Below are 288,358 nucleotides of genomic sequence, written 5' to 3'. Positions count from 1 at the left end.
TTTGGTTGCACCTGTGCGACCAACTGTTCGGGTAGCAAAAAAAAAAAAAAAAAAAAATCTGCAACCTTCCCTGTGGTCAACAACAGACACATATTTTGCCCCTATCGTGGACTAAACCAATCAGAGATAGTAAGGGGCGGGACCTCTCTGATTGGCCGTGGTCCAGTTGAAAGTGCAGGTGGAAGTGGGAGGTGAGTAGCTTGAATAAAGCGATATCAATTCATTAAATCCTGAATCGACTTTTAAATATAACTGTGTTTTGCCAGAAACGCCAGATTCTCAGATCAAAGCTCACAAAACCATTTCAACAACAACCAAACAGCAAATGAGAGCAGGTACATGGATTCCACACAAAGACGTAAACACGGAGCGGAACCGACGCATCAGAATTAACTTTGTCTTTCTCGGCTTTCTCACCCGACGGCCCGTAGACGGACACGCTGTCGGAGCTTAGCGATTCTGATGCGTCCGGTCCGCGCTGTGTTTACGTCTTTTTGCGCTGATTCTGAGCTGCAGGTTTTGTCTCTCTCCAACCAAAATTCACCGAGCCAGCAGCAAAAGAAGCAGCAAACTGCGCTTCACATTTGATCAATGTCGTCATGAATTTTGCTGTTTTGCTTCCACGACTATTAAAATCACACTCCATGCACAGCTAGCTCTCTCTCTATCTCTCTCTATACTTCAAGAACAGTTTCCCGTCTCCAATCTCTGTTTTCTGTATTATTCATTCGCTTATTACCCACCAGTCTACCGTTGTTTACAGCGCTGTCGGCTGCTGTCTTTTTCTTTTCTTTTTCTTTTTTTCACTTAAATGACCTCGGACAAGAAAGCCTATTTTTTCTGTTGTTCAATACTGAAGAAATTTAAACTTTATATGCAGAACATTGTAGAATATTTTTAAGGTTATCTGCTATAAAAAGCCAGACCAGGAAAATCTCCTTCATGTTTTTCTGTGTTTTATTCTCAGTTACTTTCACACAAAGGCATCTGCTGTGATGTTCACAATTCTGATGGAAGTCAGTTCTGATAAATGATCAGAATTATAATATTTCTGACTGTCTGAGGCTAAGCTGAATCGAATCGGGATGTTGAAAACCGGAATCGAACGGATTATAGAAATCAGTGATGATACCCAGCCCTAGTGAGCAGCCTAGGCACGACAGAAGTGGATGTAGCTGTAATAGGAAAAGAACTATTGCTAACTTTTCTGTTAAGTTAAGGCCTGATCCTTCTCAAAATTCATAGCCAGTGCTCTGACACGGTGTTATCAATCTTTGAATGCTGAAAAAGCACAGTGTATCCAGAAAAACACATTATATTATATAAATTATTATAAAATTTGTGTGCGCCTAACTTTTGTGCCGGTACGCCTAACTTTAAAAAGTTAGGCGTACCGGTACGCCCATGGCAAAAAGTTAGTCTAGAGCCCTGTCACCTAAAAGGTAAACCTGTTTCTCCATCACCTGTTCAGCTCTGATGATTCAGTAAGGACATCTCCTGGTTTCATGTTTCCCTCTCACCACATATCCAAACCGATATCATGACCAGCAGGTTTTACAGCTGTGGCTCCAGCAAACATCAGCTGATACTAGAAATTAATATTAAATAAATTCTAACAACAGCTTATCACGCTTAAACGTGCTGCTGTTGGTTTCCTCTTTCTAGCGCAAAGTGGGTGATAAACAAACAAGAGAGACAGGACTTGCGTCAGAAAAGCCAATCAGCTGATCATTGATCAGTTTCATGATTGAAGTAGCAACAGGAGGGGGGGGAGAATGAGAGAAGAAGAGGCAGCTGTGCAGCGTAATGACAGAATAAATCCAGCTTTGTGTCTTTTTCCATCCTAGACAAACTGCGTCCCTTCTCAGCTCAACACGAAACGCGTAATATTTTCTCTGAATACCAGACGATTCTGTTTTTTAAGGGACGGTTGGCAACTCTACTAACTAACCTTATGACTAAAATAAAGTTCACTATCAGTAACATCATAGCACCCACCCAGCTGTATAGAAACTCCGTCATGCTAGCTAGTACGCAGTAGGAGTTATTGTAATTGACTGTAAAAAGTCAGCACAACGAAAATAAACTACACATAAACTTGGTTTATATCTGACCCAGATAGACTGCAGGTCACAACTTCTTACCTGAAGTTCAGTTCACCTGACACTTGGGTCTCTCCTCCTCCTGCCTCCCCTTTCCCTCATCCACCTGCTGGTCTCTGTGGAAGCTCCGCCATAGCCACCACCAAACAAGTTATTTTTACAGATTGGCCAGCATCTGGCCAATCCAACACCCTTCATTGTTTATACCGTTACAAAAAAAAAAAAAAATCATTGGCCCATAAAAACGAAAAATCACCATCGGCCCACCGGGCAAATGCCCGGTATGCCTGATGGCCAGTCCAGCTATGCTTGACTTCATGAAAAAGTCACACAATCAAGTATCAGTAGTGTTCCCTTAGGAACCTTGCCTCATCCAAAATAAAAAAAACATACAAATTAAAATGTATCAAAGTGAAAGCAATCCCTTCCTTCTCTTTCTATAAATTTTTTTGCCTTTTTTCCACCCATCCTTTGTGTCACTGCCATCTTGTGTCTGCAGTTGGCTATTGTCACTGGAAGCATGCTTGGCTTGGATCCCATTGGAAACTGCAGCTTGTCTCCATTTCACCGGTGTGTCTATGTCCCATTAACTATGGCCTGAACTTATCAGGCTGAAAGGCTAGCAGCCTTTTCTGGTTCCACTTGCACATTGTGGATAAACCTCTGGTCTTTGCATGTTCCACATTAAATTTAGGCTGGCAGAGACAGGAAGGCCCTATAAATTAGGACTCAGTTTCCTGGAATCGGTCTGGACCAGGACATACCTTGTGGTGAGCCACACCTTTTGTCCAGGCTTGTAGGGAGGTGCAGGAGTCCGACATTGGTCCGCCAGGTTTGTCCACCATAGATTGGTGGCACCGGGAGAGATAGTGTTGAACTGAAGGAACTTCATGCTCACCATCAACTGCTGGAAAGAGCCGTGGTTGATAAGCCAGGGATGCTTCAAAAGACAAAAGACAATAACCCCAGTCAGGAGGTGAGGCTGTTGTGGACATACTCGACCCAGGCGAGTTGGGCGCTCATTGTGGTTGGAGTGGAGCAGCACAGTCTTGGGGTCTGGTTTTGAACAAAAACCTACTTGACCTCCCAAGGGATCGCCCTGATGGTGCAGGAGGCTGGAAGGATCAGAGAATCCTCTGGAGCTCCTTCCAAGGAGGAGAATTGCCGGGACAGAGCTTCGGGATAGATATTGTGTGACCTGGTGCTATAGGTCAGCGGTCCCCAACCCCCGGGCCTCGGACCGGTACCGGTCCGTGAGTCGTTTGGTACCGGGCCGCGAGAGTTGAGGCTCAGGTGTGAAATGTATAGTTTTCAGGGTTTTTATCGGTTTTCAGCGTTATTTTGTTATCGTTTTTATTGTTTACTCGGTTTTCCTGGGTCTTTTCAGGTGTGTTATGAATAATTTTTCTTTTTTTCGGTACCGGTACTAGTTTTATTTTGTTGTATTTATCCGCGACACCGTAAAGGCCGGTCCATGAAAATATTGTCGGGCATAAACCGGTCCGTGGAGCAAAAAAGGTTGGGGACCGCTGCTATAGGTGATGGGAGGTGAGGCAAAGCATTGCTTGAGGTTACTGAAAATGGTTTGAGCAGTCTAGTCCCACTGAAAACCACCTTAGAAGAATTTAGGTGTGTGAAAGGTGAAGCGATCTGGCTAAAGTTTCGGATGAAACAACAGTAGAAATTAATGAAGCCCAGAAAACGCTGGAGCTGTTTCCAGTCAGAGGGTTCTGGCCAGTCCACCACCGCTTGGACCATGTCTGGGTCAGGTTTGAGGTTGCCCTGCTTAATGATACAGCCCAGGATATACACTGTTGTCACATGCAAATCACATTTCTCCGTCTTGACAAATAATCTGTTACCATTCTCTCTCAGACCTATTTAAGGTATAAAGCTGCTATAAAGGATTCCTCAAAAACCTATGGTTTGCCATAAAACTGTACAACAGTTCTTTTTGTGACAAATACATACAATAATCACTATATAAGATGTCATAAACATTTCCGCATCAAACTGAATCATTTCCATTATAATGTGCTATTTTTGATCAACTACTTTTGCTATTTTATTACTGTGCTATGTTTGTTTAACAATGTTGTTTTTAGATTGTATCATCAAGATGTTTTCTGGCAAAACAGAGACAAGCCTTTATGTTCCTTTTGCTTGGCAGTGGTTTTTGTCTTGGAACTGTGCGATGCAGGCCCTTCTAAACATTGACCTTAATTGAGGCATGTGAGGATGTGTTGTTCTAGGGTCTTTTGTGACCTCTTGGATGAGTCGTTGCTGCGCTCTTGAGCTAATTTTGGTTGGCTGGGAAAGTTCGCCATTGTTCCACGTTTTCGCTATCTGTGGATAATGGCTCTCACTGTTGTTTGCTGGAGTCCCACAGTTTTAGAAACAGCTTTATAACCTGAGAAATCTCAGTTACTTTGTTCCTCATTTGTTCCTAAATTTCCTTGGATTGCTGCATGATATCTGGCTTTTGTGAATCTTACTCCACTTTGTCCGGCAGGTCCTATTCAAGTGGTTTCTTGAGAGCAGGTGTGGCAGTAATCCATCACATGGTGCTGTTACAGTGAGGAGAGAGCTTGTCATCTTCTTCCAGACTCCATCTGGACCAAAGGCCAACTATGTACCAAAGAGACTGAGCATGGTATACTTGGCTCCTTTTAATGTTGAGAAGCAGAGGCTCTACTCTGAGCCGCTCTCAGATGGCTGAACTTCTCACCCTATCTCTAAGGGAGATGTCAGCCACCCTTCGGAGGAAGGTAATTTCTGCCGCTTGTATCCGTGATAGTGTTTTTTTGATCCACAGTTCGTGACCATAGCTGTGGATAGCGACATAGATCAACCGGTAAATTGAGAGTTTCACTTTTACACTCAGCTCTCTCTTGACCACAATGGACTGGAACAGCGTCCGCTTCACTGCTGCTGTGGCACCAATCCATCTGTCAATCTCCCGCTCCCTTCTGCTGTCACTTGCGAACAAGACAACTCTTCCACTGGGGACAGGAACTCATCCCTGACCTGGTATGAGCACTCCTCCTGCTGAGGACCATGGCCTCAAATTTGGAGGTGATGATTCTCATTCTCACCACTTCACCCTCGGCTGCAAACCGTTTCAGTGCGAGCTGGAAGCCATCACCCAATGAAGCCAACAAAACCACATCATCTGCGAAAAGCAGAGCTGAGATTCTGAGACCAACCAAGTGAAAGCTTTCCACCGCTTTGCTACACCTAGAAATTTTGTCTTTTTACAAACAGAATTGGTGACAAACAGCAACCCTGGCGAAGTTCATCACCCACTTGAAACGAGTCTGACTTATTGCTGACTATGCGGACCAAGTTCTTTCAATGGTTGTTTAAGGATCAAATGGCCTGTAGCAATGGGCCAGACACCCCATACTCCCCAAGGACCTCCCACAGGACACTCAGAGGTACATGGTCAAATGCCTTCTCCAAGTCCACAAAACACATGTAGACTGGTTGGGCAAACTCCCATGCACCCTTAAGTATCCTCGAGTGAGTAAAGAGCTGGTCCAGTGTTCCATGACACTATGAAAACCGCGTTGTTCCTCCTGTATCAGAGGTTTGACTACTGGACCAACTCTCCTTTGCAGCAGCCTGTCATAGACTTTCCTGGGAAGGCTGAGAAGTATGATGCCCCCTCTTAAAGATGGGAACCACCACCCCGGTATGCCAATCCAGAGGTACCGCCCCTGATCTACACACAACTTGTCGAGCAGTGTCAACCAATGTTCCCTCTAATTTTTCATGTGTCTGAGCTAACACACAAACTCCCTGAGCGATCCCTTGAACCACTGTGAGCAACAGCAGACGTGTGCACTGTGGTCACACCAGCATCGAATCCATCCAAGTTACATGGTTTATTAAAATAATCAAATTGCAGCATTTACATTTATGTTAGACTACTTTTAATTAACTGCTTTAGCCCACTTACAATGAAAATTAAAAAAAAAATCTTGTTCATGACCTGTGTAGTATGTTAACACTATTGGAAGTAAAAAATAACTTGAACTCCAATTTTGAAAACACAACTTTCTTTTTTTATATAAAGCTCTGACTTGTATTATGAGTATGAGTCTGTGGTCTGGGACTGTAACTCTTTGTCTGCAAAATACAGTATATAATGACCAATATTGGGCAATTAATTATATAGTTACTTCTTCAAAAAAGTAACTGAGTTATGCAAACAATGAAGTTTTTTGCAGCTATTTACCTAAAAATGCAGCCAATGCAGTTTTTTAAATAAACATTTCAAACTATTTACAGAACAATCAGGTGTTCTGCATCAAATCTGATGCCACACAAATTATTTGTGCCACTCCAAAAAATAATTTCTGTCCACTATGAGATGAAGGAGAACAACAGCCTGATACCTGCAGGCCTGACAACAGGAGATGTATCACTCCTGTAACACCTGTAACATTCAGCAGTCGCCTCATTGTTCTGACACACACAACAAAACTATTGACTACACTTCACACTAACTACACAAGATTTGCGCAAATCTCTCACATCTCAAAACACTGCCGTCACTCCTAAAACTCCCCCCTTCCTAAACAACTAAATGCCATGTTGCCATATCATTTTTTGACTGGTCGACATGGTACATTTTTCCACCAATAGGAAAGGCTGGGGGAGTTGGGAGGGGGCTGTTTTTGCTCACAGGCGGAGAGTGCTTTCGAGCGTTTTCCTTATAAAACTTTTTTACCATTTCTTCCCGCAGTAAATATAAACAACGATAGTATTCAGGAAGAAAACCAAACATTGCATATAATTTTATCATAATTCTGGGTTTACGTGGCCTATCAACACAATAAAAACTAATAAAAACACAAAACTGGTATAAAGTCCACACTTTTTCCATCAATTGTTCCATCAGTCCTGTTCACATCTCCAATGGTTGTACACGTTGTCATTAACACCACATCAGCCACGCCGCTTTGCTAGCTAAAACACCGGTGTCGGCACATAAGGACGCTGTCATAGCCTGTCAACGACGTTGATTAGCTGCGTATATACAAATGTGAATCACATTATTGGCTGGACTATGGAATAAGGTGGCATTGTTCTAATCCCATATGGGAGCAGCCAGTCACTTACTGACTAACACTGCAAAACAGAATTGTTAAAGTATTAATTTTAATTTCAATTCAGGTTAGATTTCTTTTTTGTGCGCAACGCAGATTTTCTGTGCGCAGGGAACATTGGTGTCAACCAAGACAGCCCTGCAACATCCAGAGCCTTCAGGAACTCAGGGTGAACCTCATTCACCCCAGGGGCCCTGCCACCAAGGAGTTGTTTAACTGTCTCAGTGACCTCATCCTAAGACCCTGAAGAAAACTGAAGAAAACCATGAATCATCATATGAACATTACCTGATTGAAGCAGTGCAAAGTTACAGAGGTTTTATTAGAGTCACAGCTAAGAGTTTTGTAATTTGTCATAATTTTAAAAAGTTTACATTTCTTCGGTACTGAACAGCAGAAATGAGGCTTTCTTGTCTGTACACAATGGTAGAGTGGTGTGTAAAAAGCAAGCGAATAATGTAGAAAACAGAGATTTTTAAATGGGAAACTGTTCTTGAAGTACACTGAGAGGGGAAGAGAGCTGTGCAGGAAGTGTGATTTTGTGTTTGGTTGTTGTTGAAATAATTTGTGAGGTTTAAGCTGAGATTCTAGCGTTTCTGGCAAAATACAAATATATATATAAAAATCGATTCAGGATTTTAATGAATCAATATTGCTTTATTAAAGCTAAAAATCTATTTTAATCGATAAATCAATTATTGAAACCCACCCATATTAAGAAGGTCCTCGAAGTATTCCTTCCACCCCCCAACAATGTTCTCAGTCGAAGTCAGCAGTGCTTCACCCACACTATGAACAGTGCAGGTAGACCACTGCTTTCCTCTCCTGAGTCGCTTGACAGTTCACCAGAATCTCTTCGAGGCAGTCCAAAGTCCATGGGAGACCCTACCATGGGGGCAAATGCGCACCGAAAACATAGCCCCTCAAATCCCTGGAACACACAAACCCCTCCACCACCACGATAAGGTAATTGATTCACGGACAATTTTGTTGTTACCAGGGTTATTAGGGTAATAGTGCTCTTTCCTGTTTCTAAAAGGACAGGGCAGACAAAGAGAGGTACAACAGATGCAAATATGGCAAACTTTCATCACCTTATCATCTCAGAAGAAGGTGCTCACATATTCCTGATGTTGAAGCTCCAGTTTGGTTACTATAGGCTACAACAGTTAAACTGAATATTTTTTTTTATATATATATAACTCAAAGAATTGTTCTATGTGGTGAATATTACATTACAATGTGTCTTATTAAAGCCTTTATTAATAAAAATAAGTAATACTTTTGGGAGAGGCCAACAACAGGTTCCATATGATATTTCTTTAATATATGGTCAATAGTATAACAAAGTCCAAAACACAACCACTACTGAACTACTGATTAATAACATTATCTTTGCCATTATCATGTCATGTAAAAGAAAATTATGGTATTTCTGCACTTCTGTGTGTCTTTCTGTGTTACTGGATGTGATGAAAGATTTTTTTCTCGCCTTCAGACAGAGGCCATCCACCCAGATTGCGCTCTGGTTGTTCAGCACATGAAGGCTGAGGAAGAATGTTATCAGATCCTCAAGCAGGAGGAGAACAACCACTCTGCTAAGACAGGTCAGCCCGTGTTTTAATCTCACAATGGGAACAGATATTTTCATGGTAGAAAGCATTTCCCACTGGGGACAAATATACAGTCTCAACGAGGTCTAACACTTACTATAATGTTACATTAAAATGGTATTCTTTAGATTTCATATAAGGCAGATAAGCCATATGTTGTGATGCTTCCAAACTTTTCAGAAGAATAACCAAAACACCTTTTTAGTTATGATATTTTATAGAGATGGACCGATCCGATATTACGTATCGGTATCGGTCCGATACTGACCCAAATTACTGGATCGATTATCGGCGAGAAATAAAAAATGTAATCCGATCCATTAAATATCAAAAAAGCACCCCACAAAACTTGCTACACAGCGTAACTCGGCTCATAACCGTAGCACGTTGCGGCAGTATGCATCACGTGATAGAGCGGCTGTGTGTATTTGTAGCCTTGCTAGCAATCCAGCATTTCATCTCCGAGGAAGTTTTCCCAGAGAGAAGTAAAGCAAGTGTGTAAGTTCATCTCTGATATATGGAGCGACTGCCTCTCTCTCTCTCTCTCTCTCTCTCTCTCCTGCTGCTACTTCAATCGTGAAACTGCTTAATGATCAGCTGATCGGCTTTTCTGTCGCGAGTCCGTCTCTCTTCTTTGTTTTTGGCCCACTTCTCACTAGAAAGAGGAAACCAGCGGCTGAACAACAGCAGCACTATTAAGCTTGATAAGCTGTTGTTAGAATTTATTTAAGATTACTTTCTACACCAGGATCTTTTTCTACGTAGCTGACGGCTGGTAACTGTGCAGGGGCGGATCTAGCAAAGTTTAGCCAGGGGGACCGATAGGGCATGAACAGGGAAAAGGGGGCACAAAGACATACTTTTCTTTCTTATTCTCATTTACAATGTCTAGCTTTTAATAAATAATTATCTGACTCTTAAACCCAAAGTTTTAATCTGATGTAAAATATATAGAAGTCCATTACTGTATATAGTAACTGTTAAGTCTAATATACCCTAGTAAGCTATAGTGCTTTTTCCTTTGGGAAAGTACCATCTGTGAATTCTGCAATTCTGTTGAAGAAAGATGTTGAATCTATTTAATTATTCTTGAAAAATAATTTATTTCTGTACATTTTTCCACACTGCATCAAATTAAATTTGATTACATCGATTAAGCATCATGAGGTGGAGGGTGGGGGGGTGGTTCCCTATTTTTTTTTGCTGGGAGCTTGCAACCCTATTAGTTTGGTTGCTTAATATTTCTGCTAAGTACTCTTTAAAATACCAGAATAGGGAGGATGGAGTAGGTTTAAGTTTATTAGATTGATCAGTGTTGCTGAACTATGAAATATTTTGGGCGCAGTGTATTTTTTACATACAGGTATAACAGAATAGCTTTAGTGTTGTTATTTATTTAAACTTGAGTATAAACTTATACAAAATGCAGCAAGATATTAAAAAAACGTTTTATTGATTAAAAAACACACTATATCGGATTCATATCGGTATCGGCAGATATCCAAATTTATGATATCGGTATCGGTATCGGACATAAAAAAGTGGTATCGTGCCATCTCTAATATTTTATAATACTGCTACATTTTCAAAATTTCACACGACACAACATGCTGTAATGTTTTATAGAGTTAGACCTAAACCATGAGCTGTTCCACTCCTTCTCCATTCTTTTTTTCTAGCCATTATTCTGGTATAGGTTGAGCTTGATTTCATCTGTCCAAAGAATGTTTTTTCAGAATTGTGCTGGATTTTTTAGATGTTTTGTTAGCATCCATAATTTCTATTCTTGAGGCTTGTCACTTGCATCTTGCAGTGAACCCTCTGCATTTACTTTCATGCTGTCTTCTCTCTATGGTAGACTTGGATATGGATATGCCGACTTCCTTCAGAGTGGTCACTTGGTTGACTGTTGTTAAGGGGTTTCTCTTCACCATGCAAATACTGTTGTCTTCTGTGGACTTCCAGGTCTTTCTTCATTGCTGAGTTGACCAGTGCTTTCTTTCATTCTCACAACTGACCAAATCAACTCCTTCTCTCCAAAACCATTGCCTTTTATCTGCTTAGTTGATTATGACATAACAAAAGAACTGCCCACACCCACGCATAAAATTGCCTTTGAGTCAATCATTCAATCACTTTTGGTTGGCTTTTGGTTTTTAAAAAGAGGGTGGAACATGCACAGGTTAAGGAGCTGAAACTCCTAAACTTGTCACGGCTGGGGCAGCAGTCGTGTGGTGTATTGAGAAAAGGATCCAAAATGCAGGTACTGGCTGGGGTGCGAGTGAGTGTTTATTTACAGAAGTGACAAAGTGGCAAAAACAGGAAGAGCAGAGCGGGGAGTTAACAAACCTAAACTGGGAAAACTAAAGAACTAACCTGAAACCAAACACTCACGGGAGGAGGAGTAAAATGCACAGAGAAAGATGGCAGAGAGACGCAGAATGAACACCCGGTTACACAGAGTAATACAGACGACGCGACAGAGAGCACAGGAAAACACAGGGCTTCTATACACAGGGCGGTAATCAGGGAATGGGCAACAGGAGGGAGACACAGCTGGGAGAAACTAGGCTAACGAGGGGAAAAGTAAAACTGAACACATTGACATCAGGCATGAACATGAACCTTCAAAGTAAAACAGGAAACAAGACTTTACTAAGACACGGACTAGACAGAGTGAGACAGACTTGACACGAAACTAAACCTGCAATAATAATAACCATAATCAAAACAGTATCACTAAATAATCAGAACATAAATCATAATCCGAAAAACACCAAAACATAAGAAACAGAAAAAGCTGGGTCAAAATGACCCAGAACCATGACAAAACTTCCCTCAAATGAAAGTTGAGACACATTATGTCCATATATAACTATAACTATACAACTATAATTGGATTATGTTTCAGTAAACAGGTAAAAAAACAAAAACAAAGCTTGTGTCAGTGACCAAATATATATGTGGCTAACTGTATGTAAACCATTTACAACAACAGCACTCTGAGAGCTCGACAGCCCCCCACAATGTTTTTATTACCGTTTGTTGACGTCAGCCTGCTTTTATAACAACATGCTGATGTCTGACTTTTGACCAATGACCGTGAAGCATTACATACTAAAATGGTATTTTTTTATCTTTACCCACATGATTAAAGCAGAACTGGCTAAAATAATTGGCCAAAAGCATTACATGAGAATTTTGAGCTTTTAAGCATTCATGCAGTGTGTATTTTTGTGATCATTCTAATGTCATTGAGTTTTGTACTGAAAAAAATAAAAAAGTGTGTTGTACAGCTCTCTCCATGCCCTTTCATATGATACATTACTAAATATGGGTTCTTGGAGATTTTTTCCAAGGTCAGCTTTGATCTTGGGTACCTACGATGAAGGTCAAGGTCAAATGCTTAGCCAACCTAGGTACTCATGTCCCCCAACACCTAGTATATTGTTGTAAAGTTTAAAGAAGACCCATAAAAAATTGTGGATAAGCTAAGGTTTTTGGTGTGACCTGATTGACCTTGAGCTGTTATTGGTATCTACCATTACACAAAATCTGAGCATGATATCTTAAAAACTGTGGACATTAAACTGCCAAAAAACAGGCAGCCAGACAAACAAACAAACTGAAAGGATTACATAGTCTTTCTTTTAGGGGGAGAACAAACCGTCTCACCTCAAAACAAAATTTAAAAAAATCATTGCCGTTTCCACCCCCTAAATAAAACAAGTGTAAACACAAAACAAGCATTACACTTGACAGTCCCTTTTCCTTGGTAGCACCTACATTTGGGGCCATCAGAAGCCAAATGGGCTCAAGTCATGTCACATAAAATTATAGCCATCCTGGGAACAATTTGAAATGTTCCATGATGTCACTGTTAAACATACATACTGATTTTACCGTACAGTAAAAATCCAAAGCTGAAAGAGATGTTGTTTTTTTAATCAAGCAATATTTAAAACATTGGTTCCTTTTACTGTTTATTTGATATCTAGGCCAACGTATATACTGTGCAGGACTGCATGTCCAGGAAAAACAAACAAACAAACAAAAACAACCACAACAACAACAAAACAGTCTAAAACATAACATATTTCAAGTGATTGTCCAGGCTTCAAAACTTAGAGTCTGAGGCTGGCAGAGGAGACGATGATAGTCTGAATGCCAACTGTGTGGCCAGCGGCGCAGATGGAGCAGTTACAGCGTCAAGGCTGGCGATGTCGAGGCTGGAGAGCTGAGCAAAGGTTGCCATGATGATGAACTCAGAGACGGAAGCCTCCTTTCCAGGAGATGGCCAGCGGTGTGGGCAGCTGTAGCAGGTAGACAAAGGTGAAAAGTTTTGATGACAAAATCCTTCATCTTTATCAACTGATGTAGCAAATCCAATAACCAAGGAAGGCCAGAAACCAGTCTTTGTAGACTGTGATCAGCTGCCCCCTGGTATTCCTTACTGGGGCTTTTCAACCAATCATTGCACAACTTCTGCACTGTATAAATCCTGTCATAAATCATGAGGGGCTGAGAGCTGCTGGGTCCATAGTCGTTACGTTATTCTGTCATGCCGGCTGTGTAGCAGGACTCCAAGAACCTCACATTACTCAAAAACAGCTGGAACTTTACAAAATAAACCAAAGCCTCGAACGAAAAAACTGACACAATGAATCTTATGTGGAAATATCAGTAGTGATGTCATCAGACAGACAGAAACACTAATTAAGTAATAATGTTATTTAATACTGAAGAACAACAGAAAAATAAGAGGGATCAAAAATTAATTAAATGTTAGAACTTTAGGTAATTAAGGCTAAAGGAGTGTTTTGTAGTTCACTTTTTAAATTGTAAATGTAAACTTACTTTAAGTTGGTATTATTATTATTATTATTATTAAAAATATTACATTTTTTTTTAATAATTATATGTTTATACATCAATCCAATAGAGCAAGAGAAGATTAATGGATTCATATCTGTGAGGGATACTGGTTTTATGACAGTTAAATAGATAAAACAGATCTGGCCTGTGTGTTAAATATGTAACTATTATTTATGATATGCTATTTTTTAAAAAAAAAAACTTAGCATTACCTTAAAAGCATTGCTCTGTTAAAGCTGTTTTGAATTCTATAATTATATTTAAGGAATTATTTTTAAGCAATTATTTCAACTAAGCAAACACTTGCACACAATGTTTTAGCACTGTACTATCAGGGGAAAAAAATTTCAAAACAAGAAAATCGTACTTTCCTCATCCTTGAGTTAATGTCTTAATTTAATACAGTAACAGATTACAAGTTCCTAATTTTATTTGAAGTCCTGTTATGAAGTATGTATGTCATTTTCATTTAATCTGATAACATCTACCAATAACAATCAATTATTTTCAAGTTAAGGAATTTTGTGTTAAAATCAAAACAAGAAAATTACTGCTATGCAGTATGTATTTCGAAAAGAATAGTATAGGATACCAGTGGTCTGTAGTGTTATGGACTGCATACTGTGATATTTCCTATGTAAATTAAGAGAGAGAGAGAGAGATCTTATAGAGCATAGGCATCTACTTCTCAAGCATGTGGCCGAGCAGCTGTGGGATGAAAGTCTTGTCAAAATAAATCTGAAAGAACCTGGAAAAAAATGAAAATGATCATTTCTGATGTTGGTCTTTTCTGTGGAGCCTTTCCCACCCTAGGACTTTAGAAAATGCTGGAATTTCTTTCCGTTTAGGAAATGACTACTGTTGATTTACGTAGTCCATGTTTGTCTTATAATGTCATGAAGCAACACACAGTGATTTGAGGTTAGTGGTTGTCGTCTGGTTTTTCTGGATTGCTGTTTCCTTATAGTGAGATAGATAGTTTCAAAGACAGTTGACATCTGGAAGGTCAAAGAGGGTGTCATCCTCAGACATCCTCTGGCAGAGCATGTGTTCCAAATCAATCCTCCATGTGATGCTCACAATGCTGAGTCAGAGATGGCTGTGTTGTTTCAAAGAGTTCAGAGTTACATGTTCTGCTTCCAATTGGGAACTTATAAGGATGATCTTGTAATGTCCTTAGAACTGTTTTCGCAGTCAAGTACTTTCCATATAGATACTAATTATAAAATATGGGCTTAATTTACATGAAATAAACTATCGTTTGCAATTACACAATTCACACTTTTAAGCATCAACTCTAGCATTTAGCCATAAAGCTTAAAACATGGACATACTTTCTCAGTCAGAAAAATGAAGCCAATGCGAAAGTACCTTGCCTGTGAACTTTTTGCTGGTGATGTTATGGGGCCAGTCTCTTGTTTGGGGTCATACTAAATAAATAGTTCAGTTTGTTTTGTAAATCTTTATGTCAGCACAAGTTGTTAGCCAATGACCTGTGGCATCATGGTTAGAGCTGACACACCTTGTTTTCTTGCACCTAAGTTTGCAAAAGGCAGGAAAATCTCATCTCAAAGCTTCAAAATGAACATTCTGTGCCACCAACATGTTGTTTTTTATAATCCCACAAGTGACCAGACCTGTCAGTCTAAGCAGCCACAATTCTAATAGTCATAATCAAATACTGCAAAAGGGTGATTTAAAAATAAATAAATAAAAGTCACCAGCTTTACTATTGTTTGGAAGGATGATACCATTTGTAAAATTTTGTTTAGCTGAGAGTTCTTACCTAGAGCAAAAAGTTTAGATAGACCAAAAGGGTTGTATATTAATTGAAGCCCCATGCATACACAATATATTATTAGCATTATTATTATTGTTATAGGGAGGAATGACCAGGTGATGGAGAACAGCCGTGTGGGCTAGCTTTCCCTGACACCACACCCTGAACCCATTGCTCCACCCCTCCCCTGTAGCTGAGCCACAAACCACACCCAGCCACATTAATAATAATAATAATAATAATAATAATAAGGCTAAGTTTTCGAAAATCTCCACCGTAGCACGAGTTTTTTTTTTAAAAAATCTCAGTTTTCAGTGACCCAAAACGCAGTTTATGTGTGGTCAAAAAACCTGTGTACGTGTGGACGGAGCCCGAGCATGTGAAAAAGTAATGGCACAGCTGAATGAAATGAGCAAGTGAATAAGGAGATTTGCTCTTTCATTTGAACCTTCACACACAGCTAGTCTAGCTGTCCAGTACAAACTGAGCACATGCTGTGGAGATAAAACAAGTGTAGCTTTTTTCACAAGTTTTTTTTCCTATATTAAATGTAATTACTAAAGACATGGTTTATACAATTTAAAATATAAATAAATACAGCAATTTACAGGATTCTTGTACAAGCCAGCACATGTGTTCAGATGACATCTAATCAGGTTATTAAGTGTCACCAGGCACTTCTTTCTGTGCATCTCGTCCACAGGAAATGCATCATGAATGAACTGAAGTACATTATTGCCATTTTTATTATTTACATTACACTGGTTACATGTCAAATTTGCTCTGGACATGGTTTACTTTTATTTTTGTCTCACCAAAAGACAAGAATGTGATGATAAAAAGCAATGTCCATAACTAAGCTCCTTAAAATTTATAGACCACTCCACCATTTCCTTCCCATCATATGAACTGTTATCAGATGATTGTAGCGCATGAAGAGGTAGACCAAATTTTAAAAGGAGGCCGGGCTTGATAACAAATACTGAATCATCAATAGTGGGAGGTGAAGCTTACTTGTCATACTGAAGGCATGACTATGGTTTACTGCAGCTGTTGAGCAGGGGAGAATGTGCTGGCGGGTGCACAGGTGGAACAGCGGAGTCCAGGTAAGTGAGATCAGAAGCAGGTGAGCAAGTGTTTGGCAGTGGCTCAATTCTTCTGGAGGGTGAAATGTAACTCTCAGGAATACTGGAGACCAACAAGGAAACTTAGATTTGTCAATCTAAGAAATGCATTATCTGAAGTCACTAGGAACAGGTCACGTTACCACAATAGCAGAGACAATGATCTAGCAAAGAACTGTTGCCACAGCTGATTCTGAAATACGGTGGCTCGATGAGAGAACCCAGAAGTCTGACAGAAATCAGAAATCTTGGAGAGGGAGAAAAAAACAAACCCCAGCATGTCCAAATCCTAACAAACATAAGAATAACAAATGATATTAGGAAAGAAACAAAACTGGAACATAAATCATTCTTAAAAACGAAAAGGCAGTGTGTGGACAAAGTGGATTGGACACACACAGGAAAGAATCCCAAGAGTAGTGAGTCTGTAAGGAAGATATAAAATGTGAGGTATTAGCTGTTCTCATTCTGGACTTTGTTGTAAGGAGTTAGATCATCTTGAAGAAAGGATTATACCCAATTTGCAGATGAAATATAATTTGTAGAGTGCAGGAGAATTAAACATATTCAAAGAGCTGTGGATGGAATATTAGTTTAAATCTCTTCTTCTCTGCTAGGATTGCCATGTTGAAATGTAAACCTTAGGGGCACTTTGGACAGAGTCGGTACTTCCACATCTGGTTTTCTTTCTACATGGTCAGAAAAGGGAGTTGGTTGTTTTTTTAGGCGAGATCACTCACAATACTAAGTCACTTCAAACGCTATGGTAGTTATTCCGCAACAGTTTTTTTGATTAATTTCTGCTTTTGAAGCCTAAATGGAGAATATTAACTTTTTGAATTAGTTTATTGTCATTATACAGTTTTAATCATTCTCACAGGTTATTCTAGCCCCAAAATGAATAGATCTTTGGAGGCTGTTGTTAAAGCCACTGAAGTAAATGTCTTAGCGATTTACCAAGTGCTCAGATCATTTAGTGGAGTGCTGCTGTTAATATGTGTAGCCAGTGACTGTACTTAATGGTTAGTGTTACTCTCTGAATATGCAATTCTGGCATTTATATATTTTCACTTAAACTTGATTTTATTTTATTTTTAATGGGGACCAGTGTACCAATATAACTCTGTATCAAGATGGTACCTTATACATTGTTGCCAAAAGACTTGCAGTGTTAAGCCTTTATTATACACTGTTGCAGACACAGATATCGACACCAAAAGACGTGACCATTAAGTAGTCATTTCTATTATATCTCACACAAACAGAACATGTATTATGAAGGCATTATAGAATATGTGAAAACAGCCTTCAGACTTGATCACTTTCCTGAGTTTATGGGCTCAGTCACTCATTTTGGATCATAATGAGTAAAACACTGAGTCTGATTGTCCCTAGATTATCCAAGCCACATTGGCTAATGACTTGATTGACAAGCCAGTATGCATGTGGGTTTCACTATCAGATCACACCTGACTTTAAAACACTAAGATGGTAATATCAAGGCCTCATAATGTTACTTCACAAAGCAGCTGTCGTAGCTACATCCATTGTCTAGATCAGAATCCACCCTTTAAAGTAAAACTGAAATAAACTAAAAGACGGACCGAGACTGAACTCTTACAAACAATGTGGCAGAGAGGCGAACACAGGAGGCAAATGAAAAAGAAAAGCTCTTGGCAAAGCAACATAGGACAACATAGGACAACAATAGAAATCATGGATCAATATTCAACAACCCAAAGGAAGAAGATTTAAGTTATAACATGTAGCGAGTTAATCTGACTGTAGAAAATACACACTGTGATGCTACATTAAACGTTTGATGTACAAATTTGATTTAAATCAGATGGGGAGTGCAAATAGCCAGCACATTGCAATATGAGTCATGAATTAGAGATTTAGAAATAATGCACTGTGTTACATTGTTACAAAAGCCCAGAACATAAGGCAGGGGCTCCTAAATGAATAAATAAAGGGTTTGTAATCATTAGAGTGACAATTTGGCCGTCAAGGTTAAAACAGGACATGTAAAGCACACCAAAACCCTTTTCTGTTTCTTTCAGCTGTCCATTGGCAGAGAGATTTGGCAGCTGAAATTTTAAACTTTGTTTTGTTACCCACCCCCCAAATGTTTTCCTCTAAAACTTCGGCTTAGGCTTGGTGTACAGTTTAAATTTGCTATATACTATTCATAAAATATACATTAATACTACAGCAGTTAGCCTAAAAGGGAAAAAAATCTACATGATCTAGTTCCTCATGTCTGTCTGCATAGCTTGATGTTTGGGCTATTCCTGCTTCTCTGTTCTGTCACTTCCACCTTTGCACAATCCTCTCATTCTCAATTTTCTTATAGCCAGTTATTACACTATTCAGACCGTTTTTTGTGGAACTCTCAGTTTTACATCTCTTCCTGGAGGTACAGAGCCTTACTCAAAGTCTCTGTGAGCCATCTGTTAAGTGTAATCATAACCACCAGTATTTAGACTCTGGAGCCCTGTCCTATTTCTTACCTTTATACACTTACACCATGCTGCTCAGTTGCTTCAGACTGTAAACAGCCAAAATACTTCTATTGCATAAACTCTTGTACAATCACTAATGTTCCTTACTTTCACAGAATTCTCCAAATAATTATTTTTTTTAAATTTTCCAGAAAATTTGAGTAGCTAAATCTAAAATACATTCATATGTCTTAGTAATAGTAGTATCCCGATTGTGAGATTGACATTATTCATTGACATTTTAGTAAATTCATTATTAAATTATTAACAGTCAAAATAATCTGATTGTGTTAATATTGACACAAGAAGCTACTGTTGGTTTACTGATGCGGAAAACTGTGGGTTTGCAAAGTGTAAAAATTATGAATTATAGTAGCTAAATTGTTTTCCATGCAATGAACCGCTATTGCAAATGAAAATGCTAGTGAAAACTGTTGGGAAATATAGGTACTTTCTTCACACATTAAATTTATGCAAACTCATTACATGAAGGTTTTATGCCTTAATCTGTATCACAATGCAATGATAATAAAGGGCAGATATTGTGGTACATGTATCAAAGGTCCCTTTTTTGTAATATCAGTAGTACTGTCACAGCAGCAGCAGCAATGTACATGCTTTTTATTGAACCATGAAACACTGGACAGTTATAGCAGGGGGTAGTTGTAGCCAGATAGGAATAATCTCGAGATATTGTAAAGGCAGTGTAAGGGGTATACAGGAAATATGTTTTAACTGACACTAAGTTAGTGTAATTTTCCTTCAGCTGTCGTCAGAAATGATTAAACCTTCGTCAGGCTAATCCAGACAGTTATTGTTTACTTGTATATGCTTTTTGAATTCTCATTGATCTTTTTTACCCTTATGTTTTGAGCCATAAGTGCCCATGAGAGCTTAAAGTGCATATTTATCAGTTAATTGTAGCAAACTTAGTTAGTAGGCTGTATCTATGAACTGTAAAACTGCAAAACACACAGTTCCACATCTGCTAATTAGTAACAGACTAAATAAAAGTTAGAAATTCACTCATAAAAATTGTAGGACAACCTTCTTGGATGGCCGATGCCAAATAGTAGGCCTTAATAATCATCACATACTTTCCTTAGAAATGATCCAAAAGGCACAGACAGCCCAAACATAGTCAAGTGGTCACGTTGAGTGACTTGAATTAGCAGAGGTGAAGCCTGTCAGCTTCCCGCTGCAGCTTACTTTTGCCCTGGAGGGTGCCGCTTTACAAAAATCCCAATCCACAAATCTAAGAAAACACAGCAACAAAATTCAAATCTTTACCTCACCACCTTACTGTGTGTGTGTGTGTGTGTTTAACTAATCTCTGCAAATGTTCAACAAAATATTACGCTAAGGCTGTGGGTAACTTGTTAATCATGTGCGCATCTCTTAGGATCTGTCTTTGTTTGTTTTGTTTTGTTTTATTATGTCAGCCCTGTATGAATGCATTATTATGATGAAGAAAAATCACATTGTTTGACAATGAAAAAAAACTGTGACACAAACCTAAAAACCAGAGACTTTGTTTGCCTTGTTGCCATAGGGCCTATTATGCTGAAATGTGCAAAGGTGTGCATCAATAAGATGTTCATGCATGGTGAGCATAATGATGCTCTTTACATCAATGTGTCACACAGACCATTGATCCTACTAGAATTATGGAGTCTCTGATGGAAGTAATTACTGACAGCATGAAAAAACAAAGGTCTTTCTGCTATGGATACTTTCTGCTAATAGAACACAAATCGCAACTAATAATACCAAGTAAGAAGAACCTGCCATTCATCTATTGTGTCATTCTGTAATGCTTTTATTGCTACATATGAAGGGTTCCATCCTGCCTATGGAGTGCAGTTACACACGCCAAGTTGAATAAAAGCACTGCATTCATTTGTACAAACCAGTCCTTAGTCTCTTTGTGGCAGTTCATTACTTGGAGGGTCATTAACGAATTTACATTAACAACATGCTGTTTTCATTCAAAATAGCATATGCTTAGTCTAAGTTAGTGTGTTCATGGACAATAGTTGTGATGCAGAAGCCGGTGGGTGTGGTGGGGGTTACGGGGGTCCAATGTTTGCTTCATCACTGCTTTGGCAGCCAATCTTCCAGCACTAGCCAAGAGCTGTGTTTTATTATGAATGAGTGGCGGGGTGTCTTTTTGCATAGCTCTTTTAATTGACACAGGAGCAAGGAGCTTTGATGTATGAGACGTGGTGGTGGAGAGACTGAATCCTCATTACTGCTCTCTTTTAAACTCTGCCACCCTCTCCATGCCTCCCTCGCTTGGAGCAATGCAGACTGCAGGGAGAGCTCATCAGGCAAGTGAGGGGAACAGCAGAGACAGAGTGTGGGTAGAGAGGAGGGCTGAGGACGACACCAAATGAAATGCCTTTTCATTTTCCCATAGTGGGGAAAACCCAATGAAAAATAACCCCCCTGAATCCTGTAGTACCTGCAGAATCCCAATGTTCTAATGAAGGAACTTCTAAAACAAAGTTACAGGAGTAACAACAGGACAATATTTTACTGTATGGAATGGCACAAATATGACACATAGGAACATTCATGTTACATACATTTTTTTTTTACAGGACTCTGCAGTGCTGTGAAGAACTGAGTATGCCCCATGATTCAATAGCTTACAGAGCCAACTTTAGCAGCAGTAACTTGAAGTCATTTCTCTATGACTTTATGACCCCATTACATCATTTTTGGCGAATTTTGGCCCATTCTTCTTCAAAATGTTGCTTCATTCAGCATTTGTTTATACATAGTTGTATCTGGAGTTGACAGGTGTGCCGGTGTGTCCAAATCAAATGAGTCTTTTAAGATGATGTAACAGCAAGATGCAGCCTGTTTCACTGAGTCTCCATTTCACCTTGTGTTGAAATTGTGGACTTCAACCTACATACCAGTTTTTAAATTGTAAGAGTGAAAACAGATATATTGTCATTACGTTTAGTGTATGGCAACATGTGGCATTTGGTTACAAGGAAAAGGGGAACGTTTTGGGAGTGACTGGAGCAAGTGAGAGAGCGAGAGCAACATTGAGAGTTTTGAAATGTGAGACATTTAGTGTGTTTGGAGTGCGTAATCAGTGTGTAGCGTTGTGTTTGTTTCTGTAAAGAGTTTTAAATAATTGTACAAAAAACAGCCGAGGCATTGGCTGCAATGGATTGGATTGGATGATTTTAAAAAAATCACAATATATATTTGCATTTCAAGTTTTGAAAATGATTTGTTAAACATGTTGGTTGGTTTGTCAGAGTAAAAGAAAAAATCTAACATTTTCCTACTTTTATGGTTTTTGTGTGATTTCAGGTTAATTGTATTAACAAAGTATATCTAAAAAAAACTAACTGTAAATTCAAGCCAAGTTTAAACTGTCGGGTAGATAACCTCACACTCCATTATAGAATCATTTTCATACAGAGGAGTTCACGGTTGATGACTTAAATGTGTCCAGGTCCTGTGGCCGCAAAACAGACCCAAAATTACATCTCCTCAACCAACATGCTTGCCAGTTTCTATGAGATGTTTGCGCAGATATGCTGTGTTTGGTTTTCACCAAATATGGCACTCTGCATAATGGTCAAACATGTCCACTTTGGTCTTGTCTTACCAACAAGCCGTACTTGATTAATCTTTTTCTAATTGTCCTCTCGTGAACTTTAATATTTAACATACTAACTGAGACCTGTAGAGTTTGAGCTGAAGCCACATTAGCAACTTTTATAAAGGTGATCACAGTTGCTGTTGAGCAGTTACTCATGTGCGTTTAATTATCAGCACCTGGCTGCTGTTTTACACTCCTAACTCCTCTTGGAGCAATAACGTGGTGCTTAGTGTTTCCACGCACTGGTTCTGTACGTTGTGTTGTCTTCTGCTAAATAAATAATGACAGAGTGTAATGAGTTCAGCTGAGATTGCATTTATCTCATTTTAAGACCTGGTAAGTATCACATTACTCTTTAAGATGCCCTGAAAAACAAAACCTTCACCTTAACTGTAACACTCTTTTAGAGTGTGCTATTACCACAGTCACAGGTTAGTCACAGACTATTACTCATGTTTTAAAAAATAGAATAATATGTGTAAAGTGAAAGGCGTCCCAACTTAGATAAGCAGAAGAGAACGAATGGCTGGATGGGTTTAGGAATTATAGGCTTTTTATAAATGTTTATACATATACATTTTCAGAGGCTCAAAATTATTGGATGAACACACATGATTTGAAATATCATATCAAAAGATAAAATCATTTTTAATAATTGGATAAAAATCCAAATTCAGTGGATGACTACATGAAACCTAGAACACATGGACATTACTAAATGCTGCATTTCCTCCCGTGAGATGTCTATCAAACCTTTATTTTCCCTTAAGTTGCTGCTTGTTTGTGGGTCTCTCTGTATTCAATTTTATATTTAATAACTACTTTTAATAAAAGCATGCTGGGCTAGGCTGAAGGATGACTGACATTGCCATTGAAGAGTATCCTGTTATTTTGCTTTAGGGAATTTGCACCTTGTTGCAAACCTGTTTTTACATTCAGGATGGTATCTCTTGATTTTACACTTTGAAAGTCAAACACCTGCCTCCTCAAGAACATTCTTGATTTACCTTTTGACCCTACTGGGAACGATTTGCAGTGTTGTGGTGACCAGAGACTATGGATAGTGAACGACATTTGGCAGCTAGAGGTGACACAAATTGGTGATAAACTTTTCTCAACTTCCTGGCAAACAGCTTAAGCGATTACCAATGTCAGCATGGATTGAGATATTACTTGGTAGTAAATATGTTTTTGCCAAGGGCTACCTAGGCAACCAGGGCCCGGAAAGTTGACAAACAACCAGCTTTCAGTTTCAAACTAATGAAGCTCAAGTGAATTACTTCCAGTTGTGAATGCAACTGTATGACTCGCAGGCTTTTTCTTAACTATGTAAATACATCTATCATCATGCACTTTTTTGATGCTGCTGGCATTTATTCTTTTTAAGAACACATCAGTTTTTGAGTTGACCAATCCAAATGTTTTCTCTTTCATGGATTTATGGTTCATGTTTTTTTTAATCTAATGATGGCTCCTCTCACTTGCACAGGCATCTCTTTTGAACTCGTATTTAAAATTACTACTACTACTACTAATAATAATAATAATAATACATTTTATTTGAGGGAGCCTTTCTAAAACCCAAGGTCACCTTACAAAGAGAAAACAACATCAATAAAACAGTAGATTAAAATAGATTCTAATAAATTAAAATACAGAAACCAGCAAAATACAACCACAAACAACAAATTTAAAAAAACAAACAAATAAAAACAACACGATTTGACAGCAAGTATTAAAGCGAGTAAGCCAGGTTAAACAAGTAGGTTTTCAGTTGTGACTTAAGTAAGGGAAGGGAATCCATTTCTTAAGGCTGAAGGAAGTGAGTTCCAGAGCCGAGGAGCAGAGCGACTGAAAGCTGGTAAGGCAAGCAGAAGGAACAACAAGATGAGTGGCAGATGAAGATCTGAGAGAGCGGGAAACTGTGGTGATATGAAGCAGATCACAGAGATAAGGAGGGGCAAGGTTATGAATACACTTAAACATGAGAACTAAGATTTTATCTTAGTTTATCCTGGCTTTAATGGGCAACCAGTGAGGCTGTTGAAGAATTGGGGTGATATGGTCTCTTTAGAGAGTACGAGTTATGACCCGAGCTGCAGAATTCTGAAGAAATTGCAGTTTATGGAGGGACTTATTAGGGAGACCAAATAACATACTTGGCAACCTTGAGACCTCAGAATTAGGGAGACATTCAAAAGGGCTGTTGGGGGGGGGAGTGGTATACATATACGTATATACACAATAAACTTGAATTTTACAATGTTTACTTATCGGGTCAATAGGTTAAATGTCACCGTTATTATTGTCTGGCCGGAAACAGCAGGGGTGTCCAAATTCAGAGGCTGCGTCCACCTGAGGACCCAGCCTTCGTGGTCTAAGTGGGCCGGGTCCTCCGAAAGCTGAGTAGGCCGGAAGTGAGCGACTGTGAAATTGGACGGTCTAGCCTTCAGAATTACGTCATGAGCTCTCTTGGTGGAGTGAAACTCTGCCGTCTGCTCCTTGCTATCTAAAATATAACCGGACGCTGGCGTAAATTCTCGACCATCTCACACTTCTGTTTAATCAGTTCTCTGTTTGACGTTTATTCAGCTGTGTGAAAACCCTGGAGGAACCCTCCCGAGGGATTAATAAAGTTTTATTTAATCTAATTTAATCTAATAACTTTAATCTCAGCCAAACCGATTTAGTCATGAACACATAAAACAATAACATGTTTAAGTTATTTAAGTGACATGTATATCATGTTTAACCTGAGTAGCGAAAGACCGCGGGGGTTTGAAAACAATGTGCCAGGAGTTTGCTGTTCTCCCCGGCTCAGATATTTGAAGTTTACACAGCTACATTCTCGCCTGAAAATATGTTAAAAGTTTATTTTGCGAGAGTAATAAGAGTAATATTAAAACTAAGTAGCTGCATCAGTAGTAGTCATTGTTGGAAACTGGAATTGCCTGAGCCAATCTGGGATATGGTTTTTCAATTTTGTTGTCCGGGTGGAAAATCGGGAGAAATTCGGGAGAATGGTGGCTCCGGGAGATTTTCGGGAGGGGCACTGAAATTGTTCGTAGAGATTATGGTCATTGAGGTATGAGTGAAGCTGGAAGGCAACAACTTTCTCAAGGATTTTCAAAATAAAGGCGAGGTTTGCTATAGGGTGGAGATTTTCAAAGTTATTGGGATCTGCACCAGGCTTTTTGAGAATTGGAGCAACAGAAGCAGTTTTCAGGGGTGGAGGAATAATTCCAGTGTTAAGGGAAGCGTGGATAATACTAGTTATGAGAGGAGCCAATGAGGGAAGACAAGCTTTAACTAATACAGTGGGAAGAGGGTCGAGCTGACAAGTGGATGATTTTGATTTTTGAATAAGATTTAATACATCAGCTATGGAGGGAAGAGTAAAACTTGAAAATAACTGGGCGGAAGACAGTGTGGAAAACAAAGTCTACTTCACAGTTTGTTTTCGCTGCTCTTGCGGCGACCAGCAGGTTGTCTCTGTCTGTCAGTGTCAGTGTTTTAACTTATTTTATTTCATTCTTGAGTTATGTTTTTATTTTTTTGAGCATGAGGAAATCCTACAGCATCGGCTTGTGCTTTGTGGAACTTCTTTTAACGAAGATGGGGTTTTTATTTCGCATGTTTTTATTGGCAATCCTGACGGTTGTTTGGAGTCATTGCTACTCAGAAACAATTACATACTCACGGGAGTTTCTTCTGGATCTTTGGTGGAAAGGCCCGTCTCTGGACTTTTCACCCTCCAGTGTTTTCCAGCTCTGGATTATCTGGTAACCACAGGGGCACTCTTGTTTTTAACAGAGTCAAAGCAAGGAAGCGGGGTAAGACGGGAGGCCTACGTCAGCGATTGAGGAAGCAAATACGATACACTTTACTCCTCTCTGAGGAGTAAATTGGATGAACTGCATTTGAATGTCGCACATTTACGGGACTACAGGGATACATGTCTAATGGCATTCACAGAGACTTGGCTCAGGGATTCTGACCCTGATTCTTCTCTGGAATTAAAGGGCTTCGGGTTTCCCATACATCTGGATCAAGACCCCGGAGCTACCCAGAAATCTCAAGGAGGAGGGGTGTGTTTGTATATAAATCAGAAATGGTGTAAAAACGTTACTGTTCGTAAACAAGTGTGTCTGCCTGACATTGAGTTCCTCTCTGTGTCTTTGAGGCCGTTTTATCTGCCGAGGGAATTCCCACAGATTAACGTCACCGTCGTTTACATCCATCCTAAAGCGAATCCTAAGAATGCGACTGGCACCATCTCCAACGTCATCCACTCACTACAATCTCTCTCCTGAGGCCCCTAATATTGTTCTTGGGGACTTTAATCGCTGCGATGTGAAGAAAACACTGAGCAGTTTTTATCAGTATGTGAACTGTCCCACACGCTTCAATAAGACTCTGGATCTATGTTACAGTTCCATAAAAGGTGCGACCAGACTGGTCGGTGTTTACAGAATCATGTAGAGACATTAATGAACTCACTGACGTTGTCTGCAGCTATATCTCCTTTTGCAGAGACATGATTATCCCTTCAAAGGTTTTGCATTTTTCCCTAATAACAAACCATGGTCTTCAAAAGCTCTTATGAGGCTGATTCATGAAAGGAAAAAAGCTTTTATTGAAGGGAATATCTTGAAAGTTAGAGAAATTGGGAAGGAGATCAGATCAGAAATTAAAAAAGCCAAAATAAAATACAAGGATAAGGTAGAGGCGGAGATGGGTAGCAATAACTTAAGGGTTGCCTGGGCAGGTATGAAACACATGACTGGTCACTGTTACAGTGACTGTAATAAGATAAGTCTCCCTGGTTTTAGTTCAGACTCTCAGTTAGCCAATGAGCTGAATAGATTTTATTTGAGATTTAATGATAATTATAATTTTAGGAATACACTTGATTTCTTAATAGAGAGCCCCCCCCCCAGCTTTGTTCTTTGATGAAAGAAGGGTGGGAAATCTTTTTAAAATGAGTAAGACTAATAAAAGTCCAGGTCCTGATAATATATGTGGCCAGGTGCTTAGAACATGCGCTGAGCAATTATGCAGTATTTTTTTTATTACATCTTTCTTTTATCGCTTCAGCAACAGAAGATTCCAGACGTATGGAAAAAATCAATTATTTCTCCAGTTGCTAAGACCACAAAACCTACATCATTAAATGATTTTAGGCCTCCTAAAGTCCTTTGAAAAACTTGTCAGGAAGGAGATCCTGCAGCAAGTAGAAAATCTTATAGACCCACTACAATTTGCATACAGGCCTCGTAGAGGTGTTGATGATGCAGTGGTCACTCTGTTGAATTTCCTTTATTGCCATCTCGATGGTGCTAAAGCTCATACTCGGCTCTTATTTATTGATTTTTCTTCAGCTTTTAATACTACCCAGCCACATCTTTTAGTTGATAAACTTCTTAACCAGTTTAAACTTGATTTAAACTGGTTGGTTGGATTTTAGACTTTTTAACTGACAGATCTCAGTGTGTGAACTGCTGTTTTTCCAAACAGCTGAACTCTTCTACTGGCTCACCACAAGGTTGTTGTCTCTCTCCTCTACTGTATATTTTGTACACTAAAGACTGTCGCAGTACACAGGCCAACAGGCATTTCATTAAATATGCAGATGACACAGTCATTGTAAGCCTCCTTCATGGTGAAGAGGATTCCCATGGGCCTGTTGTGGATGAGTTTGTTTCGTGGTGTGATCAGTCCTTCTTAATGATCAACACCTTGAAAACCAAGGACATGGTTATTGACTTCAGGAAGACATCCCCACATCCTGCGCTAACAGTGGTAAATGGTGCAGCCATTGAACTGGTGGACAGTTATAAGTATTTGTGGGTTGTTCTTGATAAGGCTCTGTCCTTTTAGTCACATCTTGCTTCTACAGTGAAAAAGGTTCAACAAAGACTGTACTTTTTAAGGAGTTGAGAGGTTTTAATGTTTCATCTGAAATGATGACTCTTTTTTATAAAAGTTTTATTGAATCTGTTTTAACCTTCTGTATCATTGCCTGGTACGGTAATATGTCCTTGAATAATAAGACCAGATTTAGCAACCTGGTTAAAGTGGCTGGTCAGATTTCAGGGAGGTCTCAGGTCCAGCTTGTGAAATTTTCTAACAGGCAGGTGCTGAGGAAGGCAACCTCTGTCTTGTTGTGTTCAGATCATCCTCTCTTTAATGATTTTCAACTGCTTCCTTCAGGTCGTCGTTGTAAAGTGCCTGCAGTGAAGACATAGTTTGTCTTTTCTACCTACTGCTATTATCATGGTTAATAACACTAAACCATAAGTGTTGTTGCCATTGCACATTGCACTTTCTTTAATGATAAAATGTAGGTTGTTTTCTCAGGGCTTATATTATTTTTTGTGTGTATGTGATGTGTTTGTTTGTTTGTTTGTTTGTTTGTTTTTTATATTTCTGTATGGACATACTGCAAATCAATTTCCCGTTAGGGACAATAAAGTTACCATTGACCACTGACATTGACCATTGACAGTTAGATGCTCCTACCGAGTTAAGTTGGTGGATATCAGCGATTTTATCAGTAAGAGAGTTGCAAAAGTCAGCAGAGTTTATATGAGAGGAGAATGAGTCCGGAGGTTTTGTAATTTTACTAAACAATGAAAAGAGACCTGGGGTTACCTTCACTATAACTGATTAAACCAGAATAGTATGCAAATTTGGCTGAAGCAATGCAATCCTTATACAACAAGATATGATTGTTATACATTTCTTGTATCGTAAGTCCGGTTTTCTTGAACAGACGTTCCAGTTGGCGTCCTTTACCATGGTGCTGAACGGGAAAATGAGACAGTTCGGTGTTTAAGTGGAGCAAATGTGTTAAGAAGGTTATGGAGGTTGACATTATAGTGAGAAACAAGTTCATCTGGGGATGAGGAGCTGTGAATAAATGGAAGGTCATAAATGGCAGATGAAAGATCAGCAGGGTTAATATTACTAATTAAAGTGAAATAAAAATTCAACAATCTGATCAACTTTATATGTTATATCTACTTATGTCTGCTCATAGATCAGGTCTTCCCTGCCCATGAAACTTCTTATTAGTCAATGGTCTAATAATTTTTGAGCACTTGAACACAGCTCGAAAATCTGTCATTTCTAATCTGTAACCTGTAATTCTTAAGCTTTTAATGCAAAGTTTTGGAATTAATGCTAAAAATCTGCACTTCAGTCACATTGCAATTGTTTGACTTGAAGCATTTGATGGTGTGCAGAGGCAGAACTACAAGAACTGTGTCTTTGTCCAGCATGTATATTTATGTTTTCATGATGGTCTGAGCATATGTAATGTTTCTGTTTACTCACCTGTGCTGTGAAAGTATTAGTGCTGCTAACTGAGACTCTATAATGTTTGGTAATTACTGTCTTTCCTTGTTAGGCTGTCCAACAGTTTGGGACAACCTTCAGTGCTGGTATCATGCTGAGGTGGGACAGGTGGTCAATATCTCGTGCGCCTCTGGCATCTGGCAGCTGTTGCCTAATAACCAAGGTAAGTCCATTTCACCTCAAATTGAATGATTAGTTTTCTTTGGTTTAATTGGCTAATTTAAATAATTGCTACTGTACCAAAATTTGACATTTTGAGGATGCTTGGCTGTGTTTTTTTAATGCTCTAAAAACAATGTTCTTATGTTAGGGATCCTAACTTGATATAAACTGCAAGGAACTGCAGCAGAACTACTCACATCAGCGTTGGTTGAGCCTAAAAACCATAATTTTGGATTTGTCCATTTTCACTTCAGAGCTCAGCAAGTGACTGTGGTATATTTAGAGATCTCTGAGCACCAATGTTTTGTTTTCACTGAGTGGTTTACAAAACTACATTTTTCTAGACTGCACACTGTAGAGAGTAGTGCTGTCCTGACTGTTTACACGACCCTCACCTTTTCCAGAACTCTGACTCATCCAGCTGGCTGGTTTAAAGAAAACATAATAGACTCTCTCCAGTCTCTCATAACAACAAATCACTGACAGATAGATACAGACACAACTAAGAATAAAAAAACCCCATGCATTTCTGGATATCTGAAAGATAAACAATGACAAAGAAGATATCAGTATTTAGACATGAGATGTAAAAATAAGCCACTGAAACAAAATGTAATGTCTTTACTAAATGTCTTTTACAACCCTCGCCTAGACCTAGACACAACATAGGTGTGACACCCCACTCCTGCTACTCCCAAGAAAATGGGACTGGACTCTTTCACACACATCACATCACCACACGCACTCTGGTTTTTCTTCATGCACACTTCCTATAATTTATAATCTCTTTCTGCTATTTGCACATTTTTTTACTGTAAATTTCTAAGTTAAATCTGTAAATTTCATATAACCTGTAAATTGTAAATACTGTAAAACCACTGTCATTTAATGGTCGGGCATTGCATTGCACAGCTACAAGCATTTCACCTCATGTCATACTGTGTATGGTTGTGTGTGTGACAAATAAAATTTGAATTTGAATTTGAAAATGTGAGCAACACACACTCAAAGCTGGTAAACAGCTGGCTCTTTACTGGGTACAGAGGAGAAAAGGGGAGTGGTGAGGTGAGTTGGAGGTTAAGAGGCCATCCGATAATCCCTGGAACTTCTCCAGTCTCCACCTGTCTCAACAGCTACCGCACACCACACACACACCTAGGAGGGAGGAGGGAAACCTGCACACACCCATACACACTCTTATGGCAGGAACCATGGAAACAGACATGGGACATGATCGTGGATCATAACAATGTCTAAACTTGCAGTTTACTTTGAAAACAGTGTACATTAGATAAGCAACTTTTCTAATGCACTCCCAGAAGCTTCTCCACATTGCTGTAAAATTCTTACAGAAGTGCAAAAGGAAGAAATCTTACAAGCAAGATCAACTAAATTTGAATTACTTTTTTTGTTATTTTACCTGTTTTCTTTTTTTCTTTTTTAGCAGAAGAATCTACTGTCTTCTGTGGAACCAGTTCCCAGTTTAGATTTAGGGGACAGAAATTTACAGGATTAGGTTTAAAATATGGTGACCCTGAACCCCCCGTAGTTACACTGCAACTGACCTAAACAACTGGGGATTTCCATGATGTACTGAGTGTGTCTTCTTCCCTCTCTGTGTTTATACACCACTTGGAATTTAATCATTATTAATCATTCTCTGGCTCTCTCCAATGTGTGTTGTCTCACTTCCTTCACCCACCAAGTGGTCACGGCAGATTCCTCCCTCCCTGAGACTGGTTCTGCTGAAGGTTTCTTCCTATTAAAAGGAGATTTTTCCTTTTCACTGTTACCAAGTGCTTGCTCACACGGGGTCGTCTGATTGCTGGGGCTTTCGCTCTGTTGTTGTAGGGTGTCCATACTATAAAAGTTGAGTTGTGGCTATATTGAATGTAATTAAAGGTATGAAACTTTCATATGAACTGATCAAATAGCTCTAAGATCACTGGCTGACTGAGTGCCTGCCCTTTTGTTGTGTCAGCTGTTTTGCTAAATTGTTGCTAAACAGAATAAGTAGTTGCAGCAGAGAACATGCACAGTAAGTGAGAGGCTGTGTGTAGAAAAGATTTACTTGACTAATTTCCAGTCTTGAATAAAACACTGCTTAAATGAAAAAAAGAAAAAAGAAAAAATGCAGAGGAGCTTGTGAGTGAAAGCGTATACTTTGCGTGGAGGGATCAGGAGGCGGAGGTAGCTGCTGATGACCTCATAACTCAGTGTTAGTGGGTTCTCGGACCCCACTGGATTTCCTCCTCCACAGACAGTACCGATAAGTCCAGCTCTGTAACTGTGCAGGTGATCCAGGCTTTTCAGTGGGAGAATATAATGAATTGGAAAATCAAAGAGTTCACTGTATAAGCCTTCCTTCAGAAATGAGTTGGCGCTGCTCGATAGGAATAGCATTGTGAGCTCTAATGCCCTCCCTGGAGCGTTGGCCTTCAACCTCCATTCACATCCTGCCATTTGCCGCGGCTGCAGGCCTGCAGGCTCTACATGCCACTTTATACTGAGGCTAATACAGCTGGATAACACTAAATCCACCCACGACTCAAACCCACACTCTCCTCGCTTAAGTGTCAGACAGGCATTTTCAAATAATGAAACAGATTTTTTTTTTTAAGTGTAAACTTTGTATCCTCCTCCCACAAACACAAACTTGCACCATATACCTGGTGACCTTGTGTGCATCATTTATTCCATAAGGGTCACTGTGGCTGAGCTCCACTATTCTAACTCCAGGCAATGGTGGGAGAACATTGCTTTGAATTCAGCTAATTCAAATCCAGCATTTGCACCCTTCACCTGCATCATCTCCATTAATACTTACAGTTATCTAATAAAAACGTTTCTAATCTTATGTTTTTGTTGTAACCTTGGATTCACAGGCAGTTAATAATGTTGACCTTAACTTAATGCGGAAATTAGCAATTGTATTAGTGTATGAAGTGTATGAGGGAATGACTAATATTATTTGTGTCACTAGATAAAGTAGAAATTCTGACTTCAAATAATAATTTGGATTTATTCAGGATTTTGACTTGCTTGGCCCAGCAAGTGACAGTTTATAGAAATCAACTAAAATGTTGCTTGCTGTGCAGACTTATGGAATGGGCTATTTTTATGCCCTAAAATGACAAAATCATTAAAATACAGCTTACAAGTACAATTTTATGTTTAAAGCTTGTGTAAACTGTAAACAAAGCAGCCAAAGTAGCCTAGGCCCATTGCAATGTAATGAAGGGAGGATTTAGGGTCACTTTAGGGCCACTTCCAACCCTAACTATATGCTTATCAAAAGCATATAGTTAGGGTTGGAAGCAATGTGCCCTCTAAGCTGCGCGCGTGCGCAATTGCGCACTGCTGGAATGGTCTCTGCACACAGAAAATCTGTGTTGCGCACAAAGAAATCTTACCTGAATTGAAATTAAAATAAATACGTTAACAATTCTGTTTTGCAGTGTTATTCAGTGAGTGACTGGCTGCTCCTGTATGGGATTAGAACAATGCCACCTTATCCCATAGTCCAGCCAATGATGCGATTCACATTCTTATATACGCACCTAATCAACGTCGTTGACAGGTTATGACAGCGTCCTTATGTGCCGGTACCACTGTAATTTGATTATTTTAATAAACCATGTAACTTGGATGGATTCGATGCTGGCGTGACCACAGTGCACACGTCTGCTGTTGCTCACAGTGGTTCAAGGGATCGCTCAGGGAGTTTGTGTGTTCGCTCAGACACATGAAAAATTAGAGGGAACATTGGTTGGAAGTGGAAGTAATCTTGAAAGTAGTCTCACTAATCCAAACTGGGAGCTGGTTCCACAGAAGAGGTGAAAGCTGATGGCTCTGCTCCCGTTCTACTTTAAATATCCTAGGAACCACAAGTAAGCCTGCAGTCTGAGGATGAAGTGCTCTATTGGAGTGATATCAGGCCATTTCCTATGGCCTGATCTAAGCGCTGTATTAAATTATTACAGTCAACAGTATCAAACACAACACTGAGATGACAATCACAGAGATGACTCCACTGTTGGGGCCATAAGATCATTTGTAACCTTCACTAATGCTTTTTTTTGTGCTGTGATGAGCTCTGAAACCTGAGTAAAACTCTTCAAATCAACCATTTTTCTGTAATTGATCAGTTAGCTGTTTTATAACTTCTCTTTAAAGAATTTTTGCGATAAAAGGAAGGTTTGAGATTGTCCAATAATTAGCTAAGACAGATGGGTCGAGTGATACCTTTTTAAGGAATGGTTTTATCATTGCCTTTAGTACTTATACCATTATTAGCTTAAATGTCTTTGGCAAGTAACCCAATAATAGAGACAGGAATGCTTGGCTCAGCAGAGTTTTGACTTTGTATCAGCCTGGCTACAGTGAAGAAGTAGCCATAGATCATATTTAATCTCTGTATAGTTAATATTTCTTTTTACATGCACTTTGTAGACCCTTTTTTAAAATCCATGGACAGTCAGTATATATATGTTTTTTTTTTTACTATACTGCTTTATTGGCAATTTATATTATACAATAAGGCAAATAATCTACCGTATTTTCTGGACTACAAAGCGCACCTGAATATTAGCCGCACAAGCTAAAATCAGGGGAACATCCTGTTTTGTACATACATTAGCCGCCTGACTAAAAGCCGCAGGTGTTTCAATGTTGACTTATCATATGTAAGAGAATATGCACGGGGAATATGCAAGGGAATTGTCAGGAAAGAGATGGCTGTTTGGAGACACATCCCTTTTATTAATATTTTGAAAAACAAGTTGGGGGTACATATTTGCATAACTTTTTAGGTATACGTACAAGTACCGGTAATTACAAGTACGAAACATGTACTGTGCTTCATAAATGAGTAACAAATGTAGTACATAACAATAACCTACAGCACACCAGAAAAATAGATTCGGACTACCTTTTAGGCTCAGGTGCAGTGACACGGCTTTAACAAGAAGAAAAGTCAGTCATTCACCACCATCTTTCTCTTCTTCCTGCGCACTAAAACCACCAAAGTCCTCTTCTCCAGTGTCGGAAACGAACAGGCTCAGGATGGCTTCGTCATCCACTCTCCGCTTCTCTCCTTCGTTGTCACTTTCAAAACCAAAGAAATCCTCGTTCTCAGTGTCAGAGTCGAACACCCTCTGAAGGGCCGTGGCGGTGTCCTCCTCTCCATCATGCAGCAGTCCAGCCCTTCGAAATCCGTTGGTGATCATGGATGTTTTCACACTTTTCCACGCTGTCAGAATCCACTGGTGGAGTTGGGCATAAGTTGCTTTTCGCAAGTTTATCGCCGCTCGTCATCCACGCCTCCCGCTGAACGCTTAGCACTACTTTGAAGTTTGTTTTTCGCGCTACTTCGTACGGCACTACGTTGCCTGGCGGACGGACATGTGACCAACATACCACTCTTGAACCCCGATACTGTGTGTCTGATCACATGCCCTTCCGCCAGGCAACGTAGTGCCGTACAACAGCGGAACAAATAAAACAAATCGTCTTACGATATGACAAAAATCATGGACAATCCATAGAAAAGCCGCACCTGACTAAAAGCCGCAGGGTTCAAAGCTTGTGCAAAAAGTAGCGGCTTATAGCCCGACAATTACGGTAATCAATCTGTCATATACATAATTAATATCCTGGTTCTCATATTTAACCTCAGTTCTGTTAAAAAGCAGTTAAAGGAAATTACTGAGGATTCATCTGTATTCTTCATTTTCTTTTCATTTACTTATGCTTTTAGTTCCTATCATAAACTGCAAAAACTGGACAATGGTCACTGATATTATTTATTAATAATCAACCTATTTACTTTATTTTCAGTATCATTTGAAAATATATTGTCTATAAGAATGCCATAATATGATGTGATTCTAGAACTTCTAATGATTTCAGATTACAGGCTCTTATATATTATAGGCTCTGTCATTTTATGTTTATTTGGGTTTAACATTTTAATTTTTGAAATTTACACAAATTAAATTTTTTGGCATTTTCCTGTGAACTTTTCCTGCATCCAGTCTTTACAGTCTTTGTAGATTTCAACTGTTATGCATTCCAGCACATTATTAGTCAGTGTCATCACCAGAGGTTACTGTAATCCGATTACTTTTTTCAAGTAACGAGTAAAGGATTACTATTGCAAAAAAGGTAATTAGATTACTGTTACTTTCCCGTAAGCATGCTGCGTTACTGTGTTACTAAAACCGTGATTAATTGCAAGAGTGTCTCATGACAATGAGGTAAGCGAGTGTGACATTCGTGGCAACAGCTGTGTGCAGATCAACAATGGATCATATATCGAGTGCGGGAGCGAGTATGAGCGTGCAGCGTTTAAAGCGTGGAAGTACTGACCTTACTTTGAGTTTGAGTCCGTAAAAAGTGACGAAAACATTAGCGTCCGCTGTTCACTGCGTGGGAAGAAGACTTCTTTTTACAGCGAAAGAAAACCCTTAACTTCCCAGCAAGCACCAAGTACGCTACCAGGGAATGGGAAATTCACAGACAAACTCGCGGATTCTTCCACTGACCGCTGCGGCACACCTGCACCAGGGCAAACATCCGCCTGTTATACAGGTGAAAATAGAGCAACAGGACCGCTAGTCTTTGATTTTATTTATTTTCTGCTGTGTTTGACTTGCATTTATTTGAAAGACTGAGTGTAAACACCAAAAACCTATTTTATTTTATGTGCAGAAAATAGGTTTAAATGTTAAACAAATTTCTTCAAGTCAGAGAATGTTGCATATAATTTCATTTTTGCTTGATGCATAAAGTTAAAAGATTAAAACGGATAAAACAAGTTTTAAAACGAGACTTTTCCATTTGATTACATTTTGTATGATGGATTATGCAGAAAAAGTAGAATTGGGCTGAAAGATCTATCGCTTTATTACCTATTCGGGTTGTAAATCATGTTTTTAAAAATAACTAAGTAACTAAATAATTAATTGCTTTTGAAAATAAGTAATCAGTAAAGTAATGGGATTACTTTTTTGGGGAAGTAATAAGTAATTAGTTACCAATTACTTTTTTCAAGTAACTTGACCAACACTGGTCATCACATTATCCAGTCCCTTAAACTTTAAATATTTGTCCACATACAAGGCCACTCCTCAGCCACCAAACAAGCAGCATCACACTTTGATCCAGTAGCAGTCCTTGTGAAAGAAGTCACATACTGTTTAAATTCTATTCATGTGTACACATGGTTACAAAGAAAAAAACAAAACATAAATACCTGACTCTATCCACAGAATCCCAAAAGACTGAAGGTGCTACAGAAAAGGCTGATTCTGCTCCAAAATAACTGCAAGCATAATAGGCAGTTTCTCACATGGATCAACGCGTGACATAGAATGTTATGTATGAATCCTGAATAGCTGACTTTGATTGTCAGTAGAGAAACATTGAACTGGAATTGCATGATTTTTAACTGACTTACTGTGGCAAGTGACCAGGGAATCAGCTTCAAATACATATATATCTAATTCAGCAGCCTGATGTTCACAGCTCTAGAAATGTAAGTGACATATCATAACCCATAATATTTGTGGTATGGTGTTCTGCTGGGTAGAATTATATTGTGTAAACTGGTGAATCAATAAAAGCTTGGTAAATGGCAAGACAGCAGTGCAATGGTTAGCACTCTCACCTCACCTTACAGCAAGAAGATCCTGAGTTTGAATCTTCTGACTAGTTAGGTAGGTGCTTTCTATATGGAATTTGTAATTCCGCTTTAGCTGTGAAACACACAGCTGTTTAAATGTATTGACATTTTAAATTTCAGTTAAGGAAAAGTTGCAAAACTAGTTGCATATGCTGTCAGTTATAAATTTTAGAAAGAAAATATGAAGTGGTACAACAACTGAAATGGAAGACAAAAAAATTTCAAATGGTGAACGTGTAATTTTTAGTAGCAGCAGTAGTTATGTACTGTATCTGTGGTAATATTATCAGCGTTTACACGTGGTTGTCATGTGCCTGCTTCATAGGAGGTGTATTTTCACACTATTAACAGGAAGATGGAGTAACCCACTGAATCTTAAGAGCTGTGGTGCAGTATCTCTTCTGATAAACTCTCAGAATATTTGTGCTCATGTGCATTCATGTGTTTATAGGGAGGTGCTGGTGTATAAGAGTGATGGATGAATGTTTTCTTATTGTGCATCTGTGTCCCAGTTTTTAAAATGCACGTGCCGATGCACACAGCAAAGGATATAACCCTAATTCCGGTCCATTTACACTTTTTTCCATTTGCTTTTTGGTTGGCAAATGGAAGAAAGGGGGTTGGTTGCTGGTAATTTGCACAGCAGCACTGTGCAAAAGTCTTGAGTCAAACAACACCCCCATCCAGCTATATTGGAATTTTTTTTCCAGTTTATCAATCTAAAGTGAATTCACTGTTTGAGTTTTGCTCTTCAACTCCCAAGAATAACACCTGGCACAATAACCTTTTTGCCTTTTTGTTCAAATGGACTTTTTGTGTACATGGACAATTGTTTAAATAAATAAACAAAAAGAAATTTTAAATGAATTTACTAATGCATATTTTATTGCACAATTCATTATTGAAGTACAACATTCTTTATTTTCATGCATGTGGCACTTCTGGTCCTCCATACTGTACACAGGAATGCAGACTTGAAACAGAGAACACAGAAAGGCACGGAAAAAAAGCCTTGGGGAATAAGTGATAAGTTGAACTTCAAAAAGAAAACATAATCTGGATATAACATCACAGAAAACGAAAAAAAAATAGAAGCTATAGCTAGAATATGTAAATAAAGAACAGACTATGCAGAAAATATAACAATGAGCAAAACTAAAATACCATACTCAGTCATTTTTTTCATTTGTTAGGCCACTTAGGACTGACATGTGAATGACTGAAAAAATAAGAAAAGACCCTATTTAAAAGGGCTGAATGAGACTTCTGTCTGTACATAACAAGCAAATTTGAAATACCACACTTTGGTGGTATTTGCCTTGGCAGAAACCGCTGAGTTTCATGTGTTTTTGTTGTTGTTCTTTTAGGTTATATCTATAGGAACTGCACTGAGAAAGGATGGTCGGACTTCTACCCATCCTATGAAGAGGCCTGTAAGATTCCAGTGGATGAAGAAATCGAACCAGAGGTAAACATTGCTCATTCTCACTTAGAGATCCAAGACTATTTGCTGGATTTTTTTTCTACTGATATTAAGAGAATTCATTGTGATAAAAATATTAAAGTTTTTTTTAATGATCTTAGCACCCTGCACATTTTTCAGCTACAGCCTTGCAGAAGACCATCTGGGTCTGTATATATTGTGATTTATTTACTATGTTTTGTTTGTTTTCATTTTATTTTAGTTTGCTATGTTGATTCCAGAGGTGGCAAAAGTGCAGATATTCTTTACTTGCGTACAGATACTATAAAAATACTATGGTAAACGTTTAAGTACCGAATCAACTTTTTTTACTCAAGTGAGAATGAAGTGGTGCAAGCTCTGAAATGTACTCAAAGAAATAAAGTTAAAAGTAGCTCCTTGAAAAATAATTCTACCAGATATTTTTGTACAAAGGGTAACTGAACTAAATGCTAATTCTAATGAATGTGGTCAGATTGAATCTGTTATATAAGACACAAGCAGTAAAAAAAAAAAGAATAAAAAAGAAATATTTTCTGTTGCCTACATTTTAAAGGGTGACTTTGCTTCCACATATAAACAGAAAAATACAGTAAGGAGTTCAAGTGGGATTCAGCAGCTGGGTGAACCCTAAGACTACTTGTAGTAGCTCAGTGTGGGGACACGAATCACAACTCACAATATTTTCTAATGTGAGCTTCAGTAAATTGTCTTTGTGTACAGGTTGTGATCAGGTGACCTGTTGTGCTTTTTGGATTTACAAAGCCTAATTTAACAAGATATCAGCAGATGTTTCTAGCTAACCTGTTTATCCTGCACAAAACTACTGATAATTTTCATTTAGCATTTGAGTAACACAAATTTAATATACTTAGTTTGTTTTGCCGGACATTTCACAATATGAAACAATCAAAACACATATGTATATCTAATATGTAATTAAAAATGATGGCACTACATGTCAAATCTGCAGTTTATCAAGTATAATTGAGCGGTCCTTATCTATAAAAAAATAAATAAGGGAGTCTCCAGAATTTTTTCATAGGGGTCGCCATATTGGGGCAGCTAAAAATATTGAGGTGGCATAACCAAAAACATAATTTCCATTTTTATTATGCTATTGTCAAATATAGTTTACTTGAAAAATTTGGCAAAAAGGAGAAAGATAAAATAATAATTTGTCTAGTTAATTTCCTGCTATTAAAGGTGATACCACTGAAAATATGTACATATGAAAACCAGGTACTTGATTTTGAAATCCATAATACATTTTAACTGACTGATCAATTGACTAGAAGTCCCAACCAACACTTTAATATTTCTCAGCAGAGCTGAGCAGAAGCAGCCTAAAGCATCACGGTCAGCGGGAGCTGACTGTGTGCGGAGTAAGTAAACATCATTACAAAATAAAGCAAGGCGAATAGGGGCGAGTAAACTAAAACTAGAACCTAAACTGTGAAGGACTGACTATAACAAACATGACATGAAAATAATTCTGAACATTATGAAGCAAAATAATTATACATGCAAGGAACTATGACGAGAAAACATGAACATGAACTGAGCAGAATCATGAAAATGCGTTAACCTGATGTGACATGGAGAGAAGGAAAACAGACGACCTGACACTGAACAAAGGAAGACAGGACTTAAATACACACAGGAGGTGATTGTGGAAGTGGAAACACATGGGGAAACAGCTGACTCAAATGAACATAATGACACCACAGGGGAAGAGTAAAACTAAACACATGGAACAAAGAAACATAAGACTTTTAAAATAAATCAGGAAACATTGAAGGATGTAAACATGACAACACAAGCTTGACAATATGGAACACACAGACATAAAACACATGACAGACTGGACAAGGAACAGGACACAAAAACCAAGGACACAGATGATAGTAATTGCTGAAATGAAACTCAACTAGACCCTAAATAAGAATAACACAAGAACTTATAATCACAAGCTTAACATAAGAACTCAAAAATACAGAGCGAACTGAAAATGCTGAGTCACAGACCCAGCCCCTGACATAAAGCTTCACTCTCCCAGAATGAAGTTAACTTGTTCAGGAAAGACAAATCAGTCCAAATCAAATTAGATCATGTAAGAGTGTGAAGTGTTTCCGGTCTCTATTTTGGCTCTGTCCATGGATTGGTGCCAGCTTTGCTGCAACCTTATTACAATATTACCAACACAGGACAGTCTTTCTGGTAGGAGGACCCTGGGGGTGGCAAATTTTGGGGGCTGGCCAGTGCAAACAATCCGGGCGATAACTGTGTGGAATCCTGTGAAACATGCTTTTTACGTTTTCTTCACAGGACTGCAAGAACAAGCATGTTTTAAACGTGATTCCTAATTAATCAAGTAGCCACAGATAACTGGAGAGGTGAAATATATTAATGCAGTTGCTGGTATTCTGGTCATCAGTGTTAATAATGAAACTGCTCCACCTATTTCTAAACAGATTTCTCCAGGGTTGCATTACAGTAAATTTGGTTCAGGTCGCATCAAATATAGTAGCTGCATTATTCAATGAACAACTCATAAAGACAAACATAATAAAACAGCAGATTGGTCATTATCTCGTCACATTATTGAACACTTGAAGGTTGTGAATGAGCGTTAGGTTAATACTTGCTGGTGTCTGTTTAGGTTCTCGGGATAATAGTTTGCCATTTCTGGACTGTGCTGTGCACACTGGGGAGAATGGAAAAGTCAGCATTTAAGTTTACCCCAAGCCCACACACACAGACCAGTATCTACTCTTTGACTCCCACCACCCTCTGGAGCACAGACATGGAGTAATCAGCACCCTACAACACTGGGCAGAAAGCGTTCCCGCTAAGCCAGAAGGGAAATAAAAAGAACACATACATGTAAAGAAAGCTCTCAAAACACGTGGTTATCCCAAATGGGCTATCATCAAGTCAGCAAAGATGGGTAGGAAAGAAGGTAAGGCACAAATTAGGGAGAAACAGAATGAAAAATGGAAAAGGTCACTCTTTCGAGGATGCCAATGTTCACATTTTGGACAGAGAAGGCAGACGATTTGAAAGAGGAGTGAAATAAGCCATCTATGTCCACTGTGAACAGCTTGTTGAACAAAAGGGGTGGCTTACAACACCAGCTGTCTGCCACCTACAGTGCAGTTTTGAGATCCCTTCCCTTAACCCCCACTCACTTCTTTTTTTTTTTTTCAGACAACGTATTTCTCCAACTTCAAACAGGTGTACACTGCTGGCTACGCTACCTCCCTCATCTCTCTTATATCAGCTATTTTTGTCTTCACTGTCTTCAGGTAATGCTGGAGGTCTCAGGACTCTTTTAAACTAAATGACTCACACTGAAATAAAATAGTATATGTACATTTATCCAAACAGATTAATTGAAGGTTCTTTTTTCTTCTACTCTTTAGGAAATTTCACTGCACCAGGAACTACATTCACATGAACTTGTTCTTCTCATTCATCCTGAGAGCGAGTGCTGTCTTTATCAAAGACGCTATCCTTTTTTCTGATGAAAACATGGACCACTGCTTTATGTCTACAGTGAGTATGTCATCTTCCATGCCCATCAAAGGCACTATATTTACTTAAGAAAACTGGCAGTAGGATTAAGGATAGTATGGTTATCTAAAAATAAACTAAAATTCAGCGTGACAAAACTATTTTACTTAAGTGAAAAAAACATTAAAAACCAGGTTACAGAAAAAAAACTCACTGAAATTATATTATGTGGTTGCAAAATGAGCTAAAGTGGGAGATTCACTTAGTTTTTAGGGTTTGGAGGCATTGATGCATATTGTTAATGATATAGATATTCCATTCTCATTAAACATATAGCTCATAGACTCCAGTTCCCCCACGACAGAGATAGATGGGGGGATATGTGGATGTGTCTATGTGTCAGTGAGTCAGCTGTTTTCAAAAGGTCTCATTTGTATTGAAGTATCAATACAGAACATTGTAAGATTGACCATTTAAAATACTTATTTTAAATATTTTAAATAGTAAAACTAATACAGAAACTTAAAAACTAAAAAAAAATGTTTATATTTTTTTAATTATAAACTAGCTGAAACATAGTAAAACCTGAAGATTGGGGTCATTACTCAAAACAAGTAATGCACTACAGTTTACACTTCACTTTTTAAAAGTATTTTGTTTCTTTTGCTTATCTAGTGAAGGGTTACAAGGGTGCTCTCAAACTATGACTCTGTCCTGTCATAGCTTGAGAGGGAGGAACAACCTAGGCAGGTATGCAGACATCCATTCTGGGTTACATTCACCAGTCACCAGTTAGAGGAGAAAACTGCAGTCCCCAGAGAGAATCCACAGAGGCACAAGGAGAAATATGCAGTCTCCACATAAAAGCGCACCACCTTGCTGGCTTTCACAGGGAAGGTTACTCCTTGTGGAAAATAATTAATTGCACAACTTATTATATTTTTTATTTTGTTACTTGCCAACAGTGCCTGTGTAAATAGCAAGCTAACAATAAAAATATGATATGTACACATATCCTCTACCATCCACTATTTCGGGACTGACCTCACTGACTGCTCTTTATGGTCCCCCTCTGATCCGTTCTTGCAATAAGGAAGAACTAATAAGCATAATATCACTCCTCAGTTTTTAGAGTGCTTGGTCCCTTTTGTACTTCTGCAGCATGAATTAAACTCAATAAAAAATATAGCTTGGATCATTTTTTTCTATCCACACCAGATGCAGATAATTAAATGATACTTAATTGTCAGTGTGGTACTTCAATTCAATTCAATTCTATATATATAGCACCAAATTACAACAACAGTCACCTCAAGGTGCTTTATATTATAAGGTATACCCTACAACAATACATAGAGAGAAACCCAACAATCATATGACCCCCTATGAGCAAGAGGGGCAGCCATCTGCTGCGACCAGTTGGCGTTAGAGAAGGAAGACAGAATAACAGACATGCTGTGGAAGAGAGCCAGAGATTAATAGTAAGTATGATTCAATGCAGAGAGGTCTATTAACACATAGTGAGTGAGAAAGGTGACTGAAGAAGAAATACTCAATGCATCACAGGAGTCCCCCAGCAGCCTAGAACTATTGCAGCATAACTAAGGGAGGATTCAGGGTCACCTGATCCAGCCCTAACTATGTGCTTAATCAAAAAGGAAAGTTTTAAACCTGATCTTAAAAGTAGAGACAGTGCCTGTCTCCCGAATCCAAACTGGAAGCTGGTTCCACAGAAGAGGGGCCTGAAAACTGAAGGTGCTCCCTCCCATTCTACCTTTAAATACTCTAGGAACAACAAGTAGGCCTGCAGTGCGAGAGCAAAGTGCTCTAATGGGGTGATATGGTACTACAAGGTCATTAAGATAAGATGGGGCCGATTATTTAAGACCTTGTATGTGAGGAGCAGGATTTTAAATTAAATTCTGGATTTAAAAGGCAGCCAATGAAGGGAAGCAAATACAGGAGAAATCTGCTCTCTCTTTCTAGTCCCTGTCAGTGCTCTTGCTGCAGCATTTTGGATTAACAACTTAACTGGTTCCAGACATTCACATCCACTTTCACCCATTCACAAGTACACATTCATACAGTGTTTTTTTCTGTATGCCTGTTAGCACTTTATATTATTCAAAAACTCATTCTCCCATGCATGCACTAAGGGTAATTTAGGGTTCAGTTTTACCCAAGACACATCGGCATACAGAATGGCACAGCCAGGGACTAGCCTTGAGAAAAAAAAACTAGCCTTGAGAAAAAAAAAACTATTTTCATGAAATTCAAAAATTCTGGGTTTCTTGGACAAGTGCTCCAATTTCTACTTAAGAATATAGTTGGGGGGGAAAGGCAGTGATCCTTTCAAACTAGGCCTTTATTTTGGCAGCACCACAATTACAATGACTTCCAAAATGTGCAACACAAGAAGTATCCATGTTTTAAAGCTATAATCAGAATTTGTCAAGTAATCTTGGAAAAAGTAACTGAACTTGGTCAATTATTTCTTCAGACTTTACATGTCAAACTTACTCAGAAGAAACAAGACATGTTGGCAATTTAACAATGTATTAAACAAACAGGGGTCTCAGTAGCATGTGGAAGAACAATACACAGAATCAGCCTGGCACCACATCTTCATGCTGGCCACAGTCTGGACACACTAAAGCAGTGGGATGGTATCGTATTCTTCAATCAGCACTTGTCACAGGTCAGCCAAATAAACAGGCTTTCCAATGGTATGAGATTTATACCCATTGCAACAATAAAGAAATAATAAACCAAATGCAAATTTCCTTACTTTGCATGCTGCTAATAATCCAATTTAATAGTTTTTTAATTTAATCTAACTGCACAGGTTAGATTATTGTTTCTATCCAGCCATATTCTTTTTACAATTACTAGGTAAATCTGTTGCAGGAAAAAAGGGAGATAAAATATCCATGTTTCAACTGCAAGGTTTCTTTAAACTGTAGCAATGAGTTTGGTTAGCTGTGTTTGGTTTTCTTGATATTGACTCTGATGAGGTTAATAACTTAATATAAGAGCAGCAAGGAGCAAGACTGAAATGCTGGGAATGGCTGAGCAAAGAGCCGGTGAGAGCATAAATGTGTTTCCCTTTGTGTTTTTCTCCTGATGAGGCTGTCTGGAGTGCTGGTAAGTGTGCCTCTTGTGTCGGTATGAGGGACCAGCACCAGAACATCAGCATGACTCGTAGAAAGGCTTTGAGGCACAATGAGTAGGTAATATGAAGAAAAAAAAAGCCTACTCATGACATCAACAAAAAAACGTTTTAAAGAAAAATACAGTGGGCAAGGCTAGATATGGATAAGAAGATGGTTCTAGAACAGGATTCACAGTGAACTCTATCAATCAGTAATACATTATGTATTAATTACGAACTGTCCAGATGTATCAAATATCATGTACAAAAGGTTAGCAGCTAACTAGTGAAGAAAAGAGAAGAAAATTACAGAAACAGGCAATGGAGAGCAAAACTAGAGCTAAAACACCTTGAATAGTTGCCATTCCTTCTGGTGGGAACAATCTAACTGAGGTATGTCTGTGAAGGTTCTCAGTCATCCAGGTCATCGTAGTCAAAGGAGCTTGCAAAGAAAAGCGTCTGGACTTCTTTAAGTTGCTTGAAGACGTTTCACCTCTCATCCGAGAAGCTTCTTCAGTTCTAAGGTCAAATGGTGGGGAGTCCCAGATTTAAACCTAGTGGGAGTGTCCCCCCACAGAGGGACAAAAGGACCCCCTGATGATCCTCTGTTAGTGGGCGTTAAGGCGTCTGGGGAGGGAACTCAAAACTGGATTATAGATGGCAGACAGTTTGTGTCGTAAACCACCGCCTCTGTTCAAAGATGGTCGCTCACAGTGGACATAGATGGCTTCTTTCACTCCTCTTTCAAACCATCTGTCCTCTCTGTCCAAAATGTGAACATTGGCATCCCCGAAAGAGTGTCCTTTATCCTTAAGATGCAGATGGACTGCTGAGTCTTGTCCTGTGGAGGTGGCTCTTCTATGTTGTGCCATGCGCTTGTGAAGTGGCTGTTTGGTCTCTCCAATGTAGAGGTCTGGGCATTCCTCGCTGCACTGTACAGCATACACCACATTGTTAAGTCTGTGTTTTGGAGTTTTGTCTTTCGGGTGAACCAGTTTTTGTCTGAGCATGTTGCTGGGTCTGAAATGCACCGGGATGTCATGCTTGGAGAAAACTCTCCTGAGTTTTTCTGATACACCGGCTACATAGGGGATGACAATGTTGTTGCGTCTGTCCTTCTTATCCTCCCTCGCTGGTGTCTGATTTTCTTTTCTGTGTCTCTTTGCTGACTTTAAGAACGCCCATTTAGGAAACTAGCGGATTATAGGAACCATCTCCGTTTCAACCTAAGATGCAGACAAAGTAGAGTTGTTCCTAAGAGCCTGCGCCTTGGATCCACTGTCAGGGGATACAGAGCAGACTTGATTCTACAGAGAGCACAAAATCACCTTTTAAGTGAAAGGATAAGACAAGTCCATTTCACTATAGATGCCCTCCAGATCAAGATCAGCCAGACTCTGCAGGAACTGGAAACCCTTCTACCCTCTCCAATCTTAGAAGAGGTTTACAAGTTGGTGGACAAGGCTCAGCGGGCCCAACACTCTAAAGGAAAAGAAAGACAACGCAGGAAATTTCACACCTTGCTTTCAAAAACACACACTCCTCATTCTGAACCTACACAACCCAGAGAAGAAAACACACCTGAAGACAGCCAGGAAAAATGGGTAAAGAACTTTTCAGACCGAAATCTCACTGAACCTGAAAAGAGAGTATTAGCCAAAGGACTCAATTTTTTCATTTCTCCACAACAGTTGCCCATAGTGGACCTCATCACAGCCACAGAATCTGCCCTACGGATTAATAAATTATCACAGACAGAAGCAGAGCAAATCAGGATGAAAGTCTCAGCCACCCTCTCCAGTGCCAAAGTCCCTCCGTCCAACCTCACAATACAGGAAAAGAAGGCCGTCGCTTCCCTGAGCAAAGACCACAACATCACTATTTTACCAGCTGATAAGGGAAGATGCACCGTGGTCCTAAACACAACAGATACAAAGATCACTACTCTCCTCAGTGACAACAATACCTACGAAGCCTTAAAGTGAGACCCCACAAGCAGCTACAAAAAGAAAGTTATAGCTTGCCTTCAAGACTTTGAAAAGGACAAAATCATTGACCGCCTTACATAGCACCGCCTTTACCCAGGGGATGCCATATCCTGCATTTACGGACTTCCTAAAATCCACAAGGAAGATGTCCCACTCAGACCCATAGTCAGTAGCATAAACTCAGCCACTTATAACATTGCAAAACACCTTGCTACCATCCTTGCTCCTCTCGTGGGGAACACCCCACACCACATCAAGAACTCCACCGACTTCACTGACAAGGCCCAGAAACTTACCCTGGATCCAGATGAAACCATGGTGTCCTTTGATGTAGTCTCTCTCTTCACTTGCATACCCACCACGGAGGCCGTGGAGACTGTCAGAAAATGACTACAAGAAGACAGCTCCTTGGAGGACAGGACCAACTTCACACCCGATCAGATTTGCACACTGTTAGACCTCTGCCTTACCACAACATACTTCAAATACAGGGAATGCAGAATTATTAGGCAAATGAGTATTTTGTCCACATCATCCTCTTCATGCATGTTGTCTTACTCCAAGCTGTATAGGCTCGAAAGCCTACTACCAATTAAGCATATTAGGTGATGTGCATCTCTGTAATGAGAAGGGGTGTGGTCTAATGACATCAACACCCTATATCAGGTGTGCATAATTATTAGGCAACGTCCTTTCCTTTGGCAAAATGGGTCAAAAGAAGGACTTGACAGGCTCAGAAAAGTCAAAAATAGTGAGATATCTTGCAGAGGGATGCAGCAGTCTCAAAATTGCAAAGCTTCTGAAGCGTGATCATCGAACAATCAAGCGTTTCATTCAAAATAGTCAACAGGGTCGCAAGAAGCGTGTGGAAAAACCAAGGCGCAAAATAACTGCCCATGAACTGAGAAAAGTCAAGCGTGCAGCTGCCAAGATGCCACTTACCACCAGTTTGGCCATATTTCAGAGCTGCAACATCACTGGAGTGCCCAAAAGCACAAGGTGTGCAATACTCAGAGACATGGCCAAGGTAAGAAAGGCTGAAAGACGACCACCACTGAACAAGACACACAAGCTGAAACGTCAAGACTGGGCCAAGAAATATCTCAAGACTGATTTTTCTAAGGTTTTATGGACTGATGAAATGAGAGTGAGTCTTGATGGGCCAGATGGATGGGCCCGTGGCTGGATTGGTAAAGGGCAGAGAGAGCTCCAGTCCGACTCAGACGCCAGCAAGGTGGAGGTGGAGTACTGGTTTGGGCTGGTATCATCAAAGATGAGCTTGTGGGGCCTTTTCGGGTTGAGGATGGAGTCAAGCTCAACTCCCAGTCCTACTGCCAGTTTCTGGAAGACACCTTCATCAAGCAGTGGTACAGGAAGAAGTCTGCATCCTTCAAGAAAAACATGATTTTCATGCAGGACAATGCTCCATCACACGCGTCCAAGTACTCCACAGCGTGGCTGGCAAGAAAGGGTATAAAAGAAGAAAAACTAATGACATGGCCTCCTTGTTCACCTGATCTGAACCCCATTGAGAACCTGTGGTCCATCATCAAATGTGAGATTTACAAGGAGGGAAAACAGTACACCTCTCTGAACAGTGTCTGGGAGGCTGTGGTTGCTGCTGCACGCAATGTTGATGGTGAACAGATCAAAACACTGACAGAATCCATGGATGGCAGGCTTTTGAGTGTCCTTGCAAAGAAAGGTGGCTATATTGGTCGCTAATTTGTTTTTGTTTTGTTTTTGAATGTCAGAAATGTATATTTGTGAATGTGGAGATGTTATATTGGTTTCACTGGTAAAAATAAATAATTGAAATGGGTATATATTTGTTTTTTGTTAAGTTGCCTAATAATTATGCACAGTAATAGTCACCTGCACACACAGATATCCCCCTAAAATAGCAAAAACTAAAAACAAACTAAAAACTACTTCCAAAAACATTCAGCTTTGATATTAATGAGTTTTTTGGGTTCATTGAGAACATGGTTGTTGTTCAATAATAAAATTATTCCTCAAAAATACAACTTGCCTAATAATTCTGCACTCCCTGTACAACGAAGGCTTCTACAGACAAAAACATGGCTGTGCCATGGGCTCCCCCGTATCACCTATTGTAGCCAACCTTTACATGGAGGAAGTGGAAAGGAAGGCTCTTGGCTCTTTCAAAGGAAGAGTACCCAGCCACTGGTACAGATATGCAGACGACACCTGGGTCAAAATCAAGACACAAGAAGTGGAATCCTTCACGGCGCACATTAACGCTGTGGATAAAAACATCAAGTTCACCAGGGAAGACACAAAGGACAACTGTTTGCCTTTCCTGGACTGCGCTGTGCACATTGAAGAGAATGGCAACCTCAACATCGAAGTTTACCGGAAGCCCACACACACGGACCAGTACCTCCTCTTTGACTCCCATCACCCTCTGGAACACAAACTTGGAGTAATTAGGACCCTACACCACTGGGCAGAACGTGTTCCCTCTAAGTCTGAAGGAAAAAAGAAGGAACACACGCATGTAAAGGAAGCACTCAAAACGTGCGGCTATCCTAATTGGGCGTTCTTAAAGTCAGCAAAGAGGCACAGAAAAGAAGATCAGACACCAGCGAGGGAGGATAAGAAGGACAGACGCAACAACATCCCCTATGTAGCCGGTGTATCAGAAAAACTCAGGAGAGTTTTCTCCAAGCATGACATCCCGGTGCATTTCAGACCCAGCAACACGCTCAGACAAAAACTGGTTCACCCGAAAGACAAAACTCCAAAACACAGACTTAACAATGTGGTGTATGCTGTACAGTGCAGCGAGGAATGCCCAGACCTCTACATTGGAGAGACCAAACAGCCACTTCACAAGCGCATGGCACAACATAGAAGAGCCACCTCCACAGGACAAGACTCAGCAGTCCATCTGCATCTTAAGGATAAAGGACACTCTTTCGGGGATGCCAATGTTCACATTTTGGACAGAGAGGACAGATGGTTTGAAAGAGGAGTGAAAGAAGCCATCTATGTCCACTGTGAGCGACCATCTTTGAACAGAGGCGGTGGTTTACGACACAAACTGTCTGCCATCTATAATCCAGTTTTGAGTTCCCTCCCCAGACGCCTTAACGCCCACTAACAGAGGATCATCAGGGGTCCTTTTGTCCCTCTGTGGGGGGGACACTCCCACTAGGTTTAAATCTGGGACTCCCCACCATTTGACCTTAGAACTGAAGAAGCTTCTCGGATGAGAGGTGAAACGTCTTCAAGCAACTTAAAGAAGTCCAGACGCTTTGCAAGCTCCTTTGACAATCTGAGGGTTACTCTTCAAAAATGTACAGGGAATTAGGCAACAGATTGCTAACAAGTCTAATTTAATATGCTTTATGCATATAACATGTTTTTTAGCTGTCATAGTGTGAAGTAGAAAGTGGACTCACCCAAGTATCCCAGAATACATTTTGTCCAACACCGGAAAGGTGACAATGGCAGAGTAGCGAAAACTACAAGTAATGTTTGAAATATTACTGTTTCTGTTGCACAAATTAAACTTTTAAGATGTTTATAGGCAAGAATGTAGATGTGTAAACTTCAAATATCTGTTCGATTTATCAAGACATGGCGTAAAAGTGCTCCAGTGTTTTCAGATAAGTCCCTTCCTGCCTGTCTAACAGCTAACTTGCTCCACCAGCTGTCAACTGACCAGAAGGTCCAGGCTCACTATACCCAACGAGAACGCCTTATTTCAGGCACATCCTTTTAAGAACCCTCTATGGCTTTCACCACTCAGTGGAAGTGAAAAGAAAGAAATAATTCACAAAGCTTCATAACTGGATTATTTAACAAATTTTAAGGATTACATAAGCACATAGCCTTTATGGAATTCCATATCGGTGTGATTTCTGCAACATTCAAAAGCCAACAACTCTGTGATGCATTGAGTGTTTCATCCCAGATGCCATGCTCCCCAAACACCATTTTGGCTGCCAGCTGTTTCAGAATTCTGACATTTAGCGCACAGCAACAGAAAAAGACAAGAATATCAAAATTATTCTGAGATATAGACAGTGTACCAGTTTTGCTGGAGTTAAGGGAATCTAAATCCAATAATGTTTAGTTAAACAGTAACAGGCTTGAATATTATTTACAAGCAAAATAAATATCCCAAAGTCCTCATCTTAAGACTCAAGTATAAAATAAAGTTAATTTAATAAGTTCCTTAAGACAAAGGCAATTTTTTCATTTATTGGCTTCAATTAGCCATTAAAAGCCAGTTTCCATTTTGGAATAGCAAAAGAGCATTTACAAGAGAGTGACACGATGAATGAATTAAAATCTGTGGGAGAATTCGTCAACACCAAAAATGATGGTAGAAGTAGAACTTTGAGGTCAAAGTCAGCATGTTTTTTAAGTCTGGTCTTTTAGATTTGACAAAAGATTTTATGCATGCAGTGTGTTTTAGTGACCATTCAAATTCAAATTTAATCAGATATGCCATCTTAAAATGAGCAACATGACAACACATAATGTAGATGCTGCAGGCGGATTCAGATTCAGGTGAATAGTCTTTTGTGATTAGTTAATGAAACTCAAATCCCAGCTACAGATGGGGGTCCCCGCTATGATGTCACTCACTTGTTTCTAAAGTCCTGTTGTTTATATATTAATGACAGTTGATGATTTAGCCTTCTTTTTGATTCAAGTGGTAGCTCTGGAATGCAGCTCCATTGCCATCTCCTCTTCTTTGTAAACAACCTGCAGATTTATACAATACTCTGGCATTGCTCCCCCTCCTCAATCAGGAGGTCTAATCCCTGTTGCTCATTCATCTGCTTGTTAATAAGGAAGTTAAACTGGTCTACTACTTGAGTCCTCTCACTCTTTTAATGGCACATGTTATATTTAGTAGGACTCAAAATTAGTGACTGACACCATAAAGCCACCAGGAAAGTGTTTACTGAGGAAGCTAAAGGCCATTATCTTCTATACATCTTGACTTATTTTTGCAACCGCCACCTAATGATTATTAAAGAGGTGCAGGTTTAAGGTGAAATGTGACCGTCTTGTTTGATTACCATTATAATAAACTATATTTGAACCATTCCAGAAATATTAAAAGACATAGTGTTAGTAAGAGGAGGATGAGACTGATCATTAATTATAATGAGTATAAATAAATACAATGCAAAACCCATGACTTCAAGCATGTGTGAAGGGAAATGGATGTTTCCCTGTAACACTAAAGTCTTATGTTTTTTTATAATTCTGAACATCACTGTGGCTCATAAATTGATGTTTTTTATTGTTGCTGTCCCTGTAGATAAATGAGCCCTTCAGATGAATCTGATGTTCAGGAATCTTTTTGTTTTTTTGTCCCACAGACATCCTGTAAATCAGCCGTGGCCTTCTTCCAGTTCAGTATCCTGGCTAACTACTTTTGGCTCCTGGTGGAGGGCATGTACCTGCAGACACTGCTCACTCTCACATTTGTCTTCCAGAAGAAATACTTCTGGTGGTACATACTTATTGGCTGGGGTGGGTACCTCACTTGTCATCATCCCTGTCTATCATATGTCCCTGTTTCCTTTCATGTGATTTCCTGTTTTTCCTCTTGCTCCACTTTAGTTCTTTTCCTAATGATCAGGTCACTCTGTTTGTGCCTCCCAGGTCTCCCGACGGTAATCATAACAGCTTGGATTCTAACTCGAAACTTCTACGACAACAGAGGGTGAGCAACGGCTGCAGGAAATCAAGACAATATCAAATTAGAGAAAGTTTAAATAACAAAAATGATAATAACACATACTCGCTCAAATAACTTTTGACTAAACATAAAATTTTAACAAAAATAACATATTTTGTGATCTAGTCTTTGTGGTAAAAAAGGCTTTTTGATAATATATTCATTTGTACAGTAATTCACACCCACAGTGCTGTACAAAACTCTCGAGGATGACTCATTTCTTTATTTTTTGCAATGAAAACAGGAAATAGTTGGAGAAAGTTATTGGAACAAGTTTGAATACAAGTGAAAACACAGTATACAAGGAAAAACTAACAAGTTTGTACAATTCTAATAAACTTGAAAGTGAATATTTGCCATGACTTTATTCTTTAGCATTGAAACCTCTTTGGCAAGTGTTCTTGTAATTTTTTTTGACTTCAGGATTAGTTTTCCGGGGTTCTTTGAGAACACTCCAAAGTTCTTCTTCGGAAATTGACTGCTTTTTGATCCATTCTCTGTCACCTATAATAGAGCGTCCACCATGTTTTACAAATGACTGTAGACACTCCCCTGACCTCCTCCTTATGGAAATATGATGATTCATCACTACACTAATATTGCCAGTTTCAGTGCAGTCCTTGTGCCATTGTGCATACCTCAGTCTTTTCTCCTGGTTCTGTTCCTTAAGAATGGCTGCCAACATTCAACTGAGACCATTTCTGGTGAATCGTCAGTTAACAGCAGATGGCTCAACTGAAGGGGCTGATGCTTTTCTCACATCCTGTGTCAGGCTAGTAACAAATTATCTAAAGGGGAAGCTTATCTAAGGTTTAATTCAATTCAGTTTTATTTATATAGCACCAAGTCACAACACCAGTTGACTAAATGTACTTTATATTGCAAGGTAAAAACCCTACAACAATACAGAGAAAACCCAACAATCAGATGACACAAGCAAACACTTTGTGACAGTAGGAAGGAAAAACTCCCTCCTAACATTATTGAATCTCTGCTAAAACCAGGCTCAGGGAGGGAGAGCCATCTGCAGCAATAGGTTGGGTTGAGGAGGTTAAAACAGGACAAAAGACACACTGCGGATAGTGTAAAAAAGTAAATAGGGTGTCTGTCTCTCCATTTGTAATATAACATTGATTTTTGCAAAGTTGTCTGTTATATGTAAACACAACACTAGTTCCTCCCATAAATTATGTGTATTTTTATACCTGTATGATTCATGTTAGTAGGAAGTGGCTTAACAAACAAAAAAAATATATTTTGAAGATGGTCAGGACTGCAGTCAATACCACCTTCAAAAATGACATTATTATAAGAAAATCTGGTTCCTTGGAAGCAAACTATGAAGAAATGTGGAGTGGCTCAAGATATTTGCACAGTACTAAAAATGTATTAGCTTATTACTATTGGTTTTAAGCTTAATATATATTGTTGATTGTTCAAAGATACTATAAACAGCCTTGTAAGCCAGTGGTAACACATATTTCTGCCTGTTGTGTGTCTCAGGTGCTGGGATGACACAGATGTGGCCTTCATCTGGTGGATCATAAAAGCTCCAATAACGGCATCACTACTGGTGAGTACAGTAAAAGTGGGAGCCATTGCTGGATTATCAGAGTCCTCAATCTTGGCACAGTCCTGCATTTTGACTCTGTCGCTGCTATTGCAGACACTTATCTTGTCTTCACACTAGGGGCGACAATAACAAGTCAGGGAGAGTTGAGTCATATTCTACCTGGTCAATGCACACAAGGTCAACAGAAATGACTAAATCAGAATCTCTCTGGTTTTCCTGCTATTGTGTTCTGTTTGTTTCATTAAGACTATTATTACAGCTCTCATATCCCTCCTGACTCTAGAATTTATTATATTATCTGTTCATATTATAACTTTTTCTCTCTGCAGTGTTATAAAGTGCCTTTACACTGTGGTACTTGTTTCAGTTTATTGCATCATATGTTGGTGTGTGTATATGTGTGTTTACAGTTGGGGTACAAATTCTCAATTCTTACTCATATAATTTGCCCTTGACTTGCCACTGAAGGGAATCACGTCTAGATTCCAAACCTCTCCTTGCACATGCGCAGTCACTAAAATCTTACTTGATTATATTTCGACTTCTTTAAGGGCATCTGCTTGTGCAGTGGCTTTTTTGGTCTCTCTTTTACTGTTTCCAGCATTGCTATTTTTAGATCGCTCTGTGAAAGTCAAATTCAAACCACTCATACATGCATTTTGCAATTTTACCAATGACCTTAAACTCAGTAAGTGTCAACTTCCTCATAAAAATGGATTTTGGCCATCATAATTGGTGATAAACGGTAAATCTTGATCCAGAAACCAAACAACAGTTTTCAATGAAAGACTCTACAGCAGGGGTCCCCAATTCCAGTCCACGAGGGCCGGTGTCCCTGCAGGTTTTAGGTGTGTCCTTGATCCATCACAGCTGATTTAAATGGCTAAATGACCTCCTCAACATGTCTTGAATTTCTCCAGAGGCCTGGTAATGAACTAATCATTCGATTCAGGTGTGTTGACCCAGGGTGAGATCTAAAACCTGCAGGGACACCGGTCCTCGTGGACTGGGATTGGGGACCCCTGCTCTACAGTGTCCAAATGTGGTGCATCTGGGATATTCAGCAGAAATGTTCCATTATTTGGTTGTTCTTGTGTGGATGGGAAACAGCTGGAGCTGAGACTGGTGAGTGGCAGCTTGGTGTCTGCAGTGGAGCTGGCTGTCTGGAGCAACAGTTAGAGGGTATGTAAGGGAGGAGACTGAATAAGGCCGGGTGAGATTAATTGACTACAATTGTCTTTCCATCTGGGTCATGGAGATACACACGCTTGAAACTGTTCGAGACTGCAGCATTTCAGGACAGCTGGAAATGATTCCTACTAGCTGACAAACCCACTGAGAGAGGCTTGTCCATAGATTTTTAAACTGGGGAGGAAATCCTAAAGATCCTCATATCTCCCCAGAGATCTTCTGGGTCCATGTTTAGTGCCAATGTTTTGTCATAAATTGCAATGTTTTGGACTAAAATGCAGACATATGAAGACAGGCAAACAAGCCTTTACTTTAGCTGAGAAGCAAAAAATTCACTGGGAGAATAAACAAAATCCAGAACTGGCAAGAAATATGCAGGAGAGGTTAACAGACACTGACAGAAAGGACCAAAGAGAAGACAGCGCTATGTATACACAGAAGGACAATCAGGGAAAGGGGATACAGCTGGGAAAAACAGGTGCAGACAATCAAGACAACCAGACAGCAGGGAAAGTAACAGTAAATGCAAACCACTACAGACAAGTACAGCTACCAAAATAAAACAGGAAGAGAGAATGATAGCTAAATGAGGAAATCCTGACACATGAATGAACTAAATCTAGGGGCATTTATATGAGTGTAAAACAGAATAACTTGAACTAAACACTTAAAACAGAAAATACTAAGGAATAATACATCCATGTAGAGACGGGTGAATGAAGCGCTGTGAAACTTTGAGGCTTCTTCCTGATTGTACTGAAAAAACAGGCAAAGCTTCAAAACCTCAAAGACAGATACTACTAGTATCTGTCTACATCTAGTGCTCATGTGCAATTATAACAGCCACGAATTTCCAAATGATTCACACAATTCAGTGATTCCAGTTCCACAACAAAAGAGATAAATTAAATCTTAAGAATCAGAATACTTTATTAATCCCTAGGGAAATTGTGTGGGTTACAGTTGCTCCAAGACAGTAACAGTAACAGACTAAACTATTTAAACAATACAATATGTTACAGATTTTGCAAATTTAAGAAATAGCACCAATTTATAAAAATCACTCAATTATAAATATCAAGGATTAACAGGGGTGGTTATAAATAGATATCAAGAATATTGACAAGAATATTACAGAGTAGAAAAGAGCATATGCAAAAAGGGTGTAACTATTGCTGTGTTTACAGTGTATTCGATGGAGGAGTTCTGCATGGAGACGGCCACGGCCAGGAATGATTTCCTGTGTCGTTCAGCAGCATCTTCCTTCTAAGAATTATTGACCACACATGAAAGTGCTACAACATTTTGAAATGTCAAGTTGCTAATAAAATGTTTAACACTGGAACCACGATGGAGTCATTTTGACCCCGTAGGAATTAATGCAACACCACTTTTCCAGCATGCTGGGTTGCCTAGCAAAACTTACTGTTCAGAGACATTTTGACATAAAGACTCACAAGAATTTTTTTTAAATATATATAAGAGGTTGTAATTAGATAAAAGATTAATAATTAGGCTACTGGAGGCCTGAATGGGTAGTGCAAAAACGTGATTTCCTGCATTTAACTGTTGTAAATTACTTATTTATTACTTATCAAACCTGTCAAACATCCTCTCATGAATGATATCAAGTCATTTTGAGGTGAAAGGGCATTCCTCTCACAGGGTAGAAGCTGCAATCCGTTTAGGCAAAGTCAGTTTTTTAATATTCTTTGTTTATCCAGGTATAAATGCTTAATGGAATTAAAAATGTCTTTTTCAAAAGAAATCTGTCCTCAAAGGCAGCAGAAATTACAATAATTATGCCACTGTGAAGTGGCTTAAAGGGACTAGATTGATTATAATGTAGCTCGCACAATAGGTACAAGGCAGAGTTATGAAGATGCTGGTAAAACAGGTATTTTTTTACAGGCTAACCCCTTGATAACTTCTGCTGGCTACAGGCATAATAAACATATCAAAGTTTTTAGACATAACAAAGTAAGTGTGAGTTGTTCAAACCAATAATCAATCAATAATTGATCTTTTTTAAAATTCAAAAAGAAATTAGATGGAAATAGTCAGGATGACCCCACCTGGCAAATCTAGTGTTTAATGTGTCGTCCTGTTATCAGGCTACTTAAAACATAATTTAGATTGTTATGACAGGTTTGTACTGTGAAGTAAGATGATAAGTATTTCAACATCAGTGTTTTGGAGGTATGATTGAAGGTTTTTGGCAACTTTTAATGCCACAAAAGATCTGTTGCAACACTACAAAGCAGGGAAGGTACACCGAACATTTTGCATTTCCCTAAAACAAATGAAACAGTGCTAAAGAGTTGAACCCATCACCTCACTTCCAGTGTTTCACTGTGACGTATGAAGCCTCAAGCATTATCTGTCATATGGTCACAGAGGTTTGATTCAAGCCTCAACACAGTGTTTTGGACCAGTCTGCTTCAACAGAGTGAAACAAGCTTCAGCCCAAGAGCCAAATGTTCCATCTCTAGTTAAATGTTAACAATATTCTGACAGATTACTAATTTGGTGCTTCCCACTTATTTCATGTAGGTGAACTTCATGATCTTCATCAACGTAATCCGTATTCTGGTCCAGAAGCTTAGGTCTCCTGGTGTTGGTGGCAATGATACCAGTCACTTCAAGTGAGACAGAATAAATGCTGCTGCGTGTGAATGCATAAACAACAAATATAAAGTCACAACGGATAGTGAATCTGCATGTGTAGAATGTGTCTGTGTTTTGCATGTGTGTGTGCAGGAGGCTGGCGAAGTCCACGCTGCTGCTCATCCCACTGTTCGGGATGCATTACATGGTGTTTGCCTTCCTGCCAGAAAACACAGGGACAGAGGCACGCATCTTCATAGAGCTCGGTGTGGGTTCCTTCCAGGTAGAACCAAAAATACACATCAACATATAAAGGTAAAAAAGAATAAATATGTGTCATGAAAGCACAAGTAATACTTTTGAATACTATTTCTCTACTCTCAAGGGTTTTGTGGTGGCACTGCTCTACTGTTTCTTGAATGGTGAGGTAAGTAAAGTAAATACTAAACAACATTAGGAGATGTAATGCCTCGACTATTTCATAGTCATAGTCATATATAGTCTGACTGTAGATTTTTCTTTCATTTAAAAGGTTCATAAAACTGCACAGATGATGCAAATCAAAGATAAAATACACAAAACAGTGCTGCAGTACGGCAACCTTAATTAAATGTGGAAAGCTTCATTAAAGATTCAGTATTCTGTAGTAGGGTTGGTGGAATCAATATCAAGTCAATCCTGAAGGAATCTAGCTTTTAGTGGAATTACCAGCACAATCTCTCTATGTGCTCCATTTTTTGCTTCTTTTTGCCCTTCCCCCCGACAGCCTGTCGCAGTCAATAACTACCACCCCCAAACCTAGTTCTGCCAGAGTTCAATAAACAAAGATCACTTGGAAGAATTGAACATGATATATTGAGATAAAGAGATGAAGGTATTTGGTCAACAGACTCCAATGGCCCATCATGGCAGTGACAGGATTTAGGACAGGACCCCTGGGAATCTAGACGCTGGTGGTGGTGAAAATGAAGGTTGATCCTTTAAACTATGCAACGTGGAGGCTGATTGGTCCAAAGAAGGCAGGCAAGAAGATGATTGGAGTAGAGTAATGATAACAGTACTGAGTTTGACAGTGTGGAAAAGCAGTAGGGATGTAAAGAACAGAAAAGCAGCCTTACATCAGCGAAAGCAAGAGGAAGACTGATTACAGATTATTGAATGCACAAGCTTAATTTCTTCCTTTCCAAGTGCCACTCAAGGGATTCTCTGCTGTATTACATAAAATGTCACTATATTACAATTACTGTAACTGTTGTGTTGTAGAAATAAAACTGAGGGGAAATGAATAAACTAATAAGATGTCAGGAACCTCACAATCTATAGGCACCTGAACAATGAGGACTATTGAGAGATGCCATTTAATCATCGTCCTTAGAAAAGCACTAATCAGATTAAAGCACCTGAGTAGCAACAAGAAAGACTTGTAGTGTTTTGAAATAATTACTTTTCGTTTTACTCTTTTACTAGATGAGGCATATTTAACAAAAATGTGCATACTGGAAAGGCTAAAATTGGCTAGTTTAGTTCTCTTTTAGATGGTAGAGAAAAAAACACTTGGAAAGCTTCATGCAGGTACATTGTGTATTTCCTACTTCTAAAAACAGTTATCTGGAATGTATGTTTTCCATCTTGATTTCAGGTGCAGGCTGAGCTCAAGAAGAGGTTTTGGAAGTGGCAGACTCAGAGTTACCTGAGCTACAGTAAACGACGGCGCACCCTGTTCACTGAAAGCAGCACAATCACTCAGATATCTGTCCTGGACAAATCTAGCCCAAAAGATAAGCCAGGCCCTGAGACACACGCCCTCACCAATACCGTCACACACAGCAACGTCTCGGCTGTGTGAAAAACAGCCGACAGCACCAGTAGTTGTGTCCTTTTCTACACCTGCCTGGTTAGCAGAGATTAAACCACAGACCCTGATTGTTGAACGTTTAAGGTACCTCCTAATTTGTATGCTACATTTTTTTTTAGAAGTGTGGGACTTGTAGGCTTACCGTACACTAAGTCTAATTTGAGTTCAGCTCATTAATTCATAACATCCTATACATCTTTTCACATTAAACTGTTCTCCATGATGACACTAGATATCATGTTGGCAGAACAAGAGGTCATTTGTTTTTTTTTGTTTTTTTCAGATTTTCTTTTCATGCTCCGGGGCCCCTCCTCCACATCTTGCTCACAACCACCAAATTTTTTTCTTGCCTTGTTTATCACAAAACCATGTCTTGAACTGATCAGTTTTGTGGGTGACTGTTTTAGTATTTAGCTTTCATTCTCATTATTTTCTTCCGACCTGCTCTTAAAAGGAAATGGGCAAAAACAAAATGCATATGTATTCATTGTTGTCTCAAGCAGGCACAAGACAGACAGTTTTAAATGTATAATTACAGGTGAAACCTTTCTAAAATTCTGAAAATTGTATCACTCCTTTTTGCTTAGTTGTTAGTCGTTGTCCAGTATTGATAAATCTATTTATTGATTAGAAAACATGAATTAAACTGAACCTGTTACGCTCATTTCTAGCTCCATAATTTTATATTTGGAGAATACTAGAATAGCTTTGCATGACAGTTCAAAATAATCCTTATTGTTTTATACTGGGCTTTAGTGCAGTCCATCCACTGTTTGAAACAAGCTCCTTCCTCCTTTTATCTGATTGGCTCTCCCCTAACAGCAGATGATCATATTTGGGAGATCTCCTCTCACTTATGTTGTAGATTACTTCTGCAGCCAGTGACCTCGTTATGACCAATCAACACTGTAACAGTTTAGTATATGAAAAAAAGGAAAAGCAGAATATGTCTAAAATAAAACAGATATACAGAGCATACGTAGTTTTTAAAACAGGTTAGTGAGAGACAGAAAAGAAGATGAAAACAGGGTAAGGATGAAACGACCATGTACTTTTTACTAAATATTCTTCTGTTTGCTAATTCTAAGGTGAGCACAGCTCATGAACGAGTTTTCTTTCTCAGTCTCCAGACTTTACCAAAGCCCTGTAGATACAATAGTTAGTTTTTAAATCACTGCTGAAGTAAACAATAACACATGTTAATTAGACTAGATAGTTATAAACTATATATAAATGCTGGACATAGCTTTGGGGTATAAAAGTGATGCCAGTGCAAAAGTGCCTTACATTTGGTTTTTTTCATGGCCAGTAGGGGGCAACTCCTCTGGTTGCAAAAAGTCTTGAGAGAATGACGCTTAATTCAATTCAATTCAATTCAGTTTTATTTATCACCTAAGGTGGTTAATATATTTTAATGTAGACCTTACAATAATAAATAAATTAGCTCCCTCTTGGGGCACTTTATGCACTGACTCAGTAGTTTCAGCTCACAATGACTAAAATATGAAGTTAATTTTGTTCAAGTTTGAGTTAGTCATTGTCAGCGTCAGAAAAAAGACTTATTCTGGAAGCGGCTTGTCAGTCACTGGTATCCTTGATTTCATTTCTGAGCCGCTCCTAAGTCGTCAGTGAAACATCAAGATGGCAACAGTAAAATTGCTCAACACCGAAGCTTAATAGGACTTCAGTAACCAGTGGGTGTTGTTGTGGTGGCTGTGTACATGTCTTATATACAGTCTCTGGTGATGACAGATAAAGTAAGAGACACAAAGGATTTCTATATTGAAGCACAGCCTGAAATTATTTTAAAAAGTGGTAATTTATTTATTATGTTTAAATACAATAAGCCAGCATGCAACTACCGAACACTGCTGTTCCCCAATGTTCCCTAATGTTCCCATCACAATCGTACAAGGATACATAAATTCAAATTTTGTTAAGACTTAAAACACTGGCCACTTTCTCAGAAGACATTAGGCAGCTGTTCAGATTTTTCATTTTGATTTCAACTATCCAACAATAATCATCACATTGAAATGTAGATGTAACTTAGTAACCAGACTAGCAAGCTAACACTGATAGTAGCTGATTACAGAGCTCTGGCTAATGTTAGAGTCTTTTTTCTTGGCAGTAAAAAACACTTGCTCCCTCAGCAGCTTCACGTTCCCAATTTAGGCATAGCCAGTTATATTTGCTGTTACACATGAAATGCGGTGCTGCTTGTCAAAATGAAAACTCTGGGGAAATGTTCACAAAAGACACTACTCTAGTTGCAGACACTTTTGACACCTCTATAGACCTGAGGCTAGTTTTTCATGTACTAAATACAAATAAAGAGTTCCTTGCCCACAGATCAGAAGAGGACCTAAACATGTGTTCCCTAAAAATTCATGTAAGCAGGTTTTGTAGGGGTACAATTTCTCAGTCTCAAAATTATTCCAAAAAAAATTTTTTGAATATAAAATAGATCCTCAGTCAGATGATTTTGGGTTTTTTTTGGTACCTTCAACTTAAATTATGTCTGTGATTAAACGGGATGTAAAAGACAAAGTCTAAAAGCTCCCACATACATGTTCACTGTGGCATTTAAGAGCTCTAGTGAACAGTGATTAATGGTATGTTGAATGTTGGGTATTGTATTGTAATCAAGTTTCAGAGAGACAGGCCGATACACATTACACATTGCACAGTGCACTTGTGCACATCTGGAGCACTACACTGTAAAATCTATTTATTGTGAAATTATTGTTTTAATGTCTCTGTGTGAATGTAAATAGACTTCAAATAGAGTTTACATATATTTTATGATCTTGCAGTTCGACTTACAGATTTCTACAACCACCACATTAAATGACCTTCTTACCATAGTAAATAAAAGATAGTTAAAATGTTTAAAATTTAAAATTCCCAAGTTGATGTTTATTCAGTTATATTCAGTTTTGTTTATACAGCACCAAAGCACAACCGACGCCTCAAGGCGCTTTATATTGTAAGGTAGACCAGGGGTGCCCAATCCCAGTCCTCGAGAGCTACCGTCCTGCAGCTTTTAGATGCATCCTTGTTCCAACAAACCTGAATCAAATGAATGGCTTGTTATCAGGCCTTTGCCAAACTTGATGGCATGCTGAAGAGGTAATCAAACTATTTGATTCAGCTGTGTTGGAGTAGGGATGCATCTAAAAGCTGCAGGACGGTAGCTCTCGAGGACTGGGATTGGGCACCCCTGAGGTAGACCCTACAATAATACAGACAGTGTACATTCAGCATTTTTTGTATCATACTGTACATACATGTAACTTACTTTTATTCTTATATACTGTAATATAACAAAATGTTGAAAATGAAAAAGAAGTGTTTGTGTACATGTTCCTATTTATTAGCATAGGTTCAGATAAGTCTAGTTACTAATTACTAAGCTAATGCTAATGCCAACACTGATCCAGAACCTCTTTCCTCTAATAAAGAATTTTGATTGATAGGCTGCTTTTACCATGATAACTGAGTACTGATGTGGTATCACTCTGTCTTTTGACACAATAGGAATTACGCATGTATGTAGAGTGCATACTACATACACAGATATGTACATGTGTATACATTTCAAGTGTTGTCCATGAAAGACATATAACCTTCAGCTACTTACCAGGATAGTGCCTTTTCTCATGCGGTATAGCTCGATGTTTCCCAGCAGTTCAGCTGGACTGTAGGTTTGCATCCAAACTCTGTGTAACCCAGTAAGACTGTGATACTGCACCACATGCTTTTGGCTTTTGCTGAGCTATGTGATAAATGTGTTGCTCTGTTGAAAATTGTACAATTAGGAAGTAAATTTTTATTCTAATGAAGGAAAAAAAAGCTGTGTATGTTGTGTGGACCTTGCAGTTTAGATTGTTTTCATTTACATTGTAGGAATTGGACAATGCGCCCCCCCCCATTTTACTTATAAGTGTGATGTGAATGTTTCTCTTGCAGGTTCCAGTTTACTACATGTGTGCAAGTTTCTGCCTTGGTCTTTGCTTCTTCAGGGAGGGGATATATAAGCATAGCATTAGTTCACAAAGTAAAGCTCTGCCGCAGGCCCAGCAGATCAGCTGGACTGAGTGTCAGCTCACATCAGCTGATGGCTCAGCTGATATTCGTTTACACGTCCAACTGATAATGAAGAGCAAATTATTTCAACTGTACTTCATTTCATTTGTTGTTTTTTTTAAATAGCACCTATTAACCACAATACTCATCTCAGGTGACTATTGTGGTAAATCTTATACTTGCTTGCTGCTTAATGTCGTGTAACAAACAGAGTCATACTACTAAATATAAACATGTAGTAAATGTGCAGAGAGAAATATTATTCCTTTGATGACAGTGGACCTCCCTGAAATATTATTAAGTATAATTTTGGTGGTGTCTTTGGCCCTAAATACTAACCCTACAGGAAATGTTGGGTAATGTATAAAAAACTCCATAGAAGAGGGCTGGTGCCACCCTCTGACCCCTCTGGATGTTGCCCCGATTAAATCCTAGAGTGCTCAGTTGTTATATGAACAGCAGTCTTTTAAAAAATAATAATAGTATTTCAAAGATTTACATCTTTGAAATACAAGACAGCATTAACAAACAACATTGAACCAACAAGTTAAAAACATTTATTGTTGATATTTACATGATGTACAAAAAAACCCTTCTAATGTGCACACCCCCCAAAAAAGAGAGATCAAATAAAAAGGAGCTCATGAGCAGACAGGAGCAGACTCATAGCAGAGATCTTGAAGTTAATTTTACATTCAGCAATCTGAATCTATGATGAGCCCCATAGCAATCAGTACAATAAAACAATTGAAGAGACAGCATATGCCAAAAAAGAAATTCATTAGAAATCAACTTTGTTGTCATGCTATGCAAAAAAACAAAAAAACAAAAAAACAACCCAGCAGTTTTTATGGCACTGTACCTTTCCTCATGTTTGTGAACATTAACATTCAAAGGAAAAGTATTTAATGGGTCATGATGGGACTTAAACTACAATCTGATAAAGCATTCACAGTTGAAACCCAATATCTGTGTTCTAGCTTATTAATTGCTTCACCCACTCGTCGGAGGGATTTAAAACAAGGACACAGCTCAGATTCCCTTAATGGCATGGAAGCACGACCCTCCCCTGTGATTACGTCTGCTGGTCAAATGAGATCAAAACGTTTTAAAGCGCATGCATCAGCCGATTAGAGTACAGAGGCATTACAGGAGGCTTTATACTTTTAGCAAACACAATCACCATTTACTAAAAATAAAAATATGAAAACAATCACAGCGCAGTTTTTAAATGACAGCTATTTACTTTGAACCACAAAAACTTTTTGCAAGGTACAACAGCAGCTTGTTTCTGTCTTGCACATTTACACTGCAGTTTATTTAGTCACAAAGGTTGATTACACACCTTTCAAACACTTTAACTAACTACTTCATTGTCAAAAACAACAGGTTCCTATAGTAACAGCAACATCTTTGTTTGACATCAACATAGTACTGGCAATATAAGGCTCTAACTTTAATTTTAACATTAAAGGAAATCATAAATATATGGTTTAAAACTGGAATGGTGAGATTGTCAAAATGTTTGTGATGAGCTCAACTGAAGACCCCAAGTGAACCAGAGCAGAGGTGGTGATTGACCAGCCCTTTCCCTGTATGAACCCCCTATGGCTGCTGTTGCATCTGCACTGGTATTGTTTTAGCTCAGACTAAATGCATACATAGCAGATTAGCAGGACAACACAGTTTCTGGTCAGCCCTTCTTTTCTCTCTTTGCTTTTGACTCGTCTGAACTCCCAGAAAATGTGAATATTTGCAGGTCCAAAGACGCCTTAAGTTTAGGGGGGAAAATGACACTCTTACAGTTACAAATAGTATCTATGTGAATTTATTGGCTACATTTTAATATCATGTAGAGAATTTCTATGTTTATTAAGAGAACCACTGCCTGTAGTTGTAACCTCTTAACATCTCTTAACAAGACTACGCATGAATATATAACCTAGATGTCTACTTTTTTTTTAGTCATACTTTCAAATGAGCCAAAGCATTTAACCTAAACATACATTTGTTTAGGACAATGTTATCTTTACTTTAAAATATCTGTTTAAGTGATTTTAGTCCAAGTCCAAGTTATTATTATTTTTAACTTTTGGGGTTTAATATAAGGCATCTTCTTACCTGTAAATCACCAAAACGATATTTATGGTGTAACTTCAAACAGCCGATATGGAAAACCGCTCAAACTATGATAACATGCTGAACTGAGGAGATGTGGTTTTCTTTTGTTATCGGTCATAAATAATGTGTGACATACTTAGCAAAAATGCATTATGCTAATCAAAGAATTTGATCCGTTTTTGAGTTTTAAAGGTCGTGTCTGTCTTTCATATTTAATAGATAGAGTTTATCTCCTGTAATGAAGAAAACTGTCTTATTTTTTGCAAATCCCCCAACAACAAATCAAAAAGAAAAATCATTGACCCCTTTCTTTACTGGCTCATGAGAACTTTTTCTCATATTTCTGCCATTAAGCAAAAAAAAAAAACAGAAAAAAAAACAACAACCCCAAAACGGCCCACTAAATTAACCATTTATTAGTGTGTAGACGTGATGTTGTGCTGCACTGTACAATGGCCGCTATATTTAGAAGCCATTATACTGTAGCACTGCTTTACTGACAACACTAACTGGTCATGTTCTCTGTGTCTCCTTAAACATGCTTTAAGGACTTTGAAGGCCTCCAGGGTTAAAATTAGTGTGAAGCATTGCAAAAGCACTTTGTAAAACCCTTTACTTTGCAGTTTAGTTTTTCGAACAGAAAAGACAAATCTCCTTTTATTTGAACTCATCAACAGAAGTCAAAATACTTATTTTGTGCTTAAAGGCACTTTAGGAGACACAAAGTAGAGTCAAACATGGGGTTTTAGAGGATAGCTGAGTCAGACCAAAAGGAAAAATCTGCAGTGACATCAGTTGCAATGCAAACTTGAGCATCGCAAACAGATACGGCCGTGCAAATACTCAGTGAAGAGCCGATTCATTTGTCTTTGGAATGAGAAAATTACCATCTTGGTATAAGTAACATCCATCTCAGCATACTTGTCTTTAAGCAGAATGAGCACATACAGCATCAGTAACAAAGAGCTGTTCCAAGCGAGGAGAAAACCTCATTAATCAAAATAATTCAAACAGATTTTTCAAATGGTCCTCTGTAAGGAGAAAAATACAAAGGTTTTAGCCCGAGAAAGAAGTGCTGTGATGTTTCTCATGGTCTATATCTCCACTTAGACCATTATAGTTTTATACAGTTTCCTCGTGCAATAGGCTGTGGAGGAGATACATGTAGTACATTAGCTCCACAGCAGCCTGATAAACACTAAAAACCCTAAGAAAAAAAAAAACAACATTCAAAAAACACTGAATTCTCACAAACAACCCACGTGGACAATAAATGCAGTTTCATGCAAGCAACTGAACTCATGACATTTCAGTCGTGTGCTCATTTTCATTGACATTTTCTGTACTATCGGCTGTTAAAACTACAGACCTGCTGACTACATCAGTGTCCTCTTCTTAGACTTTCTAGAGATTTAAAAAAAAGGCCTGTTTGTGGTCGCATTTGCAAACCTTAGCACTGTGGACACATCTGAAGATCAACATGATACATATTTTTAACTTTAATGGCATATTACACAGAAATATGTCCATATAATAATCTAGTAAATACTGCTTGGTGAAAATTTTCTGTGACAGAAGTTGTCTTCAACTACCTTTATATTGTTTTAAATCTGTCACAGCTGAGGCTGCGAATGATAATACTAAGCTTACACACAGTCACTGTTTGTGCATCGCGAGTGCTGCAGTCATTGATGGAAAAAAAGAGGATGGCTTTTTCAGTGTTTTATATGCACCGAAACAGAGGAGACAAAGAGGGATTGTTTTGAATGCGAGTATGACGCCAATGAAACTGGCCAGGTTTGCTTTAGAGTCCCTGCTTCAGTCATTAACACTGATAAAGAGGCTGAAAAAGAGAAACTTTCCTTCATGTTCAGGGTATTAAATATACAGCTTCTTTTAAAAGATTACTCCTGGTGTTTAGGGTTAGGGACCCACACCAGAATAAACTGGAGTAGCAGCAGCACTTATCCTTAATTTACATGCTCAGATTGGGGCAGGCTTCACTTCCATGTGACACAAATTATTATTAATATTTATTTATTTTATTATTTTTTCAACCTCATCTTTCACACATCTCCACAGTGTGTAACACAATCGTTTTGTTAAAAAATCCAAAGTCCCAGTTGAGATAAGCGTCGGACACGGAGGACAACAGTTTGTACAAGCTAATAGGAAACTAATCTTCATGTTTAAATCCAGCGGCGTGTCCCGGTAAAATATTTACATCAGAGTCACCAGTGTTTACTTTCTTCAGTTAAATCACTTTACATGGCACAGGAGCTAGGAGATTAATTAAGGAATTAAGTGTAAAGTCATCTAAAATGTATCTTGAGAAAAGTGTGAAACCTGAAGACCAAAGCATCCTCAGACAGACTGGAATGATCAGTGTGATGGGATACATACTGTATTGTAGAGCTATTTGGTCCCTCTGTGTTGCACAGCAAATACTGCAACACCAGACAATTCTGAACATCAATACAATATATACAGAGAGAGCCGGCACACATGCCTTTTTAGTGGGGTTCCAGAACGGGAGAGTGAACCTACAGGCTGCACCTGAATGTGTCATTCAATTCACCTGTCAGGTTTGGTCATATTTCATTGGATGCGGACTCAGACAAGTGGCTGTTCTGGGTCGCTGGAGGTGAGTTGGGTTTCCATCATGATTTCATCGGGGTACGGGTTGGGGTAAGGGTTGAGGAATGGGTTGGTGAGGCTGGTCATTGGGAGGATTGTAGGTTTGGTGGCATCAGGTCCGGAGGCGGCAGTGTCGTCATCAGACTTGGCGTCCCCGAGAGCGCTGCTCAGGTGGCTGGAGTCTCGGCCTGCAGGCTGGACATGCGGATCTGCGAGCTGCTCTTGCTGAGGATGGACAGCTGCGTCCCCCCGTTCACCCCACTGCTCGCCAACGAAGGATGCCGGTGCTTCAGGTCCACAGCAAAGTACCTGTTCACCGTCCAGCTGCGCCATTTCCTCTTGATCTCCGATTGCACCTTGAGGGATATACTTCACAAGGTCATTATTAATGGACCTCGCTGGAAAGAGACAAGCTCAGTGCCTTCAGGCTCTACATTTCTGAGTGGACTGTAAATAGTCATTTTCTTGTACCAGAAAATGCAGTCTCATGGTTTTACATCTACACACAGTTAAATTAGTCATGCATTCTATTCTAAGAAAGTGCTGAGCTCCAAAAAAAAGTTTCTACTAAAGGGATGAAAATGCGAATGTGCCAGACTCCCTTTACCCCTCGTATTTTTTACAACCTGTTAAACTGAAGAAAGTGTATGTAAGAAAATATATGAGGACACACAACATCTTTAAAATTATAAGGGCACGCTGAGACAATGTTTTCTGCTGAGGTCAGTGCTCACTTTCACAATTCATAGCTAGGGAACAGTCTTTTCATGAACTAATTAATAATGATAAAGTTACACTTAAAAAATATTGTTCAGTACAACATTTTTCTACACTGAGTCATAGTGTTGCTGCCACATTAGCTGTTACACTATGTTGCTACATTATGTTGTAGACTTCATCTATTTATTCTCCTCTAACGCACAGTGTTTACCTGCTGTTGGTTTACCATTATTTCATGTCATTTATTTATCAAACTTTATTGTTACTGTCCTTTTTTATTTGATACTTTTTAACATGTATATGTTCCTTTTTTATTCTTTATTTATGTAGTTTTCAGAACTGCAAAGTGTTTGTTTAAGATCCTTTTGATTGGCATCAAACTCTAGACAGACCATGGTGTGCTGCAGAAAGGTGACATAATTCATTAAACAAAATAAGAATATTAATAGTAAAAATGTTTTGACTGTAAATGATATTTTTTTCACTTCAAATTGAGTTCTTTAAATATTGACTTAATTAGGAAATATCTGGTGGAGACCCCAAAAATAAAGTGCATTTCTGTTCAATGCAGAGATTCATAACTCAAACCCTCAAATCTCATGTGTAAATATTTGGATTGAGAGATTCTGTGCTGTTATAAAGTACTTTAATAACACCAATGTGTTGTGGTGATAGCTTGCTATAAAAAAGACTTACCTCTCCATTCAGGAAGCAGTAGAGGACGGCCACAACAAAGCCCTGAAGAAACACAGAAAGTCAGAGCATGAGACAAAGAGACTAACTCATCTAAAGTGAACACGATGCAGTCAAGAATCCTTCTGCTTGACTTTAACCATTAATGTGGCAGTTTCAGCTCAGGATGGATGGCTGAATATGCAGGGTGATTAAGTCACGCTGCAAGATGCTGCCTTCTAGTGGAGGTATATAAATGTTGCTAGCAAAAATTATGTTCTAAATTTTGACTTTGGATTTGAAAATAAATGTAAAAAAATGTTTAGACCTACTTTGCTCATTTCCAGCTCCAGATTTTAATTCTTAGACACTACTAGATCAGAATTTTGTAACTTAAGACTTCAAATTATTAATTATTATTAATTATCTTACTGGGCCTTGAAGCATCCCCTCAGTTCACCCTCTGTGTGAAACAAGTTGTTTTAGCTTCCTTCTCACTCTCTTTAAGTCAAATGTATTCTGACTGGCTGCCACCCATAAAGAAAAAGTTTGAATAGGGGGTGGGCAGAGGTTCTGTGCTTATGTCAAGGATGTCGTCTCCCTATAAATACAGATCATAAACAACAACAACAGCTATAAAAACAGATCAAAGAGTAGAAAGAAACTGATGCACTGCCACAATATAGACTGAAAGTTTTATTCTGAAAATAGTTCACACAGGCATTATCCTTGCCTACATTAGGCTATGCAGGAGAAATAATTACCTGGAAGGATCCGAGCCCAAGCTCAAATACCAGACGTTCCCTCTTGCTGACATTCTCAGGAGAGAAGGCGAACACAGTGTAGTGGATCCCGAACAGAGGAATCAGCAGCAGAGTGGAGCGTGCCAACCTCCTGTAAAGCAAACGCATGAAACACACTCATCATCATCACCATCATAATGAGAGAGCTGTTCTACCAATGTGTCAGTTCTCATACACAGAAGACTAAATTTACAGTAGGCCATATATGCATGAGGATAAAAATGCCATTTCAAGGTTTCAAGGTTTTAAATTCAGTCAGTAACATATCTGTAACTTATATATCTATAACTAAACACTTTCCCCCACAATCAGATCAGCGTGAGCTCTGAAAAAGCTGGCAAATCAGAACTTTAACTTGGAGAATAAATAATAGGGTTCCAGGAATCATGGAGCTTAACCCAAGCTCCCACAGGGCTCCAGCTTCCTCCCACAGTGCAAAGGCATGCATGTTACATTGACTGCTGATTCTAAGTTGACTGTAGGCATGAATGTGAGTGTGAATGGTGATAGCCCTGTGATAGACTGTCCAAAGCTCCAGTGCCCCCGAAATGTATGGATGGACAGCTGGACTACATAGTCATCCATATGTATTCAGATCCATCCAAAAAAATGGGTCTGTGACACTGGTGTTACTATTGTATATAGTGAGGTGACTAAATGTAGTAAAGTAAAAAGTGAAATATGTTCTACAAAAATGGAAAGACAAAGTTAAAGTTTTAAGATGCAGAAATACTGAATTTGTCTCCAAGTACTTCAAATTCTAATGTGCAGCATCCTGAACAATCACTGTCAAACTTTTTTTCGGGTATTCAGTATTCAGTAGTGTCAATGTAAGTGTAGCTATACAAACATGGTTATGAGTTATATTAATTTGTCTATTTTGAATGTGCAGTACATCAAAAGGCTACATCATATAAACTTGATCTGATATACGACAGTAAAATACCTCAATTTTTTAAAAGTAAATGCTAATAATAATGTGCTTATAATGTGTTTTCATTAACAGTGAAGCAAACTGCATGACAATTCCAACACTTATAAATAGGGAGAAACGCTCTCCTTATTGGATAAAAAGTACTTTTGTTAATTAATTACACAATGAAACACTTGTTATGTTTTAGCACTGATCACAAAATGGTATAAAATTATGTTAAATACACAAATAAGACATTAAACACATTCAAAACAAAATGCATTTACATCTTAACTGATCTAATAAGAAACTTTATGTTAATGTCAAGTACTTACAGGTAAATACTGGATTCATTTCCACCAATATCTGGAGATTGTAACTTCTGAACCAGGATGATGATGATGCCAATGAACAGCACAAAGTTGACCTGTAGAATAAACCAGTTGTATAAAAGTAACACAAATATACTTGACAAAAGAAAGACTGTGTTTTTGCATCCTGGCTTCTCACCATAATTGAAGCCAGCACGGGTCCTTTTATCACCCACCAGATGGCAGCATGGTCATTCATGTCCCAGCAGCTAAGAGTACAGATGATAAAATGAAATGTTCAGCACATATGCAACAAAAACATGAGACTCTACTTACAGTGTTGTTCATAACTCACCCTATATCATCAAAGTGCAGCCTCAGCACTGCCCAGATGGTCACACACACCGTCGGGGTCCCTGAAACCAACATCACCAAGTAAACAACATGACATTTGGAAATATGAATACAACGACAGCATGGCATGTAAGACATCTCACCCCAGCCTATTATGATGTACCAATAGAAGTATCTTTTCTCAGGGAAGAAGGTCTCCACTAGTAACGTGAAGAGATACAGACCCTCGATGAAGAGCCAGAAGTAGTTAGAAAGAACACAGTAGTGGAAGAATATCATCACCGCTCGACACTCCAGCTTCAGGAGAGACAGATAAAAGCAACGTGCAAGAGAGTGTCAGCAAAGGTGCCACAAACCATCACCAGCATGAGTACAGCCTGCTTTACTGGCACATGTGCAGCTTGTTTTACTCACAGTGTGTATGAAGCAGTGCTCGCTGTCCTCTTTTGCATACAGCACGCCGTCTTTGATGAAGACAGAAATAGCTCTTAAGATGAATGACACAAAGAGGTTCATGTGGATGAAGTTCCTGGTACAGTGCAGCTTCCTGTGTGAAGGAATAAATGTGAACACTCTGGATAAAAATTGATTACTTTGTAACTAATATTTTCTTTTCCCTGATAAACACACACAAGTGCTGTTCTGCAAAACACTGACTCACTGTTAACACATAGACAGGATACCAGTGTTAGAAGCATAAGTACTACTACTTCTGTCACATTAATTAGTGTCCATAGCCACTTGAGGCTGGCTCCAAAAGCATGTCAGTCTCCAGAGACTTCCATACAAAATGTCCAAAAGGTAATACCAGTAATATGACCTATTTGGGTTTTTCTAAATCTGAAGTTAGGGGCGTGGCCATTTTGACTGTGAACCACTGAACTGGACCTCTCTGCTGTATTTGGAAACATATTTGATGGCATTATCTGATAATTAATATGGACTGCTAAGCAGAACAGACTACTCAAATAGTTTGTGCTTCAGTTTTGGTGAGTGAAATTTTAGTGTTTATTGTAGTGTGATAATAAAGACCTATTGGCAGGTATCTGCGTGTTTAACCTGTGGAGTTTATGGATGCCATTTACTGACCAACCTTGTTGGTGTCAGCTGATACCTTAGCGTCTCTCATTTGAGTCAAAAAAGTGATGGAAACGCTATGACTATGTGTATCTTTTATATACAGTCAAGTCTGTCAGATCCTCACACTAACAATTTGTAACAACTTCATAAACTGAGCATCCACAGGCTGACTCATAAATGGGACAGAAAGATTCCATTACAAAGACGAGGTCCTTAGTACTCTTTACTTCACCTGTCAGTGGTTTTGATCTTGTAGCAGATGCATCTGGTTTAAAGTCATTCTTATCTCCTATAAGACGTACAGTATTTCTCACCTGAACCTGCACAGGATGACCATGGCGGTGGTTAGAGAGACCAGAGAGGTGCTGTAGCCCACAGTGTACAGCGCTTTCACTGACACGTAATACATGTCCTACAATGGTGATAGAGACACAGAGCGTTTCATGTAGAAAATGTCAAATACAACTCTGCATTAGACACAGTTGCAGATGCTGAGGTGCTGTTTAACTCACAGGGTGGGTGCTGTTTCCTTCCTCGTACAGGCAGGCATCAAGATAGTGGGGAAAGGGCTCCGACCAACCAAACTGAGTGCAATTGCGGCTAACCTTTCCCAATTCTGCAGACACAGAGCCCTTTACTTACTTACATTAAACACGCCAAACACACCAATGTAATTCTACAGCAGTAGAGCTGTCTGAAATATAAAGATAAATGTATAGAAACAGACCGTAGTCTTCTTCACTCATAAACTGAGAGAAGAGTTCAGGACAGTTGACCTCAACCACCTCCCCGAGCCTGGCAGGCTGCCAACATGTCAGATTGTCCCAAAACCACGGGCAGTCTGGGGACACAACGGGGAGAAAAGCTCAGTGCTCAAGTCCAAAAAGCCATATGTTCATTTCATATCACTGCTACTATATCACATTACATTTTGACCAGGTACTTTTTCTTTGTTTCCATCTAACTGGTCTTTGGACTAAATAAATCAATTATCAGACTACTACATGATGATAGTAGTAAAAAAATTGTCTTTGCTGTTGCATCTTTTTCTACGACACTTTTATACAGGGATCGGTTTGCATCAGAAATCAAGGAGCAAGAAGTCTCATAGATTTGGACCCTTTTAATTTGTTATTCTGTTTGAGTGTATTTACATGTCACTCTAAATTAGACACAGTTTTAAAGGATAACAGGAAAACAACTGGGTATTTTAGCTTTAAATATAACTAATATTTTGTGTGCAGTTACATTGGTGAGGTATGCCCTAATTTGATGACGTGGTGTGTTTTATGTCAAACATTCCAACGAAAAACACTAAAAATAGCAATTAGCTGTGTTGATAAGCTACCAAATAATTTGTCCCTGGTCAAAAACATATTTTTTTCTTCTGTGTCATAAAATATGATAGTGACAAGCCATCTTTTAGATTTATTGTGGGATTCTGCTGCCATTTTGTCCAGCGGGGGGCTTTCAAATATATATACTGTTCCATGATTTGTCCCATTACAATTAGGGAAGTTCTACAAAAACAGACTTATTTCAATTAAACTCTTGATTTAAACCCCGCAAAATGTGCTTTTTAAAAAAGGTAGGCCTATTCACAAACTAATGAAGCTCAGTGAGTAAATGTTAAGTAATTGGTCCCCACGTGTTCTACTGCCCCCTCAAAGTGAACAGTGGGCAGTGAACGAACATAAAGAACGGTTCTTTAAACAGAGCAACTGCACAACAACACCCTGGCTTGAATTATAATCAATCAGTGCAGAACTCAGCCATTCAACTTCTGCTCCAGATGCTCTCCTTTTTTCACTGCAAATAATTTAGTGTTGCAGTTTGAATGTCTAAAGCTCACTTAAAACAGACCTTGAGTTAGAAATGGAGAGATGCCTGCAGAAAGCATGTAAAGTGGTACATCAGGTTTAAATTCTGTTTTTAGGACATTGTTGTTAGTGGTAGTTGTGACTGTTTTTTGCAAATAGTACAATGGGCTCTGTATTCCATGCTTATATTATCATTAAAGTTTTAATATTAGCACTGGTCTGAAGTTCTGTAGTACTGGTTACATATTTGGTTTTGTCTTTGGAAGCCAATTTCATGATGACAACAGCTTCTAGCTCATCTCAGTTCAGTGCAATTGCCATTTCTGTGTGTGTTTCAATTGCCCGAGTCATTTTCTTCTATGCTGCCCCTCCCTTAGGCCAGTTCTGCCAGAGGTTTCTTCTTCATGGGTGTAACACGTTCCAAAGTAATCTGTTATTTTAATCAGAGAAATACTTGAAATACTGAATTTTTTCTATGATTTCTAGTGCCATCTGGTGCCATCACATGCAGCTAATGAAATGAAACATCATCAGGGTAGTGTATGAAGGTTTGAAAAAATTTATATGGACTAAGTCTACCTAAAGACCAGTTGAATTAACATTTGCTAGAAGGCAGTAGGTTAATAGTGCAGGAATGTCAAAAACATCTTCCTGCCCTAGCTTTAACAATATATTCTGCAGACTAGTAGACAGACAGCACAGACCATTAGGAAATGGGGGGTGAACCAGGATCTAACAATGTAGTCTAAGCACTGCTTTAATCAGTGAGCTTTCCTGTCAGAGATTATTAAACCTGCAGTTGTAAAAAATTGGTGCACATATACGTTAATGATATGGTTATATATGTGTGTCTGTTAAACCTACTCTTTGTATTTGACAGTGAATTTGTCCCAAAAAGTGAACATGTTTCTTTTCTCAAATTCAACTACTGCTGAAATGTTTGTAATATGCCAAGAAACCATGATATTACAATTTAAAATCTATACACGCAAACACCGAAAACAACTGCTAGACTCCCACAACCCATATGGAAAAGATATATATAAATCTTATAAAGTTTGTATCTGTCTTGTGTGAAACTTGTATGAAAAGCATACAAGAGTGAAAACAGATATAAGATCCCTTGAAAAATTATATAAATGAAACTTGTATGTTTTGGATACTTACTAAAACAATATATGAAAGTAATGAGAAAATGGCCACTTTCATGAGTAAATCATATGTTTTTACTATTTCTTTTCCATATGGGAATGGTGGCACAATAGTTGGAAAGTATTTAAGTAGCTAATGTTAGTTTACTCTGTAAGATTATCTAAAATCCAGCACCACAAAAAAGTTTTTAACAACACATAACATATGTTTTTCATTAAAGGTCTGTGGAGACAAAATAAAAGGCAAGGCTGGATATATATGACAAAGGGTTGTTGAATATGGAACAGTTCACCTTTAGTTTCTGACAGTGAAAGTTAAGTCAGAAACTAAGGTCACGAAGGAGAACTGGCACAAGTTGCCCATCGTTTTAATATTCCCTTCATTCATCATCTAATCAGCCAGAGAGACAGCTGTCACTCACTGATCAACTTTCATTTTCAGAATCATCATCACAAGACACTAACAACTAAAGCACGTGCCCCTCCCTTGCTCCAAAAATACGGTCTTCCTGTGGCCTCATTAGTTATCTGATGCTTCAAATCAAGCACAGAGGCTATGAACTGTGAGGTTCTTTTTTAAAAAAACATTTTCCAAGGATCAGGTGAGTCATCTACAGTTTGTGGAGTTATCACCAGCTCATTAGCATGAAGAATCCAAAGATGCTTCTGTTTTAATACAAATTTATCATGAAGGCAACAAAGACTCACCAAATTCTTGACTGTTGGAATCCAAGGCCATCATTTCCATGCATTTCTCCTGCTCCATCTTGATCACACAGTTAGAGGGGACCTGTTGGCTTGAAATCTAGAAGAAAATACACACCCACACAGGGACACACACACATACAGAGAGTGTGTGTGTGAGTGAGAGTGAGAGAGAGAGTGAGAGAGTCAAGCAGCTAAAGAGCACATAGAAAAGATTCAAAGGTAAAGTGCTTGGTTGCTTCATTAGCCACTCATGTGCTTCAATCTACTGTGGGAGAGGTCTAAGTCCTGGGATCTGTCTGAGATCCCAACCAATTAAACTAATCATTTCAGAGCTGCTGGCTCTCTCTCCATTCTAACTGACCCACAGGACGACATTATTCTAATGAAAACAAGTCAGGAAAGATGAGCCTTTTTCACACCACACATTGCCAAGCTTTAGTCCCATCTGTTCTGAACCACAGACATGAAGTTTATAATTGTGCTCTCCAGACATCCAGACACGGATGACTGCATGGCTACGACTGCAGACATGGAGGTTATGACCAGGGGCACATCATTTACAGCCCCTATGGTGAGGATCAAGGTATGAACATGTCTCTGTGCTGGCGTCAGTCCAGGAGACTGTGCTGCTGAATAACATGGATAAGCTTCAAACATCTGGCATACACTGAGTGCAGTTTGTTAATAAATATTTATTATTTGATGTAATGATTTAACGTAAATATTATTTTAAAAAATGTTGTAGCTTAATTTACCAGGTAGCATAATTGGTTTGAAATAATTTTCAGCTTCATTTATCTTAAACCTTTCCTTTATACAGCTTGTCCATTGTTTGATTGCATCCTTTTCAGGCCATCATGTCTATAAAGCAAAGCTGAAGCTGGTGTTCTTTAATCAGAAGGAACAAACTGTCACTTGTCAGTAGGAAGATTCTGAAAACAAACTGTAAGCCTATTAAAAATACAATTCTTTGATCTTGACTGAAAATGAAGATGGGGATTTCTCAGATATATACACAGGTGTACATGGATGTAATAATTAGAGCTAACTTGCATTTGAATGTTCATGAGTCACTGGTTTGCAGGTATTCAGACATCAGGACAGAGGCAAGCAAACACTGTTTAAGCTTTCAAATGGTAAATGATGACTTGAAAGAAGAGTGTTAGTGATTTGCAGTATGTGAATATTAATGAAACCAAGTTAAATAAGGAGAGATCACTTGGAAGAACCCAACATGATTTATTGAGATATAGATAGATAGAAATGAATGTATTTGGCAATTAGACTCCGATGACCCATCATGGCAGTATGGAATCCCAGCAGTGATAGGATTTAGGACAGTACTCTGTGGAGTCTAGAGATTGGTGGTGAAGATAAAGGCTGAGGCTTGGATGGAGCTCTGACTGAGGTGTCTGTGAGGTGGAGATGGGAAGGAGGTGGGTTGCACGAATGACAGCCTGAAAGGGAGAATGACGGAGAGCACAAATTTAAACCATGTAAAGTGGAGGCTGACAAGCTCGAAGAAGGCCTGCAAGAAGATGACTGGACTAGAGTAATGACGTCAGTATTGAGACTGACAGTGTGGGAAAGCAGTAGACATGTACACAGAAAAGCAGGGAAAGGAGGCAGATGAGTGATTAAAGATCTTCCTCATTGAACTTAAGCATATGCTTCATTTTTGATGATGTAAGTACTAATAGTGCACTGCATGTACACCCACAAAATTTTCAGACCTTATCTTGTAATTATGAGATGATGTACAATGGACTAATGAGCCAATAAATATAATTATCCCAGTAATTTGGATAATCAGGCTTTGTGATTTATAGATTCGGTCAAAAATCATTTACTATATAGATTTGCAAACTAAAGTACATTTCAAGTAAAGGAAATTGAAACCACTTGGTTAAAATGTCAAGAACATCCACTCACGTGTTTCAATTAGTGTCTGATTAAACCTCTACTCAGATTAAAGTTGCTGAAAATTACATCCATTAATCAAAAGAAGAGATCTATTCTAGTAAAACAAGTGGAAACACTTGTATTTGGCATTTTGGCTACAGATACATTTCAGCTGTTGCTAAATATAGCAAACCTTTGTGTATTGATAAATCACACAATTGGATAACAATTGTTGATTCTCTGTGTTTTAGATTTAGCATCTAACTAAAATATGATGTTTTTATTTTCATTCATATAGACATTAAACTGACTGCATTGGCTTGCAGTAGGGACGTGAATTTTATTAAACTCTAAGGTGTAGAAAAACATCCACCCTGCCGAGTTCCACATTCTGCTTTTAACTGTTTTAGATTTTAGACTTTGGGACTGCTCTCTAAGTGCATATGAGTCTAAGTCATAGGAAGCAGAGGTATTAAAATGATAAGTGGCTTGAGAGGCAAAGAAATACAGTGTATTCGGCTTCCTCTGTTTATGTCTCTGCTCTGTAACCTCCTGTGGTTATATCATATCTGTCTGCCCTTGGTCACACTGCATCAGATCAGCATCAAATATTAGTATGTTGCTTGTCTGACTACACTTGATCATGGGTTTTTATTCTTATTTCAGTGTATTGTTATGTGAATCTTACAACAGCTCAGAATGAAGTTGAACTAGTTTACAGGTTTTTCCCATCAAAAAACTAAATAATTGGGAAGAAAAAAAGGGATAAATAGGGATTTTGTTTAAATCCCTATTTTACAGATTACTTATTTTATTTATTTTAAATTAACCAAAGAGATTTTTATTCTTTATTAAATAATTATTAAATATTATTTATTTATTAAATACACCTAAATACCTCCCTCACATTTTCTCAGTTTAGACATTTTTCATACGTTTTCTGTGTTCTATTGTGAATAAAATATGGGTTTATACGTTTTGCAAATTCATTTTATTCAGTTTTTATTTTCACGTTACACAGAATTGCAACTTTTTGGGAATTGGGGTTGTCATCCAGGGAGTGTCTCCATTCTTTTACCAGCTCCAGCAGAAAAACACGTTGACAAGGAGAGATTTCTTTGAAGGTCAGACACTTTCTAAAGACTCATCTTAATAATTATGAAACAAGAGCTAGCTTATAATTTAAACCTGTGTTTGAGAGACTGCATTTTGAAAAGGCATGTAATATTATTAATGATGTTAATAATGATAATATTTTTTTAATGATGCATTAAGAACAGAGACAAGTAAACATGAATTGTCTCAGGAAGGATTGTGAATGAATTGGGAGTTGGGAATGGATTTGTATTGTGTTAACGCTCGGCGCTGTCTGTATTCTTCTCTGGCGGAAAAAGGACATGTCAACCTTTAAATCCTGTATTTGTATTCCATATGTCCTTAGTGCCAGATGAAGGGTTTTGAACAGACTTGGCAACCATTGCTCTGTCTTCTGTTATACAGAACAAGACGCTAAATAAATTTCCTCGTCTTTGGTTAGCGCTGGTTTGTGTGGGTATATGCAGCATCGTTCACTGACTGACTTGTACAACCGAAGCACTATATTCAATCTAAAAGTTTTCACTTGCATTGTACATGTTTCTTAATAAAATATTTGAAACAGACTGATATTAAACTGAGCTTAGCAGTAGCTATCATTACAAACATACACATCTAGCAAAACAATCAAGTCATAAGACAACGGTTACTGAAGATTGCAAATGTATGATTTAGAATTAAAGGGGACCATAAATAAAGTTGGTATATCTGGCAAGAGAGTTATTAAAGTTATGATAGTTTTAACAGACAGATTGAAATATATATTATTTAAAAGTATATATATGTTAGCAAAACAACATTGGCCTGTACATTATTATATAATTCTAACAGTACCAATAACATAACACTGGTTTATGTTTACAAAGTGAAACAACTTCAAATAACTTAGGACTTTAAACACATACTTGGTAATTTTATAACAATTGTAAATTATTTTGGATATCCACACAAGGTAGTAGCTTTATCATGATACAGGATACAAGGCCTGTCTGTGTTTTGTCCCATCATCCTCCCCTCACCACCAACTAGTTCTGGCAGATGACTGGCCCTCCATGACCCCGGTCCTGTTAAAAGTGTGTTTTTCCTTCCCACTGTTGCCAAGTGCTCACATATACCCAGTGCTGGGAAGGTTACTTTTAAAATGTATTCCAGTACAGATTACAGAATACATGCCCCAAAATGTATTTTGTAACGTGTTCTCAATGAGAGTAACGTATTCTGAATGCTTTGGATTACTTAATATATTATCATGCTTTTTACAACTACATGAATGTACTATTGCTGTGTGATTTATTGCTTTTACTGAAGGTTATTCGTCATAGCAATGCCAACTAGATTTTTAAATCTTAATATAAAATGAGTAACAGGGTGGACATTAGGTAAGGCTGCACTTTTTGCAGCGATCTCGTATAGAAAACTATTCCGCTCGTATTTAAAACAGATCCGCGGCTCCGAACCGTAAAGGCATAAAACCGTAAAGGGACTTCTGGCTAATACGTCGGGTTCCGTGTCGGGCTCGTAGCCAAAAACTAGCTTTACTTTGTTGTCTGGGTCAACTTTGCTAGTGAGAGACAGAGAGAGGCGTTGAAAGGCTCCAACAGAACTTATTGTTTCGGAGGAAAACACAAACACAGTGTACAGTTAAGTCTTAAAAGCTTTCTTACAGCTGGGCTCGTCAGGCACTCTTTTTGGCTGCAGTGGTTATTATTATATTTACATACTTCCATCTCCCGTTTCTGCTCGGTGACAGCTCGTACTTTTCCACTCTCCTTTTTCTCTCTCCCTCGCTCACAGACACATAACAGGTATGGCAGTCCATTCTCCCTGCAGCACGGACTACTAGCACGACTAAAGACTGTAAGCTCTCCATTTATTTCCCTTCCTTCAAACACCTTTGAATTCAAACACCATTCATTTTGTGTGTATGTGGGTATGAGTGATTACATACATAGTGACGATTTGTAAATATTAACTACTGTCTTCTGTGTCCCTTGCCTTCAACTACTCTTTATCCCCCCCCCCTTCCCCCTCCATTTCATCCTTAATTGTTACTTTCTGCTCAAAGAAAAAAGCTATTCTGTCAGTTTCTCTGTCACCTCAGCCCAGGTGATGATACATCTGCTGTAATTGCCGCAGAAGACAGGAGAGGCCATTCTTTCCTCACACAGTTAACAGGCTGGAATAATGCTGAACAATCCATGAATAAATGATGAGGATGCATCTTTACCCATTATTCCTGTCACATGCTGATCAATGAATTATTGATGCAGATACTCCGTATGGTTATTCTAAGTAAATTAGTGTACAAGTGTGTGAAAATCTAATATGCAAACACTGCTGAAGTGAATCTCCACCTGTTGCAAACAGAATGTTTCAGAAGCACTTTGACATGAGCAGTTAGCCTTGCTGCACACGTTTTCATAAACCCATTTATAAGACATGAGTAAAGAAATAACACTTACCGAGGGCATAAGGAAGAGTAGGGTGAGGGTCAGTGAATTGATCTTTGCACCAGACATTTTTTACTTCTTAGGAGTTTCCTCTACACAAAAAAGCTCCTCTTGCAGCACTAAATGTGATGGGATGTCACCTCACCTTGGGATCTGAAAATCACAAGTGTGGAAAAGTATGAAACAGCATGTCTACATTACATCTCATTAGTAGTTATAGACAGACACTTAGCATAGTTTTATATGATTGCTTTCAATAGAACATTGCTTTGATGAGGGGTAGAAAGACCTTTCTAAAACCTCTGAATAAAACTGAGATCTGCTAACTGTAAAGACCACACCCTAAGACATCATTTTCACCGACATGAAAAAAGCCACTGACCTCATGCCTCGAGGCACTGTCCACTGGTAGAGAGAATTAGCATAAGAACAGAAAAAAACCTGACAAATGGACCTAATCCATACCAGCAAAATACCCCACACAATGTAAAAGACCCACAGGATACCCTCAATGCAGGAGTCAAGGGTTTAGGTTTTTACTTTAAAATAAATCCTCGATATTTGGACTTGTTTTAGTGTTAAGGCCCATTATGGCCTGTATTTGTATAGCGCTTTACTAGTCCCTAAGGACCCCAAAGCGCTTTACACAACCAGTCATCCACCCATTCACACACACATTCACACACTGGTGATGGCAAGCTACATTGTAGCCACAGCCACCCTGGGGCGCACTGAAAGAGGCGAGGCTGCCGGACACTGGCGCCACCGGGCCCTTTGACCCTCTGACCATTATGTTTTACAACCATTATGTTTTACAAAGGCAGTATTGCATGTGCACAATGCACTCTGAGTCGAGGAACTAAAGTGATTTCACTCCACTGCACATTTCTAATGTGTATGCCAAGAATAAAGGAAATATAGAGTTTATGGCTGTGATTTTTTTTTTTTTTTTGTTGAAAGGAAACAAGACAAGTGATAGTAAGGCGTTCCCCTTTTCTCTAATTTGTGCCTCCTCATATCCTCTATCCTCTGATGAATTGATCGCTGGATTGAATGGTAATTTTAACTGAAGACGGCTTGTCAGATAATGCATGTATGCAGGATTACAGTGAATCCAGAAAGTATTCACAGTAGTTCACTTGTTCAGCATTCATGTAACCTGAGCCTTATTTCAAAGTGGATTAAATAAATTTTTCATCTCAAAGTTCTACACACAAATTGAGATTCTTGCAAATTTAGTAAAACAAAACAAAACAAAAAATTCCCTTCCCGCCCCTGCGGGCAGTCAATCCTTCAAGCTCGGGTCCTCTACCAGAGGCCTGGGAGCTTGAGGGTCCTGTGCAGTATCTTAGCTGTTCCTAGGACTGCGCTCTTCTGAACAGAGATCTCCGATGTTGTTTCTGGGATCTGCTGGAGCCACTCGCCTAGCTTGGGAGTCACCGCACCTAGTGCTCCGATTACCACTGGGACCACTGTTACCTTCACCCTCCACATCTTCTCCAGCTCTTCGCTCAGCCCTTGGTATTTCTCAAGTTCCTTGTGTTCTTTTTTCCTGATGTTGCTGTCATTTGGAACCGCTACATCGATCACTACAGCCGTCTTCGTCTGTTTGTCTACCACCACTATGTCCAGTTGGTTAGCCACCACCATTTTGTCCGTCTGTATCTGGAAGTCCCACAGGATCTTAGCTCGTCATTCTCCACCACCCTTGGGGGCATCTCCCTTTTTGGCCTCAGGACTTCCAGGCAATACTCAGCACAGATGTTCCTGTATGCTATGCCGGCCACTTGGTTATGGCGTTCCATGTATGCCTTGCCTGCTAGCATCTTGCACCCTGCTGTTATGTGCTGGATTGTCTCAGGGGCATCTTTACACAGCCTGCACCTGGGGTCTTGTCTGGTGTGGTAGACTCCAGCCTCTATGGATCTTGTGCTCAGAGCTTGTTCCTGTGCTGCCATGATGAGTGCCTCTGTGCTGTCTTTCAGTCCAGCTTTGTCCATCCACTGATAGGATTTCTGGATATCAGCCAGTTCCTCTATCTGCCGGTTGTACATACCATGCAGGGGCCTGTCCACCCATGATGGTGCCTCCTCTTCCTCCTCTTTCTTGGGTTTCTGCTGCCTGAGGTATTCACTGAGCACGCAGTCTGTTAGGGCCATCTTCCTGATTTATTCATGGATGTTCACTACCTCATCCTGGACCGTGGTTCTGACACTCACCAGTCCCCGGCCTCCTTCCTTACGCTTAGCATGCAGCCTCAGGGTGCTTGACTTGGGGTGAAACCCTCCATGCATGGTCAGGAGCTTTCTTGTCTTGATGTCAGCAGCTTCTATCTCCTCCTTTGGCCAACCTATTATCGCAGCAGTGTACCTTATAACGGGCAGGGCGTAAGTGTTGATAGCCCGGATCTTGTTCTTGCCATTCAGCTGACTCCTCAGGACTTGCCTGACCCTCTGCAGGTACTTGGTGGTTGCAGCTTTCCTAGCTGCCTCTTCATTGTTCCCATTTGCCTGTGGGATCCCCAGGTACTTGTAACTAATGTTCCCTCTAATTTTTCATGTGTCTGAGCGAACACACAAACTCCCTGAGCGGTCCCTTGGACCACTGTGAGCAACAGCAGACGTGTGCACTGTGGTCACGCCGGCATCGAATCCATCCAAGTTACATGGTTTATTAAAATAATCAAATTGCAGCATTTACATTTATGTTAGACTACTTTTAATTAACTGCTTTAGCCCACAACTACAATGAAAATTAAAAAAAAATTCTTGTTCATGACCTGTGTAGTATGTTAACACTATTGGAAGTAAAAAATAACTTGAACTCCAATTTTGAAAACACAACTTTCTTTTTTTTCTTTTTTTATATAAAGCTCTGACTTGTATTATGAGTCTGTGGTCTGGGAGAGAGTCTGTAACTCTTTGTCTGCAAAATACAGTATATAATGACCAATATTGGGCAATTAATTATATAGTTACTTCTTCAAAAAAGTAACTGAGTTATGCAAACAATGAAGTTTTTTGCAGCTATTTACCTAAAAATGCAGCCAATGCAGTTTTTTAAATAAACATTTCAAACTATTTACAGAACAATCAGGTGTTCTGCATCAAATCTGATGCCATACAAATTATTTGTGCCACTCCAAAAAATAATTTCTGTCCACTATGAGATGAAGGAGAACAACAGCCTGATACCTGCAGGCCTGACAACAGGAGATGTATCACTCCTGTAGCACCTGTAACATTCAGCAGTCGCCTCATTGTTCTGACACACACAACAAAACTATTGACTACACTTCACACTAACTACACAAGATTTGCGCAAATCTCTCACATCTCAAAACACCGCCGTCACTCCTAAAACTCCCCCCTTCCTAAACAACTAAATGCCATGTTGCCATATCATTTTTTGACTGGTCGACATGGTACATTTTTCCACCAATAGGAAAGGCTGGGGGAGTTGGGAGGGGGGCTGTTTTTGCTCACAGGCGGAGAGTGCTTTCGAGCGTTTTCCTTATAAAACTTTTTTACCATTTCTTCCCGCAGTAAATATAAACAACGATAGTATTCAGGAAGAAAACCAAACATTGCATATAATTTTATCATAATTCTGGGTTTACGTGGCCTATCAACACAATAAAAACTAATAAAAACACAAAACTGGTATAAAGTCCACACTTTTTCCATCAATTGTTCCATCAGTCCTGTTCACATCTCCAATGGTTGTACACGTTGTCATTAAATCCACATCAGCCACGCCGCTTTGCTAGCTAAAACACCGGTGTCGGCACACAAGGACGCTGTCACAGCCTGTCAACGACGTTGATTAGCTGCGTATATAAGAATGTGAATCGCATCACTGAGGCGGTTAAGGCCTATGCAGAACAGCAGTGGGGTCAGAGCATCTCCTTGGTAGATTCCACACTTGATGGTGATTTGTGCTATGTGCTTGAAGTTGGCCTCTAGTGTTTTATGGCACATCCCCATTGAGTTCCTGATTAAGGCTCTTAGGGTCCTGTTGATCTTGTATAGTTCTAGGCATTCCAGGATCCAGGTGTGGGGCATTGAGTCATAGGCCTTCTTGTAATCAATCCAGGGATTGCACAGGTTGGTCAGCCTAGTCTTGCAATCTCATTAGTTACTTATGATGATAAAAATCTTTTGCCCATCACAGTTTGTGTGTGTGTGTGCAATATTAAAAAGGTAAATCTTGTAACATTACACCATGTTCTGAATTTGTAAAAAGTAATGAACACTTATATTTGAGCAGCAGTAGTTGGAAAGGAATTATTATTGCAGTTGTGCCACATGTCATATTAAACCGGCATTTTAAAATGAGACTGCAAGGCGAGGGTGCTTCACATAGTTCTGTTGCCTGGACTCCTCCCTACTCGTGTCTCTTGAGAGTAAGATATAAGTCAGAAAGATGAGAACTGAAGATGTGGGAAATGAGAAAGGGGGTATGTTTTTACAGCTTTATTGTTGTTAAGAAAAAAAGCCCAAAAGACCCATGGCTGTGTCACTGCGTTCTCAGACAAAGCTCTCAGATAAATTCTCTCAGTTGGTTAAGAGTCGTATTCATCAAACAGACCGTTTCTTCTCTTAGAAGAAATAAAGTATCATTCTGTAAATTTTCTTCCTTACCTTACACTGAGGATCAATTTGAAAATGTTGAACATAATACACTTATCTTGCTGTAGGGACAAAACCTGCTTGAACCACATGATATCTTTAGTCTCACTGCATTGCAACACAAAGAGCAATAGCGCTCTAAATATTTTGATATATATATATTTTTTCAATTTGAAAAAAATTATCTCTACAGTACGTCAAATGTTGTTAATGTGGGATTTAAATTGCCGAGTCAGGGTTTCACTCATCCATATTCAGCACAGTTTTGTCAGTCAGTTCTATTTTCAGATTTATTATCATAGAGAAGAACTCTTGTATCGTGAATGCTGTGCAGAAGAGACTCAGTCTGTCACAAGCAGAAAATTAATTATTAACACAAATAACGCAATGTTTTGAGAAAAAAACACTGAACATCCTTTCATCTTAACCATGTGCTGAAGGAGAGAACATAAATATGTTCAGAATATTCTGTTTTGAGTTCATAGGGAAATGCAGTTTGCAAACCAAGAAAAGAATATTATTTCCCCTATAGCATCAGTTGTGAACCATTACAAAGTCACTGTCTTGCTATCAAATGACTGAGTATTCAAACTGTACATGAACCAGCAGGTCAGGTTGTGTCCGTGTAAAGAGCTCTTGTGTATGCATGTGTGAGCCCTCATGGATGCACCGTGACGCAGCAGGCTTAGAGAGCTTGCATGAACAAAGCCAAGTATCAGGACTGGGCCTGGGGCATCATCCCACAGGGAGAACTTGGCAGCTTGGCATTCCTATTCTACCAAAGCCCTGCCAGCACAAGCTCCTCCTTCTGCTGTTGTCAAGAGCAACCGCTGAGAGAGCTGCTGAGTTTGGATCTAAAGTGGACCACGTGGCCCTGGGACCTCTTTCTGCTCCTTCTTGAGCTCCACTGTAAATAGTGCCCCTTAAGTTTTCCAATGTGCTTCTATTTATCTCTTAGACAACAAACACCAAAAAACGTAGTAGAAACAGCAGAATCATTAAAGCCTGTCAGTCTGTTTTTAAGTCCTGCTGTTAGACCACAGCCACACACAAACACTACCTTCACTTGCAGTTTAAAGTAAGAAGGACACACACACATCAGACAAGACTCAACATGAATGGGAGTTGCTTCATTGCCAAAGCCACTTCAATCACTTCTAATGCTCTTCCTTAGAAAAGCTTTCATGGTAAGTGCTAAAGCACAATCTCCCATGAATTCATTTATTTTACACAACACCATGCATCACAGCATTGATGATATATTACCAAGGTGTAGAGAAAAAAAACAAAAAACAAAACAAAAACCTAACACTTCAGTTTCATTTCCATGACACTGGAATGTTTAGGAAAGCACCTACAATCTTTCTTTGTTTTAAACAACACTTTCCTTTAAGGTCCCATCAGTTTAGAAAAACCTTTGTAGATAAAGTAACTCAAGTTCAGCTTAAATTCATTATACTGGAGACTTGATAGGTCTGTCTCTCAGACTGCATACAGTCTGAACACACCTTGTGAATATATTGTATGCCCCGCCAATGCAGTCCATGAAACCAGAAACTAAAACTCAGTGGGGAAAAAGCCAATATTTACAGCATCTCAAATCTCCTCCTATCTACATGTGTGTGGCTATTTGGGGAGATTTTGTAAACAGCAAACACACTGCACATTAAAAATGTTTGTGATTTGATACGTAACATTGAACCTAAATCATGCTTCAGTTTCAGTGAATGAGAGATAGAGTAAATATTTAGATTGCTGCCAGTGTAACCATACTCCAATACTCCAACTAGGCACCCAGAACTGTCAACACCTCCCACTCTGAACTGCCTGAGGCCAGCTCCATCGAGTGCAGTTGATACGCTCGTCTTGGTCTTTCTTTTCAGTTGATTTGAAATTAAACACCGGGAGAGCAGTGTTTTATCACGTCTGCTGATTTGTTAGTTGCGGTTTCATGGATGAGTTTTTGCTTTATTCATGTACACATGGAAATTGTCTAAGTGTGGCAACAACAGTCCCCACTCTGTGCAGCAAAGGTTTTCCTCCACAGTCAGGAGTATAGACATGAGCGCTGGTACACCATCAGCATGTTGTGTTTCCGACGCTACTTCGAACCTCTGACATCATAAACCGTAGTTTTAAGAAATGAAACTGATTTGCACTGAGCCAGCAATTCAGTTAGCAATAGCAATCGAGAAATATACATGCAACACCACACTGAGTTCTGTCACTTCACCTTATGAGACATTAATGAAAACACTGGTATATTTTTATTATTATTATTATCATTATTATTATTATTATTATTATTGAGATATACAGGAAATTCTGGTGCCATCTTGACTTACAAGACTCCAGATATGACCTACATTTCACCTCAGTACTGGAACAACGGTGGGCGTGTTCCCTATTAAAGCCTTCTGTCGGCAGCATCTCTGGTCTATATTTTTTTGTTTATTTGTTTTAAGTCAGACTGTCCTATCAATCACAAAGGACATCAAACACAATCAGGGACTCTGTGTTTGTAATATAATATAAGTAAATATAAGAAGAGCAGGGACACACTTGCTACTCCAACGTTTCTTACACTTGGACTTGTATTAAGTCACATCCTAGTATAATTGTAGATATGTTGATTTATTTGTGGCTTGCATAAATGAGCTCAAAGGTATAAAAACATAAATACAAATATAAAAATAGCAAAAATGATTTCTGCATATTGAGTTCCTCATTTATTCCTTTATGAATGGTTAAAATCCTATTTAAGCGCAGAGCTGTTGCAGCACCTCCTTGCCTCATACAGCAACAACTCCATTCATTTAGATAACCCCCACCCCCTCTTTCCCACAAATAGAGTGACCCATAGAAGAACAGACCTACAGTTTCTCAGTACAAACATGATCATGCGTGGGAGGAAGGAGTGTTTTTGCTTCTTCCCATCAGAGAGCAATGACTGTACTGTTGAACAGAATCAACCCGTAGTTCAAAAATGGTTAATGGCAACATTTCTGCTTGAATATGTCTAAAATAAATGCTGACAAGTTAGTCTGTAATAATGGCGTTAATAATGGAGACACAAATTTCACAAATCTCCAGGCCAGAAAAGAATAGCCAGACTTCTTCAAAATGATAGAAAGGCAACATTTGACACAGATGGGCTACAGCAATAGAAGTCCATACCGGGTGTCCCCTTCCATTACCTAAAAGCAAAATACATGGGTTGACTAAAACTGGACAATAAAAGATTGGAAACATCTTCCCTTGCATAAAATACATGAAATCATGGATCCATTCTGCCTAATAATGTGGGGTATTTTTACTAGGCACGTTTTGGGCTCCTTAGTACAAACTGAGTACTACTATCAAGTACTGTTGATAACCATTTCCATCCCTTTATGACCACAGTGTACTCATCTCCTGGTCAGTACATTGCCATAGTCATATACTGTAGTTACATATGTACTGTGTTTGTATATATGTAACTGTGAGTATATATGATCAATCAACATGGCTGTGGCCAACCACACATTTCCAGTCTACAAAAACACCTAAAGACCATCTGGAACCATTTTCAATGGTGTGGTCAATAATCACAAATACATAAGTAGCATAGTTGGAAAGGACAGCTATAAGTTCATGACAGAATGTTTATAATGTTTCACCTAAAAGTTACAAAGTGATTCACAGAACCAAAATAAATTAAAAACTTTGAATAAGAGCAAAGGAAAACAGAAATCTGAAAAGCGGTGGAAGCAGACAGCATTAATATTCATTCTTGAACTCTTGGATCTAAATGTTTGCAAGATGATTACTAGAAAACATTTTAACTGTGTGATTAACGATCAAATTAATTTGATTTACAATATTTTCACACTTCAACCAGTGCAACTGTGGTAGCAGCTGAAGCAGAAAGCCGGGAGCAAAGGAGCAATAGCTGCGATTAATGAAGGGAGACATACTGCTGTCCAATACCCAACAGAAGAAACAAGAATTGAAAGCAGTAATTCATTTTGAAGTTATCTATAGAAACTCTCTTGATAGAAATTTGTGCACATTCTTCCTGTGCATCCAAACATCACATGAAAGATAACACTGAGGAACTCAGGAAATTGTGGCCAGTGGCCAGCAGGGAGTCTAGAGAGGGCACAATCTCACACGATCACATAGCCAATTGACTATATCTATTAGCACTACCAATCTCTATATAGCGCCAAAAGTGATCAACTCACAAACATTTGTTTAAATAATAACCAAACTGGTCCTACTTAAACACAAACATATTGTTACCCATGAACACACATAAAATGAGAATGCATGAGTGTGTGTGGGTGTTTGCCTGTAAGCTCAGCAGCTGCTCAGAATTCTCCTCCCCAAGCTGTAATCAGTGTCCTAATGAGTCTCAGCGGCTTTCATGTTGAACAGTGTCAGCCTGGATGTGTGTAATGTTTGATGCTTCGTCTAAAGAGCACATACCTAATTTAAAAAAGCACACACTTATGCACACAGAGGCACAGTCACTCTCCAAACTAAACATACACACAATGTGGAGACTGCGGTCTGTACTTTGAATAAACATTCGTGTAAAGTTTCACCCAAGAGACTGAGAATAAGCAAAGAAGGGATGGAGAAAGTAAGAGGGGAGCAGGCTGGCGAAAAAGAGCTGCATTATGAATATGTGGATGCTGAGAAAAACTATTCACTCGGGAGAAGAGGAATTGGTTCGCTCCGGCATAAGGAAAAGGAGAAGCAAGGATATCCTAATGATCACTCACCTGTAACACTGCTGCGGTGCCGAGAGACACTTTCTCAGTGATGAGATGTATCATTAGAAGGAAAAGAGACAGGGAGGAAAAAGCAGGATTGCAAAAAGCGTGAGCCACCTTTGATTTTCGTTAGAGCAGTCTAGCCCCCCAGGATGTGTTCTGGTCAAGCTTTGACAGCTGTTGTAGCCAGGAGAAGAGGCATGCACTGGCTTATCCCCCTCTACTCACTGAGAGAACCTCAAACCAAAACTATTCTTCTCTTTCTATCTCTAATCAAGGAGGTGCTTACTCCTCTTTTCAGAAAAATGAAATGTTCTTTTTGTGCTTCAAGATTAATTATCTCATGTGTTAATCCACCACCGGACTGTCTAATTCCCACTGAATATCTCACTAAGTCACTCAAGTCTCTGGCTCTATATTTAGCCCAAGGAATTATGGGAGGAATTAATATACACAGACATGACTTAGTCTTCATTATTTTGGAGAGAGAGAGAGAGGTTCACGCATTACAGAGAGAGGGATGGAGAGTGGGAGACAAAGAAGAAAAGACAGTATGAAAACTGGCCTGGTTTCTCGCTCCTATTATGTCCCATTTTTCCCACAATTCTGTTGGGAATTATGCAGTCACAAGGCCGAGGCAATGGCTTTTTAAAGCGCAAAAGAAAGTAACAGTTTAAATAACATTAAAACATCCTCAAAATGCACCATAGCTAAGAGTCATTAAACAGCCAGATTCTCTGTGAGTGTCACAGACTGTATTGCCAATTTTCATGGCTACAAAAACCTGGCTGTAGGCAGGTGTGTTTTAGGAGCTAGTGGTGACATATGTGAACACAAATTATCAGCTAACATTTGCAGATTTGGTTTGCAGGTTGCAGCTATAAGCTGTACAAATCATGGTGTAGTTTAGTTGGAATAAGTTTGGAAGTAAATTTCACATACTAAAACTAAAGCACAAACTTTATTTGACTGTTTGGACCACACAGCTCTTTCAAAGCTGAGATGAGTCACCTGTGTGAAACAGTTTTATGCCAATCTTTATAAAAACTGTTGGAAGTCAATAGTATTCACTTTAAATAGAATTGGAACCAAGTGTACAGGAGTTGCATTTTATGGCACTCTCACTTATCTAGGTACAGTTACTACTGTTACTGTTAAAGCTGCTACCTACAATAATATTCAGTTTGGACAACTGTTAGATTTCTTGCAGATGTACTTAGGCTAGTGGCGTGACCTACTTTACAGTGCATACTTTTTTATTGCATATGTTTGCATTTGCATATTAAACAATGTAAAAGTACATAATGGCAGAGCTTTACATTACTTTCAAATTACAATATTGTGAACACAATGAGACAGAGAGACAGCTATTTACCTTGCATTTGATTGGTTCCTGTGTGGCATAATTCATAACAGGCATAATATTATGACAGAATGCCTAATATTGAAGTTGATTTCTGCCAAAACAACCCTGAAGGAGAGCTGTGGTATCTGGCATCAAGATGTTAGCAACACATCCTTTAAACCTTGTAATTTGCAAGATGGGGCCTCTATGAATTGGACTTGTTTGTCCAGCACATCCCACAGATGCTTGGTTGGATTGAGATCGACTGGATTGAAGATCAGGTCAATAAATCCAACAATTTGTTCCTCAAATCACTCATGAATGATTTTTGCTATGGTAGGAGCATTATCCTGTTGAAAGAGGCCACAGCCATCAGGGAATACTGTTTCCATGAAAGGCTGTAATGGTCTGCAGCTATGCTGAGGTAGGTGGTGCATCTCAAAGTAACATCCACAAGGTATATACAAGGTTTTTCAGGAGAAAACCTTGGTTCGCAGCAGATGGCCGTCCCTCCTGAGCCTGGTTCTGCTGGTCATTTCTTGTTGTTAAAAGGAAGTTTTTGTCACAGCATTTTCTGTTTCTTATGTTTTGGTGTTTTTCTGTATTATGATTTATGTCTGATTCTTTAGCTATCCTGTTTTGATGAGTATTATAAATCAATGTTTCAGTTTGGTTCTGGTCATGAGTTTAGTTTGATGTTAATTCTTCTTTAAGTCTCTGTCGTCCCTGGGTTCCATGTGTTATATTCTTTCAGTCTGCCTCTCAGCAGTAGCGGTTTTTGATACGGGCGACACAGGCGGTTGCCTGGGGCGGCATCGTGGTGGGAGGCGGCATCACGGGCATCGGCTAAAAAAAATAAATAAAAAAATAGCTCATTCTCATGCTGCCCCGACGTCATGCCAGCGCATAGTAGAAATGTCATAGGCACCGATCGGTTTTCTATCGCCCATTTGCTGGGAGTAAGGGCGCCCTCCGTTTGCAAGGTGCGCCTGCTGCTTGCGGCACAGGGAGGAGAGGGCGGGGCGGCGGGGGATTCTCTGGCTGGCTGGAGCAGCATCTAATAACCAACTTGCAAAATAAAACAAAAAATCAAAAAAAAAAAAATCATGCAGACTTATAATTTGCACCGATGTTTTTTCGAAATTCTATATGCGAAAAGTGAGCGCGAGAGCCCTCGGTGCGCCTGCTCGCTGCTGAAGTCAAAGTAAACTTTATTGTCATCTCCGCTACATACAGTCCAGTATATAGAGAGACGAGACACGAGGCTCCAGTTACAGCAGTGCAAGTAAACAAACAATAAATATAAGAAGAGTAAGAAAATAAATATACACTTTAGGACTCGAGGTAAAGGGAACCATCTAAAATTTATAATTTACAGTTTGATGATTTATAGTCTCACACACAACCCGTCGAAAGGGGAGGGGGGCCGGCTGCTTCCAAATAGAGCACATTTCATTTATAATGTTGTAAATCCAAGCCCATTATGTATTCATGATTTAAATCCTGGGTTGTATGAAATCCCAGAAATAAACCCTAGACAAAGTGAATCTGTGAACTAAGATGTAGGTCTATTAGGTTATGTAAAACGAGCAAAAGATACAGGTAAGCAGATGTGTCATTGGATAATGGCAGGTCATCCTGAAACAATCACAATCAGAATAATTTATTAATCCCTAAGGACATTATGCGGGTTACAGTTGCTCCAAGAAGAAATGGTAAAAATAGTAACAGTAACAGACTAAACTCCAAACAATACATTATGTTACAGATTTTAATATTAATTAGTCCTTGTCAATTGTTGATTTGTCCTGTTCTCATTGTATGATGAATTATGATGGCTGTTTGGTAGCCGTTTGCATACAATGCTTACTCTCTCTCTCTTCATATGTGTGTGTGTGGGGGGGGGGGGGGAGTGTTCGCCCAGGGCGCCAAACAGGCTAGGACTGCCACTGCCTCTCAGTGTCAAGTCTGCGTCTTTGTGATTTGTTTCATGTTTTCTGTTTTATTTTGATAGTCCCAGTCTGATGTCAGTGTGTTCAGTTTTACTTCTCCCCTGTCTCGTTAGTCTAATTTCTCCCAGCTGTGTCTCCCTCCTGTTTCCCATTCCCTGGTTACTCCCCAGTGTATATAAGCCCTGTGTTTTCCTTTGCTTTCTGTCGCGTCGTTAACGTCTGCTCACCCTCAGGTTTTGCTGTGTGTTCCATTACCTGTTTTGCCTGCCTGTTAGTTTATTTTCCCTCAGTATAGTTAGTCTTCTGTTCAGTCTGCAACCTGCAATAAAGCTGTTTATTTTGAGTTCAACTTTTCCTCAGTGAGTCCTGCATTCTGGGTCCTTCCTTCCTACCTGCCTGCACACAGCCATGACAGTTTTTCCTTCCCACTGTTGCCAAAGTCCTTGTAGGGGTATATAATTGTTGGGGTTTTCTCTGTTCTCTTTTATTATTTTAGGGTCTTTTCCTCTTAAATTCTCAAAGCACCTTGGAGCAACTGTTGTGGATATTTGGCACTATATTAAAAAACTGAATTGAATTGAACTGAAGCATCACACTGCCTCCACTGGCCATAGTGCATCCTAGTGCCAGGTTTTCAACAGAAGAGCAGCACACACCCTCTCTGCCATCACAAAGATGGCAGAGAGGGTGTGTGCTGGCCTAGTGGCCCAGGTCACTTTCTTCCATTGCTCCGTGGAACAGTTCTGACAGTCAGGCCCATTGTTGGTGCTTTTGGCAGTGGACAAGGGTCACCATGGGCTCCTTTACTGGTCTGCAGCCATGCAGCCCCACACATAACAAACTGGTAAGTGCTGTATATTCTGACAGCTTTCTATCAGAACCAGCTTTAATTTTTTAAGCAATTTGAGCTACATTAGCTCGTCTGTTGAATCAGACCACATGGCCCTGCCTTCATTACCCATGTGGATCAATGAGCCTTGGCCACCCATGAGCCTGATGCTGGTCAAAGACTGTTCACCAGTCAAAAGATCGGAGTGATATTTGCACCTCTAGCAACTTGCATTTTCTGGTATGGGTCTGTTCACTGTACACACCACCTCACGATTGCACATCCATACTGGGAATGCTGGAGACATGGAGTGGAGCAGCAAAAGCCCAGCTCAGAGTAAACAGTGACACCAGATACAATATTTAGCCCTTTAAAGCCAAGTGTATCATATTTAATACATGTGTGTTGTGAGTTTTTGAGACTTCTACATCATCAGTGTGACTTTTTTACCCTCAAAAAATGATATAAATTGCATGACACATTTTAATGACTGAATTGCAAAAATATGGCAAATGTAGCAAATGTGATAGAAAAATTTAAAATCATATATGTAGATTAAATTTATATATATATATATATATATATATATATATATATATATATACACACATTGATTGTCTAAAGGTTCAACAAACACTGTATTAACAAAAAATTAAAGATTTCTGGCAGTTATTTCATTGGTTCAGGTTTTAAAAGGTTAGGCACAGAAAGAGAGATGGGGTGGTGAGTTGCAGATTTGCAGCAACTTGGGACATACAGCTAACGCCCTATGTGAAACAGACAATTGGATGTGTAAAAGAAAATCAGCTGATCTCCTGTAATAGTGGCTGAGCTTTGCGGCCTGCCTGGAATAATGCTATGCTCAACATATTGTATTGAAATAGTAACATTACTTCAGTGTCATTTACAGTTACAGGTTCCTGGAGCATTAACAAACTTGAATTGAATTGAACTGCAAAGCACATGTGTCGTTTTGGTTAGCTGGAAAGATCACCTCCCAATATTTAGAGCAACCCCTGCATACCAAAAATAAAAACACAAAAGAATCTCATTGAATACATCCACTACATTTTTTGTGATGACTGTAACTGCAGTTATATAACCATGGAAGAGCCAGAAGGAAATGGGATAAGGACAAATGTCTAAATACCAACTAAGCAGTGAATGTACACGTGAAAACACACCGCATATGCAAACACTGGAGGCTGCACATATCTCAATGTACAATACTCAATACCTGCTGTTATTAACACACAACCACTGCACTATGAAACATTTTTTCTGCTGCTGTAACAATGTGAATTTCCCAACTTTTGGACTAATAAAGTTTATTTTATCTTGTAAAGTTGTAGATTTCTGTTTTTGGAGTTTATAGCCCAAGTGTTGTGGCTAGAGATGTACATGAGTCCTAAGAATGATCAAAAAAATCCCCCAAAATAGTAACCACAGTCAAAACTGAGAGGTTTATAAATTCATTGATGAAGACATTCAGGCACATTCAGGCATGTCACTTCCCCAAACAAATCAGCCTGATATTAGACAGAAGTGCCAATTTGTTACACTCATGTCTAAAACCAGGCAAACACAAAAGAGGACAGAAAGGTAAATCAGGCTTTTATGTATCTGTATTCTGCAGGGGGAACATCCAATGAGGGAAATTAACAATTAATATTTAAAAGTGATCAAGAATGCCAGGAAACCTCACTGTATAATATTTTTCTTCCTGTGATTAATTATTTTGATAGAGTGTATATACATACCACTGTCTTTACTGAGTCTAGTGTCAGTTGTGCCCTTGCATTCCTTATGATTTGGTGGGTTGGCCATCACTGACAACACATAGAAAACAAAAAGACGATAGTGGATAAACTTTCAGTGTACCTCTGTACCTTTCTCTGTCACAGTTCCAATTATCAGCAACACTCCTTTAAACAGTTACACCAAGGGTTTTGACAGGTCTAGGTAAAACACTATTTTCTTACTTTGCACCTTGGACTTGAAATAACTTGCGAAACTTTTAATATGATGTTTCTAACAACTGGTGAATTTAGCATATAGGCATAAATAAACATGATAAGGACCCCAGTGAAGGAGACTTACATGTTTTTTAAAGGCAGTGTTTTTTAGTGGTGGACATTCGTATATATCATGATCTAGATCTTGAAATTTATATTACATTTTAAAATATTTTGTGTATGTATGGCTGCTACCATAACCCGGTCTTCATTGTGAAAGGCCTTTCATTTCAACAGCATATCCTGGTTACATTTTTTAAAAATTGATTTTCTTTTAGATAAATTAAACCACAATGCAGAAAAAAATAAGTCTCCAATACTCGAAATTTATTGGGGAGAATTGCCAGAACCCTTACTCAATGTGTCCCCTAAATGCAGACCCCCAAGCCCCCCCATTCTTCATAATCTGTTTAAAGTGACATCAACAATTACCGTCCAGAATGATATGTACTAATATGAAGAACTCTGCTGGCAGCTCCATGTTTGGTCAAATTTATAAAGTTCAAATGTAAAATTTTGTGGATTTTGTGTGCATTAAATGATGCACATCACATCCAGAAAACTCCTATTTGATTGGATGGTGTAGCCATTAAAATGTGCTCTCTTTGCCATTCAGTTCAACCATCGTATACCATTAATTGCAGACATGGATGTGGCAAGTATTTCAAAACTAACATTACTTTTTATTGTGTTCACCCTTTTGCATGGGAACTGGATCGCCTCAATACAACTATAAATGACACTCGCTCATGCATGACACTGGGTGTGTTACAAGGCTGCCTTGCTGAGACTGGGCCTGATGCCTAATATCTTCTCCTCCTCCTGCCTGACTTTTTCTTCTCTTTCCTCTGCTGATCAGGCCAGTCAACACAACAAGGCTAATTGGGTCATTTAAATGTCAGCATCACTGAGATCTAAAGGACAGAAAAGCTCTCTGGTCCTACTTGTGCTGTTACACTCTAAATGTCTCCTCACTTTCCTGCACGAGGTATTATGGGAATGTTTGTTACTCTTAGGTCAAGCAAATCTAAACAGGATTCTGTGGTTTCTCTGATATGCTGAGCTGTATGTGACCTGTAAATTTAAACAAATTAGAACTGCATACACACTTTTTCTTTGGGATAAACCAACTCAGATACTTAAACAGTTCTCACGCATGTTCAGATGGAAAAACAGAGCATTACTTATCGCATTTGTGGCGAGTCTTATGAATGATGCTGCAGCTGAGCATTCCGAGATGTAAATAAATAACTCAACAGCATTTTATAATGTCATCGGAACAGAGGGACGCAGACTTGCACGCACACATATTTCCCCCCAACATTAAGAAACACAAGTGCTGAGAGGAAACACATCTTCTGCCATCATTCAGACACAACAGACATGTAGATGTAGGCGGCTGGGACTGAATAGCTTTTTCAGTGTAGCTTTAACCCTCCCAAACCAGCCAGGCAAAGAAAGAAGAGAAGCCGCAATTGTTATTCAGCGACAGCAGGCTGCATTACAAGGTCACACACAGCATTTACCCAAAGGCCTGGATTTCAGACAGACAGACACACACACACATATGCATATGCATGTGTGCGTGTGTGTGTGTATATATATATTTGTATGTGTGTGTGTGCCAAATTATGGAATAGATGATAATATTAATCTTATCTTTGAGTAACTGAACTGAATACTCTAATAACAGAGGAAGGACTGGGTAACACAGAAGGGCTCTTTTATCCATAAAAGAGCTTATGCATATTATTCTGATTTTAAATATATATAAATATATTCTGATTTTAAGAATTACTTAATCAGAATATATTAAAGACTCCTCATGTTCACAGACGAATATATAGACAATGCGCTATTTTGTACATAGGTGCTTTTCTGCTCCAATATCCTGTCTTTCTGTTTTCTCATATTCATTGCTTAGTGATGGTCCTTCTCCTTTGCAGTGTGCAAACTGCGCGCTGCCGGCAGCCACTGATAGGAAGCAACCTCCTCACTGAGATCATCCGACACATGCCGCAAGATCCCGGCACGCTCACTTCCATTCTCCTCCCTTTACATGCAGGTTTAACCACTTAAAATGTGATTCGTGAATTCCCCCCGCAAATCTTACCATTTTATCAATTTGCTCCAAATAGAACTCCTGCGCCGCGGCCCCTTCGCGCACACCACAGGAGACAAATCAAGCCTGGCGGGGCTGTAAAGGTACAAGATTCCCCGGTGGCTCCAGGCGATGCAACTTCCAGCCGGTATGCAGTTTGGGTTTGTTGCAGAATTACCGCTTGGAAGAATGCGGTAATTTTGCTTTTGCGGCAGAGATTAAGGAATGAAACGAGGTTTCGCGTGCCGTGCGTGGAGATTGTTCGGTTGTTAAGTGCTGATATGTCGCTTGGCCCAAGGACTGCTGCCTGCTCGTCTCGTCTTCCACATAAGAATGTGCCGCGCATTTCAACTAGTCCACTCGCTATCAACCCCCCCCCCCCCCCCCCCTCCCCTTCCCTCTCTCTCTCACTCTCTCTCTCTCTCTCTTATCCATACACAAACACTCTCACACATGCGCGCAAGGAAGCTGAAATCCAATTCTACATGATGGATGTGAATAAACGGGGTGTGTTAAATTATCTAGTCTCATCTGATTCTACACAGAGGCACAGAGATGTGGTGGAACATGAAGAAAGTGTGTGTGTGTGTGTGTGTGTGTGTGTGTGTTATTCCTGAGGCATCAGAACGGGTCAAAGAGCTCAAACAAAAGAGATCAGAACCCCGGACAGCGACCGTGACCATTTTAATATAAATGTATCAAAGTGTGATGCAGGTGAGCAGCTGTGCTAATAAAGTCCATTTACAAATCTGCACGTTATAAAATGTCTGGAGGAAATTATCTTGGAAAGTCTATCATCTTAATTTTTTGAGAAATCATCATATAATCTGTAAGATGATTTTAGACACTATGTGTTTAAAGCTGCTTAACCCTTGGATGCACAACCTACCAATACCTACACTCTTCCACGAGTGGGGTCAAAAATGACCCCAAATAGAAACAATACATTTTGCTATAAACTTGGTTGTTATTCTTCAAAATCTTTAAAACAAAGAGTTGTAACATTCTCATATTTGAGGTATTCCTCATAAAACATGTTTGTGACATGAGGCCCTTTGCATTTTTATTTATTTTTTCATTAATTTTAAGAAATTGCAGTTTTTGTATCACTTGTATCACTTTTGTATGCTTGCTCTGCATATAGTGCAGAAGCTGGGTCTTCCCTCTGATAGGCACAAGTTGTTCATCCACTGTAACACAATCACTGAGGATGAATTTCTGCCTGCAGTTGACCAGGGACAGGCCCCATATGTAGCAGAAAGCTGCCATGTGGTTTGATTTCAGTCGGTAGGCTCTGGTCCTCTTGTCATCAAAGTGCAAGAAACTGTGAATATCTTTAAATCTTTGAATTGACATAGTGGCCTTGTACAATGGGTTATGCAGAGGACTCCCAAAAAACACACCAACTGGTACATCCCAGTTCTTCTCACTTCCTGCAAGAAGGGTCAATCAAATGAAGGCCAGAAGCTTATGTTTGATTACATTTTTCCACTCTTTTCCCCTGTCTGTGGCGACTCTTCACGCCTCCATGTTTGTGCATGTGAGCACCTCTTCTATTATATTATCAGACATGAACATCTTCCATGCATCTATTGGGGAGACAGTACTAAACCCAGGTGCAAGCCCTGGCCGTCTAATTCAGAATATTGTGGCTAGAGCAGTAAGAAGGGCTCATTCTGTTAGACTCAATATCCATTTCCTCTTCAGAGGACTCATCAGAGGACTCCTCTGTATCTGACTGGCCTTGTTCAGTGGGGGGGGGAGGACAATAGTCTGGGTCCTCTATATCTGAGATGTCAGATTCTGAGTCAATGCCTCCGATGGGCTCTTCATCCCATCCGTCCTGGATCATTTGTAGGGCCACAGGGATCCTAGCTGGCCTCATAGCAGCCATGTTAAATATTTAAAAAAAAGAAAGAACAATGTTTGAAATGCACAGAAAACTATAAACAGGGCTACACATAAATGGTCTGCAGGTGCGCATTTGCTGTCAAAATAAAAGACGCATACCAGATAAGAAGTTGGAACGCTCGTTTGCGTACATAAGATTTTCTGGAGGAGGACAGACATTTGTTCAGAACTCTTAAAGATGTCGAAGAAGCAAGCTCTGTAAGCAATTACTTTGGTGTTCCTCCACCACAAAAGAAGCGCGTATTCTCTGAATTTCCGGGAATACTTTTATTTTGACAGTGAATGCACACCTGCGGACCACTTATGTGCAGCCCTGACTATAAATTATGTATGTTACTGTGTAAAAATTAATTCTTGATCCATCAGAAGTGTAAGTGGGTCAGTCAGAGTTGCTAAGAATGAAAGTTTCATAGAAGATCCCATAGGAACTGCTTGGGGTCATTTTTGACCCCACTTGTGGAAGAGTGGGGTAGTGATACAAAAACAGCATTTTTTTTAAATTAAGGAAAAAATAAATAAAAATGCAAATGGCCTCATGTCACAAACATATTTTATGAGGAATACCTGGAATATGAATATATTACAACTTTGCATTTTAAAGATTTTGAAGAAAAACAACCCGTGGGGTCAAAAACTGGCTGCCTTTCCTGCAACAGGCTAATTATACCTCCCATTCCAAGATTATAAGGTGTGTTTACTGGGAGGAGGTGGTGTGGCATTACGATAGTCATTTGATGAACACTGGCAAAGACAATGGCAGTAGCTTTTAATGGCTTCTCCCATTTTTTGTGTGTTTCTCAGTTTGCCTTATCAGCTTTTTCTTGGCACCTCTTTCAGTTTGATTCCTGTTTTAATTGAAGACCTGTTCTTCATATAATTTTCTCTGTTTTTATTTCCCTCTTTTGTTCTTTTCCCCACCCTCGTCAGTGTCTGACTGGCATTCTCTGTGCCTTATTACCTACCCTGTTAATCCTCTCTGATACTGATTGTGCACTGCACACTCTGTGAAGGTGATTTACCTGTTTTGCATTTTATTTAGATACAACTCCACACATATAGATGAGTATGCTGTGGTTATTTCAGAAGGACCACCTCAATTATAAACAGAATTAACATGTCTTTTTTGTATGTTTGTTGACCTTTCCCACATTGGGTTATGTATTAGCTGTGTGAGCTGGTAATTCTGAACCCAAAAGGACAGAAGGCAGGAGTCGAACTCAAAATGAGCATTTGATGCTGATAGTCCAAAATGTTACAGCAAACATGGAACTGAGTAAGTGAATCAAAAACACAAAGAAAAGCCACGAGATACAGCTTTGTTGGGGACGTCAGAGTGGGAAGATATAAGGCTGGGGTTCACAAAGACATAAAGGACGAAGGAAAAATAAACAGAGAGAGACAGAGAGAATATATACACTCTCATTATAACAAGGAGAGATAGGTGGGATGCATGGCTCAAAAAATGAGACATAATGAGACGGAGGAAGCAAATTCCACACAAGACACACACCTCTAAGGCCTCAGTGTCTAAAGAATGGTTGCTGCAACAGATGATGATTGCAAAACCTCCTCTCTTAAGCCAAAATTTAAAGAGGATCTTTCTGTTTTGTTTTTTAATTTATTGGTGGCAGGGTGTGGTTTTGCCTCAGCTAAAGGGGAGGGGTGGAACAGAGGAACTGGGGGCATTGCTAGGAGACAAAGGAAGGCACAGCTTCCAGCTATTGTCTAATTACTTCTATTCATGTAGTAGTGCACCAGAACTGAGGTGTGCAACATCCACTTGGACTGGCAGCCAGGGAAGCTGCAACAACGGATAACCCTGAGTGAACTGTGCATTGTCTAAAAAAACCATTAAAGATAGTGTGTAATGTAATAAATAAAAGTATAACAAAAGTGTTGTGTCTGACTGTCTGTGTTAGGGAACCCACAGTGACACAGAAATACTGCACTGGTGCCCAACACCACCAAACAGCAGAAAAAAATATTGGACTCACAGCCTATAACAGCCATTGCAAGCACTGACACAGATGGTGGCAGAGCTGTCCACAATGCACCAGAAACAGATGACTGGAGGCAGCTGGAGGCACAGCACTGCAGGCCTAGGTCGAGCAGCACATCCAGGAAGTGGAAAACCTTGGACCTGGCCTAGGCCCACCACTCTGCTTCACCTGGTTACCTTAATCAAGAAGCTGGAGATAGGTGATAGTCATTCTTGGAGGATGGCAAGGCTTGGCTGGCCATCTCTGTTCTAATCCATCTCAAAGTTGTTCTGTTGGCTTGAGGTCAGGTGTGTGTGCAGGCCAGTCAAGTTCTTCCACACCAAACTCACTTACCCAGGTCTTTGTGGGCCTTGCTTTGTCCACTGGTGGGCAGTCATGTTGGAAAAGGAAGACCCCTCCCCAAACTTTTCACATACAGTTGGAAGCATGAAATCGTCCAAAATGTTTTGGTACAGTGAAAAATTAAGTTTCTTTTACTGAAACTAAGAAACTAAGAAACTACGATCTAAATGTCGGTCACTGGTCTCTCAATCTCCTGTTGGAGAGCTGTGAGCTTCTACGAGATGTTATCAATTTTGCGTTCAAAGAGCATAGTCTGAGTACTCACGACCGCTGTGAGCTTCTCCAAGATGTTATCTGTGCTGCATTAGATGAGCACATTTTGAGTATGCACTGTTCTTTTGCTAATCTCAAGGCTACAGGAGGTTTGGAGGTATCTGGCAATGAACTCTGCAGAAAGTTCTTGACCTCTGTGTACTATGCACCTCAGCATTGCTGACCCTGCTCTGTGATTATAGGTGGCCTACCACTTCATGGCTGCTTTGCTGTCATTCCCAATTGCTTCCACTTTGTTACTGTAACACAATTGTGTTACAGACATAATACAACACACACACACACATACACACACACACACACAAGCAGAGCCTGTGTTTGCAGGGAAGTGATGGATTATTTTTAGTGTGATTACACAACAAACACTTGTTCTCCTCCATCTCAGCTCTTCCTCTGTCCCCAGTCCTGGCGTAACTGAAATAGGCAGAGCATGATTAGGGAATTGGTCCCAGCTGCTCTGCCAGACACTGCCCTCTGAACTTATTTCACCACCCCTCCCTCTGTAACGGAGCCACAGACCGCACTCCTCCACAGATATAATAACACTAACAGTTGACTGTGGAATATTTTGTAGTGAGGAAATTTCACGACTGGACTTGCTGCACAGATGGCACATTTTCTTTTTTTTCAACCATTCTTTGACACTTATGTTTGAATGGGTGAGCAAATCCATAGAATTGAGGCTGTGATTAGCTCCTGCCTTGCACACCCTTTAAGGCAGGCCTTTGCAATATTCAACATCAAAAGTGACATTTTGTTTCTTCTGCCAAACACAGATATGTATACATATAGTATATGCAGGGATCTCAAACTTAAATGAGCTGTGGGCCACTGCTGGCACTGCCATCTCATTAGAAGGCCACTTTAGTGTTAAAGTAGTACAAACAAACAAACAAACAAACAAGAAAACTGAACTACCAAATAAACACATTGGTATTCTCTTTCTGGCCAGACACACGGGAGCTTCTGCTATAATTTTGTTCGTATTTAACAAAATAAAAATGCAGACATAAGTGTACACATTAGTTTTTGACTGCTAGTGAAAACTAACAAAAAAGTATATATGTATGGTTAACTCTAATTCTAACCTGTGGCTCGAAAGCAGCATGCAGCAAATGAACCAGATGTGCCTCGTTAGCCGTAGGTTGCCTTTGCTATAAGGGATGGACTGACCTCAGTTTAATAAGTTTGTGGAACAGTGTGGGGATCAGTCTCATGATCACACTCTGTGACGGTCAAATGTTGTACCTTGCCACAGCACAAACATTCCTCTATTTGGCAATGATTAGAGACAGGCTTAATTATTGAAAAAAATCAAAAAGCCAGAAGCCTGACGCTGACTACTTTTGCACATCACAATCAATATCCAATCCATTTTGCAAAACACAGTTATGTACGCCTTTGGGAATCCAGTTTCCTTACTAATGACATTTGGAGGTGGAAGGGGGAGTGTGAAATGAATAGACCCTACGTAGCCTCAGGTGACAGTTTTGTGGTGTTTATTGCCACAATATTTTTTCCTTTTTCCTGACATTAGGAATTCTTTTCAGCTGCTTCTCCACTCCACACTCAGCTCCTCTCTCGAGCCCCAGCATCACTGAAAAGGGAGAGTCTGATTACTGAGTGGCAGCAGCTGCCCTGCCAGCCACCCTGGCACTGCCCCTCAAGCCCACTTCACCACCCCTCCACTGTAGCAGAGCCAGAGACCCCACCTCCACCACAGTGAGTCTTTAGAAGAGTGTCTCTAAAAGTATATTTGTTCAAGTTTACTGGCTTGCCCAGTGCAGTTGTTGTAAAACTCTGCTCATCTGCCAAAAAATGGAAAAACAAGCAGAAATGTCAGTCCACTGGAAAAAGAAAGAGTCCAACCCAAATCCAGTTCCAGAGAGAAATAAAAAATATATGTATAACCTGGAATCACACTGTTAGCATGGCTTATTGGTTTCACTGGTGCAATGAACTCACCAAAGATCTCCTCAGTATTCTCTGTTCTTGTGTTGGAAAGAAAAAGGTGCGAGAGCTGCTGGAGAGTTATAAAAGTATGATGGGAGTTATATTAATTTGTACTATCAGAAAAATGGCAGAGCAAGGTCTCTAGTTGACGTGGAGCACATTTTTGTGCTACTTTTTCCTTGAGGAGAAATGTGATACTCGCACCTGACATGTTGCTTCCTACTTCGTTCCATGTCTCGTTTTCATCTAACCCTCATGCTGATAATCAGTGGATTTCATTCTGCTCCTGTTCTCCATTCTGCTGCCATCCAGGCCTCCCACACAGTGTGTAGTGGTGGTGACTCAGGCACCCCAAGTCTGCCTTCATCTTCCAGCCTGAGCTGCAAGGAGAAGAATCTAACCTTGCTTTTTTTTTTTTAACCGTTATTTACACTTAAATTACTATGTACCATTAAAACCCCTCTCACACTCACACACACACACACACACACACAGAGAGAGAGAGAGAGAGGCTGGGACTGGCTGCTCTCAGGCAATCGAGATCAGGATTTGAGTGTGTCTCTTGACGCAATGACATCATCACTAATTGATCCGCTTTTGAGTTCTGAAAGGGGAATAATATGCTGGTGTATGGGGTTGCCATGGAAACTGGGCCACTTCATTGCAAGGGGATGTGGAGTGCTGCTGGATGTTGGGGGTAAGTCAGGATGCTGGGGTGGGAAAAATTTGGTAGCGGCTATTTCAATATGTGTGAACAGAAAGGTGGTTGTGAGTTTCCAAAGAGGAATGAAATAGTTTAGAGCAAGAGGAATGCAGCATTGTACAGTATAAAGAACTGATAAAACTCCATCACTGCAGTGTGATGTAATATAAAGAGGAGAGGGGAAGAGCTGGTTTGCTCAGAGAAACAAATCTACTTATACTCATGCTGGTGATAAAATTACAGAGACAGAGCTAGTGAGATTTGGATCAATCACAAGGCTTCCTTCAGCTGGAAGCTACTGAATTGACCTCATACCTTTCTGCAAACCCAAAGGTCACACACATCCACAAGAAGAACAAACACCCCATGTACCCATTTATTGATCTCTCTAAATTAAAAGAGCCACTATTACATCAGTAAATCAGTGCACAGTGTCACGGATCAGCCTTTTCCTTTACTTTTGGGGATGGTTGTCTCAGTGGTCAGAATGGTTTGTTTTGAGCCATAAACCAATAGCCAGCCCAAGGAAGTATGGCTTCCATGTGTCTTCTAACAAACTTATCTTGCAAAGATTGTACCCCTGGCAATCCAGGCGTATGCATTTGAAATAAGTAATAATAATAATGGATTGCATTTATATAGCGCTTTTCGAAGTCCTCAAAGCGCTTTACAATTCCACTATTCATTCACTCACTGGTGGAGGCAAGCTACAGTTGTAGCTACAGCTGCCCTGGGGCAGACTGACAGAAGCGAGGCTGCCATATTGCGCCATCGGCCCCTGTGGCCATCACCAGGTGAAGTGTCTTGCCCAAGGACACAACGACCGAGACTGTCCGAGCCGGGGCTCGAACTGGCAACCTTCCGATTACAAAGCGAACGGCCAACTCTTGAGCCACGATCGCCCATAAGTGACTTGTAAGTGAGGTACAGGGTTCCTAGATCAAGATTAGAAACTTGAAAATGGAGAGCTCAGAAACTTTCCATAACTGTATTATCGAGCATGCATCAAGACTTAAAACAGAGACCAAGTCAGAGTAATGTTGATATTATTGTATTCTTTAAGCATCGTATGATTTCTCTGATCTGAAAAAAAGAAATAGGTTTGTTTTTTTTTTAATTACATTTTTTTTGTGAAACCTCATTGATAACTACAGGGCCAACCTACCCCACACCTTGTGACAATTAGGGGTTGGCTGAAACAAAGTGCCAGAGTGTCTTGATGGCTAATTACCTTTTGTTACAAGTGTGACAAGTGGCAAATTCCCTTATTCTATGTATTGATCACATATTTTAATAATATCACTTTAGTAATAGTAAAATCACTTTCTCACGTAGTTATGTGCATGTAGAATAGCATCACAAATTTTGTCCTTATCTTGGGAAGGGGGGATTTGGGACGTAATTCTTGACTGGTGTGTAGGGATGGGAATCAAGAACCAGTTCTTGTAGAAAACAGTTCCCACTAGTTCAGTTCTTTGGTTTTGTTAGTCTGCTTGCTTATCGGTTCCACTTATTAATTCCACTTGCACTAGCGCCACAATCAGCAGGTTTCAGTTCAGATGTCAGAGGAGGAAAATAGTGGCACAGTCTATAGAGTGGATATGGAAATTACTTCTTTTTATTACACAAAAGGATGAGAACAGAATGGCAAGAAGCAAACTGTATCCAGGACAGAAACAACTGCATTATGTTGCTAACACAACAACAGTCAGCTTTGTAGAATCTTAGGTAGAATTTTGTACCTTTTCATGTTTCTAAAGTAGAATCATTGAGGTGATCACTTTAAAGCCTCTTTTGGCTGGTTGTCAACTTTTCTTTGTATTGATAAGTAAAGGCTAAAATAAAGCTATTATTTTTTGGTATGTGGTATTATGAGCAGTGTTGGTCAAGTTACTTGAAAAAAGTAATCAGTAACTAATTACTGATTACTTCCCCAAAAAAGTAATCCCGTTACTTTACTGATTACTTATTTTCAAAAGTAATTAATTACTTAGTTACTTAGTTACTTTTTAAAAACACGATTTACAACCTGAATAGGTGATAAAGCGATAGATCTGTCAACCCAATTCTACTTTTTCTGCATAATCCATCATACAAAATGTAATCAAATGGAAAAGTCTCTTTTTTTTAAACTTGTTTTATCCGTTTTAATCTTTTAACTTTATGCATCAAGCAAAAATTAAATTATATGCACCATTCTCTGACTTGAAGAAATTAGTTTAACATTTAAACCTATTTTCTGCGTTTACACTCAGTCTTTCAAATAGATGCAAGTAAAACACAGCAGAAAGTAAATAAAATCAAAGACTAGCGGTCCTGTTGCTCTATTTTCACCTGTAAAGCATGAGTAGGGTAGGCGGAGGTTTACCCTGGTGCAGGTGTGGCGCAGCGGTCAGTGGAAGAATCCGCGAGTTTCTCTGTGACTTTCCCATTACGTCCTTGCGCACTCGGTGCTTGTTTAGGGGTTTTTTTCGGTGTAAAAAGAAGTTTTCTTCCCACGCACAACGGACGCTAATGTTTTTGTCACTTTTTATGGAATCAAACTCAAAGTAAGGTCAGTACTTCCACGCTTTAAACGCTGCACGCTCATACTCTCTCCCGCACTCGATATATGATCCATTGTTGATCTGCACACAGCTGTTGTCACAAACGTCGCACTCGCTTACGTCACTGTCATGAGACATTCTCACAAAAAAAATCACGGTTTTAGTAACACAGTAACGCAGCGTTCCTACGGGAAAGTAACGGTAATCTAATTACCGTTTTTGCAATAGTAATCCCTTACTTTACTCGTTACTTGAAAAAAAGTAATCAGATTACAGTAACGCGTTACTTGTAACGCGTTACTGCCCATCTCTGATTATGAGACAATGCATTTCCGGTCACAGAAAGTATGTAACAAGAGATGTAACAAATTTTTTGAGTAATTTACCAACCCCAACAGTGGTTGCCACAGTTTGTTGCAGGGCCAGTGTTTTATGAATTCATGTCTCAGAGAATAGGTTAATATTCTTTTTACCTTTTCATTTCTACATCCTGCAGTGTTGATGTCTGATCTGGAATGTTGCAATTATAGAGAGAGCAGAAGAATAAATGCTGGCTGAGACATCTGCTTGTAAATGCTCGAGAATATAAATATATATGCTCCACCACCATATCCCCCTCATCATGCTGTAGCAATAACAGCGATTGAAATCACCATAGCAACAGAGTTTCTGCCTGAAAGGGAGTCTGAGGCGAAGCTCTAAGAAGAAGGAGAGAGAAATGGAACAAAAATAGAGCGTTATAATCCACCGTTATTTATGAAGGTCTGGGAAGGAATATTTCCAACATGTCCGTTTCCCACGCTGAAAAGATCAGAGGCATTTAAGGCCAGGCAGCTTTCAGCAAAATTCCTTCAGTGTCCTCGCCTGTCTCTCTGTCTGCTATGCTTTCATTCTCACGCTAATAAATGTATAAAATAATTATTTGACCAAGATCCTAAAGTTACTATAATATGATCCTGTGAAGAAAGGGCTTTTATTACATTGGGTATATTCATTCTAGACATAATGCTTTCTTGATATCCAATCCTTTAAATAACAATGTGAATAAAAGGCCTACATAACCGAGTGCCTCTGGAGAGAGTCATTCCAGAGCAGTGTTTCCAAAACTGTTTTCTTTTGTGCCCTGTTTTTGGAAAATGGCCAGGAACCGACATTCTTACATATTTTTTTAACTAAACAATTTAGATTTCCGACCAAAAGATAGCTTATCCTCTTAAGTAAAGCTGGTAATCTCTGCGTACTTCATACATTTCTCTGATTGCCTCTGTTGTTTGTCTATAACTATTATTATTATTATTATTATTATTATTATTATTATTAGTAGTAGTAGTAGTAGTAGTAGTAGTAGTATGTGTTCATTTTATGGCCTTCTCCCAAAAGAATTAATTCATCTCTTTAATAGTTTTCATATGGGCCATGAGAAAGCAAAATATTATACTTGCTATATAAAAAAGAAAAATTATACCATTAATGATGCATCATTATCATTATCACTTTTTTTCAAATTCTTTAGTATATAAGTAGGCCAATTATCATTAACATCATCGCTCACATATTTTCTAAAGGCATGGTGCACATACTGCTATTTGTTTAGTGTGATATATGCTTAGTTTGACTTGTGATTACAAGAGCATGCATTGTTGATGCTAATACTGAGAAAAGTTTTAACTTCATCCATGCAGTTCTCTCATTGTTCTGAACCACTGATGACGTGTGATTTTTTTAAGATGTCTTAAACTTTAAAGTCAATTTTATAGCCTCACAGCCACACTATTTGCAACATGCAGAAACGTGACCCAAAATAAACTTTCCACAATTTCAGTTACAGTGGTCCCTCGTTAATCAAGGGAGTTATGTTCTAAAAATAACCCACGATAGGTAAAAGCGAAGTAGCCAGCTTTATTTTTTACAATTATTATAGATGTTTTAAGGCTGTAAAATCCCTCACTACACACTTTATACACTTTTCTCAGACAGGCATGAACATTTTCACACTTTTGTCTCTTGTTTAAATACCCTCAAGCCTTCATAGAAAAAACAAGTCCAGTATTATAGAATGAAACCAAAGATCAAAGCCTGTTTTCAGGTCCAGAACATGGGAATAGAGCAGCTGCCCGAGAATTAAACATTAATGGATCAATGGTATGGAAGTAGAGGAAGCAAAAAGAATGAGTTCAGTAAAGTTTGACTTATCTGACTGTTTTGTTTCACTTAATGAGCCTTATAATCTAAAAAATACAGTAACTTCTACCTTCCTTTAGCATGTCCAGAAGTCCAACTTTTTGCGATGGTTAGCATCTTCCTCTGCCTTTTGGTTGCTACTGCAGGTGTCTTTGACGGTGCAAAACGTTTTGTCGACATTGTTGTGTTTGTTGGGGAGAAAACTTACAAACATGCAGTACAGCACTGCAGAGTCACACTGCTAGCGATCGAAGATTTATGTAAATTTGACAAAATGAACGCATTCTGTGCTGGACAGGAGACACGGCAAGGAGGAGATTGATTGACACTGGTCTACAGCCAAGCAGGACGCAGAACACAACGCGCCTTAAAAAAACAAACAAACAAACAAACAGAAAGCATGCAAAATTGCACAAAAAAAATCCACGAAACAGCGAGGCCACGAAAGGTGAACCGTGTTATAGCGAAGGACCACTGTATTACCAATGAGAGTAGTAAAGGTAGGGTTATCAAGACAACCAGAAACTTTCCACAAGACATTGGTCAGCTAGTTAGTCTGGACAAATGATATTTGGTTCCGAAGTTTAACCACTGCACAAGGTGATGTTGTTCATTAGTCATTTTTGGACAGTTGAAGAGTGATCAGTGGACATCTCCAAGATGGAGCAGGCTCCTAGTTTGGATATCGTATAGATGTCCAGAATTGGTGCTGGACCAACAGATTAATATAGACATGATCTGCACGTCTATCCAAGATCCAGTGTTCAGTTGGGAGAAACCTTAAAAAATAAATAAATAAATAATACATTTTATTTAAAAGTGCACAAGATAAAATTAACAATACGATCACAGTGAATATGCAGACTTAAACAAATGTTTTGAGTTGAGATTTAAACTGTGTGAGCCAGTGAAAGCCAGTGAAATTCCTGAAGGAGAGGGGTGATGTGCTGGTGGAGGGGTTACTGGTAATAATTCGGGCAGCAGAGTTTTGAACCAGTTGAAGTTTACGGAGGTCATTTTTGGAGGTCATTTTTGAGGGAGACCATGCAAGAGAGAAGCACAATAGTCAATGCGAGCGGTACCGAGCCTACGAACAAGAATTGATGCAGACTGGGTGGAAAAAGAAGGACGTTGTTGCATAGATGGAAATAGGCAGAACGGATGAGATCGTTGATGTGAGATTTATAGAACAGTAAGCTGTCTAGGATGACACCAAGGCTAACAGACAGGTATTTTTAACGGAAAAATGATACGCAGTATTGCTACAACATTGGACAGAAGTGAAAATAAAAATAAATTATTATATGAATTCCTACCACATTTTGGTGGGATAGTGAAGTTGAACTACCTCATAGCTTCCTGTAGAAGTGTGGTTAAGCAAATATAAATACATTAGCACATGGAAAATGGGGGTTGAATTGTTCAGAATAAAAACACATAGGGTCGATGATTAGCAGAGATAAATGCTATCATGTGTCAGAAAGAAGACACCAAAAATGGAAACCAAAACCTGAGCCAAGAGAAGGTTTGAGATGACAATTTTCAACAGAATTTTCAGTTCAAATCTATTTTGTTTATGTAGCACCAAATCACACACACAGTTGTCTCAAATCACTTTATATTTTAAGGTAAAGACCCTACAATAACACTGAGAAAATCCCAACAATCAGATAAGCTCCTATGAGCAAGCACTTGGCAACAGTGGGAAGGAAAAACTCTCTTTTAACTGGAAGACACATCCAGTAGAACCAGGCTCAGGGAGGGGCGGCCATCTACTGCAATGGATTTTGGGTGAGGGGAGGGAGACAGGACAAAAGACACGCTGTGGAAGAGAATCAGAGATTAATAATAGCTCATGATTGAATGAAGAGTGAAAAGAGGGAGTAGAGAAAAGACAGTGCGTCATGGGAAGCTCCCAGCATCCAGTGCACATTGTATCAAGGGATGGTTTGGGGTCACCTGAAATACAATGATTTCTTCAAAATACGATGGGGACTCATTATTCAAGACCAGGAATATGATGAGAAGGATTTAAAATTCAATAACAAGAAGATGTAGAGGCTGAGACAGACAAGTGAATAGTTTTGGGAGGCTTGCGTCTATTCATGAAGCCTTACATCTTATGATTTGATAGTCAAGTCCCTGTTAAAAATATAGCTGCTAATGATACTTTTTGTCTTTATGCATATAAACTTGTGTATGGATGGCACAAGAACACTGACCCAGTGTGTTAATAAAATGGCCCTTCAGTCTCATTAGCAGGCTCTTTCACAGTCAGGTCTTCAGTTACAAAACTGTGATTTGAAGTGTGAATTTGAGGAAGTCATGGCTCTGTTTTCTTTAAAGAATGTTCTCCGGGCTGTGCTTATAATCTCTCACCACTCTGTGGTCTTGTTTTCTTTTTTGAGCGAGTGAGTGAATCATCCTCTCCAGCTACAGTCTCGTCCAGATCAATGGAGATCTCCGCATGGGTCCTCACAAGCCTCCCCACTCCCCCAATTGCCATGGAGACTCTAATGAGCAGTCTTGCTGCATGGTGGTACTTGTCAGAAACATGCAATGCTTCCCAGTGAACAAGCATACACAGTGATTCAAAATGAAAATTAACAAATCAAATACTTTCCCCCCATTATTGTTTAGTCCTTTACCCATAATTCCTTGCCTGTATCTCTTGTGTTTTGGGCTCGTTGAAAAAAGTCCTAAACTTTAGTTGGCTTTAATTTTCCTCAGTGTGTGGTGGGTAACTGGCTTTGGACAAGTTTGCACAGTGCAAAGGAGGGGAAAAACAGGGTGACTGTGCCCAGCTAAACAGGAGGGGTACTGTACAATAATTATCAAACCTGACAAGACAAACTTTTTTTGTCCCCAAATGTAATAAAATACAGCCAGCAACAGGTGAACCCAACAAATATCTCCAGATTGCGCCAATAGGCCAGTTTTAACATAAAAGGTTCATCATTTTTGTAGTGGTTATACAAGACAAAAGATTATATGCAACACATTCACAAATTTAAACCAACTAGATTGAACTCCTGATTATATTATCACTCAGATTAAACAACAGCAATTTATTTATGGTAGATAGAAAGAAAATATCCTAAAAATGGCATCTGTAGTAAGAAGACACTTCCCATTTTTCATCTTCATTATTTCATCTTTAACCTCCTAGGACCTGGCATCTACATATGTGGACATCACATTTTGGGTTACTTAGACCAAAATACTCAATTTTGCTCTACAAGGGCCTGATATCCACTTACGAGGACATTATACTGCTACTGTTCTATCGAAATTTTAAATGAATATCCTCATATGTGGCTCTCATTTTTATTAGAAACTAAAATTAGATAAAAAAAAACAATTGCTAATTCTTTGTTTTTACATTTATCAGGCCCCAATCAGCCCAAATATCAAAGAGAAATTAAAAATGCATGCCGTGGAAGAGTTCGGGTCTTAGGAGGTTAATTATACTTGTTGTAAATCTCAGAGTTTGAAAAGAGTTTAAAATCTTTTGAAATTAAAATAAGATATTAACAGAATTTAAAGAAATAAGTATTGTTTCTAACACTTATTTGAATCTCTATGCACTGTGGTGAAGATATGTCAACTGACGTTGAAGAAGGGCTGCATTATATTTTTGTGTAAAACCACTTTGTAAGCACCCAAATGGTGCTTAAAGTCTTACCCCCAAAAAATATAACAAAAAACACAAAAACCACTCTGTTGGGCAGTTTATGGAACAAGTATTGGTTGAAAGGGACAAGCTGTATAATGTATGCTTAATTCTGTTTGAATCAACCCATTGACTTCAGATGGGCAGTCTGAGATAACCAAATAGTTAGATACGGTCTGGGTATTACAATGCATAAGCATAGCCACTGTAAAATGAGTCACAAGATTTGGACTCTATTTTTTGAAATTTGCAGCAATTGACTCCGCAGAAAGTTAGCAACGCTGAGGTGTATTGTGCACAGAGGTTATTGAGGATGGAGTGAACTACAAATGCTACTTCAAAAACGTATCACTCACCATCAACTCATGTTGCTAGTACATGACGACATATACCTTTACCAAAACACTTTCGTGATATGTAACACAGTCAGCATTTCCATGAACGCATGATCTCATGTTCACCTTCACTCAAGGATTAGAGTCTACTGGTCAAAGTCTGCCTCACTGGTATGGCCATAACTCTTAATTGCTTAGGGTGTAGATCTGGTGCATCTTCGTGCTGTGACTTGAAGAAAGCCAATACACCACAATAATGGGAAACAAGCTAAAACACTGGATTAAAAGAAAAGAGAAAACCTTTCATAGACATTGTCAGAGCAAAGCGGAGTGAAGAGTTAGACATTAACAGTCCAAACAAAGAGAAGAGCATTTGGCACTTAAATAAAACAGTCAGCATTTCCATTAAGAGCTGATCTCCCAGCTTGACAGGCCAGAGTGAGAAATGAGAAACGCGTGGCACCAGAGTTAATTTGTCAGTTTGTGTGTGTGTGTTTGTGTTTTCAGCTATTTTATCCCTGTGTAATTTACTATTCTTATAAACTCTAGCTTTTAAAATATGCCCATATGCAATTTGCAATGCACAGACAAATGTGTCAGCCATCACTCAGGATATATGAGACCAGAATATCATGATCTCTGTAAAAAAAAAAAGGGGGGGGGAATAAGCAAAGCAAATGAGAAGCTGGGAAATTTATTTCAGCACATGTAGCTGCAATGGTAGCAGTCCACCACAGATTCTTTAAAAAACAATTACTTTTACTTATATGAAAGGATGTTTCTTCTTGTTACAATTTCATCAATCTTACTGTGATAAACCACTGCAAAAAATGTAAATAGAAATCGACATTTTTGGTTGTTTCTTGTTGGTCCTGTCAAGTTTTTCATCAGAACCATCAGAGAGATGTGAAGAAAAATACAAAAAATGGTTTAAATATGTTGTGTATGTATATGAAATAACTGATAAATAAAGCACTATATCAGTGCTCAGCAACTGCCGGAGCTCTAAAGGTAAAAAACCTCATAAATCCTTCAGCAGCTGTCATGTATTCTTGTACACAGCAAACATGGACAAGGAGAAGCAGCTGTCACTGTGTTTCCCCATTTTTACTGAAAAGGGTAAAAGGCTTCAGAGTTTGGCTGAGATCCTTACATGAGAGGAGTGTGAAGCCTACAAGCAGAATTGTGTGAACTTTGACTGAATCCACACTCTGTGTCTCTGTGCTGAGACGTACCTTTAGATCAAGGCATCTGATGATTTTGAAACATGCTCTCTGCTCCGACACACAAAGCAGCCCTTGCCCACTGCAATGAAATTACTGCCTTTATCAGAATGTAATCACTGTTATTGTGCGTCTCCATTGCACTGTCACACAGCAAGAGGAAATGTCGGCAAGTCAATTTTTAGGCTGCCTACAGATGGCAGCTCGCAGGTTAGAACCCTCTGTTTGAATAGTCTAAACTGATCCTCAGAAACAGACAAATGAAACTATTTCACCGGCAAAATGTTGATCATTGGCTCTCTGAGGATTACATTTCCATGTTCTTAGTTAAGGATTTAGATCATTACATTCTAGAGGATAAAGCATTGTCAGATCTGCATTCCTCATGCCAGCACTGGCGTCACATCTTTTGTTTTCTGTCCTGTATGTTACGAATCAAGCCATTTTAAAGAAAAACAAGGATTTTCTTAGTTTCTCAGCATTGTCTCTCCCAGCCTTTGTCCTGCCATTGGCAAAGATCACTGTCTTCACTTTGGAGGCCGATCGCTGAAGGATAAGTTCATTTTCGGAGGCAAAGGTTCTTCTGGGAGGGACGTGGGCTGCAGTTTTATTTGAAATGTAGATTCGGAACCGTGACTGTTGCACTTTCATCCTGTCCATGAAAAATGCATGCTGTGATCTCATTATCTCGCTCTCCTCTTGGAACACTACATAAAATCAATCCAGAGCAGAGGAGGGGTGAGAACACTACAGATTCTTAACCTCTTTGTATGGGATCAGAACGATGCCACCTTGAAATGAAACCGAGAAAAAAATATTGTAACTGAAATAAATGTACTAAAAAATCTTATATTGAAACTGAAAAAAAAATTGATAGTGAAAAACAATTAATTGAAACTGTAATTTTTTTTGTTTTCGATTACAATTTTTTTTTTCAGTTTCAATCCAATTTTTCGGTTTCCATCCATTTTTTTTTTGTTTCAAACCATGTTTCAGTTTCACTCTGCTGGCACTGTTTTGGCGTCCGGGGGCGCGCTGGGGGGGGGGGGATTCCGACCCGCATGTATTTGCATATATTATAATGCTGACCAATGACTGGAGAAAACACTGACCACGTTGCGGTTATGGACAAACTTGCATGTGTCTGTTCGGGAATGGCAGATGCTGAGAGGTCCACCGTTTACATTACCAACTATTTCAAAGTGACAGGTGTTCTTCAGTAAATTGGACTTCCGGACAGGAGGACCTGAGGCTCCACCGCATTATTTTTGGTAAGTTAAATGTGTTTGTAAGCTAATCCGTAATTTAGGTCCTTAGCTAGCTACCTAGCTAGCTAGGTCGCTCATCTTAGCTACCTAGCTAGCTAAGATGAGCACTCGGCTGTAGGGGAAACTTGTTTTGTAAAGTTCGTTTAGCTAACCCGTGCAGGTGAATGAATTTACCCTGACTAAAGAAATCAAGAGAAACGCACCGGGCTGCTTAGTGACTAACCATGGTTACTGTACTTTTATTATGAGTATTATACTGTAAGAGCAACAGGCTGGGCTATGCTTCTGCTCCTGCTGTGAGATTATTATATTATCTTATGTTAGACCCCTAATTAAAGATTGTGAAATCATTATGTAGTTTTAGTTTGAATTATTCTCCTGACTTAGAAGAAGGTGATAATTATTACAGTTATTAAACTGATTTGTATTACATTAGACTGCTGATTTATTGTGAATTGATGATATTGTTTTATGATGCATTATACTGCTGAGTTATAAGAAATACTGTTTTCAGAGAGTCATTACCTTATTTGTCTGATTAGAAAAGAACAGAACATACTGCACAGGAAGCCAAGGTGATAACTTCGGCTCACTGAGAGAGAGAAAGAATGTGGATGTTTAGGTGTTATGACTAGGTGGAGGGGCTGAAGCTATAAGAATGTGAGGAACGCTCAGACACATCGAGATCAGGCGGACACCCTCCCGCACTCATCTTCCCTCCGGATGGTTTATGCTCAAAAGTGTTGTATGGAATAATAAGAATTGTATGGAATAAAAGATTGTTGATTGAGCATTTATACACCGAGTATTGTCCTTCCTTCAGCCCAAAGATCAAAAGAATTGGGAGAACTTAACACTGTGCAGAGCTGATTATTAAATATGTGCAAACAGCAGCATGTTTTCTGTCGCTTTCCACATGTGGAAGGACATTAACGCCAACTTTTTAAAAACCTGGCACTTCAGTAACCCCTCATTAGTCAATAGCTACGGATTAAATAGCAATGCCCGATACTTATGTACTGAAACCAACTACTTCCGCTTGGCAGCTTAAGTTAAAATGTTACATTTTTCCTCTGATTATTTTTTTAGCATTTTTTTTTTACTGAGTTTGTTACAAATATTCAGGTTAAAAAACTGTCCGAATTATTTTTAATGAGTTATGTTCACAAAGTCACATGTGCAGTACTCTGTACAGCTTGCATCCTTTAGGACAAATAATTTGAAGCATTAATGTTTCTTGTTCAAAACCACTGCTGATAACACCTCTGTATGTTGTGACCAGGATGCAGCAGCAGACTGAACCTTGACTGAAACCTGCTCCATCAACTCATCTTTGCAGATGTCCATTTATAAAGCATCAACAACTCAAAGGTAAACATGATATTAGAAAATGTGTTAGTATATAAGGCCTTTAAAACAAATAAAAAATAAACAGCTCATATGTCAGCTGTCAGCAGAACTGTAGGACTGAATAACTTCAGATCCTGAGTGTGTGAGGACAGAGAAGGATCAGCTCTATTTCAGATTTGAGAGATAAACTTTATATTTCAGTTTGTGATGATTCTGTTCTGTTTGTGATTACAGGAGCTGTCCTCAGATTCAGACCTCAGCACCACCCAGTGACAGCAGACAGATCATCCTATATCTTCAATCTTTGTAGTAACTCCAAAATTAACTGAAGAAAACAGTACAAAGGTTAAAGTACCACATGTGCTGTCAGTGAAAGCTGCAGCTGTTTTATTGATAAATTTAAAGACAAAAAGTCAAAAGGATTAATCACTCATGTAACTGTGTCACTATATATCAGCATTAACAGGACCTGTTTGGTGTTTCACAAAGCTGCTGATCTCAGACCTGCACAGCTTCCGTTTTAAACACTTGATGTACTCAGCTGCATGAAGAGCATGTTTGAGTTTCTCTGACACAATTAAATAAAACCTGATGAAAGTCAAAGGTCGTCACTTGTATGTTGAACTACAAACTTGTCATCTGGAGTTCTTTCACTGTTTTTTGACAATAGTGTGTTATTTATCATAAAGTAATTCAGAGTCATTCATACCAGAGTAACCGGAGAGCACAACATATATTTAACTTTCTACAGGACTTAAAGATATTATATTATGTAAAAGTCCAGACCCTCAGGGGATTATCTGAGTACTTCTAACATTACACAAAGCAAAGGTCTCCATCAGTGTTCATGAAATGCTGGGTTTATCCTTCTTGTGATGGAGCTGCTGGTGAAGATCACGAGCCCTGCTTGATCCCGGCGATGAGTTTCAGTCTTCCTGGTGTTTGTGAAATGATGCCTCTCACTGTGGGTCAACAGAACATCTGGCACAGGACAGCTGTAATGAAATAAGTTTTGAAAAAAAAATCTTGGAAATGCCCTATATGTGAGAAGCAGATTTTGTATTTACTTTTCTTTTGCCAATCAAGATAACTAAAAGTATAATTTTCACCATACAATTACTAACCTTGTCATCTCCTGCACTGTCTGTTTTGGGCTCTGGGTTTGTCCTTCCCAGCGCTCATGAGACTGCTTGTGGTGCACTGTGGTATGAGGTGCTAACCTGTTGATAGTGTTGGGAAGGTTACTTTTAAAATGTATTCCACCAAAGATTATAGAAGAAATGTATTCTGAATACTTTACAACTACATCAATGTAGAAAAATGGATTGAAACTGAAAAAAAAATTGTAAGCGAAAACAAAAAAATTACAGTTTCAATTAATTGTTTTTCACTATCAATTTTTTTTTTTCAGTTTCAATACAAGATTTTTCAGTACATTTATTTCAGTTACAATATTTTTTTTCGGTTTCAACATTTTTTTCGGTTTCATTTCAAGGTGGCATCGTTCTGATCCCATACTTTTCACAATGGGTGAGAAGAAGCCCTACAAGTGGGAGGAAAAGTGTAAAGTAGTGAGCGTGTATGCACTAAACTGATGGTTTACTTTAGTTAAATGCATGCAGAAATGTTCTGCTTTGATTTTTTCTTAAGTGCAAAAGCTATATTGACTGTGTAGGTTTGTAGTTTTGGTCTGTTGGCTAATGTTTTGATTTTCAAAGGAGCATATCAAACTTTCTATGTTTTTTTTCTCTTTCCTATAATGTCAGAAGCCTATGTTGTTTGTGGTAGAAGCACTAAAATATTAAGTAAACATAAAGAGGAATGTTTTAGTTTTTTAATGATTCCTGTATTATGTATGGTCTCCTTCAGTCGTGTTTTTAAATTGTTATTATCTTTCATGTTCTCCTGTGTCAACATCGTATATATGTAACATAATAGTAATTAAAGGGACGCTTAAAATACACATTGACAGTTATTCAAAAATTATAATTGTATATATAATTACACAATTATACAATAGTCTATATTTATAATACACTGTTGTTAATTTGTTGAGAACAAAAGAACAAAACAAAGGAACAGTGTTAACTAAAATCATCCACTCTTTGAGGGCTGTACTCAAAATCACACCAGAAACTCAAAGTTAAAAATGTTTAAGTTGTTCCTTTAACTTTTTACTCTAGTAGTCGTATTTTTGTGGTTATACTGGAGCACATTTTTCTAGTGTACACGCTGTCAAAGTTTATCATTCTAGGAGGTGGAACATAAACATATGCTTCTACCACTTACACTTTTATTTAAAATGCTGATTTTTTTTTTAATCCATCGGATGTTCTTGTTAAATTGGCAGCAGGTGGAGAGCAATACTTGTATGTGTAGCCACAATTTAACCAATTACAGTAATGATGGGTGATGCCTGTGTCTCATTCCCCACTGTAATGGGCTAAAGTGAGCACACCTCACCAAACCAAACACACTGCATACCAATGGCACACCTGGAATTCCACTCAGTGTCTACATGAGTCTAGGTCTAGGTTATGTGTTGAATTCCTGTTTATTTCAGTTACTTTTGTCATGCAAACCATCTGACAAAGGTTAAAGAATGCTATGACCTTGGTCCCCTGACATTTAATGGCCTGGTGTTTTTGATTGATGTCCCCGTAATGGTCACAACAATATAGGATAGGTACAGCTGTATTTACAATCTTTATTTAGATTAATGTGGCCTTACATCCTGAGTATCACCTCCAGGAATCTGGAATATATGCATCGGGACCTGTATGACAGAAACTCTTCAATTAAGACATTTTTATCAGTAATATAATGTATATAAAAATGGACTTTGTCCATTGATAATTTAAGTCTTACCTTTGAAGTCTTGAGCAGAGCAGTTTTGCCACCATCTTAGGTTCTGATTGAGAAACCAAGGAACAGGCAGTAATAAACTTATATAAAGCTGGACGTCTTTGTAGCTATAGTAGTTATACTGCTGCTGGCTAATAAGACACAGGTTTAAGGTATTTCTGTGTTGCGTAGTAGTGATGGGAAGTTGACATTCAGCTTGGATGGGCTGATGCAGGTTCTCCTCTTAGCCAGATGCTGCTTCGTTTACAGGTGTCAGTCATATTTATGTGTTTTTGCGACACTCTTGAACTCTCCTCTTCACCACTGTCTACCATCTCACTCACTGACTGAGGGGTAGTGATGTGCAGAGCAATCCTGAAATATCGATGCTTCCAATACAAAATTTCATGTTGCAGGATCAATTCCCAATGAAAAGCAATCAATATTCAACTTGATTAATCTTTTTTTATTTTTTTTTATTTTTAATCGTAAATATGACATACAGACAAAAGTAAACTCAGCAATTAGTGGGATAGTCAGCAATACCCAGTTAATAGGAACTACAATCGCCTTCCGCCTCTCATTCATGTGCGTGCTATGGCTTCATAAGAGTGTGAGCCAATGAGAAACCCGAGGCACAAAACAGTCCTGCACTGCTAACAACAAAGGGTCTAACCATTTGCCCAAAGAAGCTCATCCTCAGGTGATGCACCAGTTCTCTAAACTCTAGTCCAAACAGACTTAAGGCCAAGTAATCTTTAGAATGTCCGGATCAGTTAGTATCTCATTCAGGAAATAATGGTGCATGATGTCTAATATTCAAATATGTATGTAATTAAAAAAAAAAACACAGCACATCACAGCACACTATAGATAATGCCACAGTCACACTAGGGAAAACACCAAAAATCATTGTAACTGTGTGCAATGAACATGCGTTCTTGTTGCATTCAAGATGCTCATTTTACAGATGGAGAGGTGTACAACCACGTGCAGTTAGTTGCCATCTTCAAAGCCACTTTGGCATCAAGACATTCATAAAACAGCAATAAGATGTTAGCCTGCTGTTAGACTACGCGAGTAGGCAATTACATGCAATATGTTTGTGATAATATTCCAATTAATTATGATTAATTGTGATTGTGAAAGTCACAAATCAGTTGCCGTCTGTCTGAAATCACATTAAACAGAAATTCACAGGATGATAACTAAATTGCAAAATGACATTGGTGCTCAGCAATTTTATTTTATATATATCCAGATTACAACTAGTTGAGTCCCCTGCTCCAAAAAGATACATCAAAAATGCTTAACATTCATCAGCACAGACAGTAGAAGACAGATTGCCTCCCATCATGTGATCTGCGCACTCCCCTTGCAATAGAATGTGGAAAAATAAAGTTAAAAAAAAACTGTTGCTCACCACATCTACTTGCAATAATTTGCAAATTGCAAAACAAAAATTTGTACACTCCCCAGACAATAACAGATTTTTCCTATTTATGCTTTAGTGCGACTGATCCATTAATGCAAACTTAAACTTCCTGGTACATTTCCTTCAAATCACATGCAGCACATTATGAAACACATAATATGTCAGTCTGCTTGGTTGCAGAGGCTGCCTGCGCTGTCTTGTTTTGACTTTGTCTTTGTTCTGATCTCATTGGAATAATGGACTGTGCAGAATGCTTTCAGTCTTTCTGTCTTGTAAGTCACTTAGGAGAGATTTGTGACCATTATCGTTATAAAATACTATCAATGAGATTAAATGTGCAAAAGCTGTAACAGGATAAACTAATACAACAAGACACTGAGCCGTGTTTAAGTAGAAACTCTTTAATGACAGGATAGAAATTGATCTCTAACACACAAAAGGTTTCTCAAGAGTCATGCTTGGTCAGAGAAAAAGGATGAGCTCTCTCGCTGTGAACACTATGGCTGTAAATCCACAGCCTTTTCCTTGGTCATCAAAGGCCACTTTACATGAAAGATGACACTGCTGTAACCTCCTCTCCACATGCTCTGAACCGGCCACTGGAAATGTCAGGTAGTGCATGTTAACTCGCTGGCATTTCAATAAACAACAGGTTTGAGGAGGATTGTAGCTTGTCATGTTCCACGTCCTCAAAATAGTGCCTACAGCATGTGCCACACTTACAATATGTAAGAATTGAATCATAAAGTGCAAAGAAATGTCTCTTTGACATGACTAATAATTATATTTAATAGTACAATAATGAATGTGAAGCATATGTTGAAACAAAGGGTGCAATTTCTAAAATATCTACCAAAGGCTTATGATTAACTGAATGATTCATAATTACAAAGAGTCTAATTTAGAGTTTTATACGAAAAGAAATGGTCATTTTGTCTGAGTTGAGTCGGTGACGTGAAAGGAATCTAACTATAAACAAAGTCTCAAATGAACAGAGAGAAAATTTCAAACTAACATAATTATAATATACATTATTAATATTTAAGAATCCCAGGTGGAGAGAGAGAAGTTTTAAAATAAAGCGACAGGCTAAACACATAGGTCAGGATAAAGAGTCTGATCATGTGACAGTAGCATCCAGATAATGTTTAATACACTTTTCAGGGAGGCTATCATGCAGAGTGTTTTTATTTTTTCTGCATACATATGTTCTGTTTTCTGTATGAAGAGTGACTAAAATAAAATGATCCAGTGAATCACTAAAGGGCACTCACTACTCGCTGAAATTCTTCTCGCTTAAACAGAAGAATCAACATAGCTTTGATTTCACACCCCAGTGACGATGCTGTTCCATATGATGATGTGCCTGTCAAGCCCTGAGCTCCAGTCTAGTTGATTGCTTTACTGCTACTGTACCTACTCTCTGTGGGGCTTGTTGAAGCTGCATGGTAGACTGAAACAGCATAGACAAAGAGGCCCCACTGACACGCATTTCAATTAGAACAGAGAGAATACTGTGTGGTCCATATATCCCACATACAAAACCCAGTGAAATATCTAACATTGGCTAGCTATGACCATCTTCTTGAATTAATATTAATAACTGATGGTGATCAGAATATATCACAGTTTTGATTCGTCCTGATGTGATTATTATTTTTCCTCTATAGGAAACATGACTCTGAGACTTTTTAAATTAAGTATAATTTACAAAATCTGCATGAGCACAATAACATGGATAGATGGATGAGTCCTGATGTCCATACACTGGGTTTTCTATAAAAAACACATTTGTTAGAGTGTGGTTAATAGAGCCAAAGGACTTCTTTTTTTTTATGTCTGATGGCATTTTCCACATTTTATGACAAGAAACTTAGGTGATCAATTTTTTGGTAATACTCTGTTGGTAAAAACTAAGTTGTATCATCAATAAATGGCTCTTAGCTTCATTTTAGCAAGACTTCAGAAATTTTGAACCTTTCAAAACTCTTTTTAAAACCACTTTCAGGAAGCAGTGGACAGAGGAGGCAGGAAGTCTTTTACTCAGAACTGTGGGAAGTCCATCAATTTAGACCTGTCAAGGAGGTGAAGGAGGGCTAATTGTCTGGTGCTGGATTATGAAGTTCACTTCCACTGGTCAGCTTGGAATCATAGTCTCTTCCAAGAGAGTGCAGAACCATCTGGCTTGTTAGATATCTCACCTCCGTCAAAGTTCTGGGTATGCTGAAGTCAAATGGTCTCCAAAAACCTTGAAATGTTTACAGGAAATTTAGTGGGGGTGCAAACAACACTTACTGTTTAAGAAATACAGGACATTAAAACATGTGGCCGGGACAATCACGAAATGACAACTAATTTCAACTAATTTCAGTGTTATTCAAACACACCAAAGACACAGAGAGAGAGAGAGAGACAGAGAAACAAGAGCATATTTAATGTGAGCAGTTAGATGTGAGGAATATAGCATACAGTGAAAGTCTTATCAAGATGGTCAAATAGGCAGAGATCAAGATCAGGTCTGAGGGACTTTGGAATCTATTCATAAATTCAGTTTAATATTTTATCATTTGCTCTTTCACTTGACTAATGTAGGTATACTTGCCACTGTAAATATGTTGAGGCAAGAATTGTGTGCATGCTCCTGACAGCAGTGCACTCTGGTTCCTAAACACAGAGGACAATAAGGCAGAACTGAGGGCCTCTGAAAAGTATAGAACAACCACAAGTGAATAATGATGTGGTGCGCTCCATCTGAAAATGATGGAATAGGAAAATGTACAACACCTGCAGGTATGTTACAGTTTGCTTTAAGAAATGTTCTCATTTTTGTATTGCTCAACTCCAAATATGCATTTTGAAATTCATAAATGAGTCAAACACCCAGATACTTACCTCCTTAACGCTTTCCTTCTTAATCCATGCAAGTTTTATTTTAATCAAAAGTGCATGGAATCACTTGATCAATTATGTGTTCTAATTTTAAACAGTCATTTTGTATATATAAATACACCAACGTAATTTCAAAATAATCATATATTTTAATTAACTGCATCCATAATAGCCTCAAAATGACCTTGCATGAACTTAACCACAATTGTAGTCTCTCGCTGCACGTCATCACCATGTATTCTTTCCATGTTACGGATTGCCAGCAAAGAAAAACTGTATTATGAATTTCACTGCAATCAGTTCACAAACTGCCAACCTATTCAGCCAGGAATCATTGAAAATATTTGTACAATACACATAGCACAGCATTTGAAAGGTTTTCTTTTTCCATTTCTAAATTGCATCTGTCATTAAGAAAAACTGAGGATTAAATTTACTAAATTGTGAACTAGTCTGTGGTTATTTATGTCAAAAGAATTGAAATGAGCTTCTTTTTTTATCCTATTTTTAAGCTATATTGTGTTATTTACTACCCAGGAGCAATAATAACATATTGGCACATTTGCTTTAAATACCTCTTAAGGTGAAATGACTGTGATAAGACCAGGTAAGAGCAGAGATAAATTAACGGCAAGCATTCAAGGTTTCATAAGCCTGGAAACCAAAAACAATTCAGACTAAGCTTTTGTTCCCATGACAGCAGCAGCAGGAGGAGGACTCGGTCTGCAGTGAAAATCTACTGATGAGTTTGATATGTACTATGTGTGCCACACAGTGCATTGCATAATCTTAAGGGAGCGTGTGTATGCCGCAGTTGCAAGGACAGAATTAACTCTGTTTTTAAGGCAAGCATGTCTTGCGCAATGCATTGTTGTGATTAGCAATCCATTGACTGATGTTATCGCATTGTTTGATTTCAGGAGAGGAGTCAAGGGGAGAGAAAACAAGAAATCTAGGCAGCAACATCTCAGGAGTCTTGTTCGAAGACAGACACTGATGTTGAAATTCAGATCACACACACGCCTGCAAACCATGTTGCTCACTGGGGGGGTGGGGTGTGGGGGGCAGGAATGTGACAGGGTAGACTATGCGTCTAATTGACAGAGGAAAAGCGATATACATTTAAATCACTTGCATGTAATTAGATGACTTTCAGCAAAGTCACAGGACTGAGGAGCTGTCATCGAAAGAAAAATCCATCACATACATCACATAAAGTCCGTAGTATATAATCATATATTATCAGTGATTGAACTTAGATATTGCTTGTTTGTAAATATGAGGAAAAAACAAACAAGCAAAGCCTTATAGCCTCATTATTGCACAGCTATACCCAAAACCATACAATATTTACAAAAAAAACCCGACAGTTGACCTGGGTCAGCTTAAGTTCAGATCAACAGGATAGCAGATAATGTTGGCTCATCAGTGTTATCTTGCCAGATAAAAGTAGGTTGTGGTTCACCAGAACAGTTTTGTCTGGTCAGTCTGTCTGTGGTGTGGTAAAATCTACAACACAGATAAGCCAATGCTGATGTTGTTTCCTTACAGACAGTCTCTCACAAAGGAACAAATACTGATCATATCGTTCCAGTAAAGTAAGCCAATGAGACATTTGCTTTTGACACAGCAGCTTTGATTTGATAGATAATTATGTTATGAAATTGTTTGTTTGTTTATTTGTATTAACATGTTAAAATGCATTGGACTTATATACAGTAAATCATGTTCCTGTCTCATCGTGTTTAGATAACTTAGTTGTCCATTTTGTTGACGCTACCTTACACCTTATTTTTCAAGACATTTTTATCAGATAGCAGAGTCGAGAGGAAACAGGGTTTACTGCTCAACCATTTTAGCAACATATATCTTGACAACAGCCTATCCTGAATTCTTTAATTGATTAATGTGCTTAAGATTCAACACAAATTTGAATGCCAAAAAGTGGTCTTAATGTTATCAGATATAGGTCATTGCACAGTCAACATTCCTGGGCTTAATGAACATGTTAGACATGAAGGATTTTCAACTCGAACAATATTGATATTAAACTTTGACTGAAATTCTCTTTTTTCTTATTTTGTTTTTTTTTGTTGTTGTTGTTTTTTCCTTTGTGAGTTTATGTTCTTGTTGTTTTATATTGTTGACTTTTACATAAAGCAAAATCAGTATTATTGTTAATATTAGAGTCAGATTCAATTGAATCTGTTTTGCTACCGTTTCATAATAACACATGTCAGGATTTCCTGTCAGCAATACCTGACACGAACAATTTAGTGCTCATAACGCTCTCTTCTTTGATCCTTCATCATCACAAAACTGTCCAGCAGCAACTGTGTCAGCAGTGTTTATTGTTGTCAGTTTGTGAATTTCAGTTTCAAATCTGTGAGGTTCTGGGTGGATACTGGAGTAGTTAATTGCATTTTCTGTTTAATGTGCATTTCTGTGTATGTAGATGGAAACAGATCTTGATGAACTAAAGTCACTTTGAGGACAACATGTGACTGCAATTGGTTGCAGACCTGGTCCCCATCTTCAAAGCAACCACTTCAAAAGGCATCAAGGTCACTGCAAACAGTTGCAATACTTTTGGTGTGCTATGCTCTCTAATAACTGTTAATAACCCAGTGTGACTATAGCATTAATGGTGATCTCGTAGAGTGGCTCACAGAGTGATGATCAAACAATAGTAATCGTCCAATTCTATAACTTTGATTTAACACTAATTTTCAGCCAAGATTACATGTTGACACTGGGCTTCCACCGAACAGTAGCACAGTACAAATCAGGTGTAATAGCTACATTAATCTGCCTAAGAAGATAGGAAAAAAGCACCCTGTACAACTTGCTTCTGAATTCCCCGTATCTGGGGATTATATATAAAGTTTTTTAAAAGGTTCATTTTAAGGCTAATTCCAATAATGTGGCTGTAACAGTGACCAGGCAGCCAAGCACATATTATACACCCCAACAGACAAAATAATCTCAAAAACACACAACCACAGAAATAAGCTATTTTAAGAAATAAGTAGGCCAATAAGTGCTTTTCTGGTGCCAGCAGCTTTGCCCTCAAGAAACTTCTACTGCTGGATCCTGGTTTGTCTCAGTTTTATTAGGACAGTTGTCTTTGTAAAGACTCTCTTTACTTTGTAGTATCGCTGAAACAGCACTACACCACTTCACTTATCTGTGTCACGTTTGAATAATGTGGTATGGTGACAAATGTGTACACAGAATGAAGGTGGGTGCATGCAGATAGAGCCAGGTGAGAGAAAGAGAGGCTGACAGCAAGCCAGATGAAGAGCCTCATGATTCTGTAACTGCTACTCTCACTTGTTTGCACACTAAAACAGATGGATCAGTGAATTACAAACACACATATGCACAGAGAGAGAGTTATTCATCACAACATAGCACAGCAGATTACAGACCTAGTGCCTGTGCTTTTCTGCCAGCTCAAATATTTAAGGGTGGAAATGTTCCCATATTGAACAGTATTGCAGTGCAGTTTTAGATTTATTCATTCAATAAATTATTACTAAACCACGACTTCCTCTGACTATCCAAAAAGCTTTGAGTTAAACTGTTCGTAATGGATATCCTCACAAAATTCAACGAGTTGCTTGTATGATTTTTGTTTGGATTTTAGTTTTGAATTCAAGGCAAAGTAAAATGTATATATTTCTGTTGTTATAATGTGCTTTTTATTGTGCAGACTTTTTATATTGTGCTATATTTGACCTTTTCCTTCCCTCCTCCCCATCTAGATGATTCCACACATTAAGAGAGATGAAAAGGTGTCTTCACGCTGTGAAGAAAGGCTAAAGAGAAAGAAAATTTTTGAAGGTGTGTGCTGTGGCAGGCAGGACGAAGGACCCAAACGCAGGACTCGTACCCGGAATGAGAACTTAAAGTGGCAACCTTTATTGATGGATGACTTTCCATAGAAAATAAACTCTCAAAACACAAACCAAAACGTAGAACATGAAAACTAGAGACTAAACTGGAAACTAGAAAATAAGAAACCCAAACAAGGAAAACAAACCAGGGACTGAACACAAGAATTTCATCAGGAACATGAAGGGGGGAAAACACAGCACGGAGAGGGTATGACGGGACACAGGGCTTTAACCCTTTAAAGCCGGTCGGAGCGGACACGCTCCATTTTGCGTAACTATTTTAAAATCCCGGTAGCACTGCAACCACGTAAGCTAGCGCAATAATTTTTTTTGCATATGAAACCGGAGGAGTTGTACTTACATCTTATGCCATCAGCTTGTCCTAGGTCACAGTTTCCTTCCACATATAGCTTTGCAAAAATTGCATAAAAAGCGCTTGCAGCAACAAAAACATAATATTCCAGAAACACGCTTTGCCGATCCGATCAGCTGTTCGTAACACTTCCTACGTCCATCAGCGTGAACTGTCGCATGTCCGCCATGACCTGGCTGAAACCGGAAGTGACGTCATTTTGCGGAAATGTAGTTTTTTACCATCAAGGCCTCATGAGCCTATACTGGTGTTTTTAAAAGTTATGTTTGACTTTATGACTTTCTGTGTCGTTTCTGGGATGCTTAGGACTCATATTGCACTGCTGGAAATAGTTTATTTTGATGCATATGCTGTTATTTTGCAAATTTGCATTATAATATTTATTTTCGTTTTTCCTGCAGTATATGAAAATTGGTGTATTTCAAAAATAAAACTATGAAGACACTTAAAATAAGTTTCCTGTGGTGGGAAACTAGTTTGTGCAACTTTTTTGTATTTACAGTTTTGAGGGATAAGCCTCTTAAATTTCTCTAACTAGAAATATATGTTAAAAAAACAAAAACGATTTTCAATTTTTTTGTAGTTTATTGCACTTTTTTTGCAATTTATGTAAGTACTATGCACTTAATGCATACATATTATTAAAATTTGGGCTATAATGGTTGTATTGATGTATAGCAACTTGAAATGCTCCAAAAAATGGCTCCACAGCATGTAAAAATATAATATAAGCTCTGGCGGACTTGGTTCTATGGTAGGTCTTAAAGGGTTAATGCACAAGCAAGACAACGAGGCACTGGGAACAGGTGGGAACACAGCTGGAACAAATCAGACATAACAAGACAAAGGAAGCATAGCAGAATACATTGACAAAGGACACCGACTGTCAAAGTAAAAGAGGAAGCATAACTCAGAGACACGGACTTGACACTGAGACATAAAAACATGACATACTGTGGAACAGTTGGAACATGAAGCACAAAGACAAAAGTAACAAGACGTGGGACACAGGGAAGACATAAAGATAGAAAACTAAGACTAGGCATATAACACACAGAGAGCAGAAACAGAACAGAAAGCTAGAAACCAGGAACTGTAAATACAGTACAAAACAAAAAAAAACATAATTCAAAGAGTATAACTGAACCCCCAAAACACAAGCACTGGGTCACCAGACCCAGTGGCGCGACAAAAATCCTGTTGCCTAGTTGGGATCATTGTTTTGCCCACTGTCCAACTTCTTTGTTTCAACCAGTCCTCCCTGCTGCTGTCAGAATGTTTGAGCGTGTTTATTCTGGGTCAGAGGAGGTCAATGAACAGGGGTCGTTTCTCTGAACCAAGCTCAATGCCCTCCATTGATCAGGAAATGAGTGAGGCACTGAAACACTTTTAGCTCCTTTTGTTGTTTGTTTGTTGTTTACTGACCTGAACTATTTGACTTTGTGCGTGTGTTTGGGTCATGCATCGTTGCAGGGGCCCAGAAGAAAAACGATTTGCTATATAAACAGTTGATGGAGACAGATGGGGCAAGAGCACTAACAAGTTTAGGGGGGAAAAGCAGAATAGAAGAAAGGGAAATCGTTTGTGCCATCAGTTTTGGTTGGAGAATATTTGTAATAAAAAGTGAGAGATTTGATGATTACAAGCTGAGAGGGTAATATTTGTCCTACAAGTCTGGCTCTCAGTTTTCCAACAGTACTTTGATATTAATTCTAGGGTGAATTGTTCCATGTATACTATCTAAAAAGGAATCAAGTGCAGAGAGCTGCAGATACAGGTCAGTGCTGAATATCAAATTCAGAGATGTTTTCACTGCATTGGAGGTAAATGGAGCCTTTGCCACTTACCAGATGGTACCGCATTCAAAATCTGATGTTATTTTACTACATTCGTAATTTAATCAAAATCTCCAACGTCAGTTCAGTTTAATTCCCAATATAGTGTTCAGCTGCTGTAGATGGTTCTTGCAGCTTGGCAGTTCTATTTTGACCTTTACTTGTCCAGTTTCCTCAACTTTTTTAAAGACACACTCCACACCATAACAAATTATACCACATCTGGGGTTAACAGCTGCTTTGATATCATGGTTGGGAAAAAATAGTGCTTTATTCTTGTCAAACTGTGTTGTTTTTTGGGCATTTTTCGTAAATTCAACCAACAAAATGGGAAGAATTAATTTGTTTTTGTGTAAGTTTGCTAACATGCCTAAATATTCAGTTTATAAATATTTTTTGTTTGTTTTTGTTACACTAATACGAAACAAGTATAAGAACAAGTGAAAGGTTTGGCGCCGGCAGACCACCACTATAAAGATACCCTGTTAGAATCATGCTTACAGGAGAGGTGGAGGAAGAACACAGCCTGGGCGTCTATTGTCTTGTGTAGTCTGGAAGATAAGTGGATGACGGGGTGGGTGCAGTTTTCTCTGTGGTGGGGTCGGGTGGGCTTCCCCGGGCTCTGTGGGGCCGGGCAGCGCTGCTGACTGGGCCCTGGTCCGGATGGGCCTGGGCCCCCTTTCCCTGGTGGGTTGCAGAGTGTGGGGGTGCCTACTGGGGTCAGCGGGGCTGGCCCCACTTGCCCCTCCCTTCCTTCCCTCCCCATCTCCAGCTGCCTCCCTCTTCCCGCTACACCACAATCACCCACACATGCAGGGCCTTGGGGTAAAGGTGTGTCACCAGGGTGCAGGGGAAGCATCCCCCCCTCTGTCCCCTTCTGGCTGCCTGTGCCTCAATTTTATCTCACAACTTAGACATTCACATTACTCACACTCTCATAACACATACATATAGGACCTTGGGGGTGGGCACGCTACACGTCATCCAGAAAACCATCAGGGTGTACAACCTCACCCCTGGCATCGTTGCCCACCTCTCAATTTTAAATACACGTAGACATTGAGGGCTAGCAGGAGGGGCTATGCGCTTACCTGCTGCTCTCTGGCAGGTAGCTCCATGCCCCCCTGGGTTTTAAATGCATCTTAGAACACACATGCATCAACACTACATATGAGCGGGCGGAGGGAGGTATGGAGTCTTCACACACCCCCATTCTCTATTGCCTGTTGGAGCGGGGGGCTGGGAGGAGGAGTTGGCCGTCCGACTGGGGTCTGGAATGTGGGGCCTCCCTGCTGCTGTGGAGTCGGGGCGGTCTGCTTCTCCCCACCCCAGGGAAAGGGGTAACATTACCTGGGTCTGGGTGCAGTTTCCCCCTCCAGGGGCAAGGGTACCTAGACCTGGGGTATAGAGTACGCTTGGGGAGTGTGATTGTGTGTACAGTGTCTCTCTATGTCTGTCTCCACGTTGGGTGAGTGCTGAGTAATTGCATATGAGAGCATGAGGGTGGGAATGGATGTTTGTATCTGTGTGTGCCTGTTTGTTTGTGTCTATATGTCAGGTCGGGTATCAGACGCCACGTCTCTGGGGACATCTCAGGCCCTCCATGGTATGGAGGCCTATCTCCCCCCACCACTCCCCTTGCCAGTGGCAGACGCCCTGGGGCTCGCTCGGGCTCCTTCGGGGGTGGGGTGCCCTTGGCCTCTCGGCCTGGGGCTCGGTCACTCTGGCACAGCTGGCTGCCGGCGGAGCTCACGGGCACGTCACTGCAACTTTGGCTCCTACCTCAAAGCACAATGTGCACTGTCAATCTTACGTGCTGCACAATAATATTTAATATTTACTGTTATATTCACATAGATCATCGCAATGATGTTGTTTATTATATTGCTCCCTTTTTCTTTGCATGTTTTCTCTTTTTTCTTTCTCAACAGGTGATCCAGGTGATTGATATATGTATTTTTTGTCTGTTTTGTTGCTTTATCCCCGTCCCTCTTCCCCGCTCTTTTTCTTTCCCTCTTTCTTTCTCCCTTTTCTTTTCCCCAGTCAAGTCTGTCCCGTGTTCAGCAAATGAAAATAAAATAAACAATAAAAGCAAGTCAAATAGACCTATACAGCAAGGCTGGGAGGGTCCATTTGGTAAAGTAAATCCGTTGGGCATCTTTCTTTGCCTTTAGACAACAATTCTGAAGAACCAAACAGGACAGGCAAAAAAAAAAAAAAAAAAGAATCATGCTTGCATATTGTGCAGTCAATATTTTATGATTTATGAATGTATACTTTGAAAAGGCTGTATAATTTTCCAAACACAGAAATCCATTGAATAACACCAGTACCGATTTAATCAGGTCAGCCTCTGAACATTGTTCTACTGTCCTGTTCTATGTAAATAGCACAGGACATATATAATGTACGTAATCATATATAATTTTGCCATTTGTTTTTGATGGCAAAATTATATATGATTACATACAAAATATGAGTTTTCCAAAAGATTTTCCAGGAGATGTGTTTACAAGAAATGGCTTGTTAAAAAATAAATTTAAAAAAATCAATAGTTTATGTCCACTGAAATGTTCATGGGCTTGAAATAGACACAGAATTCATTTGTAATAGTTATGACAGTTAATGCACTTAATATACAGTTATAGAGTCAGGTCCATCATGGCTGTTGGCTAACCCATTACATTCCTAAGGTCAGATTTTTTGTCAAGAGAAGTGTCACTCTGCTCCTCTGCCTTTTTCTCATATTTAAAAGATCATGGCTCAATCAGGAAGAAATGACTGAATGAGCCTAAAGTTATTCTCTAGGCTAGAATTCGGCTCTGGATCAAAACAAAAGCTGACGACATTGCTTTGTACAGTATATCAAGACTCATTGATTAAAACTGTGACTGTTGTGTACAATATCTTTATTCATTTATCTTTTAACTATCATTATACAGGATTGGGTACTGAGGGCCAGTATAAATTGTTACCATGTGGTAGATTAGTCATTACTAAAATGTAGATAGTAAGAACCTAGACAAACCTGCTATAGGTATTTACACGCATACATCCATTATACACCCGCTCATCCAGTTCAAGTTTGCGGGAGACTGGAGCCTATCCCAGCTGCCAGAGCAAGAGGTGGGGTAGGCCATGTACAGGTCACCAGTGTGTCACTGGGCTAACAGAGACAGACTGCCACTAACTGCTATTTAGCATCACCAATAAAGTTAACCGCACTAACTCTATTTGTTAGTGTTGTGGTAGGAAGCTAGAGTATTTGGATAGAACCCATGTAGAAATGGGAGGAACAGCCAAACTCCACAGAAAGGTGCCAGATTGTTACATAAGGCTGATATGAAAAAAAAGGTTCTCTGAATGCACAGCACAAACAGTACTGTTAAATCCGACAGATCATTTTTAACTTCTGCACTCAAGACAGACAATATCTAGTATCTGGTCAATACCTGCAGAAAGCTATTGCCTTACCCATGAGCTGAACACAGTCTTAGTTCTCATGACAAGTGGAGAAAACACATTTTGACAACATGAATTTTTTAAAAAAAATCCAGATGACAGCATTGCTTTTGCTTAGTAGAGCTGTCATGAGGATTTTTTTTAGCTTAAAACTGAGGACAAATGTTTTAATAAACAATCACTTAGATGCTCTGTGTTCAACTTTATATACAAAACTAGATTAAAACTACAGATTAAAAATATAATGTTTGTTACTTTCTTGGACAGACACTCTGAACACAGTGTCCTCTGTAGCACCTACGGATAACTAATCACCATGGCAACCAAATAGAGCCTCATTTCCTTCTCAGCTTCACCTCATTTAAGAATAACAATCATGCTACAGCATCACTTTGTGCCCCCATGTAGTGCCATACATAGCAGTTGATCACATATTCTGGTATTTGTCTTGCTGTGATCTGCTCTGTCTGCTATCCAGCAAGGTGTAACTACTTACAGAGGTAATTAATGGCAACAAGCAGGACGCTTTATGACGTGCAAAGTTGCTTTTGATAGCATGCATAAATAAGCAGTAAACTGCTGCTCACCACTGAGCCTGTTCAAAACAATTAATGAATGAGCCAATGGAGGAGATTAAAAACGGCTGCAGTCTGCACTCGAACATCCGCCTAATCATTGTTCATTGATTCCTGTCCACGACTAAAGGAGGACAATAAATGATGTGTAAAATTGGAACATTAAATGACTGTTAATGTTACAATTTTGCTGGTAGCTCTTTTGCTGCTCTGGTTCGGTCTGCACCTATTCAGAAGGTCATCTAGTATCCAATTGGAAGGTTGCTTTCTAGATCCCTGGCTGGTCCAGTCTCCATGCAGATGTATGTATTGATTCTTCTTTTTGTTTATTTTCTCGAGGACATAGTACAGTGGCCCTGAGAGGCCAAATGGACTGCAACTTAAGAAAACACCAGCAGTAAGAAAAATGCTGCAAAAGCACACAAAACACAACAGAAATAGGAAAAACAAAAACGGAAATAGGAAAAAACAGATTTCCAAAAGCACAAGGGAAGTGTTTCTGGGGAGACAATAACCTGATGGACCAGTTGCAGGAACCAAATCATGCTAGGTAACTGTGTTTTAATTTCATGATTCATATAATACTGATGACGGATTTTTAGGCTAATAGTTAGGCTAACACACTTACCTCTCATCTTTTCTTTCCTCACAAACCCGAGATGTCTCCCAGCACAATTTCTAGCATATTTTGGTTCCTGCAACTGGTCTGTCAGGTTATTGTCTCCCCAGAAACATTTCCTTTGTGCTTTTAGAAGTTTTTTTTCCTATTTCTGTTTTTGTTTTTTTCCTATTTCCGTTTTTGTTTTCCTATTTCCGTTGTGTTTTGTGTGCTTTTGCAGCGTTTTTCTTATTGCTGGTGTTTTCTTAAGTTGCAGTCCGTTTGGCCTCTCAGGGCCATTGTAAGATAGACTGAGTACTGATTTGATTTGCTAATTTACCTAAAAACAACCTTGATCACAAGTTGATTCAACAGCTTGACATTTTGTGTTCATAAAGACAAATGTTGCTTCCAGTAATACAGTAGCTGTCAGTAATGTTATTTGACATTGTCCATGTCTGAAAAATAAAGGTTTTTAGACTGTATTCTTTTATTCAGTATTAGATAACAAAAAGCAACAGTGCTGCAAATTGCTCAGCTTTATTGCCCTCAGTGTATATAACTAATTTAATACAAGGAGGAATGATGGCTGTATGTCCTCCCAGTGGCTGGTCCCCTGTGAAGGATGACGACTTGATGATTCAGCCACTGTCCAGAGCATGGGAGGGAGATGGTGTGGGCATACACAGTGTTTACTTCCGTTAATTTGGACTTTAGGCAGGTAGGCAGACAACCAGAATCACATCAGTCTGCTTAATCGGACTGAATGAAGTCCTGGTTTCTGTTTTACGCATTTATAACAACCACTTTCTAAGCTGTGTATATTCTACAGATCATTTCCAGTATCACACAATGTCACTATGACGCACTAAACACAACAAAAACTGAGCCCTGAGGAGGATAATTTTTCAACCACAACAGCCACAGTCTCACCCACCCACCCCCAGTCTTTTATTCACACACACAGAGACACACACAGACACATGCATCACAGCAGCAGCAACAATAGCCTGTCTCCAGTCTCCAGGCTGGCAAAGTAAAGGAATGGAAATGTATCAAGCCTAAAACATCTCCAAGGAGACATTGTGTGAAAGAGACACTACTTCACTTAGAAGAAATGCCACACAAGCTGATGACAAACACAGAGTGGCTACTTATAGTAATAGAAAGCTGGGTGCTGCAGACCTCTGAGGCTCTTTGCTAATTATGCAAGTCAAAGCATTAGATCAATGACTTCAGGTAGCTTCAAATTATTATGTACCTTTATTAAAGGTGTTAACAGGGGAGAAAGTACACTGGTAGTAAATGTAAATGAAAGAAAGGAACTTTGCAGTCCACATCAAGGAAAAATGATAAAATAGCATATAATAACATATATAACATAAGGAGGCTTCAAAGAAGATCATAACGCAATTAGAAATTTAACTGATCTGTTCTTGTTGCATTGTATTTACAGCATAGGTTTTAAAATTGCAATTTTGAATTTTGATCTTAAAAGTCACTAAAAAAAGAAAATGTTAGTGTCATTTAAGGTCAATGATGACATTCATATTAGAGGTCACTATCTTTTTATAATCTGAATTACCAACTGAACCACCAGCACAACTCCTGAAGAATTAAAACACCAACGATTTTTAAAAACACTCCTCTTCAGTGTGTCTGCCTCTGCATCACTGTCCTCACCATCATCTGCAGATTCCCTAAATAAACCCATTCTCTTAGCATATATTGTAGCTATAGTCAAAAAATTGTATTAACTATCTAAGTATCAGGTCATTTGAGTTCTGGTGTGGGGAGGCTGACCCACCAGAAAAATTCCAGCCCCTCAGAAAGAATTTTAGTTCTCTGCATTGCCCCATCTCCACATCCCTTTCTTTGTTCTGACAGGATTAAGTATACCTGCAGGAAATGTGAACAACATGCTAACTGTCTAACCCCTGACCCCGTCCTGCTTATTCAGTGTCACTCATCCCCATATATCTTGTACCTGCCAAATCCCCCTGGAGTCTCACCAGCTGGTATCTCTTACTCTTCTAGTAAATACCTTACATCGTCTGCTGGTATTCACCAGCTACGGCTAAAACATTAAAAGAAGATAGAGCCAGGAAATGTAGATTCTCTATTTTGCACATTACATTTTTGATGACAGACAAATATACATACAAATAGACATTTGTAGAGTAATAAAACATGTGCCCTATATAAAAGCATTATGTGTAATAAATAATGTATGCAAAAAGACATGGACCAGAGCCCTCAAAGAAGGCATCGATGGCAACACTGTGTCACGCATCGCTTCTCAGAAGCTGTGAGCTGTGAACATCCATAATCTCAACATGAGCTGAAACACTTTCAAACATCTTACTGTCTTGAATAGATGGAATTAGCTCATCACATACAGAAACAGATTTAGTGAAGATTACAAATGCTCTTCTTCTGATAGTGGACTCTTATCTGTGCTTCTCCTACTAGACCTCAGTGCAGCGTTGAGTACTGCTGACCATATTTTAATTACAGAGAATGGAGCATGTGGTAGGTGAGTAAGGTAAAGCGCTGCAGTGGTTTGAATCATATCTATGTAAAAGACTCCAATTTGTTCACATAAATTTAGAGTCCTGTTCACACACAGGAGTTAAAAAAGGAGATTTTCCTTTTGCTTAAAGGGTGTTGTTTGATTGTTTGGGTTTCCTCTCTATTTTTCTATGGTCTTTACAATATAAAATGCCTTATAATATAAAGTGCCTTGAGACAACTGTTGTTGTGATTTGGCGCTATATAAAAAACTGAACTGAAATATCACTGTGTTATCTTAAATGATGTTTAAGGGGGAAACTATATTTCATGACCCAGTGAAGCGCCCACAGAAACCACAACAGAAACATATGATAATTTTAATTCATTACTAAATAAAAAGTTATTAACAGATTTTTTTCCCCCCTAACATTAGTGTAGCCTGATACTCCTGTTGATGTTTCCCGATAATTATCTTCTTGATATTAAGCCTGGTGGTATTGTACAGTGTTACACAATGGCGAGCTATACAGAGTTAATCAGTGCAGCAGCTACTGCAGAATGGTCATGAAATGATTTCGCATAGATTGTACCATCTTTCCAACAATCTTACTGCAAGAGCTGAGTTATAGGGTCATAGAAATAAATTACATCCAAAAAGGCCAATAAAAAGTGAGTCACAGAGCATCAGTACTGCTTTGAAAATCTATTCCAACACAGGCTGTGAAAATAAAAATAAACACGTTATCTTAACCAGTAAAGACATATATTTTATTGATAAGTATATACAGAATATGCAGTGCTGACTATCAATGTTAAGTGGACATTTTTGTGAGAAGATGTTAAAATAATGTCAGCATTCTTTTTAAAGTATGTAATTTTAAAAAAGTTTGGTTTTAAAAAAGAATATTTATCTTATATCTTATGAATGTTGCCAACCAACATGCCTGTGACTGTGTTCACACACACACATGATAAGACCACCATGCAAACCAAACACATGCATTACATTATGTTTGGTGTTTCACATCCTCGGCCCACTCATTACATGTTCACACGTTCAGGAAAATAAACAAAGGAGGGCTTTCAAGAGGTCACTTTTGTGTGTTCTCAATGCATGTGTGTGAAATGTGTCTGCTCTGTCTATTAAAGCTGGCGCCAGCGTTCACATCCGCCTCTGTAATGATGGATGATACAGGCACTAGTGATCATGAGTCTCTGAAGACTGTAGACTTGTTATCATTATCCACATTGGACTTTTCTCTCCAATAAGCCATGTGTAACTTATTCTGCAAAATATAAAAATAAATTGAGTGTGTTGAGAAAGTGCAAGGAGTACTTTAAAGAGCTGAGGAATGAAGAAAATGAAAGAGCAAGGAGGACAGACGAAGGACAGTTATTAATTCAGGAAGTGCAGAGGATCTGTAAGGAAGTGAGGGCAGATATGAAGAGGATGAAGAGAGGAAAGGCTGTTGGTCCAGATGACATACCTGTGTACAGTAGGTATGGAGCTGTCAAGGAGAGAGGGCAGTGGACTTTTTAACCAGATTGTTTAACACAGTCTTGGAGAGTGAGAGGGTGCCTGTGGAATGAAGAAGAAGTTTACTGGTATCAATATTCAAGAACGTGGGTGATGTGCAGAGCTGAAGTAACTACAAAGGGATAAAGCTGATGAGCCATAACATGAAGCCATGGGAAGGAGTTGTTGAAGCTTTCTTAAGAAGAGAGGTGATGATCAGCAAGCAGCAGAACATCTCCAAGCAGAGAAAGAGCACTACAGATGTGATGTTTGTTTTAAGAGCATTTTGCTAAATACTGATTGTTTCTTATATAGCACTTTCTCCTCTACCTGAACATTCAAAGTCTTTTATACAACTGGCCTTATTCACACAACCACCTTTTACTATGACAAATGAGAGCAACTTGGGGTTGGAGTAGCCAGGGTTTACAAACCTTCCGATTAGTTAGATTAGAAGGCAGTCTTCATTTTAAGGACAAACCCTTCTTTAGAGCATCATACATGCACTTACCATTTTACTGTATATATTGAAGATTTAAAATATTGGGTGTATATATATCTATCTTCATCATTATGTTTTTAATTAGCTATCATTAGTTATTATCATAATAATAGTAATCCGTAATGTCAAACAGAGTTCAAAGAAAAGAAAAACAAATACATGTGAGACTGGAGAAATGAGGAGAATGAAAGCAAGCAGTTCATCTCATCAGATCTGTTTTGCAATCATCACAACAGCTTGTGAGCTCCTGCTGTAACTCCTTGCGGAATGAACACACCTCCACTTCGTGCAGATTTAGTTTGGGCCTGCATGCTTACTCTTGTCACCTTCTGTTATTATATTGTGTTTACAGTCAGGTGCATCAGATGTGCTGCACTGTATGTGTGTTACTGGTATCATGTCTGCAGTGGAAATGCAGGCAGGCAGGCTGAACAGGCGGCAGATGGCCAAACAAACAGACAATTGGTGGTGGAGATTGGATTAATACAAGGATCTAATTACATTTGAGAAACCAGAGAAAACACGTAAGGAAAAATTAAAAGTGGCATCCAAATGATGCCTGGGTTTCATAGCAACCTTGGCACAAACACAAGAAGTCTGAAGTTTACAACAAAAGCTCTTTGGTGGTTGTCACAGTAATTGGGGCTTAAACAAAAAAGACTATTTTTAGTAATCGTCTGTCAATAAAATCTCTGGAATATCTCATAAACCAAAGGGTCTGAAGTGGCCCTCCAGGCCAACAATATTGATCTCTTTATAAAAAATTCAGTTAAATGCAGACATGTATTAATTAAAAAGCATTCATTAGGTAATAAATTCAGTTATTGATTCTGTGGTGCTACAGATATATCTTCTTTCCTGCTGTGAAAGTGTCAAAAAAATATATACATCTCAATAAAAAAAATAGATTTTCTCTATACAGTTAATTGTTTTTCTTCAGTTGACTTTTGGTTTTTTGCATCTAAAAAGAACAGTTGTTCTAAACACTTGTATGTAATTACATGTTGAGTGTAAGCCAGGATCTTAGTATGTGGAGACTTACTCTCTGTTATATTTTCAGCCATATTGGAGGAACAGTTCGCAAACTGTAATATATATGTTTCAGTTTGCACGCATAAGGCAAGAGATGTATTTCTGTGTGAACTGTACATATGAGTTGTTTTGGTCTTGATATTCTTCAACTCTGATCAAGAAAGACAATTAGCTTAATTCCCTAGCTCTTTTTACATGTCCACAGTTGCCACTAGTCTACAAAGCACCACACTAAGGTGAGAAACTATTTGATTAATCATTCAATTTTGGGTAAAAATGGCTTGCAGTGTATTCAGTGTAATACCATTATAAAATAGAAAACAAATGTACACTAATATCCTTCTTTTGTTTTTTAATTGTGAGATCTATGTGTGAATAGAACTAAACATGATGAATGTTTAATTTCTCACCTTGTTTTTTCTTTCCAGTAAAGCTGAAGACTCTGAATTTCTGTGAAGCCTTTCTGTGGTTTCCCTGGGTGATGGAGGCTAGATGGAGGCAGCAGGATTTGAGGAGGGCTGTGGGGCTTTACTTTTGAGGAATAAGCCCTCTCTCTTCTCTCCCCTGAGCAACTGGAGTGGAATAATTACATAGCATGTGCAAAACTGAACCGGGACAATAAATGGTCCTTGTGAAAGAATAGACTGGGTGGTAAGGAGAGACATGAAGCAGAGAAAAAAGAAAGATGGCTGCCAGATCATTTGGGTAACTGTGGAGACCTGCACAGCAGTCATCACATTATTTACAACTGAGAATTTAATGCATCGTTCAGTAATGAGCAGCCAGCCAATGGCCTGTGATCTGAAGCTCAGTTATTCACTCACTGGGCTGAACTCCAGGCAGAAAAAAGCTGGAGGAGTCCCTCCGGATGGAAACAAAGCCAGCTCCCATTGCTATTTTTCACTTTATTCTTTTGCAGTCAAGTGTAATTCATTACGTGTGTCTGTAAAATGCATGTGACATCAGTATTTCTCATATACTGCCCTAAGTGTGTGTGTGTGTGTGTGTGTGTGTGTGTGTGTGTGTGTGTGTGTGTGTGTGTGTGTGTGTGTGTGTGTGTGTGTGTGTGTGTGTGTTCACAGGTGACATGGTGTCAATAGTTAGGTCATCATGTTTAGGCTCATTCACTCCAAAATTATTTCAGCCAAATCTTTCAAATGGTGTCACTGCATACACATTTCCAATAAATTTCAATCGCACAAATGCAGAAAGAATTATTTGCAGTATTTTATCTGATTTTTTATAAGAAAGTCATGCCTGATCATTTGTATATACAGAGATCTCGGATGTTGTTCCTGGGATTGTCACCGCAAATAGGGACCACAGGGACCACTGCTACTACCCTCACCCTCCGCCACATCTTCTCCAGCTCTTCTCTGAGCCCTTGGTACTTCTCTAGATTCTTCAGTTCCTTCTGTGTGTGTGTGTGTGTGTACATATATATCTATATATATAGAGAGATATCTCTATATATAGAGATATCTCTCTCTCTCTCTCTCTCTCTACATATATATATATATATATATATATATATATATATATCTATATAGAATCTCAGGATCGGATCACGGTTTTAAGTCACGGATCGGATCAATTTTCGGATCAGCAAAAATAGAAAAAAAAGACAAAAATTCGACTCGCCATTTACGTATTTAAGTATTTTTTGCCTATTAAAAAAACATTCAACTGAAGACTCATTCCATGCACTTATATAAAAACAAATTAAGGTGCAATATGGACATTATGGACCATGCTGGGCATCCTCTGCACACGGCCATAAACAACCAGAGGAGTCTGTTCAGTGACAGGTTGCTTCTCCCAAAGTCAAGGACCAGCAGACTTAAAAAGTCCTTTGTCCCACACGCCATCAAACTGTTTAACTCCTCGCTGGAGGGGAGAGGGAAGGAAAACGGGGACAAAGGAGGGGGGAACAAGTAAGCTGTAGTGCCTTTTCACTGTGCAATAGTTTTTGTTAATATCCAACGGTGTAATAGACTCACAAAACTTGAAATGTGTTGTTCCCTTGTATTCTTATTCCTATTTATTCTATTTATCCCTTTTGTATTCTCTGTATTTATAAATGTGTATATATGGTATATTTCTGCTCACATTCTGCAACTTCTGTCGGTGCTGTGCTACTGGAAACTGAATTTCCCGGAGGAACCCATCTGAGGGATAAATAAAGTTTAATCTAATCTAATGTAATCTATAGGGCAGTACAGGGCTTTGTATCTACCACTCGCTGTGATATAATGAGCGGTCACGTGGCTTTCTGTTGCCCTGGAGGTCCACTTATTTGTAGTTAGAGCAACAGAAGACGCCTGCACCAGTTCAGCCATAACTTTAAACTTTTCCTGCTCACACATGCTTGGAACGATCTTGTCACACTGAAGTAGACGCGCAACGAGATATCATAGCGTGGCTCAAGCACGTTCATCACAGTTTAAACCTCTTGTTTTACACAACGGAATACGGCCTCCCGTCTGCAGCTAAACACCCCAATAGCTTTAGCCCGGTCGGATTGGGCAGCAAAAGGCTGCTTAAATGCCGCAAACTCATCTATATATATCTATATATAGAAATATAGATCTATAGATATCTATATCTATCTCTGTCTATCTATAGATATATAGATCTATATATCTATCTCTGTCTATCTATAGATCTATATATCTATATATAGATATATAGATCTATAGATTTCTATATCTATCTCTATCTATAGATCTATATATATATATCTCTATCTATCTATTGATCTATAGATATCTCTACCTCTCTCTTTATCTCTCTCTTTATCTCTATCTCTCTATCTCTATCTCTTTATTTCTATCTCTTTATCTCTATCTCTATCTCTATATCTCTATCTCTATCTCTTTATCTCTATCTCTATCTCTATATCTCTATCTCTATATCTCTATCTCTTTATCTCTATCTCTATCTCTATATCTATATCTCTATATCTCTATCTCTATATCTCCCTATCTCTATCTCTCTCTCTCCCTCCCTATCTCTCTCTATCTATCTATAAAACAAAATAAAGTAAAATACACAGTTGATGGAAGTAGTTTTAACAGTTTATGGCTCGAGTGACTGGAGTGTTTGATGATCCTCCCAGCTTTCCTCGGGCACCGCTTCCTATAGATGTCCTGGAGGGAGGGAAGCTCACTTCCAATTATCCTTTCGGCATACCAGACCACTCTCTGGAGAGCTTTGCGGTTGTAAGCGGTGCTGTTGCTATACCTGGTGGTGATGCATCCAGTGAGGATGCTCTCAATGGCATAGCGGTAGAAGGTCCTGAGGATGCGGGGGCTCATGCTGAATCTTTTCAGTCTCCTGAGAAAGAAGAGGCATTGCTGCACCTTCTTCACTGTATTGTTTATGTGTACTGACCATGTGAGATCCTCCGCCAGATGTACACCTAGAAAAGAGAAGCTGCTCACTCTCTCCACAGCACTGCTGTTGATGGTGATGGGGGTGTGTGCTTCTCTGCACCCTCAGAAGTCCACTATCAACTCTATTGTCTTTGTGACGTTGAGGGTGAGATGGTTGTCTCGGCACCAGTATGTCAGGGTGCTGACCTCCTCCTTGTAAGACCCACCACTGTAGTGTTGTCCGCATACCTTACAATGATGTTGGAGTTGCTTGTGTCCGTGCAGTCGTAGGTGTAGAGTGAGTACAGGAGAGGGCTCAGTACACACCCCTGTGGGGCACCAGTGTTCATTATGATGGGATACGAGGTGATGCTGCCCAGACTGACCACTTGGAATCTGTCAGACAGGACGTTAAGGATCCAGCTGCAGAGAGAGCTCCTCAGAGCTGCCTAGATCTTGCCTTTTCCTGTCCAGCTTCGAGGGAACGATGGTATTGAATGCTGAGCTGTAATCGACAAACAGCATTCTCACATACATGTCTCTCTTCTCCAGGTGCGAGAGGGCAGTATGTAGTGGCAGGGCTATGGTGTCATCAGTGGACCTGTTGTGGCAGTAAGCAAATTGTAGAGGGTCCAGTGAGTCGGGTAGTGCAGAGCAGATGAAGTGAATGTGAATGGCCAAAATGCAATGGTAGGTGTGTGTGGCTGGAGTTCTTTCTCTCTACCATCACCAAGAGATTGTTAATATGATAAAAGAGATCAGAAATTGTTCAGTGAACTACATTTTTCTTTGTCATGGCTTTAAGAATATTTGTAGACTGAAACCCTGAAAACAATCACTGAAAATTATATTCAGTCCTTAAGTGGAAAGCTTGGTACACTGTGGGATTTTGGCCTGTCTAACAACCAAAGTTGTATCCCAGGGAAAAATTTAGAATCCCTGCAAATTTCAAACACTGACTTTGTAGATCAATGAGATCATTGCATTACTGCATCTAGGGAGCTGGAGCAAGATGGATGTACTGTATGAACAATCTGACAAAACAGGATGAAAACACATTGAAGAATTATAGTATCTTTGGTCACAGCTCCAAAACGGTGGTTCAGTGTTATGTAGTGAGAGAGGTTCAATATTGGTAATTTCACAAATTAAGAATGATCACAAAATGTGATTCCAGTTTTAACATACGCCTACTAACAAACAAGCAACAGAAATGCACAGGCTGTTCAGAAGCTTGCTTGCACGATGTGTCCTCCAGCTGTTATGATAATGGAGCCAAAGACCATGTAGAATGAAACCAGATAGTTTAGGAATCGTAGCAGTGTGTTCCAGGCTGTGTTATCATTGTCTTTGTGTCTTACACAAGTTTAGTCCATTTGCAACTTGGAAATAAATTTTAAGATTTCTGATATTTCCCTTTCTGTTTCCGCCTTAAAGTGGATACATGAGTTCAACTGACACTTTTCACATGTGGAGGAAAATACATTTATAACTGATATGAAGAGAGGACACTGACAATACACAGACAGATAAAACAGAGCTGAAAGCACAGACCAACCACCCTCCTCCAAGTATCTGCTTATTTTGTTGCTGCTGGTCAGCAGCAGCAGCAACCAACCACCTACAGGCAAAGTAGCACATTTAAAGCAAAAGCTGACAATGACTCCTGGTGGTGACCAGGAGTCATGTTTTCAGTTTTTCTTCTAATGATGTTCTTTGGATTGAATTTAGAAAATATATTTGGTTTTTATAGTTATCTTGAACAAAACAGAAATCATCACATTGTTTGGAGCAATTTTCCCAAAAAGATTTTTATGAAAACACACATGGAGAAAATAAAAACATTAAAAAGTATAATTTAACAAATAAACACTTGGGTCAGTGACTGAAAAGTAATGATAAAGTTTAAGATGTTACTACTTCAAAATAAAATCTCCATCACAATCAAACATTACAGTGAAGTGAATACGTTTGAAGAATGCCTGAAGTAGCTGTAACCTGTGACACAAAGGTGTACATTTGATAGTATGCAAGAAATCAAAACCTTTGCCTGTTATACTACAAGTACAAAATGTAATTGTGACTAAAGAAAAAATGTTCCCAGATCATTTTCACTTCACTAAAATGTTTCAGCTTAAATGAACTTCTGCATTTGCTGTGTATATGATTGAGTTACAGACCACTGGGCACAAATGTTTGATGGGCCCTAGCACCTTACATGACTACTGCTTTCTTACACTGTCAATCCAAATACTGACGTCATTACTCTGGTCCAATCATCTTCTCGCTTGCCTTCTTTGAGCCAATTAGCCTCTGCTTTGCATGGTTTAAATTGGTGCTCTCCATCATTCTTCCTTTCAGACTCCTCCCCATTGCTATCTCAGACACAGAGGAGTTCTGTCCTACCTCGATGAAAATACAAACTTCCTCGATCTAAATGACACAAAGTAAAGTTTGGGAGTTTGAGGCTCCCAGTGAGCAGAGGGTAATCCAATATAAATCCATCTACTTACCAAGTTTACACTGGGACATGTGTCTTTTTTTTATTCTGTTTTTTGTAACAGTGGTGATTTGAGTTTAAAAAAATATGAATTAATGAAGTTTAGTTTAAGGTGGGACACAAACACCGTGTGTCCCAGTGACTTAGCCATTCATGGAGATACAACAATGTACAGTGTTGTGAAAAAGTACTTGCCCCTTCTTTTCTTCATTTTTTGTGATTTTGTCACAAAAATGACACGAGTAAGTACAAAATGTAGTTTTTTATGTTGATGGTTGATGATGATTTAATTTATTAAAGGAAAAAAGTTATCCAAACCTAACTGGCCATGTGTGAAAAAGTAATTGCCAGTGCCATCCTTGGCATAAAGAACTGCAATTAAGTGTGATAACCAGTAATGAGTCTTTCACATGGCTGTGGAGGAATTTTGGCCCACTCATTGAAGAATTGTTTTAATTTAACCACAATGGAATGTTTTTGAGCATGAATGTCCTGTTTAAGGTCATGCCAAATCCTCTCAATCAGATTCAAGTCCAGATTGTGACTAGACCACTCCAAGACCTTTGTTTTGTTGTTTTAGCTATTCAGTGGGAAGTTTGCTGTTGTGTTTTGGATCATTGACCTGCTTCCTAAGCTGTGTGTACTTGAGCTTCAGAGCACAAATTGTTGGCCACACAGTCCTTCAGGATTTTCTGGTATAGAGCAAAATTCATGGTGTGGCACTTTTTTTTTACTTCAAGTCATGTTTCTCTATTGCTATTGCATTATGCTATTATGCGTTTTAAACTAAACTACAGTGTAGTTTAACTAAACTAAACTACACTGTAGTTTAGTTTAGTTTAGTTAAACTACACTGTAGTTTAGTTTAGTTAAGGTTAAACTAAACTAAACTTTAGCCCATCCTGGAAGATAGCAACAACCAGTTTACTGCCAACACTTACTTATCACTCATGCTTTTGCTTATGTCCAGATCTGTCCTGCTTCCACGGCATCTCCACACCAGACTAGCAGCTATTTATAAACACAATATTCTCAAAACATTTTGGGAATTTTTACTTTTACACAAAGTGATCACTAAAATTCTCATTTTGCTGTAAACGAATCATTTTATTAAAGCTGAAGAACAGCCAATAAAGTGTCATTTTCATATTGACAAGTAAATATATATTTTTTAAAAAGTGAACTCTGAAACCAGAAAATTGAATATGAAAAGTTAAATTATTGACATGCGCAGTATTAGTTGGAATACATTTAGCTTTCAATAGTCCCTCTGTGCATTACAATAATGAATATATTATTTCATAATATTAAGTGATTTAAAAATGTCAAGACATTGCTCACTGATTAGTATCTTCTTGGTTTTCATGATGTTCATAAAATGAATTCATGTGGGTTGTTCAGACTATTAGAAACTTAGTGTTTTAATTACCAACAGTTTAACTTCAGTGTAATCAACCAAAATCAGTTACTGCAGAGTGGTGGGGCTGCTTTCAAGGGCTCCCTTAATCACACGGATTTGCCACATATTTGTTTTGGATTTTTTTTTAACATTTATTTTTATCCCAAATGCCCCACTGACACAGCCCTCAAGAGATCTGTGGTTCCTCCCGGGACTGCGTCAGGGGGCTTTTGCTTGTTAGGGAAAGGTGTGAAAGGGAGAGTGGCTAAACTGCTGGTGCAGAGTATCAGTGCATAATCTGGTTAAAATGACAGATTAAGGCTTAAAGAGATCTATATCTATGCAGTAGTATTCACAGTTGATTTTATGTAACTACATTATTGGTTACATTGTGCTGCAAAAGAAGCAACAGCATTATTATTAAAAGGTGTTTCCCTCATTCTGTTGTTGACATTTTTATCAGGCAAGTTTTTCCAGCAGGCGATGGTGGAAAGAACGAAGGCGTGCCAAGATCTCCTCCAGAGTGGAAGGAGGAGTCAAAATACACAGCCTGAGAGAGAAGGAAAAAGAAACACACCAACACAACATTAACATATACTACCTTGAAAAAGAACAGTCACATGAAAACTACTTACATTTTTAATGTGTTTAGATCACCAAGCATTTGACCTTTGGAATAGTGCCTGCATTTGCTCGATTTTACCAATTTTAAATATATACAACGAAACTAAATAGAGCCCTACATTTCATAAAGTTACAAATAAAGGATCCAGATTGTGTGCTAATTATTAGAACCTAATTATTAGTATCTGATTAACTAGTACTTAAATAGCATTTCTTGCACTTGCTCTAACTGAGCACTAGAAGCACTTTATTACAAGACATGTTTCCCTATTCACACACATTCATATAATGCTTTAATCTGTACTAAAGTGTTAGCCAGTAAGCGTGGCTTCACAGAAAGATCTGTGAAACTGGTTTATTTTATTATATGTCTTTGTGTTGTTTCCGTGCTGCTAACCAACCAGGCTAGCAATAGCTGACAACTCTGTAATATGGCCACTTCTGGCTTTAAAAAAAAAACAACAACACAGTTAGGGACTTGAATGTTAACATTGAGGCTTCAGAAACCAAAGAGTGACAGTTCGTGGGTTAACTTAATCTTTTACATACAGTTTGCTATTTAAGATTTTTCAAAAACCTCTTTAAATAATGCGGTAGGAATGAGAATGCAATTCCAATAAAATTAAGCAATTAGCAATCAAAAAAGACCCAAGTAAAAATGTTAATGAGATAATGGTCAGCACAACAGCATCAGCAAACTGTTTATTTTGTCTACAAATCATTCTCTACATTTTTTCACAATTTCACAAAATCACACATTTAGGGGACTAAGGGCTAATTAAAGATCTGACTAGAAACATAAAACAAAATTTTACCTGATGTGATCGTTTTTATCTTCCTGTCCATTCTCACAACCTGCCCCCACACAAATACCCTCTTCTCTCAGCAACCTCTGACAGTAAAGCACATCCGCCTTCACTTCCAGCCTCTGAAAGTAAAGACAGTAAAACATTGTATCAATTTATGATTTTCACTGTTACATAAAAATGCAAGCAATTAAATGCTGGATTTTTAATGTTAACTTTTTTTTTTTTTTTTACTCATATATACTGCTCAAAAAAATGAAGGGAACACTTGAAAAATCCTAACTTTTCCTGACTGAAATCCTTACTTTTGGTAAGATTATAAATCTCGCTCATCCAAGTTGAGGGAGACGAAAAAATGCTTCTCCCGCTAAATTGATTCTTTCATTCACCCAAGTGACAGAAGAAGTGACTTGGGTGAGATCCAAGTGAAGAGAGATCTTTTTTTCTTCAGCGTGCATTTATGTTCCCAAACTGGGAAGTCTAATGTGATGTGGGGCAGTTTATAAGTTAATATAAACTACAGTGGTTTTTTATTTTTACATTATTTTAATCTTAAAAGCAAAGCTGTAAAAACATACTGGATGAAATTTTAATTTTAATTTAAAAAAGTAGGAATATAAAGTTCCCTGAAATCGAATTTAAAAAAAACAGGCACACAATCAGAATAACATCCATATTTTTATCTTTGAAATCTCACCTTAGCCTCCTCTACCATGTGAGGTGGCAAGTGTACCCGGGGATAAAGAAAGAGTCCTGCCATTGATGGCTGACAGCTCATCCCTTCTACTCTATTCAGAAACTCACACGCCCGTTTAGCATTCTGGGAAAGAGTATCCTCAATATGATGAATCTCCTTTAAGAATAAAATAAAAATTACTGTAAGCTGGGGAGCTCCTTGAAAAACACTCATTTACTCAACTGCAGTTTTATTCAACATACAGGGAGTGCAGAATTATTAGGCAAATGAGTATTTTGTCCACATCATCCTCTTCATGCATGTTGTCTTACTCCAAGCTGTATAGGCTCGAAAGCCTACTACCAATTAAGCATATTAGGTGATGTGCATCTCTGTAATGAGAAGGGGTGTGGTCTAATGACATCAACACCCTATATCAGGTGTGCATAATTATTAGGCAACTTCCTTTCCTTTGGCAAAATGGGTCAAAAGAAGGACTTGACAGGCTCAGAAAAGTCAAAAATAGTGAGATATCTTGCAGAGGGATGCAGCAGTCTCAAAATTGCAAAGCTTCTGAAGCGTGATCATCGAACAATCAAGCGTTTCATTCTAAATAGTCAACAGGGTCGCAAGAAGCGTGTGGAAAAACCAAGGCGCAAAATAACTGCCCATGAACTGAGAAAAGTCAAGCGTGCAGCTGCCAAGATGCCACTTGCCACCAGTTTGGCCATATTTCAGAGCTGCAACATCGCTGGAGTGCCCAAAAGCACAAGGTGTGCAATACTCAGAGACATGGCCAAGGTAAGAAAGGCTGAAAGACGACCACCACTGAACAAGACACACAAGCTGAAACGTCAAGACTGGGCCAAGAAATATCTCAAGACTGATTTTTCTAAGGTTTTATGGACTGATGAAATGAGTGAGTCTTGATGGGCCAGATGGATGGGCCCGTGGCTGGATTGGTAAAGGGCAGAGAGCTCCAGTCCGACTCAGACGCCAGCAAGGTGGAGGTGGAGTACTGGTTTGGGCTGGTATCATCAAAGATGAGCTTGTGGGGCCTTTTCGGGTTGAGGATGGAGTCAAGCTCAACTCCCAGTCCTACTGCCAGTTTCTGGAAGACACCTTCTTCAAGCAGCGGTACAGGAAGAAGTCTGCATCCTTCAAGAAAAACATGATTTTCATGCAGGACAATGCTCCATCACACGCGTCCAAGTACTCCACAGCGTGGCTGGCAAGAAAGGGTATAAAAGAAGAAAAACTAATGACATGGCCTCCTTGTTCACCTGATCTGAACCCCATTGAGAACCTGTGGTCCATCATCAAATGTGAGATTTACAAGGAGGGAAAACAGTACACCTCTCTGAACAGTGTCTGGGAGGCTGTGGTTGCTGCTGCACGCAATGTTGATGGTGAACAGATCAAAACACTGACAGAATCCATGGATGGCAGGCTTTTGAGTGTCCTTGCAAAGAAAGGTGGCTATATTGGTCGCTGATTTGTTTTTGTTTTGTTTTTGAATGTCAGAAATGTATATTTGTGAATGTGGAGATGTTATATTGGTTTCACTGGTAAAAATAAATAATTGAAATGGGTATATATTTGTTTTTTGTTAAGTTGCCTAATATTTATGCACAGTAATAGTCACCTGCACACACAGATATCCCCCTAAAATAGCTAAAACTAAAAACAAACTAAAAACTACTTCCAAAAACATTCAGCTTTGATATTAATGAGTTTTTTGGGTTCATTGAGAACATGGTTGTTGTTCAATAATAAAATTATTCCTCAAAAATACAACTTGCCTAATAATTCTGCACTCCCTGTATTGTATCTCATATCCTCTTGGATGCTATGGCTCACTGGGTCATGCTGACGCTGCACCAATGCTGTAAATATTCACAAGACTTTGGATTCACCTAACAGATTATATCAGGGAAAGGAACAATCACCCTGCCAGTTTAACAGTTCAAGTGTTATTGGGATGTTTACATGCCTACATGCATTGAGTTGCTGCTATGTGATTGGCTGATTAGATATTTGCATTAATAGCTGAGTCGGTGTACCTTATAAAGCATCTGCTAAATGTACCGTGTGGATGCTGTGGCTTATGATGATAAACCAACAGCAAATCTAATTTCTCTGCAGTTTCCTTTAGTTTTGTGAATGTGTTTATCCTTGTTAAGCTCCTTATTGCATTTTTCCTACAGCATAACTGTTTTGTCTCCATGATTACACTTGAATACAATGCATTTACCAGAGATCCTTTTTGATTAAATAGAGACGTTACCATAGGACAGTCCCCTTACCTGTGTGTATGAGTTATAGGAAGAATCTTCAGGTCTAGGTGGATTAACACTAAGTTCCAGTGCCAGCTGTGGTAACACTGAAGCGCTGGAAGTGACAGTTAAGTACTTTTTCACTGCTGGGTCAATGTTGATTACCTCCATATACCCTCCTCTCAGACCACCCCTAAACAAAGCAAATGCAGAGTTTAATAAACAGCATTGATTAACACTGATGAATGCTCTATCATTCAGGAAAGGAAATTCCAAAAGGTTAATTGTATTGATCTGGACATTGTATTTTCAGAGGCAGAGAAAACGCTTCTCGAACTCATTCCAGTGACTCCTTCAGTCACTCAAACCAGTGACTGACTAGGATGAGTGAAGGAATCAACTTTGACTTTTTCTTAAAGCTTCAGGGCATAAAAGTGAGTGGCATCTCGATAGGGTCCATTTTTAATATACAGATTGACTGCTGATGGAAATATAAGAACACCCTACAATTTTAGAGTTATTATATTTGAAGGCAAAAGTGATCATATTTAGACATGAGTGTTCATTTATCAGCTAAAAGTAGCAAGCTTGGTTAGAAAGTCCATAAACTGTACAAGTTTATGGACTTGAAGTACATAGATATCTGCGAAATAGAGCTAACTAATAAGGACATTGGGATAATAGGGACAGTGACTAACACATGTTGAGGTTAGACATTGATCATAGAATGACACTCACTCTCCTATGTGGGCTGTGGAAATTGATTGGAAAGACACCAGCTCCATTGTCTCAGCATAAGTTTTACCCATCTCAGACAGCACTTTCTTGTAGGAAATAAATTCTTTGTCCTGGCCATACACACTATCCTGGTGCACCTAGACAGTACAAGTGAACATCAAAAGAAAAAGTGAAAAGCTGCACAACTCCTCCAAAGGGCAAGAGCTAAACTAAAACAATGAGGTTTTATGATATTTTATATTTTGCTTTTATAACAGCCCACTGCTTTCTGACCTTGGAACTATGATCTTGAAGGATTAGATACTAAAATTGTGTATTTTATTGTCTTTACCCATATGGTTGGAGAAGAATTTGCTTATGTGTGATTTTCTGAAACATTATAGCATCATTGTGGTAATAAAAACTGATGTATAGCTCTCTCCATGCCCTTTTTAATATGACATATTACTTAACATGGTTTCTTGAAGTCAACCTTGGATGCTAACAATGAAAGTTTGAAGACAATCTATAAAAAATTGTGGGTAATATAAGTTTTTTTTTTACATATTTTTATATTTGGTTTTCACTTGATTTTCACAAACATTAAGTCAGCTCGAGCTGTTACTGGTAGCTACCATCACACAAACTTTGTACATGATATTTTGAAAACTGTGGAGGTTATACTGCTAACAAACAGGCAGACAAAAACAGCCAGACTGATGATGTACTCTTTCTCTTTGAGGGGAGAGTAAACGTTTTGCTTGTGGTCACCTCTTCAGCCAGTATGATGAGGCCGTTGGTAGCAGCAAAGTGAATCACCTTCTCAATAGTTTCTCTGTCTTGCACGTAACCTAGCAGGGGGAAAGTCACATTATTGAATGAGCTTCTATGAAGTAGCTGTAAACCACAAATCCACAGGTGCAGTGCAAACAGCTAGAAAGAGACTCACATTTTAGTTTTTATTTAACTCTTAGGCTTTAAGACAGTTGACTTCTTAGCATAATATAGTTTTAAAAAGAGGATGAGGATTCTCTTAATGTATACATGAAAATAGAATAAATCAAAAGCTGTGCAGGATGTACCAACAATGGGCTGCTCACCTGTAGGATTTCCTGGGTTGCTGATGTATATGGCTTTGGGCTCACAGTGGACTCTTCCAGCCTCTAAAGCTCTATGCAGCTCATCCAGGTTTACAGCCCAGCCTTGTTCTTCAAAAAGACGGTATGGAACCAGTGCCAGCCCAGTCATGTCCAGCAGCATGGGCAGAGTATGTGGACAGGGCATGGGGGTCAGCACACCTGTCTGAGTTTTGCCCTCTCTGCTGGTAAGCAGGTTCAAAAACACCTATAGTGCAAAAAATATGTTGTTTTTGTTATAACAATAACAATAATAATAATAATAACAATAATAATAATAATAATGATAAGAAGAAGAAGAATAGATGGAAATAGTGGGTAGTTTTGTGCATGATCAAAAGATGTGGTTGCAGCAAAGTGGTGAATTCACAGTAAGGAATGGTGTGGGACTGATACACAGTGGCGGTGGTGCTCATGGTCAGTGTTCGGTTACATAAAGCATAGCAGAGATTAATTTTAATTTAAGCTGAAGAGAGTTGATTACAGCTTAGACTCATTCACTCAAGTCCTCCTTTATGCCAATTATATACTATGATAAAGACACTGTTAGTGTAGGAAATAGAAATCAGTCTAAATAGCTGTTTTTTAATTTTCATTCACTGCTTGTATCCTACATAACAGATTCAAGCTAAGTACATTTGTATTCTCGTGTGCTGATATTAATAATTTTTTTATATTAAGATACCAGCAGGTTCAGTTACCTTTGTATAAAAATAGATGGTAGAATTGTCCTTCAAGGAGCTACCTTTTACTTTCTTCCTCTGAGTACATTTCAGAGTCTGCACTTGTTCGCTTCTGCAACTTCTTAAGTGAAGAAATTGCAGAAGTACGTTAACTTTTACTGCATTTTACTTTTCCTTTTTCTTGGCTTTGCCAAGTGGTTACATTTCTGGTGGTTACAAGTTAAAGGAATGGTTGGCCTGCATCTCACAATCAGGATTTAAAGTGTCTGTCAGAGTCCAGAGAATAAGAATGATTTGCTAAGAAACACACCACATCACTCACAGATTACATCTGGTGGAACACCTTTCCAAGAATTGGCCAATTTTTAAGCATTTCTTAAGTAACTAATAAATTATACAAAGCAGAAAGATATAGCTTTATTTAAAAAAGAAAACAAAAAGAAACCTTCATTAAAATGTTCAGTATAAAGTGTCACACCGACAAACTCTTCTGTAAGCCAGTAGTTAAGATAATGTCTTCTGGATGAGAAGGCACGCCACCATCTCGCCTTGTGATGAATTCAGAAATGCTTTTCTGGACTTGTGGTAAACCACTGGAGGTTGTGGAGTATGAACCTGTCACAGGCAAAGTGATTAGACTGGCCAGCAGAAGCATTTATACTCACTTTGTGCATTGCTTGCAGATATAATTGTTTTTTCTCACCCACACTCCCTCCAGAACACATGTCCAGAAGCTTCTGTGCCCTCTGCCTGACATCCAGAGGAAGGCTTTTTTCTTTGAGGAGCTCAGGGTACAGACACACTGCCATAACCTAAGAAAGCAATCAGAAAGTGATGTGCTCAGGTTGACAGAGAAGTGCAGGTAAAATTCACAGATGATACATAAAACACCAACCTGGCGAATAAATGAGATAGGTGGCATTCCTGCCTTATGTGGATCACCTGAGCTGACATCAATCACACTCTTGAAGGGTTTTTTTACACTCTGGAAAAATACAGTGTTTATCAATATTGACCGTTTTTTAAATTGACAGCTAAATTCTATCTATGCCAATCATGTACTTATCTCTTTAACCCTTTGACATTTGGTTTTCCCTTGGCTAATTTAAACTATATAGAGATAGAGAATGAATTCAATATTAACCATATATGACATAACCATAGCTTATACTTGTGGTTAAAAATGTACACTCATCCTTGACGTGGAGGTCAAGGAAATGCTGGCCTTTCAGTTTTTTGAATAAGTAGAAGAATAAGAGAGCACAAGGGAAAAAATAGTCTGATCTGTGGCCTTAATATTTATTTGGTTTTCAGACATTTCATTTGTACTAACTATCAAGTTACTCATATATACATACACATATATATATATACATACACACACATATATATACACATACATACATACATATATATATATATATATATATATATATATATATATATATATATATATATATATATATATATATATATATATATATATATATATATATATATATATATATATATATATATATATACACACATATACACACACACAATGGGGAAGGCTTTAGGACCCAGGGGACCCAATGGAGGGTATAAAAGAGGAAGTAGCAGCAGGTGCTCTTCATTTTCCACTGACGAGCGGCTGTGAACAATGGTTGTGTGAGTAGGTGAAGAGCCTGAGAAGTTTTAATTGTCTGCTACACAAACAGTTGTTTTAAACCTCTACAGCAGAGGTTCGAGTAGTGATTTTAGAAGATAAGCCAGGTGTGCAGCAAACACAGTTGTCTGCTGGAGGGCAGGCTGCACATGTGAATTTGTCAGTTTTTTCCTCCTCCTCCTTTTTATTGCATTTTTGGTTTTAGTAGGGTCACCTTTTAAAACTGTTTTTTATGTCGGGTTTGTTTTTATTTCTACTGGGCTGGTGCAATATTAGTCGGGCAATGTGCAATCCCTGAGCTGGGCTCTTACCTTAGGGGAAGTCGGTCTTTTTAGAGGTGCTCCGTGTGGATTTGCAGTGAATAAGTTTTATTAAGAGTGATTTTAGTGCCACCGATTATTGCCTGAACTAAAACACTTGGTGCATGCGATAAGTGTTCTGTTGGGCTCGTATTTATTTGGGGTGGATTTGTTTCTTTTAAAGCAACGAGCATCTGGGACCACTGGGGTATAGCAAGCCCTCAGGTGATAGTTGCATTGCTGGCAGGTTGCACCAATAAGACTATCTTGTGGTCGTTAGTGACCTTTTCCATTTTGATGTTTTAGGCCTTTTGCAAACCCTTTGTGTTCTTTTAAAATAATAAATTTTAACATATCTGACTGATATTGACCCTCTTGTCCCGTTTATTCTGGGCTCGTTCCTGTGAGAGCTTTGGGCCTGAAAGTTTGCACAAGTAGTATTGAGGCCCTTAGCGGTTACTTGGTGGCTTTTACTCGCGATATAGATAGATACACACACACACACACACACACAACAGGTGGATATAATCCTTTGACAAAAGAGGATAAGCTGCAGATGTGTGGTTGACCAAATTGAATGATTACTATTAAACTACTACACAATGACTATTTATGATAATTTATACTGTCTCTCAACTTCTTTACAGCTAACTCACCTGTGCAATCTGCTCTTCTGCTAGACCCTGCAGGTTCACTGGGGCTCGGATCCCACGCACCCTGGGATTCACGTCCTGCACAGTGCTCATCTCTCCTGATTCAACTGTCTAACTGATCAAGGTCCAGTGAGAGGCCTGGAAATACACTCAGGAGGCGGGTACTTTGTAATTAGAATACCCGCCTCCTGATGAGTCTGGTCTTTAAGAGAAGACGGTGCCAGATTATTCAGCACCTTTTAAATTCAGATTTAGAAAGGAGCAAATGAGGAGAAACTAATACGGAAGAAATATACTCTTTCCTTCAAAGTTGCTGCTGACTGGTAAACTCCAGGCTAATCGCAGTTTGCCAGTGGTAACACTATAGTGTTATCTGATTATATCTGAAGTTTTTGTGCCTTAATTGTTTAATATCTGAAACTGTCCATATGACTTTTTCAACTGTGACACTTTTTGTATAAATAAATCTTAAAAATGAATTTTACATACTTGGATATCAGCATATGTTTGAATCGGAATCCTTTGTAGTTTTTCTGCAGTCTGTTCATTTTGTTCGCTTTCAAATGTTTACCAGAGAAGTCTACTATTCTTAGAACTTGAACTTGTTCGTTTAAGACTTTTCCTACTTTAAAAACAAAAGAAATGTTTTAACCTTGTGACAAGCAGCACAGTCTGGAGTTTAAATATAAAACTAACTGCTTGTTACTGACTGACATAATGGGCCTTAAACTCAAAAGTATAATCATATACAGCAAAATAAAATCTTTTATTATTCCTTGGTGTAATAACTTTTTAAACAGTTAGTACAAGCAGATATTGTCATGACTTTTTAAAAAACTGAATATATTTTAATCTGGGAGTATTTCCTGTAATTGTATTTATTGTCGCTCTATGAATTATGTTAACTTTGCAGTTTCACTCTGTCTTCCAATTGCAATGAGCAGCAGAAGAATAGCATGTACTATACAGAAATGTTAAATTCTAATAGTAAAACTCAACCGCATCAGTTTTTGTAGGCTACAGACGATTGGTTAGCTGGCATGTAATTGTCATGGTCCTGGGTCAGTGACCAGGTGTTATTAATCTTTGATTTGATCATGGTTTATCATTGCTAGTCTTTTAGTTTATGGTTCTGTATTTCTAGCTCTAGTTGTTCTATGTTTTGTTATTTCTTGTTCTTGGCTTTTGTTCTTGTGTCCCTCATGTTCACTGTAGGTTTAGTTCGGTCTTCATGTTTATTTTCTTGTTCCCCAGTCAGTCGTGTCTCATGTCACAGTTTGTTACTCCTGTGCCCCATGTTCCCTCTGTGCTCAGTAGGGATGGGTACCGGTATCCGGTGCCATTATGGCACCGGTTCTGACATAAATGGTAGTAACCAGACCGAAAAGCAGCGCACATTTCGGTGCTTTATTTCGGTGCTTTTTTTTCCCTGAGATGTCATACACTTTGGATTCTAGCCAATCATTTTACCATTGCAAGCGTAGTAGGCGGGCCCAGGTATGTACGTTCTTTTAGAGCAGAGCTACAGATTAAAAATGCCCAAGGCGAAGTGGTCAAAAGTCTGGCTGTACTCAATTCAATTTTATTTATATAGCGCCAAATCACAACAAAAGTCGCCTCAAGGCGCTTCATAGATACAGAGAAAAACCCAACAATCATATGACCCCCTATGAGCAAGCACTTTGGCGACAGTGGGAAGGAAAAACTCCCTTTTAACAGGAAGAAACCTCCGGCAGAACCAGGCTCAGGGAGGAGCGGCCATCTGCTGCGACCGGTTGGGGTGAGAGAAGGAAGACAGGATAAAAGACATGCTGTGGAAGAGAGACAGAGGTTAATAACAGATATGATTCAATGCAGAGAGGTCTATTACAGTTTTTCTCAAGTGCTAAAACACATGTCACAAACGTTACCACCAGGTCCCCCAATGTCCAAACACAACACCCTTCTCTAAAGCTACATAAACACAACCACACCTTCCCACTGCAAAACTCAAACTCCCACACCAAGAGAGCAGCTCGAAGCTGTCAAAACTGTAAACACTATACCCAGCATTACACACTACAGCAAAACAATTGAAAACACAATGCTCAATTTGTGAGAAGGTTCTTTGGTTCATAACTGCCAATGCATATTTTTATAAACTGTACAGTAACGGATCGTCATAGAACCCTGCAGAGGATTAGGCATTTAGATTTGTGAGTTTCACATGAAGACTATAAATCTATAAAAACATCCTGCATGTACGTACACTACTGTAACACAACTCAATGCAAAAACAGAATCTATCGCACACAACAGTACTCTCGGAAACATGATCAGGGTGTGAAGTCTTTTTTATTGTCTACACGGTCTTTTTACAGTATTACACACAGTCACTGTGCGGCATCTGTCTGTCATACACCTTCCATCTCCATGATGAGAAGAACTCCTCTATAGGGTTCAGGAAAGGGGAGTAGGGTGGCAGACAGACGTTTAAAAAGTGGTCACTGTTGGTGGTGAACCACTCTCTGATTTGGTGTGTTTTGTGGAAGCGGACGTTGTCCCAAATGATCACATACATGTGATGTGCTAGCCTAGGATGGTGTTGTTGACGGTCCAGGAGGATGTCTTTTAGCTCCTCTAGGAAGGTGAGGAGACGTTGGGTGTTGTAAGACCCAAGGACAGCATGCCGGTGGACAAGCCCCTCCGTACCCATAGCTGCACAAAGAGTAATATTACCCCCCCGTTGGCCAGGAACCTCAGTGATGGCTTTTTGGCCAATGATGTTACGGCCTCTTCGCCTTCGTTTCTGGAGGTTGAAGCCAGCCTCATCCAGGAAGAGGTACTCATGGGGTCTGGCCATCGTGTCCAACGGCATTATCCTCTGTGAACATGGAAAAGCGTACAGGTGTTCAGAACGGTCAATCAGGTAGCACAGTATTGTCCAGAAGTAATGTAGGCCACTAAGCAACACAGTATGTCCACTAACTGTACTGTGGACATGGATGTATACGTACTTGCACATACTCGTAACGTTGTTCTATGTGTCGCGCAGAGTTGCGCTCAAAGGGAACCCTGTAGACCTGTTTCATCCTCATCTGTTGGCGCCGGAGAACTCGGTCTATTGTGGACACGCTGACAGCATCAATGTTCTCAAAGTTTACATTATCTGCAATGACTTTGTCTCTGATCTCTCGGAGTCTAATGCAGTTGTTCTCACGGACCATATCTGCAATGAGGGTTTCTTGTGCCGCTGTGAATATGGCAACCCTCCCACCTCTATGTGGCATCCTTTCAGCTCTAAAGAAAGAAACATGTGTTGTCAATTGACTGATTTATATGTAAAACTACATGTAAAGTAACAGACCACTTTCACAGGCCTGTAAAACTATAGTGTGACAAAGAAAGCAATAGCGTACTATACCTGTTGTGTTGTCTAAATGCCTTGATAATGGTGGCCACGGTGAACCTACTCAGGTTTGGATGTACTCTTCGTCCCGCTTCAGCCATTGTCATGCCATGGCCAATGACATGATCAATTACTGTTGCTCGCATCTCATCTGTTATGATGGTGCGAGGTTGTCTTCTTCTCCCACCTGGACCTTCTCCTCTCTCTTGTTGGCCTCCTTCTCTTCCTCCTCTACTCCGAACTCCTCTTCTTCTTAGGCCTTCACCTCTTCCTCCTCTGATCTCAACCCCTCTTCCTCTTTGGCCTGCAGCTCTTCTCCTTCCGCACGCTCGAATGCCTTCATCCATTGTGATTGTTTGGCATCTTCACCAAACTATGCTTTTATAGGTGGGGTCACATCATTAGCAACGGGTGTCTTCAATTTTGAGTCGTTGTGTGTAGTGACTGACGCCAGGTGTGTTCCCTGTGTTCAAAGATTGGTGACTGTGGCAAGCATTTTGCATCACATGGGCTTTCATTTGAGAATATGAGCAGAGTTGTTTTGCAACATGTGTTTTAGCAAGGAAAAATGTGTTTAGATTTATGAGTACAGAGGGTTGTGTTTTGTGAATTGTGTCTTCATGTGACATGTGTTTATGGTACTGGAATATGGTGGCTACATTTAGTAAATGTGTTTAGACTACTGGTCATTTGGGTTACAGGATTGGCTTTTGTGTTTTAACATTTGAGAAAAACTGTAATACATAGTGAGTGAGAAAGGTGACTGGAAAGGAAAAACTCAATGCATCATGGGAATCCCCCGGCAGCCTACGTCTATTGCAGCATAACTAAGGGAGGATTCAGGGTCACCTGGTCCAGCCCTAACTATATGCTTTAGCAAAAAGGAAAGTTTTAAACCTAATCTTAAAAGTAGAGATAGTGTCTGTCTCCCGAATCCAAACTGGAAGCTGGTTCCACAGAAGAGTGGCCTGAAAACTGAAGGCTCTCCCTCCCATTCTACTTTTAAATACTCTAGGAACAACAAGTAGGCCTGCAGAGCGAGAGCGAAGTGCTCTAATAGGGTGATATGGTACTACAAGGTCATTAAGATAAGATGGGGCCTGATTATTTAAGACCTTGTATGTGAGGAGCAGGTTTTTGAATTCAATTCTGGATTTAACAGGAAGCCAATGAAGGGAAGCCAAAACAGGAGAAATATGCTCTCTCTTTCTAGTCCCTGTCAGTACTCTTGCTGCAGCATTTTGGATTAGCTGAAGGCTTTTCAGTGAGTTTTTTGGACATCCTGATAATAATGAATTACAGTAGTCCAGCCTGGAAGTAATAAAAGCATGAACTAGTTTTTCAGCGTCACTCTGAGACAGGATATTTCTAATTTTAGAGATGTTGCGCAAATGGAAGAACGCAGTCTTACATATTTGTTTAATATGTGCGTTGAAGGACATATCCTGGTCAAAAATGACTCCAAGGTTCCTCACAGTGTTACTGGAGGCCAAGGTAATGCCATCCAGGGTAAGAATCTGGTTAGATACCATATTTCTAAGCTTTTCAGGGCCGAGTACAATAACCTCAGTTTTATCTGAATTAAGAAGCAGAAAGTTAGCGGCCATCCAGGTCTTTATGTCTTTAAGACATTCCTGCAGTTTAACTAATTGGTGTGTGTTATCTGGCTTCATGGACAGATAGAGCTGAGTGTCATCTGCATAGCAGTGAAAATGTATGCTATGTCTTCTAATGATGCTGCCTAAGGGAAGCATGTATAATGTAAACAGAATTGGTCCTAGCACTGAACCCTGTGGAACTCCATAATTAACCTCAGTGTGTGAAGAGGACTCTCCATTTACATGCACAAATTGGAGTCTATTAGATAGATATGATACAAACCACTGCAGTGCAGTACCTGTAATACCTACAGCATGTTCTAATCGCTCTAATAGGATATTATGGTCAACAGTATCGAACGCTGCACTGAGGTCTAGCAGGACAAGCACAGAGATGAGTCCACTGTCAGAGGCCATAAGAAGATCATTTGTAACCTTCACTAAAGCTGTTTCTGTGCTGTGATGAACTCTGAAACCTGACTGAAACTCTTCAAATAAACCATTCCTCTGCAGATGATCTGTTAGCTGTTTGACAACTACTCTTTCAAGGATTTTTGATATGAAAGGAAGGTTGGAGATTGGCCTATAATTAGCTAAGACTGCTGGGTCTAGAGATGGCTTTTTGAGTAAAGGTTTAACTACAGCCAGCTTGAAGGCCTGTGGTACATAGCCGATTATTAGAGATAGGTTGATCATATTTAAGATCGAAGAATTAATTAATGGCAGGACTTCTTTGAGCAGTTTTGTAGGAATGGGGTCTAAAAGACACGTTGATGGTTTGGAGGAAGTAATTATTGAAGTTAACTCAGAAAGATCAACTGGAGAAAAAGAGTCTAACTTAACATCAATGGTACTAAGAGTAGCTGTAGATAATATCACATCTGTGGGATGATTATTGTTAATTTTTTCTCTAATGATAAAAATTTTATTTGTGAAGAAGTTCATGAAGTCATTACTAGTTAAGGTTAAAGGGATGGTTGGCTCAAAAGAGCTCTGACTTTTTGTCAGCCTGGCTACAGTGCTGAAGAGAAACCTGGGGTTGTTCTTATTTTCTTCAATCAGTGATGAATAGTAAGATGTTCTGGCTTTGCGGAGGGCTTTCTTATAAAGCAGCAAACTATTTCTCCAGGCTAAATGATGATCCTCTAAATTTGTGACACGCCATTTCCTCTCCAGATTACGAGTCATCTGCTTTAGGCTACGTGTTTGAGAATTATACCACAGAGTCAGGTACTTCTGATTAGAGACCTTGGTTTTCACTGGAGCTACAGTATCCAGAGTCGTACGTAGTGAGGAGGTGAAATTATTAACAAGATAATCGACCTCTGTTGGAGTAGCGTTCAGATAGCTGCTCTGCTCTGTGTTGGTACAGGGCATTGAAGATGATAACAGTGGGTGGATTATATTCTTAAACTTAGTTACAGCGCTTTCAGAAAGACATCTACTTTGATAAAGTCTACTCTCCACCGCTGTGTAATCAATTATTGTAAATGTAAATGTTATCAGGAAATGATCAGACAGGAGAGGGTTTTCAGGAAACACTGTTAAATGTTCAGTTTCTATGCCATATGTTAAAACAAGATCTAGAGTGTGATAAAAGTGGTGGGTGGGTTCTTTTACATTTTGAGAGAAACCAATTGAGTCTAATAACAGATTAAATGCCATGTTGAGGCTGTCATTTTTAGCATCTACATGGGTGTTAAAATCACCCACAATAATTATTTTATCTGAGCTCAGAACTAAATTAGATATAAAGTCTGAGAAATCAGACAGAAACTCTGTATAAGGCCCAGGTGGACGATAGATGATAACAAGTAAGACTGGTACTCCACAGCAAACGATGCAAACTCAGCAGCCTGCAACAAGTGCTTTAAGGTGATACTGTGCAAAGGAGGTAACTCCTCGAATCTGATGAAACACCTGGCAACGTATAGAATTTTGTTAAAAGCCGAGAAATACACCGTATTTGATAGCTTGCTGCGAGACCTCACACCGAGCACATCTACTGCAGCTGTGGTGCCTGTTATCGGACCCGGAGTTAGCAACATCCCCCAAGAACCCGAAGAGTAGAGTCCTGGCCCCTAGCCCTGCCAGTGTAGCAGAATGATGACGGATGATGATGGCAGCAGCAGCCGTTCTTCTCTGCATGAGTAGCTTAATGTTGTACATGTGTAATTTACGTTGAGTAGGCTAACCATGTTATTAAATTAATGCATGTAAGGTGAACTAGCAAACACCGTCATAGTTACATGCGGCTGTCTTCTTGTTTGATGGCAGATATTCCCATCACCCTGGCCAAAAAGCCTAAAATGACCAAAGAAAAAGTGGGAAACAGCTAAACATGAGAGGTTTTTAGACAAAATTGGTGTTTTTTTCCATTGATTAAGCACTTTTTCCAGCCAAGAGTGATACCATATATGCCCTATAGCTGCAGAAAAGGCTAACATTGTTATCTTTTTACAAAAAAAAACAGCTAAACATAAGAGGTTTTTGGACAAAGTGTGTGTTCTCCATTCTTTAAGCACCGGTTCGAGCACCGTTTAAGCACCGGCACCCCTTCAAAAGTACCGGTTTGGTACTGGTATCGGATAAAACCTAAACGATATCCATCCCTAGTGCTCAGTGTGTCTGGTTTTGCTTCCCCTTGTCTCATTAGGTCTGATTCATCCCAGCTATCTTACCACCTGTTTCCATCCTCTCGTTGTCCTGCTTGTGTATTTAAGTCCCGTGTTCCTTCCTGTTAGCTGTTATGTTGTACCTTCACTATACTGTGTTTCTTCCCTCTGCATTCCCACTTAATTCCTAGTTGTCAGTTCCTCGTTTATTTTGTAGTGTTTTAGTTTGAATTTTTTAGTTTCAAGTTTTCTTTTTGTATTTGTAGTAAGTTATTTACAGCGAAATAAAAGCTGCTTCCTTTAGTTCATTCCTCTGTGACCTGCGAGTCCTGCATTTGAATCCAATATCCTGCTTGCACACAAAACATGACATTAATGGTGTGCTAATTGTTGCCTACCTACCGAGCTATGGTTAAGATAAGGTAAACACATTAGAAGAGCAAAGATGGAGGATGAGTGTTAGAAGGATGAGAAAATAAACTTTTTTCAGTAAAAGTTAATGTGAGAATCCCTGATAGGCAGAGACAAATGCAATCATATAGTAAAACAGACGCTGAAAATGGACCAGACTTCAGTCAAGACAACATCTGAGATCCATCCACAACACAAGGGTAATTAAGCTCCATTCTGTCCATGTAATCTTTCAGATATACCACGTGTTCATGTGTGTTTAAACGTTCAACGATTACATTCCTTTTCAAGATAAATAAAGCACATAGAGACAACATGTTTCCGTGCACGTCAATTTATTTAAGATTTCCACAACACATATGAATCAACGATAAGACCTAGACAGTTATAATTCATCTAAAAGCGTCACTCTTAGCTTTGTTCACATTAACTGGAAAACCAAAAAATCAGTTTTATTTGTTGTTGGATATCACCCACCTATGCTTTATTCAAATTTTTTATACAAAGTCTAAGACATATTTTTTTCAGTCTAAAAACATTGCATTAAAAACATTAACTTTAGGAGATTTCTTTAAATAGAGGCATGCATAACCCAGCCACAGGAGGCCACAAGCCAATTTACTCCTGGTGCCAAGCCCAAGCCCAGATAAATGGTGTGGGTTGTATCATGAAGATCATAAAGAATGAAATTTCTGTACCACTTTGTTCGTGGCCCAGGTTAATAATGACTGACTCTAGTGTTGTAAGCTGACAGAGTGCTGGCTAACACTCTAACTTCTAAATGAAGTGCTCTGATTTGTAAAGCTGATATGATGGAGAAAAGGAAGGTTTTGCGTGTGAATGAGACCAGGAAAGAATGAGATGGACATCAATGATTTACTGTGGCACACAAAAAGGGAGCAGCTGAAAGAAGAAGAAGAAGAAGAAGAAGAAGACGCTCACTACTGAGAATCATGAGCATCATGTCAAAACTTCAACATAGCCTATGTTGTTTTTGGCTAAATTCTTTACTGTTGGAACTGTTGCAAAGCAGATGTTACTATTGCAGAATGACACTGAAATCTTTCTAAAAAAAAAAAAATTATTTTAGTTATACAGACAGTTATTTGAATTATCCTCTTGAGATACTTCACATGAATCTGACCAATCTCAAGTTTACACTTAGTTTAGGCCACCCTCTTCCACAGGGCACTATAAGCTGACTTCTTGCTTCTCTTTCTTTACACTTCTGTTGGGGTCACAGTGCCACCCATGAGACGGCAGTGAAAGGAGGTGAGGCGAGCTAGGACCTCTACCAGGGTGTAATGAGGAACAAGGATGCATAATCTGTGGGAGAGCACCACAAACAAGAGTCAACTTTTTTGAAGCAATACAACATGCAGTACAAACCTCAAAAGGTTTTATGATTTCATATACTTTACCTCAAATGGAAGCTGTCAGTCATTTCCCCATGTTCACCTGCACCAGCTAATACACCCTCCTCTTCCAATAATTTCTGACAGTACAGAACATCAGCTTTCAGCCCCAATAACTGAAAACAGAAGTGCATATAGGACAGTATGGCTTTCAACTTTTGTACCATCAGAATTATGCTTTTTTTTTTTTTTTTTTTAAATGTTCAAATTTTTTTCACAATCCCTCAATAGTCTGTTTTCAAGTTTAAGCCATGTAAGGAATAAGGATAGAATCAGGTTCAAGTAAGGATAATGGTTTGGCATTCATTTGTAATGGCTAAACTTAGTGGTTAGACTTGGTATTCCATTAACATTGATAATAGACTGATGGAGAAAGAAAGATGGAAGATTGTTGGAACATTTCCCACCTTGGCCTGCTCCTTAATCCCACATGGTAAGTGCAGGCGAGGAAAAACATAGATTCCTCCAAGCGCTGGCTGACACCTTACCCCTGGCAGTTTATTTAGGAGCTCCTGAACCCATTGAGCATTATGGGACAGAGTAGCCAGGATGAAGAAGGTCTCCTTTGTGAACAGAACAACAAGTAATTAAAAGTAAGAGTGTAACAAAGGACAACAGTTGGCTTTTGCCGTTTCCTCACCTGCATGTATGAGTGATACGATGGGTCTCCAGGTTGTGGCGGATTGACCATAAGATCCAAACCAAGCTGTCCTGTGACTGGAGTACTGATATCACCACACAATGTGTTATCAAAATAATAAATCACCTCTGGATCCATATTAACTACCTCCATGTATCCAGCCCTCAGACCACACCTAAGATGCAGACACAGATTATTTTAATTAATTTATCAATAATGCATTTAAAATTTGAGAAATGTCTAAACTATTCATTTAAATGCATGCATGGTATAAGAAGGCATGAAAAGTGAAGCTTGAAAGTATATTTCAAAGTGTATTTAGCCTACATTAATTCTAATGATCAGTATGTGGTTGCATAAACAAGCTATGCTATAGAAGCCTAGAGCCCTTTTCACAAAGGACACGGCGCATACAGTGCTGCGCACAGAAACATTCATTTCTATTGCTTGTGGTGCAGAATAATGGTTTACTGCTGCGTCAAGCAAAGTGCAGCGCAAGCATATCAGCAAAAGGTACTGACACATCCCGTGGTCAAAGTTCAAACCAGTTTAACTTTGACTGCTGCGCGTTGTTATGTAAATTTGTGCAACCAATAAAAAAAAAAAAAAAAAAAAAAAAAAAAAAAAAAGAAGCCTACAGTTGCACTAAGTTCAACCATAGGATGAAGAAAAACATTTTGCGCATATTCGAGTTGGGTGAACTTTTTGACAGAAGTTAAGGTGCATAGTTTTTAAACTTCCAGAACTTCTTCTTTAAAGCTTTCTTCTTTGAGAGATACTTTTTTTTTCCCCTTCACATTTGAACATAATACAACACAAACTCTCAAAGAGGACACAAAGTCACAGATACATATTTTGAAATGATACGGCGCAGGGGCATCTAGTACATGTAGAGCGGCCATAAACAAAACTGACATACAAGCAGAGCGCAGCGGCATTTTTAATAGATTAAAGGCAAATGGTTTGAACATGAATTAAGGCTGTAGATTGGGGAGAGCCTCAGGTGGGACTGGCGGAGGCTCTCAGGCCAGGCAGATCTCCGTGTACTAATGACAAGCTTGTATAGCAGAGTGTGTCAGATATAGATAGAGCCAAAGCAGACCCAGCAGACTTGCTGTGGTGCAAGTAGTGGTAGAATGGCCTGTTCTGGCTGGAACCAACTCCGGTGTTTCCTAGTGTGACTCGTGGTAGGTACCTATTTCAAATAGGACAGAGCCGTAGGCGCACAGTCAGTTAAGAAGAGTTTAATCTTTAATACAAAATAAAAGTAACAGTGTAACAGCGGCACCTAAAAACAATTAAAAAGCTTTACCTTATTAAAAACGATAAAACTGTATGATTGCCCGTGAGACAGGACAAGCGCTGCGGGGGAACCGTTTAAGAACAAATCGACATAGCACACAGGTTAAAAAGGGACGGCAACTCACACATGACCCCAAATGGGCAAAACACTATAGAAACAAAACAAAATCTTCAGTGCCGTCTTCACACAGGCCCACCGCTGTGCATGCAAAAGCGGCAAGACAAAAAAAGGATTTGTTTTCCCTGCAGCGCCTTCACCGTTCGCGACAATATATATAAAAAGGGGTTAAAATACTAAAAGAATCAATCTCTGTGGTGCCTACTGATACAGAAAAAATTAAAACAAAAAACAAAACAATCGACAGCCGCAGCAGTCAGTCTGTCGACTTACACCAGTTTAAAACAAATTAAAACACACTGATGTGTCGGGTCCTTTGCCCGCAGCCAGAAATCCACCTGGCAAAGCAGCAGCTCGTTACTCTGTGAATAAAAGGCAGGAGATCACTTAGCTGGACAGTAAAACACAGGAATATTCCTCAACTGAATTGGTTTTGTTACCTGTCCACAAGTTCGTGTCACACCCTAATAAATGTGGGTCAGTGGCGATGAAGTCCACTATACCGTTCTCACGGGAGCAATGTTTCCCACCTACAAGGGTGCAAATAACTGTAAACCTCTGCCAACAGCCAGAGCTCAAGTGGTACATTTTTGTGTAACCTACCATTCTAACAGAAGTTTAGGGGAGGACCCGTATCAGACTTTCATAGACAGAAGTTAAGAAACACCAACTTGCCCAACTGGTACCAAGCACTCGCAGCTTCAGGTTTGCAGAGGAATACCCAATTGCCCACACCTGCGCTTATGAAAGGAGCAAAGACCAGCTCCGCCCACCAGGGGCGATCCCAAGTCTCCAGGTCTCACCTGTCACACTAGCATTTGCTACAATCGATTCATTTGCAACTTCAGCCAAATAGCCCAAACACTCACTAACCTAACATCTCCCAAAGTTCCTTTTCAGTGGATGCCTCCACTCAAGAAGCCTTTGACACACTCTTCGCTTCAGCCTCCATCCCCATTAAGCCACATCCATCTCAGGTAAAATGCACCCATATGCCTTTTTCTCTCGCTGTCTCTTTCCCAAAAAACAATAGACAATGATGTTGGAGACTGCAAATGCCAGCTTTCAAGCTAGACTTGGGGAATGGAGACATTGGCTAGAAGGAGTTGAGCACCCTTTCTTTGCATGGACAGACCTTGAAGATATGCTTGCATATCTTCAAGCATAGTGCCTTTTGCTCATCAAGCCATATAGATGCAATTTTTTCTGCACAAGTCTCGAGGCCTCCACCCGAGCCGGAGGTTTCTGCACCTGCTGGTCCCATCACCTCCGCCGGTCCACAGTGGAGCATCGCTGGACTGGCAATCTCAATCTCAATCTCAATTATAAAGTATAGAAAATTGACTGAGGCCTAAAATGATATTATTACAAATATTGTTAGGTTTTGTATTGTTGATTGTCATTTATGCTTAGAAATATCTACTTGTATATGCTTAGAGTTTTATAATTAGTTTTAGATTGGTAGAGGTTTGATCCTTAATAGTCTCCAAACTTTGTGTGCATTAGAGAGCACTCTGAGAGCATGGGAGAGGTCGTACCTTGTCTCATTGTTTTATGGTAGGATAAACGTATCAAATCTGTTTTAGGCTAAGTGCCTTTTGTTTAGATGAACTGCTGGACTTCCAGACCAGCAGGTTTAGGGAAGTCATTTATGGGGTCACACTCTGACCCCACACACACACACACACACACACACACACACACACACAAACACACAGGCAAGGTACTCTTTGTTTGTATGTAGACGTCATATGTTAATGAACCTATGTATATTCATGTAACCTCAATAAAAGAGCAGTGTTACGGGGGAGCAGACGAGAGTCTGACGGAGGTCAAGTGGTGAAACGACACTTGGCTCCAGGCAGGTCTCCCTCATGCATGAGTAACACGAAGAACTTTGCCTACTTGGTGTTCAATGCTTTTGCTGTGTTTTTAAATTGTCTCGTTCCAGCGGTGGGCCTGTGCTAGACAGACCCAACAAATATCTTTAAAAAAAACTATATTTTTGCGCCTCCGGCTTCCAGTTGAGCTCCATCGCCACCACTGTCCATGCGGCCATCCACCAGAACTTTTGTCTAGGATCCTGTTGTTGACAAACATAAGAGACAGAACTCACTCTCTAATGCAGGTACTGGATAAAGAGTGGAAGGAGATCAGCTGCACTGTTTCTGCAAGCTCTCTATCCATTTCAAACAGGACTTTCTTATAGGAAATAAACTCTCTGTCCTTCCCATACACGCTGTCCTGGTACACCTGGAGTGCAGAGGAAAGAAACTGATAGATAAAGAAAACCTGACAAATGCATAATAAAAAGCCAATCTGAAAAGACAGCTCATGGTCACCTCGTCAGCTAACAGTAGGACTCTCTCAGCTGCTGCGAACTGAATCACTTCCTCTATTGACTTCCTGTCCTGCACATGGCCTAGAAAGACAAAGGTAATATAAACAGTGATGAAAGAAGACTGTATCTCCATCTAATGTACAGTACAGTGCAATAGTTACACCATTTGGCACATCCTCTACAGTGAAAATAACAAATAGCAAAGTTTTACAGATTACAGTCTAACGTAAAATGTCAGTCATATATATTTAACCTCTTTAATATTCTGGATATTTATAATTGAGCTATTTGTATATATTAGAGCTATTTCTAATATTTTGTAACTTTTTAATATATTGTATTATTTAATTTACTTCAGTCAGTTGCTGTCCAGCAACTGTAACCACATAATTTCCTTTGGGATTAATAAGGTATGCTGATTCGGATTCTCATTTCACTTAGCTACTGTGTTTTACTTACCTGTGGGATTTCCCGGGTTGCTGATGTAAATGGCTCTGGGCTCACAGTACCCCCGAGCAGCCTTTAAAGCTTGATGCATGTTGTCCAGGTCTACAGCCCACCCTCTCTCCTCTGTCAGCTGGTACGGTACCAAGACCACCCCAGCCTCCTCCAGCACATTGTACAGCATGTGTGGGCAGGGCCCAGGTATCAGCACGCCTGTCCGAGTATTCCCCTCACCACTGGCCAGCAGTTTCACAGCAATCTTATAACAATAATCGAAAAAGCTATATTTTTTTCCTTTAGGGAGAGCAATCTTTTCTGTCACTTTTTGCTACAGGTTATTAAAAAATCAGGAATAAATGAAATAAAAAAGAATGTTTGAAGCAGAAAACAAAGTAAAACTGTTTCCTTTTGCAACAATGAGAGATCACTCACACATTTAAGCTTTTCTTTACAACTAACTCAATAAACTATGTTTAAAGGCTAAATTAATGCAATACACCTGGTTGTTTCAAAGATTCTAAAAATATGTTACATGTAGAAGTAAACATGTTTAAGCTGTTGTTTGGGAATATTTTGGTTATTTTGGTTGAGGTTTTTACAATGTGTAAAGACTGGACATTATTATTAATACAAATCATATTATTTTTCAGTTAAGTGCAAAGATAAAATGTGCAAGCTAAACAACTACTACAGTTTGCTATAGCAGAAGATACATAAAAAAGTCATGGAAAGGATTTCCACATCATCAAATTGCTTTATTTCAGCATTATGCAGGTCTGTTATTCCAACTTAATGTACTTGAGTTGGCTTATTAATTAATGATGAATCAACTTATTTACTGCAGTTGAGTCCAGCTTAATTTAATTGAGTTGATCCAAGCCATGCAAATTACATTAGTCCAGCAAAAGCACTTAATGCTGATAAAAAGTCATTTATGAACAATAAATAGCAATAGCATACACGTGGTGTGTGTATAATTTCCTGCCTCTTGTGACCCTAGTGATTTTCCTGTGGCTTGTAATGATTTTGTGATATTGCTAGTCCAGGCAACTAACCAGTCTTGCTAGCTTGCATTATGTCATCTCAACAAGAATAAATTTAGCAAGTGTTATGCTGATGAATTTGATGCAGATTGTATATGTTTCAACTATGTTCACTATAGAAACATCAAATTGTTTAGTTCAAATTACAACTTAGACTCTTTAAATGAAATAACTATCCAATTTTAGTTTTTTGAGCGATGGTAAACCCTAAAGATTTGTGGGTGTGTGGTCTGAGTGATAGGTGTGTTCACTCAGATAACTGCACTTTCCAGCTGTCTGTTTTTATGCTATTGTGTCCTTTCAAAGCATGTGGCTGATAAAGTTGTATTTTATTGTGTGGCCTCCCTTGATGTTAGACATGTTTGATTATGTAGTGCAGCGGTCCCCAACCCCCGGGCCTCGGACCGGTACCGGTTCGTGAGTCGTTTGGTATAGGCCGGGACTGATCCACTGCCCTGCGACTTATAGGAATAGGTGGCTGAGATGAATGTCATATGTGCTGTTGATATTATTTTACTTGCTTCTAGTTTTCACGGTGCTCCATGATTGTGAGAGGAATAAAAGAATTGTGGACATCAGTACGAAGCGTGGATTCTTTCGACCAGAGTAGATACATGTAGCATTTGTGTAACTAGAAATAGTACGAATAGTGTTCATAGTCATACCATTATAGCCCTTTGAGAGCCAGCAGAAATAAAGATGTTTTGGGCATATGAAGGAACTCCATCTCTTTTTGTGATGAACTCAGCGATGCTTTGCCTCACATGACGAAGACCAGAGGATGCAGTGTATGAACCTATCAAATTATAATTATTTAAGTATATTTCAATATACATGTGAGTTAAAATCCCAGACTCTCAAGTTTAAAATTCAGTTTGTACATACAAATCTTTCCATTTTTTAACCCTCACCCACACTTGCTCCATCACAGGCCTCCAGGAGTTTCTGAGCTCTTATCTTGACATCCAGAGGAAAACATTTGTCTTCCATCAGCTGAGGGTATATACACACTGCCAAGACCTGAGGAAGTAGGCCAGATTCAGAGAGGACTTTGTAGACAAGCCTTTTTGAACAAAGAAAGTGTTTTTAACACATTAAGAAGACAACATGGTTACAAATATAGGATATGTATGGTGCAAGAGTAATATAAAACGCAGGAATTAACAATAATCACTATACATTATATCCACTGCAGAAAGTAATGGACATAAATAAAGCACATGAAAATAAAATGGATAAATAAGATTACACTTAAAAAATCACAACTTATATGACAGATACACAAGTTTGACAGGAATGCTTACACAACACAATTAATGAACACTAACCTGTCGAAGAAATGAAACATGTTGTAAATCAACTCTGTGGGGATCACCTGAGCTAACATCAATCACCTTCTTGAAGGATTTCTGTGCCCCCTGCAGGACAACACATGTTTAGGACTCAATTCTCTAGACTCGAAACAAATTTTCTCATTTCTCGCAACATTTCTGAGGTTCTCAGCGCCCAAGTTAGCTAACAGTTTTAGAGAAACAACTCAGTTAAAACAATTAACTCATAAATGAAGAAGCAGTTTGAATGTTTATTACAGCTGAAAGTTTCTTTGATTTAATGAAAACCAGCCTGGTTAAAATATTTAGATTTTTAATCAAAATGGCAGTGGACCACAGAAGTGTGTTCCTCATCTTCAAATTTTCTTAACTCTTTAACCCTTAAGTAACCCCTGAAGTTCCTTTCTGAAGTGAGCCATTTCTGTCATATTTAACGCTTTTGGTTTAACTCTTTCACTGAGACTTCAACTTTGCTAGCTCTTCATTCCTCAAAGATTTTATCCAAGCAGCTCCGCTATGTTTGAAATTGCTGCAAACTTGTTGTGTGTGTGCTCTGTGAATATGCTTACATACATCAGGGGTAAATATGAGTTTAATATCTTGCCCAAAGACACTCAGTTAATCAGACTTGAAGAATCAGGGACTGATCCACTGCCCTGCGGCTTAGTTGATGACCCACTACCCTCTGAGCCACAGCAATCCATTTGGAGGTACTACTTAACCTGCTAAGTTAAGTGACTTCACATTCAATAACTTACAGACAGAGTGGGTATAACACAAGAGTTCTAATATTGTGTTTAATTAAAAATATTAAGTAGGTTGAACTCAATTTTTAACAATTTGTTATTAGAACTCAATTTAAGTAAGTTACCAGTACTTTTTATGCAAAAACGCTGATCAACTCAATTTATTTGAGTTGTCTTAACTTAGAAAAACTAAGTAAGCTGGAAATGTTGCTTCTCAGTGCGGAAGGATGAAAGATGTGTTTTGAAAGTGCCAAGTCACTACCGTCCTCTTCCCTAGCATGGATCAGTCCGCATGTTCATGCATTCATGCGTTCAGCATTTTTTTCTGGAATATGTTGAGCAAACCTGGAGAAGCTTCAGCTCAAGATATTATTGTTGTCATTGCTGTGGATCTTTACCTGATACACTGACTTGGTGAGTGAATGTTTACTCTTATTCAAAATGATTTTGTGTCTTCTCTTAGTTTAGCACCAGGTTTATAATCTTGCTAGCTAGTTAGTGTTAGCCTAGCGTTGCTGCTGCGGCTGGGCTCATGTTACTTAAAAATTAACTCCACAGCCTTAAAAACCTTATATAAAAATATGTCTGTGAAATTTTCTGTTGATTGTTTGAAATAAAAAAGTGAGATAAGAGCCCAGACAAAATTTTTCGGGAGGTGCAGCTGTTAGGGGTGTGGTGTAGGGTGTATTTTAAATCCATAGCCATAACTAACTAACTATATATATCATGTTTAACCTGAGTAGCAAAAGACCGCAAGGGGGTTGAAAACAATACACCAGCAGTTAGCTGTGCTCGCCGGCTCTATCGAGCCTTGACCTCCCGGTCAGCTATCCCGCTGGTGGATAACAGAGCTCTCCGAAAACCTCGAAGCACTTTTGCAAATATGTGATATTTTGATAAATTAAGTAGATATTTGAGCATTACACAGCTACATTCTCGCCTGAAAATATCTTAGAAGTTTATTTTGTGACCCAGACAGGGTAATCTGGGGAAAAGGAAGATGGCATTTGTCGGCCGCAGTTGTCGGAGCCTGTGTATGCTACTTGTGTGTACTTGTGGTCTCGTGGACTTGTGATACGTCGGAGACCAAGGACTGTTCCAATTCAAAGTACACATGAAGTCGAGTACACAAAAAATACCGGGATGTGTTTTTGCTCCTCCCGTTTTATCGAGCATGTATCGGTGGTGACTTGTGTGGACTTCAAGGGACGTGGTACAGCTAAATATCCCAGAATGCAATTCGTCCAAAACTCAAACACCGGAATGATGTCATTCCGGGGTAAAACCGCAAAGGATTGTGGGTAGGAGTGGCAAGCGGTACTAGCGCACGCAGGCTTTCACATGAAAACAGTCACACAGCGATAAAAAGAAACACAAAGAATGGCAAGAAGCTGTTGTATTATTAACTGCAATAGCCGGTCGCATGACAGCCACGGGAAGCCGACGGGTAAAGAGATTGGTTTTTATCGGATTACGTCGTGGAAGAGAAATTGTTTAAGCCATGTTTCCGAAGTAACAAAGAGCCGAGTCGGTCATAAACCCCACCTCCTCCATGTTAGCGGATGGGACTGGGGTCAGACTAAAATAAATCTATTCTCCTCAGATAAACTTTTTCCAAAGATTCTTTCTTTTGTTTTCAATAGTTCTCATCACGCTGATTGTTATCCAAGGGGTCTCCTCTCCCATAAGTTTGATTCTAATTCCTACCGCGGCGATGTTAAATTGGGGTGAAACGTCATCATAACAGCTTTGACTGGCAGCTGCAGTAACGGAGAAACTTGCGTATCTCTATTCGGGAATAGCAGATAGAGCGTAGGCTCTGAGAGGAGGGCCAGCGTTTACGCTACGAAAACACGACCGAGTGTTTTAACCTGACAGCCTGAGGTGTTCTTCAGTAAACTGGACTACCCGACAGAAGGACCCGAGGCCCCGCTGCACGTTTTCGGTAAGTTAAACATGTTTGTAAGCTAATCTGTAACTACCGTCCTTAGCTAGGTCCTGAGACCAAGCTAGCTAAGATGAGCACTCGGCTGTCAGGGTTCGTTTAGCTAATCTGTGCAGGTGAATGAATTTACTAAAGAAATTTACTAAAGAAATCAAGAGAAACGCCCCGGGCTACTCAGTCACTTATTACTGTTACTGTACTTTTATTACAAGTATTATACTGTAAAAGCAACAGGCTGCACCCTGCTTCAGCTCCTGTGCAGAGCTGAATATTAAATATGTGCAAACAACAGCATGTTTTCAGTCTCTTGCCACATCTGTAAAGACAGTAACAATTTTTTAAAAGCTTGTACTTCAGTAACTCCTCATTAATCAGGAACTATGGATTAAAGTACTGTAGTCTACTGTAATACTGAAAAAAAATGTAAGAGAAGAACTTCAGATCCTGAGTGTGTGAGGACAGAAGAATCAGCTTTATTTCAATTTTGAGGGATAAAATTTACATTTGAGTTTGTGATGATTCTTTGTGATTACAGGAGCTGCCCTCAGATTCAGACCTCAGCACCACCCAGTGACAGCAGACAGATCATCCAACATGTTCACATGTTAACTGCAAAATGAACTGATGAAAACAGTACAAAGGTTAAAGTACCACATGTGCTGTAGTGAAAGCTGCAGCTGTTTTATTGATAAAGTTAAAGACAAAAACACAAAAGGATTAATCACTCATGTAACTGTGTCACTATATATCAGCATTAACAGGACCTGTTTGGTGTTTCACAAAGCTGCTGATCTCAGACCTGCACAGCTTCCGTTTTAAACACTTGATGTACTCAGCTGCATGAAGAGCATGTTTGAGTTTCTCTGACACAATTAAATAAAACCTGATGAAAGTCAAAGGTCGTCACTTGTATGTTGAACTACAAACTTGTCATCTGGAGTTCTTTCACAGTTTTTTGCAGATAGTGTGTTATTTACCATAAAGTGATTCAGAGTTATTCATACCAGAGTAACCAGAGAGGATCATATATTTTTAAATATATAACTTTCTACAGGACTGAATATAATATCTTTATGTAAAAGTCCGGAGCCTCTGGGGAGTATCCGAGTATTTATAACATTACACAAAGCAAAGGTCTCCATCACAGTGTTCATGAAATGCTGGGTTTATCCATCTCCTGGGGTGGGCCTACAGAGGAGTGCTGAAGATTTCCCTGTGAGGGAGCTGCTGGTGAAGATGATGAGTCCTGCTTGATCAATGCGATGAGCTTCAGTGTTCCTGGTGTTTCTTAAATGATGCCTTTTTGAGTGGGTCAACAGAACTTCTGGCACAGGACAGCTGTGATGAAAGAAAGGGAAGAAGTTTCTCCAAACCTCTGGACCCAGGAAACTCAGCTTGGTCCTGATGGTCTCCCTCACTAGTTTCTCTCCAGGGTGAATGTAGCTGTTGATATAATATGGACTCTATTATTAAATGAAAAGAACAAATTACACTACACTACTGAAACGTTCTGCTGATGTTTTTAAAGTTTCCATGTTACCAGGCTGTAGAGATTTAAACAGTTTTAGATCCATTACACTCACAGTCTTATGTTAAAATCTCAAAGGACAGCATTATATTTTTGATATTAACAGTAACTCTGGGCCTCTGTAGAGTGTGCAGCTGATCTCATCGCTGTCTAAAAATGGATAAAAACAAAACAAAACTAAGAAGTGCTAAATCCTTCAATAACACCGAAGAGTAACAGGTGTGTAGCATCGCTAACTAGCTAGCAACAAGCCTCCAACACAGTGCGTATGCTAGCGGCTAATCTAGCTAACGAACTATAAGATGATAAGCTGTGTGTCTTTTTTATAATAGTGACATGGTTGTATTTACCTTAATTAAACGAGTCATCAGTCGCGGTAAACCAGCAAAAAACTCGAGGCGCCGGGCTACATAAAAAGTGTAGAGGGGCGTGTTTGCGGTCACGTCCAGCGGGTGTGTGGGCGGGAGCGTTACACAGTCGCTCCACCTCAAGTCACTACTGCGTAGACTCTGGCTCCAAATTTGCAAGATGGCAGCCTCCACAAGCGGGATATTTCGGCTTCATTTTTGCACAATGGGAGGAGGCGGTGTCGCGTCGTCCATCTTTTATACAGTCATTGACGTAGACGTAGCATTTTCAGTATGAGAAACATTTCGTCACTCATCCAAGTGACTTCTTCAGTCTCAGCTGACTGCAGGTTTCCCCAATCTTATAAACAGTACATTTTCACAATAACAGAAACCAGCCCACTGAAGGAACAATGGGCTGTGAGGTCAGTTCCTTGATCATTAATATTTTATCCCTTTTGGGATACTGTCTGTAACATTTAATCACTAGATGTCACTAGATTCTTTATTGCAGTTAACTGAGGTCTGTTTTTTTACCCCTCCCAATTCAAGAGTATAATCCTCACTGCAATGGCCGCTGTAGGACAAACACGCTTTACTCAGCCAACAGAGATCAGAAACATTAAATTTAGACCTCCATAATGGCTGCCACTGGCTTGTGTGATTCTGCTACTGTGTGGATTGAATCCGGCTTCAGTGCAGAGTTTTTCCACCCCTCTGTGTCAGTCCTCTGTTTACCTCAGCTGTCAACACCAGGTGAGAAGCTGTAAAACTTTGTGAGAGTCCAGTGCAAGTCATTGATGGATCTTCTGACCAATCACAGGTGAGCTGTTGACGATATGCTGAACTTTTCTGTCGGTAACACTGCTGTTGTTGCTGTTGTTAGCGAAACTGTCTTTGAAGGGGATGTAAAGCTGTGGGACCCTGACAGTTAACAATGTCATATCATGTAAGAATGTACGGTGGCCCCTAGAGACAAAGCACGTACAAACTCCAAAACACTTGCAAAATCCAAAACACATGCAAAATCCAAAACACATGCAAACCCCAAAACACATGCAAATTCCAAAACACAACGGAAGTGCTCCAGGACGCTAGGGGCAGTGTTGAGCTTTTGTTACCTAGTAACTACACAAGCCAGGACGTACCAATGACCGGATCTGGGCTGTATCCCAATTCAGGGTCTGCCGCCTTAAAGGCCGCATTTTAAGGCCGATTACGTCACAGCGACACAACGAAGGCTGTCCCAATTCAAAGGCTGCTCGAAATGCGGCCCTCAAATGCGTCCTTAATTTCCCTGAATTTTAAGGATGGGTCAGTGTAGCCTTCATGGCCCAACATATCCCAGATTTCATAGCGCGGCGGTGGTGTGGATAATTTTGCCGAAAAAAACGGCGGAAGCGGAGCCGCCGAAGAGTAAACTTTCAGAAGTAAGTACTGAATATTATGTCACTTATTTATGCGCAAATGTTTTTATAATGAAGAACATTAAAACATTACTGTTGGCCACATGTCGGGAAAGTTATGTGGCATTAGCGATGTTTGTACTAAATTGGTTTTAAAGCCTTTACTTCAAAATATACGCCGTTCAATAGTTGACTTTAATCTTACAGAGAATGTGATGATTTTATGGATAATTAAAGTCAGTCATATATCCACAAACACAACAAGCAGAAAGTCAGTGATGCTGCTCGGTTTGCAGTCCTGAATATCACAGCACAAGCAGGATTCACTGCACTGTTAATGTTAGCTATGTTATATTGCTGCCTCTGTTCGGTGGTGTCGAGCCAAACGGACTTTGACGTGTGTTTGAACGAGCTGATGGTTCACTCATTAAGCTGAAAGAAAGATGCTTTAATCACAGGAGTCACACATGTGTCCACTGAACCATCTGGGAACTCTTCTTGTTTCGTAATAACACAAACACTAAATCCTCCTTCTTTTGTGCTGTTTTGTAGCAGTGTATACACCTGAGACTGTCACCTGTCTGTCTGTCCTGCACTCTCTCTCTTTTTCTTTCTCTCTGATTGTGGAATAAAAGTATGAACATGTATTTATAAGTTACACTTGTGTTTGAATCCTGCAGCTTATCACACATTTGATTTCCATGTGTGACAACTGCAAGTGTCCAGAGTGAGGACAGACTGAGGGACCCACTGCTGCACATCATCTGTGAGGCTTTGCACCCCTGATGATCGACCAGGACAAACTCAGCAGTGTGTGAGGAAGAGGAGGAGGAAGAGCCAGCAGCAGCTGACAGATGGAGAGAATAGACAGACTGTTCCCTGTTTGTGAAGGACTGCTAGAAAAGTTTAACATAACTAATTATCTGTCCTTAATCAGTCTTATTAGGTAATGTTTAAATAATTTTATCATCCCAGTGTTTTCAGTGTGGGAGAAAGTACTCAGGGCCTTCAAGTTACACACTATGAAAGGCAGCAACAAGTTTAATGTCCAGAAACCTAAAGTATGTATCAGCAGCAGAATGGACCTAAAAATAGATGTTTGTTTCAGTTCTATGAAGCTTTGAGTATTTTGGATTAGTAGTACTGCTGTGTTTGTTGCATCATATTGCTGTAATTGTTTATATGCTTTATATATTCTGAGGTAAGTTGATCTATAGTGTTACATCATATTCTATAAGGATGTTATGTGTTTGTTTACTTTCTGCCCAGTTTGACCCATTTAGCAGAAGTCAGCCTGTTTAAGGCTCTGATATCTATTCTGTATGACTTAAAGCAGTTATGACATGGTCTGATTTTCTCACCCAATAAAGGAATATTCAATATATCAGTCTACTCTTCATTTTATCAGAAACAGTTATCACAGCTTGTACATTTTCTTTTTATAAATATATGTAAGCAATGAGCCAAATTTAGTAATGCCAACATACTGAAGGAACAACATTTGTCTCTTATATATGATGCACCTATATATGCACTGTCAAAGATACTTGTCTTTGAGTGAAGATTTAAGGTGATAAGACATATAAATAACTGCAACTTGAATGTGTACTGAGGCTCAGTATTTGACACAGAGTTCATGTTCACTGCTGTAATAGCTAATAATGATTAATACAATAACTATAATATTGGCCATATTATATTTACATTACCAAAGTGATATGACTTTAGTCTCATGAACAGCATTAGCTAATTGTTATTTACTAACTAATCTTAAATGACTGTTCAGTACAGAAATGAAGCCCAAAAATCATGTTTTACTGTCCTGTGGTCTCAGCCTCAGATACTCAACTAATCACACAAAGCTCTTGTAGAAACAAACAAACAAATGAACAAAATATGTTCTCCTTCACTTCTGTCAAACAAAGTTGTATGACACGTTTCCAGCGGTTAGTATCATGGTTGCTAGGCAACCTGGGAAGCGACGGAGACTAGACCGTCCCATACAGACAAACTTGCTGTTTATTTTGCAAATCGAGCTCAACACTGCCCCTAGCGTCCTGGAGCACTTCCGTTGTGTTTTGGAATTTGCATGTGTTTTGGATTTTGCGAGTGTTTTGGAGTTTGTACGTGTTTTGGAGTTTGTACGTGCTTTGTCTCTAGGGGCCACCGTAAGAATGTAACCAAACTGTTTATCATTGAGAAAGTGTGATTCGAACATTAAGATAGTGTTAGTTTTTAACCAGCTGTTGTTATTATTTAGCCAGTTTTTGTCTGTTGGAATCTTTCTCCCAACAGAACATAGATGTGATGCTTCATATCTTTAATATGGAGGAGCAGACATGAATTAAAATGTATCTCCACAGTACGCAAATGCCTACGGGGACTCTCTTCTACATTTGGTATTTTACATTTGGCCCACATAAAACGTGATTAGTCTGATGAAAGAAGTCCTTCCCGACCACTGCATTCAAATATAGTGGGACAACATTGCTGCTTCCACAAACTGCAAACCCACTGATGTGTATTTTTAATAGATTAATTATATGTTTGTTGGAAGACGTAATTACACACCAACCTCCTATATATTTCGGAGTACACTATGGTTTTTTGGCTATTAAATAGCGTAAAATAAATTACTGACTTCACCTTTAAAGGTGGTGTAACACTACTGCTGTGTATGTGGAGAAGATGTAGACATTTGTTCACAACCCTGTGACAACCATTAAAAAATAAACAATTAAACAAAAAATCAAAGAAAAATGTATTTAATTCCTTCTCCACAGGAATCTGTAACTCTCAATTTGTAAGACCTTCTGATTAGTAGACGGCCTGCTTCAACATCTAAGGCACAGCCGCATAGTGTAGTTGCATGTTGTCACCTTACTGAGATGCTTTATGTTACTTTTACTCCTTTAATTTAGCACTCCTCAGTAGATCTAAGAGTGTGTAGATAACTGTAAATCCTGTAAGCAAGTAGAGCTGTCTTGTCACAAGTGATTTTTGTGATTGTTTGCTATGACAGATCTGTAAATACCTTTTATGTGTAAATCAAGGAGTTTGGCAAGTGTCAACTTATCTATATTTACAGCTCCAGTAGGGAAATGTATGCATTCTCATTTACACATTTGGCTACATGTTCTAAAAATAAATAAATAAATAAAAAAACACACACATTGCGTTACCACTTGAAGAGAGGCTAGTCTTTCCCGATGTTTGCTACAGAGGTTGCATTTACTTTATTCCACAGACACTTTTACTTAAAAGAAAGATATTTTGGATATATACGTTTGAGCTGATTGCCAGGACTTACCAGTGAAATCTCTTTTCTGATGCGTTCAGCCAGATTCTGAAGCATAGTTTGTGGAGAGTCTCTAATCCCTCTCACTGTGGGGTTCACACGTTGAAGAGAAGTCATCATCTCCATGAAACAGTTGAATTCAAATGTTGGAGCTGTCCATTTAAAACTATTGCAGTCCAAGGAGCTTTGCCAGACAGACACTGCTTCTTTCAAATTACTTTCTACCACAGACCTTCCCAAAGTGTGGGGCCCGCCCAAAGCCATTGCGGGGGGGGGACAACGCTTGGACACTGCTAGCACAGGGCGCCCACACAAACGCAAAGCAGGAGATGAAGCAGCTGAATATGTTTTCCAAACCAACTTCATTCTAAGCCAAAGACTAGAAAATATGGTGAAGCATATCTTCCCTTTGGCTTCACGTGCACAAGTGCCAAGGTAGGTCTCCCCTGCAGAATTGGTTTTCCCTTCCTCGGGAGCAGCGCTGGGCTGTTCAAATCAGGGACAAACAGTATCCCACATTCTTGATTTTTAGTTCACAAACACTTGTTGTAATGACTAACTACTCCTGACATTTTGGAGATGTTAGCTCTTTATACAGTAAAGTTACAGTGGGATACAAATAATATCAGGCTGATCCTGCCACAATTTGTTCCCCCTGTCTAAATGACAGACAAACAGTATCCCACAGTTGTTTATGTTTTTAAACCCATTTTGCACAGAGAGGCATTTTTTGAAAAATGTATTGATAGCAATGTTGAATATTATTACACAGAATAAAAACAACTACATGTAAAATAATTACACCGTGATGCCTCTGCCTTTCTAAATAGAGAGACAGTAACTGCGTATTTATATGTAAGCGTTTAAAACCTGTAAATCTGAATATCTGCCAGTCTGCAATTCATCTCATGTAAACAATAACGTGGCGCACAGCGTGATGAGAAAAAAGGCACATACCTTTGACGTTGCATGACGAACTCTGTATTCCTCCTCCACACGTAAACGCAAAAAAGGAGTTTTAAAAATCTCCGTTTTCTGTGACTCGAAACGCCGTTTACGTGTGGACGAAACAGCTGCGTTTCCAAAAATACCCGTGTAGGTGCGGACGTAGCGTAAAAGAGTTAGTAGTTTATTTCCTTACTACCTGTAATTTATTGCAGATTACTTGTATTTGCTTAACTGTTTACTAAATGTTTGAGGTGTGAAATAAACCGCAATGGAGCAAAATATGGGTGTGTGTGGTTGGAGGATGTGTTTGTGCGTGAGTGTGTGTGTGTGTGTGTGTGCGCGCGCGCGCGCGGGGGGGGGGAGGGGGGCAGCAAAAAAAGTTTGGGAACCACTGTTCTACCACAACAAATTAAAGAATAACTAACTAGTGGACCACTTCAAAAGAATGAAATGGGACTGCAGGTTTAATATGTAATTCTTTAACCAGAAAGAGACCTATGTACTGGTCTAAAAGAAAATAATGTAATGTAAAACCCAAGCAAGAATATTTATATATTAACTTGCATTTTTAAATAGATCACAATATTTTAGAAATTTGTGGTTTTAATACGCAACTGTTTTTGCAGTTATTAATGACACCATTCATTTTAAAAGGCTCTTATTTAATTTACACTGGGGCTCCAGTCACATACATATCAGCATGTTCCGAATAAATAAATAAGGGTCAATAAATATTTTTATCATATGACTACCTGTTGAACAAGCTCTTTGTAATGCTTGTAATGTAATGCTTTGACAAAATCAGAATAGAAATCTGCTTCATTTGCCGATCAAGGATAAAAAGCTTGGCAACAACTATTCTTTAGAAATGCAACATAGGAATAAGGATAAACACTGTGCAGAGGAAAAATAATAACTAATAAAACAACATTAAAATAAAGTGGGAAATCTTTTTACAGACAACTATGACAAAGTGCAAAAGTAGAATATTTTGGGAAGTTTGGAATGAAATGGATTGTGCTAGCCCATAACTTTGAATTTTCTTTAACTGGTAGCAGCATAGCAGCATTTAAACAGTTCTTGATTTGGTTCACATAATGACTCAGTGAAAAATGTTGCTTATCAATTACTTGACACATATATAATTGTATAAGTTTAGCTTTTATACAACAGAGCAGACTTGGACTAGACAGTCCCTTTCCTGCCATGGGGTGAAATTACCTGAGAGGGTTAACCAGGGCCCCACCCTGGAGCCATACCTGAGGAGGGAGCTAGGTGGAGAGCGGCTGGTTGCCGTGCCTTAGGGGACGGAATTTGTTTGAATGAAATTTTTTCAATCATTAAAAAAAAAAAAAAATATATATATATATCAATAAAAATGTGATCACTCCTTTTTCTGGATTTTTGTTTTAAAATGAAAAGACACTCTGCCGATTACATGAAAGAGCTTTATTAAATGGAAACTTGCACATGATTTGCAATGCAGAATAATAATACTGGACAGTTAGCATAGGTGCAGAGAGAAAAACACAACTTGTGTCAACCGCCTAATACACAATGGCTATAGGCCAAAACGATGACCTTTGCATAGAAGTCCCTACCCAGTGCAACTGCAGTGTAGGGAGAAAGAGAGAGGTTTGTGTCTACGGGGACAGTTAAAGGGAGCTCCAGGTACACAATAATAATTTCTACATAAAGTTATAGTATCTTCAATCTGAAGTCCGCTAGCATCCTTGTAGCACGTTCTTTTGTCTATTAAAACAGGATCTACAGCTGTCTGATAAATAAAAGAAGTTATATACAATGAGAAATCAGACAGGGGAGGAGATGAAGTAGCTACAGGGGTGGGTGGTTAAATATAAAGTCATGCAGAGGGTCCAATCAAAGCTGCTTTTGGCAAATTCAGGACCAGTTGGGCCACATCTGTTGATTAAAGTCAGATGATGGAAACTGATCTTGATCGATGGTTTAGAAACAAGGCATGAAATCAGAGCTGGCAGGTAAAAAGAATGCTTTACTAGGTTTTTTTTGTTGTTTTTTTTTTTCTTTGCTTGGTTTTTTTTTTTTTTTTTCAGTGATAGCCCTTTATTTGTGGGTGTGTCCCTGTAGAGGCGAACACATCTGAGCCCCTATGCAGACATCCAGGGGAGCGCTCTCGTCTCCTCCCCCACTCACTGTTCTCACACTTCTCTGAAGGTAGTATAGATAAATTTAGAGCCCTTTGAAGAAGTATTAAAAAAAACTTCTCTACGTGGTTTGGTGAGAATTTGTGCTCTCCCCGGCAGAACAAGAAAGTCTATGACAGAAGCCCCCACCACCTGGAGGCAGAGTTCAAGTGATCACCCACTTGGTCTTGATTAGGAGGAACAGACTTGCGTCTTTAGATCCCTTTAAACCCTATTTCATGGGTAGTGGTCCAAACCAAATGAGCATGTTCCTCTAGACTGTAGATCGTTTTCCCTAAAAGGGAAATTATTCCAGTTGTAAAGAGAGCTCCTGTTCTTTCTTAAATACAAGAGTAATTACACTCAAGAACAAAGGCACATACAGGATACTTCCTTTTTGCTACAAGTGCCCTCTAACCCCTTTTTCCATCCATTACGAACAGTTTAATTTTTCATTCCCCACATTTGTGTAACCTGAGTTTTCGTCTCCCTTTTTATCCTGTTTTTCTTGGTAAAGCCTGAAACACAGCAAGTGCAAATTTCAGGGGGAGGTTTGTAGGTAAATTATTGTTTAAATTGTACAGCATTCATCTGAAAATGTCAAATGGAAATTTATATTGTGTTTGCATTTGAAAAAGTGCTAGCTGTATTTACTGCTGATTCCCACAATGACTCTTTATAATAATGGCAAATAATAATTAAAGAATAAATTCATTATTTGTTATTGTACTGATTGTTTTTCCTTTTTAAATAACTTCCAGGTCCATCAAAATAATGAATAATGTCTGTTTTCATAAATAATATCATTTTGAAACACTTTCTTTTTCTTACCAATGGTTTAAACTTCCCCAGATTCCATTTCATTGGACACTATTGCCAGAAGTATTAGAAACACGTTGTAGTTTTGTTATGCGATCTACTTTTCATGAAATCTGTCACAGAAAAACCAGTTTGCAATTAATATGTTTCAGCCTTTAGTCCACGATTGTTTTTATAGCTTAGTTTTATGTCTTTTCAGTCCATGAGATACTTATGTTTGTGTTTACTTTTTTCATTCTGCCCTCAGCACAGAACGTTGCTATACTATATGATATTTTCTCATCAAAGAACATGTTTTCTTCACTTCTAAATGGATTGCATGTGGCTGCTGTAGAAAGCCTGCTAGAGTCTACTCCAGGAAGCAGGTTTATCTAACAACTCTTTGTTAACCCTGAGATGAGGAAAACGCCAGGTTTTCTGTTCCAGAAAGCGAGTTAACTTAAACTCAGTCACTGGGTAAACAGAACTAAACCCGCTCAATGTCCTGCTGCTGCTGAATCAGCTGACTGATACTCTGATTCAGCTCCTCATTCACTATGAAAGTGCATAGCAGAGGTAATTCATTTAAGGAAATTTACATTTTTAGAAAAACACAAATCCCAGTTAGACCTCAGTTAGCTGTTTTTAGATTTGAGCGCTTTTACCCTCACTCAGATCCATCTCTTCTGTGACCCTGTGGACAGTTGTGTAACTGTCAGCCTATCAACAAGTTTAGTGCACTGTAGCAATTACTGTTTATGTTAAATTGATCTGTATAAAGCGTTAGACAGACAACACACTGGTCAATGAACTTCATTTCCCGTGTTGCTATCGGTCATACTATCAGTCACAGATGTTGGAGATGAATATTTGAATGAAGATTAGGCTGAAAGGGCATTAAAAGTCTAAAAATGTATTTTAAATTGGCTTTTTAGGCAAAATGCGGTGTGTTCTGTAGATTTCATGTTGAAATGTGTTCACAGATTGATATTCAGTCATTAACTCATTAAATTAAAGTCAAACATCAGGCTGAATGGTCTGAGTCTGAAAATCAGAATTTGAATCTGATGTTTTCGACTAAAAAAATCACCTGAATCTTTCTCATTGGATCAACTCAGACCCAGATTTGCCCACAGGTAGCCTATGATAGGCTCCACAATGGATTAAAAACTATGTTCAGGTTGGAGTCCACTTGCACAACAGAAAAGATTAAAAATGGACAAGAATCACAGATTCATACTGGATCGGGCCTGGATTGAATTCAGCTTCGGTAATTTCCCAGTTCATGCGTTTTTGGTCCGTTTTGGATGCACATCTCATGTAAAGGACTGTGAACACGATAGAAAAATTTAAATTTCATATAAAAGTTTGTAAGGTCTGTAATGATAACAGACTGTCATAGTCAGCACTGGCACATGTTCACATTCCTCCATTCATTTGATTAAAATTGAGACTCTGCACTATATTCACCTGTTGCATTGTGGTATCTGATCTTCAGTGATGAGTGTTTCCTTTCTCTACTCATGCACGTGAGTAGAGAAAGAAAACACTTATGAGCTGTTCTGAAACTGAAAACCTTGAGCTTCTGATATCAGAGTTAATCAACTAAGAGTTTATCAGACTAACAGTTTATTGAATTTGCTTCCTGGAACAGGGCCCTGTTCTATTCAGGCTGTCACCACACAACCTATGAGGCACAGTTTGTGTTGGAGTTTAGCGCTCTCGGGTGGACGGGAGGATTAGCTGCGCTTTGCTATCACCTGTTGTCTCAGCTTCTCCCTTCTCTTCTTCTCCATCAGCCTGAAAGAGCAGCAAGAAAAACAGTGACAGATTAGTGGAAAACAGACAGATAGCAGATGTAGCAGATACAGATGTAATTTGGAGATGTTAAATTAAAGCTTGCAGGAGCCACTGCTAAGGGACTAACCTGCGGTTGCGAGCCTCCACCAGCTCACTCAGCTGGTCCTGAGCGGCTCGGAGCTCCTCCAGACTTTGCTGATAGCTCAGGTCTGCGGAGCCTGACCTCTCCAGGAGAGAAACCTGGTTGGACAGCTCGCAGGTTCGATCTCGCAACCGCTGGATGGATGTGTACAAGTTCTCATCGTCTTCCTCCTTGTAGCCACAAGGTGGATAGAGAATGCAACAGCTTTATTTCAGAATGTAATACTTAACAGTGGGATTTGATAAATGTGGATTTGTAATGAATCATAATTTTTGAACATTTTTAACGATTCATGAGTTTGTGACTTTTAGTGCCTAGTTGAAAAAAGAGGCTGTGTGATATTTGTTTTGTGGAAATAATGATGAAGACGTGTACAAAAAAGTTATTTCACGCTGTAATTTTCACGTTCAGATGGTGGTGTTCAGCTTCAACTAACAGCAGTGCTGCTAACTGGAGATCCAGAAATCATCAAATATGACTGTGCATAGTGAACTTTATTTGCTGACACCATGTTATTTGTGGCTATGTATCTCACAGCGGTGAAAGTCAGGGGTTCTGTGTGTAGATTCCACATCAACAGATCTTTGAACTACAAATGGAAACCAAAAATCTTGCCTCATGCCTGCAGAGTACTATTATTCAGATGTCCTGTTTGCTGCAGAGATAAAGTAGTCCAAACCTTAGCATTGACGATTTCTATGTGAACCAGAAGGGATGCTAGCTCGAGCTCCTCACTGTAGCTGTTCTTTAGAGGTACACTCCTGTAGCCTGGTAAAACAAAAAATTAAACCAATTCAATGTAAATTAAGATTAGGAAATATTTCCAGAAACATTGCAATCTAAAAAATACAAAAATAAATAACTCATAAGTTTGTATTCTGGAGACATTTGCGCACTCACCTGTTTTGAGCAGACGGACTGGGTAGGTTGCCTGTGCCAGGAAGTTGGGATCGCTGAACATGTCCTCCTCATAGACAGTGAAGCGCAGAAAGGCGAAGGTGGGGTTGTGGATATCGAACACAAACTGCTTCTGCACCCACACAGGATTCAGACCATTATCAGCTAGGAGGGTGGAGAAAAGCAGAGGGTTAACACTGCAGTGAGTGCACATAAACTGCTGAAATGTTGCATTTTCATTGCTGCTATGCAGCAGCTCTCTTACCTACAACATCTGTCTTGCACTTGTAGCTGTCATAGTCGGCTCCACAGATTTCCAATTCTACAAAAGGACAGACAATGCTCCGGCCATTCTTAGGCAGATGGCGAGCTCCCAGCACCTGGGAAACACAGAGCAAGAATAAGCAAGACAGTGGGAAAATTGGACACTTAGAATATTAAAGTGGGCCAGGAGCACTTATAGACAAAGTAAAATCGGTCTGTATTTTTTGGAAATCAGCTGAAATTGGCTCCTGAGCAGTCTGAAATGCCATCAATACACTATTTCATAAGATTACAAAAAGCAGGTTTTGTTTAATACTTCCCAGCAAACTTGCAGATCAGATAGCTCAAAATGATCATATTGTCAGACAACTGACTTCATATGATATTTTTTTCACTCCACTTTGAAAAAAGGGAGAGCAAAAATACCACCTTCTGTATGAACTGATCTGCCAAAACTGTGGCTGAGTGTGACTTTGTGGCCTTTCTAACTCTAGCTATGGTCAGTTTCTTCCATTAACTTTCATTATGGTTCAAAGAACAATAAAAGTGTAGTTTTAAGCTTGTTCTCACCTAGAAAGGGAGCATGCCTGGACAATGTGAACTGCTCCTTTGCTTTCTCTCAGGATTGACTTAGCTGTACAATCAAACTCCCTCTATCCTGCTTAGTTAATCTGACCTGTAATTGGATGGTGATTGGCTCCACGTGCAATGTGTCCTTGTCGAAAGGGTCAAACATGTCATCCCTCATGATGTCAGGCTGGGGAACATAGCCACTCCCACCTCCAAGCATGAACAAAGCTTGGTTCAGCTGCATGGGTTTATCTACAGACAGACAGGTTTTAAAGAATGAGTGTAAAATTGTATTTAGCATCACTAATTGATTACTGAACCATCACAGGTTGAGTATGTGGACAGACTGCGGCCTGTTGTTCTTAGAGGCAAATAGGAGCTTTTCTGTTAAAGTAAGCCAGATGTTACACTGTATCAATGTCTCCCCCTGGTGGCCACTGCTCGAGTCAAATTTGTTAGGAATTTGTTAGAGATAACTTGCTCAGGAGCCAGGCCCCGGGAGTGTGCCTGAGGGCAAGCGTCAGCCGAGTGTAAAGCAGTGGGAACAAGAGTCAGCACCTCCAAATCTGAGGCCATGGTACTCAGCTGGAAAAGGTGTGTGTCCACTCCAGGTCAAGGACGAGTTCCTACCCTGAGTCGAGGAGTTTAAGTAACCAGGGTGACAGGTCACCAGTGATGGTAGAAGGGAGCGGGAGATCCACAGACAGATTGGTGCTGTGACTGCAGTGATGCGGATGCTGTTACGGTCTGTCGTGGTGAAGAGAGATCTGAGTATAAAAGCGAAGCTCTCGATTTACCAGTTGTTTTACGTCTCCACCCTCACCTATGGTCACAAGCTGTGGGTAGTGACCAAAAGAACAAGACTGTGGATAAAAGCGGCGGAAAAGAGCTTCCTCCGATGAGTGCTGGCCTCTCTCTTAGAGATAGGGTGAGAAGTACAGCCCTCCAGGAGGGGCTCAGAGTAGAGCCGCTGCTCCTCTACATCGAAAGGAGCCAGTTGAGGTGGTTCGGGCATCTGTCACGGATGCCTCCTAAGCGCCTCCCGGGTGAGGTGGGTCTGCCCGGCCTCTTGCTCCTCCTCACTCCTCCAATGGGAGGAGGCTACAGGACAGACCCAGAGCACGCTGGAGAGATTATATCTCTCGGCTGGCCTCGGAACACCTTGGTGTTCTCCCACACAAGCTGGAGGAGGTAGCCAAAGAGAGGGAGGTCTGGGCTTCTCTACTTAGGCTGCTGCCCCCACAACCCGGCCCCAGATAAGTGGAAAAAGATGGATGGATGGATGGATGGATGGATGGATGGATGGATAAATTTCTCTGAGAACAGACATGAATTAGTGTCTGAGATGAGGAAAATCTTACAACTTGCCATCAACCCATGCTGTCTTGGACTCACTGTTGGATAGAAAGGCTCTCTACAGTAATGCATCCTCACACTGACCTGGGGTCTGGAAATTGAGTGCAACCAGCTGTGAGCCGCAGAGCCACATAGGTAGAGGGTCATAGTTGGAGGAGTCCAGCCTCTGTCCTCTGGGATAAATCCTGGAAAGCTGACGACGGTTGTACTGCAGAAAGCGTTTCCCTCGGCCACGGGTCGCAAACTTTTCTGCCTTTGTCTCCGGGAAGGAGGACATATCCCGGTAACATGCTCGCTCTGTCCCAATCTCTGCAAATGAAACAGGAAGTGAGACATGAGATTGCATACAGCAACAGTTTATAATGGTAAAAGAAATGAAATGGTATGGTCCTTACTGTCCTCATTGAAGGGCACTGGTCTGCAGTAGACCACGAGGTCAGACAGCTCCACTGCAATCTTCTTCCTCCTCTCCATCTGTTTCTCCTCCTGCATCTGTTACCATGGAGATGAGACAACCATACAAATATGAACATTTCTTAAACATATGTCACATTTTTTTCTGCAAACGGTTTTCACACCATGAAAACAACAACATGGACAACAAGGAGCAACATTCCTGACTGCTCCGCTCAGACTATGCATGTGACAAATAAAGAATCTTGAATCTTGAACATGGCATCATCTTCTGAGAACATTAGCTATATTTTCTATAAACAACCGACATTATAACAGCATGTATCTGACATATGAGTATGAGGAAACTGTCAAGTTTGGAGTTTCACTATTTGACAAGGTTGTCCCGTAGAAAACTTTATACATTCACACTCTCTACTCTAGCTGAGATTACTGCTGGTGGTGTAGCAGTTTGATTCAAAAACATGCTTCAGCAGCTTCTAGGAATCCCATTTGGAATGTACCCACCTATGACCTACAACTCTTATATCAACTTAAACTGACAGCAACTTCCAACTAACTTCCCCATGTATCATTCTGTGATGTAAACAGTGGACTGGGAAACAGATCCAAGCATCTTGAGGGGATTGCTTTCTCCACTGCCATGTTGAACCTAAATCCCCAGACCCGGTTACAGAGACAACATCCAAGTGCATTTATTGCTATCGCTTGAGAATTTAACCACAACACCTTTGACACCGCAATAACCACCTCCACCCAGCAGGCTAGCTGCCCCACCAAAAATGACAGGACAATAGATCTGCTCCAAACCTGATCCCCCCCCCCCCCACACGCTTAGTCGTTTGGAGCCTGGTTCAAATCACTCTGTGCAATGCCCCTTTAGTCAAGAGATAGCCTGTGACCACAAGGACGGTGGGGAAATAATCAGTGGATGCTTTTGTGGCTCTCCAGGGCTGTTTTGAGGTGACTAATTGCCAAGCACTCTGTGGGAGGATATCGATGGGCTCACAGGATTAACCACAGACTACATAAATTTGTACACTGACTCCATAATTGCAACAGAGAGTGTGAAGTGTTATCCAAACAACAAGCCATGGGTAACAAAGGACATCAAAGCACTGCTCAACAGGAAAAAGAGAGCTTTGAGGTCTGCTAACAGGGAGGCAGTGAGAGAAGTTCAAAATGAACTGAAGGCATAAGTCAGGGAGGCCAAGGACAAATACAGGAGGGAGCTGGAGTGGAAATCTCAGCAAAACAACATGAGGGAGGTCTGAAGACCATCACTGGTTTAAGGCCAGCCAATAGCAGTGGAGTCGAAGAAGTGGGGAGTTAGCATGCAGGAGTCAACAAAGTGATTCCCACAGTGTTTCTGTGTTTCTCACAGACTTGTGTGTTGCTGATCACAAAACACAGGAAACATATCTCCTATCCCGTCTCCCTTTCTCTTCACCCCAAACACCACAGACTTTAGGCTGGTGATGAGGAAGAATGCAGCAAAACACAACCATCTGCAGCTTAATGAGGTAACGATCTAGGAACTGGTTGTGGGCATGAGGAGGACAACAACACCAGTGATCCCTATTTCCATTCCCAAGCTCTGTTTGGAGACAGCAGAGGGTTACAAGAACCTCGGTGTTCACACTAACAGTAAAGTGGACTTCTGCAAGACTGAGGGCGTGTTCAGGTTTTAGACTACACCATAACGAAGGGGTAGGGAACTCCAGGCCTCAAGAGCTGGTGTCCTGCAGGTTTTAGATGTGTCCTTGATCCATCACAGCTGATTTAAATGGCTAAATGACCTCCTCAACATGTCTTGAAGTTCTCAAGAGACCTGGTAATGAACTAATCATTTGATTCAGGTGTGTTGACCCAGGGTGAGATCTAAAACCTGCAGGAAACCGGCCCTCGAGGCCTGGAGTTCCCCCACCCCTGCTGTAGTGTATTAAAGAAGACATGAAAACGTGGTGCATGTAGACAATTTTAAAGTGAAATCTGAATACAACATTCTCAGGAGCAGATGATGTCCTCGGCAAGTGACTAAAGTGCTTTGACCAGGTAAAGAGAGAGCCCCCTTCTTAGCACAGATATAAATCACCAACCCATTAATCTCTCAGTTTGTCACCCCCAAAATTAGATATTCAGCTAGACAAAACTGCTAAGCTCACCACAGGCTCGGACCCATAAATGCAGACTCCGCTTAGAGATGAAAACATTTCCTAATCTCTAAAACTTTTTATATGTAGTTTCCTGCTTTATGATCAAAAGAGTAACCATAAGTCAGTTTGACAAACACAGCAAACATCCAGTCCAATCGAGCATAAAGATAAAACAAATCATTTTACACAAATATCTGAAAAATATTCATACTTAATTGTTCTAGAAAAGCCACATATATCATATACATAGTCATAAATATTGCTATTTACAAAATTTAGTTGTGATGCGAAGCGTAATCGAGGTTCTGTCACATTTTCATGTAAGCAAGGAAAGTCCTTAAGTGAAGTCCTGACGACCTGTGGTCTAATTATTCAAGTAGCAAAAACTCTAACAGATGTGTTTGCACTCATCTGTGTATGTGTGCGGAGTTGCACTCACTCGTGCATCAGCATTCTGTGCAGCCTCTCTGATCTTGCTGACCCAGCCGGTGAGATCTTCCAGACTGTCAGCTGCTACGTCCAGAGTCTGGACCGGATGAGAAGAGAGGTGTTGGGAGTGGATAGTGAACACAAAGGCCCGGGAATTCTTTCCGTCTTTATGCACCACTGCAGAGATTAAAGGAGGTACAAGTGGAACGAGAAAAAAGTGAGGGAAGAAGTTAGAATTGGATAAATATGCCTGTGTAGTTTCTCATTCATCTAGGTCATGATAGTCTTGAGAGCTGGTTTATGAAAACATTTTACTGATCATCCAAGAGGCTTCTTCAGTCCTAAAACAACTGGCTGGACTTCCTGGTTTTGAATTTTGAGCCCAGTATCATCTACATGTGCAAAGCAGTATTATGCCTAGGTAAGAGCCCAGAGCTTTACTTTCCACTAATGAATCCATGCAAATCTAAAACCCTAACTAATTTAATTTAGGCCAATCTCACCTTCAAGTTCATCATCTTTTGCATTTCTGCCTCGCTACCAGTGATGGGTTTTTTTTTAGACTGCTCTGTTTTGTGGCCTCTGTGACGCACGACAAGTCTCTTTCATTCTGTGTCAAAACACAGAAATCTTGAACTTGAAATTCATGTTGGTGAAGATGATGAAGTCTTAAAGTTGAGAAAGTTGAGACATGTGGAAGTCACAGCAGGGGCAAACCTGCCAATGGAAAACTGCAAGGAGTGAGAACAGGACTTCCACAGAGCAATCTAAAAACAGCATTAACAAAATCTGTTATGCTGTTTTTACTTTAATACTTCAATACTAATATAACTCTGTAGAGCCCAGTTGTCACCCACATTTGTGACTAAAAATACACCTGCAGTAGAAATGTATCATGTGTATGAATAAAAAGTGACGCCCAATTTTTCAACAAAAACACTGATTCAGATCAACTGTTAACTTAGTCTGAAACCATGTTTCAATTTGGTAGCTTAAGGTTGACAGCAGCTATCCAGCTTTAAATAAGGGCTTGGAGTGTACAAGATGTATGTATTTCACATAAAAACCCACAATTACCTCACTCAGGAGATACAATACTGTCAGAGTCCTTTTTTGCCTCCTAATAATGTTGGAAAGCATTCCAAGAAGATAAAGGCTTATTTTTTTATATACCTTATTTAGGTTGCATGTACACCTTATTTTATTTGACACTAGTTTACTTATTTCTTTTCTTTTGCATGTAAGAAATTGTTTTCTTTAAAATAATATTTTTTTAATATGACATGTAAAACAATAAATTGTTCTGGTAAACACATGTACGCAGTTAAACTATTAAAAACATTGCATTGTCTAAAATACAAACCAGTGAGCAGTTCGTTTTAAAAGACCAAATCCTCGATTTCTAAAATAGTCAATGATCCTAGTTGTGGACTGATCTTTTTGATCAAGGTTAAATTTCAACATCATTTTGAGCAGGAACTAGTCCCTTCCTGCAGTAATTATTTAATATACCTGATAAAACTATAACATATAAGAACGTTTATCCACTAACCCAGGTGGCAGGTTGGTACATCTATGAAGCCTTTGAGGAAAGTTCCCAGAGGACTGTTCTCTGTGGACTGACGCAAAAGAATAAACATTTGTCAGAATAATACACAGTGAAAGCTGGAAGCTCATTTGAAAGTAGTGAGTGAATCAGAGCTCACTGCTTCATCCATCTCTCTGGTGGGGGAACTAGGAACCTCCTCTACATAGTTTGCAGGGAACCACAGCTGCTTCTTTCCTCCATAGTCACCTCTCCACCTAAAGGCAGGTCGCATATCAACGGCAAGAAGGTATACAGAAAACAGAAGAAGGTACATGTGCACCTGAGCGTCACTCACCAGCCGCCCTCCTGCTTATCCACATTCAGGATGAGCGCTTGTTTGGGGAAACATAGCTCGTCTTCTCTCTGAGCTCGATAGTCATACAGAGCTTTGACCGTACACTAAAACATGCAGGGAGAAACAGGACCAATTCACAAACTCTGATGCAATTAAGAAAACACAATTTTAGAGAAATGAGAACGCACTTTGAGACATAACTAATGCCGTGGAGGTTTGAAACGTGAATTAAAGTGATAAGAAGCATCACATATGTTGCTTTCACTGAGTTCATTGCAGCATTTATGCCACATTGTGTTTTAGATGCAGCCGCTTGATGGCGCCAAAGTTAATTACATTTTTTAAACTGTCTCTTGGTTCTTCACAGCTGGTTCTTTCCTTCTGTTCTTTCTTCGTTTGTTTCTTTCAGTCACAGCTTTTCTCTTTTTAAATAAACAGTCTCTCTTTTTGGTTCCTTTAATTATTCTAAAAGCACAAACCCCACTCTCTTCTTTGGTGCCAGTAGTTTTACTGTTAGCCCCTCAAGAAGGACATTGGACTCCCAATACCCGACTGAAAACAAACATTTCCTGTACTTTGTACTTGTGCTGCTACTGCGGAGAGCTGCCAAAGGCTATTAGACCGTGTTTCCATAGTAGCAAAATGAGGCAATTAAAACTACTAATCATTTACTAAAGAATATGATAATATGTGATAATCAATAAACAAACCCATTAAACTTAAGGGCCATAGGCCATGTGTTTCCAGTCACACTCACCCGTGCTGTGGGCATCTTATTAGCCTCCACATAGAAATGAGGAGTGCGAACTTCATACAGCGCTCCATAGTCAAGCTCCTGGAAAAATAAATAATCAAGTTTTCAGCCACCATTTTTGTTTTTGTTTTGTTACTTCTGACTGACTTTGAATTAATTCAACATACACTAACATCAATATTTGACTTTGGCAATGTTTAATAGAAGCATCCACCATTGGAACAGTGTGCATGTTTAACAGGAAATACAAGGTCTGCCTTTTTGTTTGCTATTGTCAGACAGACTAAACAACAACGAAATATTAAGCACATTCAATTATTATTAGATTAATGACTCCGTTGCAACCTAAAACTCTGAAAATCAGCTTTTTATATGTTCATATTGAATGGAAATTCACTTAGTTGTGTAGCATTTCTTGATGAGTAGTAGTAGTATAATGTAAGAACTGATTTTGTACAATTTTAACAAGCATGAAAGCCAATATTTAGTATGAGCACCTTTATTCTTCAACATAGCCTGAGATCTTTTAGGCAAGGTTTCTTGTCATTTCTGTAAATATTCTTCAGGAATGGTTCTCAAAGCTTCTTTAAGGTCATTCCAAAGCTCTTCTTTGGATCATGGCTGCCTTTTGTTCTGTTCTCTGTCAAACTGATCCCGCACCACTACAGCAATGTTGGGACTCAGGATCTGGGGGTGCCAATCCATGACTGACCGTTCCATTGGTGTATTTTGTACGCAACTATGCTTTTACTGCATACGTAATGTATCAGGGATTATTCTTATGCTGAAAAATATAGCTGCTGCCATTCAGGTGCTTTCCAGATGCTATTGCATGACTGATCCAAATCTGATGGTACTTTTCTACATAATTCCATCAATTCTATTAAGATCCCCATCCCCACTGGCTGAAATAGTGTATAAAAATGGTTGCCACTGATTTTCAGTCCAGCTCTTCTGTAATTTGGCATATGTCTGATTTTTCACTGTGCATTTTTCATGATTCAACCAGTGAAATGTAAACAAATGATGTGTCTTTGTGACCGGCTGCTAGTTACAAAGTGCCAAACGATAAAATGTAAAATTCGTTCTTTGCCAAGTTGTCTGTTATGTGTAACAACACAGGTTCGTGCCTTGAGTTAGATGCTTTTTTATGTTTGAATAATTCAGTGTTGAGTGGCTCAACAAACAATCAAAACACTGAAAATGGTCCAGTACAAGGACTGGACTGAAAAGGAGTGAAAATTTCATTACATTTTGTCTCCCTGTAGAGAAAATAAAAAGAAATGAGGGGGCGCTTAAGACTACACAATACTGTACAACAAGGTTATGCTTTGAAGTGAGGTGTGTCTTGACCAACCGTGGTGCCCATCCGGTCTAGAGTGTCTTCATTGATGGGGTAGCGGAGCCTCATTTTACGATACAGAGGATGTTTCTCATAGTAGCTCACCAGATCCACCAGACTCTCAAACTCTGCCGAGCTACCCAACATGAAGAGACGGCCTTCTTGCTGGATACGGCAGTGTTTGATCTTACCCTCTGCCCTACACACAAAAAGGTATAGACAAAAATAAATGACATTTTTATGCTGGCTTTAAGAATTAACTGAGCAGAGACCAGAACTCATATTTTTGTCCTTTACGGTGTGTCGAGTTCTACCTGAAGGAGATGGCGTAGGAGTTGTGTTCACTGCGTTTTCGAACCAGGAAAGCTCCGTCTCTGGGCACACGCATCAGCATGTGTTCAGCCTGAACACGGGACAGGTTGGAGTGGTACCACCTGAACAGCAACAAACTTCATTTTAACAGTTTGTTTTTTGCACTGTCACTTGTGGTGTACATTGAGCAATGAATTCAGTTTGCTCCCTGGGCTTCAACCTTTTAAATTGCTGGCAGGACAAAAGCTGTTACTTTAATTTTATGATTGTTTTAATGAACTAATTACTAACATAATTCAAAGATGATTTGATTCAGTAATGAAAATTATGTAACCTGCAGTCTATAAAATACAATAAATATTAAAGGCATCAATAATAAAGATTCATATTTTTTCCTCTATTCTAGCATCATTTTGCTTACATTACAGGACATTTTTAATGCACGACTTTTAACTTGTAATGTATTTTTACACTAAAGTATCAATACATTTACCCTCTACTTTATTATATTAAGATGTGAGTCACTCACTCTCGGCTTTCGTGTGCATTCGGCTGAGGTACAGGGTTTCCCAGCCTCATCTCAAACTCGTTGCAGCGGAGCGGCGTGTCTCTATAGTGGCAGATGAGCCGGTAGAGGCTGTCAAACACCAGGTTATCAGTCAGGTAGAAGCGGGTGGAGCCAGACTCTTGACGTGAATGTATCCTGCAGTGCTGGACCCGACCAGAGCGCCTGGAAGGCGAATAAGATTGCATTAGTACTGTGATTTAGTTCCTTCTCTCTAGTCTCTTTAGTCCTATCTTCTTCAGTCAGAGTTTTATCATATGTGGGTCCCTGAACTGTCTATGATTTATTCTTCTGTAGCCAACTTCTAAACATTTAGGTTCCTTATTTGCTAAAGTTTTTTTTTAAGCCTAGTTACCGCTAGTCATTTTAGGAAAGCCTGGGCTTTCCTAAGCGAGTCTGTGTTTAAAGCTGTTCTGTTAATGTCTTGCACAGGCTTCATTATTCTATGGCTAAACTAAATATTTTTACTGTCTCTCCCACAGCCATTCACCAGGGTTGGATGGGAGACAATCATTACTGTCCAACCCAAGACAAGCTCCAAGAAAAGGTATGATCGCTACAAGCCCAAGATTAATTTTATTGAAATGCAAATCAGAATCACCTCCGTGTTTTAAAGGATGGTGTAATGAGATGCTGCTTACTGCTCAGCTTCAATGGATTTGGTGTGGTAAAGGAAACTCTTATACCAACTTTCAAGATAATTAGAAACCTTTTCTGACATTCCTGGATATGGGGATTGGAGATAATTAAAATTTGAGATGTCTGATCATGAAATGGCAAAATATTTTACAAATGTTATTTTTTTTTCTTTCTCTGCACCAGATTGTGTTACTAATTTATCAGCTATTTTATGACAGAAAACACACGGACCAGAAGGAGAGGGTGTAGTCTCCAACAAATGTCTCACTCTCCCGGACCAGGAAGGTGCCGTCTTTGGCCCCGCCCTCGCAGTACTCCTGCAGGAGTTTCTCAGCCACCTGTCGGCCATCGCGTCCTCCACCCAGCTTCCCATGAAACCAGCGCTCTGCACAGTGCTGCTCATTGTTGTTGCACTCCTGACCAATTACAAAGACATATGAGGTAGTAATACCAAAGTTGGTTGCAAAAGCACCAAGTTTTCCCATGTGTTGCTATGTGCCACTTTTCTACCTCCTTTCCTTCATCATCCTCCTCTTCATCAGCTGTCTGATAATGAGATGTCTCCTCAGAGTAGTAAATCTTATTACTGGTCAAGACAAAATAATGTGGCGTCCATGTCTGCAAATGGATACACACATTTTAGACACACAACGATCAGTATAGTTAGAGTTAGAGGTAAAAATATATTTTCTTCATAATCACTTAGCCAAGCTTACACAAACTCACATGGTCAATGGGGTCTTCGAGGTAAAGGATGCCGTTCTTTAGGGAGTTACTGATGTCGTTTTCAGAGTAGCTGGCTGACGTCACCTCTTCATACAGGGTTCCTTCAACCAGCTTCTTGTGCTGTGACAGAGGAAGAAAGAAAGATGCTGAGCACCACAGGTTTACTGTCCCAGGAAAATCTCAACCAGGTGTATTTTCCATTAATGTGGAATCTGAAAAGTTAATTGACAGCTCAAGGTAAACAGTGATGTCATTGTCAGACATCACCATTTAGGGAATGAAACTGTCAGTGTTTGCATTTGTACGATTTCAACACGGCCTGAAATGATGTCAAAGAACTGGCCACCATGCCATGACATACAAGCCATTTTAAGTAAAATCAAGGGGAAGAAAAATCTACACATACAAATTAAAACGGTGTATTATTTTGCCGCACTCATTACCAAAGCAGTTTTTCTTGAGCTTCTTGTCATAATCAGAAAACTCTTTCTCTTTTTAAATTATGACAAGTTGTGTGGAAAAAAATGTGGAAAAAAATATATCTTGCCTAGGTGGAGGTAAGAGTATGCAAGCGATGGTTGATATCAAGACAAGAAATAAATACCTGGCATTATAAATTTTATAGTGGTTTGAAAAAGTGTTTGTCCCCTTCCTGATTTCTCCCTTAGCAGCAACAACTACAATCAAGCATTTGCGATAACTGGTAGTGAAGCACTGTGGAGGGATTCTGACCCACTCATCTTTGCAGAATTGTTATAATTCAGCCACATTGGAGGGTTTTCCAGCATGAACCACCCTTTTAAGGTCATGCCACAGCATCTCAGTCGCATTCAGGTCAGGACTTCGACCAGGCCCCTCCATTTTGTTTTTCTTAAGCTATTCAAAAGTGGACTTGCTGGTGGGTTTGGGATCATTGTCCTGCTGCAGACCTGAGGTGTGCTTCAGCTTGAGGTCACAAACAGATGGCTGGACTTTCTCCTTCAGGATGTTTTGGCAGACAACAGCATTCATGGTTCATTTACCACAGCAAGTCTTCCAGGTCCTGACCTGCCCCAGACCATCACACTGTTAATATGATGTTCCTGTTACTTTTACGCCAGATGTAATGAGGCACACACCTTCCAAAAAGTTTAACTTTTGTCTCATCAGTCCACAGAGCCTTTATGTTGCTTTTTGCCCAGTCTCTTTCTTATGGTGAACACTGACCTTAACTGAGGCAAGTGAGTCCTGCAGCTCTTTGGATGTTGTTCTGGGGTCTTTTGTGAGCTCTTGGACTAGTCGTCGCTGCGCTCTTAGGCTAATTTTGGTCGGCCGGCCACTTCTGGGAAAGTTCACCTCTATTCCATGTGTTCACCATCTGTGGATAATGGCTCCCACAGCTTTCGCAGCAATCACATTTTCACACAGGGTGATGCAGTTTATTATTAAGGTTTGCCCCTTAATAATAAAGACCTTCATTTAGAAATGGCATGCTGTGTTTACTTGTGTATCATTGTCTAATATTTACATTTTGTTTGATGATCTGAAACATTTAAGTGTGACAAACAACAAAACAAAATAAGAAAACAGAAAGGGTGCAAAAACACTTTTTCACACCAATGTATAAATATAAAACGATTTTTCGACATTTCATTTAACACCTTTTTTTGTAGGTGGCATTTCATTAACTTAAACTTCAAAGAGATTTTTGTTTTTCAAATGGCCAAAAGTAACTCTTTGTCTTAACTATAGGCAGGCTAATTGTGCTTGCGTGCATTTCTAGCCTATAATCAGGAAGGATTGGCTGGTCATAGACAGGGTGGGACGCTGTGCTTTGGGGCTGATGACAGAGAGCTGAGGGCAGCATCGTAATTACTGTCAGCTTCTCTATCTACCACTCTGTCAAGCTTTCCAGTGAACATGTGGTGTAAATTTTCAGGATATGATGAAACTTTTGACCAGATATATACAGAGCTGAGAGCAATACAGCTTTGAATCTATTTTGAACGCAACCTTTAAAATAGTTTTATTTTTCCATTATCTACACCTCCTCCATTGTTCTGAATTATCTCACATCTCTGCACACATTGTTACCACCTGACAAACATCACTGTGTGATATTTACTTCAATTTAAAATGAAAAATCTGTTCAGTGTTGAGTATATACTTTGATGAGGATCTTCCTGCGGAGCTGGTAGGGCGAAGGAAGCTCCTCTGCGTTATTGTCAACCGGTTTGGTGAGCAGCAGATCTCCGAAAACTTTCTTGAAGTGCGTGGCCATGTTCCTCTGCTGGACCACGCTGCAGTGGTCCTCGATGGATAAGATCACAGGATACCTGCAAAGACACAACAGTAGGTAGAAGAGCTGTAATGCTAAAGAAAAAAAATGGTGATTCAGTCGCTACTTAAAACTGCTACTTTAGCAATACGGCTCAGTAAATGAACACAATCATGTACTCACTCAGATATAACAAAGGCATGTTCTTTGATGGTATGCAGCACATCCAGGAATTTGATCTTGGAAGTTAATGTGTGGCCGTGGTAGATGATTGGCAGGTCATCAGGTCCATCCCAGCAGTCCACTTAGATTAGAAATTAAAAATCAAACATATAGCTAAGATTTTAGACCCTGAAATGAAGCCTGCATTGGTTAACCCAAAGCTTGTGGAACAGCACTATGTATGTAATAAACTGCAGGAAGGAGTAGTTCACCAGTGAGTTTAAAAAACATCTCGCATACGTTCAATGCAGCGGCAGCCCATCCTCAGACAGCGAGCGTAGGCTTCTAGAGATGATTCACTGGAAAACTGGTCACCTGTCAGGTACCTGAAAAAGCATGAATGTAGAAAATAACCTTGTTAGAGCAGCGGTGGTTATAGAATAACTAATACTGTAGCAAGTAAAAATATACCGTAATGATATTTAAAAAAATAAATACTAGCAACCCCCGGTACTACCCCTCGACGCAACTAGCAAGAAAAAAAACAAACAAAAACAAAACAGACTCCAGTCTTTAAATTTCCACAGAAATATTGAATCGTATTGTTTTCAGCAGTTACCAGCAAATCCGAGGATTTTGAATATCTCTCTTGAAATATCTCTGTCATGAAGGACTTTGTTTGATGATTTCCAAATTTTTTAACTCAACATTTTTGATAATTAGATGTCAAAGAACAGCAATATCCCTTTCACTTCTGCATTGGAAAAAACATTCAAAAAATTTATAAAAATCCTAAAAATATTAGCAAGCAGAATAAAATTCCTATCTGCAAACTCAGTCTCTAATGACATGCTCTCTATAATAATAAAGTTGGTAGTTTATCACTGAACTTTTTAAACTGTGTTTAGCTTAAAAGATGTTCTTATTGAATTATGAATATTTGTGAACTTGAAAGATTTCCTGTGAGACCTACGTGTTGTGCGAAGATGAGATCCAGTACTGAGACAATGGCCTTTTCATGTCATCAGGAACTACGGGTGAAAGACGAGGGTCACACACAGAATTCTCTTTAGAGTACAGGAAGGTCAGGAACTAAAAAAAAACAAAAACAAAAAAAAGCAAAAAGATCTAATTGTCAGGAAAACACTGTGATTTGACTGTATGCTCAAGTTTATCGAGAACATCCATCAGGCCAATGGCATTTCATCTCAGGTTGGGGTTTCACTTCAGTAATGTACCATTTTCCTTTGGTCATTTGGAACACCAGCATTGACCACATATTTGTCTATAACAAAAGCAGCCTTACAACAAGGTTGTCAGTGACCTGGTGGATTGTTGAGAGGTTGACTTTTTGTGCTTATTTAGTGTGTCACCTCATCCAGTTGTAGCATCGGCTCAGGCTGTGGTGCCCCCCTCATGTAGCCCATAAGAAACTCCCTGACACGACCCAGATCTGACGCCCAGGACTCCTGAGACGAGCCGGATAAAGAAAAGTAAGTGCAAAGCAGTTTTGGGAAGCTTTTTCTGTGTGCTGATGGGCACTGAATTTTTTCTGTACCTTCTGGTCCATCTGTAAAAACTTTTGAAAGTCATAGAGGGAGATTTGACATAGCTCTGGTCTGTCAACATTTCTGAAAAGACAGTGATTTACAAGATATTAGATGGCAGACGTCTGAAAGTACTATTGAATGAGAAAGCAGGCATGAAACATCAAGAATTTTAGTGATAGATAATTTCATTGTGATAGCTTTCTTTATTTTATTTTACGTTTGCCAAATCTAGTTAAACCACCACCCCATCACATACATAACTTTAAGAAAACATTTCACTTTTTTGGACATCCAAAACAATTATTAAATTTCATTAATGTGACAAATCATATAAAAATTTGAAATGCAAAACTTCCCTGACAAACTGAGAAAACTGGAGGAGTAGTGGGATAGCAGGGGATGTGAGGATGAAGGACAAGACACTGAGGACAAAAAGGTGGAGGGACTCACCGCAGAGGGAAGGAGAGCTCCAGCTGCTCAATAATCTGAAGAACAAAAGGGAAGGAACCAGGTGATGGACAGGTGGGAGGGAGCAGTAAAGGACAAAGTGAGCAAAGCGTGCATGAGAGCAGAAGAGGAAGTATCACAGCACTGGTGTGTTTACTTAGTGGAATTCTGAGCTACTGAAACTTTTTGCTAAGTGATATTTAAGTACAACAATCAAGATCAGATAAATATAATACTGTATAAACATATAAAATATTGCTGTTGTTTCTTCCTTGAGCTAGACCCTCAGGGGTTGCTACAGTGGATCATCTCACCCTATACTTTGCAAACTCTTCTGTCACACCAATCCTCTGCATGTCCTCCTTCACTACATTCATGAATCTTCTCTGGAATCTTCTTCTTTCCTTCCTGCTGGCAGCTCAATGGTTAACATCCTTTGACCAATATATCCCCATCGCTTCTCTGCCCATGTCCCAATCATAGGGTTGCCAACTTTTTAACTATCAAATAGGAACACTGGTGCGCCAGAAGCACAATGCACAGTCAGCTGGGCAAAGTTTAATATGCACTTTATGTCCATATTCTTATAATAAAAATGCAGTAAAATGTTGGTAATCAGTTTCAATGACTTTTCTAAAACAATAAAGAAAAATAAAGTAAATGATAACAGAAGTCACATGGTCATTTTTTTGAAAAATAATCAGAAAAGAAAAAAAATATTCAAATAAAAATACTGTAAATACAGGCTTCAATTACCCAGTTTATTATGCTACGGAGACCAAACCTTATTTTTACGAATCACGTGTTACTCCTCACATGTGGTGTGCCTGATAGGTCATCAGTGTTGTGACTGGACACAAGCATCTGGGGACATTAATAAGGAACAAACTAATTTTCCTCATTATACGCCATGTCTAGGCTAAAACGGGACAGTTGGCAACCCTACCAAACACTCTCGTCCTTACCTCTTTAATTTTGTCTACAAAACTATTTGAAAACAATTATGTTACATTGCTGTTGTAGCAGCCAGAGCTTTAGAAAATTGAATATAAAAATGACTAAAATCGTGCTGTATGATATGCTAATAAATAAGTTGGCTAATGTGGGTCTAAAGAAACGCTTTCTTGAATAAAACATCCTGAACAGGATTCCTCTGTTTGGTCTTAGGTATCAAAACCAATGTGTGCTCGTAGCATGCTAACACAGACACTTTGCTAGCTACTTAACATAGCATAGAAGTCTAGGAAAAAAACAACTTTATGCGTTGAACATAGTAAATTGTGAGCTCAGTTACTCATTTTGGGATATACTAAATAAAAAAATGAAGCCTATTTTGTACATCTTGGTCATGCTGTGTTTCAAAATGGAGGACTCGTGAGAAACAGCAAGCTAACTGCCTAAAGAGTTGTTAATGGCATCATTTGCTAATGAGTGTGCTTTTCAGCCAGACCTGCCTTTCATGTCAAGTTTATTGCAACCAAGATGAAGACAGCGAAAACATTCATCTTGAGGGTTCAAAAGTTACTTCAGAAACTGATGGTTGACATCATGGCAGCTCCATTTCCTTCACTGTCTATGCTTGCTAAGTCAACAACAAAAAAAGGTTCTTGAAAGTTTTTCATCAGTTGCCACTTTGGGTCATGCTGTATAACACCCTGTAGCTACGAAGCACTAACAACATGTAATGGCATCCTAAAACGGCAACTGAGTCTCAGTTTCCTCAGTAAGCTTATTTCTGATCAAAGTGAAAATTGTCACAGGACGTAGCATGCTTAGTTTATTGCGCTAGTTGCTGATATTGAACTTAACCCAGATTTTTTTCCTACAGCTCCTAATGTCAAAATGAATCCTCCAGAGGACATGAAACAATTTAGCTGGTGAACAACCTACTATATCTCATCATATAGATTTAATGAAATCCAAACTACAATAATGAGTTCCTTATCATATCATTAGTGAAGGCTGAGCTCAAGCTCAAGCTCGCTGGCTTATTTCACATTCTCGTATGGCAAAGTGTACCCCCCACTCCCCCCACCCCTGAAACCACTTGGACAGTAAAACTTTCCTTGCATAACATTTCGTATATGGTTTATAATAGTGACTTAAGAAAAACCTTCTTTATTGTCTTTTCCATCCTGATGATGCTACTTATTAAGTATAAGATTTTAATACTTCCTCCAGTGCTCTGCAAATGTATGTAGGTTTATATCTGACACTCACACTCCTCTGTGCATCAAACATCAGTGTTCTGTAGAGCTGTGCAAAGTTGGGGTATGACAGGTCGCTCCTGGCCTCCACCTCCTATGTAAATGGGTTTGTTGTGAGTTACAGTGACACCAAACAGTGCTGTGGTCAAGTCAGAACATGCAGGAGAGCAAATTCAAAAAGGCAAAGAAGCTGCAGGCAGTAAAACATTAAAATGATCCTCATACTTATGTTTCACTCTAACCTGTAGCTTGTCTTTGAGAAAGCGCATGTTGGGCACTCGATAGTTGACCTGAGGCAGCAGAGCTTTCACATCCTTCACTGTAATGCTGGGAAGGGAAAAAAAGAAAAGAAAGAAAAACCTTATTCAAGTGCAGTGAATCTAAACTCAGCACATGAAAAAATCATCTAGTTTGTTCAGAGTGAGTCACATGGTGGCAAATACCATACCGTTACATTAAAAGTTGGGCACTTTCCACTGTGAAAACCTTTATCCTCAATGTTAACTAAACTTAACAATGCCTTAACAATTTTTAAACTGATGGTCAAAAATAGAAATACATGATTTGATAAAACAGTGTATTAGCAGACTGCGTGAGCTTTTGTAGAGTCGCTGATGTCTTTAACGTTAAACTTTTTTTCCGTAGACAAATTGCACATGGATTAGAGATTAAGGAAAAAAACATATGCAACCTCAGAAATCAATAAGAGATTGCAGAAGGAAGCTAGAAAAGCAGGTAGAGTGAAAAAAATCTAGGTCAGCGCTCTTGGGATCTTTTAGGTTCAATGACCGCTATCACTACTGGTCTCAGACCTGCCACCTCCCACCTCTTTCTCTCTAGCTACTGTTACTATTTTCACAGGAGACAGGAAGTTGCCCTCTCCCGGCATCGCATCACATCACTTCCTCCTCCTTATCAGGGGGTGGCAGGCTGTTTGTCCTGGAGCTACTTCCACCCAAACAGAAGCCTGGATTTAAAAGAGTCTGCGTGATATTTGCCTCGGAGCATGGAGGTGTATGGGCAGGTCCCTGGCAGAGTCTCTTTGATGAGATCTGGATATGATTTCACCATAATTCCACCTGCTGTGGCACCCACTAATGAGCAGCCATCATAGGCTTTACAACTGGGTGCTGAAGGCCTGCATGTCACTCACCTGCCCTCGTGGCTCCTGTCCATGACTTCAAACTGTTTCCTCAGCCACCTACAGAGGGAGAGAGGGTAAAGTAATAGGAGAGAGAAAGCAACTTTTAAAAGCATTAAAATCTAATATACACACTTCTGGGTACTGTGCTAAAACACTGAAGTTAAAGGAAAGCACTGAATATTTTTAGACTTTGTTTTAACTGTTAACATAGAAGCAGAACATGTATTCTGACAGACTGTGCTCTGAAAAGAAGTCATTCTATTTTAGGTAAAACTAATAAATACTTTCCTGATGATAATGTGCCCAATGCATCATTTTTGGTCATACTAACTAAAACATTAAGTCTATGTTGTAGATTTTGGTTATTCTTAGTGTGAGGAAGGAACATTATCCATGGTGTGCTCATTTCCTAACAACTTGGGATTGCTGCAGATGGCTGCCTCTCCCTGAGCCTGGTTCTGGTGGAGTTTTCTTCCTGTTAAAAGGGAGTTTTTCTTTCCCACAATTGCCAAGTGCTTGCACCTGATTGTTGATGTTTTCTCTATATTATTATAGGGTCTTTCCCTTACATTATAAATTGCCTTGAGGCAACTGCTGTTGTGATTTGGTGCTATATAAATAAAATGGAACTGAAATAGAAATAAATAATAATATACCGGGAAAATTTGCACAATTTCCATGAAAGAAAATTGCCGGTCATAGTGCCCAGTCATTCAAGTAGGATATTTTTATTGTCTTTCATTAAGAATATCCTTCTTTTTCTTTCTTTTAAAAAGATTATCATTTATATTTGGAATGAAAAAGTTTCACTTTTAATGTTTAATGCTACTTACAACATACTGTAACATTACAAAGCTAATCTAATTAGTGTTCCAGTGTTAAAACACAAGAAGACACACATTACCAATGTTATACAGAGTTTCCCTTTTTGTTTAACTATTAAACTTTCAAAGACATTGAAGTTAACTTTTGTCATAATGCCTGCGTGTATTTTAAGTATTCAGCCAATGGTTCTTCTCCTTAAACAGTTTACAGAACTTCATAAATAGATAAAATTATCCATTTCATTCCCTTCGACCATTTCCAAACATAAACTGTGCTCACTATGTAGACAACAAAACTGTCTTTCTGCCATACAACACCTCTCTGTTCCTCTGCTTTCACCACATAAGCCAAAAAACTGCCTCCGCACATTTGTCTGGAGCAAATATTTTCATCCCAAAACAAATATTTGTCCTCGCTGCTGACTCACAATTCCGTTTCTGTCCAGGTCACCACTCCTTTGATATACCCAGATGTCACTTTATCACAAATATAGACATTTTTAATGGTTTCCATTACTTCAGTTTTGTACTTTTAATTGGCACCAATTGGCCTCCCGTTTTGGTGGTTGTGGGGAGCATTGTCCAGTTTAATGTTTCATATTAAAAACAACCCAATTTCCACACGCTTATACAGCGAGGAAAATAAGTATTGAAGAAAGGGAGGTGCAAAAAGGCATGGGACACCAGCTGATATCTAGCATCTGCCACTTAGTGCAAATTAAAATCAGCTTTTTCAGTCCCAACTGATGGCCTATAAAATGGTGTCTCATTACCAAGGTGTCACAGAAGAAACATCTTATGATGGGTAAAACCAATGAGCTCTCTCAAGACCTTTGCAAAGTTATTGTTGCAAAATATACTGTTAGTATTAGTTACAGAAAAATTTCGGAACTACTCAAGGTTCCAGTGAGCGCTGTTGGATCCATAATCTGGAAGTGGAAAGAACATCATTTCACCGTAAACTGGCCACGACCAGATGCTCCCCACAAGATTTCAGACAGAGAACTGAAAAGAATTATCACAAGAGTTTCCCCAGAGCCAAGGACCACTTGTGCAGAGCTAGAAGAACAAATGGAAAATTTACTGAGACATTCTTGTGAGAAACCAGCTTCCATCTATCAGGATGATGAAGATAAAACAGGGATGGAAGTTTCAGCGGGACAATGATCCCAAACACACAGCCAAGAAAACTCTCAATTTATTTCAGACAAAGAAAATAAAGCAGCTAGAATGACCCAGCCAATCACCTGACCTGAATCCAATTGCAACCTCATAGAAAAACAGAAACCTCAGGATTTGAAGACTCTTTGTGTAGACCAAAATCACATACGCACATATGTGTGTCTTATTTTGCACACATTGTATTTCCAAAAAGCCCTAAGTTATACATTGCTTCTCATTAATAATGGATAGTGGCTGCTGTGCATTTGCCCCTCTCTCTTGCTGTCCACTACAACAAGAATTGAAATTGAATTGAAAATGATTGCCAAATGATGTGAATGTATAGGTAACGTGAGATGCAGAGACATTGCAGGTGAGGCACTGAAAAGCCTTTTTTTTTTAGTTTTGGGGGTGAGAGCGGGAGGGGGTGTATGATTTTCCTGTTCATTTTGTTTAGTTTTTGTTCAACAGTTTCCTGTTTTTTCCCAGAGAAAAGGAGAATTTCCTGTTGTTACTGCACTGATTATCTTCACCCCTATTTAAGTCAAATTCAACGTAGATCTTTTTTTCATTGTTAATAATCGATAAAAAATGTGGGCTATGGGGCTTGACCTGTTGGGCTGTTGAAGTGGGGCATGCCAGAAAAAGTTTAAGAGTTCATGTTTAGATTTTGACTAAAGAAAAGCTACTTGTTAACCTATAGCTTCTGCTGAACCCTTAATAGGTTGTCATGTAAATACTACTAACACAAGAGACTACAAGTTAAGTTTCCTACACATATAATCTTATATTAACACAATAAAAAATGAGCAGGTTAGAATATACTTCTATTACTGGTTTGTCACAAAGCACACTATAATCAGTTCCCAAAGAACTGATGGAACTCACATCCTTTGCTTTCCAAAGGATTGTTTTGATGAATGTAAATGGTCTCAAAGGTGCAGCCATGCTTTCCCCACTATTCTCTGAACCTCCAGCTTCCTGTTTATTTAAATGTCAAAATAAAAGCTTCACAAACTTCTGACATTTAATAAAACATCCTGTACAGTAATACTTAGTAAGTAAGTAAGTAAAATTTTATTTATATAGCACATTTCTAGATAAAAGATCACAAAGTGCTTCACAAGGTATAAAACAAAAACAGACAAAAGTTAACAAAATGCAATTCTAAAAAGATGTGTTTTTAGTTGTTACTTACTTATTGTCTCTTTAACACACCGAATAAAATCAGGACACTCGACATATTTCTATGTAAAGCAAAGCTGCAGAGTGCCTATATCACCATACTGCAGCAATTGGATCACTATTTGTGGAGGAATTTCCAACTTTCAGTTTCAAATCTATGAGGTTCTAGCTAGACCCTGGATGTAAGCAGTTAATGTGAATTTGTGAGAACAGCACCCCCAAGGCTGGAGACGGAGCAATACTGGAAGAGCTTATGGGAGAAGGACGCAACCCTTAACGGCAATGCTCAGGGGCTAGTGGATCTAAGAGCAGACCACAGCAACCTCCCTAAACAGGGTCCAGTAACCATCACAGTGGCAGAAAGGGTCTCCAGTATGAAGAATTGGACAGTACCAGGCCCCGACATGGTTCACACCTACTGGTTGAAGAAGCTGACTGCACTCCACAAGCTTCTGGCAGTACTAATGAACCAGCTGCTAGTCGACGAGAGACACCCGGAATGGCTAACCAAAGGCTGGACAGTCCTGATCCTCAAGATCCCCCAGACCGGACCGGTCCCTTCCGGTGGTCTATATATGTGTAAGTATATGATTATTGTCTTCTACTCTTATTATTACTCATAATACAGATTTTCATCCAGAGTTTCTTCTGATGTTTGCCACAGGTTTCTTGTGATACTTGTCATTCTGGTACAAAGCTACACTGATGTGATCAGAAGACCAACTGTAATAAATCTGAGAGTCTCTTTGTCGTTCCTCTACCTTTCCAGCACAAACTGTCCTTTAAGATGATGGACAGGAATGATTTGTGTGTTGATATAGGAGCATATTTGTGTATATGAAGCCTCAGGTTTACAGTTCTCTCAAACACAAACACACAAACCTGTCAATCTGTTGTGGTGCCGGTGCCCTCTGCGTGTCCATCATTAGCCAGTTGAGTCCAGTGATCCACATGTTGACTTCCTCCTCACTGAAGGCTACAAACACAAATTCACAGAGCAAGCAAAAAAATGCTTTTAGGGCAACAATTGTCCTGCTAAAACTGAATTGTAAGTATTTTAAATTTTGTAGTTTTATTGTTGTGTTGAATTCCTCCAGAAATAAAAGACCATACCCAACAGTAAAAGGATTCTCATAACAAATATAACTCTGTATCAAAAACTATTAAAAACACACACTAACAAATAAGAGTTCATTTTCCCCATAATTGTTCTTTTGAAGATTTACACCTTCACTTGGATACCAGTAGTGTTAAACCCACGTAGGTTCCAGGTTTACTCATTATAACTGAGGTCTGTATGATTCATTGTAAAGTTACAGTACAATATAAAACACGGTTGTTTTATTTGTTGTTGAAAATCAAATTTTAAGATGTGATTTTAAGTTGATTACGTAACTAAGCTTTGCTTATATGGTTACTGGGCAAATTATGATACTGTAGGCTATGACATTGAACACCAGGGGCCCACCAACATATGTTTGCAGTAGAGCCTTAACATCATGATAGAGAAACCAAGCACATTGTTAGATTGTGTCAAAATGTGGCATTTTGACAGTAATTAAATAAACAGCAGTGCTAAACTGATTGTTTAAGATGAACAAAGTTGAGAAAATGAGTAACAGAAAATATGTTATGTGATGTGATGTGAGTTCTAGTTGAGCAGCAGACATGACTGTGAGAAAAACCAAACAGTAGCTGTGAAAACACTTTGGGAATCATCAGTACACATACACAGACAATAGCTTATATACACACACACACACACTGACCAGCTACACTGAGGGTCCGGAGGCGAAACTCCAGGCCGTACAGCACTATAAAGCAGTGGGTGGAGTCCAGCTTACGAGCCTCCTCAGGGTAGCGCTCAAAATCACGGGAGCCCTTCCCCAACCGCAGCTCCCGGATCTCCCGTATGTCGACTGTAGGAGGGAGAGAGAGAGGAAGGAAGGATTGTGTTGCATGAATGCAAATATGCACAACCATAAATCACACTTTGGCACGTTGTTCATTTCACTGCCAAACACACAGAAATCTGCTGCTGAAGAGCTGAACAAATACTCAGTGTTTGTGTGTGAGAGCCCAAAAACACACACTAACATTTCTGCTGACTGCAGAATGTCTGCAAACACACCGATGTTTACGCTTTCCTTCCACATAATTAAAGGAAAAGATTCTCTAATGTATTTTTAATTTGAGACTCTAGTAGTTTTGCATTATTAACAGTGCGAGATTATACTTTCAGTCTCCCTTCTGATTGGCTTCTCCTTGGAAAAAGAAGTTTTGAATAACAGGTGGGTGGGGCTTCTGTACTCACAGTCAGAGCTGTGTGCCTGAGATGACCATATTAGGTCTATCTGCTCTCAATGACATCACAGAGCAAAGAGAAGAAAGAAAAATGTCTCAAATTGCGAGTTTAGAGCTAAACTTTTGGGTCATGGGAATTACTTAGAAATATTCTGAACTCACTGAAACAGAAAAATAGATTAGGCCCCTTTTTATAATCATGGCTTTAAGCCAATAAATTTACTTAATTTCTTTTATTAACTTAATTAAAATGTACTGAGGATGCTCAACGACATTTCAAGAGTCCAGGGTGTACTCTGTTTCTCCCCTTATGACAGCTGGGATAGGTCTCAGTCTTAAGCATCTGGACAAAAAAATATTCGGCCTGCTATAAAACCAATTTGTACCTTTAGTCTCTGTGCAAGTAGCCAGATGGTGACCATGAAAACAACATAAATAGAGATAAACTTTGGTTAGAATTACAAAACCAAACATGAGAAAACTTTACTTTGATTCTGATGGTTGGAACTTCTTCTGGGATTCTGAAGCAAATTGTGAACATGCCTGTTCAATGTCAGGGTAAGCACACAGTCCTAAACTATTCTGTGACTAAGACTGCAGTGCATATTGTAGGCACTGCAGTCTTCTTTCATAACATAAAGTTATTATAAATAAGTCATTTTTATTTCTCAAAATATAGCACGTCAAGCAGTTTTGTTTATTTGATGAAGATTTACATGCAATCTAACCGTTGGCTTATTTCCTGTGTCATATAAAGGCTTTCATAGATGTAATGCACACTTGTGGCTCAGTCAGTGAAAGCTCCAGTGGTAGGCTTATGGAGTCGGGTGACAGACCGCCGAATATGATGTAAACTCCGGCCTCTGCTTTGACACTGGCAGCAGTCGACACACCCACAAAGAAAACCCCAGCTTACTGACATAGCAGATGTCTTGTGCAAACACACATAAACATAGGCTCAAAAATGCTCTGCCATTCACAGACCACAGAAAGACCCACTGTAGCACACACACACTTGAACTGAATGTGACTTTTATAAGCCTGGATGTGATTTTTCCACCACAGAGGAGCTTCTTCCGAATAAAAACAGGAATCAAGCAGAAGTCCAACAGCTTTTTTCCCATTGGCATAAAAAAGAATCCCACCAGGAAAAAGCTATCTGTCCAAAATGTACACTGCAGGGGATACGCAACAGGGAACACACAGCAAGGGAAAGAACAGTGTTCCGGGTCTTTATCAAGCCAAGGCCATCCTCAGCAGGTTGTAAATAATCTGGAATCAAACAGAAATCTGGTTCCTATCTGAGCCTCCTGCATGTGGAGATGACATGGAGCACGTTTGGCATGAGATTAAGAGAAAGCCATTTTCCTCAGATGGAAATGTGGCCGTACTTCATTGAGATGGGGTCCAGCACTGGAAGCAGCAATTTCTTAACCAGAGAAGACCTGCTTGGTTTCAGTACATGGAAATAATAACTTTATAAGATGTAAAAAAACACCATTATAAACATAAATGATTCCCACATACATTAGCTTAAAAAATATCCCTTTGAAAATCATGGTGAAATTTAAAACAAGATCCAGGTTATTCGTACTTGGAAATACTAACCTGGTGTTGCACTCAAACTAAAACAAGAGGAAACACAGCTAATGTTTGCTTGGTAACTCTTAATAGCGGTCTTCATGATCATATACAGTCATGTGTAAAAGAAAGTCTTCACACGAATGAGGACCAAGAAAAACCTCTAAAAGCACATAGAGCAGAGCTTAAGGTTTCAAAGGTACATCTGAACAAACAACAAGACTTCTGACAAGAAAAGAGACAAAAGTGGAAATGTTTGGCCATAATGCATAATGCACATAATACACAAAGCATACCAGCGCAAACACCTCATACCAACTATCAAGCACAGTGGGGGGTTGGGGGGAGTGGACTTGTTTTGCAGCCACAGGACCTGGACACCTTACAGTCATTGAATCAACTATAAACCCCTTTGTATACCAAAGAGTCAAATGTGATGCCATCTGTCTGACAGCTGAAAGTTGTCTGAAACTGGGTTCAATTCAATACAATCTTATTTATACAGCGCCAAATCAAAACAACAGCCACCTAGAGGCACTTTATATCGTAAGGTAGACCCTAAAATAATACATACAGAGAGAACCCCAACGATCATATGACCCCCTATGAGCAAGCACTTTGGCGACAGTGGGAAGGAAAAACTCCCTTTTAACAGGAAGAAACCTCCAGCAGAACTAAGCTCAGGGAGGGGCGGCCATCTGCTGGGGAGAGAGAAGACAGATAGATGTCATGCAACAGGACAGTGATCCCAAACACAGCAGCAAGCCTGCAACAGACTGGCTAAAAAAGAAAAGACCTAGTCAGAGCCCAACACCAAAAACTTTCACTTTTTTAAGTCTAATTTTATTTTTGTTTGTCTGATGCATCATAAAACTCCTTTTCAGGCCATGGCCTTTTTTATATCCCTCAAGCTAGACATGTAAAAAACAAAAATGCCTCACTATATGCATCAGTCATGAAGCTATACAAAGTGCTTCACAGTCTAAGCTGAGTCACTTTCTTCCCAAACTAATTTTAGAAATACCTCAAAAACCTCCTATTTGTTTTCCTCTGCTCGCTCTCGTTATTATTTCCTGCCATTTAGTTTGGACTCCGGACAATAAGGCAAACAGGCGCTCAGCTCACCAAACGTCACACTTCGCTCACCATGACTATGACAGCACACACCCAGCCTTTCCCACTCCGCAGTATGCAGAGACTGATAAATACCACACATATTACGGTCTTTAATCCGGGTCTAAGCTGTAAACATAGCTGTGATAAAGACACACAGACTCTGCAATCTAAAGTAAAGTTTAAAGAATAAGTAGGGAGACGTATCCAAAGGGCCAATTGCACATTTAGCATGTAAGAGTGTGAGGTAATGTCAGAAGCCTCACAGAAAGAAAATACAAGGTAAACCTCCATCACAAAAAGAGATATAATCAGTTGTTTCATCATGAGAGCAGCTTATGAACTTCTCTGGTTTGCTGTCAATACTCAGTGCTAGATGGACACTGGCTGAAGAAACTCTCCTAAAAGCCATTTCGTGCATAGCTGACCTAAAACCACACACCACTGATAGCTGCGGTGGACTTCCAGTGAAACAAATTTCTTCTGGTACAGCTAGTAACAGCATTTCCTGCCAGTTGGAACAAATAGTTTATGGCAGCTCAAAGAATTTGAATTGAAGGGAGGGAGGTGTTCAGGTTAGACAAGGACTAAATAATGAACAGTTAGAAGGACTCCTCATTGAAAAGCTTGATATGACATAACTGTAACATGGTCTAATAGTATTATTGTTGCGCAAAACTTCTAAGCTTTCATTATCGATGAACTCAGCTGACATCCAAACATAGATGTATAGCCCAGCTAGACGAGGCAAAATGAAGTTAAATTTAATGGAGATTACAAATTTGGAATTTAAATATTTAAAAAATAATCAAAAAATCCCACTTTAATACATATTATGACTTATGGAAGCTGTCATTACCGTGCATGAGCAATGCACTCTGAGTCGACGCTGTGAACCTCTTGCACTTGCTGTAGTTGTAAAAAGCATCAAAAAGGCCACGTTGCCCCACTTCTGGCTCTGATTTCCATTTTCTACTGTAATTCACAGATGTTTACTGTTAATAAGAAGAGCAGAAAGGAGTGGGAAAGGCTGTGGATGAAGACAACTTCTAAAAGTTACAGCAGCTTTCTCTGCAATTAATCGCTAAAGTTGTATGCTGTGCCAACAATTCTCTCCAAAAAGGAGTCTAATGAACCTTGGGCAGTGAGTGAAAATTGTTTTAAGAAATGTGAAAGACAGATATTAGATGCCCTCCTGCTTGGCCATAAACCAATCTCACCGAAAGAGAATCAAGGTCACAACCCAAATCATGGCAGAATCTAATAATCAGCCAGTTAAACTCAGCAGTCTTTAAGTGTCCAGTGTTCCTAACTCCCAGACCAACACAGCTGCAGAACTGGATTCAGGCACTTCAAATACATGTAAACTGGTCATCAGAGGTGGACTGATACTGTGGCCTCTAATGGACAAACTATGCAACACGACTAAAGGATATTTCTCTTCTCTCTTCTTTACTTTTTAGTTTTCATTTAGTTATAAATGTAGATACTGAAAGACTGCCAAACAGCTTATAACAGACAATAATTTAGGCCCATGTATAAATAGGTAGGGCTCTTCAGACGCTTTTCTTTCCAAGCTCCTTAGACCTGGATGACTGAGAACCTTCACAGACATAGGGCTCTACTGGTAATTATGTTGCATCTTCAGGAAGAGACATGCGTGGTAGCCATGCAGGGAGCGATGGAGAGCCTGAAGCCAACCAACACTGTGCTCCAGGACTGGTGAGGTGAAACACCTCTGGTGATCTGTACACAAAGGCACCTACCACTGCTAATAGGCAGGTTCACTTGACAAAAACCTTTACACCTTTTACTTCTTTTAGATCTTGTCAACCAAATAATGTAGTTGAACTAAATGTTGAGTTGGCTCTGAAGGAGGGGAGAAAGTGCATTGCTGTAAAGGAAAATGTTCATGCTAGACAAGAGAAAATGACAGCTTGATAGTAAAAATGAATACAAAAATGCAATTTATCCAATTTTTAGTGCTGTCAGCATTAATCTTGTTAAAATGACGTTAACGCCATAACCACATTAACACGGCAAATCTCCGTTAGCGAGTTAGCGTGGGTCGTCTCGTGCGTGGGACTGCACGGCGTCAACGCATTAGAGCGGTTAGCTTGTTACCGCGTTAGCGCCGTACTGCTGATAGCACTACTTTTTTTTCATAAATACTAAAAGACAAAATCATACCTAAAATTTATATTCAATTAACTGCTAAGCACTGAATAATGCCTGGCTCTATCCTTGTTTTTCACTCTAATGGAGACAATAAATTAGAAGGAAAACATTTACTGAGGTCACAGATCAAATAACAAAGGAGAAGTTTTTCCACATACTTCAACCTTCTTTTAGTGACCACAGGAGTTGCCCCCTGCTGGCCATTATAAAGAATGCAGACTTCATTTTTCAGATTCTGAAGCTACTTTTCTGTACTCTGTATGATCCCAGCTTAATGGAGCTAAAGAAAAAATTTAAAGATGGGAGGACAATCGACACCACTGAGAGCAATCTCATATTTTTCAGCATAGTGATCTTACATATACACATTTCAGATAAACTGACTCTGGCTAACCCTAATCAAGAACAAAATTGTTCCTTGTTGATTCAAATCACTCTGAGTATCTCAAACATCCAACTCCTCATTTGTGGACCATGTCTCTGCTTCCTGTAGATGACGCTGGGCCTTTTGTTTTCGGCCCTTCAATCTGAGGCAGGAAGTGAGACACTCCTTGATAACCCCATACTTCCTTTGCCTCAAGACTTAATACCTCCACTGTTTGCCAAAGTGCTCATCTCAGACAAAAAACACTCAATCCAAGCATGCAGGTGTGTACATAGCTGAGCAAACAGTAGGAAAAAAAAAAAAAAAAAACAGAGGAAAGAAAAGCAGGAGAGAAGGGGAAGGTCATGATGGTCTAAGCGTGAGATAAATGAGCTTGTAACTGCAAAAAGAAAGTGAAAGAAAGCAGAGTGAGAAAATAATGTGGGAGGTCAGAGAAATCTGGAAATGAGAAGGGTGTTTAGGTGAATGCGTGGGGGCAGGAAAATGAGAAAGGACAGCTGGGGGAAGAAAATGGAGAGGCGAGAGGAGGAGGAATAAACATGGGTGGCTGAGAGTAAGAGCTGTGGGAGCTAAAGTCAAGGAGAGACCTGCTGAATTCCTAGAATCTACTGATGAGTTTGTCCAGTGGGAGGTTTTTTGTGTTTTTGTGTAAACGGGGTGTTTTTGTTTTTACCATTGTGGGAATGTGTAGACTTGGACAGAGTAGGTGTTCTCTGTGATTTTGTACATGCACACACTTGAATGTTTTTCCCTTCATTAGCCAAGGTGCTGTTTTTTGCTAGGTTTACAATTAAGGTTAAATCAGCCTCTGAGCGTTCAGAGAAAGATTGGCAGAGGAGAGTTCAGAAGAGAGGAGGGGCAACTACAGATAACTAAACAGTATTAATAAATTCTTCATTATTCACCTACTGGACATCATCTGCAGAGCAAGTGACAACATCTGATTGTGAAAAATGAGATGCAGAGAAGTCCAGAAACCATCTTTTACTTACAGTCTGTGGTTCTAACAACTGTTGACTTGCCCAACCCTTTAAATGACTGCTAGCTTAAGAAATGATTACTGATACTGAACTGTTTGTTGTTGAAACAGAGGGCCGAGATGGCACACATGAACTTTGCTACAGTTTGAATATCACAGCTCAACAATTTAAAAGACAAAAAAGGAAGGTCATCTAAAAACTATAGGCTAGCTTTTCTGTGTTCTCCGGGCTTCTGTGCTGCATGTTTTAGCTTTTCATTGCGAATGTGTTCATGAAATAGTTCATAAAAAGTTTTAATGTTTTGTGTTGTTAGATGTGAAAAAAATATTTTTTATTTATGTTTATTCCTTTTTACTTTTGTTTACTTGAAGGCAATTTGCCATCAGACCCCAATTTACAGATTTGTGTCCATGGGCACAAACTTAAGTTGCTTTTAAAAGGTGAAAGAGTCCACATTTGAAGGCTGAACAGACTGGCAGTGGGACCAATAATTTCATTCTGCTGCTCACACAACAGACAATGATCGAAACCCTCACAAAGCAAATAACACAATATATCTTATTATTAAGCCATTTGTAAGCCAAATTACACAATGACTTTAATAAAAATCAGTGGCAACAGATCCTGTAGTGAATCCTAATTTCAAATGTATGTCATGGTTTAGGGCTGCTTTTCAAGGAGAATGTCTGATTGGCAGCAGCCTCATTTTTCAGCATGACAATGACCCCAAACACATCCAGTAAAAGCATACTTAGATACAAAAACACAATGAAATATTATTGGTCATGGACTGGCCTCCCCAGAATCCAGACCTGAACTTTATTGAAGTGGTGTGGGATCATCTTGACAAATAACAGCACAAAGGGCAGCCACCACCCAAAGAAGAGCTTAAGAAGCTTGAAGTGCTACTCATGAAGAATACTTATCGAAATGACAAGGAGGCTGTCATGAACCACTCTCTTGTTGCCTTATAGATTATATATCCATTTATGCTTGGATAGCTTTCAATAAATCGCTGCACCAATTTCCAATTTTTCACAGAAATTCAGTTGTCTCAAGACTTACAGAATACTGTATATATATATATTTGTATATATGACCTACTTGGTTTGGTTTAAAAAAAATCATGGCTTGGATCACAATACAACACCTGACACCTATTTTAAACCTCAGTTTTCTTGGTTGTCAGGGTGATGCGTCGCCTCTGAAGAGTTGCTGGAGTTAAAATAACACATGGCAGACAGAAGGAAACTCTATCATGCCAGTTGTGAATACCATAAGTTTTCTCAGTACTAACAGAATCTGTAACAAATCCACCCCCGGGCAACAAAATCCAGGACGCAGACAATAGCGTCCACACCCCAGACAGGACGAATCAACAGCCCAACAACAGCCGCCTGCTTTAAGTTTACCACTGCCACTTGACTCCACTCCAATAGGCTGTCTCAGTCGTCTAAGCCCACAACCCGCCAGTCAGTCAGTCAGGAGGTTGGGCAGCCGGCAGAAAAGCTAAAGCAGGCCAAAGATCCACGCCACAGCAGCATGTGTGCTGAGAGTGAAAGGCAGGCTGACTTGGAGGAAACAGAGGTCACAGGGTCATGATCTGTCTGTCCTCTGAGGGCCCTGTCACAGTGTCGGGACGGGAGACACTCCGACACTGTGGGGAACAGCCTGCCACAGCAAAATGTCATTTTACAGCAACACTTAGAACGAAAACCCCTGAAACCTGTTTTTTCAAAGGATCAGTTAACTATATATTGTTTTTGCTCCAAGCTTAAGCAGCATCCAGATCTCAGAGCTTTTTGCATCACCAGCAAAACAATGCCTTTTTCCTGAGCTTTCAACCACATCAGGTCTGGTTTTCATCCAGTGACTACAGGGGGAATCTCATAGCTCAAAACCCCCGAAAAAGGACAGCTACTGAGCCATGAGTTCCATGAGAAATCAAACTTTAAAGCTCTAAAACACTCTTAAAATTGTTAAATACAAAACCTTTATAAGGAATCTGAATTAGAGCGTAAAACTGGACAAATTTAGTTTTAAATCAGAAGAAACTTGATTAAACAGTTGGCTAAGCCTTCAAAGCCAGCTTTTCCTACATTTACTTTGAAGTTGGTTTTATTTTAGGCAGTCAAAGTTTCTTTGCCCACAAGCGCACTGTGGAGAAAGAAAGTGCTGTACACACAAACACACACGGTGTGCATAAATATTTGTGTCATTTGGTTTGTAAAACCTCACTTTCTTTATCCATAGTGCACTTATGGACAAAGAAACTGAGACTGGCTAACATAAAAGCAACAAAATGTGTAATTTTTGTAAATTTGCACTGTCTCAGTATAAGGCCTCACTGGGCACTAGGGCTGCCACGATTAGTCGACTAGTCACGATTACGTCGACTATCAAAATCGTCGACGACTAATTTAATAGTCGACGCATCGTTTGAAGCTTTGTAAGATCACAAAAGACGCAGGAATAAGTAGTAGGATTTAAGAGTGTAATAACGGACTGAAACAGAAGATGGCAGCACTGCATGTACAAGGATGCCAGCTGCCGTTAAACCCCGAAGAAGAAGAAGTAGCTCTGTCCCAGAATTCATAGCGCAGCCCAGCTCAGTTTCCAACAATGGCGGCAGCTAGTTAGTTTTAATGTTACTCTTATTATTCTTTCTGGGTCACAAAATAAACGTTTAACATATTTTCAGGCGAGAATGTAGCTGTGTAAACCTCAAATATCTGCTCAGTTTATCAAGACACCACACATTTTCAAAAGCGCTCCGACGTTTTCAGAGACGTCTGTTACCCACTAGCTCGATAGCTAGCCGGGGCAAGGCTCACTAGAGTCGTGAGAACACCGGACTCCCGGCTTCAAACCCACCTCCGTCTTTCGCTACTCAGGTTAAACATATATAAGTCACTTAGATAACTTAAATATTTTATTGTTTGGCTTTTTTTAGTATTTTATTTGTTCCTGAGTAAATCGGTTTGGCTGAGATCAAAGTTATAGTTTTTACACAGCTGAATAAACGTCAGGCAGACAGCTGATTATCAGAAGTGTGAGATGCTCCAGAATTTACTCCGGTGTCCCGTTATATGTTAGATATCAAGGAGCAGACGGCTGAGTTTATTAAACTTCACCTAAACAATCTGCAAATTTCATTAAAATTTAATAAACTATCATCTTGTCTTTATTTTTAGTTAGCACCTTAAACACTTAAAGCTGTAAGCTAATGGTAGTTATATAAGAGCAGATGCTGCTGGTGCAATAAGCTGTAGTTTTACGTCCAATGGATGATGATCTGATTAGTCGACTAATCGCAAAATTAATCGGTGACTAGTCGACTATCAAAATAATCGTTTGTGGCAGCCCTACTGGGCACTTGACTGTACTTTTATCCTTTATCCTGCTGCCATAACAGATAAAAATTAACAGTAAACTGTATCTTAATGGGTCACAGCTGGTATGCTGTATTTAAAAAAAATGGATGGATGGATGGATTTAAAAGATGTAACCGCTTGAAGGTGGTGTTTTCAAGAAGTGGATTTCACACTGTTTAGGACATTAAAGCAGAGTGTGGTTTAGGACAGGTCTCTATTGACAATGGCACCTGCAAAAATCCTCAGCTTGAGGCTTTAAAAAACTTTGCAGCCCGGTGACCAACATCAAGGTGTCCATATCCATCTTTTACATACAGTCTATAGTTGGTAATCACCTCTTAAAAGCGTGAACACAGAGCTGAGGAAGCAGACTGTGGTGTCCTGTTTCTTTGCTTGTCAGCATATTTCACTGACACCTAATCGTTGGCTGATACTTCAACATCTTCTGATACAGAATCTGTGCATGTGATTTGTGGAAAACAGCGCCATCATATCCTGTATGAATGTGTTATTCTCAATAGTTAAAAGATTTCTGAGCACAAATATTTAAAATCAATCAAACCTCTGCTATAGAGAAATACACCCAATTATTGTTATTTTGCTAGCTGTAGTTATTTTGCATTTTTATAATGCTTCTTCATAACTATGTAATCACTGTATGTATCTGGATATTTGTTTGTTGTATATATTCTTTTTTAATAATAGACATAGATTCTCTTTTTTTCAATAAAGAGAATTCTCTGTATGCCTGCATCCCTTATTTACAGCAGTGTTGCCAACTATATATCTCTATATCAACTATTTTCTCTAGATTTACCCACTTTTTATAGCCCTACAGCAGCCCCACCTCCCAAAGAAGAAGAAAAAATACACAGTACCACATCACGCAATTATGCCTTGCTTTCAGAACAAGGTATTCTCTCTGTACGGATCAGCAGTGAGCACTCAGACAGAGGCTGTACTGTGTGAGGTGTGTAAAAAATGTTAAGAAGTTCTATGGGATCTATTGTTCTCCTTCATTTAACTTATAAATATAGCGTAAACACAGCCATTGACATTCATTTGTGTGAATGCAAAACTTTGTCACATCCGCAGATTTATCTTTGAGGCTTGATGAGTCTGTGAACATGGGTGTGATGGTTCAAGACAGAAGGCCTTTCTGTGCTGCTGCCTCAACTTCAGGTCATCAAACACATGATCCACTGCCCCTGCTGTTGAGCTCTCATTATTTAATAACAGGATACAGAAATCTTGCATAAGTGCAGCAAGTTAGGGAGCATATGAGCATACACATAAATACACATAATAACTGTTTAACATTTTTATACAGACTACAGTTTGTTATGGGATGATTGTAAAGAAAGAAAGGAAACAGGGGTCAGGACATAATTCTGATAATGTGAATTATATATTGATGGCTAATTAGCCAAGTGCTCATGTTGCTTATGCTAGTTAGCCATATTAAGCAGATTAACGCCTGGAGAAAACTGTATTGTTCACTGCCTTTCATTTCAGCTTTTAATGTAACTGACGTGGGAAAATCTGCTGTCTAGTGTTGGCACTGCATCTATGTGAGACTGTTTCTAACCATTTTTATATGGAGCATAATATCTATTTTGAAGATTTTTCAGGTAAAGACTGAACTGGAACATCAGAATATTGGATTTTCTTTAATAACCTTGTCTTGATGAAGTGATGGTGTTTTTTTTTTTCTAAAAATTCTCATTTACTGCCTTAAAAAAAAGCCAGGTATCAACCTAAACCAGACAGAAAACAGCGAGCGGAGGAGAGAATCAAGCACAATGGTACCAAAACAGCAGTAGAGACTTTCACAATGAGCTGAAAGAGTCCACATAAATAACATCATACTCAGATTTCTAACAATGCGTTACATGCATGGTCAGCAGCTCTGACCATGTGTCAAACTCCAGTCCTCAAAACTTTGAAATGTGTCCCTGCTGCACAAACCTGAATAAAATTAGGTCATTGGAAAGACGACTTCATGCCGAGGTGGCAACCCCTAACCCTTGTGCAAGTAAGTTTAAATAAATGTAAGTTTTAACTTCTAAAAGTACTTTTATTGCACCATATTCATGAGCTGCTGTACCATGAATCAAATGGCTGAATTGCCACCTCAGCATGCAGTCAAGTTCCATAGAGTTCTGATAATAACCTACTAATTTTCTCCACATGTGTTGCAGCACAGACACATGGAAACGTTTCAGGACTGCGGCCTTCGAGGACTGGAGTTCGACACCTGTGATGTAGAGCAAACCTATACGTTTATGGGATTGGTTCTTCAGGTTGTTTTATATGGAGCGCTGCTGTCTGAATCTGTGGTCTTGTTTCAGAACAGCTCCAAGATGGAAAGGCTCAACCAGGTTGACTCTTTGGTTGACTCAAACACACTTCTGCATGTTATAAATGTGAGACAGATGTTTCCATGGTTTAAACATGCTTGTGTTTTGCGGGCTGGTTTAAACTTGGCAGACACAAACATTGGATTAGCCTTAAAAGCACAATTGTTTCACTGCTGCTAGTTTAGAAGAACTGTTTGACTTTTCAACATGAATTACTGACTTTAAACATTTCACAGAAATCAATCCCCAATTTTATACTTACTCTCTCCTTCTATTTTGTCTGGGTTTCTGCTCCACACTATCTGCCTCGTGTCCTGCCTTATCTGGAACGTTCTCCTCTCAGGGCGCTGAGACTTTTTCTGATAGAAGATGGTCATCACTGTGCCCATTTCCAGGCTGTGGAGGATGCGGGCACCTGCCTCAGACCAGTCCAGCATCCTGGAGACCATGACTGAACCAGCAGCCCCTGCAACACTACTGGGGGCCTCCTCGGCACAGCCATTGAGGCAGCCACTGAATCTGGCTGCACACATCTTCACTGCATCGCTAAAAGTAAACCTTGCTGGATTACTAATCTGTTGTGATTTCTCGAATAGGATGCTTATCCTTCAGTCACCAGCTGCAAGCAACAAGGACAGGGGTATTCAACATGTTCAAGCCCACTGGGGTCAGGAGGAAATCTGGTTATGAACTGTGTCAGTTGGGGCAGCCAGAGTGAATAAAACTATTCCCCAATAAAACACAAGCTAAAAGACATCAGTCAGCAGCTGCACAGCTCAAACACCGACCCGTCTGAGATGTGAACTATCCTCTGGTACTCTGGAGGGGGGAGTGTATTCCTGTCTTATCCTTTCCAGATGCTTCTGGCAGCACACCAGTGAAATCCACTCGGGGTGAGTTCTCATCACCGCCAGACAGCGTGATGATCCGGCTTTAAATCCTGCTTGGACGCCTCGCTGCTCTCGCTGGGCCGGTAAACAAGATGTGGATCCCCTCACCGCTGACTGACGAGAATCAAGTCGGGGCTGGCGACAAAGACGCTGGGTTATGCAATAACGAGCCGGGCAAATACCCGGAGTAGGACGGGCAGCGGCGGCCGCTATGTGGCGGCTTCACGGAGACGAAGAGACGCGCGGATGGGAGAGCACGGAGCAGCCGCGACGAGACTCGGGAGCGCTCCCATCTGCCGAAGCATTCTGCTCCCTTCTCCCTCTCTGTTCCTCCTCTCCCAGCTCACAGGATCCACTCACCCGTGGTAGAAAACCCCTTGAGACGGGTGCGAGGCTGTGCCGTTAATTTCACCAGGTCCTCCCTGCTGCTCCTTCCCCAGGATGTCGCTCTCTGTCTCTGGATCTGTGCGTATCCTCAGCTTCAACGCCAGAGGTCTTGAGAGGAAATTAGTGCCAGCAGACCGGAAAAGCTTGATCCGACTTTTTTTTTTTTTTTTGCTTGCTGTACAGTATCTGAGGGAAGATGAGGGGAGTAGAGGGAGAGTCGCAGGGACAGCCAGAGAGGGAGAGAAGCCAGAGAACAGAGCGCCCTCTGCCGGCCTCTACAAGATCTGCAGGTGAAAGCGTTTTCTTCAGCGAATGCGCAGTGGACTCAGCGGGTATCTGGGCATGTCAGGAGGTTAAGTGCGGTTCAAATTACAAAGGTCACTGACGTGTCAGCCAGTAGCAGTAAATCAAAGGTTTTACGCGACTGGTGAGCTCGCTAGAGGTTGTTCTTTTTGTTTATTTTGTTTTGTTTTTATGTCGTAGCTGAAATTTAGATTTCCAGGACATTATACATATAATCGTTTTAAACTAATACTGTTAATAAGGGGAGCATGTTTGGGAGCATTTTGATGGATTATCTGACCAACATGTTTGCAGTGTACAACAGACCATTCAGCAAGTTTGTGCTTTAATTCTGGGGGGTGAAATTGTAGTGGCTTATCAGTCCATTACCTAGCACTAATTAGCCAATATGTCTGCATCTTGCGCTTATTTTATGGATGCACTTTGCAAATTGCGTGTGCTATTTAATATGCCCCCCTTCTTTCCAAATATAGTAATTTATGTCCTTGAAATAAAAAGAATACTGGTTAGAGTCAGAATCTGAGTCTAAAACCAGTTTGTCATGTCCAGCTAGTATATACAGTATTTCTTAACCGCTTCCACTCCCTCCTCTGGGCTATCCCTAAAAAGTCACCATGATCACTTTTTTTTTCTTTCTGAAAGCTATACTGGTCCACTTGATTGTCATAGTTAATTAGAATTTTGTCAGGATTTTTTTTTTTTATTACTTTTTTAATTTTAATATTGTTATTTTATTTTAAGTCATTACAATCAGAACAGACAGAATTGGGGGATGATAAAGAGAAAGAAAAAGGACAGAGAGGTTGGGAGAGAATGAACAGAAGGATAGGGAAAATAGAGAAGAAGTCGTCCAAATATATGTGGACCTAACAGGATAATAAATTGATTCTCATCTTATTGCACAATGCAAAACTTTAGTAACTTTTATTATGTACAGTACTTTGCAGAAGTCTTGAGCCACCTGTCATTTATTTTTCTTATAATAAAAAATACATTCTTCTAACTTTTAAAGTGGTCCCGAGCTTTTTTGTGTGTGGAGATTTTCACTCGTTTTCAGTCCCGTCTATGCACATCGCCACTTTTGTTTTTTAAGTCACTTACCACTGACCTATCAGCCAAGCATTAAAAGCAGTGTATCAGTGTGCAGTCTGCAGGAAACAGAAAACTTAGCAAAGAAACAACTTAAAATTATACCTTTAGACACTTTGTTACTAGCAGCCAGAGGCAAAAAGCACATAATTGGTTCCCATTTCTTTACACAAATACAAAAAACCAAATTGACAAATTGCTAAAGAAAAGACTGTTTGAAAGGCATTAAGTTGTATCTTTGCACAAACAAGGTGGGTTTGAATTGCACTTCAGCCAGTGGTGTTGGGGAACTTGTCAAAATTGATGCCATTATGAACACAAAAATAGAAAGTTTTTCATCATGACAATGATCCCAAAACAGTGTTTTATCCATGACACTATCAATCATGGACTGGCCTCAGCAGAGACCAGACCTCAACATTATTGAAGCAGTGTGGGATCATCTTGGCAGAGAACAGAACAAAAGGCAGCCAACATCCAAAAGAAGAGCTTGAATGTCTTGCAAGAATCCTGGAGAACTATTCCTGAAAACTACTTATAGAGTAAAGGTGGTCATGCCTTACAGACTTTCAAACTATAGAACAGCACAAACTGTTTTTGCCTTATATACTGCATTTCCATATGTTTGGACATTCCAATAAATCACCTATTTCCCATTTTTCTAGCAAAATATAAAGAAATTAGGGATGGCTTAAAAGTAGTGTCGTGGAATTTTGGATAGAGGATTTGTGCCTTGTGATCCCCATAACTAAAGGAATAACTCGCCCACTACTGACCATTATTTATGTAGTGAAATAGACTAAAGTTCAGTAATGTGCATTAGCAGGACTCCCTGAGGCTGTAAAAGAGTGTGGACTGATCCACCGCTGAGACAGTCAAGGATGATATCACTGCCTCTCTGTTTTTAATCAGCTCCATATGTCCACTGGGTGTATCTCCAGTTCCACTACCACTGGTCAGCAGGCAGCCAATCAGAATTCAAGAGAACTCTTCTCACATGTCCTGCAGCAGCAAGGAAAAGAGGCTTGGGGGGTGGGATGTAGAGAATTGTTGCCAACAGTTTTCAGATTGAAGCAGAGTAAAGAGGAATGGTGAGCATTCAGTTAATCGCCTAAAGGTTAAATTTTACATCTAAACTAAGAGCAGTACCATTACACTCTGTCTCCATCTTTACTCTGCTGCTTCTTTTCAAACTTCAAATGAATCCTGCAAAGAAACCATAAACTGCAAAAAACAGAAAAACATGTTGAAATGAACTTAAAGTTATTATCATGGCACATTTAATACTGTTTTAGTGGCAAATGTTTGGTTTATAGGTAAATGAGAAGAACACTTGGAAACAGCTGCAGTCTTTGATTTTCAGTTTCTTTACCATCACTGGACAGAAACACAGATACTGTCAGAACAACTGAAAGAAATAAGCTACACGTGAGTCCAAGGACTTATACACAGCTTTAGAACTTTCTTTTTCTGTGTGGATTTAACACAAGCAGCCATTTATCTTTTACTGAGTCCTTCCATTGGATTGAGAGACTTTAGTTGTGAATAGGTTTTTATTACTAACACATATCACTACGAACGTGGGCTTGTTTATTACTAACATAAAGAATATTATTTTATGTTTACAACTTTTTTGTTACATTTCTATGTTTAACTTGAGCATACCTTTTCAAAACATAAATGTGAATATTTGATAAAAAAACCTAATTGTTGTGTCATTTTATTTTCATATTAAGAGCCCAGAAAGAAACACATTAGGTAAAACTGTTCCATAAACCAAGCACTCAGTGACAATCAATACACTTGTTGGTTAAAAAAAAGTGCTATAATTTGCAGTAATACAGCAGTATTTACATCTCTGAACAAAGTTCAGAGATGTAAATACAACTGAAGTGGTGATTTCTTGCTCACAAAAAGCAGCCTTTGTTATTGAAGATGAGATTTTATTGTTAAATACAAGTTATCAGTAAGAATTTTAAAGACCCCCACACTCAAGGTGATTATATGAAGATGACTTACTTTTTTTTGCAGGATTTCTGGAATTTTACAATTAAATATGAAAAGTGTGTTTTACATATTACATATGAATCATTTTACATTAATATCATGTAGACAAAAGAAAAGTAATCTATAATCTGGTGATTTCCTCTCAATTTAAGTGAAAAGACGACAGTGTCATGAACCTAAAGTAACCTGAAATTTCGATATTCCTCAGTGTCTCCATCCTGTGTAGTCTCACCTACATAAAAATGTTGATTACTGTGATTATGGATGAAGTGTTATGGATAAGAAACCACAAATACTTTAGGGTCAAACTTCCTTAGCTTCTATACTGTCAAACAAAATCATAATCTTTGACAGGAACTAAAATATCAACCTGTAATTGCTTCCAATTTTTCAAAAGCATGATCAAAGGGTCTGAGGTTACATATTTATTTAAAACATCCACCAACCTGAGTCTTAGTCCCAAGTTTAGAATATTATTAATATGAAAAAATAATTAAATGCATGGGCAGCTTTCTATTTTTTTTCTAGTTTCCAACCACGTCTTTCTTCAGCACCTTAACATGAACTTAATGTTATTCATCTGAAACCAGGGAGCAAAGTCTGGTTCAGAGAATATGATTATTTCTGCACTGTTATATCTTCATTTAACAGCGCGGCTCCTGTTTTTAGATTGGTTGGACGTTTATTGTCGAAAGTTTCCAAATGTAGAAAACATAACTATAAGGATATGTCTAAAAGAGTGTCTAACCCTGATGATCTTTGCACTACACACCTTTATTTTAATCCTTCTTTAAAAACATTCGTTACATTTGGATAACACAGGCGACACAACAGCTGTTATTCTAGTATTTGGAGAGTGTCCCCACTGTAAGGGTTCATTCAGACGATGCTCTATAAATATAAGAACTTCTGTGAGGCAATTTAGGAAACACTTGATTCTCTTTAGTTGGCTAAAAGAAAGTTGGTGTTGTTGCTGCTTCCTTTTTGGATCTCTTTGACCATGTTGTGGAGTTTCTGGGAGAGTGCCACCTAGTGGAAGAGAAAGCCACAGGCATAGGTAAAGAAATCTTTCACAATCTGTGAGAGTTAATTTCTGCATCTTAGTGAAGGACTAAGTTGGTCTGTACTCTTGCATTCAGTACAGCTTGTACTGAGACTTACTGTGTAGGAATCCGGCTTCTGCAGTCTCTTGTGCCGAGGGTGCAGAGTCTGGAGGGAGCTCTGGACCTTTGCTCTAGTTTCTGCAGCGCTGCACAAAGGCTGTGTGACCTAGAAAATGTTGGAGACACTCATAAAGGCAAAGCTCCCACACACTATAGTGGCTTGTTTGGTACTGTTTAGTACATGAAGTGTGATTTTTTTTTTTTTTAATAGTTTTTAAAGAAAGTACTTTTTTTTGCTGTTATATTACATACGTTTGGTGTTCTTTGTAAACTTCTTAGTCACTGATTAAACATCTAAATGGAAAATCTTTAAGATACAAAGATTAAAAAAAGTATGTCTTCAGTGCGATTATCCCACAATTCTTCATAAGCTGTCTGCTAATGTTTGAGAGAGCGGCCCATCCTCACCTGTCCTTTACTAAACACTTCCTGACGCAGACAGGTGACCCGAGCTGGAGTGACCGAGAGGGCGGTGTGGTTGCATCCCAGGGGGTAACAGCTCAGTGGGAGTCCCGCCTCTGGAGGAGACTCCACCGCCAGACATACCACGTCTAGAAATGGATGACCTGCAGAGGAGAAAGGACAGAAACCAATTATAGATTTACAGGAACATATTCATTTTTGCCTAAAGGGACGATCATACTGCCATTCACAGACCTGTCTCTGTGATCATTTATAACAAGTAATTTGTGGCGTTCCCGTTGTTGTGCCACACAGAGAAAGAAGCTCAGCTGCAGCAAGTAGTACTCAATTCTCACCTTCAGGATCTATTAGCCGGTAGACAGCTTTCCTCCCAGGAACAGTGCTCTTTTCTGGGTCCTCACTGACCTTCATCCTGGGTCTTCCTCTCACCTCCACCAGCTAATGAACAGAGGAACAAACAAAACCATACCGGTGTTAACATGGCAGGAGAGGACAGAGGCTAGTAAGTGTGAATTCTCATTAAATTACCTTATATACACAGCCAAGGGAAGGTTGTTTTGTGCAAGTCACCAGATGTGTTCCAACACCAACTACACTGATCTCGTTCTCCTAAGACAATGACACATCAAGATGACATGGAAAGGTCTTGCAGGGAGTCGCTTTTACAAGTCACAAAATTTGACTGACTCCTAATGAATTACTCTGTATGGTCACTCAATTTACCTTACTGTTGACTTCAGCCAAGCTCTCTTCTGAGATGTTATTAGTCCCAACGATGATCAGGGAATCAAAAGCAGGAATGGAGAATCTGCAGAGATGAAATGAACAATAAGAGAGGAATCAAAAAGCAGTGACACAAAATTAGACGTGAGCCACAGATCTCTGGAGGAGTCAGAACATATCTCACTGTAAGTTTAAAGACAGACGGGAGGACACCTTACTCACTGCTCGCTGCAGAGTCTGAAGACACGGTGCACATCAAGGGACTGCTTGCAAAGGTCCCCGCTGTCAAGACGAACCCCCACCGGCCTGTAGCCCAGCTCACACAGTACCAGTGCCACAGCACAGAAGTTCAAGATGCCGCTACTAAAATTATATTTACACACAGAATAGATGAGATCATTGAACTGCTTTGTGTTTAGCTTTGTTTAATGGAAACAAAGCTAGGGAATGGAGAAAAGAGAAGGCTTAAAAGAGAAGGGCCAGTCAGTGATATCAATTCCTTCGTCCTCCAGGAGCTGACTGCATACTCTCATCACATGAAACTGATACCTAATGTAAGTCAGGGTGCCACTGCCTCGCCTGTACAAGTCTGTGTCCTTCCATGGATATGCCTCCCCTGACCATCAATGACCCACCACCAATCCAGTCATGTTTAATGATTTTACATAACATTCCCCACAGCTTCTCCAGACACATCAGTCACACGCGCTCAAGGTGAACCTGCTCTTAAACTGAAAATCACAGGGCACCAGTGGTGGACCTGCCAGTTCTAATATTGTATGGAAAATGCTAATTGTGCTCCAAGGTCATCAGGCACTCTTGTGAAGTCTGTTTGTGATTGTTAGCTCAGAGACATTCACACCAGTGGCCTGTTGAAGGTCATTTCATAGGACTATGGCATCACTCGTCCTGTTCCTTATTGCGCAAAAGAGCAGATACAGGTCCTGCTGGTGGGTTAAGGACCTTTTCCTGCCCAGTACAGCTCTCCTAGAGCAACCGCCTGTCTCCTGGAATCTCTTCCATGCACTTCAAACTTTGCTGGAAGACCCAGCCTACCTTGTGGTAGGCTGATGTGGAGTTGGATTACCTCTACAACATCAGTAGGGTCCAGGTATCACCTCATGCTAAAAGTAGTGACTCTGACTGTAGCCAAATGCAAAACCAATAAATAAATCAGTCAGAAAAGATGAGGGGCGCCTGCAGACTGGATGGGTTCAACATAGAATTTTATAAAGCCCATATTGATATAATCGCTCCACTTTTACTCAGAATGGTGAACTGCTCTATTGCACGGGGCTCTTTCCCTGATAGCATATATGATGCCCACGTTTGTCTTCTCCCTAAGAAGGACAGAGACCCCACCAATGTGACTTCATATCGCCCACTTAGTTTATTAAACTGTGATCAAAAAAATCATTGCAAAAGTCTTGTCTTCACGCCTTAATAAATTTTTGGGCACTTTAATTCAACACGATCAAACTGGTTTTATCCCAGACAGATTTGCTTTCTCTAATACCCGTCGTCTATTGAATGTACTGTATGGAACAAATCCTCCAAATTCAGCTGTTATTTCATTAGATGCACAACAAGCTTTCGATCAAATTGAGTGGAAATACCTGTTTGCTACACTTGAGAAATTTGGCTTTGGTAGTAATTTTACAACTTTGGTACGTATGCTTTATGCACGGCCAAGATCATCGGTACTGACAAATTTTGATAGATCACATCCGTTTCTACTTCACCGGGGGACTAGGCAGGGTTGCTGTTTATCTCCACTGCTCTTTGCTCTAGCTATGGAGCCTCTGGCCATTGCAGTTAGAAGCAGCTCTGATATTGTAGGTATATCCTGTGGTCCTGTCAAATCCACTATAACTCTATATGCAGATGATGTGGCTCTAACACTGTCTGATGCCAGGCTCTCTTTGCCTCCCCTGCTTCCTCCCATTAACAAATTTGGACAACTCTCTGGTTTCACAATTAATTGGGACAAGTCCTTTTTTAAAACTATCGACTCTATCATTTTGTCTTTCATCTGGGCAAATAAACCCCATAGAATTTCAAAGGCACACTTGCAGAAACCCTCCTCTGAGGGCGGATTAGGCCTCCCAGTTTTCAGGCACTACTATTGGGCTTGCAATGCCAGAACGTGGGTTTTCTGGAACAGTGTTTCAGCTGTTCCTGCTGTTCAGAAGGGAGGCGGTCCTTCTTGGCCTTTGATAGAGGCACACAATGCTAAATCAATTTTTGGTACATCACTTGATGGTATTCTGTTTTCTAAGCCCAACATACCTACCAAACTTTTAAGTAATGATTTTGTCCTAGGTCATTCTCTTAGGATCTTAAAGCAAGTTAGGGGTGCTTTGTGCCTTCCAGACCTATCCATTTTTGCTCCCATAACTGAAAACCTTTCTTTTTCACCTGGCTTGATGGACCCTGTGTTTAAGCTTTGGTCAGCATTAGGTCTTCACACTATTAAGGATCTCTACATCGACAATTGTTTTGCTTCATTTGCTCAGCTGCAATCAAAATTTATGCTCCCCTCTGCTCATTTATTTAGATACTTACAAATTAGGAATTTTGTTAAACACTCTTTAACCCATCTGGATAAGCCCCCTGCTCATAGTGACTTTTATGATTATTTGATTAAAAATCCCACTTCCAAACACCTAATCAGCCAATTTACTACACTTTTTACACTTATACCACCTACTAACCACATCAAGGATGCTTGGGTTAAGGAATTGGAAGTAGACATATCGGATGCTTTGTGGGCCAATGGGTTGAAGAAGATTAAAGAATGCTCTGTTAATGCCAGACTACAACTTATACAGTTCAAGGTCCTTCATCGTCTGCATTTTTCTAAAACAAAGCTATGCAGCATTTTTCCGTCTATTTCGTCTTTGTGTGACAGATGCAAAGCAATGGATGGAACCCTTTTCTGGTCTTGCCCCACACTCAGGAGTTTCTGGGCAGAGATATTTAATATATATAACCGGATTTATGACTTAAAATTAGAGCCGGATGGTGTACTTGCAGTGCTAGGCTGCTCCCTAACCTCATCGGCACTCAGACGTCCTCTTCAGAAAGCCTTAATGTTTGTCATGATTGTAGCTAGAAGACTTATTCTTAGAGCCTGGAAATCACCATCTCCTCCATTGTTCAGGGTTTGGCTACGTGAGATGATTGCTTGTTTGTATATTGAAGAGGTTCGTTATCGTTTGGCTGACACCCATTTTAAGTTTGTCGAAATCTGGGGCCCTTTTCTCAATCATATTAATGGGAATTTAACATAAACTTTAACCCATTTGACTGCACTTTGTGTTTGAGTGAAACTGCACTTCTGCCGGACCCTGATTCCTTCCTGGACATGTTTCCCACATCTTCTGGTCTTGGTGAACTCTCTGTTGCCCTGTCTAAACTCACACAGAAGATCATCTTCTTTGGACAATGGTGTTTCTTTTGAACTTTTGATTTGTACTGGCTAACTGGTGTATTTTTTTATTTATTTAATTTTTTTCCTTTTCTTTCCTGTTTTCCTGTTTGTGTTTTTGGTTTGGTTTGACGTTATGTAACTTTGAACTTAAAATCTTATAAATAAACATTTAAAAAAAATTTTATTATGACTCTAATCCCAGACGTTTCAGTGACTAGATGCTTTATTCTGATTAAAAAGTGTTCCTTTAGTTTTTATAGCTTCTTAGTTTTCTGGCTTTCATTAGCCAAACTGCCAATTCGTCAGCTTTATCTCATATATGCAGTGTAAACTTTAAAAACTTAATGTAAGGCAGGAGTTACCAGCCAACACTGTAGCTGTCAATCACTGGGAGGAAGTTCTGAGGATACGCGATGGCATAAGACAAGAAAGCAGCCAGCTCTCCCTCATGGATCTTCCCTGGCTCTGCTCCCAGAAGTTCACACACACGACTCAGCCAGCCTTTTGTTAAAGAAATGATATCGACTGGATTATGGTCCCCGTTCACCGCCGAAAGTGTCTGTAAAGAGACAAACAAGACGTTTAAGAGTTTGTTAAATGCAATAGAGCATTTCAGTTACCAAATTACAACAGAAGGAGAGCCTAATGTGTGCCTCTCCTGTGAAACCAGCCCTCAGGAGACTGATACCCTCTCTACTTTTGAAATTAAGGTTCAAATGGGAGCTGAATCTTTTGAACCATCCCGTAGTTATGGTGGTAATAACTCAGGTGGCTGAGGACTGTGGTGTTTATATGCCACTGGTGCACGTCGTTCATTTTCATTTGTCAACTCTCTCTGGTAGTTTCTGTTTTTGGGTGTTTTTTCACCTGTTCCGTTTGGTACTTCAGCGATCAGAATTATTGTCTGACGGCCAAGAAAGACACCCAACGGATTTATTTTTCCAAGTGGGTCATTATGGCTTTGCCATATCAGTCCACTTGATTGATCTTTATTATTATTCATTTATTTTATTTTAAGTTATTATAGCCGCACCACCCTCCTGGAAAGAACTGAGGAGAGCTGAGGGTCATCCAGCAGCCACGGTGCTGAAGCCACAGGGGCTGCAGTGAGGTGCCTGCAGGCTCTGCCAGCAGCCAGCCGCGCCAGAGCGGACCGAGGGGCCCACTGTCAGGGGGGGTGCCCCACCCCCTAGAAGGGGCCCGACTGAGTCCCAGGCGCCAGGCCTTGTCAAGCAGCCACTGGGAGTGAGCCAGTACATACCTGACCTCCCAGCCCCAGACACCGGGAACCACCAACACACAAGGGCATCAGGCACCGGCAGGGAGTGTGGTAAGGGGAGGTAGGCCCCCACACCTGGGGGGGGGGGGGCTCTTGTGTCTTTTGTTAACGTTTGCTCTATGATCTCATCCAGTTAAGAGGAAGTGCTTCCTCCCCACTGTCGCCGAGTGGTCTGATTCTTGTATTCTCTCTAATATAACATCACCTTTACCTTACATAAACTCCCAGACCAGCTTTTTTGGTAGACCTTGCTAGTACAGTCATGTTTTAATTCACTTAAATGCATTGCTGCCATGTGATTGGCTCATAAGATATTTGCATTAATGAGTCGTGGAACATGTCACAGCTAATCTTTACAAAGCCTGCTGAGTGTAAAATGGAAGTCATGTTCTGGTTTGCCAGTATAAACACATAAGATGTGTAGCTCAATTATCTGAATAGTATGGTTCCATTCAGATGACGTAAAGACAGAGCGCACATACTCACTTGCGGCCACACTTCCTCCAGGGAGGTAAAAGAAGTTACGTACGAGTGTGCCATGGTCCCTGCAACTGGGATTCCAAACAGGAAACCAGCCTGAACATTACTGGTAAGATCAAACCCTGAAAGATGGAATAAAGCTAAAGTCTCTGTGTGCATGCAGAACAGAAGAAAATCATTTCGACATTTCAATTCCATGTCATTATTTCAACATAAAACATGCTGGTTTTTGTTCATTTGATGTCATATAGTAATGTTCTTTGGGAATTTCAGTAAATACTGCAGACACGCTGTGTAAGACAGCATGGAAATGAAGTCCAGATCGCTACATTCCTTCAGAGGTTACAGACAGATGCTTTTATCCTCTCATTAAAACAGGCGTCCTCTTCATGAGTTTCGTTGGATGGAATGCCAATATCAAAAATCACATTTCTGATTTTTGATATTGGCATTTTTAAAAAAAAAAAATATAGGAAAGCAGCCGTTAAGTGACAACTCCACAAATGTGCCAAGTTATCTGTACAGATCTGGGAGGATCAAAACAAAGTAATCACACAGCATTCACCTCCGATGTGTGTGTATCGGGAGGCGGTGAGTCCTCCATCTGGACCCTGAGCCCTCCTGAGGCCCATTTCCAGCAGCTTCGTCTTAGGGCCTGCCGCCAGACGGAAACGGGCAGCATTAGTGCAGACCAGACTGACAACAGAGAAGAGAGAGGACACTGAAGCAACAGTCCATTATATAAATTTAGCTTTGCTTCAATGAAGCTACAGTATATGACATTTATATTCCATGAAAGCAACAAACAAAATATCGCAAATAAGCTTATTTACATTTTCCCAAATATGAAATAGGATTCTTCAGAAATATATTTCCTAAGGTCCTCGGGGTGAACGCAGTAGCTTTAAAGATGGCACAACATGGAAAAATAACCAGGACGTTACTTTTCCAGGAAAAACAGAAATATGACTATATATTACCTGGCATAGTTGACAAGACACAATAGACTTGTCTCCAGTAGTTGTACCACAGCCAGTGGACCAGCCACTTCCATGAGAGGCACCTGAAGATATGATGACATGCAGCACTAGTTAGTCCCTCAGACTGTGACCTTTGAACCTCAGTTTAACCTTAAAGACTCATAGCTCACCCTGGCAAAGACCACAGTGCCTTCGGGGACGGAATGGAGCGTTACACCCGAACAGTCGAGGCATCGCAGAAACTGGTAGAAGGCAGGGTCAGTATCTGGAGGCATGACAGAGCGCAGGAACTCCACATCTGGAACACAAAATGTTAACACAACCCTGTAACACTCTCCTGACTCACTTCTCTGTTTGTCCTCCTGTCTCACGCACCTACACTCACAGGAACAGAAAAAAAAAAATCACATTGTTTCCTGTAAATCAGTGGTGCGACTATAATGAAGGTTAGACTAAACATGTTTGTTGCACAAGTGTGGCACAGTGATCCTGTCTTAGCGCTGATTACTTTTCACCTGTGCAGCTGCTAAAGTTTTAAAAAGTGCATTAATTCAAGTATTGCACAGAAATTGGTGGTTTTACTTAACTGATGATGTTATGCTACTTTAGACCATACTTTTGTGGTAGAGAAAATAGATTTCCTGTTTTTACTCAAGTACACGTTCCAACGTGTACTCATAGGTCCACCACTTTGAAGGCAGTGTGAAACAGTGCTCCTCTGCTGTGTACTACCGTGCAAACCTCATCACTTTCAAACACTGAAACAGTCCTAAATCAAAGCGAGGGCAGCACATTAACATTAGTTACTGGGTTAGGTAGCAACATCTAATGCCGTCATGTTATCTGATACTGATGCTGGACTGGCATATCTGTGTATCCAAAATCAACAGTGGTCCCACTCGGACTGACTGCTGTCACTCTCATACAGACAGACAGAGCACTAACACCTCACAGTCAGTCTGAGGTAGATGTGCAGTGGGCTACAGATGATTTGCTTATATTCCTACATAAAACCAAGGTTGCAGAGCCCCTGTGTGCCTTTTGCGGTTAAATCGGTCCTGGAGTAGCAAAGCTGCTGCTGGTGGAACAAATACAGTGGGGCAAAAAAGTATTTAGTCAGCCACCGATTGTGCAAGTTCCCCCACTTAAAATGATGACAGAGGTCAGTAATTTGCACCAGAGGTACACTCCAACTGTGAGAGACAGAATGTGAAAAAAAAATCCATGAATCCACATGGTAGGATTTGTAAAGAATTTATTCGTAAATCAGGGTGGAAAATAAGTATTTGGTCACCTCAAACAAGGAAAATCTCTGGCTCTCACAGACCTGCAACGTCTTCTGTAAGAAGCTTTTCTGTCCCCCACTCGTTACCTGTATGAATGGCACCTGTTTGAACTCATCATCTGTATAAAAGACACCTGTCCACAGCCTCAAACAGTCAGACTCCAAACTCCACCATGGCCAAGACCAAAGAGCTTTCGAAGGACACCAGGAAAAGTATTGTAGACCTGCACCAGACTGGGAAGAGTGAATCTACAATAGGCAAGCAGCTTGGTGTGAAAAAATCAACTGTGGGAGCAATCATCAGAAAATGGAAGACATACAAGACCACTGATAATCTCCCTCGATCTGGGGCTCCACGCAAGATCTCATCCCGTGGGGTCAAAATGATCATGAGAACGGTGAGCAAAGATCCCAGAACCACACGGGGGGACCTGGTGAATGACCTGCAGAGAGCTGGGACCACAGTAACAAAGGCCACCATCAGTAACACACTACAACGGCAGGGAATCAAATCCCGCAGTGCCAGACGTGTTCCGCTGCTGAAGCCAGTGCATGTCCAGGCCCGTCTGAAGTTTGCCAGAGAGCACATGGATGATACAGCAGAGGATTGGGAGAATGTCATGTGGTCAGATGAAACCAAAGTAGAACTTTTTGGTATAAACTCAACTCGTCGTGTTTGGAGGAAGAAGAATACTGAGTTGCATCCCAAGAACACCATACCTACTGTGAAGCATGGGGGTGGAAACATCATGCTATGGGGCTGTTTTTCTGCCAAGGGGACAGGACGACTGATCCGTGTTAAGGACAGAATGAATGGGGCCATGTATCGTGAGATTTTGAGCCAAAACCTCCTTCCATCAGTGAGAACTTTGAAGATGAAACGAGGCTGGGTCTTCCAACATGACAATGATCCAAAACACACCGCCCGGGCAACAAAGGAGTGGCTCCGTAAGAAGCATTTGAAAGTCCTGGAGTGGCCTAGCCAGTCTCCAGACCTCAACCCCATAGAAAATCTGTGGCGGGAGTTGAAAGTCCGTGTTGCTCGGCGACAGCCCCAAAACATCACTGCTCTCGAGAAGATCTGCATGGAGGAATGGGCCAAAATACCAGCTACTGTGTGTGCAAACCTGGTAAAGACCTATAGTAAACGTTTGACCTCTGTTATTGCCAACAAAGGTTATGTTCCAAAGTATTGAGTTGTATTTTTGTTATTGACTAAATACTTATTTTCCACCCTGATTTACGAATAAATTCTTTACAAATCCTACCATGTGGATTCATGGATTTTTTTTTTTTTCACATTCTGTCTCTCACAGTTGGAGTGTACCTCTGGTGCAAATTACTGACCTCTGTCATCATTTTAAGTGGGGGAACTTGCACAATCGGTGGCTGACTAAATACTTTTTTGCCCCACTGTAGTAACACGATCATACGATTAATGGTGGTATTCTTAACGGCTTTGGGGAAACTGGACTTTACAAACTTAAAGAAGCACAGTTGCTTCTTGGGCTTCTGTAAGTTTTCACAAGTCACTACTTTCTCTTTTCCAGTTCTTAAGAAATACTAAGTAGTATTGCGCAACCAGTTATGTATGCCTACCAGAGCTCCACAGGAGAGAAAAGTGACTGTCAGCGGATTAATAACGAGACTTTTATTATTTAATCTAGCGTTTATGTCCAGTTTGTAGTCAGTGACACTAACATGTAGTTAGTTAGTTAGTTAGTTGATCTCCTCACCTTCGTCTGCGAAGCGAAAGCTGCGCAGGAACAGCAGGCAGTCGTGCACCCCGGCGAACAGCGAGAAGCCTCCGCCGAACGGATTGTCCCTGAAGAAGAGCTCGAACACGGCGTGCTCGTCGTGGCGACCGGCCCGCCAGTACGCGTACGCCATGGTGAACTGGTACAAGTCGGTGAGCAGCGGGGGAACCCGCTCCCGGATACCCCGCTCCATAACCCCGCTGCACGTGCTGCTGCTGGACGGCGCTGCCATGTTCTCCCAGCGCTGATGCCGAGACCTCTGGGACTTGCAGTTCTCCCACCGACTCCTTTACCCTCTGAGGCAGAGACGGAGCGGGGCAGCTGGGAAATACAGTCACGGCTCACGTTGTTGCATTAAAGACTTTTCAGTTAGTCTCTTTGTTGGCGTACATTTATGGTCTAGTGATTCCCATTAGTGTCAGCCCGTGTCACGAGTCATGCGCTTAACCTAACGCAATTTTGGATCATGAAAACTGGATTCACTTTCAAAAAATCGCGTCCATGTGGCCACCTGCTGTGAAGGAGCGAGATCCTTCAGCACGCAATATAAAAACCCACCATCTATGCATATATTGCAACTACAAAATTAGTCTTTATTTATAATGAGCCATGAAAATGTTGGAATATCTTATTTGATGATTTCTAATTTCTGACTAAATTTATTCCAAAATGTCAGCAAGCATCCTCTGGTTTTAACCTTATTCAAGATTCTTTATTTGTCAGTTGCAGTTATGAACAGGGATGGTCAAGTTACTTGAAAAAAGTAATCAGTAACTAATTACTGATTATTACCCCCCAAAAGTAATCCTGTTACTTTACTGATTACTTATTTTTGAAAGTAATTAGTTACTTAGTTAATCTTTAAAAACATTTTACACCATTTTTCTGCACAATCCCTCATATAAAATGTAATCAAATGAAAAAGTCTCTTTTTAAAACTTGTTTTATTAGTTTTAATCTTTTAACTTTATGCATCAAGCAAAACTTTAATTATATGCAACATTCTCTGACTGGAAGAAATTTGTTTAACATTTAAACCTATTTTCTGCACATTCCAGCATATAAAAAATAGGCTTTTGTGTTTAAACACACTTTCAAACAGATGCTGTAAAAGTTTTCTTCGAACAGCAGACGCTAATGTTTTTGTCACTTACGGAATCAAACTCAAAGTAAGGTCAGTACTTCCACACTTTGAATGCTGCACGGTCATACTCTCTCTCGAGATATATTATAGTATCCATTATATTATCCATTGTTGATCTGCACGCAGCTGTTGCCACGAATGTCGCACTCGCTTAGGTCAATGTCGTGAGACACTCACACACAAAAAAATCATGGTTTTAGTAACGCAGTAACGCAGCGTGCTCACGGGAAAGTAACAGTAACCGAATTACCTTCTTTGCAATAGTAATCCCTGTCTTTACTCGTTACTTGAAAAAAGTAATCGGATTACACTAACGTGTTACTTGTAACGCGTTACTGCCCATCTCTGGTTATCAACAATCTAGTAATGACTGGTCTTAGTTTGTTCTCTGCAGGCCACTATGTCAAGCTGAAATTAAATCTGGCAATGAGCTAGGGTCATGTGAAAAAGTCTTCCCGTGACTCCATGCAGTCCTATGAAAAACTAACACATCCTTAGTGCTTCCATAGGTAATTGAGAGGGCCAGTCACAGCAGGGGTTGTTTTAACACACTCCCACAGTGTTCCCAGACGTGAACATCACACAAATTTACTCCAAGGTCATACTGCTCAATGCTTAGAGAAAATAAAAAAAACAACCATAAAGCCACAGGCCTCTGGATTTTAAATGTTAACCATTATGACAAGAGAATGTAAATAAAAAAGAAAGAACAAGCGTGTCTTGTTTGGAAGGTTGCTATGAGAAAGTCTCTTCTCTCTAAAAAGAACATGGTAGTATGACTTAGATTTGCAGAGTTGCACCTGAACAAATCTCAAGACTTTTGGAACAATGTTTTTTGGACAGATAAGAGCAAAGTGGAGAAGTTTAGTTGTAATACACAGCACAGTGGTGGAGGGTTAATGATTTGGGCTTGTGCAGCCACAGGACCTGAGCGGTTTGCAGCAGGAGCCTATCCCAGCTGCAACAGGGGAAGAGGCAGGGTACACCCTGAACAGGTCACCAGTCTGTCGGAAAGCTAACACAGAGGGGCAGACTATTCAAACTCACATTCACATGCATGGGCAATGTACAATCATTAGTTAACCCAGTGGTTCCCAAACTTTTTTTGCTGGGCCCCCTTTGTTTTACAAGAAAAATGTTCGCAGCCCCCCCCCCCCCCCCCCCCCCCGCGTGCACGCACACGCACTAACACATCCTCCAACCACACACACCCATATTTTGCTCCATTGCGGTTTATTTCACACCTCAAACATTTAGTAAACAATTAAGCAAATACAAGTAATCTGCAATAAATTACAGGTAGTAAGAAAATAAACTACTAACTCTTTTACGCTACGTCCGCACCTACACGGGTATTTTTGAAAACGCAGCTGTTTCGTCCACACGTAAACGGCGTGTCGAATCACCGAAAACGGAGATTTTTTAAAACTCCTTTTTTTCATTTTACGTGTGGAGGAGGAATACAGAGTTCATCACGCAACATCAAAGGTATGTGCCTTTTTCACGTCACGCTGTGCGCCACGTTATTGTTTACATGAGATGAATTGCAGAATGGCAGATAGAAACAAAATACTGTTAATCTGACTATCTGCAGGTTAGTCAGATTGATGATTTGAACCCCGTGATTTGAACCGGGGGAACAAATCGTGGCAGGATCAGCCTGATATCATTTGTATCCCGCTGTAACTTTACTGTATAAAGTATAGTATAGTATGTATATCTCCAAAATGTCAGGAGTAGTTAATCATTGCAACAAGTGTTTGTGAACTAAAAATCAAGAATGCGGGATACTGTTTGTCTGTGATTTAAACAGCCCAGCGCTGCTCCCTACGAAGGGAAAACCAATTCTGCAGGGGAGACCTACCTTGGCACTTGTGCAGGTGAAACCAAAGGGAAGATATGCTTCACCATATTTTCTAGTCTTTGGCTTAGAATGAAGTTGGTTTAGAAACATATTCAGCGATGCTTCATCTCCTGCTTTGCATTTCTGTAGGCGCCCCGTGCTAGCAGTGTCCAAGCGTTTTGTTTTTTGTGTGACAAAAATAAACTGAAAACTAAACCTTGGAATATGTTATTAGTTTAATTCCAAAATATTTCCAAAGCACACTTCAGTTCACACTGCTTGTGATTTCACAGTGTTCAAATGAATACTCTTAGACTTTGCATTCAACACAATGAATGAATTTGTATCAAGTTTCAACTTTTAAAAGTGAGGCTACATCTGAATCTTTCTTTAAAAGGAATTGCACCTAAATTTGCAAAAACTGTAACTACAATATGATATATACAACTGTTAAAAAAACCCAGTTTTACGCCACATTCTATTGTGATACAACAACTTGGATTTCTTTTCAAGTTTCCTCAGGAGAACAGCTTAATTAATAGAACAGAAGTATAAATAATATCCTTCCTAAAATACGCATATCTCAGGACTGTGGGAAAGAGCAAGAGGAGGAAACCCACGCAGGCACAGGAAAACCACAACAGAGCAAATAACCCACAGAAAAGTCCCAGCCTGGATTTGAACTAGGTACCTTCTTGCTGCAATGTAACAGTCCTAAACACTAGACAGCTGTACTCTTTTGACTGTCTGGATAATTTCATCGCTTCAGGCCCATAAACCGAATTCAAATGTGACACCTTTAGTGGGCCACAGCCTCAAACACGGAGACAAAAGAAGGCATTTCTTTGTTTGCAAGCCAAAAAAATGGTGGAACTATTATTCATTAGTGATTCTCATTTCTCACACATCCCATCACTGAGAAGATTTTAAACTCAGTCTGGAATCATTACCAAATTATCCCACTTCTCCCTGGTGTCCATTGCCCTGCTCAGCTACAGGGAAGTATCCTGCAAGCTCATTGGTCAGTGCGTGCTTCTGTCCTGCCCATACAAAGTATGTAGGCTGTCCTGACTGGTCTTGCTCCTGTGTATACACAAAGAAGGGGCTGAGTTCAATTGCCAGAGCCGACCTGACCAGGCCGACTCCACCTGAAAGCTCTGAGCAGGGGTGGTAAACTCGCCCGCTGACAGGATGCATGTACAGCGCCTCGGGGCGGAACAGGACGGAGAGTTTCTCTGCGCCACCACAGTATGATAGCAGCTCCTGCTCGCCCTGCGGTCCAGTGGGGCTCTGCAGCAGGTGGGTGAAGACCACAGGTCGGTCATCGCAGCGCAGGAAATTCCTCTCCCTGCCGCACAGTGACAGGAAGGGGAAGTCATCCTCGTAACGACCACTGTGATTCATGCGCAGACGAGTGAAGAAGAAGACTAGGAATTCCTTATCTGGTAACAAAAAACAAATAAAAAATGAGGGCATCAGTAATGGTCTCACAAGTGGTATTAATGCAATTTACTTGAAAATAAAATAATTCAACTGTATATGAACATCGCACTACAGTTTGTATAAAACATTTTTTATTATAATGTGATATTAAATCCATAATTAAATGTTACAGTTTATCATCTCAGTGTAACACAATTTAAATGTCTCTCAAGGATTCTCACAAAGTTAATTTTTTTTTTCTTTTCCCAGTTTAATGTACAACACTACAATGTATTCAAGCTGGCTGCAATTTAAGAATCAATGTAGGGTACTGTGAAATGTCACAAGTTACCTCTCATTTCTTTAGTCTGGTTCCTTGCATCCAAGAATCCAGACATTTTTTATAACTAACTGAAATACCTGGTATAAGTGGTCTCAAGCACTTATTTTCTGAAGTATTTCTACGTCATGTGTTTAATGTACTGGACTGGCCACATATGTAATACACCTTATAAGTTGTTTTTAATTTAAAAAGCGCAAATGGTTCAAATATAACCATTTAAAATTTGTACATGAATAACAGTAAGACAGAAGGAATAAATAAAGAAAACAGGAGAAATATATACAATCAAAAAGGAAATAAAGGCACACACTGGAGAACAAAGTGCTTGGAAGCAGTGCATTATCACGTGTATCATTCTTGTAAGTGGTCTGAATGGTGAGGTTTACTCAGACCATAGCTCAGATTGGTGAGGATGGTGGGCAGGGGTGGAGGTGTGGGAGAACAATGTTTGTTAACAGTCTAAATGTCCCAGGGAAGAACCTGTTCATGAGTCTGGAGGTGTGGGACATCCTGTGCTCAGTAGTGGCTCATGCGTACAAAACACCCAGGCAGTAGGACGGCTCGCTCTCCACTGAGGTGTGGTAGAAGACCAGCGGCAGCTTCTGGTCCAGGTTATTCTTCCTCAGGATGCGTAGGAAGTGCAGCTGCTGTTGGACCTTCTGCTTGAAACACTTCATGGCTACAGACGTAAGGGCTATGGGTCTGTAGTCATTGAGGCTGTCTATTCCAGTCTTTTGGAGGATGGGAATGATGGCTAAGGCAGACAGGTGGGAATGGTGGCATGTGTCAGGGAGAGCTTGAACTGCATGGTGAGGATTCCCTGACAGTTGTTTCACGCAGGCTTTAACAACATCCCATGGGATGCCGTCAGCGCCGGCAGTTCTCCTGGGGTTCACCGCAAGGTTTGATCCACTTCAGAGAAAGTTTCATTAATGCTGCCTAACAGCAGCTAACACTGGTAAAACAGCACCGCTAACCAACAGAAAAATTCAGGACATCCTCATCACCTCATCTCAATATCATGTCATCTGACAGACGTGAGCTTAAGTGATTCATTGATGTGTATAAGACTCCATTCACAAATTTTTGCAGCATCCTCCAGAATAAACAGATGTGGACACTCAGAATTCTGATGTTTGAGGTAAATAGTGGACTGACTGCCTGCTCTTACTACAGATTAACGCTGGCCAGAGTTGTTTGTTCTACAGAAGTCACTATAGCTACGATAATGCACATGATTTGGGAGGGGTAAGAAAACAGAATTCTGTCAACTGCAATCTACCAGCATATAGCGGTGATATTTTACACGCTGTACCTTAAAAAAAAAAAGAAGCCAGGAAGCCACTCTTAAGAATGGGAAAAAGGGGTGTGACCATTACACCAGAACCGGACTGAAAAATCAATGACAACTGGTCGTATGGAGTGATGAATACAAACTTTACATTTTGGGCTCAAATTGTCGGCAGTATGTACTGAGGATACCAAACGGGACGGAAGAACAAAACACTATCTTCCCTGAGCCTGGACCTCAGAATTAATGAAGGGATGAGAACAAAAGAGCGCCAAAATCCAAGAGAGAGAGGTTCCAAGCTCGTTAGAATTATACTAACTGTTTATGCCTTAAACTGTATTTCCATGTATGTTTGGATGTTTTAATAAATCGTTACATACATTGCCCATTTTAATTATAAAGAAATGATGGGCCAGTCAAGAGTTTTGCTGTGTACTGTAACGCTGTCATTTCTTAATGTCAAAATAAATAATAAGTCTGTGCTGTATGTTTCTTGGTTACCTTTAAAGCAGGTGACAAAGTTTTTCACTTTGGTATCATCGAGGAAAAGCTGCAAGTAGAGGAATGAAAGTTAACATGATATTTACTGCTAAAGGGAGACTCCGGATGTTTACTTTTTGAAGAGCTAGTTTACTTTCTTACCTGTCCTTGATGGTCGATATAGTAGAAGTATTCTCGGATGCGTGGTGTGGGGCTCTGGCCCTGGACGTACGTAGCGGTCGCTCTGGAGGCGGTTAAGCCGGCTGGTCCGCGGCGCAGAGAGGCCAGAGCTCTGGCGCTGAAAGCCGCGGTCCGGAGGAACAACATAACCGAGTAATAGTAAATAGGCTCCGTATTAAACACGGGAACCGAAAATGTGGTGTTTCACAAACGACAGCCTGTGTGTTTCTGCTATTTGCACACCGTACACAACTCAGATTGAAGCCCCAAGTGTTTACAATCGAACAAACGTTACCCGGAAGTGTTTAAGTGGTGCAATGTGGTCATTTATTTTCTGCTGCCACCTAGTGGATGATATCATGCACGCGTTTGAAATGCAGATTTAACGCGCATATATTTCATGAGAGGCTCGACAAATTAGAAAAAAATTCTATTTGTAATCTTTACATATTAAATACCTGTGTTGTTATTTTACTTGGCCGTATCTAAAAATGTAGTGAAACAGAAATTTTTAGACTTTGTAGATAAGAATCAGGTCATCCTAAAAAAAATCAGATGTGTTTGACTTGTCGGTTTGCGATAGAAAAATGTGAAGTCCAACCCTATGCTCCAAGGTTATGATAGATGGATGAAGCCTTTATTTGTCACATGCAAAGTTTACACCTGCAGTAAAATAGGACCCCCCCCCCCCCCCCCCCCGACAATAAGTCAGTAGGCATAAACACAGACATATGCAAACTGAGGAAATCCATCTGTTGCACATTGGTCAGAAATGAAGTGAAGTGAATGGAAGAAATATTTAAGAAAGCAGATATGATTACTACATGTTCATCATTTTCATTATTCTTCAGTTTGTTTGTTTGTTTGTTTGTTTTTTACAATTATTATTGTTTTGTTCTTATTCTTTCAGTTTTATCAAATACTATTTGGTCTTTATTATCAGTCAATCAGACTTTATTGCTTTTTTAAGTCAGTTATTTCAGTGCTAAATGTACAGCACCCGGTTCTGCAATGTCTGATTCGGCTGGTTCATATTGAACACCATGTAAAATCTCTCACATCAGCTAAAAGTGAAGATGTTTGAGAAGATATAGCCATAGCAATTTTTTTTAAAAAAGCCAGGTGTACAGCATAGAACAAGCGAAGGTAAGAACAAAATACCGACTATAACACATATGTATATGGATGTTACATGTTTGACAGTGACTGGTTGCATTAGTTGGTACTAACCTCATAACCACAGAGTACACATTGTTTCAGTGTTAGCTCATTGTATATTAACTGCTCAAGAAAGAGTGATCAGGTTTATTTGAATGCATCCTCTAGGAAGTTGGATTTAGATAAAGCCAGTACATTTGCAGTGCATCAGTCTCATTGTACTGTTCATGTATTTATTGTTAGCTGTTCCACTTTGGAGACAGAAGAGGAACTCAGCCTGCAGCAGCAGACAGACTGGTAGAAGAGGAGCTCTGACCTGTCTGTCAGATCCCAGATACACATCAACAACTCAAGAATTCATTCAAGGTGTAATTTTGGTTGCTAACGGGGCCGATGGCGCGATATGGCAGCCTCGCTTCTGTCAGTCTGCCCCAGGGCAGCTGTGGCTACAACTGTAGCTTGCCTCCACCAGTGTGTGAATGTGAGAGTGAATGAATAGTGGAATTGTAAAGCGCTTTGGGTGCCTTGAAAAGCGCTATATAAATGCAATCCATTATTAGTATAACATTGTTGCGTGTGTGTGTTACCCAAAAAGCCATTTTGCAGGACAGAGAAATCAAATCAATTCTTATAATTAGTATTTAAATGCATTCAGTTTGTTTGTTGGACGACAAAGAATCACTGAACACCGCCGTTTAAATTGTTAGAGCTATAGCAGGAAGTTGCCTTTATCTTTAATAATGTACCAAACTTTTTAAACCATCTTAAAAAAAAAAGATAAAATGTCAAAGCAAACAACTCCTCAAGAACTTGTTTTTAAGTTTGTAGTTGGAACCCATTGTAGCAGGAAGCAGGTATTTAGGGCACCTGGACTACGACATTAAGGATTTCTTATGAAGTACAAGCTTCTTTTTTCCCTTTTTGCAACCCTCCTCCATTCCACCTCCATTCTTACCTTTGCATATTAAAGGTAAGAATTGTGTTTGATTTGAACCAAAAACTTCCCCACATAGAGCACCTTGTAATAAAATAAAATGCATATAAAAGTTCTTCTTAGAGCAGTTGCACTGGTGAAACATTTTAATTTCATTACGGACACCTGCGCTTTAAGTCTACCAGTTCAGTTTGATTCATCCGTCCATCAGTTCTCTTATTCAGTTCACTGGGGAGCTGGAGCTTATCCCATACACACCAGGGAAATGTCGCTGGTAACCTGCTAACCTAACCCCACCAACTGCATGTCTTTGGACCGTTGGAGGAAGTTCAAGTACCTGGATAGAACCCATGCAAACACAGGGAGAAAAGGCAAACTGAGTTCAATTCATATAGCACCAAATCACAACAACAGCTGCCTCAAAGTGCTAAGTCAAAATATGCACAAAGGGTAAAATGATGGACAGGGGTTCAAAATCTAAATATATCATTAGGATAGTACCAAAAAACCCCAAAAAACAAACAGAGTTGGTAACATAACAGGCTCTGAAATGGCACGTTTGCTGTGGCTGCGGGTACCATTATAGGATAGGTCTTGAAGTAATCAACTGCTCCTGTATTAAACACGGCTTCCCAGTCATAATAAAAGCTCCTGGTGAAATTTAAAATTTTTTTTTTTTTATTTGAGAGCATTTGCGTACGTGCTTGTCATTCTGTCTATAAAAATGATTGCTCATATGGTTTTCAATAAATTCTGAAAAAAAGTGTGTTGCATTGCATTTGGATAGTACTTGTTTTGTATTGAAGTATTTTGAAATGGGCTTTAACATAGCAAATAACAACAGCTTGCACTTGTTTTTACTGCACTACAAATTTCTTTAAAAAGATACAAAAAAAAAATACACACAAAATACAATACTATTCCTTTAAAAGTAAATAATGCCCTGAGAGTCAATTGTCTTGGTGGTTGTGCAAATTCCCTGCTGACTTGGCCTCAGGATGTCGCCAGGCAAGAATCAAGCGCACCCAAAGGGAATCAGTGGTCATGTGCGCAGCAGAGGGGGAGACGAAAGGAGCAGCGGCAGAGCATGGCAGTTGGTGTTGTGTGATTACACGTGCGTTAATTAACCTGTAAGTGTGATTACCTTTGACGGGTTAACTAGTATGATAATAGCTATAGTTGTCTGTGCATGTTAAAGTTATGCCTCGGTATATTGATACCATATTGGTAGGATTATTTAATTAATTTGTACGCAGTTAATACCAGTGGCCAGAATGTCCTGCAATAATTACATCAAGCCGTTAAAGGATTTTTCTTTTGTTTATTGTTTAGTTTAACTGCTGTTAGCTTGCCACGTTCTTGCCTTACTACTAGTAACTTGTAAAACATGTGCTATTTAGCCAACTTATGGTGTTACAGTGACCCCTTGTGGACATTGTCAACTATTGCTGTGTCTGAGTAGATGATGTGTTATGCTTGGTTCTTAGTTATCTTTGACACTACTAATTATAGAATTCCCTGTTTCTGTTTCCAGACAACCATGCTTATAGTCAATTATACTGCATCCGCTACAACCATAAGTTCATGTCTGGCTGTCCCACATTTGGATTAAACATGTCAAGCTCTGATGTAACTAATTCTTCTGTGGAGCACAATTAAAGACAGTGAACTAAACTCCTGGACTGCTGCAGTCTTTCTGACTGAAGACTTAGGCCAGACTTGTATACCCAGCACTTTCAGTATATATATGTATATCTGCAGTGGAGGTTTGTGCTTGGAGTGCTTCTTGTTCCTATTTAGAGAATAGATGTCTGCTTTCTTTGTCTCCCTGAATGCACCATTTAAATTATTAGAACCACAGAAGGAAGTTATCTGCATCTTTACTTACTCATTAGACTAGCTCAAATAAAAACTGATAAAATGCAAAAACAAACAAATTCCTAAGACACCTTATCACAAACATCTGTTATGTTATTATGAGGTTGGGGTTTGTGGCTGGACTCCATTGTAGTTGGCATTTTCAGCATTTAGACTGAACTTCTCATAAAGCTTTTTTTCTGTTTGCACTGGTTAACTTTGTAATTACATCCTATAATGTGTTGTTTGACTTGGATGAAAAAACCGTCCTACATACCAGAGTTGTTAGTTTAGAATTTTCTAATAAGTTTTTATTTTTTATTTTATTTTGACTTTTTGATTTTGATTCAGTTTAGTTTCAGTTAGTTTCCACAGTGGATTTTTTTCTTGTTTCAGTTTAGGTTATATGGTTTGAAAATGTTTAGTTTTACTTCATTTATTTAGTTTCATTGTTGATTTCAGTCTTTTTCATTATTATTGTATAGCTGGCATGTGTCGGGGGCACAATTTTGAAAAACCAGCACAAACGTTGACATTTTAGACATCCAGAGTCTCATTAAATGTCAAATCAAGCAAGTTGTAATAACATTTTGACCAAACTAACAGGAACTAAAACTAATATTTCCTCTATATTTCTATTTTATTGTAGTAAATTCTGCAAGCACAAAATCAGTTTACTTTTATATTTTTATTTTATTTTAGTTAACTAAAATATTTTTTTCACATCTAATTTTAGTTTTTCAGTTTAGTTTTAGTTACCTACAATGACTTTGCTACATGCAGTACATTTTATTAAAGTAAGATAGTCAGATGTTGTCCTATATATTCCTGTTTTATGTTGAGGATCATGCAGATACAACCATCAAACACTTCAGAACACCATTTTATATTTGGTATTTCTGCAGCTTTGGAACTCTAATGTATGTAAGAGAGTAAACAATGATAGCACTGTAGTTTCCGACCATGCACCAAGTTGTTTTGTGATAATACCGAGTTTGAGAAAAAAAAACAAACATCTGATGGTAATTTAAACCCAAATGACTCAAGGATCAAGAATTTATCAGTTATGTGGGAATCCTGATAGTTCTGAATTCATGATAGCACAAACATGCTTACAAAGAGCGACTCAGTCTTACAGCTGCGTTCTTCAAACACTATCATTTTAGGAGAGACACCTGTAACTCTAACAGTTCATCTGCAAAGGGTTTAAGCCTTTTATATTTGCCATACCTACATGGGAATCTCCTGTGTGTGAGGCCATAATGCATGTAGGAAATTCTGAAACTGTGCTTGTTTATTGTGTAACTAAAATGCGATCACTGTTGCCGCAGAGCTTGAAGATCCTGAGTTCAATTCTGCCATCAGGCCGGGGTCTTTCTGTGCGGCTTCCTCCCACCATCCAAAGACAGTTTGTGAGGATAGGTTAATTGATTAATCCAAATTGCCCATAGGTGTGAGCGTTAATGGTTGTCTGTCTCTGTGTGTTAGACTGGTGACCTGTCAAGGATGCCCCCGCCTCTCGCCCTATGTCAGCTGGGATAGGCTCCAGGGCGCCCCGCGACCCTGAAAAGGATAAGCGGAAGCAAATGGATGGATGGAATCTTAATCTACCTTCAGTTGGTTTGTTTGTGACTAGGACACATATCCACAAATGTTAGTATGTAATATAGATATTAGCAGTTTAAGAGCAACTTTGAGCAAGGAGGAACCTAAGACCTTTTACCTGAGTGAGGAGGTTTGGCAGACCTCTATGATTGCCCATTGACACATTCTGACACATTCTTTCAAATTACATGGAAATTTGATCCAAATCATTGATACAGAAATAAATTTTACAAAAACCTAAAGTGGACTGTGAAACTGACAAACAGAATTTACAGTACCCTGGATATAGTGTCATTATGAATACTATAATAAATATACATCAATTGGAAGCCATATTATTATAACATTTTTTTAACAGACCTGGTTGTGCAACAGCACCACCAGGAAGATCATTATGTATATGAAGGATTTTGTAAGATTAACATATGAAAAACAAAGTAAGTGCATCACAGTAGTGAAAGTGCTGTACTGTTTGTGGGCTCAATTCATCACTGCTATGTTGTTGGACTTTTCAAATTATGAGATATTTTTGTGTTTTGATGCTGACTTTATTGAGTTGGGAGATGTGAGCAAATCTTCAGTGAGATTGTGCAGGGATCATGTTTGTGCTCTAACCTGCAGGATTTCATAACCGGCTGACAGTATAGTAGCAATGCTAAAGACAGAGAAAATAAAAAGTGAAAATGATTTGCAGCAAAGAGTGAAGGAATGCAACACCTTGTTGTATCACCTGACTCTGGACACATAAGAATCAGTCAACCATGAAATCAAAATGCAATGTATATCTGTTACAGCTTCTCAATAACATTCTCCACAAAATATATTTGGAAGTCAGTGTTTTATGTTTTATGAGTATATAAGTGCTGTCAGTTGTGGGACTGCAAGGGCCCCCTGAATGCACCAATTAAATCATTAGAACCACAGCAAGAAGCCGTCTGTACTATGTGGCAAACTTGTTAATCCGGTTTGGGGGGGGAAAAAGTGAAGAAGTGTCTTCAAAACATCCGTCGAGTTATTATGGGTGTGGGGTTTGTGTTTGAAATTTAGTGAAGCAGGTATTTTTGCCATTTGGACAGAAGGACTAGTTTTGAACCACAAGCTTTTTGCTATTTGCACTGCTTGCACTTCTATTTCCTCGTCGTATTTGATTTAAACCAACAAGTGTCTTTAATGAGTTTTATGTTCAGGATCATGCAACTGCTTTAGTGAAACATTTCAATACTGACACCTGTGCTTCAAATCTAACAATTTTGAAAATCTGAAAAAGTACAACAGAATGCACAAAGGGACAAGCATAGAGCAGTACCTGTGGGATTTGAAATGTAAGTATAAAATTAAAGACTGGAGAGGTGGTAAATGTATATAGTAAGGCAGGGGTATCCATCTCCAGAGCTACTGTCCTGCAGTTTTTAGATGCTTCCCTACTCCAACACAGCCGAATAAAAGGGTTGGATTACCTCCTCAGCATGCCTTCAAGTTTGGCAAAGGCCTGGTAACAGGCCATTCATCTGATTCAGGTGTGTTGGAACAAGGATGTGTCTGAAGGCTACAGGACAGTAGCTCTAAAGGACTGGAATTGGACACCCCTGTTGTAGGTCTTTGTGGTGAGGCGTGGTCGGCGGTGCCGTGCGGACGCACCTGCACGGCATCCGTCTGCCATATTTAAAACCATGGGGAAGCAGGGGTTGAGAGTTGTGGTGTAGCGTTATGTGCGGCTGGCAGCTTGTGAGTTGCAGCCGGAATGAATAAAGATGGCTCTGATTAAAGATTTCTATCTAATTCACACCAGTCTTTAACATACAATATAACAAAATCAGCTTTTAGCTATTGGCTATATCTCATTGACCATTGAGTTGGTAAGCTGGTGGAGGTCAGTGAGAGTTTTCACTTAATAGAACCTTTTTGTCAGGGGTTACATAACATTAAAATGTATATTTATCATTCTTTACAGAATTGCAAAGCGGCAATTGTGAAGTCAAACAGTCCCCGAATGCCATCCTTTTAAATCACAGCAAGAGGTTGGCTGTACCTTCACTTATGTATCTAAGTTGTTTATTCAGCTTTAAACAAAAATTTATAAATTGCCAGAACAAACAACTTCCAAAGATACTGTTTCTAAGACACCTGTCATTTCTTCTGGGTGTGGGATTTGTGGTTGGAACAGGTATTTTTGGCATTTTGGAACAAGGTAAACTGAGAGACTTCTCATGAAGAGCTAGCTGTTTGTAAAAACAAATACCAGCAGTTTTTTTTCATACAGCTGTTTTTGCTAGACATTTTAATTTTAGATTCTAATTTTAAAACACCTTTGCTTCCTCTCTAATATTTTAGAACATCTGCAAAAAAGGAAAACAATGAAAGGGAGTAACTGTGGGCTTTGAAATTATATAGTGTTGTGTCCGGTTTTTCCAAAAGTCAAGTCAACTTTATTTATCTGAAATATCTGTCTTTTCAAAAGATTTAATTTGCTTTGGCTGTTGAAATTACAAGTTACAGCGCTGGCCCCCTATGTGAAATCAGCTGTATGTCTTCACAAAGAGGATGACCCTGGATCAGGCCGTACAGTTTTATACCCCAACAATCACACATTTTATTATTACTATCTTCTTCCGGAAGCAACGTGGCTGTCCTGCTGTCTCCCTTCGAGTCTCCTCTCTGTTCACGTCCAACCTTGTATCTGCTCCTTTTCCTGGAATGACAAAGACAGAAAAAACACCTACCTGCCAAGCCTTGATTATTAATATTATCTTATTGATTCTTTTTATTATCTAAGTTTGGGACAAATATCATCCTGACTGTTAACTAGTTATGATATGTAAGCATGCTGCAAAAAACTCTCTGCCATCTATGTCAATCACAATATTTTGATTCAGTCATGACACTGAATGAAACTTCCGACCCTCAAAAACCCAGAGCGCCAACTTGTTAATGAGAATATGCAATGTGTATATAAAAACAGCTTTATTTAATTATTTGAATCCTAAGTAACACAGTTGGTTCTGAAATGTCATTCATGCTATCACTATGGTCTGCCTGATACCCCATACCTAGTAGTAGAGGTGGTGTAACATCAGAGGTGGTTCTGTTTTCAGTTTGTATATATATATTTTTTCTTTTTCTGATGCAGGTTTGATTAAAGTATAAAGGCATTTAGTGTCTAAGTATTAAACCTTACATGCTGTTCATAGACAGATATTCTCTGACAAAGTCTAATCTTGTACTTGAGTCTAACCAGCACTATGCTGTAAACCCAGATGACTTTTCATTACATTGTGAAGAAATTTTCTTAAGTAAGAGAAAAATTCTGGAATCATTTACTTAAAAAAGAGATTTTAATAGACTGTTTAGACACTCCCAAAGATCATTCTAATGATGACCAACGTGTCTTTGGGCCTCATTCCAGTGAACAGTGAACACATGAAATTGTCCAATTACTTGTGCACATTGCATATAAAAATAACAGTTACCGGGGAAACAGTAAAATAATTTTGTTGTTCTTCCAAGATTGTCATCTTCTCATGGTGGAGAAGCTGTGTGGTTCAGAGATCTCAAGAACAATCAGTGTTGGGGAGCAACGAAATACATGTACCGGCGTTATGTATTTAAAATACAAGATATGAGTAACTGTATTCCGTTACAGTTACCGTTTTAAAAGGTGGTATTCAGAAATACAGTAACTTTGTTGAAATAAATGGATTACACGGCGGTCTTTTCCTGTTTCATGTGTTCGGCTATGCCCTGTCTATTTTTGGTAATTCCACACCAATGGAAACAAAACACACATTAAGAGGCTCTAATGTCTCAATCTTGCGGCCCATGTCACTACTTGCGGACCTGTTTTATAGTAATAGTTTTCTAGATCACAGTAAAAAGTGCAGCCTCACCTAATGTCCACCCTACTGTTACTCATTTTATATTAAGATTTAAAAATCTAGTTGGTAATGGTATGGCGACTATCCTTCAGTAATAGTAATAAATCACGCAGCAATAGTACATTCATGTAGTTTTAAAAAGCATGATAATATATTAAGTAATCCAAAGTATTCAGAATACATTACTCTCATTGAGTAACGTTACAGAATTTTGGGGCATGTATTCTGTAATCTGTAGTGGAATACATTTTAAAAGTAACCTTCCCAACACTGAGAACAGTGGCATCCAGATCTGAACTCCTGATATAGAACCACCTATGTCAATAAGGTTGAGGAAAGATTACCTTGATAAAGAGCTCTATGACCTATACCTCAATAGCAGAACAGCTGGAAGAAGATGCTGTCTTTAAATGTGTGACACAACAGCTGGAAAAGCAGATAAAGGCAGCAGATTAAAAAGAGCCCCTGTCATCTTGACTCTATGCCAGGAGGTACTGATAATAATTTGTTAAGGAACATTTGGTGGCTGTGCATTCACCAGCCTCTCCACAATAAACAAGTCATTTCACCAGCTACTCAGGTCAAATTGAGTGTATTATAGTGTAACAGAGGAAGTCCTATAGCAGTAGTCTGAGCCTTTACTTGAAAGATCCTAAGGGATCTTTCAAGGTAATGTGATCCAGCCCTCAATATAAGCTGTATCAAAAGGAAAGCTTTGAGTCAAGTAGAGTATCTGTCTCCCAAATTTAAACTAGGGCTGGTTTCCCAGGAGAGGGAGCTGAGAGCTTAACTCTGCCTCCAATTCTTTTTTTAGAAAGTCTAGGAACCACAAGTAAGCCTGAGAGCAAAGTGCTATGTTAGGTTAATATAGTACAATAAGACCCCATTGAACCATATCAAGACTTGAGGAGGCCTGATTATTCAAGACTTTATATGTGAGGTGAAGGACTTTAAATTTAGTTCTTTATGTAACCTGAAGCCAGTGAAGAGAAGCTAACATGGGAGGAATGTGATCTCTTTCTCATCCCAATTACTACTCTCACTGCAGCTTTTTGGATTAGGTGAATTAAGTGATTCAGCGGATTAAGTCCAGCCTTAAAGAAATTAATGCATGAACTAGTTTTGGACTGAGTTTTAGACAAGAAAATTACAGGATATCTAAAATTACAGGATACCCAGTCCTTTATATCTTTGAAACATTGCTGTAGTTTAACTAATTGGTTTATGCCATTTGACTTCATGGACACTTGACTTAACAAGGTCAATGAGAGGGAAACCAACACATACAAGTGTTTATTCATTGAGAGCATGGAACATAAGCATGCCATGCCAATCAAATGCATGTGGAACACAGCCAAGGATGGGAATGGCGGTAGTTCGATTCCTTGGAATTGTTATTCTGCCTGGGTATCAGTTCCACTTATGAATTCCACTTGCACTTGTGCTGCAACAAGCTGATTTCAATTCATGTCCTGGAGGAGGAAAATAGTGGCACAGACTTTGTGGATATGGGCATTACTTTTATTTTTATTTTACAAAAGGATGAGAGCGTGATGGTAAAGAGCAAACTGCATTCAAGACAGAAACAACTTCATAGTGTCCATGCATGTTCATCTGCACGGACACTATGCTACTGCTAAGCTAGCCGAGAACCCATAGATGTTAAAGCTGAGTGAATGCCCATACTAGAAATAGAATAGAAATTTGTGTTGGCCTCAGTTTTATGTAGTTAACTGCTAAGTGTGAGAAAGTGCGTTTCTGGTCATTTTACGGTGAAACATGATAGTAATGCAATGAGTAATGTATCAAATTAGTTTCTCCTGGAATTAATTAAGCAATGTATGCTGCTAAGTGATGGTGGTGACTTTCAAAGAGGAGCAAACAAGAACTCAATGAGAACTGATAAATGAATCAAAAAGGAAGCAAATCGATAGGTAATATTGATAATGGAATATGAATTGCTGAATTCTTATTCTTTTTCCCATACACAGTGCAATATATGAACCATGGGATAAGACGAAAACCAGCATCCACAATGACCTGTCACAGCTGGAGGGTACAGCATAATTTGAACAATAGGTTCAGTGTGGCCAAAGAGTGAAAAGAGAGGGGAAGGGGATCTGGACTGACGGGGTGGAGTTCCCAGAAGGCTGATCAGGAGATTCAACAGTTACAAGTACCCTGGCTCCTTAAAAAGCATTATCTCTCTTCAAGCAATGGAAACGTGAAGGATTAATGAATGTCTGAGTCACAATCCGACATGAAACATGAAGCATTCATCTATTATTTCTATTCTATCTGTACATCTGTTACAGCTCCTGGATAACATTCTCCATAAAATACTTTTGGAAGTGATTGCTTCATCTTTTATACATATGAGACCTATCTGTTGTTGGACTGCAAGTGCTCCCTGAATGCACAATTGAAATCATTAGAACCACAGCAGAAAGTAACTGAATCTTGACTTATATGTATGAAACTTGTTAAACCGGCTCTAAATAAAAAGTGTTGAAATGCTAGAACAAACAAGTTTCCAGATATCATCTTCAAAACATCCATTGTGTTATTATAGGGTGGGATATGTTTTTGGAATCCAGTACAGCAGGCATGGTGAGGGACTTCTCATGAACCACAAGGTTTTTGTTTTCTGTTTGCACTTTTGATTCAGTAACAAAATATCAGCAGTCAATAGACCTTGTGTCTCACAATCTTCCTCCTTTCTTACCTTACTGTATGGCCTCTCACGTCTCAGGTTTGATTTGAACCAGGAACTGCCCTATATACAGTATATGTTATTCAAATAAGAGTTGTAAAATGCAAAAGATTTCCTGTTTCATGTTCAGGATTATGAATGCAGCTGCATTAGTGAAACATTCCAATACTGATACCTGTGCCTTAAGTCTATGATTAAAGACAGAACATACAAAAAGTCAAATACAGGGGGCTAGATGTGGGATCTAAAATGTAAGTATATAACAAAAGGAATGGAGAGGTGGTATCTTAAACGTGTTGTATTGTAGGGTCTTTAGCATACAATATAACCAAACTTAAGGTAACTGTATCTGTTAGTGCTAAATTAATAAAATTGAACTGAACTGAATACCTGGTTCTGAATTTCTACTTTTGCTGTGGTCATGAGTTTTAAATACCTAACCAACCAACTAACAAAAATAGCAAAGCAATAATTCAGTGGAATATAATGCAAAGCTGCTTGTTATTACCACCACTGAGCTGGAAAATTAGTGGAAGGTGGTTGCAGTTTTCACTTAAAAGGAACGTTCAGGTCAGGGGCTACATAAAATTAAAAGCTGTATTTTGATGTGCGTGTGTGTTTTGCAAATCTGTTTCAAAATATTGTTGTTTGGAAAGACTGCAAAGACTCTCTCAAGCATTAGTGAAACCTCAGCAAGAGTGACTGTGGAGGTTGTATGTATCTAAGTTGTTTACCCAGCCTTAAATAAAAACTAACAAAATGCCGGAACAAAGACGTTCCAAAGAAACTGTTTCTAAAACACCTGCTGTATTTTTCTGGGTGTGAGGCTGTGGTTGGAGCCTAAGCAAGTATTTGTGGCATGTGGAACAAGACAAGCTGAGGGATTTCTGAAGAAGAGCAAGCAAATGTTTGTGCTAGTGATGGAGTAAAAAAGTAAACATGCTATGACTTTTGCATACCATGACCTCTAATGTGTCATGTTTGATTTAAAGAAAAACAGTACATTTTACATTACAAAACATACTTACATCCTTACGTCCTACGTAAATTATTGTTTCATGTTCTGGATCATGAAGTTAGACATTTTAACGTTGGTATTAACCTGTATTGAGAACGTCTTCAATGGAGACAATGACAGAAGGGAGCAATTGTGGGCTTTGAAATGTAAGTATATAATTGCTATGTAGTTTTTTTTTTAAAAAATGCTTAACTTAGATTATATCATGATTGGATCTGTGTAGTGTAGAAACATTTTTTTCTACAATACAATACACTTTAACCACACATCAATTTAACATGTGTAAACAGCCTCTTTGAGTAAATAAATTTTCTCTGAGTAAATAAAGTAATAAATGTATGATTTATCCTTAATGATGTTTCAGAGAGCAGGGAAAGTGCAATTTTGAGGTTTTACAGCACTCATTTTTGGAGAAAAACATTTAGTATCACAGAATATCATCTGCTGTTTCTTTTCCTAAGAAGTAAAAATATAACAACCAGCAATATTTAAATATAAATTATTGAATGGTACAGTGTGTGTTACTAGGTCTAGAAAAACAGTGGAGTTCACTCCAAAGCAGTGGAGTGAAGAATTAATGCGGTAAATTTAAATTCCAATCATATCTCTTACTGTAGCAGTAACACTGTAGGCCAAACTGCCTCATCAGCTTATCTGTAATCTTGATCTTTAGGTCCTTTCAGAAATCTTTTTGTTTGCTTTTCTCTTTTTTGAAGGAGGAGCTTCTGGGAAATTGATGTCTGTCTTTGTTTTTCAGTCTCTGTAGAGTATATAAATGGATACATTTATGTGTAGTGTCACTATCTGGGAAAACAAATCTTCACATTATGATGAAGCTGATTCTTTCCCTGACTCTCTTCTGGGCACTCTGCAGCACAGGTACATCATCTTGTTCTTAAATTTAGACTTCAAATGTTTTTACTTCTGCAGAAAACATTTTTTAAAAGGGAATATAAATGTTATCCTGACTGATTATGAACTGACTTCAAATCATGCTTCTAAACACTATTTAGGGAGTTAGCCTACTTTTTGCTCACCATTATTGCATGTTGTGTATTGCAAGACCCCTTAAAGCCTTTCAACCAATAAAGCAAAACCCAGCTATCTTCATGAATGTGAATGAAAATGTGATCACAATTTCACTTTTTTTCTTCGCAGCGGGAGCCCTTCAGTGTTTAACCTGCAAAGATGTGACATGTTTAACGACAAACCCAGTTAAGTGCACTACAGAGAAGGCGTGTGTGACATCTTCTATTCTAGGTAGTCTCTTCTTTATTCCATCTTTTACTTTTCAGTGAGCATACATGTACTGGGAGGTTACATCAATGTTAACAAACTCCACTTTGATTCTGCAGTGACATCGTCTGGAATTAAGGTACCACAAATCATCAGGGGTTGTGCACCAGACTTCGTGTGTCCTGTCTTAGGCTCTCAGACATATTCAGCAAACCTGGGTATTTTGAGTGCAGCTGCATCTGTTGAATGCTGCAACAAAGACAACTGCAACTTAAACATTTTGCCTGGCAAGTACAGATAGAGTTTCTATATGACAAGAAAACACAAGCTAGATAATAATGTCGGAATCCTGCCATCTTCTTGACCTGGATTGTTAAATCTGAGTCACTGTAATGTTTTCTGTTTTTGAAAAAGATTTCCTATTTCAGTCCCTGCAGATCAGACCGAGAACAATCTGAAGTGTTTTTCATGTGACCCCGGCTCCACTCAGTGTAACTCTACAGTGAAGTGTAGTGGAGTAGAGAATCGCTGCTTTCAAGCATTTGGTAATTCTCTTCAAACCTGTTTTGAAATGTTTATACAAATTTGTGTTTTTGTAATATGAAAAATGAAACATCAACAAAAGAAAAAAAGCATTATATTACATACAACTTCAAGATATTCTGTTATTTGAGTCATATTATGAGTCAAATGACATCCTTTGTTTGTTTCTAACATTTAATCGACCCACCTAAGTGTTTTTTATCTGACAGTTGTATTGACTTTAGTTGCTTTACAGCTAAACTTTGCATATCAACAAACTGCCGGCTAGTATTTCTTGCAGCATTTAAAATACTACTACTACTACTACTAATAATAATAAATACTATCAACTAAGTATTTTAAAAGGTTTTATAATTAATGAAAATTAAAATAGCCTATATCATACTCCCACATCAGCAATGTTAATATAATTTGCCTCACTGAAATGATTTTGTTAAAAAAATGGAAAAATCCATTAAATATCTATCAGTTGCTTTATTAGCTGAATTTGCTGTCACTTAGTAGATTTTGGTCTGTAAAGTAGTATTGTAGGTACACCAGTTGGAGTTCTCTCACTGAGGTGAGACAAATGTCAATTTCTGACACTAATACTGGAACAAAAACATAACAGTGGTATTACACTGACGAAATAAGGAAGCTAATTTAATGAGACTGCTACGTCAAAAAAACACCTTACAAACCCACTGGTAAAATACACCCTGCTGGTAAATGTTGTAATTACATGCTGTAGAAGGTTTTTGCTTAAAGCACCTTTAAATACTTCCTTCTGATTTGAGCAAAATAACAAAAAAATAATTTCTATAAAGATGAAAAATCTGAAATGATGATTTTTATCTACAGTGCCATCAGGTATCAGCACTTCAGTTCCAGTCAAGGGCTGCATGTCTGAAAACATCTGTACAGCAGTGTCCAGCCTGTCAAGTCTCCCTGTCTTGAATCTTGGGAACGTTAGCTGTTGTGATAACAATTTGTGTAATGCTGCTCCAACAACAACTACCACGTTCATCTATCTTCTATTTGGACTCATATATATTATCTATTAGAAGAAAATAAAAAGGCATGAAAAACATTTGAAGCATCAGAAAGACTCAGAAAACACCTTTTTCAAGACCTGATTGGGGTTAGGAAATCAAAATTTAGATAAAAGAGGCTGGAATCTGTCTGAAGCTGAGGTACAATAAAAAGGCATCAATATAAGACAAATTAAAAAAAACAGCATACATACCAATATTTACTCAATATATCATACTTTCTGCATATTTTCTTTTTTCTTTTAATTATCAAGGATATTAGGCATTTTAAGGCTTGTGTGAAATGTGGAACTGGAGCATTCCTTGTAGCAGGAAAAATAGTATCAATATCTGAAAATAATGAAGATTCAACTCAAACAATGCTAAAGACTTTACAGGCATCAACAATCTACTGCACAAGGGATTCTGCATAAATGGCTCTCAATGTAAAACCATGAACAAAATAAATAAAATCAAATACATGAAAAGCAAAAATATATAAATAAAAACAAGAAATAAAAATGTTTGAAACCGACACGAATTTTATTTATTGTTTTGTTTTTTTCTCATGTCATGCTGGTGGTCATACTTAAGCCAAACAGAATACAATAAAAAAAAACAACAACAAATAAATAAAAACAGATAAATATTTACATGGTGTCCAACCTGTGTTTGGTAATGACGGTGTGCCTTGATATATCCTCCAATCCGTACTGTAACTGGTTATTAAAGTAATGGCACAAACATTCACACACTTATGGTAAAATATCTATCTATCTATCTATCTATCTATCTATCTATATTATATATATATATATATATATATATATATATATATATATATATATATATATATATATATATATATAGATAAATTCAGCTCAGATGGCTAGATCAATGAACTGGTATCTCATTCACTATTGACAGCTTTATAACATTTATTTAGAGTAGGTGGCTCACAATTCCTCCATTCTGTAGTCAGCATCCACAGCCAGTTTTGTTAATGTTAATGGCTGAGAGGGTTCAGTTCTACGCAGCAGTGAGAACAAAGCATATCCTTGGTAGATTTCACACTTATGGTGACTTGTGCTTGAAGTTGGCCTCTAGTGTAATTCTCCACATTCCCATCCAATTCCTGATGAAGGGGCAGAGAGTCCGAGGCTTTTTTGTAGTCAATCCCGGCAGTGCACAGGTTGGTTCGTCTGCTGTAGATACAGTGTAGAGGAATGACCAAAGAGATGGAAGACAGCAAACAAATCTTTATTTAAATAGCATATTACTTTCCAGGCAGCAGTACACTTTCCTATATAAATATATCCTATATAAATAGACATAATACATTACAAATCTAGCTGATGAAAAACAAGAATACAAATAGTGCGTGTCATTTAAATAAAGTAGAAACGAAGGCCATTCAACAGGCTTGCAAATTGGAAGGACCAGAGATTGACCCTTGACATTTATGATAACTTCTTCGTGTACATGATGTTCACAGCCATCGCTTTTGTTTAGCAACACTGTCTCTAATATTACTAACAATAAGTACAAATATTATATTTGTATGTGTAAAGTAATGTGATGTGTTTACATTGTATTTGATAAATGCAAGCTACCTTGAAGAAAAGCTAAAATTTGTTTTGTTTTGTTTTTTCACTTAGGGAAATACAGGCGCATTTGGACCCATCAAACACTTGTTTTTACCCAAAAAGTGATGCGGATGTTCTGACTACTAGGCACTGACATTTGACATTTCTCCTTTGTTTTCTGTTAATGTGCTAAAATGTTATTAATGTAATGTAATTCTGAATATTGGAATTTAAGTTCCAGAGAAGAGCCAGCACTTAATGGTGTGTGGATATCCCGCCCGTCACACCCATTCACAGACAAACCTTAGACTCAGTTTGTCTTCATTTGACTGTAACGTAATGACTAAGTTGTTGTGTCATATCTAGTGTTCCAAATGTGACTTTATAAATAACTTCTTTAACCAAATTAATTTCTCCCAAAAGCATTCTAATAAAGATATCAAACAAAAGTCAACAAAGTCCAGGTCAACATTATGAGCCAGAGAATAGTCAATTCTGCGCCCTCTCTTTCTAGTACAGGCTCACTGACAGCAACACTGCACCCTGATGGTGGCAGATTTTACAGAGCAAAAATACAATGTGGCTCTGCCAGTGTTTCTGAAAAATATAAGCACTTCCATTGAAGTGTTGCTATATTACTCATATTAAATACATTTTAATAGAAAAAAAGAAAATAAAAATGTACATTTTTGTAAATTCCTTAGACATGACACTAGTATTTGTATATATGCACTGCACAAAAACATTAAAGAAATAATTTGAAAATGCCCCATCTCAATGGGATTTTTTTGCTGTATATCTCTCAAATAAAAGACACATTTAAAATCAAAGTGAAAAAATTATGCTGTAGGCTAGTTCATTTTGCAGACATTTCAATGCAGTATTAGTATCAGTATCAGTATCAGTAGTTTGTACGACCCCCATATATTTTTTGCATACAGGTATAGTAGAATAGCTTTAATTTTATTTTGTTTTATTAAACTTGAGTATGAACTTATACAACATGCAGCAAGATATTTGAGAAAAATAACGTTTTATTGATTATAAAATACGTTATATCAGATTTATATCTATATCAGCAGATATCCAAATTTATGATATCAGTATCTGACATAAAAAAGTGGTATCGTGCCATCTCTAGTTTGTACAGCGCCCATGTGCTTGTATGCATGCTTGTAAGGTTAAGACATGCTTGGTCCACGGCATCACTGAGATCCTGCGTGAGGCTAATAATAATGCTGAGGCTGGGCGTTGACGGGCACCAGGAGGAGCCAGGATGTACAGCAACAGAGCAGGGTCTGACAATGGGCCCAAGGATTTCTTGATCATACCTAATAGCAGTCAGGCTGCCGTTGCCTAGCTTGTAGAGGCCCCTCTCCAGATCATCACTGACTAATTAGCAAACCAGTCAGTTGAAGGCATAAGAATTGGTTTGGTTTAGCCAACAGGGCTCTATGGCGCTGAGGAGAGCACAGGACCCACTAGAAGACGAGAAGTTCTCAGCACATCAGAGGCTGCCTATCTCCCTCTCTTGACCACAATCAGTTTGTGTACACACCAAATCAGTTCACGGAGGATGCCATCATCATCACCCTTCACAGAATGCTGAGCCATCTGGAGAACAGGAAGATCTAAGTGAGGATGCATATACTCCTCTTATCTGTTACTTATTCTTGCTCCCCTGTTTATATTTTATTTTATTCCATGTACAGTTGGACAGTTGCACAGGCATTCGTTGAAAATGTCCATTTCAAGCTGGACATTGTGTTTTTTCCCCTGCAGTTTCAGTCAAAGTCTTCCTTTTATAGTTCATGTTTGTCACACAGTAGTGTTTCAGATGATTCATCTAAGACATGGAAACAGAAAGGAGTAAAGAAATAGTAAAGAGAAGCATATATTAAAAGATAACTCGGCTGTGGGGTGTAGGTGACATACCAGGGCATTAGCTGAAAAATTAATGTAATGGCCAAACCCTTAATTAAGTGATTCAGAAACAACCTGCGTTATTTCTGTGTTAGACCATAATAGAACAAAAAGAAGGTGTGTGTGACAAATGATCATACTTGATAAATAACATGCTGTATGTTTGATTTGAATAGGCGTACTATTATTATGTTACAAAGAGAGCATGGCAATGACATCTGTTTAACAACAGCAGGTGTGGTAAATTCAGAGAGTAGCACAACACTGTGACAGAGTTACAGCGTCAGTTGTGCTTCATGATGGTTTTTGAAAACATTTGAGATGGTAGATCATGAGGTTTAGATGATTTCTTGGCTGTTTGAAGCGTGTAAGAGCAAAATGTACAAAGCATAGAAGCATAAACCAGAAAATCATCAATGTTTGAGCTAAAAGACATTTCAGTAAAGTAGCTGAGTAAAAGTAAAGTTACTCCACTGTTCAAGTATTGATCTTGATCGGGTAAGGCAGCTGCCACACCTGCAGCAGGTTTTACACCATTGATCACAAAGCCGTCAGTTTCTCAACAAACCAGCTGTACAGGAAAGAATGAAGCAGGTGCGGGGCAAGAAAATAAAGAGTGATTAACATGTTTTATATTTTATTCAGACAGTTACCTCCCAGTCATGACTGTTAGTTCTTGCATCAAGGAACATCTGATGATTTTCTTTCAACTTACACATAAAATCAAACAGATTTCACACCACACTGTTTGTACTGTGTTAGTGAGTAAAATCAAGTTTTCATATTGAAATGGTCAACAACTGGCATTCAAGTAGGAATGAAAACTGTTATGTAGTATAAGCTGATTAAATAGACATCTACAATGATCACTGTTTTTTTTCAGATATATTGATTTTGAGATTAAAAACACAACATTTGTTAGCAAATTAATAGTTCTTTTTGGACTTCTTTCTTTTGTTTTATCTTGACCTCTGTAGGATCTCTGAGTTTTGTCCCTCTTTTGTCCCATGATTTCTCTGTCTTCAGAGGACTTGTTAGTCTATCTTTATAAACTACATTATTATTTAGCAACCGCGACTCTTTGTTTGCAAATGAGGCACCCAGGTACAGCATTTCTAAAAGTTTGCACTATGAGTACATACGTATCAGTCCATTCTTCATTAAAGCTATGGTTTTCTGCATTAACTTTCTACTTAACCTGTTAAACACTTCTGCCTGTTTCCACAGAATCGCCAGAGTTCACTCAGAAAGCACAGATTCCAAAACTGCAAGTTTCTGCAGGCTCCAAGCAAAATTTACCAAACAGCAGCAAAAGACCACAATTATTCTTCAAGTTTGAAAAACATTAGGATGAAATTTGTTTTATCTTTGCTCTCTTGCTTCCAAACGTCCACCTGAACCAACGCTTCCCGCACAGCTCCATCTTCCAGTGTGCTTCAAGAGCTGTTTCCCATCACTATTTTCAGCCTTATTTGCTTGTTATGCATAGATGCTTTATGCACCAGTCTATTGTATGTACAGTGTGGCTGTCCCCACACTGTACAGAGGTCTTTGTTTTGCAACAAAGACCTCTGACAAGATAACCCAATTTCTGCTGTTCGAGACCTAAGAAATTCCAGCTTTTGTATGAAATTGTATCAAATTGCACAACACTTAAGGCTCTTGAGGAATGTGTTTTTTTCATTCATGTAATATATTCAGGCCAACTCCACAAACTAAAGCACTGTGTGCATTATTAGCCTCACAAATATGAAGCCTAAAATATTGCAGTCGCTCTCTAGTGGCTTACTGCAGTACAGGTCATGTGAGTTACTTTATGTTATGTTTATGTTACTTTAGTTACTTTATGAGAGCATCTGGTCCTCACAGTGTGTGCTGATAAAATTCTGGTCCTTGGACAAATGTAGTTGATAACCCCTGATCTATTTAGACACCATTTATCATTAGTAGTATATGTAGAGGACAATACTTGATGTAAAGCATTTAGGCTTGATCTTCATCAGTTGTAGAAAAGTTATTCCAGGGTTGTTTCATAACATTTGGTCCTGATTTTATTCGGAAGTGTCAGCTGTTATAAATAAATTGAACTGTATGAACAAAAAGTCAATTATGGTTTCAACGTCAAAATTAAAGATGATGGCTTAATGACACAAGACGCAAGGTCATTCACATTTGTTAAAAACTTAATAATGTAAAAAAGAATTCCTGTGTTTTTTGTGATGCACGAATACTTGTTGTTGAATTGAAGAGGAAAGGTGTGGTAAGGTGCTGTGACATAATGATTTGACGAAAGAAGAGTTAATTGTTTGAATGGTCATGTTTTAAAAATGTGAACACATGCAATTGTGAGGTCACCTGTTCAGTATATAAAGTGCAGTGCTGCTCCTCAGCTTTAGTATCACAGTCCAGGGAAACTAATCTGCAGAACTGACCTGTTCATCACAATGAAGCTGCTGTTTTCTCTGTTTCTTCTCTGGGCACTCTCCACCACAGGTAACTACACTCATTTCACCTGCAGGTAGAAGGGAGTCTAATTTAAAGCTTTAAATCTTTTTTTAATCTTACATTGTAATTTTTTTCCAAAGCTAGTGAGTAGTATTGACTCAACTGTAACCTGCTGTAACCCAATATGAACTTTCAAAACATCTCCTATTTGCTATATATTTAAATTGTGATCATCATTTCTGTATTCCTCTCCTGATTGCAGCTGGAGCCCTCCAGTGCCAAACCTGCACAAATTCAGCATGTTCAAGCACAGTACTACTTACATGCTCCTCATCGGAACCAATGTGTGTTACAGCTACCATTCAAGGTAATGTTTTCTCATATAATATTTAATATTTTCACTAAATTACATCCACTGTGAAGCTATTTGTGTTCCATCAACATTAACAAACTGCACTTTGCCTTTGTAGCTACTTCATCTGGAACTACGACAACACAAATCTACAAGGCATGTGCATCTTCCTCCCTGTGTCCAGCCGTAACCTCTCAGACATTTTCAGTCGACCTGGGCTTTCAAAGTGCTCTGGCTTCTGCTCAATGCTGCAACACAGATAACTGCAACTCAGAAACTCTACCAAGTAAGTTAAATACTACGTTGCTCATTGATGACAAAAGAATAATATAAAGAAATAAAAACAATAATCTGATGTTGTAAGAGTCTCTGTTCTGAAATGAAATGGCCTTCTTTTCTGTTTCAGATCCTGCTTCTCAGTTAAATAATGGTGGGGTATGCAACTTTTGTGACCCTTCCACTGGTCAGTGCTCCTCCACATTACAGTGTCAGGGAGTGGAGAACAAATGCTTCCAATCAATCAGTGAGTCTTTATGTTGTATCAGTTGTGTCATCGGTTTTCTATCAAAGATGATTTCAAATTCTTTTGTGATACATCTGACATATAAAAGAGCGGGAACTTTTACCCTAATTTATACTAAATGTTATCCTTGGGTGTGAAAGTTACTGTGATAAGATTTAAAATTTCAAGACTGGAAGTCAGACAAACAAATAAACTTTTTAAAAAGCTGTTAAGTTGTTTTCTGCATGAAATATGTTAAGCTTCCTGGAAAGTAGCCAATTTAAAACATCCTGAAATTCTTCTTTTTCATCTGCAGTCAACAGTGGCACAAGCACATATCCAGCTCAGGGCTGCGCATCTGCAAACCTGTGTGCAGCTGCTTCAAGCCTGGGTTCTCTACCTTTCATGCAGAGTGTTGGTACAGTATCAGGTGTTACCTGTTCTGCAGCACCAACTACGACTGCTGCCCCGACTACAACCACCATCCCAACTACAACTACAACCACTGCCGCAACTACAACCACCGCCCCAACTACAAGCACAACCACCGCCGCAACTACAAGCACAACCACCGCCGCAACTACAACCACCGCCGAAATAACAACCACTGCTGTAACCACAACCACCCTCCCAGCTACAGCTATAACCACTGCCGCAACTACAACCACCGTCCCAACTACAACCACTGCCGAAACTGCCGCAATTACAACAACCACACCAACTACAACCACCGCCCCAACTACAACCACCACCCCAACTACAACCACCGCCGCAACCACCACCGCTGCAACCACAACCACCGTCCCAGCTACAACTACAACCACCGCGCCAACTACAACAACCACCCCAACAACAACTACAACCACCGCCGCAACTACAACTACAACCACCGCCCCAAGTACAACAACCGCCGCAACTACAACCACCGCTGCAACCACAACCACCATCCCAGCTACAACTACAACCACCGCCGAAACCACCGTCCCAACTACAACCACCGCCGCAACTACAACCACCGCCACAACTACAACCACCGCAACTACACCCACCACCACACCAACAGCTACAACCACCGCCCCAACTACAACAGCCGCCGCAACTACAACCACCGCCCAAACTACAACCACCGCCCCAACTACCACCACCACCCCAACTACAACCACCACCCCAACTACAACCACCGCTGCAACCACAACCACCGTCCCAGCGACAACTACAACCACCGCCGCAACTACAACAACCACCCCAACAACAACCACCCCAACAACAACTACAACCACCGCGCCAACTACAACCACCGCCGCAACTACAACTACAACCACCGCCGCAACTACAACCACCGCTGCAACCACAACCACCATCCCAGCTACAACTACAACCACCGCCGAAACCACCGTCCCAACTACAACCACCGCCGCAACTACAACCACCGCCACAACTACAACCACCGCAACTACACCCACCACCACACCAACAGCTACAACCACCGCCCCAACTACAACAGCCGCCGCAACTACAACCACCGCCCAAACTACAACAGCCGCCGCAACTACAACCACCGCTGTAACAACAACCACCGTCCCAGCTACAACTACATCCACCGCCGCAACCACAACCACTGTCCCAACTACAACCACTGCCACAACTACAACCACCACCCCAACAACAACCACCACCAATGACCCAACTACAACAACCGCCGAAATAACAACCACTGCTGCAACCACAACCACCGTCCCAGCTACAGCTACAACAATTGCCGCAACTACAACCACCGTCCCAACTGCAACCACCGCCGAAACTGCCGCAACTACAACCACCGTCCCAGCTACAACTACAACCACTGCCGCAACAACAACCACCGTCCCGACTACAACCACTGCAGAAACTACAACCACCACCCTAACTAAAACCATCACCCCAATAACAACTACAACCACCGCGGCAACCACAACCACCGTCCCAGCTACAACTACAACCATTGCCGCAACTACAACCAGCGTCCCGACTACAACCACCGCCGCAACAACAACCACAACCACTGCTGCAACTACAACCACCACCCCAACTACAACCACCGCCGCAAGTACAACCACCGCCACAACTACAACCACCGCTGCAACCACCACCGCTGCAACCACCACCGCTGCAACCACAACCACCGTCCCAGCTACAACTACAACCACCGCCGCAACTACAACAACCACCCCAACAACAACTACAACCACCGCGCCAACTACAACCACAGCCGCAACTACAACTACAACCACCGCCGCAACTACAACTACAACCACCGCCCCAACTACAACAACCGCCGCAACTACAACCACCGCTGCAACCACAACCACCATCCCAGCTACAACTACAACCACCGCCGAAACCACCGTCCCAACTACAACCACCGCCGCAACTACAACCACCGCCACAACTACAACCACCGCAACTACACCCACCACCACACCAACAGCTACAACCACCGCCCCAACTACAACAGCCGCCGCAACTACAACCACCGCCCAAACTACAACAGCCGCCGCAACTACAACCACCGCTGTAACAACAACCACCGTCCCAGCTACAACTACATCCACCGCCGCAACCACAACCACTGTCCCAACTACAACCACTGCCGCAACTACAACCACCACCCCAACAACAACCACCACCAATGACCCAACTACAACAACCGCCGAAATAACAACCACTGCTGCAACCACAACCACCGTCCCAGCTACAGCTACAACAATTGCCGCAACTACAACCACCGTCCCAACTACAACCACCGCCGAAACTGCCGCAACTACAACCACCGTCCCAGCTACAACTACAACCACTGCCGCAACAACAACCACCGTCCCGACTACAACCACTGCAGAAACTACAACCACCACCCCAACTAAAACCATCACCCCAATAACAACTACAACCACCGCGGCAACCACAACCACCGTCCCAGCTACAACTACAACCATTGCCGCAACTACAACCAGCGTCCCGACTACAACCACCGCCGCAACAACAACCACAACCACTGCTGCAACTACAACCACCACCCCAACTACAACCACCGTCCCAGCTACAACTACAACCACCACCCCAACTACAACCACCGCCACAACTACAACCACCGCCGCAACTACAACCACCGCCGCAACTACAACCACCGCTGCAACTACAACCACCACCCCAACTACAACTAGTGCTACGACAACCACCACCCCAGCGACAACCATCAACCCAACGACAACCACTACAACTACAACCACCACTCCAACGACAACCACTACAACTACAACCACAGTCCCAACTACAACCAGTACAACTACAACCACCGCCTCAACTATAACCACCGCCCCAACTACAGCTACATCCAGTATCCCAACTACAACAACCACCTCAACAACAAGCACCCCAACTACAACCTCCGCCTCAACAACAACTACCATTGCAACTACAACCACTACACCAACTACAACCACCACCCCAACTACAATCACCGCTCCAACAACAACCACCGCCCCAACTACAACCACCACCCCAACTACAACCACGGCTACAACTACAACCACCACCACGACTACTATCACAACTCCATCCACTACCCCAACTATAACCACCACCCCAACTACAGCTACATCCAGTACCCCAACTACAACATCCGCCTCAAAAACAACCACCACCACAACTACAACCGTCACCCCAACTACAACCACGGCTACAACTACAACCACTACACCAACTACAACCACGGCTACAACTACAACCACTACACCAACTACAACCACACCCACTGCCTCAACTACCACAACCACTACCCCAACTACAACCACTAAAATTACAACCACTACCCCAACTACAACTTCAACTGCAGGATCAAGTACAACAACTGCCTCCACAACCAAAAGTGATGCTTGTTCCATCAGACTGGGAATGATCCATCTGCTGCTTGGACTCCTTCTCTTTACCTTTCATTGAAGTCCGAATAACACAAAACCAAACAAAAAAACATATGATGCAAGACTCACAAACCTTTTCGAGATTTGAGTTGTTTACAAATCACTGTTAAACTGAAGTCCATGAAAAAAGGTAATAGAGTATTGTTGAAGCAGACTTGGAATAAGTATGTAAGACTTCTTTGTTTGTTGGCATAGACAATTGTGTCAGTTCAATACTTAATATTATTTATAATATTTATTTTAAATATGTGTTGTATGCATATTGTTTTCCATGTATGTAAATGTCTGGATTTTAGTTTATACCAAGTGGGTGATACAAAGGAGTCCTTGTAATAATAGCAAAGCATGCTTTGTAAATAAAAGAAAGAAGCACAATTATATTTATTTATTGTTTATTTGTTTCCCTTTGTCCCTTTGATTTTCTAAATTTCTCTCTCTACTTAATCTGCTGTATATTACTTGTGATCAAGATACAATGAAGTGTTTCAAGGCCATTTCCTAAATCTGCTGTGGGTCACACATATATACCAGTCGGTTAAAATGGGATTAATTTTAATACAAAATAAAAGTAAAGGTGTAACAGCGGCACCTAAAAACAATTAAAAGCTTTACTTGATTAAGTACAATAAAAACGATAAAATTGTATGATTGCCCGTGAGACAGGATAAGCGATGCGGGGAACCGGTTAAAAACAAATCAACATATCACACACGTTAAAAGGGATGGCAACTCACACTGAACCCCAACTGGGCAAAACACTATAAAAAGACAAATCTTCAGTGCCGTCTTCACTCAGGCTCACCGCGGTGCATGCAAAAAGCAGCAAGGATACAGAAAAATAAAACCCAAACAAAATTGACAGCCGCAGCCGCCACAATATGTCAGATTACACCAGGTTAAAACAAATTAAAATACACCGCTGTATCAGGTCCTCGGCCCGCAGCCAGAAATCCACTCGGCAAAGCAGCAGCTCTGTACTCTGTAAATAAAAGCAGGAGATCACTTATGCTAGACAGTAAAACGCAGCGGGAGTATCTCTCCAATTATTTTGCTTTCATTACCTGTTCACAAGTTCGCATCACACTAGAGAAGGGCGATATGACCAAAAATATTTATCACGATATACATTTGAAAATTTGCGATAACGATATACCTGACGATATAATTGACACTAGACAAAATACTTTACAACTCCACAATTTTATTAGTGCAAAAAAACCCATCAATGTATTTTCACTTAAACAAGCAGCTGTTTTTTACATTAAAGTTATATAAAAATGTAACAGTGCAAATGCAAATTCCTTGCTGACAGTTTAACCAAAAGGCATTTCCAGTGGAAATTAGCCAACATATCCTCAGCATAACCGTGTATAATATCCACAAAACTTAAAAAGAGCTTATACACACGCAATACGGTAACATTATGTTGAAGCACAGTACGTATCACTCCGCGAGGCTCCTGCCTATGATAGCCGTAATGCTCCGACAATCCATCAAGTGGTGCAGGTTTGTAGCTTAGCAAAGTCTTACTAAAACATCAGTCAGTAAACACAACCAGAATTCAAACATAAGGCACACGGGATTATAAGATACATATTTCTAGATTTATTTTCAGAAAAATCAAAGGATTGATTTTAAGTGTGCCATATTTTCCAAAAAACACGGTAATAACGACGGTCCGCTAGCATGCGCTACCAAAAATAGTGCTTTGTTGTGTATCTGGAGGACGAAAGCTAAACCAGTTCCACACCACTGAAGTTCCAGCATTTTTACAAACCAATTCTGGTTCATCCGTTTCATTCAACGATCCGCTTTCGCCCTTGTCATTCTCCGTCGCCGCTGTGCCTTTTTCGCCATGTGCGTATGAAAACAAAGGCACTGCGCATGTGCGTTTTACCCATATTCTATCGCTGCCCAACATTATACCGGTATTACCATGAATGGTATGATATGGCCCAGCCCTACGTCACACCCTAATAAATATTGGTCAGTGGCAGTGGACTCCACTACACGTCTCTCTGCCGGAGTAGCGCAATGTTTCCCACCTACAAGGGTGCAAATAACTTTAAATCTCTGCCAAAGAGCCAGACCTCAAGTGGTCCATTTGCTATGACCTACCGTTCTAACAGAAGGCTAGCGTCCATAAAAGAAGTTAAAAGTGCCAACTTGCCCGGCTTGGACCAAGCACTCGCAGCTTCAGGTGCGCTCCAGAGTATGGCGGTGTGTGTGAGACGATGATGAAAGTATTGCGTGGATGATGCTACGAAACTGAGCTGAAAGAATGGTGATATGTGTGGAAAATTGTTAATTGTCCTGATGTCTGAAAGAGCTTTGCTGAGCACGCTGAAGATTTTGATGTGAATGCTGGCAAATGAAACAGCTTAGTATATTTAAGTGTGTGTGTGTGTAATAAGGGTGCATTGTTTTTAGATCAAGACTTAGCAGAATTACAGAGGGTTTATAGACTGTAAATACACACACACACAAAAAAAACGAGTTCGATTATTAGCCTGTAGAAACAGGAAAGAGAGAAACAGAAAAACATGAGTCTGTGTGGCGGTGTGTGTGTGACAACTTTGCATGCCCATAAAAGGACACTGGCTGATGTGCTTAGTGTGGGACCAGAGAGAGAGAGACTTAGTGTTAATACAGGTGCACTCTTCTCAACCTGAAAACGTGAGTACAGCGGCAAGAGCATAGATTAACAGAATTGGGAGGAAAACAGGCCAGGCTTTGGCTTAAATTTTGACAGCTTCACCTCTCATTGTCTCCTTATCCTGAGAATAATAATAATAATAATAATAATAATGGATTGCATTTATATAGCACTTTTCGGGGCCCTCAAAGCACTTTACAATTCCACTATTGTAAAGCGAAGAAAGAGAAGAAGCTTAAAGGACAGTCAATCTACTGATGAAGACAGGAGACAGACAGAACACTGTGTACTTGAAGAATTAACAGCAGGCAAAAAGACAGTGCAATTGAACTATAACACTGAAGACTCCAGCAGCAGCATGTAAGAAAGCACGTGATGCAACATGCACGGTGAATTACAGGCTGGTAAGAACAGTGGGATAAATAACTGTGGGAAAGCACTGGACACTGAGTTTCATATTTGCCATGCTTGGAGTAATCCTCAAAGAAAAGACTGAAAAGATCAAGAGAGAAGCAATGGAGAGAAGAAACAGCTGATTTGGGCCTGTGTTGATCTGCGAGGCCCCACAGGAAACTGTGAGAACAGTGAGAGGTGAACCTGGACGTCATATAGTGAATGCATATGGGAAAATTGGATTGAAGGCTGACCTGATGAAGGTTTAGAAATGTTCACCACATCACAACAAAGAGGTAAAAAAAAAAAAAAGGTAAAAATAAAGATTAAAAGAGAAAGGAAAAGAGAGAGAGAGATTAACTAACAATTACATTAATGAATAGAAAACACACATATACAAATTGTTACATGTGAAATTATTTTTGGAGAGAAGCAGAAGTGAGACAGTTTGAATCCACAGCTCAGTGCAAAGAGGCATGAGTTAAACCTGATTATAAAATACATATGCAATGAAGAAGCAGCTTACACTCAATTAATATGAACACATAACATAAACGCAACAAAGACACGCTTACACTTTTCTCGTTTAAGTTTGTTATTTTTTAGGTGCAAAGCAGACCTGGATCAATTTTCCACATGCAGCGGTCGGAAGAAAGTTATAGGTTAACATCCCTGGAAACGTTCAGGCCAAGTTTCTGGTTGAATTGTTTACAGCGCCATGCGTCACTAAACCTGACAAGTGAGCTCTAACTCCTGGCTGAACACAAGGAATGCTGTTACTTAAGGTGGGAAATCAAAATTTGGGTTAGCAAACTTGGAAAAGAGAAAACTGACTGCTTAAGTGGGAAAATTGTGAAGGAGTCTGAAACACTGGAAAAAGAAACGTATACAAAATCACACACACAAACAGAAAATGCATTAACCTTATAAATACAAGAGAGCTCATGAAGATTAGACAGCATCTTGAGCATGTGAGTCTGTTTATCAGTGTTAACATAGTGTGAATTTAACACACTTAAACCTTGAAGTTGAGGAATAACTCAGGGAAGTTCCATGACAATAGAGTGACTTTGGTGAAAATGAAAAAGTGATTAAAAGCTTAAAGTAGTTTTAAAATAGTGAATTGGAAGTGCTCTTGTGTCGATTGAGCAAAACAAGTGATTACTCTAGGAAGAAAATTAAAAATTGTAATAATGTGGTAAGATTTAAATAGGTGTTTCTCTTGTCACGGTAACTTCTTGAGATATGACTCAGTATGCAAATTAGCTGGAATGAATGGTGACAAAGAAGCTTCCTGTGTGGCTGTGTGACTGAGGCTTTCAATGGAGGAAACAGCAGAGACTGAGAAAAATGACTTGGTGAAATATATAATGGTAAAATAACAGGATAATTAAATAAGGTGGTCAGGTCTGTTCAGAAGTGCAGGTTTGGACAAGAAATTTATAATTTAGTGATGACACATTGTTATAACGGGTTTATATGTTATGCTAAATCTAGGTATGTTAAACTGCTTAAAGGAGAACATTACTGTGTGCAAACTGAGTGGCTTTTAACAAGATTTTCTGTGTATTTAGCAGGTGAAATTATATCAGTTGACCTCGGACTCTCAGGACGCTGTGGAATCTGAGGCCAACCACTGAGATATGATGTGGGGAAAATGAACAGAGGGAGTGATTTTAAATCTGATTTCAGACTATGTAAGTATTAATTAAACCAAGAGTAGGGCAAAACCTTTGTGGCCCTGAAGTTCTAATCTCCATAACATATCGATAGATTAATAAGCCAAATTTTTCTGTGTTTAAGATCTTTGGGGTTGTTGTTTCAGTGATGGGTGGATTCTGTCAGTTAGGTTTGGGTTGTTTTCTTATTTTAATAGTGGGAGTTTTATTAAACGTGGACATGTCTAGAATTGGGCCCTTTAAAATTGTAACAGTGCACTTAGAGAAAACCTGTCAGGTGATTATGTTTTGTGTTTTGATGAGCTAATAATCAGCTCTCTTTTTCTCAGGCTTACTTTGAAACAAAGTGCAATTGAATGATTATTGTTATGTGTTGCCTTGAATTCGGCTATGCTGTCTGTTAGACAGTTGTTTTTCTTTATTGTTGTTTTTGTATTTGTTTGTAGTGAATGCTACTGGAATGTATGGATTAAGCTACGTAGCCAAGATGATTAATAATTTAACTGTTGTACATTTGTGACTGATGATGATGATAATTTATGATTTGCATTGTTGCATAGAATTGCAGAAAAATGTATTTGATTACCGGTAAACTGAATTGAACTTGATGTGCTAATGGACATTTTTCTGGCCTACAGGTCAGGGTTTTTTTTCCCCTTGAATTGATCTTCTTCATATTGAAGTGGCGAGCCGGTAGGACCATTCTGTTTCTTTTTCCCCCCTCTTTTCCCCCACTTTGCAGTCTTTGGATTACGGACATATTTCCACATAACATGAAGCTGGACCATAAGGAGGAATTCCTTAAAAAAAAGTGAACTTTAAAAAAGAAACTTTAAAAAAAGGACCAAACGGACTCTGAACAAAAGGACTCTTGCGCAGAAAAAAATCACAGCATTAATTTATCAAGTCATCTAGATGGCGGCGTGCACAGACGCAGCGGCTCACTGCTCCTCACGTTTGGTGTTTTGTTTTTTACTTTTTCTACGTGTATCTGTGTGGATGTGTGTGTTTTTTATTATTATACATCGAGTAGAGTCCACCTACAGTCGTCAGGACCTTCTGAGTTTGGGATTACGCTGTGCAAGGAGCATTACATCGGACTACCACCACTTTCACGGCATTCCGGAGGACATAATAAGAGCTCCAGGGTCTCCGTGGTTGGTTCTTCCCAGCGGCAAGACAAAGAGGAAATGTAAACAAAGGAGGCAAAAGCGTGGCTGCAGGGCGGGCCCACTAGCTCGGCTAAAGAAACAGCCATTTAAGCCACCGCTTCCGAGTATTTTCCTCTCCAACGTCAGGTCCATAACCAACAAAATCGACGAACTGAGATTACAAATTGCAGTCAATAAGTGTGTACGGGACAGCAGCATAATATTACTCACAGAGACTTGGCTGCAGCCATCAATTCCGGACTCGGCTATTGAGCTAGCAGGCCGCACGGTCCACCGTCACGACAGGAACGGCCACTCCAGTAAGATCAAAGGAGGGGGTTTATGCATCTACACCAATGACAGCTGGTGCAAAAACACAAAGACTGTAGACAGCCATTGTTCCCCGGATTTGGAATATTTGACTGTGAAGTGCAGACCCGTCTACATACCTCGCGAGTTTACTGTTGTCATGGTAACGGCCGTGTATGTACCACCCGATGCTAATGCTAACTCGGCCATGGAGGAGCTGCACAAGACAATAAGCAACCAGCAGAACTCCCATCCAAACGCAGTGCACATTATAGCTGGGGACTTCAACCATGCTGATTTAAGGTCAGTATTCCCCAGATTTGAACAGCATATTAAATGTGCAACGAGGGGGAAAAACACATTGGATAAAGCCTACAGCAACATCCAAAAAGGCTACAGAACAACCCCTCTACCACATCTAGGTTTGTCAGACCACATGTCCATGCTGCTGATCCCTGCATACACTCCCATTAGGAGAAGAGCCCCCCCAGTCACAAAAACTGTGAAAACCTGGCCAGAAGGTGCATCACATCAGCTGCAGGACTGTTTTGAAAACACGGACTGGAGCGTGTTTGAACATCAGGACCTTGAAGAGCACACAACATCAGTGCTCTCATATATTAACTTCTGTGTCAACAGTGTCACTGTGGACAAACGTCTCCGGGTGTATTCCAACCAGAAACCCTGGATGACTAAAGAGGTCCAGGTCCTGCTGAAGCAACGTGACGCCGCTTTTAGATCCGGTGATGGTATGCAGTACAGTGCAGCCAGATCTGAGTTGAAAAGAGGCATCAGAGAGGCCAAGGCAGCGTACAAGAGAAGGATCGAAGACCACTTCAGCACCAACAACTCACGACAGGTATGGCAGGGAGTTCAGCACTTAACCAACTACAAACCTGGCAATACCACGTTGACTGAGGGTAACGCGGCCACCCGCACGCTTTGAGGTGAAGGGACCAGAGGCAGCAGCAGCAAAAACATCGGACAGCAGCAGCAGCCCAAGCCTCATAGTGCAGGAATATGAGGTGAGGCGCACACTGAGGGCAGTGAACCCCAGGAAGGCCGCCGGACCAGATGGGGTAACCGCAAAGGTCCTAAAAGAGTGTGCAGACCAGCTGGCTGGGGTCTTCACTAAGATCTTCAACACTTCACTGTCCCAGTCCTGCATCCCGCCGTGCCTAAAGTCAGCCACAATTGTCCCACTGCCAAAGCGTACTAACATTAGCAGCCTCAACGACTACCGACCAGTTGCTCTAACACCTGTTATAATGAAGTGCTTCGAGAAACTGGTCCGACGTCACATCATGTCCTTCTTGCCACCCACACTCGACCCGCTCCAGTTTGCATACAGAGCTAACAGATCAACTGAAGATGCCATCGCTACAACGCTCCACACCACCATCTCTCACCTGGAAGTGCAGGGCCGTTACGCCAGGCTGCTCTTTGTTGACTTTAGCTCTGCTTTCAATACGATACTCCCGGACAGACTAATAGTTAAACTGCTGGAAATTGGACTTCCTTCCACCACCTGCCGCTGGATCAGAGACTTCTTCTCAGACCGTGTACAGAGAGTTAGAGTGGGGCCTCATCTTTCCTCAGCCCTCAGCCTCAACACCGGCTCTCCACAAGGCTGTGTACTGAGTCCCCTACTGTACACTCTGTACACACATGACTGTGTTAGTTCCCACCCAGACAACACAGTCATCAAGTTTGCAGATGATACCACCGTGGTGGGGCTCATCTCAGGGGGAGATGAGACTGTGTACAGA

The 288,358-nt window shown here is 39.5% G+C and overlaps 9 protein-coding genes and 4 long non-coding RNA genes across 18 annotated transcripts in view; 5 read left to right on the top strand and 8 right to left on the bottom strand.

Moving 5' to 3' along the window:
- Positions 1 to 68,455, top strand: part of ghrhrb (growth hormone releasing hormone receptor b) — a 90,180-nt gene extending 21,725 nt beyond the window's left edge. The window contains exons 2-13 of one of the 2 annotated variants that reach the window (XM_084909303.1): positions 8,715 to 8,823; positions 30,152 to 30,262; positions 39,313 to 39,413; positions 42,618 to 42,715; positions 42,833 to 42,965; positions 53,432 to 53,585; positions 53,718 to 53,778; positions 55,297 to 55,366; positions 59,111 to 59,202; positions 59,318 to 59,447; positions 59,550 to 59,591; positions 60,804 to 68,455. In XM_084909303.1, the coding sequence (XP_084765429.1) occupies positions 8,715 to 8,823; positions 30,152 to 30,262; positions 39,313 to 39,413; positions 42,618 to 42,715; positions 42,833 to 42,965; positions 53,432 to 53,585; positions 53,718 to 53,778; positions 55,297 to 55,366; positions 59,111 to 59,202; positions 59,318 to 59,447; positions 59,550 to 59,591; positions 60,804 to 61,010 (1,308 nt within the window). In that variant the 3' untranslated portion in view covers positions 61,011 to 68,455. The remainder of the gene's footprint in view (positions 1 to 8,714; positions 8,824 to 30,151; positions 30,263 to 39,312; positions 39,414 to 42,617; positions 42,716 to 42,832; positions 42,966 to 53,431; positions 53,586 to 53,717; positions 53,779 to 55,296; positions 55,367 to 59,110; positions 59,203 to 59,317; positions 59,448 to 59,549; positions 59,592 to 60,803) is intronic. The other variant, XM_084909304.1, reaches the window with a different exon arrangement.
- On the bottom strand, positions 65,643 to 101,843 carry adcyap1r1b (adenylate cyclase activating polypeptide 1b (pituitary) receptor type I). 3 transcript variants are annotated; one of them, XM_084909301.1, is made up of 15 exons: positions 101,491 to 101,843; positions 99,123 to 99,191; positions 83,858 to 83,998; positions 78,399 to 78,495; positions 75,447 to 75,560; positions 75,232 to 75,335; positions 75,034 to 75,131; positions 74,054 to 74,186; positions 73,783 to 73,936; positions 73,641 to 73,701; positions 73,485 to 73,554; positions 73,310 to 73,401; positions 72,023 to 72,152; positions 71,283 to 71,324; positions 65,643 to 70,235 (listed from the first exon to the last, which is right to left on the bottom strand). In XM_084909301.1, the coding sequence occupies exons 3-15, from the start codon at positions 83,912 to 83,914 to the stop codon at positions 69,843 to 69,845; spliced, it is 1,545 nt and encodes a 514-aa protein (XP_084765427.1). In that variant the 5' UTR covers positions 83,915 to 83,998; positions 99,123 to 99,191; positions 101,491 to 101,843; the 3' UTR covers positions 65,643 to 69,842. The 3 variants fall into 3 exon arrangements, with proteins under 3 accessions (XP_084765427.1, XP_084765426.1, XP_084765428.1); XM_084909300.1 differs by lacking the exon at positions 99,123 to 99,191; XM_084909302.1 differs by lacking the exon at positions 99,123 to 99,191 and having other exon boundaries at positions 69,943 to 70,222; positions 101,491 to 101,842.
- Positions 101,844 to 108,488: 6,645 nt separating this feature from the next.
- LOC146369731 (uncharacterized) lies at positions 108,489 to 121,840 on the top strand. 2 transcript variants are annotated; one of them, XR_014797477.1, is made up of 3 exons: positions 108,489 to 108,654; positions 121,169 to 121,257; positions 121,471 to 121,840. It is a non-coding gene; the product is annotated as an uncharacterized LOC146369731 (long non-coding RNA). The 2 variants fall into 2 exon arrangements; XR_014797476.1 differs by lacking the exon at positions 108,489 to 108,654 and adding an exon at positions 119,840 to 119,889.
- Positions 121,841 to 151,532: 29,692 nt separating this feature from the next.
- LOC146369730 (alanine aminotransferase 2-like) lies at positions 151,533 to 162,144 on the bottom strand. 2 transcript variants are annotated; one of them, XM_084911116.1, is made up of 11 exons: positions 161,505 to 162,140; positions 159,797 to 159,886; positions 159,605 to 159,713; positions 159,380 to 159,516; positions 158,183 to 158,426; positions 157,854 to 157,933; positions 157,104 to 157,240; positions 156,396 to 156,558; positions 154,111 to 154,266; positions 153,423 to 153,535; positions 151,533 to 152,533 (listed from the first exon to the last, which is right to left on the bottom strand). In XM_084911116.1, the coding sequence occupies exons 1-11, from the start codon at positions 161,592 to 161,594 to the stop codon at positions 152,443 to 152,445; spliced, it is 1,410 nt and encodes a 469-aa protein (XP_084767242.1). In that variant the 5' UTR covers positions 161,595 to 162,140; the 3' UTR covers positions 151,533 to 152,442. The 2 variants fall into 2 exon arrangements, with proteins under 2 accessions (XP_084767242.1, XP_084767243.1); XM_084911117.1 differs by lacking the exon at positions 159,797 to 159,886 and having other exon boundaries at positions 161,505 to 162,144.
- A 634-nt stretch (positions 162,145 to 162,778) lies between these two features.
- Positions 162,779 to 167,355, bottom strand: LOC146369729 (uncharacterized). The gene is made up of 2 exons (XM_084911048.1): positions 164,498 to 167,355; positions 162,779 to 164,364 (listed from the first exon to the last, which is right to left on the bottom strand). Exons 1-2 carry the CDS (start codon positions 164,768 to 164,770, stop codon positions 163,864 to 163,866), a joined length of 774 nt encoding a protein of 257 aa, XP_084767174.1. The 5' UTR covers positions 164,771 to 167,355; the 3' UTR covers positions 162,779 to 163,863.
- Positions 167,356 to 169,831: 2,476 nt separating this feature from the next.
- Positions 169,832 to 188,059, bottom strand: LOC146369726 (alanine aminotransferase 1-like). Its single transcript, XM_084910795.1, has 11 exons — positions 187,430 to 188,059; positions 178,145 to 178,234; positions 177,728 to 177,836; positions 177,482 to 177,612; positions 175,789 to 176,032; positions 175,331 to 175,410; positions 175,105 to 175,241; positions 171,569 to 171,743; positions 171,336 to 171,491; positions 170,935 to 171,044; positions 169,832 to 170,839 (listed from the first exon to the last, which is right to left on the bottom strand). Exons 1-11 carry the CDS (start codon positions 187,781 to 187,783, stop codon positions 170,734 to 170,736), a joined length of 1,692 nt encoding a protein of 563 aa, XP_084766921.1. The 5' UTR covers positions 187,784 to 188,059; the 3' UTR covers positions 169,832 to 170,733.
- LOC146369728 (uncharacterized) lies at positions 172,178 to 175,092 on the bottom strand. Its single transcript, XR_014797426.1, has 3 exons — positions 173,592 to 175,092; positions 173,429 to 173,518; positions 172,178 to 173,350 (listed from the first exon to the last, which is right to left on the bottom strand). It is a non-coding gene; the product is annotated as an uncharacterized LOC146369728 (long non-coding RNA).
- On the top strand, positions 183,919 to 185,501 carry LOC146369727 (uncharacterized). Its single transcript, XR_014797293.1, has 2 exons — positions 183,919 to 184,143; positions 184,800 to 185,501. It is a non-coding gene; the product is annotated as an uncharacterized LOC146369727 (long non-coding RNA).
- Positions 188,060 to 189,799: 1,740 nt separating the features above from the next.
- Positions 189,800 to 232,393, bottom strand: LOC146369725 (1-phosphatidylinositol 4,5-bisphosphate phosphodiesterase gamma-1-like). Its single transcript, XM_084909456.1, has 32 exons — positions 231,052 to 232,393; positions 218,284 to 218,433; positions 217,397 to 217,490; positions 213,354 to 213,401; positions 212,443 to 212,527; positions 212,214 to 212,294; positions 209,997 to 210,031; positions 209,555 to 209,627; positions 209,370 to 209,465; positions 208,970 to 209,088; positions 208,297 to 208,382; positions 208,018 to 208,138; positions 207,724 to 207,892; positions 205,578 to 205,697; positions 205,362 to 205,469; positions 205,083 to 205,267; positions 204,177 to 204,377; positions 203,650 to 203,769; positions 203,351 to 203,534; positions 201,997 to 202,074; positions 201,240 to 201,343; positions 201,063 to 201,159; positions 200,909 to 200,975; positions 199,367 to 199,533; positions 196,753 to 196,849; positions 196,442 to 196,666; positions 195,108 to 195,253; positions 194,433 to 194,547; positions 194,171 to 194,332; positions 193,950 to 194,038; positions 193,256 to 193,440; positions 189,800 to 193,128 (listed from the first exon to the last, which is right to left on the bottom strand). The coding sequence occupies exons 1-32, from the start codon at positions 231,320 to 231,322 to the stop codon at positions 193,068 to 193,070; spliced, it is 3,939 nt and encodes a 1,312-aa protein (XP_084765582.1). The 5' UTR covers positions 231,323 to 232,393; the 3' UTR covers positions 189,800 to 193,067.
- A 3,825-nt stretch (positions 232,394 to 236,218) lies between these two features.
- naprt (nicotinate phosphoribosyltransferase) lies at positions 236,219 to 247,423 on the bottom strand. The gene is made up of 13 exons (XM_084909457.1): positions 246,968 to 247,423; positions 244,117 to 244,244; positions 243,947 to 244,029; positions 243,532 to 243,662; positions 242,973 to 243,088; positions 241,570 to 241,766; positions 237,997 to 238,137; positions 237,775 to 237,859; positions 237,580 to 237,660; positions 237,387 to 237,489; positions 237,037 to 237,194; positions 236,627 to 236,734; positions 236,219 to 236,494 (listed from the first exon to the last, which is right to left on the bottom strand). Exons 1-13 carry the CDS (start codon positions 247,218 to 247,220, stop codon positions 236,408 to 236,410), a joined length of 1,671 nt encoding a protein of 556 aa, XP_084765583.1. The 5' UTR covers positions 247,221 to 247,423; the 3' UTR covers positions 236,219 to 236,407.
- Positions 247,424 to 250,191: 2,768 nt separating this feature from the next.
- c17h8orf82 (chromosome 17 C8orf82 homolog) lies at positions 250,192 to 253,995 on the bottom strand. Its single transcript, XM_084911025.1, has 3 exons — positions 253,674 to 253,995; positions 253,533 to 253,581; positions 250,192 to 251,417 (listed from the first exon to the last, which is right to left on the bottom strand). Exons 1-3 carry the CDS (start codon positions 253,836 to 253,838, stop codon positions 250,930 to 250,932), a joined length of 702 nt encoding a protein of 233 aa, XP_084767151.1. The 5' UTR covers positions 253,839 to 253,995; the 3' UTR covers positions 250,192 to 250,929.
- A 13,617-nt stretch (positions 253,996 to 267,612) lies between these two features.
- Positions 267,613 to 270,326, top strand: LOC146369722 (uncharacterized). The gene is made up of 5 exons (XR_014797425.1): positions 267,613 to 267,727; positions 268,007 to 268,108; positions 268,204 to 268,371; positions 268,513 to 268,629; positions 269,468 to 270,326. It is a non-coding gene; the product is annotated as an uncharacterized LOC146369722 (long non-coding RNA).
- Positions 270,327 to 275,590: 5,264 nt separating this feature from the next.
- On the top strand, positions 275,591 to 280,583 carry LOC146369721 (uncharacterized). The gene is made up of 5 exons (XM_084910619.1): positions 275,591 to 275,639; positions 275,854 to 275,958; positions 276,062 to 276,229; positions 276,350 to 276,466; positions 276,762 to 280,583. Exons 1-5 carry the CDS (start codon positions 275,591 to 275,593, stop codon positions 280,418 to 280,420), a joined length of 4,098 nt encoding a protein of 1,365 aa, XP_084766745.1. The 3' UTR covers positions 280,421 to 280,583.
- Positions 280,584 to 288,358: the final 7,775 nt, after the last annotated feature.

The sequence above is a fragment of the Perissodus microlepis genome, chromosome 17, assembly GCF_051167445.1.
Source record: "Perissodus microlepis isolate ML-2025 ecotype Zambia chromosome 17, ASM5116744v1, whole genome shotgun sequence".
Taxonomy (NCBI): Eukaryota; Metazoa; Chordata; class Actinopteri; order Cichliformes; family Cichlidae; genus Perissodus; species Perissodus microlepis.
The sequence above is the reverse complement of the archived record's forward strand: the minus strand, read 5'-3'. Positions and strand labels throughout refer to the sequence as shown.

What these genes read in the sequence shown, in the direction of transcription:
- naprt (XM_084909457.1), bottom strand. Translation starts at nt 247,220, where the DNA reads ATGGCAGCGCCGTCCAGCAGCAGCACGTGCAGCGGGGTTATGGAGCGG. An exon ending in TGGAGGAAGTGTGGCCGCAA is followed by an intron (nt 241,767 to 242,972) that starts GTGAGTATGTGC and finishes GTCTCTTTACAG; the next exon opens with ACACTTTCGGCGGTGAACGG. An exon ending in AGAAGCCGGATTCCTACACA is followed by an intron (nt 236,495 to 236,626) that starts GTAAGTCTCAGT and finishes CTCTTCCACTAG; the next exon opens with GTGGCACTCTCCCAGAAACT.
- c17h8orf82 (XM_084911025.1), bottom strand. Translation starts at nt 253,838, where the DNA reads ATGTTGTTCCTCCGGACCGCGGCTTTCAGCGCCAGAGCTCTGGCCTCT. An exon ending in ATATCGACCATCAAGGACAG is followed by an intron (nt 253,582 to 253,673) that starts GTAAGAAAGTAA and finishes CTCTACTTGCAG; the next exon opens with CTTTTCCTCGATGATACCAA. An exon ending in CTTTGTCACCTGCTTTAAAG is followed by an intron (nt 251,418 to 253,532) that starts GTAACCAAGAAA and finishes TTTTGTTACCAG; the next exon opens with ATAAGGAATTCCTAGTCTTC.
- LOC146369729 (XM_084911048.1), bottom strand. Translation starts at nt 164,770, where the DNA reads ATGCCACATAGAGGTGGGAGGGTTGCCATATTCACAGCGGCACAAGAA. An exon ending in AACGTTACGAGTATGTGCAA is followed by an intron (nt 164,365 to 164,497) that starts GTACGTATACAT and finishes CCATGTTCACAG; the next exon opens with AGGATAATGCCGTTGGACAC.
- LOC146369721 (XM_084910619.1), top strand. Translation starts at nt 275,591, where the DNA reads ATGAAGCTGCTGTTTTCTCTGTTTCTTCTCTGGGCACTCTCCACCACA. An exon ending in CTGGGCACTCTCCACCACAG is followed by an intron (nt 275,640 to 275,853) that starts GTAACTACACTC and finishes TCCTGATTGCAG; the next exon opens with CTGGAGCCCTCCAGTGCCAA. An exon ending in TGTTACAGCTACCATTCAAG is followed by an intron (nt 275,959 to 276,061) that starts GTAATGTTTTCT and finishes TTGCCTTTGTAG; the next exon opens with CTACTTCATCTGGAACTACG.
- LOC146369730 (XM_084911116.1), bottom strand. Translation starts at nt 161,594, where the DNA reads ATGAGCACTGTGCAGGACGTGAATCCCAGGGTGCGTGGGATCCGAGCC. An exon ending in CAGAAGAGCAGATTGCACAG is followed by an intron (nt 159,887 to 161,504) that starts GTGAGTTAGCTG and finishes GTATTTTTCCAG; the next exon opens with AGTGTAAAAAAACCCTTCAA. An exon ending in CTATCTCATTTATTCGCCAG is followed by an intron (nt 159,714 to 159,796) that starts GTTGGTGTTTTA and finishes TTGCTTTCTTAG; the next exon opens with GTTATGGCAGTGTGTCTGTA.
- LOC146369725 (XM_084909456.1), bottom strand. Translation starts at nt 231,322, where the DNA reads ATGTGTGCAGCCAGATTCAGTGGCTGCCTCAATGGCTGTGCCGAGGAG. An exon ending in GAGCTCTCCTTCCCTCTGCG is followed by an intron (nt 209,628 to 209,996) that starts GTGAGTCCCTCC and finishes CTGTCTTTTCAG; the next exon opens with AAATGTTGACAGACCAGAGC. An exon ending in TTTTACAGATGGACCAGAAG is followed by an intron (nt 209,466 to 209,554) that starts GTACAGAAAAAA and finishes GGCTCGTCTCAG; the next exon opens with GAGTCCTGGGCGTCAGATCT.
- LOC146369726 (XM_084910795.1), bottom strand. Translation starts at nt 187,783, where the DNA reads ATGAAGTTGGTTTGGAAAACATATTCAGCTGCTTCATCTCCTGCTTTG. An exon ending in TCAGAAAAGAGATTTCACTG is followed by an intron (nt 178,235 to 187,429) that starts GTAAGTCCTGGC and finishes GTTGTCCTGCAG; the next exon opens with GGGGCACAGAAATCCTTCAA. An exon ending in TCCAGTACCTGCATTAGAGA is followed by an intron (nt 171,744 to 175,104) that starts GTGAGTTCTGTC and finishes TCTGCATCTTAG; the next exon opens with GTGTGGTCTGAGGGCTGGAT.
- adcyap1r1b (XM_084909301.1), bottom strand. Translation starts at nt 83,914, where the DNA reads ATGTCTGGTGCAAAGATCAATTCACTGACCCTCACCCTACTCTTCCTT. An exon ending in TATGAGTGAAGAAGACTACG is followed by an intron (nt 75,336 to 75,446) that starts GTCTGTTTCTAT and finishes CTGTGTCTGCAG; the next exon opens with AATTGGGAAAGGTTAGCCGC. An exon ending in GTACATCATAATAGGCTGGG is followed by an intron (nt 73,702 to 73,782) that starts GTGAGATGTCTT and finishes TGTTGGTTTCAG; the next exon opens with GGACCCCGACGGTGTGTGTG.